The following is a 288,358-nucleotide window of genomic DNA, read 5'->3' as shown; positions in this document are numbered from 1 at the left end:
ATCCTAAAGGAGATCAGTCCTGGGTGTTCATCGGAAGGACTGATGCTGAAGCTGAAATTTCAATACTTTGGCCACCTCATGCGAAGAGTTGACTCATTGGAAAAGACTCTGATGCTGGGAGGGATTGGGGGCAGGAGGAGAAGGGGACGACAGAGGATGAGATGGCTGGATGGCATCATCGACTTGATGGACATGAGTTTGAGTGAACTCCGGGAGTTGGTGATGGACAGAGAGGCCTGGTGTGCTGCGATTCATGGGGTTGCAAAGAGTCAGACATGACAGAGCGACTGAACTGAACTGAACTGAACTGACTGAATATACATATTTCAATGCTATTCTCTCAAATCATCCCACTCTCGCATTTTCCCACAGAGTCCAAAGTCTGTTCTTTACAATCTGTGTCTTTTTTGCTGTCTTGCATATAGGGTCATCGTTACCATCTTTCTAAATTCCATATATATGCGTTAGTATACTGTATTGGTGTTTTTCTTTCTGACTTACTTCACTTTGTATAATAGGCTCCAGTTTCATCCACCTCATTAAAATTGATTCAAATGCATTCTTTTTAGCTGAGTAATATTCCATTGTGTATATGTACCACAGCTTTCTTATCCATTTGTCTGCCTATGGACATCTAGGTTGCTTCCATGTCCTAATTTCCACCCTGAACTCCTTTCAGGAGCTGTTGAAGGTCAGAAGTAGATGGCAGATCCCTTTCAGGGTCAGGAATCTGACCATGGTTTGGGGGCATTACATAACCATTTTGCCACACACTTGGTAATGTAAGGGACAACACTTTAAATTTTTTTAATTAATTAATTAATTTTAACTGGAGTATAATTACTTTACAATATTGTGGTTTTTGCCATACTCAACATAAATCAGCCACGGGTGCACATATGCCTCCCCCATCCTGAACCCCCCTCCCACCTCACTCCCCACCCCATCCCTCTGGGTTGTCCCAGAGCACCGGCTCTGAGTGCCCTGCCTCATGCATTGAACTTGCACTGGTCATCTGTTTCACATATGGTGATATACATGTTTCAGTGCTATTCTCTCAAATCATCCCACCCCTGCCTTACTCAGAGTCCAAAAGTTTGTTCTTTACATCTGTGTCTCTTTTGTTGCCTTGCATATAGGGTTGTTGTTACCATCTTTCTAAATTTCACGCTGCTGCTGCTAAGTCACTTCAGTCATGTCCGACTCTGTGTGACCCCATAGACAGCAGCCCACCAGGCTCCCCCGTCCCTGGGATTCTCCAGGCAAGAACACTGGAGTGGGTTGCCGTTTCCTTCTCCAATGCATGAAAGTGAAAAGTGAAAGTGAAGTCGCTCAGTCGTGCCCAACTCTTTGCGACCCCGTGAATCACAGCACGCCAGGCCTCCCTGTCCATCACCAACTCCCGGAGTTCACTCAAACCCATGTCCATCGAGTCAGTGTTGCCATCCAGCCATCTCATCCTCTGTCATCCCCTTCTCCTCCTGCCCCCAATCCCTCCCAGCATCAGGGTCTTTTCCAATGAGTCAATTCTTTGCTTTCTGACTTACTTCACTCTATATAATAAGCTCAGGACAACACTTTTCAACAGGCAATATAGAAAACGATATAGCTAGCACTAATAATAAGGTCATCAGTAAGAACTAAAGCCAAGAACTTCCATGCATAGTTCTTGTATGTGTAGCCCATATATATATGTGTGTAGCCCATATGCCTAAGTCATCTAACTCAGTTTGTTCCACACCAATCCTTGTTTTTTAGGGAAACTATATACTGGCATTGTCCATAAGGCGCCCAGCCTAGTTCTAGTGTTATTAGACTGATAATCCTTAGTATGATTTAATTGTTCCTAGTATAGAGGTGACTTTAAATAGTTGCAAAGTGTAGCTCCTGCAGATTTAGGGGGTAGGAAAGCAAACTTAGTTACAGACATGCAGAGCTAGGAATGGCTGAAATAAAAAAAAATAAAAAACTAGGAATATTCAGGTCTGCTCACTGTTCTCTATATCTTTTCTTCTCAGGAATGGGACAGAGAAAAGCTCATTTCTCTCTCTCTCTCTTTTTTTTCTTTTTACTGCAACCAATTCCTCTTTTTTCCCTTTTCACTGCAACACAAGTACCTTAGGACCCAGGAGTCCCACACCTGGGCATAAACCCAGAGAAAATAAAAAATTTAAAAGACATGGGAACCCCTGCAATCTCGGCCCAACAAGGTACAATAGTCAAGTCTGGGAAGCAAGCTAAATGTAGAAATTACAGATGAATGGAAACAGAGAATGGGGCACATATACACAATGCAGTATTTCTCAACGATAAAGTAGTAGGAAATAATGCCAAGTCCAGCCCCAGGAAATAAAGTAGAGATGATCATTCTGATTGAAGTAAGGGAGACAGAGAGGGACAAGTATCATGTGATATTACCTCTAGGTGTAATCTAAAAATGGATGCAAATGAAGTTCTTTCCCAAAGAGACACAGAATTAGAAAAGAAACTTCCAGTCACCAAGAAAATCAAGGTGCAGTACATTGAAAAGGAAAAAAAACCAAAAAACAAAAAATGCACAAGATTGTAATTCACTCCTGTTCAAATTATAGGGTAAAAACAGAAATATGTGGAAAAGGAAATGCTGATTCTATTCACCTCAGGCCATAGTGACCTGAGCTGGTGTCACATCCCTGGAGCCTGATTAGCTTGGGTCCCAAGGCTGGAGTGTGTGGGGCTGAGGGAGCTGGGAGCATGTGGCAGGCAGTGTGCCTCCACAGTGAACCTGGAGGGCCTGTTGCCCTCTGCAGAGCCCCCCACCTTCAGAAACAAGTGGGAGAAATTAAGAGTTTGGAATTAACGTATACACAGAAATGTTTATCAAATAGATGACCAAAGAGTAACTACTGAATAGCATAGGAAAGTTGATGAACACTCTATAATCACCTATACATGAAAATGAACCCAAATAGAATAAATAAACATCTATGCATAACTGAATCAGGTATCTGTACCACTGAAACAAACACATCAGAAATCAACAATATTCCAACATAAAACAACAAGAAAATTACAGGACCAAAAAAAGAAGAGTGGGACACGAAGAAGTGCTACTTCCTTCTGGACTTTCAATTTAACAACACCATGAAAAGCAGGGCTGCTGGGTACTTAATATGCACAAGGATCAAGGGGCTGTAAGTGAAATACCTGCCTTCAAGAAATGTCCTAGGTGTGACTGAAAAAAAATTCAGAACAAGGCAAGCGTTCAAGTGGCCAATTTCAAGAGGTACGTTCAACTCACACCCTTTAAAAGAATCACATGAAAAGATGTCAACATTACTAAATATTAGAGACATGCAAATCAAAACTACAATGAGGTATTTCCTCACATGGTTCACAAGGACCGTTGTCCAAAAGCTGACAAACAATAAATGCTGGAGAAAGTGTGGAAATTAGGGAACCTCCCACGCTGGGAGTGAAAAGGTGAATTAGTAGCAGCCACTAGGAAGAACAGTGCGCAGGTTTTTTAAGAAATGGTCATGAGAATGGAATTAGAATACTGCCTAACAGCATACACAAAACAAACTCTGAATAGATTGAAGACTTAAATAAAAGGACAGATAATATGAAACTCTTAAGGAAAAAAGCAGGACACACTTTGACATAAAATGTGGCAAGTATTTCTTGGACCTACCTCTTAGAATCATGAAAAATAAAACAAAAATAAATAAATGGGACCTGCTGCTGCGTCCCTTCAGTCGTGTCCGACTCTGTGTGACCCCATAGATGTCAGCCCACCAGGCTTCCTGACCCTGGGATTCTCCAGGCAAGAACACTGGAGTGGGTTGCCATTTCCTTCTCCAATGCATGAAAGTGAAAAGTGAAAGTGAAGTCGCTCAGTCGTGTCCGACTCTAGGGACCCCTTGGACTGCAGCCTACCAGGCTCCTCCGTCCATGGGATTTTCTAGGCAAAAGTACTGGAGTGGGGTACCATTGCCTAACTCCCCTTAAAAGTGCTGGCAGAGCAGAGGACACCATAAACACAACAAAAAGATAAACCTCATAATGGAACTAATATGTGCAAAGATACGCACAAGGAATTTCTCTCCAAAACATACAAACAGCTTATGCACTTCGATATCAAAGAAACAACCCAATCAAATAGGGGTACAAGATTTAAATGGACCTTTCTCCACAGAGGACATAGAGATAGCCAGGAAGCACATGAAAGATGCTCAGCATCTGGAAATACTAGAGAACTGCGAATCAGGAGTATAATGTGGCATCACCTCACCCACGTCATAATGGTCAGCATAGCAATTCTACAGCAATAAATGCTGAAGAGGGTATAGAGGAAAAAGGACCCTCCTCCCTGTTGGTGGGAATGAAAGTCATTAAATCCATGAAGGAGAACAGGACAAAGTTCATCAAAAACTAAACAGAGAAGTACCATCAGTTCAGTTCAGTTCAGTTGCTCAGTCATGTCTGACTCTTTGCGACCCCATGAACTGGAACACGCCAGGCCTCCCTGTCCATCACCAACTCCTGGAGTTCACTCAAACTCACGTCCATCAAGTTGGTGATGCCATCCAGCCATCTCATCCTCTGTCATCCCCTTCTCCTCCTACCCCCAATCCCTCCCAGCATTGGAAGAGTTGGTTCCAATGAATCAACTCTTCGCATGAGGTGGCCAAAGTATTGGAGTTTCAGCTTTAGGATCATTCCTTTCAAAGAACATCCAGGACTGATCTCCTTTAGAATGGACTGGTTGGATCTCCTTGCAGTCCAAGGGACTCTCAAGAGTCTTCTCCAACACCACAGTTCAAAAGCATCAATTCTTTGGTACGTGGCTTTCTTCACAGTCCAACTCTCACATCCATACATGACCACTGGAAAAACCATAGCCTTGACTAGACAGACCTTTGTTGGCAAAGTAATGTCTCTGTACCACGGGACTCAGCAATCCCATTCCTGGGCATGGATCCAGAGAAAACCATAATTTTTAAAGACGGGTGCACCCAGTGTTCATGCAGCACCATGCACAACAGCCAAGACATGGCTGAAGCCCAACTGGGTAAGGGCAGATGAATGGGTAAACAGGATGGGGCACACACACAGGGCACAATATTGTTCCGCCATAAAAAGGGTGACAGCACACTGTCCAGCAACAAGGAAGGAAGTAGAGACGATCACATTAAGTGAAGTAAGTAAGACAGAGGAAGACAAGTATCATATGATGTCTCTTACAGGTGGATTCTAAACATGGATACAAATGAAATTTACTAAACAGAAAAAGCCTCACAACATAGCAAAGCACCTTATGGTTACCAAAAAGGAAAGGCGATGGGCAAAGGAAACGAGAAGGTAGAAATGAACATACACACACGACTCTGTAAAATAATCACCAAGAACCTATTACAGGATGAGGACCCCTAATCAACACTGCATAATAAGCCATATGGGAAGAGAACCCAAAAAAGAACATGTACATGGTTATGCATGAGTGAATCATTTGCTGAACTCCTGAAACAAATAAACACACTCTACAACATTGTAAGTCACCTATACACCAATACAGAATACAAATTACAAAAAGAGACTGCTGACTCTGTGCCTTAGTGACCTGGACTGCTGCCACATCCCTAGAGCCTGGGCAGGCTTGGGTACCTTGGATGGACTGTCTTGGGGCTGAGGGAGTCGGGGAGGATGTGACAGCCAATGAGCCCTGCCCCATGGACCTGGTGAGCCCATTCCCCTCTGCACCGACCCACAACCTCCAGATCCTGGTGGGTCCTCCTGCAATGAAACTGTTGTAGAAACCAGTAATCGAGAAACCAAGTACCACACTGGGAGAGTTGGAGAATTCAGGTTTATTACCCTTGGCCGGCCCAGAGGAATTAACACTCTGAGCTCTGGGCCCCAAACAAAGGGGTTACAGAGTTTTTATAGAACTACTATAGTGGGCAACACCAGCTACTAATAGGCTGGTTTAAACTAAGAGGTTTCACGCGTGTGTGGGAACAGTGGTCAAGGTGGGGAGGGGGAGGCCTGACCTTTACAGGGACAGGCATGATTAAGCAGGTTAGCAGGGGCTGGGCGATTGCAAAGAACAGGACAAGAGTGAGTGAGCTAAGCTCCAGTTCCTAGTATTTTAAGTCCCCACTTTCTGAGACTACGTGACCTACGTGATCCGGACTTGCAAGCAGCAAGCTGAGTTACAGAGGCAGAAGGAGCAGTAGGTTATGTAAAATTTTAACTTTTCCTCTTCAAAACTATACCTACTGCACCCAAAGGATGTGGCACCTCTGGGCTGGAAGAGCTTTGGAAAGCCCCCTGGGCTCTATGTCTCCAGGTGATGGGGTTCCCTCCTCTAGCTTCCTTCCTTAGTGTCACCCCACCTATGATGAAAGCACCTTCCACAGAATGGTGTTGCAGGAATTGGGATGTGTCCAGGGGTAGGGGTAAGGAGGGAAGAAGGAAAGGGACGCAAGCCTTGGGTGTTTCTTCTAGCACATTCCACTCTCACTGACAATCCAGGAACAGGACTTTCCCTAAGGGTCCCCCAGTAACCAGGGTTGCTGCTGCTGCTGCTGCTGCTAAATCACTTCAGTCGTGTCTGACTCTGTGCGATCCCATAAGACGGCAGCCCACCAGGTTCCACCGTCCCTGGGATTCTCCAGGCAAGAACACTCGAGTGGGTTGCCATTGCCTTCTCTGAGTAACCAGGGTAGAGGCATTAAAACATGCTGCCGCCTTGTGGCCATTTCCCATAACAACAACTTCTGAAACCTTTGCTCTCAGGGACTTAATAGTCACAAGCCCTGGGGGCTGTAAATAAAAAACAACTGCCCTCAAGAAATGTCCCAGGGGAGGTCAACAGAAAAATATTAAAAACAGAGCAGGCATTCAAGAAGACAATTTGAATCAGAGTTTAACTCACACTGTTTAAAAAATGTAAAGATGTCAACATCACTAAATATGAGAGAAATGCAAAGCAAAACTTCAAGGAGGTATCACCTCACACCACTCAGAATGGCCATAGATGGAAACTCTACAAGCAATAAATGCTGGAGAGGGTGTAAAGGGAACCTTCCCACACCAATGCTGGGAATGGAAATTGGGAGCAGCCACTGTGGAGGACACCACGCAGGTTCCTTAGCAATAAAAATGAGAATGAAATTAGAATGCTCCATAACACCATACACAAAAATAAATTCCAAAGAGATTAAAGATCCAAATAAAAGGACAGATACTATGAAACTCTTCAGGAAAAGAGAACACACCTTAACATAAAATGCAGCAAGTTCTTTTTTGATCCATCTCATAGAATCATGAAAATAAAACAAAAATAAACAGTGGGACCTAATAAACATTAAAAGCATCTGCACAGCAAAGGAAACCATGAAAGAAAGAAAAAGACAATCCTCTGAATGGAAAAAAATTCTTGCAAACAAAGATACCTATAGGGAATTTCTCTTCAACACATACAATTGAGCTAGTACAACTCAATATCAAAAAAACAAACAACCCAATAAAAAATCAGCCAAAGATTAAATGCACATTTCTACAAAGAAGTCCTAGAGATGGCCATAAAGCAGATGAAATGATGCTCACTAGTTCTTAGAGAAAAGCAAATCAAATGTACAATGAGATATCACCTCACATTGATCAGAATGGTCACATTGAAAACCCTACAACAATAAAGTCTGCAGAGGGTGTGGAGAAAAGGGAACCCTCCTACACTGTTGGTGGGAAAGTCAGTCAGTACACCCACTAGGGAGAAGAATATGGAGGTTCTTAAAAAACTAAACATGGAAGTGTTAGGGGAAGCACACTGATTGAAACCAACCACCCTGGCCAGGCACCATAGTAATCATTTGCATGAGTTGTTTTATGACAGGAGATCCTGATAAGGAATACAGAACTAATAAGCCACCACCAACCGAAGAGTTCGGGAAAGGTCTAAAGGAGACACCGCTTGTCCGTCCACTTCCTAGAATCCCTCTCGCTAGCATCCATCTTGGCTGAGCAAGGCATACGCCACCAGGAAAGACTCTGAATTAGAATGATTGGCCAAAGACCACCCGGAAACTAATCCCATCACCATAAAACCAGACATTGTGAGCCACACGGCAGAGCAGTTCTCCTGGGTTCCCTTACCCTACTGGTCTCCACCCAGGTGCCCTTTTCCAATAAAATCTCTTGCTTTGTCAGCACATGTGTCTCCTCGGACAATTCATTTCCAAGTGTTAGACAAGAGCCCAGTTTCGGGCCCTGGAAGGGGTCCGCCTTCCTGCAACAGAAGTACCCAGTGAGCCAGCAATCCCATACCTAGGTGTAGATCCAGAGGAAACCAAAATTTAAAGAGACACCTGTACCCAACAATCATAGGTACAATAACCAAGACACAGAAGCAACTGAAGTGTACAAAGGCAGATGAATGAAGACAGAAAATGGGGTACATGTACACAATGCAATATTACTCAGACATAGAGAAGGATGAAATAATGCCACTTTTAGTTACTGGGGAGAAACTAGAGATAATCATACTAAGTGAAGTGAGTGAGACAGAGAATGACAAGTACAGGATATTACTTCCTGTGGAATCTAAACATGGATACAAATAAACTTCTTTACAAAACAGAAACATCCTCATAGACTTATAAAAGAAACTCAAGTTTACCAAAAAAGAAAGGTGGAGGTACAGGGAGTAATAAGCTGGTTCAGATCAATATATACACCTTAAAACAGATGCTAAAGGGCTCATTAGTCACAAGTCCAAGAGGACTGTAAATGACACCTGCCCTCGAGAAATATTCTAGGGTAAATCATCAGAAAAAATTCCAGACAGGACCAACTTTCAATAAGTCAGATTGAAGAGGTAAATTGTTCTCACAAGATGTAAAATAACAATAAAATTACATGAAAAGATAGTCCACATCAGTAATTATTAAATCAATGCAAAGCAAAACTACAAGGTATCACCTCAGACTGACCACAGTGGCCATCATGTGAAAGATCTACAGAGAATAATCAGTGTGGACTGTACAGAAAGTCAAATCCTCCCACAGTCTTGGTGGAAATGTAAATGGTGAAGCCACGAGGGAAATCAGCATGGAGGTTCCTTGAAACACTAGAGGTATCCTATGATCCTGCAGTCCCATTCCTCGGCTTAGGTCCAGAGAAAATCACCATTCAAAATGACACGTGCAACTAGATTTTCCGGGCAGCACTATTTACAATAGCCAAGACACAGAATCCACCAAAATGTCCATTGACAGAAAAAGAAGATTATGTGTTACATCTATACTGGAATGCTACTCAGCCATAAAACAAAACAAAATAATGATATTGGCAGCAGCTTGGATATACCAAGAAATTATCATATTATAAATACTTTTCAGAGAGAAAAGGACAAATATCCTAAGATGTCATGTACAGGTGGAATCTATAAGTTCATACCAATGAACTAATTTACAAAATAGACTCACAGACTAAGAAAATCAAATTATGATTATCAAAGGAATATTGGAAGGGACAGATAAATTAAGAGTTTGGGATGAAAATATACACACCAATATATATCTGATAGCTGATATATAAAAAAGGACGTACTGAATAGAACTGGGGGCTCTACTGAGGTAGGTAATAACCTATATGAGGAAAACAACAGAAAAAGAATATACATCTATGTATAACTGAATCAAGTTCTGCTGCTGCTGCTGGGCTAAGTCGCTTCAGTTGTGTCCAACTCTGTGCGACCCCATAGACGGCAGCCCACCAGGCTCCCCCATCCCTGGGATTCTCCAGGCAAGAACACTGGAGTGGGTTGCCATTGCCTTCTCCAATGCATGAAAGTGAAAAGTGAAAGTGAAGTCGCTCAGTCATGTCCGACTCTTCTCGACTCCATGGACTGCAGCCCACCAGGCCCCTCCATCCATGGGATTTTCCAGGCAAGAGTACTGGAGTGAGGTGCCATTGCCTTCTCCGTCAAAGGTGCCTAACCTCATGTGAATGTGACAATATGAAGAGAAGAAAAAGGACCACAGGTTAATCAGGGTGACACCCCCAATTCAGATGTTGGAAATCTCAGAGGGGACAAGACACACTGAGGTAAAGACCTCACACGGGGTCTCTGGGTACAGGATCCAGACCCATGTGGACAGGGTGCGATCCACACAATACCCAGACCCTAGACCTGGGGTCACATGTCCACAGTCTCCAGGGTGACCCCTGTCCCCAGACCCTGTACCTGTGGTCACACGTCCACAGTCTCCAGGGTGACCCCCCGTCCCCAGACCCTGTACCTGGGGTCACACGTCCACAGTCACCGGGGTGACCCCCGTTCCCAGACTCTGAACCTGGGGTCACACATCCAGTCTCCAGGGTGACCCCTGTCCCCAGACCCTGCACCTGAGGTCACATGTCCACAGTCTCCAGGGTGATCCTACCTTCCAGACCCTGCACCTGAGGTCACATGTCCACAGTCTCCAGGGTGATCCCCATCCCCAGACCCTGCACCTGAGGTCACATGTCCACAATCTCTAGGGTGACCCCTCTCCCAGACCCTGCACCTGGGGTGGGAAGACTCTTGGTTAGGACACCAGGTCTCTGCTGGTTGGGCCCCTATGGTGGAAACGAGTGAGTTCCTGTGACCTCCTGGCTTGGTAGATCAACATATCGGGTCCATCTCTTTTCCCCACACTTGTCCCAGAAAAATCCTCCTCTTTTCTCTTTGGTTCTATGTGATATTAACTGCTTTTACAGCTGTCATGATAATGTTGAACACACTACCTTGGTGTTTGCAGTTTCAGTCTTTTGTTGTCCCGCTGAGGTGCTGTGAAAACACACCAGACACTGGGCTGGAAGACGAGGGGCAGGTCTGGTCTCTGCTGAGTATGGACGGTCTACTGGAACGAGATCACAGCAGCAAACTGCTACCTTTTGGCTTTTTGCCTGATCCATGTGCCCCACAATCAATTGCCCAGGTAAACCTGCTCCCTTCTTGCCATTCTCGTGCTGGTGAATTGCAGTAATTACCAGGTAGCTCACCTGAGGAGTCTCCAGGAGCCCCAGGGATGGGGAACCTTGCAGGGGTAAAGAGGGAATAGGCACAGGCCTATATAAAATGATATTGTAAAGCATGAATTCCTAAACACAAGTCAAGTGAAGTTCACATGTATTCTTCCCTTTTTCTTAGCTTTGAGTATATGGTCTCCCTCTGCACATGATTCTGACCCACACAGACAGGGTGAGACTCACACAGTCCCCAGACTGCCCCCCGCCCCCCGCCCACCTGGGGTCACACATTCTCTTGGTCAGGACACCATGGCTGTGGTCGGCGGGCCCCCAGTGGGTAAACAAGCCAGGTCCATATAGTCAAAGCTATGATTTTTCCAGTAGTCATGTATGGATGTGAGAATTGGACCATAAAGAAGTCTGAGCACAGAAGAATTGATGCTTTCAAACTGTAGTGCTGGAGAAGACTCTTGAGAGACCTTGGACAGCAAGGAGATCAAACCAGTCAATCCTAAAGGTAATCAACTCTGAATATTCATTGGAAGGACTGATGCTGAAGCTGAAACTCCAATACTTTGGCCACCTTATGGGAAAAGCTGACTCATTGGAAAAGGCCCTGATGCTGGGAAAGATTGAAGGCAGGAGGAGAAGGGGACAAGAGAGGATGAGATGGCTGGATGGCATCACCGACTCAACAGACATGAGTTTGAGCAAACACCAGGAGATAGTGGAGGCCAGGGAAGCCTGACGTGCCACAGTCCATGGGGTCACAAAGAGTGGGACAGACTTAGAGACTGAACAACAACCAGGTAGCCTGCCTGAGATATCTTGATGAGCCCCAGTGAAGGTGAACGCATCAGAAGGAAAGACTAAGAGCCCCGCCTCAGAACTGACCCCTGGAAGGGCCATGGAACTCCACTCAGAGAAGAGCACAGTTACCCAGAGAAACCCACCTCAGCTCCAGACCCCAGACATCTGAGCACTGACATTCAGATGCAGGCACGGAGTTTTCCAGGGCAGAGGCCAGGCTGGGTCTCTACCCAGGTCTCCATGTGCTACTGCACAGAGGACCCAGTCAGATGTAAATGTTTTCATTGTAGAAACACATAATCATCTAAACATAATCAGTGTAGACAGGACTTGCAGGAGTCTGAATCTACCATGCAGACAGAACTTGGTCAGGTTCAAAGTAGCTTAGGGCCACATTCCCAGGAGGCACAGGTCTCACACCTGAGGTCTCATCGCTGGACAGGGGCGCACCTGCATGTGGGAACTGGGATGTACCTTTCTTGAAGAAGAAACCATCACTGGCTTCTACACTTCACCCACATCAGGAAACGGAACAAAAATAATGCCACTTGCAGGGGGAATCCAGAACAATCATAGGTTAATCTAGAACACTCATAGTAAGTGAATACTTCAGAAGGAGAAACTGATACCAGTGAGCTATTTTATAAAGTGAAATACACACACAGTCTTAGGAAACAAACATGGTTACTGAAGGGGAGTGGTGGGTGGAAAGAATAAATTAGGAGGCTGGGATTCATTTATACTCATAAATACAAACAGAATATAGACTCAACATGGACCTACTTTACAAAGGGTGGTGTACTACACATTCTATAATAATGTGTATATGAAAAAAGCAAAGATGAATCAATATGTGTATGGGGATAACTGATGAAGAATCTCTACACTGACAAACACAGCATTGTAAGTCAGCTATCCTCCAAAAGAAGTAAACATTAAGTTAAAAAAAAAAAAAAGGATTAATGAGACACAGGCTTCGGGCATGTCCCAGAAGAAACACCAACTAGGAGTAAGCCTAAGGCTCTGGTTACTGTAGTAACAGAAGTAGGCCATGAAGAAATCCTGTCTCCTTGTGGCCATTTCTCACAACAGAAACTTCAAAGCTATTGCTTATGCTGCACTGAAATAAGAAAAAGTTTTTTTTTCTCTTTGGCCTTTTGATTCCTTCTCTACTTTAGCTGTTCCTGGTCTACAGTCTGCATTGAGAACTAAGTTTCCTTCTTTTCAGAAGATTAACCTACTGACTGTTTTGAAACAACGCAAAAAGGAACAAGAATATAGGAACCTTATACATTTGTGGAAATAAATGTTTTTTTGAAGAAAATAGAAAGATGGCTTTAATCCCCAAGCGGGCAGAGGAGAGAACACAGTAGGCTTGTGCCTCAAGAACTGTGTCTCCCCCGCCCTCCATGGGGAATCAAGGGGATCACACAGTTGGGGCTCATAGTCCGAGGTTGGAGACAAAGAGCAAATACATAAGGATCCTGTATTCTTTCTTTCTGCATTGTTTCAAAACAGTCAATAAGCTGGCGTCAGAGAACCAAGTAACTTGGGTATGGCAGACAGTCCCAGGAGTTGGGTCCATTGTCTTTTGTGGATTGCACTGCAGCTTTCTTTCTGTAATGCAAAAGAGGGAAAAACAAATTATAAGGGGAGATTTTCAGAGAGAGTACCATAAAGTTAAGTATCAGGATGTGACTAGCATAAAATTAAAAGATAACAGATGCAAAGTATGGCTCATGCAGAGTTAGAGGGTGATAGGTGCAGGATATCCCTGGAGAAGGGAATGGCTACCCACTCCACTATTCTTGCCTGGAGAATTCCATGGACAGAGGAGCCTGGCAAGCTACTGTCCGTGGGATGGAAAAGAGTCAGACATGATTGAGCAAATAACACACACACACACACACACACACACAGGTGCAGGATACAGTTTACATAACAGGCTAGTCTTCTAAAAGAAGGAAACTTAGTTGTCAATGCAGAATGTAGATCAGGAACAGTTAAAGTAGAGAAGGACTCAAAAGGCAAAAGAAAAAAGAAAACTATTTCTTAATTCACTGCAACACTTAAGAACACTTCATATTCACAAGGACTGCTGGGCTCTAAATGATACTGGCACTTTAAAATTTTCCATGGGTAACTAATTGAAAAATAAAGAAAAACTGGGCAGACTGCAAAGAAGAAAACTTTCACAGTCAGTTCCACACACACTAGTTAAAATCAAAGCCCATGAAAATGCGCTGCACCTCAGGAATTGTTAGAGACGTGCAAATCAAAACCACAGCAAGGTAACCGTGCGCCTGTTTGAAAGGCCATCCTCAGTCTACAAAGGTAAATGGTGGAGAGACATGGAGGAAAGAGAACACTTTCGGTGCTTCTGATGGCATGTAAATGCTAAGAATCACTGTTGAGAGGAGTATGAAACTGTCTTTTTTAATTTTTAGTAAGACAAACATATTGATTCCAGCCCAGCTCACAGGAGGACTTAAAACATGTCCTGCTCAGCATTCCCTCATTGTCAGCACCAAGAAGGGAAGAAGCTGCCTGAACAGCAGCTCTGCCTGAAGCCGGCAGACAGCCTCTGTGAGGGACACATCAGTCATGTCTCTTCCTCATCAGATGGTTAACAAGGCTTCCTCCTCACAGCAAACGGCTCCTTAACTCCAAATTCAGTTTGCACAGAGAAGAGGAAAGAATCAGACATAAACTATAAATTGAATCAAGTATCTTTATTTTTTAATTTAAACATAAAAAGTGAAGGATAAAAGCAGTAAAAATTATACTCTAAGTGAATAAATTACAAACTAAGTCACTATATATTCTGACTTATAAAAGAGGAGGAGGCTGGAAGCAACACAAATTACTGTATGTGAGCAGCCCTTGACTCTGTGGGTACCACCCAAGGTCTCCAGTCAACCCCACCACTAGTCTTGGCTGCAGACACCATCCAGGAACCAGAGCTGCCCTTTCCATCACACCAGGAGGAGCCTTCTTTGTCACCGGGGCACGGAGAGAACCCAAGTCTGTGCCTTCAGGCACCTCTTCTGCCAGACTCCAAGAAGAAGGCTCAACCTGAGTTGTGTTCTTCATTTTCTTCTCTTGCAGGTTAATGGTGGTAAGAGGCAAAGGAATCGCCTAGAACTTGGGCACCTCCCCTTTCTGCACCTGTTTTATTTTCTTCTCTTTCTGTAAGTGACTTTTTGAATCAAAAGAGAAAGGGCATATTTCCACAGTTCTCCTCACAGGGATTTTGGGCTTAAAAGGTACTCCATAATGGGGCAATTGTTGAGCTCTGATCACCATTGGCTGCTCCTCATCCTCACCCTCTTGGGTGGGTTTTGGGGTTCTCTTCTTCTGAACAAAGGCAGGGGTCCTGGGGATGGTAAGTGGAATTTCTTTCTTATTGGGAACACCCACAACACCTAACAGGATAGGATAAGGGCAAGGCTTCGCATTAAAGTGTTTATCCTCCAATACCCTCTCTGCTTCTTCTCGCTGTTTGATTCTTTTCTCCATTTCAAAATCAAAGCCAATAGGCACAGTGGGTGGCTTCTCTGGCAGTTTCTTAGGGAAAATGCACCCACCATAAAGAATTCCAGAATCCAGTTTCTGTGCTTTAAATTTGCAGAGCCCTGCTTCTACAGGATTACATTTCTTGGATTTTGCATTTGTTTCCAACACTTCCACCACCTCTTGCCACATTTTTATTCTCTTCTCTGACTCTTGCTTCTCAGACTCTTGCTTCTCAGTACTTTTTAGGATCTTCTGTATATGGGAAGAAGAACCTGAAAAAGAAAAGATATGCATTTATGCATGGATTGAATTAAGTTCCTGTGAAGAGGAAAAGTTAAAATTTTACCTCCTCCTGCCTCTGTAACTCAGCTTGCCCCTTGCAAAGTCTAGATCATGTAGGTCTCAGAAAGTGGGGACTCACAATACTAGGAACTGGAGCTTATCTCACTCACCCTTGTCCTGCTCTTTGCAATCCTCCTAGCCCCTGCAAACCCACAAACCTGCTTAATCATGCCTGTCCTGTTGTGGTCCGGGCACAGATTGGAAAAAAATTTCCAGACATGAGACAGAATGAGAGGGAAATAAAGTTTATTAGAGTGGGAGACGTTGTTAGAACAGTGGGCCAGCTCAAGGGAGAATCGACATTGAATGGGGGTCCTTAGTCCACTCTTATACTCAGGGTACAAGGGGTGGGATAGGGGTCTTGCGGGTCATTTGCTGATTGGATGAGGCACGTATACTGGGTGGGGGGAAGAGTAAGGCAAACACTTCCTCCCAATGGGGTAGGAGGGGAGACAGGTTATACTGTTCCATTGATAGTTACAACATGGGGGAGGGAAGGACGATAAGGGTCTGGTTCTTCCATTCCCATATTCCAAGACTCTCCTTGGTTATCTGCTCTTTCATTCTTGGGTCATCACATTCTTCTCTCTTTTTATTTTTAGGGCCAATTCTTTGGCCCCTTTTGATACCCTGCTCATATCTAACTGTCTACCTATTTCCCTTCTCAGGCATTTGCGAACCCAGTCTCAGGGGAAAAGGGGCAATGACCACACAGCCTTCGTCAGGCTGTAGAGGAGCATCATGGGGCTCTGGGTTCCCTTTGCCTGCTCTCTGTCAGGGTGCATTTACAGAGGGAGATGAGTCCATGGAATGATAAGGTGACTTCTTTCAGCATCGTCTAGGTGTTTGTTGGTCAGGGAAAATTCTTGTCAAACTATCACTTGGAGATTTGTTGTATTCTAGAAGAAACAAACTTACCAAGAAAGTTAAAGGGACATGGCCCAAAGATTAATAGAAGTAGAAAAGCTGCTGAGGAGCTAGCCAGGAGAATCAGGACTAGACTTTGGTTTGTGACGTTAGTGTTTCTCTAGGTATGAGAAGATGCAAGAATTTGGGCTCATAAAATCTTTACCTGAAGACATCTGACTATCCAAAGGCTGGTTCTTCTGGGTTTTTCCCAGAGCACAGAGTGCCTTATTTCTGATCTCCACCCTGAATTCTTTTCAAGGGGGTGTTGAAGGTCAGCAGTTTGAAGCGGTCATGATGTAATTTTCGTAGAGGCAGCTGGCAAGTGTCAACTTCCAGTCAGCAGAGTCCCTTCATAGCCACATATTTGACCATGCTTTGGGGGCATTTCATGGCCATTTTCTCCTGTGGAGCTGGGAAGGTTCATTCCCAGGTCTAATGAAGATTCCATTGACAGGCCACTCAATGTGCTGTTACTAGACCTGGCCTTGCAAGTGGCAGAAGTTTCTGGACCATACTTGTCTTACTAGCCTCTTGGTCCAGGAAAATATCCTCTCTCGTTGGTTCTTCTCATATCTAGAGTTACATTATTGCAATCATTGATCTCATATGGAACTGCATATCAGCATTTTATCACAGGCTCAGTCACACATTTAGTAACATAAGAAACAATCTTCTGAAACAAGTTACACAGAAAATAATATAGCTAGCAGTTATTAGTAAGGTCATAAGTAAGAATTGTAAGTCAAGACCTTTCATTAGGTAGAGCCCAGTATACCCCGGAGAAGGCAATGGTACCCAACTCCAGTACTCTTGCCTGGAAAATCCCATGGAGGGAGGAGCCTGGTGGGCTGCAGTCCATGGGGTCGCTAAGAGTCAGACGTGACTGAGCAACTTCACTTTCACTTTTCACTTTCATGCATTGGAGAAGGAAATGGCAACCCACTCCAGTGCTCTTGCCTGGAGAATCCCAGGGATGGGGGAGCCTGGTGGGCTGCCGTCTATGGGGTCGCACAGAGTCGGACACCACTGAAGTGACTTAGCAGCAGCAGCAGCCCCAGTTTGTATTGGGACCAGGCCTTTCTCAGGGTCAAAATTTTCCAGTTTCTGAGAATGTAGCCAAGGGGTAAATCTAAGAGAGGCTCCCGGGACGTACCAGAACCCACTCAGCCTACCTGCCGTGGAATGGGGGTCCTGAGAGTCACCTGCTGACAGAGAGGCGTCCCTTTTGTCCCAGTGATCTCTCTGTGTGACTAATGGCACAAAAATGGTCCACTGTCCCAACAGTCACAGCTGACAGTGAGAGGTGACCGCTGAGAACCGTGGGGTCACATGACCCAGGCAGAGAAAGACAGAGCTAAGACACCACGTGACCTGGGCAGAGAAAGACAGATTCCTGGGAGCAACCGGGTGACTCATCGTTTGGCGATTCCCTGAAACGTGGAAGGCACTCTTGGGATAGCTCAGAGGCAATACCTAGGCTCTCATAAATCAATCCGAATAGAAAGGGAAAGAAGTGAAAATGACAGGGAAGAAGGCTGAGGAATCCGCCTTACTATCCTATCGGGGAGGCCACCGCCAGGGGACAATGGTCTCTGCTTTGCTTCAGCCACTATGTGCCTGACACGGTGCACGGCAGTTGTCTTGCTGGGGCGGATGCCCTTGTGGCCTGATCGGTTCCGTGTCCCCCTTATCCTCACATGGGAGTCTTCATGTGGCAGGCGCCCTAATGGCTTTTAAGTGCCTGACCTGTGCCCACACAATGTTGGTTGGCCTAGTGCTCAGTTGGAAAGAAGACAAAGGAGAGACCTTCACCCATTTGGGCGGCAGCTACAGGGGCACAGTGAGCAGTAGGGCCTTTGGGACACACCAGAGGGTAACCCTGGCCAGAGTTCCTCAGTTGCTTCCACAGCACTTGCCTGTTTGCAGAGGGTCGGTATGAAAAAGGAGAAGTGAGGAGGAGGGGGGAAGAGATCCCAAGGTCCCCATATGGGCCACCAAAAATGTCGTGGTCCAGGCTCAGGTTGGAAAAGAATTTCCAGACATGAGACAGAATGAGAGGGAAATAAAGTTTATTAGAGTGGGAGACGTTGTTAGAACAGTTGTTGTTAGAACAGGGAGAACCGACATTGAATGGGGGGTCCTTAGTCTACTTTTATACCCAGGGTACAAGGGGTGGGATAGGGGTCTTGCGGGTCATTTGCTGATTGGATGAGGCACGCATACTGGGTGGGGGGAAGAGTAAGGCAAATACCTCCTCCCTATGGGGTAGGAGGGGAGACAGGTTATACTGTTCCATTAATATAGTTACAACATGGGGGAGGGAAGAACGGTAAGCGTCTGGTTTTTCCATTGCAGCATTCCAAGACCCTCCTTGGTTATCTGCTCTTTCGTCCTTGGGTCACCACATGTTCGTGTATAAAAACTCTGTAACACCCTCCCCACCCCCGCCCCTGCTTTGTTCTGGGGCTCAGAGCTTGGAGTCTTAACTCCTCTGGGCCCGCCAGCGTAATAAACCTGAGTTCTCCAACCAGTGCGGTGCTTGGTTTCTCGAGTATGGTTTCTGCAACACCTGTACACCTTATACAAACACAACTTTGGAAATCAACTCTATTCCAATGTAAGATCAAAACGAAATTGCACAGAAAGAAAAAGAAAAAGAAAGGGACATGAAAAAATGCTGCCACCTTGTGGTCATTTTCAATAACAACAACCTCAAAATCTGCGGATCTGATTTTGATCTGAACTGCGCTTATGGGCACTTAATATTCAGAAGGTCCGTGGGGTTGTGAGTAAACAACACCTGCCTTCAAGGAATGTTCTAGGAGTGTTCGTCAAAACACAGGGTAGACGTTCAAGAGTCAATTGCAAGATGTTTCACTCATACTCTTTTAAAAAAAAATCACAGGAAATGTTGTCAACCTTGCTAAATACTGGAGAAATCCAAATCAAAATTACAATGAGGTATCACCTTACACCGGTCAGAATGGCAATTGTCAAACACTCTACAAAGAACCAGGGCTGAGAAGGTATGGAGAAATGAGAACCCTCCTCCATCGATGCTGGAAAGTCGATTGCGAACAGCCCGTACAGAGACAGTGTGTGTGCGTGCTGAGTCACTTCAGTCGTGTCCGACTTTTCTCGACCCTGTGGCTGTAGCCTGCCAGGCTCCTCTGTCCATGGGATTCTCCAGGCAAGAACACTGGAGTGGGTTGCCATGCCCTCCTCCAGGGGATCTTCCCCACCCAGGGACTGAACCCGAGTCTCTTATGTTTCCTGTGTTGGCAGGTGGATTCTTTACCACTAGTGCCACCTGGGAAGCCCATGGAGACGGTATGGAGGTTCCTTAAACAACGAAAATGGGAACAAAATTACAATATTCCTGTCGGCTTTAAAAAATACTCACAACCTAAAAGTTGAGAGCTATGTTTTATGTGGTGGGAATTTTTAGGACTTCAAGGCCAGGAGACACCATCTCAACTAACCCCGAGAGAACTGCTCCCAGGAGGTGAAGGGAGGAGCCAGGTTACATAGAACTTTGTAATAAAGGGTAGGTAGTCTGAATATCAAAAGGTTACTGTTAAAGAAAACCAGAAATCCTGAGTCAAGTAATTCAGTGCTTTTCTGTGTAAGGGAAGATGCTAGAGTCCTGGCTCACTGAAATCATTCCTTTCATATGCGCCTCACCTATCTGTGGCCAGCATTCTGTCTTCACATCTTGAACCTCCTTTCCTCAGGGCTTACTTTAGGGAGTGTCTGCAGTCTGATGGCTGCTCAGTTCAGTCACTTAGTCGTGTCTCTTTGTGACCCCATGGACTGCAGCAGGCCAGTCTTCCCTGTCCATCACCAACTCCCCGAGCTTACTCAAACTCCTGTCGGTCAAGTTGGTGATGCCTTCCAGCCATCTCATCCTGTCATCCCCTTCTCCTCCCACCTTCAACCTTTCCCAACATCAGGGTCTTTTCTAATGAGTCAGTTCTTTGTATCAGGTGGCCAAAGTATTGGAGCTTCAGCTTCAGCATCAGTCCTTCCAATGAATATTCAGGACTAATTTCCTTTAGAATGGACAGGTTTGATCTCCTTGCAGTCCAAGGAGATCTCAGAGTCTTCTCCAGTACCACAGTTCAAAAGCATCAATTCTTTGGCACTCAGCTTTCTTTATAGTCCAACTCTCACATCCATGCATGACCACTGGAAAAACCATAGCCTTGACTAGGTGGACCTTTGTTGGCAAAGTAATGTCTCTGCTTTTCAATATGCTGTCTGGGTTGGGCATAGCTTTTCTTCCAAGGAGCAAGCGTCTTTTAATTTCATGGCTGCAATCACCATCTGCAGTGATTCTGGAGCCCAAAAAAATAAAGTCTGTCACTATTTCTGTTGTTTCCCTATCTATTTGCGATGGAGTGATGGGACTGGAAACCATGATCTTAGTTTTCTGAATGTTGAGTTTTAAGCCAACTTTTTCACTCTCCTCTTTCACTTTCATCAAGAGGCTCTTTAGTGCTGCTCAGAGAGCAGATATTCTCCTTCTTGAGTTCCCTGAGGGCTCACCGGCTCACACTGGAGGTCAGCAATTGCTGATGACTATGACATCCTTTTTTACCTATACAGCAGGAAACAGTCCATTTCTCACCCCCTAACATCATACACAAATATAAACTCTGAATAATTTAAAGATCTCAATGTAAGGATGGACAGTTTAAAACCCTTAAGGAAAATATAGGCAGAAAATGCTTTGTTGTAAATCACAGCAAGTTCTTTTTGGATCCATATCTTGGAGTAACAAAAAATAAAATTAAAATAGGCCAAAGGGATGTAATTAACCTTAGCAGCATTTTCAAAACAAAGGAAACCCTAAATGAAAGAAAAAGACAACTTTAAGAATAGGAAAAAATATTTCAAAACAAAAATTCTCATAAAGAATTCATATCCAAAACACAGACAGTTCGAGCAGCTCAATAGCAAAAATAAAACAAAAATACCCAATAGGAAATGGGCCAAAGATCTCAATGGACAGTTCATGAAGAAGGCATACACATGGCCATTAAGTACTTGAAAAGATGCTCAGTATCACTAATGGTTATGTTGTGGCCACGTGTTCCAGGAAACAAACTCACTCGGAAGGACAATGCAGATGGTGGAGTGCAGTTTGTTACACTGGCTGGCCCAAGGCAGAGTCTCCTCTTAGCCAAGGACTCCAACCAGTTTTTGTGAAAACCTTTAAGTGTACATGCTCAAACCCACCTCCCCAAATTCTCTGAAACTAGTCTGAACAAAGGAAAAGAAAGATACAATCAAAGTAAACCCATGATTTGTATGCCTTAAGCCTAGGTAGTTAATAGTGGACAATTATCATTAGGCCTGTGGTCATACCCCAATAAGCATAATAGAATTTATGGTTCTATTCAGTTACACAGATAATTAGGGTATTCTTTTAGGCTATGGAGAGTCTAGGTACAAGCCCTGGGGCTCTACCATCCGGGGGCTCTGGTTTTCCAGTTGGTGTGTCTTTTCCATAGATACTGGGCATATAGCTCAAAGTCCACAGTCCGGCCCAAGATGGAGTCCTGCTTTCAAGATGGAGCCTGTTCTGTTTCCTCCTTCAGTTAGAGGAAGGCAAATCAAAAGTCCAATGAGCTATCACCTCACACCAGTCAGAATGGCTATCTCAGAGACTCTCCAACAATTCATGTTGCAGAGGATGCAGAGAAAAGGGAACTCCCCTGAACTCTTGGTGGGAATGTAAATCGGTACATCCATTAGGAGGCAAAGAGTATGAAGTTTCTTTTAAAAAACTAAACACAGACGTACCATATGATCCAGAAGTCCCACACCTGGCTGTAGATATGGAGAAAAGCAATATTTGAAAAGACGCCCACAGCCCTATGATCACAGCTGTACTAGGTACCATAAACAAGACAGGGCAGCAATCTAAGTGCAGAACACAGATGAACGGATAAAGAAGATGGGGAACCTAGACGTAATACAACATTGTTCAGCCATTAAAAAGGATCAGATAATGACATTTCCAGCCACGGGAAGGAAAGTAGAGGTGATCATTCTAAGTGAAGTAGGGGAGACAGGGCAAGACAAGAATTATATGGTATTATTTCTAGGTGGAATCTAAAAATGGAGACAGATGAACTTCTTTACCAAAGAGAAACAGCCTCATGGACTTATGGTTCCTAAGAAGAAATTTATGGTTCCCAAGGAGGAAAAGAGGAGGGCGGGGAGAAATGAGCTGGCTCAGACTAACAAACGCACTATTCTTTATAAAAATCATCCATAAGGACTCACTGCATAGCACAAGGAACCCTCTTCAATACTCTGTAATAACTTAAATGGGAAGAGAACCAGAAAAAGAACATATATATGTCTAGGTATACATGAATCAAGCACCTGGAAAGACATCCCCCCTCACTCATTACTGTGCTCAGTTGCTCAGTCATGTCCAACTCTTTGCAACCCCATGGACTATAGCCTGCTAGTCTCCTCTGTCCTTGGAATTTTCCAGGAAAGAATACTGGAGTGGGTTGCCATTTCCTTCTCCAGGGGATCTTCTCAACTCAGGGATCAAACCTGCATCACTCACATCTCCTGCACTGCAGGCAGATTCTTTACTGCTGAGCCACACCAGGGAAGACCTGCTCATTATTAAATCAATGCTAATCAAATCTACAGCGAGGAATCCCCTCCCACAGGTCAGAATGGCCATCATCAGAAAGATCTCCAAAGAATAAATGCTGCAGAGGACGTACGGAAAATGGGATGTTCCTACACTCTGAGTGAGGATGCACAAGGGTGCAGCCATGATGGAAAATGGCACGGAGGTTCCCAAAAAAAGTGAACAGAGGGGCCATGGGATCCAGCAACCCCACTTCTGGGCTCAGATCTGGAGAACATCACAATTTGAAATGATGTGTGCACCCCTGTTTTCAGGGAAGCACTATTAAAATAGTCAAGACATAGAGTCCACCAAAATGTCCAGCAACAGGAACATGAAGACTGAGTGATCCTTCTATACACTGGACTACTCCTCAGGCTTTGGGGGTGGAATAAGGACCAGCAGCTGGTTGGAAGAAGGGAGACCAGTCCTGAGGGCAGAGGGTTCCCCAAAGTCTGTGGACCCCAGTGCCCTGATGGGCTTCGTCCCCAGTGGGGACATGGGCAGGGCCTGAGCCCCTTTGATGAAGACATAGCAGCCCTGGGCTCAGAAGTCTCCAGATGGTGTCTCAAACTCTGACACTGTGTTTTACAAAGGAACAAGAGAATAAAGCTGAGTTCCTGAGGGCCAGTCCTTCTGGTTCTGAGTTGCTTCCAAAAGACCACCAACACCTGCATGGGGTCAACTGTGACCCACCTGACCCTTCCTGGCCTTTCCTCTTCCTCCCGGTGATGATTCCAGTGACATTTCCAGCCTGGACCCCTCTCCCAGGCCAGATACATATGTCTATCCACTGCCTCCCTATCTCACCCTGGGGGCTAGCAGGCCCCTTGGAAGACTGCAATCCTGCTGCTCCCCACGCCCAGAAGGCAACCCCACCTTCCCCGGCTGCTGAGCCCAGACACCTGGTGTAACTGAGCAGGAGCCAATGGGGTCTTCCCAGAACAGACCCCGTCCTGTATCCTCTGCTGTAGCTCCTCTCTGCAGTATGGAGATAACAGTATCTGATACATACTCCCTGAGTTGTTTTACACATGCTAAACCCCCCACCCATGGAAGAGGTGAACTTGATGAGCATGAACACATAACCCCCAGAGTTTTCCAGTGCCTGAGAATTTGTGAGGTTAGCCACCTGTTAACTCACCAACCAGAGAACAGTGCACCAGCAGATCACATGCTCTGTGACCCCCTCCCTCCTGTGGCCTGTACAATTGCTTTGGGAGTTCGGGGTATAGAGCACAAGCCACCCGTCCTCTTTGTATTGGTACTTTCATAACTATTGCTTCACTTTCCTTTCCACAACCTGGCGTCAGTAGACTGGCTTTATTGAGCTCAGGTGTGTGGACCCAAGTTTGGTTCAGTAACACTGAACTCCCAGGCTCCCACTTCCTGGTGCCCCAGTGACTGTCAGCACCTCCTCCAGAGCCCACGGCCAGTCCCCACACTACTTCTCCTCTACCCCTAGTCCAGTAGTTACTGGCTACATCATGGTATTGATCATGACATCCAGAAGAGCCAGCTTTGCAAGGTAGACATTTCCGGACTTGACACTGGGCCCCTTTCCATGGGTAAGATGGAGTGACTGTTCTCATGGGCCCCAAGGTGGAAGAGCTCACCTTCTGATGAAGCCAGGCCTTGATCCTTTCCAGGTGATTCCATGGTCTTCATTCTCCCCAGACCCCCACCCACATGGGTGCTGTCTGTGCCAGTCTGTATGGGACCTTGGTCATCTCCTAAAATGAACATGATTTTATACACGGATAATGGGCTTCCCTGGTGGCTCAGATGGTAAAGAATCTGCCTGCAATGCAGGAGACCTGGGTTTGATCCCTGGGTTGGTAAGATCCCCTGGAAAAGGAAAAGGTTACCCACTCTAGTATTCTGGCCTGGAGAATTCCATGGACAGAGGAATCTGGCAGGCTATAGCCCATGGGGTTGCAAAGTGTCAGGCACAACTGAGGGATTTTCACTTTCAGTGGGTTGAACGGTGGCCCCAAAAGATGTTTCCCCCCAGAACATGTGAACAAGACCGTATCTGGGAAAAGGGTCTTTAAAGATACATTGAAAGATGTTGAGGTGAGGTCATCTCGTTCCTAAAAGAAGGGAGACACAGATACAGAAGACAAGCTGCATGAAGATAAGGCTGAGATGGGAGGGAGGGGGCTGCAAGCCCTGGAGCCCCAGAAACTGGAAAAAGCAGGAAGGACCCCCTCCTGGAATCCCTGGAGGGCCACACCACCTTGATCTCAGACATCTGATCTGCAGGACTGGGGGAGGATGAACTCCTATTGTTTAAACCACCCAGCTTATGGTCATTTGTTAGAGAAGCCACAGAGCAGCCACACAGATCCTGCTCTGTAGGATCCTAGAAGTGTGGGTCTCACTAAAGGCAAATGGAAGCCAGATTATGGAACCCCTGGAGCCAGCACTGGGCCCTTAGAAACGCTAAAGCAGTGGCCGGATCCCAGAATGTTAAGGGGTCAAATCTGAAGCCCATCCCTAGGATACTGGCTGCACATGCCTCCTCAGGTTCTTACACCTGTACACGTGGTGTAGTATCTCAGTCCTGACTGAGAACATTTAACGTCACTGTTCATATTGCTAATTAAGAACCCACCAGATACACAGGTGAAAATCCAGTTAAAATACTTGCTACACTGATGATCAATTCTGAAGATGGTCAGGGGTGGGGGACTTACATGCTGCCAGCAGCCCTTCCACCCTCTCCACCCCCTTACCCCCGCTCCAGACCCTCCCCCTGCAAGGAGCATCTTCAATGGGAAGTTGGGGAACCACACAGAGGCATCCCTAAGTAAACCTTAGCTGAGCCCCAGGCTAGCTGCTCCTGAACCTCATCCACCCATCCCAGGGAAAATTCCTGAATACGCACAAAGACCTCACAGGCTGGAGGAAAGTGCTTGGAACCACCCCAGCGACAGCACACTTGCCATGTTGGCTCTTGCGGGCCAGGCGGCATGGTCCTGCCCCAGGGGGCTCTTCTAGAAGCTTTCTGTTTCCCTATGGGAGTTAGCCCTCCAGTCCTGGCTCCCACTGCCTTTTCTCTTGCTTACTCACCCCCGTCACCCACTTGGAGAGACGTCCAACAGCAGGTACAGGTGACACACCTCTTCCTTACCTGGTCTAGAAAAGACCTCATCACAAACAGCAACCCACAAGGCCCTCTCACCAGTCCAGATCCACACATCCAACAGAGTATGGCGCAGAGTACAGCTGCAGGCACTTTTACACCCACTTACAGAGACCTCAACCCAGGTACACCTGGGAAGGGCTGGCCAGCCGAGTCAGGTCAGCCAATCCTCCACCATCAGGGACTCACAGTTGCAGAAAATGGGCCTTGGTGCCCTCCAAGGGCAAGGAACAGATTGTGGGTCCTGAGGGCCAGGATGGACATGGGGCTGGAGCTCTGGCTTGTTTTCTAATCATTTCATCTGGCCCATGAGTGGGAGGTAATTTCAAGAAGACCTCCTAATGAGAGGATCTAGGAGTCGGGGAGAGGAGGGGTGGTGTGTGGAGACAACGCCCGAGTGCCTGGGTACAGTGGCAGTCTCTGGAAGACTCGGTGGAGGGAGGCTGCATAGTGAAGCCCAGGATCCCTGACCTGTCCAGGAGCAGCTGTTTGTTAGTTCAGGTCCTGCTCTGAGGGGGCTCAGGGTCAGACTTGACCAACAGGTGCACTGGGGGTTCTCTACAACTAGGCCTCTGTACACGGTTCCTGGGTGCTGAGCCCTGTGGGGTACCTGCCCAGGTGAGCCCCATATCCTTGGAGGAACATGCCCACCAGAACGCTGTGCTCCTGGGAGGGGTGTGTGAACGAGTACCCTCTCTGTGCAGCAGGCAGAGTAGCTTAGCGACTCGCCCGTGGGCAGCACTGGGATGAGATGAGAACCAGGACACACAGTGGGGTCCCTGAGCCCACCCTGGGCCCACCCAGAGTGAAGAGGTCAGGAGGCAGGCGCTGGCCGCTGTGCTGCGTGTGGGAGGCCCCACAGGCACCTGTTGGTTCTTGCACCTGACACCATGGAGGCCTCCCCAGGACAGAGCAGACAGCCTGCCCTGGTCAGGGGGAGCTCCTGGCGACCCTGCAGGGGATGTGAGAGGGAAGGACCAGGCCGTGGGGAGTGAGCGCCCAGGCAGAGCCATGGGGCTCGGAGCCTGAGGGGCCTTTCTGTTCTGAGCTGGGAGAGGACGAGCAGTGGCGAGTGTGATCCAGGAAAGAGGCCCTGGTGACGTGAGACTGAATCCTCCTCAGAGTGACAAGCCTTCCCGATGATCCCAGAAACAGGACTGTGAGATAAGAGTCCTGGTAAAAGAAGGTGAATGAGTCCCCCTAAGAGCAGGCTCTGTGAGCTGCTCCAGAGCGGGTGAAGCGGGCAAAAGCGAACATGCTGTGAATGGGCAGTCATCCTGGGTGGTGAGCGGGCACAGACCCCACTCCATGGCCACACATTTGTCCTTCTGGGTGGGTTACTTGGCTTCCCGGAGCCTCAGCCTCTCAGCCTGCTTGTGGGGTGATGATTGCACGGACTAGTCATTTGCTCAGAACAGGGCAGAAAGGGGTCTCATGGAAATTCCACAGAACACCATCAATGTGGGACTCATGGGCCCTGTTTCCTGCAGGTCTGTCTTCAGGATCTGGAGAACAAACACGAGCAGACTTGTAGCAGGGCCTGGGATGGGCTCGGTTCGGGTGGTTGGTGGAGTGACGGCTCTTGTCCCCAGGCCCTACCAGCATTAGCCCTTCAGGCTCTGGGTCGGGGAGCCCATGGGGTGCGGGTCCAGCCGTGCCCACGAGGGAGGCCTGGAGGACTTGGCAAGGAAGCACTACTGTGGCCACCCCTGTGCAGAAGCTTCCAACCCAGGGTCCAGTGGGAGCGCTCGCCCTGCACATAGGTTTCAAGTCCACAGCACGCATGAGCTGCTGGTGGCTTTGTTTTCGACATGCAAAGTCCTAATACCCAGGACATCCACAGCCCGTGGAAAGGCACGTCTGACCTGGCTCCAAGTGCTGCTTCTGGGTCCCTCCTGACTGGACGCCTGGCAGCCAGTGTCACCGAGTCAGACTGTCAGGTGGTGCCAGGAGTGTGGGGACGACAGCACACAGTCCAGGCCCAGGAGCCGGTGCTGAGGCTGCAGGTGCGCCCTCCACGCACCCCACAGGCAGAGACCACCATCCCCTTACAGCTTGTTACCAAGTTAGTCCTACGGACCCTGCTCAGGCCCTCACTTGGCTGAGATTCTGCCTCAACAAGGAAGGTTTCCTTTTTCCATTCGGGTTCAAGTAGGTAATTATGAAACCAAAGCTGAGACCAACACAGCACAGGCTTTATTCAGAGGTCAAAGAATGGAGAAGTTGACAGCTCAACTTCTTGACCACCTGGAGAGAATGGCTTGATTTTAAACAGTAAAGACAAGGGAGGAGGAGTGAGGCTAATCCTGGGGAGACGGGTACATTTAGGGGAAGGGCAGGGTTCTTCTGAGTTAGTGGGGTGCCATCTCCTTTTTACCTTTTGTTGGTTCTTCATGTTGGATCTAGGCCAACGGTGAGTGTGTCACTTAATATAATGATCGAGTTAGCAAAAAGTAGTGATGTGAAGAGATCTTAATTCCCTGCCCAGGAATTGAACCTGGGAAGCCTGGATGAGACCAGGGATCCTAGCCACCAGACCAGCAAGGGCTAGAGGCTAGAAGCTATTTTTCCCCGGATCTTTGCCTCCAGTGAACAATGTTTTTACCATGGAGGCAGAGACTGTAAATGCAGGTAAAAAATTTATAATTAGAGACATAGCATAACAGCAAGTGGGAGAGCATATAGAGAAATGGTTTGTTAAGATAGAAGCAAGGCAGAGAAAGGGTGTGGTTGTCCGCCGCTAGTGAGGGGGAACGCAGTAAAGAGGCGGTTAAGTCATTTATATAGGGCAGTTCTTCTGGGTCTTTGTCTTTCTTCAGCCCAATTATCTGGTTTCTTTTCCCACACCTGACCTACCCTGGGACCCTCCCCTGGGTGCACACTCACCCCTCAGCCAAGATGGATCTCAAAGTGAAGGTTTCTGGGAGGAGCAAGACTCATTATGGCCTGGCATTGTTTCTTGAGTTCTGACCCACAAGAAGCCTTTCTGTGAATGTGTAGTGTGTCTCCCTTGTCCCAAAAGAGTGAGGGGGCAGAGATCCTTTAATCCTTTACTCATACAGGCTTTTGCCCCCTCTTTGTCCTTGCCGTGATTATTACCTTAAGGTGTTTATAAGAGACAAACACTGGCTATTTACTCTCTGTTGTTACTTCCATTTCAGAGGGCAAACAGGAGGCTGATTGTAAATACCTAGACTGAAGCCCACCTATCTCTTCTCTCAGAAATGCTAACAGTTGTAAGCATCCAGCCTGAAGCCCTCTTCTTCGTGTCCCATGAAATGCAAACAGGAGGCCAGTTATAAATGTCTAATCTGGAGCCCATCTATCTCCTACATCAATAATACATTAAAATCAATATACAATGACACTTGGGGTCTGTTGGAAGTCAGATTCATTGCCACTGTGGACCCAGCTGGTTCCATCTGGTTGTTTGTAGCTTCCTCCCTTTTCTGTAGATCATTAACCTTAACAACTTTTGTTACATCCTTCTAAAGGTGTGAACAAGTTTAAAGGGCTATGAACAAGGACAGCCCTATTAAAGGAGCTTTCAGATGCTCCTCCAGCACCCCCTGATCCTTTCCTGAGAATGCTGAGTGGAGGGGGGCATTCAGGCAGCAGGGCAGACAGCTTGCTCTGGATGTTCGTGTTGGGAAGCGGGGCACAGCAATGGGCTCAGCCTGCAAACCCCAGAACCACTCACAGATCAGCTCCAGAACCGCTCCTGGAGTGGCAAGAAGGGGTGTCCCACCTACTAGTTGTGAAGGAAAGGGTGGGGTCTGCAGGGCCACCCTTGGGAACAGCTGGGAGGTTCCAGGGCTTAGCACAGGCTGGTGTGCTCATAGCTGAGACAGGCCCCAGGGCACAGTGGGGGTGCACTGGGAGGAGGGGCCCTGAGCCATCGTGCCTCTCCTCCCTCTCCTTCCTTGAGGATGTCTCTTCCCCCAGAGATGAAGGGCAGAACCCTGACAGTCACCCCGACCCTTGTCCCCTCAGGTAAGCTCACTAGAGACTTGGCACCTGGCTGGAGGCTGGCATGTGGTGGTGTCTGCCCTCACCCTCCAAAATGCCCATGCCTAGAAAGGGAGCCGGGCTCACCATGAACCTCATGGTTAGTGCAAACAGCATAGGCGCAGGGAGCTGCCCCTAATGGGAGGGCAACCCACTCCAGTATTCTTGCCTGGGAAACTCCATTGACAGAGCAGCTTTGAACTGTGGTGTTGGAGAAGACTCTTCAGAGTCCCTTGGACTGCAAGATTCAACCAGTCAATCCTAAAGGAAATCAGTCCTAAATGTTCATTGAAAGGACTGGTGGCTGAAGTTGAAACTCCAATACTTTGGCCACCTGATGCAAAGAACTGACTCATTTGAAAAGACCCTGATGCTGGGAAAGATTGAAGTCAGGAGGAGAAGGGAACGACAGAAAATGAGATGATTGGATGGCATCACTGACTCGATGGACGTGAGTTTGAGCAAGCTATGGGAGTTGATGATGGACAGGGAAGCTTGGTGTGCTGCAGTGCATGGGGTCACAAAGAGTCAGACATGACTGAGCAACTGAACAGAACTGAGCTTATCTGTGCTGCTGCAAGTCTTGCACTCACAGCAGGCAGTCAGGGCACACACACTCAGGGCAGTGTCCAGGCAGCTAGAAGCAAGGTCAGAGGCCTGCTCTGCTTTGTCTCTGAAGCTTAAACAGGACTATTTATTTAATTTCTCTAACAAGAACAGGGTGGAGCTTCCTTAAATAGTGAAAATGACAGTGAAATTAGAATAATCCCTAACACCATACACAAAAATAAACTCCAGTTTAAACTTGTGATTGAAAGGGCAGGTACTATAAAATTCCTGAGGCAGAACATGCTTTGACATAAATCGCAGCAAGTTGTTTTTCATCCACCATTTACAGTAATGAAAAAAAAAATAAAGAAATTAGGCCTCATTAACCTTAACAGCATTTGCACAGCAAAGGAAACCCTAAACAAAAGAAAAAGACAACCCCCAGAATGGGAACAATTATTTGCAAATGAAGATACTGTTCCAGAAGTCGGACCATCGAGAAACCAAGCAGCACACTCAGAGGATTGGAGAGCTCAGGTTTATTAGCCCGGTGGTCTCACATGAGTTAACACTCTGAAGTTCTGGGGCCCCGACCTCAGGGTGAGCTTCACTTTTATAGGGTCAGTACACACGATTACAGTCGACATGGTTTGATCAGTTACCTGGTTACTATGGGCAGTCACAGAGTGTGTGAGTTGTATGGGTTACGTGCAGGGAATTTCTAAACAGAAACAGAACATTCCATACTTATCAGAACAATTTATGGTTTTAATTGATTGCTATGTCAGCTTGTTCCTTTCTCAGCTCAGCAAGCCTATCTTACAGAAGCAGAATGAGCATGAAGTTATTCCTAGCTGTAAGTTTTAAATTTTCCTCAATACAAGGTCTTCATTTGGAGATCAAGATTTCACCTCCAAAACATACAAAGAGCTTGAACAACTCAATGTCAAAATCATAAAAACAACACAAACAACTCAATTAAAAAAATGAACCAAAGACCTCAATGGACATTTTTCTAAATAAGGCATCAGTTCAGTTCAGTTCAGTTCAGTTACTCAGTCGTGTCCGACTCTTTGCGACCCCATGGACCGCAGCACGCCAGGCCTCGCTGTCCATTACCAACTCCCGGAATTTACCCAAGCTCATGTTCATTGAGTCAGTGATGCCATCCAACCATCTCATCTTCTGTCATCCCCTTCTCCTCCTGTCCTCAATCTTTCCCAGCTTCAAGATCTTTTCCAATGAGTTAGTTCTTTGCATCAGGTGGCCAAAGAATTAGAGCTTCAGCTTCACCATTATCCTTCCAATGAACACTCAGGACTGATCTTTAGGATGGACTGGTTGGATCTTGCAGTCCAAGGGACTCTCAAGAGTCTTCTCCAACACCACAGTTCAAAAGCATCAATTCTTCAGCACTCTGCTTTCTTTATAGTCCAACTCTCACATCCATACATGACCACTGGAAAAACCATAGTCTTGACTAGATGGATCTTTGTTGGCAAAGTAATGTCTCTGCTTCTTAATATGCTGTCTGGGTTGGTCATAACTTTCCTTCCAAGGAGTAAGCATCTTTTAATTTCATGGCTGCAGTCACCATCTGCACTGATTTTGGAGCCCAAGAAAATAAAGTCAGTCACTGTTTCCACTGTTTCCCCATCTATTTGCCATGAAGTGATGGGACCAGATGCCATGATCTTTGTTTTCTGAATGTTGAGATTTAAGCCAACTTTTTCACTCTCCTCTTTTACTTTCATCAAGAGGCTCTTTAGTTCTTCTTCACTTTCTGCCATAGGGTGGTGTCATCTGCATATCTGAGGTTATTGATATTTCTTCCAGCAATCTTGATTCCAGCTTGCACTTCATCCAGCCCAGCATTTCTCATGATGTCCTCTGCATAGAAGTTAAATAAGCAGGGTGACAATATACAGCCTTGATGTACTCCCTTTCCTATTTGGAACAAGTCTGTTGTTCCATGTCCAGTTCTAACTGTTGCTTCTTGACCTGCATACAGGTTTCTCAAGAGGCAGGTCAGGTGGTCTGGTATTCCCATCTCTTTCAGAATTTTCCACAGTTTATTGTGATCCACACAGTCAAAGGCTTTGGCGTAGTCAATAAAGCAGAAATAGATGTTTTCTGGAACTCTCTTGCTTTTTCCGTGATCTAGCAGATGTTGGCAATTTGATCTTTGGTTCCTCTGCCTTTTCTAAAACCAGCTTGAACATCTGGAAGTTCACGGTTCACGTGTTGCTGAAGCCTGGCTTGGAGAATTTTGAGCATTACTTTACTAGCGTGTGAGATGAGTGCAATTGTGCGGTAGTTTGAGCATTCTTTGCCATTGCCTTTCTTTGGGATTGGAATGAAAACTGACCTTTTCCAGTCCTGTGGCCACTGCTGAGTTTTCCAAATTTGCTGGCATATTGAGGGCAACACTTTCACAGCATCATCTTTCAGGATTTGGAATAGCTCAACTGGAATTCCATCACCTCCACTAGCTTTGTTCATAGTGATGCTTCCCAAGGCCCACTTGACTTTGCATCCCAGGATGTCTGGCTCTAGGTGAGTGATCACACCATCATGATTATCTGGGTCATGAAGATCTTTTTTGTACAGTTCTTCTGTGTATTCTTGCCACCTCTTCTTAATATCTTCTGCTTCTGTCAGGTTCCTACCATTTCTGTCCTTCATTGAGCCCATCTTTGCATGAAACGTTCCTTTGATATCTCTTAATTTTCTTGAAGAGATCTCTAGTCTTTCCCATTCTATTGTTTTCCTCTTTTCTTTGCACTGATCATTGAGGAAGGCTTTCTTATCTCTCCTTGCTATTCTTTGGAACTCTGCATTCAGACAGGTATGTCCTTCCTTTTCTCCTTTGCCTTTAGCTTCTCTTCTTTTCTCAGCTATTTGTAAGGCCTCCTCAGACACCTGTTTTGCTTTTTTGAATTTCTTTTTCTTGGGGATAGTCTTGATCCCTGTCTCTTGTACAGTGTCATGAACCTCCATCCATAGTCCATCAGGCATTCTGTCTATCAAATCTAGTCCCTTAAATCTATTTGTCACTTTCACTGTATAATCATAAGGGATCTGATTTAGGTCCTACCTGAATGGTCTAGTGGTTTTCCCTACTCTCTTCAATTTAAGTCTGAATTTGGCAATAAGGAGTTCATGATCTGAGCCACAGTCAGCTCCCGGTCTTGTTTTTGCTAACGGTATAGAGCTTCTCCATCTTTGGCTACAAAGACTATAATCAATCTGATTTCGGTATTGACCATCTGGTGATGTCCATGTATAGAGTCTAGGTTGGTCATAGCTTTTCTTTCAAGGAGCAAGCATCTTTTAATTTCATGGCTGCAGCCACCATCTCATTATTAGAGAAATGTAAGTTAAAACTACAGTGAGATATCACCTCTTAACAGTCAGAACGGCCATCATCACAAAACCTACAAACAGTAAATGCTGGAGAGGGTATGGAGAAAAGGGAACCCTCTTGCACTACTGGTGGGAATGTAAATTGAGACTGCCACTACAGAAGACAACATAGCGATTCCTTAAAAAACTAGGAATAAAACTACCATATGACCCAACAATCCCACTACTGCGCATATACCCTGAGAAAACCAAAATTAAAAAATATACACGTATCACAATGTTCACCTAGTTATTTACAATAACTAGGACAAGGAAGCAACCTAGATGTCCACTGACAGATGAATGGATAAAGAAGCTGTGGTACATATATACAATGGAATTTTACTCAGCCACAAAAAAGGAACGCATTTAAGTCGGTGCTAATGATGTTGATGAAAATAGAGCCTATTATGCAGAGTGATGAAATTCAGAAACAGAAAAATAAATGTCTATATTAATGCATATATATGGAATCTAGAAAGAGGATACTGATGAATCTATTTGCTGGGCCGCAGTGGAGACACAGATATAGAGAACAGACGTATGCACACGGGGAATAGGAAGAAGAGGGCGGGGCTAGTGGAGGGAGTTGGAAACACATACACTAATATATGTAAAATGGATAGCCAGTGGGGATTTTGGAGAAGGCAATGGCACCCCACTCCAGTACTCTTGCCTGGAAAATCCCATGGACGGAGGAGCCTGGTAGGCTGCAGACCATGGGGTCGCTAAGAGTCGGACACGACTGAGCGACTTCACTTTCACTTTTCACTTTCATGCATTGGAGAAGGAAATGGCAACCCACTCCAGTGTTCTTGCCTGGAGAATCCCAGGGACGGGGCAGCCTGGTGGGCCGCCGTCTATGGGGTTGCACAGAGTCGGACACGACTGAAGCGACTTAGCAGGGGATTTACCGTATGGCTCAGGGAACTCAAACCAGGGCTCTGTGACACCCTAGAGGGGCGGGACCGGGTGGTAGGTGGGAGGGACGCTCAAGAGGGAGAGGACATATGTATACCTATGACTGATCCGTGTTGATGTATGGCCGAAACCAATACGATATTGTAATTATCCTTCAATTAAAAATAAATTAAGGAAAAATGGTATCTTAAAAAAGTGGAAAAGAAATGCTGACTCTATTCCTTCAGGTATGGTGACCAGGGCTGATGTGACATTCCTGGAGTCTGAGTAGGCTTGGGTCCCAAGGCTGCAATATCCTGGATCTGAGGGAGTCCCCTGGGTGCCAAGTCCCTGGTGGTGAAGTTCCCACCTCGAGCCTCCTTCCTTACCGGCCGCCCCACCTACAGATGACATCATCTTCCGCAGAGTGGTGTTACAGGAATTGGGATATGTCCAGGGGATAAAAAGTAAGGGGGAAGATGTCATGAAACACAAGAAGCCTTAGGTGTTTCTTCTGGTACCTTCTACTCTAAGTGACAATTCAGGAGAAGGGCTTTCTCACAAGCTCTGGTTGTCGAAGTAACCAGCATTGGGCAGGAAGAAATGCTGCCACCTTGTGGCCATTTCCCATAACAACAACTTTAAAACCCGTGCTGATGACTTCTGAATATTCACAAGGCCTGCCAACCATCAAAAATAGATTTCAAAACAGGGCCGATGTTCAAGAAGCCAGTTTCAACAGCTAAACTGTACTCACATTGTATAAGATCAAAAAGCACATGGAAACATACTCCAAATGACTAATTATCAAATCAACGCAAATCAAAACAACACTGAGGAATCACCTCACCGTGGTCAGAATGGCCATCATCAGAAAGATCCACAAAGAATAATTGCTGCAGAGGTCGGAAACAAAAGGGAATCTTCCTACAGTCTTGGTGGGGGTGTAAACGGGTGCAGCCACTATGGAAAACAGCATGGAGGTTCCTCTAAAAACTCAACACACAGGTACCATATGATCCCACAATCCCACTCCTGGGCTCAAAACCAAAGAAAATAAGGATGTGAAATGACTGTGCACCCCTATTTTCAGAGCAGCACTATTTACTAGAGCCAAGACAGACAATCAACCAGCATGTACAGAGACTGAAAAAGGAAAACTAAGTGGGATCCAAGACACTGGAATACTCCTCAGTCATAAACCAAAATGAAATAATGCCATTGGCAGAAGAATAGATGGACTAAGACATCATCACACACAATGAAGTTAAATCAGAGAGAGAGAGAGAAAAATATCATAAGGTATCACTCACAGGTGGAATTTATCAATCTATACAGATGAGCAAAACAGAAATAACCTCACAAACATCAAAAACCAACTTATGCTTATAAAAAAAAAGTTAGGAAGAGTGATAAATTAGGACTCTTGCATTAACACATACACTAACATATATCCAATAGATAATCAGAAAAGACATACTGAGTTGCACAGGGAATCCTACTCAACACACCGTAATAACCTATATGGGAAAAAGAACCCAGGGCAAGAATAGACACATGTCTATGTATATCTGAATCAAGTTCCTGGATACCTTAAACATAGGATACCTGGATGAAAAAGAATATCTGGATACCTAAGCAAAGACAACATTGTAAATCCACGCTGCCACAGTATATAATAAAAATGAAAAATACAACAACAAAACAAGCAGGGCATGAAGAAAGCTGTTGCCTTGTGGCCATTTTCTGTAAGAGAGCAACTTAAAAGCTGCGCTGATGGGCATTTAAAGTTCACAAGGCCTGTGGGGCTATCAGTAAAAAACACCTGCCTTCAAGAAATGTCCCAGGCATGGTCATGAAAAAAGGATTCAAAACATGGAGATGTTCAAGAGGCATGTTTCACTCACACCCATTCCAAAACATCACATGAAAAAAATCTCAGTATCAGTAAATATAGAGAATGGCAAATCTACCCTACACCAACGTATCACCACACACTGTTCAGAATGGCTGTTGGTCAAAACTCTAGAAAGGTAAGTGCTGGAAAGTGTGTGGAGAAAAGGGAACCCTCCTACACTGATGCTGGCAATTTAAGTTGAGAACAGCCAGTCTGGAGGACAGTGTGGAGCTTCCTCAAACAATGAAAAGGACAATGAAATTAGAATACTCCCTAACATCAAACACAAAAATAAACTCCAAACAGTTTAAAAATGTGAACGAAAGGACAGGTACACAACTCTTCAGGAAAATATATGCAGCAAACTCTTTGCATAAATCTCAGCAAGTTGTTTTTCATCTACCACTTAAAGTAATGAAAAATAAAAATAAACAAATGGAACCTAATTAACCTTAACGGCATTTGCACGGCAAAGGAAATCCTAATTGAAAGAAAAAGACAACCTAAAGAATAGGGAAAATTATCTGCAAATGAAACAGATTTCACTCCAAAATGTAGAAATAGCTCGTGCAGCTCAATACAAAAAAACACACACATACATAATTCAATTAAAAACACTGAACCAAAGATCTCAATGGACATTTCTCTGAATAAGGCAGACACAGGGCCATAAAACACATGAAAAGATGCTCAGCATCACTAATTATAAGAGAAAGGCAGATCAAGTCCAAAGTGATACCACCTCACATCAGTCAGAATGAATTAGGAGATAGATGGCCTCTGGGTTAGACATTTAGAACTGGCCTCTTGTTTATATTACATGGGCACGAAAAAGTGGGCTGCAGGCTGAACACTCACAACTGTTAACATTTCCTGAGACAAGAGACAGGTGGGCTCTAGTTAGGGCATTTAAAATCAGCCTCCTCTTTGCCCTCCAAAATGGAAATAAGAACAGAAACAGGGTAAATAGCCAGTGTTTGTCTTTTGTAAACACGTTAAGGTAATAGTTATGGCAGTAATCAAGGCAAGGACAAAGAGGGGACAAAGACCCTGTGTGAATAAAGGATTAAGGGCTCTCCCTACCCCCTCTTTTCAGACAAGGGAGACACTACACATGCGCAGAAAGGCTCCTTGTGGGTCAAAAGTTGAGGAACAATGCCAGGCCACAGTGAGTCTTGGCTCCTCCCAGAAGCCTTGGAGATCCATCTTGGCTGAGGGGTGCATGCACACCCAGGGGAAAGGTCCCAGGGTAGGTCAGCTGTGGCGAAAGAAATCAGATAATTGGCCTGAAGAAAGACAAGGACCTGGAAGAACTGCCGTATGTAAATGGCTTGACCGCCTCTTTCCTGCACTCCTCACTAGGGAGGACGCCCACTCCCTTTCTCTCTGGGTGTGCATCTTTGCCTTGCTTCTGTCTTAACAGTTTCTCTGTGCTCTCCCACTTGTTGTGCTATATCTCTAATGATAAACTTTATACCTGCATTTACAGTTTCTGCCTCTGTGACAAATGCATTTTTTCATTGAGGGCAAAGATCCAGGGAAAATTAGCTTCTAGCTCCTAGCCCTTGCTGGTCTAGTGGCTAGGATTCCTAGTTCTCATCCAGGCTTTCCAGGTTCAATTGCTGGGAAGGGAGTTAAGATCTCACTTCAGGTGATTTGCTCTCTGCTGCCTCCTTGAGATCAAGAACTGCCATCTCAAAAAAATCTCCAACAATAAATCCTATAGTGGGTGTGGAGAGAGGCAACTCCCCACACTGTTGCTGAAAATGTAAATCAGAACATCCACTAGGGAAAATAGTATAAAGGTTCTTTAAAGAACTAAACGTATAAGTTCACGGGACCTAGCAATACTGTGCCTGGTCCTGGATCCTGTGGACACCAAAGTCTTAAAGGACACCTGCACCCCTGCAGTCACGGCAGCATTGGGTACAGTAACCAAGGCACGGAAGCAACCCAAGTGTGAAAGGACAGACGAATGGATGAAGAAATGGGGTACATAGACACGATGCAATATTACTCAGCCATCAGGAGGGATGAAATAATGCCATTTGCAGTCACAAAGGAGAAAAGAAAGGTGATCAGGCTAAGTGAAGTAGAAAGACAGGAAAAGGCCAGGATTATGTGATATCACTTCTAGATGGACTACATGGATACAAATGGATACCTTTTCCAAAGAGAAACAGCCTCACAGACATAGAAAAGAAACTTATGGTTATCAAGAAGGAAAGGGGGTGGGGAGAAATTAGCTGGTTCATACACACACTCCTGATTATAAAATAATCCAGGAGGACCCACTGTATAGCATGCAGAACCCTATTCAGCACTCTGCAATAAGCTATATGGGAAAAGCACCCAAAAGAAACATATAGATGTCTATACATAAGTGAATAAGTGAAAGTCGTTCAGTCATGTTCCACTCTTTTCAACCCCACGGACTGCAGCCTGCCAGGCTCCTCTGTCCATGGAATTCTCCAGGTAAGAATACTGGAGTGGGTTGCCATTTCCTTCTCTAATAAGTGAATAAAGCTGCTGTATATTGGGGAAAAAATCCACAACATTGTAAATCACTTATACCCCCCAATTCAAATGATACAATAAAAAAAAAAAAAGAAAGAAAGAAAGAAAAAGAAATGGAAATGCTGACTCTAGGCCCCTCAGACATGGTGACCTAGGCTGGTGTCACATCCCTGGAACCTGAGCAGACTTGGGTCCCCAAGGTTGGAGTGTTGGATCTGAGGGGACTAGGAAGATGTGCCAGACGATGAGCCCTCTACTGAAGGACCTGGAGAATCTCCAGCTCCGGGAGTGGAGGGGGGTGTCCTCTTGCAGCCAAGTCAAGCCTACTTCCCCCAAAGGATGTTGGAACTTCTGGGATGGAAGAGATTTGAAAAGTCCCCTGGGCTCCAAGACTCCTGGTGGTGGGGATCCCAACACCAGCCTCCTTTGAAATCACCTCACCTATGGATGACATCATCCTCCGTAGAGTGGAGTTGCAGGAATTAGCATGTGTCCGGGAAATAAAGGTTAGGGGGGAAGAAATCAAGAGACACAATACTTCTTTCACCGTTCGCTAAAACTGACAATCTCAGAGCCAGGCTCTGGTTGCATAAGCAATCAGAGTTGGGCAGGAAGAAATGCTGCCGCCTTGTGGTCATTTCCGATAACAACAACTTGAAAACAATATTCTTTGGAAGAACTGATGCTGGAGCTGAAACTCCAATACTTTGGCCACCTGATGAGAAGAACTGACTCCTTAGAAAAGACCCTGATGCTGGGAAAGATTTAAGGCAGGAGGAGAAGGGGACGACAGAGGATGAGATATACTTGATGGACATGAATTTGAACAAGCTCCGGGAGTTGGTGATGGACAGGGAAGCCTGGCGTGCTACACAGTTCGTGGGGTCGCAATAAGTTGGACACGACTGAGCAACTGAACTGAACTGAACTGGACAGCAAAGAGATAAAACCAGTCAATCCTAAAGGAAATCAACCCTGAATATTCACTGGAAGGACTGATGCTGAAGCTCCAATATTTTGGCATCAGATGCAAAGAGCTGACTCATTGGAAAAGACCCTGATGCTGGGAAAGATTGAGGGCAGGAAGAGAAAGGGGCGAGATGGTTGGATAATATCACCAACTCAATGGACATGAGTTTGTGCAAACTCTGGGATTTAGTGAAGGACAGGGAAGCCTGGTATGCTGCAGTCCATGGGGTTGCAAAAGAGTTGGACACAACGGCTAAACAACAATAAAAATGAAATTACAAGGAAGTGGGGCATGAAGACGGAGAAGGCAATGGCACCCCACTCCAGTACTCTTGCCCGGAGAATCCCATGGACGGAGGAGCCGGTGGGCTGCAGTCCATGGGGTCGCGAAGAGTTGGACACAACTAAGTGACTTCACTTTCACTTTTCACTTTCATGCATGAAGACGGAGAAGGAAATGGCAACCCACTCCAGTATTCTTGCCTGGAGAATCCCAGGGACTGGGAAGCCTAGTGGGCTGCCGTCTATGGAGGTCGCACAGAGTCGGACACGACTGAAGCGACTTAGCAGCAACAGTAGCAGGTGCATGAAGAAATGCTGCCGCCTTGTGGCCATTTTCTGCAATAGCAACTTTTAAGGTGTGTTTGTGGCTCAGTCGTGTCTGATTCTTTGCGACGCTGTGGACTGTAGCCTGCCAGGCTCCTGTGTCCATGGAATTTCTCAGGCAAGAATACTGGAGTGGGTATCCATTCTATTCTCCAGGGGATCTTCCTGACCCGGGGATCAAACCCAGGTCTCTGACACTGCATTGTTTGCCATCCAACTACCAGGGAAGCCCTGAAAAAGTGTGCTGATGGACATTTAACATTCACAAGGCCTTCGGGAACGTAAGTAAAATTCACCTGCCCTCAAGGAATGTCCTAGGCATGGTCATCGCTAAAAAATCCAATACACTGAAGAAATTCAAGAAGCCAATTTCAAGAGACACATTTCACTCACACCCTTTTAGAAAATCACATGAAAAGATGTCAGCATCTCTAAATATTAGAGACATGCAAACCAAAACTACACCATGGTATCACGATACACTGGTCAAAATGGCCATTGGCAAAAACCCTACAAAGGATAAATGCTGGAGACGTGTGGAGAAAAAGGAGCCCTCCTACACTGATGCTGGTAGTGTAAATTGTGAACAGCTGCTCTGGAGGACAGAGTGGAGCTTTCTTAGACAATGAAATGGACAGTGAAATTAGAATACTCCATAATACCACACATGAAATTAAACTCCCAACAGTTTAAAGATCTAAACCTAAGAATGGGTACTGAAAACTCTTGAGGAAAATACAGGGAGAACACCCTTTGATGGAAATCACAGCAAGTTCTTTTTGGATCTACTTTTACAGTAACCAAAAATAAAACAAGAATAAACAAATTGTACATAATTAACTTTAACAGCATTTGCACAGCAAAGGAAATTCTAAAATAAATTCATTTCTTCTCTTCCAGAAAATAATTTAGGATGCATTGTAAATGCAACCACAAACTGATTCTAATGCTTTCCTTTTTTCCAGACAAAACATATCTTAGAGAATGTTTTCTTAGGATATATATATATATATATATATATATATATCTGTAACAGATATTCAATCATAGAAGAGCCCCCCACTTTATTTTTTTCCCTAATCCCCACCTTTACAGATTAAAGTCTTGGTGACCAGTGACTATTTAATAAATACATTTAAGAAGTTGTTGGCAGAGATGACTCTTTTAAACAATAACTTACAGTTATATCTCAGAATATAATATACCTACAAAAATCACTTTAAGTATCTTGGAAAAGATTGCTTCTGTTTCCCTCGGCTGCAGGGATGGCTTTCAGAGAGGGATGTAGTCACCCTTCACACATCACCCTGGCAGGCCTAACCCTTCGTTGCTCGCTGGAATTCAGCTGCAGGGGTGGCCCAAGGTGGCTCGAGCCTCTTCTGTCGAGGGGGATTCAGGCTCATGCTCCCCTAACAGCCCACAAAACATGTAGCCAGTAGAGCTCGCTGCAGACCCCAGGCATCGCATGGTCCTATGAGGCACTACCGTGGGAACACAGGCGCTTCAGACTTACACTCCACACCAGTTTGATTTACCTACTATGATTTGTGTCTTGAACTGCTTTTCTTTTCTTCTTCTTTTTTATAAAGCTATTTTTCTAGTTTTATTTATATTTACTTATTTATTGGTGTCGCCGTATGGATTGTGGGATCTTAGTTCCCTGACCAGGGATCATATGGTGCCCCCTGCAGTGGAAGCATGGGAAAAACCAGAAAGGAACTCCCTGGAACGGCTTTTCTTGGGGTGTCTGTCCTTAACCTTTAATTTTACATTATAACCATTAGAACCAGTTTGTAGTTAAAGACAAAAGGATGATTTTTCACTGGGAATGAGCTAGTTATTTTGAAAGTCCCTTGGGAATTTAAACACTGATGGGTATTTCTATTTGCAAGCAGTTACTATGCCAGACTAAATGACATGTTACATGCGTGGTTTGATGATGTTATCAGGCAGAATCCACTTGCATTCAACAACTTGCTCCTGGAAGGACCTGGAAATACCAGGCCCCCCTTGTCCCAAGCCCTGCACCCACTGAGGCTGGGGGCATGTGGAGAGAGAAAGGTTTATATACATAATTAATGCCATAACTGTTTGATACTATTACTTGAATGAATGCAACTTATGCAATTTCACAAACTACAAATATATTAACACAATGGGTATTAAAATACCTTGAGTGACATGACTGCTCAAGAATTAATAGAGTTGCTCTAATGAATAAGGGTATTATTATTCACTCTAGCCATAGTTCAGAGGATATTAACTGGAATCTACATTAACACCCCTACAAAGGAAGCTGAAATGATAGAATAGTACTTGTCTATACTAAAGGAACTTAACTATAAATTTAATCCCACTGTAATAATTCAACATTATATATTTTACTTTAAACTAATTTTCATATTTGATCCACTCTAACCTTTTCTGAGTTCACTTGTATGCTGTATTTCCTGCTAACAGTAAAATTACAATTGGAACTATGATTACTATTGTTATTTTTTTTTCCTTGGAATGCTAGCAGTAGAAGCAAAGGAAGGGCCATTTCTACATCAAACAGGAGAAATATAATGGACACTGTAAACAATTTTATGTAATAACATTGCCATGGTTAAAAATGGACATTCAAAAGGACCTGATTTTTCTGAATGCTTAATTCAGAAACTTATAATGTGATGAACACAAAAATAAAACTAATAATATAGTAATAAATAATGCTAATAATATAAAGTTGATCATTCTTTTTCTATTCTAACAAAACTGATCTAGAAGTCAATTTTAATAACTACTACTAAAATAAGACCCTCATCAATAAGTGGAGTTGTATAGGAAAACCCTACTTTCTTCAATTTCAGTCTGAATTTGGCAATAAGGAGTTCATGGTCTGAGCCACAGTCAGCTCCTGGTCTTATATAGAGCTTCTCCATCTTTGGCTGCAAAGAATATAATCAATCTGATTTCGGTGTTGACCATCTGGTGATGTCCATGTATGGAGTCTTCTCTTGTGTTGTTAGAAGAGGGTGTTTGTTATGACCGTGCATTTTCTTGGCAAAACTCTATTAGTCTTTGCCCTGCTTCATTCCGTCTTTCAAGGCCAAATTTGCCTGTTACTTCAGGTGTTTCTTGACTTCCTACTTTTGCATTCCAGTCCCCTATAATGAAAAGGACATCTTTTTGGGGTGTTAGTTCTAAAAGGTCTTGTAAGTCTTCATAGAACCGTTCAACTTCAGCTTCTTCAGTGTTACTGGTTGGGGCATAGACTTGCATTACTGTGATATTGAATGGTTTGCCTTGGAAACGAACAGAGATCATTCTGTCGTTTTTGAGATTGCATCCAAGTACTGCATTTCAGACTCTTTTGTTGACCATGATGGCTACTCCATTTCTTCTAAGGGATTCCTGCCCACGTAGTAGATATAATGGTCATTTGAGTTAAATTCACCCATTCCAGTCCATTTCAGTTCGCTGATTCCTAGAATGTCTCCTTATTGCCAAGTTCAGACTTAAATTGAAGAAAGTGGGGAAAACCACTACACCATTCAGGTATGACCTAAATCAAATCCCTTATGATTATACAGTGGAAGTGAGAAATAGATTTAAGGGCCTAGATCTGATAGACAGAGTGCCTGATGAACTATGGAATGAGGTTCGTGACATTGTACAGGAGACAGGGATCAAGACCATCCCCATGGAAAAGAAATGCAAAAAAGCAAAATGGCTCTCTGGTGAGGCCTTACAAATAGCTGTGAAGAGAAGTGAAAAGCAAAGGAGAAAAGGAAAGATATAAGCATCTGAATGCAGAGTTCCAAAGAATAACAAGAAGAGATAAGAAAGCCTTCTTCAGTGATCAATGAAAAGAAATAGAGGAAAACAACAGAATGGGAAAGACTAGAGATCTCGTCAAGAAAATCAGAGATACCAAAGGAACATTTCATGCAAAGATGCGCTTGATAAAGGACAGATATGGTATGGACCTAACAGAAGCAAAAGATATTAAGAAGAGGTAGCAAGAATACACAGAAGAACTGTACAAAAAAGATCTTCACGACCCAGATAATCACGATGGTGTGATCACTCACCTAGAGCCAGACATCCTGGAATGTGAAGTCAAGTGGGCCTTAGAAAGCATCACTACGAACAAAGCTAGTGGAGGTGATAGAATTCCAGTTGAAAAATGATGCTGTGAAAGTGCTGCCCTCAATATGCCAGCAAATTTGGAAAACTCAGCAGTGGCCACGGGACTGGAAAAGGTCAGTTTTCATTCCAATCCCAAAGAAAGGCAATGCCAAAGAATGCTCAAATTACCACACAATTGCACTCATCTCACACGCTAGTAAAGTAATGCTCAAAATTCTCCAAGCCAGGCTTCAGCAATATGTGAACCGTGAACTTCCTGATGTTCAAGCTGGTTTTAGAAAAGGCAGAGGAACCAGAGATCAAATTGCCAACATCCGCTGGATCATGGAAAAAGCAAGAGTTCCAGAAAAACATCTATTTCTGCTTTATTGACTACACCAAAGCCTTTGACTGTGTGGATCACAAGAAACTGTGGAAAATTCTGAAAGAGATGGGAATACCAGACCACCTGATCTGCCTCTTGAGAAATCTGTATGCAGGTCAGGAAGCAACAGTTAGAACTGGACATGGAACAACAGACTGGTTCCAAATAGGAAAAGGAGTACATCAAGGCTATATATTGTCATCCTGTTTATTTAACTTATATGCAGAGTACATCATGAGAAACACTGGACTGGAAGAAACACAAGCTGGAATCAAGATTGCCGGGAGAAATATCAATAACCTCAGATATGCAGATGACACCACCCTTATGGCAGAAAGTGAAGAGGAACTAAAAAGCCTCTTGATGAAAGTGAAAGTGGAGAATGAAAAAGTTGGCTTAAAGCTCAACATTCAGAAAACAAAGATCATGGCATCCGATCCCATCACTTCATGGGAAATAGATGGGGAAACAGTGGAAACAGTGTCAGACTTTATTGTTTTGGGTTCCAAAGTCACTACAGATGGTGACTGCAGCCATGAAATTAAAAGACGCTTACTCCTTGGAAGAAAAGTTATGACCAACCTAGATAGCATATTCAAAAGCAGAGACATTACTTTGCCAACAAAGGTTCGTCTAGTCAAGGCTATGGTTTTTCCAGTAGTCATGTATGGATGTGAGAGTTGGACTGTGAAGAAGGCAGAGTGCCGAAGAATTGATGCTTTTGAACTGTGGTGTTGGAGAAGACTCTTGAGAGTCCCTTGGACTGCAAGGAGATCCAACCAGTCCATTCTGAAGGAGATCAGCCCTGGGATTTCTTTGGAAGGAATGATGCTAAAGCTGAAACTCCAGTACTTTGGCCACCTCATGCAAAGAGTTGACTCATTGGAAAAGAGTCTGATGCTGGGAGGGATTGGGGGTAGGAGGAGAAAGGGACGACAGAGGATGAGATGGCTGGATGGCATCACTGACTCGATGGACGTGAGTCTGGGCGAACTCCAGAAGTTGGTGATGGACAGGGAGGCCTGGCATGCTGCAATTCATGGGTTCTCAAAGAGTCGGAGACGACTGAGCGACTGAACTGAACTGAATCCGTTTTTATAGCTGAGTAACACTCCGTTGTATATATACATATCATATCTTCTTTTCCATTCATCTGTTGATGGACACTTATGTTGCTTCATTGTCTTGGCAGTAGTAAATAGTACTGCAAAGAACACCAGGGTGCATGTATCTTTTTGAATTAAAGTTTTGTCTAGATATATGCCCAGAAGTGGGCTGACTGGATCATATAGTAACTACTTTTTTAAGGAAACTCTATATTCTTTTCCATAGTGGCTGCACCAGTTTTCATTCCCATGAACAGTGTAGAAGAATTCCTTTTTTCTACACGTACAGCATTTATTATTTGTAGACTTTTTGATGATGGCCATTCTGACCAGTGTGAGGTGATATCTCATTGTAGTTTTGATTTGCATTTCTCTGAATTAGCAAAGTTGAGCATTTTTTCATGTGCTTATTGATTCTCTATATGTCTTCTTTGGAGAAATGTCTATTTAGGTCTTCTGCCCATTTTTTGATTGGGTTGTTTGTTTTTTTGATATTGAGTTGTATGAGCTATTTGTATATTTTGGGGACTAATCCCTTGCCAGTTCCATTATTTGCAAATATTTTCTCCCATTCTATGGATTGTCTTTTCTTTTTCTTTATGGTTTCCTTTGCTGTGCAAAAGCTTAAAGCATTTTTTTCTTTACTGTAGGATCAAGTTATCATGACTCTCTAATCTGGAACATTTCCACAGCATTTCTTTGACATGTATGACATAGGAACCATCCATTTTAATGCAAAACTTCCATGGAAATTGATTGCTTAGCTAATGCTAGTTTTAGCAAAACTCAGGGTCAGAGATAAATAAATTTAAGATGCAGTTTTCCTCCTAGAACATCATTAGGATCACACAGAATTCTGAATATGAAACACACACCCTAGGGATGCCTGCTTGAATCACTTCATGTCCCATTGTTCTCCCTATTACACTTTTCTAATCAAGGTTTTCTCTGCCCTGGGCATAGTCAGTGGGTAAGACAGACTTTGTGTCTGAAGTCCTATGACTAAAGCTTATTCTCAATTAGAGCTGGGTTTGGGAATTAGAACCAGATCTGGTTTTCTGTTAATTAACTCATAAGAGAAAACTAAGGGCCTGAGTTTAAAAAAAAAAATTAATGAGAAGACATTGAAGTCACTGGGAATAGGCTTTTCCAAAATATGTTCTCTTCAGCTTTATTTAATATATTTTATTTAAAAAAAAAACTAATACAATTAAGCTAGATTTAGCCCATAACAAGCTCTGGCTTTTTTCTTTCTTTCTTTTTTTTTTTTAAACAGAGGGGAACATTTGATTAAATTACTATTCATCTGAAAATATTATTTAATGGGGAAAAACCCATTAGATATATAAAGACAGACAACATTAAACAGTAAATTGGGAACAAAGAATCACATGATGTAATGTAGATAACTGAGAAAGAGCTCTTGGCTTTGAAATACATTTTTATGCGATGTCATGTAGCTGAAATCGCTGTCATGGTACCTTCTTGCCCAAAAATGGAAGTCATGTAATTTCCTCACTTTGGCTGACTCGCTGTCTTGGCGTGATTTTTGCTGCAGATGAATATAGAGCTGGTTCTTGTCATACTTTAGAAAAACGTCATTGGCAAATCGAATGGAAGCACAAGTAAATTTCTGAATTTTTAGATTTTTTTTAAATAGAGAATTTATTTAAAAATATATTCTTGTGACCAGTGAAAGTAACTATTTTTTTTAAACAGGAAAAACATTAAAATTTGATGGGTGATGATGCAGACTGGGGAGGGTTGTACATGTTTAGGTGATTAACAGCTAATTATCAGCCAGAAATCCGCCCCCACCGTGCATATTAGTTTAGTGAAAAAGAAAACTTTTTGTTTGTTTATAAAACTTAATGAATAAAATGATGGCCATTTAAAAAAACTGAATACTATTCTCATTCAGAGACCAACTAATTTTGGGGCCTATAACCAAGGTCAGGAAGTTAGTAATCAAGTTCATTAAGACAAATGGCTCACTTATTGAATTTAGCCAACACCCCTTGCTCTGGAAACCAGAATGGCCTCGGGGCTAAGAAAGATCTGCCCATACTAAGGGTAAAGCATCTATGATGAATTAAAGGTGTCCAGACGCATCTCTAAGACATTTTGCCTTACGTACTACCCAGAAGGTTAGGCATGATGCAAGCAAAGGGTAGTTATTTTCTGTTTGTGAGAGCCACCCACATTTCCCTGGAACGCCTTTCTCATCATGTAAAGAGAATAAATTGTTTCCTTCTGAATGGGTCTGTACCCATTTGGCTCAGTGCACAAGCAGTCGTGTGCCCTGGGATAAGTTCTGGCCTCCAGCTTCTTTAAGTGGTATTCCACCCCTTAATGTACCTAAATGGAATTCTGAGAGGCGGCTCCCCACTTCCCCCCAGAGAGACAGCTTCTCCAATGAGTCACGCAGACAGACACACGCCAACGTCTTGGGCGTTTTCTCTACTGAGCAGCAGGCTTGTGTTGCACCAGCATCCCGCGCTGCCTCCAGCGTCAGCAGCCACCTCCTGTTTCCCAGACGAGGCTGCCAACTCTGCTTGGTGCCACAGCCCTGAGGAACCAAGGGCTGGGTCTGAGGATTCAACAGAGTGGGAGGGGAAGGGGGTAACTGATTTCCAGTTCACAACAGGAGCAGCAAGGGTAGGTGCTGGAGGTGGGTAGAGGTGGATTGGTGAACACAGTAAGTGAGTCTAGGGGATTCAAGTGCCTGCAACAGTATTTTAAGCCCCGGGCATTGCTTTTTAAATCACCATGAATAATTTCTTTTCCATTCTCTCGGGAGACCTCGGATATGAGCACTAAATTTTCTTGATTTTAGAAAATTATGAACCTACGGGCTCAGCCACTGTTGGGTTTTAATTACCAGAACACAGTTAGATGATTGGGTAAATTATTGGTTATTTTGCCAGTAGCTTTGAACTCTCCCCGCCTCCATGGGATTATTGCCTTTAAAATGCTAAAATATTTTTAAGTTCCAATTCCTGCTGTTGTGTTAAAGAAAGAATGACTCTAACACTTGTCTAAACAGTAAGGAAAGCTTTTCCAGGGCTGTTGTAAGTTGGAGCGTTGCAGTAGGGAAGAGAGCCGAAGTTCAACTCCAAATACAATAGACAACTGGGAATTACAGCCAAAGAGCAGAGGGAGCTAGATGGAAAATTACTGAGAGGAGAGAGACTTCAAAGGTGGGGAGACTTACTAAACCGACTTGAAAGGATTCTTGCTGAAGGCAGGTCAAGGACACAAATGTCAAAGTTGGGAAATGAAGAACTTGATTGCAGCAAGGATGAGGGTTGAGCTCGAGGCTGGTGGGGGCAGCTTTGTCTTGTGTGGTAAATTGTTCTTTCCACTGCAGTGAGGGGCATAGGGGCTCTGGTACCATTAATCTGAGAGGGAAAAGGCCCTTCTCAGACTTGTACTTGGCAGGTAATAGACACTGGATTGCTCTGCAAAGCCCAGGACTTCCCTTCTGGGCCAGCAGGATCAGAGAGTGGGCCGATGGTTTTCAGGGGCCTGACAGCTTCCAGGCCTCTGCCCACTATGCACCATCTTCACCCAGTCCAGCCAAGCAATTTGTTGTTAAACTGGATCCAGGGAGACTTAGGAGTTTTTAGTTTTATGTTCCAGAGTCAAAATGGAAGAATCAGATCAACTTAAAAATAAATGTTCTTTAGATTATTTCCTTATTACAAAAAATACACCCATTCATAGGAGAGAACAAAATTGATTTTAAAAATTAATTGAAAAATTAGAAAATACAAAAAAGATAAGAAAGACAATAAAGCAGCTATCATCCCGCTGCAAAAGACATCCTCTTTTTTTTCTGTCATTCAGGTCAGGCCATGTTGCGTTAGTCGCTCAGTCATGTCCAATTTTTTGTGATCCCATGGACTGCAGCCCCCCAGGTTCCTCTGTCCATGGAATGCCCCCGGCAAGAATACTGAAGTGGGTTGCTATTTCTTTCTCCAAGGGATTTTCAACACCCAGGGATGGAACCTGGGTCTCCTGCATTGCAGGCAGATTCTTTACCATCTGAGCCACTGGGGAAGCCCACAGGCTATGTTATGTTGTAGTAACACACAACCCCTGCTTTTTTTTTATCATTTAAAACTGTAAAGATTTATTTCTCACTCACACAAAATTCCTTGGTGGGTTGGCACGAGTTGGGTTTGATAAGCTCTCAGTCAGGGATGCACACTTGCCATCTGGAACAGAGCTGCCGGCCTCAGCTGAGGAACACCGCATGGGGAATCACACCTCAGCTCTTCAGGTTGGCCACCAGAAGGGATCATCTGTCACATCTTACAAGCCAGACACGTGCCTGACTTCTAGGGGATCAGGAAGTACGAAAAAGACTAGAGCGTTGGCGAACACTAAGGATTACCGAAGCTGTCCTTTCCTTCTTCCTCCCTTTGTTTCCTTCATTCCCTCCTTTTCTTCCTTCTTTCTTTCTAATTCAGGTCATGTATTTTACATTGGACATAATATTTTTACATTGAACTTAATTGATGGCCTGCTCGATCCTGGTGAAATAATATCAGATCAGTTTTATTAGTTTATATATTTAAAATATTGGAAACACAATTTTAGATTATAAACTTGAGCTTGTCAAGTAAAGCTTATTCCATTTTTTTTTTTAACTGAGGTAAAATATACATAGAATACACGGAATAAATTTATCATTTCAACCCTTTCTGAGTGTATAATTCAGTAGCATTAAAGTATATTCATATTCATTGCTATCCATTTCCCAGTTTTCCATTATCCCAAACTGAAACTCTGTATCCATTAAACACTAATCCCCCATCCTCTGCCGCCCCTTAGTCCTGGGCAAACATCATTCTACTTTCTGGGTCTGTGTGTTTCTGTCTCTGTGAGTCCTTCTATCTCAAGTGAGTGGAATCATGCAGTATTTGTCCTTTTGTGACTAACTTATTTCTTACTTCACTTAACATATTGTCTCTTTTCATCAAAGTTGTAGTATGTATCAGAATTGCCTTCCTTTTAAAGACTGAATAATATTCCAACGCATGTGTATATCATATTTTGTTTATTGATTTTTCTGTCAGCAGACGCTTGGGTTACTGCTACCTTTTGGCTATTGTGAGTGATACTGCTATGAACACGGGTGTGCCATTCTCTGTTTGTGTCCCTGCTTTCAAGTCTTGTGTATATATTAGATCATTTGGTAATTCTACTTTTTATTTTTTTTTTTACAGTTGAGAGTTATGTTTTATTTGATGATCAAAACTGAGGACTTAAGCCAGGGACACAGCCTCTCAGATAGCTCTGAGGGACTGCCCTGAAGAGGTAAGATATAGGATATAGATATCGAGGACATAGAGGAGTTTTTGCAACAAAGACCAGATAGTCCGACTTCAAAAGATTACTGTCAAATAAAAAGAACTGGTGCAGGGAGGAAGCCAGTTCTGACTCCGTGTTGGAAACAGTTTCTTTGACTTGCTTTTATTATTATAATCAGACTCAGTGGCTTGCCTGGAGGACCCTGCCCCTCTGCTTGACTGTAAAGGAAAGTGCCTTTGTTCAGCTCAGGGAGAGAGAGTTTGTCCCTGCCCACCTGTGAATAGAAGAGATTAATACACCCAGTCCATCCTAAAGGAGATCAGTCCTGGGTGTTCATTGGAAGGACTCCTCTTGAATCTGAAACTCCAATACTTTGTCCACCAGATGCGAAGAGCTGACTTATTTGACCCTGATGCTGGGAAAGATTAAGGGCAGGAGGAGGAGGGGACAACAGAGGATGAGATGGTTGGATGCCATCACTGACTCAATGGACATAGGTTTGGGTAAACTCCAGGAGTTGGTGATGGACAGGGAGGCCTGGCGTGCTGCGGTTCATGGGGTCGCAAAGAGTCGGACGTGACTGAGCGACTGAACTGAACTGAACTTTGAAGGCTGGACATTCCTTTGGAGATTTTTACAAGACTGAGGACCCTTTCACTTTACTTCCCCACTGCATCTCCCTCTCTATTCTGCCTTTTGACTTTAGTTTCTCATTGCTTCTTTCTCTCTGATCTGTAAAAGAACCTGGCATCCAGATCCCAATAAGATGGTTATTTTGAGGTGCTAGCCTGCCATCTTCTCAGTCTGCCTGCTCCCCGATTAAAGTTGCTTTCTTGCCTCAGGACCTTGTCTCTTGGATTCATTGGCCTATCGTGTGGTGAACAGTGAGCTTGGACTCCATAACAAAACCAAATATCTCAAGTTAATGAATTTAGCACTTGTCTATGTATGGGAAGATGCAAGAGCTTATTATGCTCACTAAGATCACTCCTTTGATGTGCACCTTGGCTGTCTGGGGCCAGTGTCCAGTGCTTTTACTTTTCACTTTTGAGAAACTGTCATACTGTTTTCCACAGTGGCTACGCCTTGTTTATATTCCCACCAGCAATACAAGAATCCCAAATTCTCCATATCCTCACCAACACTTGTCTTCTGTTTTCTTGTATATAGCATTCCTAATGGGTATGAAGTAGTATCTCATTGCGGTTTTGACTTGCATTTTGATTTCCCTTCTAATTAATGATGTTAAACACTTTTTCATGTGACAGTGGCCATTTGTGTATCTTCATTGGAGAAATGTCTATTCAGATCCTTTGCTCATTTTTAAATTGAGTCATTTGTCTTTTTGTTGTTGAGTTGTAGGATTTCTTTATATATATATATATATATATATTCTGGATACTAATTACTTATCAAATATGTGATTTGCAAATATTTTTCCCATTCTGTAGATTGGCTTTTCACTCTGTTAATTGTGTCCTATGATACAGAAAAGTCTTGGATTTTGACAAGATCCAATTTACTTTTCATTTTGTTAGGTGGTTAGAATAGGAAAAAGGAGTCCAAAATGGCAGTGGCTAAAAGACAAAGTAGGGAAAAGCCTGCAAAAATAGAACAAACGAAGGTCTGAGGACCAGAGTGAGGACCTCAGGGAAAACAAACAGCCCTCCTGGCTAGCCCAGTTTACACAGGGCAGGCCCAGCGGGGAGGAGACAAATGTATAAAAGGAGGAAGCCTAGAAGGATTGAGGCCTCTCTTCTCTTGTCTTTTGGGTTGGCCTGGCCTCACTCCTTGAGGGTGTACTGTCAAGGGTGTACTATCCTTTGCTTTTCCTAATAAAACTGAGCTATAACACCACTCTGTCTATTGCTTCAGATTTTCGCTGTGGCAAGACAGAACCAAGGAAATTACACACCCCCCTGACAATTTGTGGTCTGTGCTTTGATGTCATACCTAAGAATTCATTGCCAAAATCCAGTGTCATGAAGCATTTCTCCTATGCTCTCTTCCAAGAGCTTTATAGTGTTTAGCTCTCACATTTAGGACCTATCTTGAGTTAATTTTTATGTATAGTGTAAGGTAGGGGTCCAGTTTCATTCTGTTGCATGTGGTTATTTGTTTCCAAGCACCACTTGTTGAAAAGACTGCCCTTTTCCCATTGAATGGTCTTGGCACCCTTGTGGATTATTCAGTTTTATTTTACACTGAGAAGGGGAAACTGTTAGAATTACATCTCATCTTTTAGATTTCAGTCAGTTTAGTTCAGTCACTCAGTCGTGTCCAACTCTTTGCGACCCCATGAACTGCAGCACACCAGGCTTCCCTGTCCATCACCAGCTCCTGGAGCTTGCTCAAACTCATGTTTAAGTCAGTGAAAACATCCAGCCATCTCATCCTTTGTCATCCCCTTCTCCTGCCTTCAATCTTTCTCAGCATCAGGGTCTTTTCCAGTGAGTCAGTTCTTCCAGTTGTTGGGTGTTGTCATTATAGACATGCCTGAACCGGCTAAGTCTGCTCCTGCCCCTAAAAAGGGCTCTAAAAAAGCTGTGACCAAGGCCCAGAAGAAGGACAGCAAGAAGCGCAAGCGCAGCTGCAAGGAGGGCTACTCCATGTACGTGTACAAGGTGCTGAAGCAAGTCCATCCGGACACTGGCATCTCGTCCAAGGCCATGGAAGTCATGAACTCCTTCGTCAACATTTTCGAGGCCATCGCTGGTGAGGCATCGCGCCTGGCGCATTACAACAAGCGCTCGACTATCATATCCAGGGAGATCCAGACTGCCGTGCGCTTGCTGCTACCTGGGGAGCTGGCCAAGCACACCGTGTCCGAGGGCACTAAGGCTGTCACCAAGTATACCAGCTCCAAGTAAATCTAATATGCCTAGCCGCTGTTAACTGAGAAGGCAATGGCACCCCACTCTAGTACTCTTGCCTGGAAAATCCCATGGACGGAGGGCCTGGTGGGCTGTAGTCCATGGGGTCGCTAAGAGTCAGATACGACTGAGCAACTTCACTTTCATTTTCAGTTCTTTTAGATTTGCATTTCACTTTTTCATAGGTTTTCAATAATCTATCCATCTGCCAGTTTTTCACTAGCCCTTTGCTTGAGAGTCAATGGGGGTAGTAACTACCTCTATTAAGTCTGACAAAACTCTGCCAGTCTAATGGTACTTGGATGGCTTGGGGAAACCCAGATTGCTCCAAATTTTCTCTGTTGGATGTTCTACAGACTGAGCTTTCCTTCTAAGGAACACATTCCTTTAGCTTAACAAACTTTACAATGCCAGTGCACATGGGCGGTATATAAAATATTTGTTACTCACATGCCAGAGTGAATTCATTTACAACATTGCTTTCTTTCCAGTTGATACTGAGAAGATGAGAATTTTAACTTTAACTTGATTTGAGGGTTGGGGCAAAGTAGAAGGAGAGGGAGAAATACTATTTTAAGGACAAAGCTGCATTTCAAGGCGGGCAGGCCTGGGTATGGTGTCACCCTGGGCAACATGAAGTATCAAGCATCATGTACGGACCCAGAAAGAGTGCCGTGGCCCAGACGGGGAAGTAGGAGAATCTAAAGATAAACTTTGCCTACTCCACAGCTGTGCCAGGGAGGGGCTGTGGAAGTAAGCGTGAGTAACCCTGGGATGTGCAGAGCCAAGGCCCGGCCCATTTGTGGTTATTTTTAAGCAGTAGCACATTTTCCTGCAGGCCTGGAGACATTTCTTTTGGTGTTGTCTATCTAATCCTTCTTTTAAGGAACAAGTGAAAAGAGTGCAGTGTTGAAGAACATCTAATAGAGAAAAGGGGGCTCTGGGACAGTTAACGTTTCTGTGACCCTCACCTCCACCTCCCATTCATACACACAAGCACACAACTTTCTTGGCGATTTGTCCTGATTTTGTAATAATTGTAATGTGAAATGATTGCACATATTATATAATAGATATTTAAAATGTAGACTACATTGTTGATGCTGGTGTACCTCCGGTGAGGACTGGGTATTTTAATAGTTTCATTCATATGTTTTGAGAATTAGAATGATTTTTTAATTATTAAAGATTGACATTTTATTCTGCAAACTCCTGTTTCTAGCCAACATCATCCTTACTATACAGTAAAGTACTTTTACAGTTTGGTTTGGTTATCTTTAAAGCACTTTTTATTCACAAAGGGAAAGATGTATCTAGATCACATTCAAAATTGCATTAATGCTTTATTAGTCTAATTAATTTGGCCACATAAAACTTGACCTTTGCTGAGTCTTAGTCCCATAGAAACTGCTGCCGATGTTACACCCTTAGCAGGGAGTTAAGAACTGCTTAGAGAGTACCTTGAACTGCAAGGAGATCAAGTCAGTCAATCCTATAGGAAATCAGTCCTGAATATTCATTGGAAGGAACTGATGCTGAAGCTGAAACTCCAGTACTTTGGTCACATGATGTGAAGAACTGACTCATTGGAAAAAGACTCTGATGCTGGGAAACATTGAAGGCAGGAGGAGAAGGGGATGACAGAGAATGAGATGGTTGGATGGCATCACCGACTTGATGGGCATAAGTTTGAGCAAGCTCCGGGAGTTGGTGATGGACATGGAAGCCTGGCGTGCTGCAGTTCATGGAGTCACAAAGAGTTGGACATGACTGAGCAACTGAACTGAAGAACTACTTATCTCTCACTTCTCAGTCTTTGTACTGTTACAAGAGAGTTGACTTGTACCACTAGAGTGCAGGATATCACAAAGCACTCCAGCCCCATCCAGAATTTTTTTCTTTAACAAATCACACTTGACTGTTAACAAAAGAGGCTATCTTGTGCCATCAGCTAGGGCTTCCACTTTCCATTATCTTTTTGTCAGCATCTTTTTTTTCCGATTTATGTTGTCCAACATTTTGTGTGTGAGTGTTAATTGCTTAGTTGTGTCTGAATCTTTGTGACCCCAAAGACTGTAGCCCGTCAGACTCCTCTGTCTGTGAAATTCTCCAGGCAAGAATACTGGAGTGCACTGCCATCCCCTTCTCCAGGGGATCTTCCCGACCCAGGGATCAAACCCGGGTTTCCTGCACTGCAGGCAGATTCTTTACCAACTGAGCCACCAGAGAAACCTTGTCTAACACTTCAGGTCCTCAAATTGTGTGACTAATTTCCCCTACTTTCAGGTAGACTGTGTGACCATCCCCTTATCAACTGCAAACACACACATACACACACACAAACACACACACACACACAAAACACACACACATATACACACCGAACAAAGATATACTTGTTTCAGTAGTACACATTTTGTTTGATTAGCTCTTATATATTTCCTTTATTTACATTTTGAGGAACTCATTTTTTCCCTATTTGAAATTATTACTATTATTTGAGGTAATCTCTGACTAAAGTAATACAATAATCAGAAAGCTTTTGTGTAGGGTAGAATAGAATATAAAGCACTTTTAACCTTGGAATAAGATTTTTCTGATAACATTTTTTTTCCTTTTAAAGATTCCAGTGTGGTATCATGGGTGTACACATATGTCCAGACTCATCAGATTGCAACATTAAATATGTGCAGGGTTTTTAATGCATCAGTTATGCCTCAGTTGTTGTTCAGTCGCTAAGTATCCAACTCTTGGCAACCCCATGGACTGCAGCATGCCAGGCTTCCCAGTCCTTCACTATCTCCCAGAGTTTGCTCAAACTCATGTCCATTGAGCCAATGGTACCATCCAACCATCTCATCCTCTATCACCCCCTTCTCCTCTTCCTCTCAATTTTTCCCAGCATCAGGGTCTTTTCAAGTAAGACAGTTCTTCTCATCAGGTGGCCAAAGGATTGGAGATTCAAGCTGCTTTAAAGAAAATAGCTTTGTTTCTGTTAGATAAATAGCGACTCAGTCTTGCCCCCGCCCAAAAAAATTCCAATAAATGGTAAGAGATACCATATTATTGATTGGAAGGCTCAATATTGTTAAAATGTCAGTTCTCTCCAAAATAATTGTAGCAATTCAATATAATCTCAGCGGGCTTTTTAATGTCAAAATTGACAAGATAATTATAAAAGCTACACAGAAATGCAAAGGACCTAGGCTTGCCAGAATAATGTTTAAGAAGAATAAAGCCAGGAAATAAAAAGGAAAGTACAGATTAAGGACAGACAGAAAGTCCAGAAATAGATCCTCACTGATGTGGTCAGTTGACTTTTTTCAAAGAGTTAAGATAATTCAATGGGGGAACAATAGTGTTTTCAACCAAGGGTGCAGAATAACTGGGTATCCTCGTGTAAAGAAAAGTGAATCTCAACCAGTACCTCACAGCATTTACAGGCTTAATTTAAGATGGATCCTCGACATAAATATAAAAGCTAAAACTATAAAGCTTTAGAAAGAGAACAGTAAACATTCATGAGGTGGGGGGAGGCAACTATTCTGATAGGACTCAGAAAGCAATAACCATAAAAGAAAAAAATTATGAATTAGACTTCTTTAAAATGAAATATTTCTGTTTATTAGAAATACAGTAAAGAAAATAATTAAGCATCTATGGCCTGGAAGTAGGCAGTGGCAAATGTGTATCTAGTAAAGGATTTGTATCCCAAAGATGTAAAAAACTCCACAATTCAGTAATAAAGATGACCCAGTTTTTCTTTTAACCTCATCAGCATTTATTGAATTGTGAGTTATTGCAGACACTGCTAATATCTCAGACTCACTCATTCTGATCCTTCTCTCAGCTTCCCCTTGAAAAGGAAGCCTGGAGCGGGACCACCCAAACACCAAAGGGTAGAAGTGAGACACAGAGGAATGCGGGGAGTTGCAGGGAGGGGAGAGGCAGGAAGCAGCAGGACTGGTGCATGGTTAGCCTCCTAGGACACACACACACACACACACACACACACACACACACACACAGACAAAGAGCAGGGGTGTCCATTTCCGCCCTCCCCAGCAGCCATGTGCACATCAGGGTGGCATCTATGAGACGATTCAGTCCTTCCTATCATGAAGCAAAACACAACTCATTTTTTATTTATTTATTTATTCACTTATTTTTGGTTGTGCTGGGTCTTTGTTGCTGCATGGACGTTTTCTCTAGTTGCAGCGAGCGGGGCCTCCTGGGGCTTCTCACTGTGGTGACTTTTCTTGTTGCTGAGCACAGACTCTCGGGGACATGGGCTTCAGTAGTTGCAGCACATGGGCTCAGTAGTTGTGGCTCCCACTCTAGAGCACAGGCTCAATAGTTGCGGCACATGGGCTTAGTTGCTCTATGGCATGTGGGATTTTCCCAGACCAGGGATTGAACCTGTGTCTCCTGCATTGACAGGTGGGTTCTTTACCACTGAGCCACTTTTTGAAAGCCCCCAAGACAACCCAGTTTTAAAAAGATGGACAGAAATCGTAAACACACACTTTACAAAGGAAGATAGATGAATGGTCAGCAAACACATGGAAAGATGCTCAACATCATTAGTCATCAGAGAAATGCAAATTAGAACCACAATGAACTGAGACTATACACCCATTCAGTTCAGTTCAGTTCAGTTCAGTCACTCAGTCGTGTCTGACTCTTTGCAACCCCATGAACTGCAGCATGCCAGGCTTTCCTGTCCATCACCAACTCCTGGAATCCACCCAAACCCATGTCCATTGATTCGGTGATGCCATCCAACTATCTCATCCTCTGTTGTCCCCTTCTCCTCCTGCCCTCAATCTTTCCTAGCATCAAGGTCTTTTCAAATGAGTCAGCTCTTCACATCAGCTGGCCAAAGTATTGAAGTTTCAGCTTCAACATGAGTCCTTCCAATGAACACCCAGGACTGATCTCCTTTAGGATGGACTGGTTGGATCTCCTTGTAGTCCAAGGGACTCTCAAGAGTCTTCTCCAACACCACAGTTCAAAAGCATCAATTCTTTGGCGCTCAGCTTTCTTTATAGTCCAACTCTCATATCCATACATAACCACTGGAAAAACCATACCCTTGACTAGACGGACCTTTGTTGGCAAAGTAATGTCTCTGCTTTTGAATATGCTGTCTAGGTTGGTCATAACTTTCCTTCCAAGGAGTAAGCGTCTTTTAATTTCATGGCTGCAGTAACCATCTGCACTGATTTTGGAGCCCAGAAAATAAAGTCAGCCACTGTTTCCACTGTTTCCCCATCTATTTGCCATGAAGTAATGGGACCAGATGCCATAATCTTTGTTTTCTGAATGTTGAGCTTTAAGCCAACTTTTTCACTCTCCTCTTTTACTTTCATCAAGAGGCTCTTTAGTTCTTCTTCACTTTCTGCTATAAGGGTGGTGTCATCTGCATATCTGAGGTTATTGTTATTTCTCCCCGCAATCCTGATTCCAGCTTGTGCTTCTTCCAGCCCAGCGTTTCTCATGATGTACTCTGCATAGAAGTTAAATAAGCAGGGTGACAATATACAGCCTTGACGTACTCCTTTTCCTATTTGGAACCAGTCTGTTGTTCCATGTCCAGTTCTAACTGTTACTTCCTGACCTGCATACAGGTTTCTCAAGAGGCAGGTCAGGTGGTCTGGTATTCCCATCTCTTTCAGAATTTTCCACAGTTGATTGTGATCCACATAGTCAAAGGCTTTGGCATAGTCAATAAAGCAGAAATAGATGTTTTCCTGGAACTCTCTTGCTTTTTCGGTGATCCAGCAGATGTTGGCAATTTGATCTCTGGTTCCTCTGCCTTTTCTAAAACCAGCTGGAACATCTGGAAGTTCGCAGTTCATATATTGCTGAAGCCTGGCTTGAGAATTTTAAGCATCACTTCACTGTGAGTGCAATTGTGCAGTAGTTTGAGCATTCTTTGGCATTGCCTTTCTTTGGGATTGGAATGAAACAGACCTTTTCCAGTCCTGTGGCCATTGCTGAGTTTTTCAAATTTGCTGGCATATTGAGTGCAGCACTTTCACAGCATCATCTTTCAGGATTTGAAATAGCTCAACTGGAATTCCATCACCTCCACTAGCTTTGTTCGTAGTGATGCTTCCTAAGGCCCACTTGACTTCACATCCCAGGATGTCTGGCTTTAGGTGAGTGATCACACAATTGTGATTATCTGGGTTGTGAAGATCTCTTTTGTACAGTTCTTCTGTGTATTCTTGCTACCTCTTCTTAATATCTCCTGCTTCTGTTAGGTCCATATCATTTCTGTCCTTTATCGAGCCCATCTTTGCATGAAATGTTCCCTTGGTATCTCTATTTTTCTTGAAGAGATCTCTAGTCTTTCTCATTCTATTGTTTTCCTCTATTTCTTTGCATTGATCGCTGAAGAAGGCTTTCTTATCTCTCCTTGCTATTCTTTGGAACTCTGCATTCAAATGGGTATATCTTTCCTTTTCTCTTTTGCTTTTCACTTCTCTTCTTTTCACAGCTATTTGTAAGGCCTCCTCAGACAGTCATTTTGCTTTTTTGCATGTCTTTTTCTTGGGGATGGTCTTGATTCCTGTCTCCTGTACAATGTCATGAATCTCCATCCATAGTTCATCAGGCACTCTGTGTATCAGATCTAGTCCCTTAAATCTCTTTGTCACTTCCACTGTATAGTTATAAGGGGTTTGATTTAGGTCATACCTGAATGGTCTAGTGGTTTTCTCCGCTTTCTTCAATTTCAGTCTGAATTTGGCAATAAGGAGTTCATGATCTGAGCCACAGTCAGCTCCTGGTTTTGTTTTTGCTGTATAGAGCTTCTCCATCTTTGGCTGCAAAGAACATAATCAATCTGATTTCAGTGTTGACCATCTGGTGATGTCCATGTGTAGAGTCTTCTCTTGTGTTGTTGGAATAGGGTGTTTGCTATGACCAGTGCATTCTCTTGGCAGAACTCTATTAGCCTTTGCCCTGCTTCATTCTGTACTCCAAGGCCATATTTGCCGGTTACTCCAGGTGTTTCTTGACTTCCTACTTTTGCATTCCAGTCCCCTATAATGAAAAGAACATCTTTTTTGGGTATTAGTTCTAAAAGGTCTTGTAGGTCTTCATAGAACTGTTCAGCTTCTTCAGCATTACTGGTCGGGGCATAGACACACTCATTAGAATGGCTAAAATTTAAAAGACTGACAACATCTAATGTCAATGAGTCTATAACCAACACCCATCAATTGCTAGTGGAAATATAAAGAGAGTATGTCCACTTTGGAAAAAGGCCTAGTAGTTTCAGATAAAAACCAAACATACACCTACCCTTTGACTTGGAAATTCCACTCCCAGAGAGAAATGAAACACATGTTCACAAAAAGGCTTGTATAAGAATGTTCACAGTAGCTTTATTCATAATAGCTTGAGAATGGAAACATCCCACATGTGCCTCAGTAGGAGAATGGATAGACAAATTGTGGTGTGTTCATACAGACAATGAGCTTGTGATATATCCAACAACTTTGGATAAATCTCAAAAAGCCAGACAAGGACATGCTGTGTGATTCCTTTTATAGAAATTCTAGAAGAAGAAAACCTAAGTTTAGAAAAACAACAAAAAAGAATGGTTGCCTCTGAGGACTGGGAAGACATGGAGGTTCTTTCCAGGGAGACAAAAATGTTCTGAATTGTATGAGGAATGTGGATTACAGGTGTGCATCCATTTGTCAGGCTGTACAGCTGAGATTCATGCATGTCAGTGAACATAATAATTGAGTGAGGAATAGGAAGAGGTAAAGGAGATGCAAAAATGATAGGATATTGGTAATTGTTAAATTCATATGACGGATACATGGGAGTTCATTATACTGTTTTCTTTATATATGTTTGCATTTTTCCATAGTAAAAAGTTTTAAAAATGTGTATAAAACTTAAAGGGCTTCCCAGGTGTCTCAGTGGTAAAGAATCCACCTGCAAATGCAGGAGATGTACATTCGATCCCTGGGTCAGGAAGGTCCCCTGGAGAAGGAAATGGCAACCCACTCGAGTATTCTTGCTGGGATAATCCCATGGACAGAGGAGCCTGGTGGGCTGCAGTCCATAGGGTCACAAAGGGTCAGACAGGACTGAGCATAAAATTTAAAAAGTGAATTGATGGATGGATCATGGGCTGTTCTGGTTGTTGCACTTTTCTAGGCAACATCCAATTATCCATATTAATGGGGGAGAACAGTGGTTGAAGATTACAAGCTTTGGAACCATTTATTAGCTCTGTGGCTTTGAAAAAACTCCTTAATTTCCCCATAGTTCCGATCCATCATAGGGTTTTGTGAGGTTTAAATGAGATGAAGTATGTGTAAAGTGCTTGGCCAAGTTCTTGCTCAACAAATGTTAGTTATTATTAGTGGAGAAAAATGGGGCAGAGATCACATTTTAAAAATTTATTTGTATTTGTCTTTGAAAAAACTTTTCTGTTTAATTCCAGTGTGACTGTCTCTGATATTTGGGGAATTGACGTGATGAGATCCCACTGGGGAAGGTTTGGCTGAAAAGAAATTAGAAAAGGGCTCCTGCCCTTTCAGTGAACTTGGAAGTTAATACCTTAATTTTATCTCCATCAGATTGACTTCAAATTCCTAGCATGAAATGATAAACAACCCCCAAATCTTTTTTTCTTGTTCGCTTTTTTAATAATACTATTTATTTTTATTTCTTTTTTGTCTATCCTTATTTAGGCATAACTGACAGATAAAAATTGTGTATAATTTAAGCTTGATATTTTGATGTATCCATATAATGTGAAATGTTTGCTTTTTTAATTTTAATTTTTTTTGTTTTGAGGGCACCTGTCTCTGGGATATTTTGCTGGGGCCAGTATTCCAATTGGCTCTATTTTGTAACTTCAAAACAGCTAGTGGTAGGGAAGAGAAGGCTAAGATTTTTGGACCTAAAAATAGTAAAATAAATAATCCCCAGCTGGCTAATAAAAAAAAAACCAAGTATATAACCATATTCACCCTCAGGCCTGGAGTACACTTCCTTCTGAGTATCTTTCGTTAGCAACTGCCACCTCCCAGCCTTCACATTGTTAAAAGAAATCTTTCCCTTTTGTTTGGAATTCCTAACCTCATTCATTCAGGGAAAATGTTTCGAGCACCTTGTTTTTCCTAGTCCATCAGGCACTGGGGAGGCATAACCGGGCACCTCTCATTTCTAAGGCTGGCACTCACTTAATGAATAAGGAGGGTCTTGGGGGAACACAGAGGATTGTCAGGGCAAGTGCCTCTGAGACTCATGGTCGCCCACCCCGTGGGAAGAACAGGGCTCCATTGGTCTCTGTTTCTTGTTTTACATACTGTTGGGGTTTGGTGTCATATTTCTTTAAAGGACCTAGATGGAATTTGCCAGAAAGAACTCTCTTTGCAGATTTATTTGTGGTGACAGTCTTTTCAGATCCCTTCACAGAAGTTTCTCTTAGCACCACAACTTGTTGTAGAAAAACAGAACTCGGCCCATCTGCTCACGGTCAGAGTTCCCACACACTCACGTGAAGCAGGGAGCTTCCCACGCTCCACTCTGGGCGCCGGCCTGTGAGTCCCTCCTGCTCTGGATCCCTGAGGACACTCACACGCTCTGGTCTGTTTCCGGTGTCTCCCTTCTCAGCCTGAAATGCGAGGACCATCTTTTCAGATGGATGTTGGCCTTCCCAGGGGTCTTCTCCAGGACATCTTGTTTTGGAAGCTTCAGTGTGCTATCCTTCTTCATGTTGTGTTTTTATAAGACCTCTTTTCTTGCTCTTGTTGCCTTCTCATCTTCGTCCCTCCACTGCTTTTTGAAAATATGGATATTTACACTAAGGTTATAGTTGATGCTTTACATGTGTGTATTATTTCCCGTGTTTCTTCAGGATGATTTTGAAGGGCTTGTCTCCCTCACATTCTGGTTTCCCCGTCTGTACTTCTGAAACAGGTGGCTAAATTTAGCTTCATTTGAATAACTCAAACACCACATTATTCCACCGATGTCTCTGAGCATTTTAATCATTTTCTTTTTTTTTTAATCCCTCTTTTAGCGTTTCACATGTATTTATGAAGCACCTACCATTTCCTCATGTCAGGACTGGGATTTTTCTCAGTCACCTGGAACTTTGCTTCCAACCCTCTTGCTTCCAGGGCTGCCCCCCTTCCCCCACCCCTGCACCCCCTAGGCTGTCTCCATGTCCTTCAAGGCCCCACCAGTGTCCCTGTGGTCAGGCATTGCTACTGGGCTGCTCTGGCCCGTGGCCTCCTCTGCCTCATGAGCGCTTATCACCGCCATCGCTGGCTTGGCAGTTAGTCGTAAATAGTCATGTGACAGGTACCAAACCTCCTGTGCTGTCTTCCACGATTATTACAGTCTCTTCCTTTCTGGACCCTATGTCACAATATAGTACTTTCTTCTTGATTTTTTTTAAGTTAACAGCTCTTTGCCTTCTACTTCTCCAGCTTCAATTTTAGGAATCTACATTGATTTTCAAATTACCAGGAAAATTTCTCCCTTTTTCAAAACACTAGTGAACCATGCGGCTTTACCTGCTTCACTGAGGAACTCATCTGAATTTATAGATTCTTGGAACAAAATGAGCTGACTGGCCTCCAGTAATTTGTGACCTCTTACTTAGAGACAGAATTCAATTAATCATGTACCAATCAGTTATTACACACACATAATAGTGTGTGTAATAGTTTTTTAAATAGTTGCCTAACAGGTTGCAAAATACTGTGACCCAGGCTTTTATGGAATACAACTTCTTAGTGCAGTTTCTCGGAATATAAATCAAGGGCAAGGTTTATAATCACATCTCATAGGTTAGAAGTCATTTTTGCTTAAAAATCAACATAATTTGATCTCAGGCAGTTCTTGGGACTAGAAGAAACATTTAAAATTCATTTTGTTTGCCTGAAAATACAAACAAACAAACAAAGAACCCTATAAAATTTCTGCATTCCACAGATTTATCTTAACTAGTGAAGATGAAAGAAAACATCTGTCCAGTCCCCTCTTTAAAGATCTTCATAGGAGGAATTCTGGGCATGTGGAAGGAGTCAGGCTCACAGAGTAGGCCTCCATCTACACAGTACAACCAGGCCTGGGTAGGGCGTTGCAAGGAACTCAGTTCCGGCTTCCTGCTAAGGATAAGTAGACGGCATTTACTCTTCATTATGTGGTTGCTTTCAACAAAATTTATGAGAAAGCAAAAGGAAGTTTCTAAACTACTGCCAGATGGCAAGTACTTGGAGCACTGAAATGAGACTGAAACCCAATCAGAAAGAAGCATAACCTATTTAGGGCAAGACATTCAGGCCGCTTTTGAAACTGAGGCGTTTCCAAATCTTCTGTAAAGACATATAGGCTGATTATACAAACTTTGAATAATTTCTTGAGTATAACATTTAGAAATAAAAGTCGAACCTGAGTGACAAAGATGACCTCATAACAGTCTCCAGTATTTGCTGTCTGTTCTATGTTCTTGTTAAGTAAGTTTCTTCCCTGTTGAACCTACTTTTGAAGTTTCCTTTTCCCTGCCTTTGGTACAGATCAGCGGTATCATCACCCCCTGGTACAAATGATGGCTTTCCCAAATATACCCTTGAAAGAACACCTGATATGTATCTTGTTTAGTCCATGATTCTACGTGTCTTTTTCTATCCTCAATGAAGCAGCACTGAATTAGTCTTACTGAGCCATTATTTTTAAAAAGTCTTCTATCAGTTTTATTTACCTATCATCATTCCTTACTCTGGTACTTTCTGTATGAATAGGAACATTTTAAAAACAACAAATCAAAATAGATCCCAGGTATTTTCTGCCCTGCTTACGTAAGCAGTGGCTTTTATCTTCATTCCTATCTTGTTGTCTTCCTGATCAGATATTTATAAAGCACTTTCCAATCATAACAGCCTAATTTCTTGAGAATCAACATTTCGTTCAGAATCGCTGTCTTATAAAGTCAGCACCTGTAGAAAGCTGGATTTCAAGAACACAACTTAATACTAAAGTAGGCATCAAGGGAAAGTGTCAAGTAAGTTACCTGATTCCTCTCCTAGGACCTGGCTGGTTTAATAGGGTTTTGGGTTGACATCTTCACAAATGCTTAACAATGCTGGTATTTGTATATTGACCAGAGCCTTGAGCTAGCTTAATGTTGATTTTCTGCTTGAACTGATTGATCTGTTCTTGGTCTGTTCATTGGTCTCACTCATGTGACTCAGCCTGCATGTTTACAGAACAATGGTGCCTCCTGTGAGCATGAAACAGAGCAAAGCCAACTGGGCCACATGGGGACTGAACCCCTGACCTTGGGCTCGTTAACTCTATTCATAAACCAGGGCAGCACAACAGTCAACCAACTAGTGGTTCACTTGGCAGGAGGGGCCACCATGTGCTGATCTAGTTCAGACCCAGGAAAGTCTATCAGAAAGACAGAGTGTCAGCTGTCAAGAGCAAGACTCACTTGCTTCCATTTTTCATGTTAAAACATCTTGCACATTTTAAAACTAGAATCATATTATGTATTCTACAAACTAGATTTTTGATTCATTAGGTTGAGATTAATCTGTTCTTTTGTGTATTGGAATGTATTCACTATTTTGATTCCATTTTATGACTGTCTTATATTTTACCCACTCTACTGTGATGGACGTTTGATTTCTCCGGTTTTGCTTTATAAGTAGCTCTGCAATGTGTACTTGCATGTATGTCTCCTGGTTTGCACATGCGTTTCTCCAGGTTCTGCACATACTTAGGAGTAGGGTTGCTGGCTTTGAGGATACATCGTCCATTTTACCAGGTGATCTCAAAGTGTTTGTGCAGGGCTCTGTTCCAGTTTATACTCCACCAAGCATTCCGGTTATCTCACATCCTGGCCAATATTTGACATTGTCAGACTTTGAAAATTTTGCCAGTGTGGTACGTGTGAAGCTGTATTTTAATTGTATTTAAATACAACCAATTTAATTTTGCTTTTTCCTCCGTTTTCTAGAATACTAGTAGAGTTGAACAGATTTTTTTTTTTTTTGGTAGATTGGCCATTCAGCTTTCCTCTTTTGTCAAGTACCCATTCCAGTGTTCTGTCCAGTTTTTAAAAATACTTTTATTTATTTACTTTTGGCTACATTGGGTCTTTGTTGCTGCACGGGCTTTTCTCTAGTTGCAGTGAGCGGGGGCTACTCTAGCTGTGGAGCATGGGTTTCTCACTGCAATGGCTTCTCTTGTTGGGAAGCACGGGCTTTAGGGCTCATGAGCTTCAGCACTTGTGGCCCCCAGGCTCTAGAGCACAGGCTCAATAGTTGTGGTGCACAGGCTTAGTTGCTTCGTGGCATGTGGGATCTTCCTGGATCTGGGGTGGAATCCGTGTCTCTTGCACTGGCAGGTGGATTCTCTACCACTGAGCCACAAGATAATGGACAACCATCACCTGTCCATTTTTCTTTTGGCTTCATCAGCACGCATGTGTATTTATATTCCAGATGGTAATCCTCTGTCAACTATGTGTTGAAAATATCCGGTCCAGTGTGCCTTTTTACACTTCATAATATCTTAGTTTTCATCTTAATGTAACTGGTTTGTACTTTTTGTGTCTTAATACACAAATCTTTCCTCACTGAATGATCTCTTACGTTATCTTTTAACAGTTACATGCTTTCCCATTCTCTATTTAAATATTTAATCCATTTGGAATTCACCTGGACTACTGCATTCACAGATGAGGTCAGTGGTCCAAATTCCTTCCCTAAACACCAGCAAAGCTTGGTGGGAAGTCCTCCTGTTTCACACTGATCTGCAAGGCTGGCTCTTGGAAATTGTTTCCCTATGTGGGCATGTTTGCTTCTGGGGTCTATTTGGGATCTCTGTGCCAATGTGACACTTTCTGTCTAGTGTTAAGTATACTATAGTTATAGGACTTCTTGCTGTCTGAAAGGCCATACTTGTTGTTCTCTAGGAGTGTCTTGGCTATTCTTGGCCCTTTGTGCTCCTGGAATACAAAACATGCTGTTTTCTAAATATTCCTTCTAAGTGCTAACTGAATTTATAATTAGGCAAGGGTAGATGTTCCAATCAATAAACCTGATAGTTAATGTGTTTACTTCAATTTTACTTGGTCATAAAAATTAAGTTCATGAAATTTGGATTTGAGATGAGAATTTATGCTCAAAAAAGTGTTTTTTTTTTTTTTTAAATTGTCCAATATCTGCAAACCATACTAATACAGGTATGCTAAACCTGTCTGGTTGGTTGTGGTGTTTTTATCACAAATTTAATTAACACTGAACTTGGACCATTTCCCTGAGTAGTAAGAGATAATGCTTGGCCAGTGAAGCTGAGATTATAATTAGATCTCAAGAAATAATGGTCTCAGATTATTTTAAGTGCCTGTAATTTTTAGTAATATGCAGGCCCAGGCACAGACATCAAAAGAGAAACTCAACTAGGTGAGTGTGTGTGTGTGTGTGTGCGTGTGTGCTGATAACTGTTTATTACAAGAATAAATAGAGAATTTTAATGTACACACTCAGCCTGGGAAACTTAGTGTTGTTTATTAAATAAAGCAGAGAAAGCAAGAGAGGAATCAGCACAACGGGAAATCAGGTCACCAGATAAGGCTTTTTTGCTACCCTGTTTCCTGTGCTGGGTGGCTCTGCCATCCACTGGGAGAGATTCATTCCTCTTACCCAGATTGACAATTTCCCATTTCCTGTCACTCTCTCTGCCACCTCCCTCCCCCATTCTTGACCTGCCAGGCCAAAGCAGTTCAAACAGATAAAGTTAATTTGCTGAAGAGCACAGAGCTTTCAGTAAACAACTTTTTCCTAGGCAGTTCTGTGTGGAAATGACAGGAACTTTATCAGCAGAGTAAGAACTGAATCCACTTCTTATTGTACATGTTTATTAGGCCTACACCCCCCACACAGCAAGTCAGTTCATCCCTGCCTTTCCTTTGCAACTTTATAGCCACTAAAAGAGGGAACAGCTACAGGAGCCACAAAAACATTTTGGGAGAGGGGGTGGCGGGATTATTTGGAACCAGCATCTGCATTTTTAGAATAAAGCATAGATGATAGGCAGCAGCTGTGCAAGGTCATGGGTGGAGGAGAGGCATTCAAGAAGTATCAGTGATGATACTATGTCACAAAGGGATGGATCTCAGAAAGTCCTGTTCTTATTTTCTGAATTATCAGAGCAGTGAATGTTACCATGTTTCGATTGATGGTCAAACACAGCAGCAGCCCTTGTCAAACAATTATAGGGGGTAGAAACAAAAGTATAAGATAAGGATGCAATCCAGAGTATCAAAGAAGTTTTGAGTTAAAAAAAAAACCCTAATATTTTGCTGGGAAACTACTACATTTAATACAGGTAAATTGTTGTGTACTTGAAACATTTTCTTTAACTCTGTGCAGTTATCTCCCAGATAAATTAAAGGCCAGGAACCCAGATTGGTCTGATCCCACTACATCACTAACTGATAAATGATTAAAAGCACCTCAATAAGACTTTTAACATAAAAAAGAACAAAACTATGGAATACAAAATGAAATAAGCACTATTTCTACATTGGCCAAGAACTGCCAAGTGGCTTTCCTTCCACAAAGTTCATGTCTCTGAGGTGGTGATGTGGAGTGTATGATCTACATCCTTCTAGATGTAGATCAAATCACCACAGTGTACACTGTAAATCTTAGTTTTGCAAATTATCCCTCTGTAATACCCGGGGAAAAATAAGTTCATGTCTCTAAGTCCTTGACTTTCGAAGTTCGAGGCTGCGTAAAAAATAATTTGTACCAAGCGAAGATTAGTGACCAACTGCGTCAGGGGCTTCCAGCTGGTCTTTAAACTGCTGTTGTTAAGAGAACGAGTTGCAAGAGAGCTTAGTCTCTTGTCCCCTGTGCCTTCGTGTCTACCTGAAAATGAGTTACTGAGCAGAAACCAGAAGCCCTGCAGTGTTCTTTTCATTGACTGCTGTCATCTCTGTAGAGACCACCATCAATAGGGCTCCCCAGGATTCACTAAGTACCACTGGATAGGGGGATGGAAATCAGGGTTCCACTTCTAGCTCTGCCTTGGCATGTCAGTTATAGCCATGTGACTTCAAACAGGTTACTTGGCCTCACTGAGCTTCATCTATAAAATGAGGAGGTGGAGTTGCATGAATCTTTTAAAAAGGGCTTTCCTGGTGGCTCAGATGGTGAAGAATCTACTTGCAATCCATGAGACCTAGGTTCTATCCCTGGGTCAGGAAGATCCCCTGGTGGAGGTCATGGCAACCCACTCCAGTATTCTTGCCTGGAGAATTCCATGGACAGATGAGCCTGGAAGGCTACAGCCCATGGGGTTGCAAAGAGTCGGACACGACCAAGTGACTAACACTTTTAGAAGAGATAATGTATGTGAAAGCACTTAGCATGCCTCTTAGTGCAGACAGTATCCAAAAAGTGTTTTCTCCATATTAAACTGAGGCTGAAAAGTTCCAAGTTGTAACAACCATCACTATATTCAATAAACAAATATATGTTAATAGATCCTAGGTAGAAACCATGATGCTCAGATCCAGTTCTCAAAGAAGTAATAATTTAAGTAATAATTTATTAGGGGCAATAGGATATACTCAATTCTAATAAGGATGACTGCTCTTAAGTTCCAAAAAGGACCAAATTCAGTGGCAGTTCAGAGGAGTAAGAGAAAATGTTTGGCTACAAGGAAAGTTGGAAGTATTCATAGATGAAAGAACATTCGACCTCTAAAATTTCTAAAAATGCTAGAAAGCTCAGATGTGAACAGGTGGCGACTAGAAGGTTTGGGGAATGAATGGAGATTGGTGAGTGCAGTGTGTCTGCAGTTGCCCCGTTTGAGCTGGGGAACAGGCCACAGAAGACCTCTGAGCGTTTGACTGGGGACCATTAGCTTTTATGCTGTGAGCAACCCCAGGATTTACTAGAGCTGAAATACAGGCTGGTGCTGTGTTGGGGCTAAACTAATCTCAAAATCCCTGGGAGGGCAGAAGGGCCACCAGAGGCCAAACAATCAGCACAGAGGCTATTCTCCCTTGTGGGGAGGCCGTGGGACCAGCAAGGACGCAGGTATGTGCCATAGACTAAATACATTTGGGGCTTTTAGCAAGTGACTGTATAAACTGATGACCTGTACTTAAGATGAGGAACGGGAACATATTATTACATTTTTTTTTTTAATGGGAAGGAGCTCTTAAATTTCTGAGCAAGGCCTGTTATGACCTGGCCTTAGAGTACAAAGAAAAGCCATGGAGAATGTGACATAGGCCAAAGATCTGAATTCAGGGGACAGTGAGGGCAGTGATAGAAGAAAGACATTGGGCTGCATGAGCGAAATATCACCAGGGCTTGGCCTTATTAATTGCAAGGGGTAAAGGAGAAAGTCGAGAACTGAAGTTTTGAGTCTGAGTGATGATGTGATAGCAGTAACAATACAGAGTAAATTCATTTAAAAATGTGTTTTCTTAAACTGAGTCATTTTGCTGTTTAAAATCAGCTCTCCTCAAGCCAGCAGTGTCAATTCATCTGTTATATTTGTATTTATAGCTACATTTCTAACATAAATATTTTACAGTTCATCCTTAAGTAGTAGGAGAAATGAGGGGTTTCGACTGAAGTGGAAGACTCCATCTTCGAGATTAAGTACGCCTGTCTGGTGACACTGCAGAATACTAAGCACACTGTTCTCACAAGCTGCAGGTACAGCACTTACAAAAGTGCAAGTTCATGTCTACACAGTTAATGTCATGTGAACAGTAAAAACAAGAAGTACAAAAGAAACATTAAATAAAAGATTTTGCTTTTATTTAAAATAAAATGCATTTATACAGTCTTTAAACCATGGATTATTGAACAATACTGGTAATCTACCCCTCCCTGGCACCCTTTTGGGCTATGTGAGCTAGGAATTTTCTGACTAGCACCAATGCAGGTTGTAACAGCGCAACAGACTAGAACACGGCCAGTCCAGGCATTAGAGTTAAGGACATTGTGGCAAATCATGACTATAATGAAGTCATCCTTAATTTAGCAGATATTAAAACTGCACATTAATTATATTTTAAAGAGCATTTAATTAATGCAAAGATGCTACATCTAAGCCATTTGCTAGTTGTGAGTAGATTTTAAAAAAACTGTACAATTTTATAAAATTTGTGTTTGTACATTAGTTACACAAAATGCATACTTCATAGACCTTTACTTCATATTGTAATGCAAAAGTTGCATGTTTTAGGCAGACAGTGAATATGCTGGTGAATACTAAAAGTGTTGTAATACAATATGGTGTAAAAATAAAAACACAAGACAATATACATACATGCTTATTCAAGGACAAAAACAAACCAGGCATAACGACTAATAGCATTTTCCTTCAAGATCAAACAATGACATTATTAAATACCAGGCACCTTTTGTAGGCCTAATTTATTTTGGGGTTGGGGGGGGAACGCATGACAGATGGCTACCAAAAGTAGGATATTTGAAAAATTATGAGGTCAAATTAAACATACATTAAAACACATGCATTAAACATGATAAATAGACTTCATATAGCTTAAGCCCTGGATAGCTTTAAAGTAGATGGCTTGAGTTTCTTACAGTTCGGCTAGCTTGAATCAGTGATGTTTTGTTCCTAACTTACCCACTACTTCAGTTTCAATTCCTGGCTCTAAGGAACATGTGCCATATTCAAGTCCGTACATTGTATCATGATAGCAGATTAATAGTCGTGCTTGTTAGTGCACATATTAACTGGTCTGGTAAGGCAAAAAAGTTTTCATGATAAAATAATGAATTTCAAGCTTACTTTATTAAGCAGCATATAACAAACAACAGCTTTTAAAGTTAAACAACTGTTATGGCCACGGAGTTTCATTACACAGCATTTCTGTTCACACCCAACCACTGGTAAGTTTGTAGAACATCTCTTCATCTAAACTCTCATTTTGGTCTTTTGCACGTGTTGAGAGAAATATGTAGCCACCAATGAATTCATGAACCACTTTGCAATCTACTTCAGTGCAAATGAAGGACAACCGTACTTCATCTGCAAACTCTACAGTGACCTAGAACAAAGACAGAGAACCATCAGTCCCTGCAGAAGTCCAGACGGCTGGGTCCAAGTGAGGCCACTACACTTAAGGTCTGTCCTGATCACAAAATACTCGCTGGTCCTCAAAATTTTTTTTTTTAAATCCTAAACTAATAATGCCTTCAAGTCCAAAAGCATAAGTAGTTTACTAGCCCCTCCCCTCCTCCTTTTTAATTTTCTTTTTCTGAAAAGGAAGGCTGAATGCAAGGGGCTTAGGTCATTAAGTTCCCAAAAGGTCTCTGGTGATTCAATTAATGAGTGTCTCCCTTCAAGTCCTGGGAGAAAACCTATTTCCTGTGTTTAGCTATTTAACCTTTAGATTTCATGTTTGAATATTTCAGAAATACAAGATTCTATGAAGTAATTGAAATCAGTACAACAAATCCAATGACCCTAAAACAAAGGACTTATTAGGGAAATATTCTGTTTAAATGAGAGTCATGTACTCCAAGGCGAGGGGTAGCATGATGTGTCAGGCTTTAGAGCCCCAAGTATCCCAGTTTGAATCCTAATTCTCAGTGTGTGGTCATGGACAACGATGGCCTTCATTTGTACCATGGGGATAATCCATGTACCTTGCAGGGCTGGGGTAACGTTTAGAAATAGGGTACAGATGTAAAGCATCTAGTATCATGCTTGGCACAAAGTAGGCATTCACTAAAGAGTAGCTGCTATTTTTGAGTGGAAAGCGTTTATTCATTATAGAAAGACAACCTTAAAGATTAGCCAATATTGTAACATATTATGCTCTTATAAGTATCTGGGCTACTTATAAAATAGGCAAATAGGAAATGAACAACCAAGCATGTTTTATACTTTAAGAGGAAATGGCACAAAGAATCTTAAACATTTATAGGGCCTTTTCTTCTTAATTAATTCATTTTTAGCAGATCGATTATGTGCGTGTGTTAAAGAAGCATGGTTACAGCTTACCATTTTTATTTCCCAGTTTACATTCCACTGTTTCATATTACTGAAACGCCAGGTTTTAATTGCATCTCCCGTGCTGGCGTCCATCCTAATCAGTCTATTGTATGCAATTCCAATAAGTTCTTCTTTTTTGCCCCCTTGGAACCTATAGAATTAAAAACATAAATACATATTTTAAAACAGGGGTGGTAGGGGGACATGTTGGTCTGTTTTTCTTGAAGATATGTACTTTTTAACTCTTAAAGTGCTATTCTTGCCTGAGTAAAAAGAGAAATGAAATCACTTTAAATTTTTGATGAAAAAATGATAAGCATAGAAAATACATTCCAACATTCTTTAAATTTTACTGTGTAATAGGTTAATGGGTCTCAGTAGGTAGCTTTAAATGTTTAATTTCTAATTACACGAAGTCGATTAAGAAGGCACAGACTGAGGTTTACACACCAGTGCTTAGTAGAACCACTGACCTTGCAATAAAGTGTGTGATGCCGAATTCTGGTAATGATTGCCAAGCTTGAATAAATCTCATCTTGGCTTCAATTAAACTCATCTGAGCTACATTCTGATGGGCCTCCAAGATTCTTGCTGTTATCTAAACATGAGTAAACATCATATTTACTATCAGATATTATTCTTTCATGGTAGAATCAAGACAAAAAAAGATTAAAACATTGAATTATGTGCCCCATGCCCCAAAATTATGTATTGCGAGAGATGAAATTAGAAAATATCTGAAGCTACATTTGGGAATTTTAGTAAACTAATGACTTTCCAAACCAAACTTCAATACATAGTTTTTCTTAATTTTAGTTCCATATGTCAAGAAAGAATAAGTACTACTAGTAGGTATATATAATTGTTGAGACTTATTCAAGTACATACACATATGATAGCACAAGTTCTAATCCTCATATACATGATGGGTTTTAAGTTCAGTACCAAGATATCCGATCAGAATGAGTGCCTGCCATACAGGTTTCTAGCACTAGAAATCACTGCAATGATTTTAAAATTTTTCTAAAGGAGTAATTAGGTTAGTTTTTAAATTTACTCACTTTGGGGTGCCTATTTGCTCAAAGAGTAGAGGGAAATTAATTCATGAGGGGAGACTGTAGCTAGGGCTGTAAATATTTTTAATTCTTTCTTTTTTTTTTAAATATGGAGAACTTACCAAATCTCTTATATAGCCTGGCTGTAGATGGCAATGCGAGGAAAAGAAAAAGGAAGCAGAAAGAAAAAAAAGGCAATCAGAAAAAATGGCAATGAAGCAAAGAAAAAGTTGCGGTAACCTGTAAACCAAAATTCCAGCCAAAAACCATGCAAAAAAATGACTTTAGATGGAAACCAAGCAAAGTAAATGCAAGCATGAAAATGAAAATGAGAAAGCAGTGATTACTTTTCATTTAGAATACTGAGAAACACTCCACATTATTTTAGATTGTTAAGTGTTACTAAAATTAAGGGTAGAAATTTGCAGCGAGAAAATTTAAAACGCAAATAACCTTTTCCCCTTCATGTACCAGTTCTTACTGATTAGGGTAAAGCTAATTATTTTAGTAGCAAGATAAAAAAAATTAATATTCAAAAGCCTTTAATCTTGTCTTATATTGAGTCAAATAATATGATCCATGCACAGTTTTTCAGAAAATAGTTGAAGGCATTAAATAAGTGCAGTGACCATACTGTTTCTTTATTTACAGAAGAAAAGCAAACCCCTCAATTACCATCTTTTTTTTGCATCCTTTTTCCTGGAAGGGAAAATAAAAATATGCCATACACTACACTAGGAGTGGTGGCTACAAATATATCAGTTCATTTCAATTTGGATTAACATGAATAAAACAAAGAATAATTCTTTCCTCTAAAATGTAAAAATCCAGTTTGGGAGTCATAGTTATGTAAAAAATATCCATAGCAAGTTTAATAGATAGTCTTGGGGAATTAAAATAGATTGTAACAAAGGCTATATGTGCCTGAAGACTTTATGCCCTGGTAGGGCTGAATGACCCCATGGCCTGCACAGCTTAGACCTACCTGACTCCTAAGTGCCACTGCATTATATAGTTTAAAAAATCCAATTACTGAGCCACTAAGTCCAACAAACAGTACAGTACATGACACACAATAGCAACTAAACTCTGCTTATCAGCACTTACTAGGTGTCAGGGCAATACCTGACTCAACCTCCTGGTTAGGGAAAGGAGAATTCAAAATGAATGTGCATTTGATAAGATGACAATGTGGAAGACAAGGCTAGAAAGCTCCTTAACCTCAGACCACACACATACTACTATCCTGTCAGTTAAGGACAGCCACACATTCTTTGTCCTCAAGAGAATCTTCAGTTGACTTGTAGTCAAGAACTCACCAAAAGAAAATTTATCTTTTTACAGCTAAACCTATCATTTTAAAGGCTTCTGGGAAGACAATTCAGTACCTGTCTGACAGCTAAACTAACATTTGGCAATCTTCACAATTATAGTTTAAGATCTTTTATTCCTAATACCTGATGGTGAAATGGTAAAACTGCTAAGATTTGAAACTATTCATTGACTTTGAAGGCAAATGAATCCACTTTTACAAACAAGTCTCTTCATAAATAACTTTAAAATGAATTAACCTAAGAATTAAAAAATGAAATTAGTACTCAATTCACTTTCCCTTGTTAACTTACAATCTACATTCCACTCAGCTCCAAGGGCATTTCCTCCATTCCTCACTACTCCCACATCATATGACTATGGGATAAACAATTTCCATGTAGCTTACACAACTTCTGCAACTTAAAAGACAACTACTTGGTGATTAAAACTTTTGAACATTTCCAGCTAAGGGATTTCAGACCCATATGATATAAACACTGTATTTAAAGTTAAGAATTAACAAGTGTTCTGGGTATATCATTGGGCCTTTCCCATAACGTTTTAAAATTACTCCTTAACAAAGATAAAAATGAAACTAGATAAAAATGAAGTATTTATTTCAAAGTTCTTCTTCACCCCCTTCCTAAATTGGAGCCTCTTCCCTTTTAAGGCATGATGTTGGGTATCAAGTCAAGAATACTGGGGGCTATCCCAAGTGCAACTCCCCTGGCAAAGAACCTTTTGTGTTGGACCGAAGAACCATTTTCCGAAATAGCAATCCTTTTACGGTAGTCATTTCCAGAAAAGGAATTCTAAACAGAGGGAACAAAAGCAGTGAATTTCCATGAAAATTCACCAAATGTTGTCACATGCAAATCGGGCTTAGGTTTTCACTGTTAATGTTAAGAAGAGGCAACGTCAAACGTGGACTATAAACCACGTAAAGTTTATTTCCAAAGCTGGAAAGGTCCATTTCGACGGCAAGAAGAGTCATCAGAGATTTGGCTGGGAAATGCTGGCTGTGCTCTGTATCAGACTTACTTTATTTAAGGAATAAAATGGCATGGAACTGTGGAACACAAAGCAGTAAGACCATACTCAATTCCCTGAAAAGAATATCCTGTTAGCAGAGTGATTTCCTCAGGTGGCTTAGAATAAATATGCTCCCAACTACTCTACCTCATTATCCATCCTATTAAAATAATAAGACTTTTCTTAAAAGACCAATTTAAACTGACTGAAAGCTATTTTTTCCTTATATTTTAACCACCTGATACAAAATTAAGACTACCAATTAAGACTAAAAAGTTGTGTTTAAGAGGGGAAACTAAAGTATATGTAGAAAACCGTTTACCTGCTTGTTCTTGTACTTTTTTAGATAGCGAGGGGACACCAGACATTCAGGATTTATATCAGTTGTGATCTGCTCTGGTATTAACTGAGGATCTGGATTTAAATGCTGCATCTTCAGAAAGGAAAGAATATTCTGAACTTCTAAGTTGTAAGAACTGTCTGCCATGGTCTTGCCTTTGGAGGCCAATCTGCAGGCTGCCATCCAGTGTGCATACTGTTTTTCCTGGGAAAAGAAATACCGAGGTTTGGAATTTATCACATGATAAATCCTTTGAGTATAAAACATAAGAATGAATGATCAACTCACTAAGGAAGCAAAGAAAACCTAGGTTTACTTTTTTTTTTTTTGGCTGCACTGTGCATGTGGAATCTTAGTTCCCTGACCAGGGGATTGAACCCATGACCCGTGCATTGGGAGCGCAGAGTCTTAACCAATGGACCCACCAGGGACATCCCCCAAATTGAGGTTTATTTTTAATCAGAAAACTTACATTGTCACAACGAAGCCAGATTTCATTCATGCCCTCTGCAACCGGAATGAGGAGTTTAATGTTAAATTTTTGGCCTGAAATATTCACATCTGGGGTAACTTCACACCCTGTATTTAAAAAAAATATATATTAAAATGGTTACATTTAGACTTAAGAAATCCCAAGCCAATACAGGCAGTTCCCATTTTATGGCATCTTAACATGCTGATTTTGCTGTCATGGAATCTACAAATCAGGGAATTCTTTATGTTCAGTAATTTCGTTGAGGGTGGAGCGAAGACTCAACTCAGACCTAATATACAAGAGATGTAACTGCACAGTTTGTGGCCCTCACAATTCACAAAACTTGATTGAGAAGAGAAGGAAAGAGTTCTACCCCTGGGACGACCCAGAGGGATGGTATGGGGAGGGAGGAGGGAGGAGGGTTCAGGATGGGGAACACATGTATACCTGTGGCGGATTCATTTCGATATTTGGCAAAACCAATACAATACTGTAAAGTTTAAAAATTAAAAAAAAAAAAAAGGATATTATACAAAGAAAATTTGCAATCCGTTCCCACAAGTTTCACACATTATTATTTTAATATCATTCAGTTCTTTGAATCTTAAGTTATCAGGGTTTTTTTTTTTTTTTTCTAAGTTTCTAAATGTACAGGGATTTAAAAATATCTTTCCATAGTAAAATTCTAAAGTGTGTTCTGGTCAGAATAAATGACTTTATGATGCCTTTTAAGAAAGGCACATGTGTGGGGAACCAGCCAGTGTGAGCTAGAGTCCTCTATGAGGGCCCCCTCAGGGCCCCACTGCTCCCTCACTCAGCTGCTCTGGCCTCCTACTGCCGGTGCAAGGAAGACTAATGGCACAGATGCAGGGGGCAGGGAGCACAGGCTCTCCTGATTTGCACAAAATTTTAGGAGTCCATCTGACACAGAAGGTAATATAAACTTACATACATGGGAAGTCAGTATGAAAATAAAGGCATGCAGGATTTCACTTTACTGTCAAGTTTTCAGGAATATGTACATTTATGGACTGTACAAAATCCCCGTAATGAACTCTGTTAACCATTAGTTTATGGCTTTATAGGAGAGAAAACAGATTTACTGAATGTATACCCAGATAGATAATGGGGCAATGGTCAGCCTAAACTAGTAACCAGAATAAAATAGTGAAGAAGAGCTCTGTAAACAGACAGATTGGGGGTTCCAGACCTTTCTTGACCACTTAATAAGCATATCATATTTACTTATGCCCAAATTCCCTGACCTTAAGCTCTATCTCACAGCAATGCTGTAAGGATCAGTAAGATAACGATTACGCCAAAGCTTCCTAAACAGTATTCCAATTGTTAGTACTTAGTTCATGTCACCCTCAATGCGTGTTAAGACCATCATGCAGACTCTGGGGAAGAATGCAAACTTGTTAGCAGGGCCTGCTGTTGCCTTTGTCCCTGAACTGAAGCAACTTCTCCTGACAAAGAAAGTACAAGCAACAAGATAATAAGCTTCTATGTATCTGAAAAAATGTTTAAACTGTCATTTTTTCCCTCATCAAATGAATGTTTTAAATAGCAAATGAAAGAAACAAAACATTTTAGATAAAGGAGAGATCCTCTCCTCTCCAGAATTAACTTCAATCACAAATTTGATGAACTTTCCCTCCCTCTTTCTTTTTAGAATATTTACTTCACATTAATAGCTACCACATGTAACTCCTACACAATCATTACAAACACTCAGGAAGTTGTGTGGCAATGTGTTTAACCTGCAAAGTTAAAACAAAGAGATGTATCTTTCTTCATTCCTAAATCCCCTCAAAATCTTTGGGAGACCCAATCCTGTGACCCCACAACTCTCTCCCCATTGGCTCCATGTTTCCACCTTTTCTCTGCAGTCCAGCCCGGACCCTGCTTCACTAGCTGTCACCTCCAACTCTCCAGACTCACCGTCTTTCCATTACACACACTTTGCAAAACCTTAATCCTGGCTCAACCCAACCACCTACCTCTCATTTGCCTATGCTCTGGGTGCTGAGCACTCTAAGATGGGGGGGTGGGGGTGGGCGGGGAAAACATCACAAAACTGAGCAGGTAAATTTCACTAGAAACATGTAGATTCCCAACGTGAGTCTGCCCCTGAACATTTGCAACCCTTCTGTGTTGACATCCTCAACAATGTTTATTTCACATCTTCTCAGGCCTCCTATGCTACTCTTAGAGAACAACCTCACCTGTTATTTTTCCAAGAACATGAAAGCCATCAGAAATGAGGTCCCCCAACTTCCAGCCACCAAAGCAGATAAACCTGGCCACCCTCACTTCCACACAGAGGAAAAGGTATCTCTCCTATCCGAGCAGGCAGAGTTTCCTACCATCTGTCAGGTAGCTTGTTCCATCACAGAGATCCTGTCCCCCCACCTCCCTGCCTTTCTACATGACAGTTCCATCAGCATTTAACTTCCTTGAGTCTCCCATCTTAAACCATAAAATACCTCTCCATTTTAGGCCTCTCTCTTCTATTACTGCCCTCTTTCCTCCTTGCCTGTCACAGATGAGGTTCATCAAAAAGCTATCTTTGTTTCCCATCTCAGTGACTGTACTTTGGCTCCCATGCATAAAAGCCCACTGAAATCTGCTAAATCTGTTCTTAGTAGAGGCCACGAACCACCTCCATGTAACTAAATCTTATGGAAGCTTAATCTTACTTTTCTAAAGCATTTGATGCTATTGACTACTCTGTCCTTTAACTTCTATCACACCTCATTTCCATGGTCTTCCTAGATATTTGTTTGTTGTTGTTTATTTCCCTTGCAAGTTCCACCTCCTCTAATCTGCTCTGTCCCTTAAACATTGGTATCCTGCAGGGCTCTGCTCTCAGCCTTTTCATATTACAGACAACTACTACAAAGGTTGCATCTACTATGAATACTCACTGCTGCCACGTCAGTATCTGCAGCATGGATCCTACCCATGCTCCAAACAGATACACCACGGCACCTCAAATTTAAAATAACCCAATTAAATTTAGCTCATCTTCCTCCCCAAACTCTGCTCTTATATAGTCTCAATCTCAGTATTACCCTATCCACCCAACTGTACAAGCCCGGATCAAGTCACTTCCCCAGCCTCTCCCAGCTCAATCATCCAGTCTATTGACTGAACGTCCTGAGAATCTAACAAAGTTGCGCCCTTTTCCCACCCATGCTGATAAGCGTAACCTGGATCGGTAGCACTACTCCAAAATTACTCTTCTACATTGCAGCCAACGTAAGGATGATGAATCTTATCGTATTCACAATCCTTCAGTGTCACTTCATTGCTGCCAGTTTAGAAAACAATCTCCTTAGCAGCTTTATCCTCTAGCTCCTGCTGTCACCTTTCTTCTTAGAAGGAATGGATTCAGCAGCTATTAGGGAAGGATTCATCCTCTCTGCTTCAACTCCATACTCCAGAAGCATGCCCCCTCACCCACCCTCCGCGTGACTGCTGATGATTTTCCCCATGCAATTTTGCACATCAGTCTCTTTTATCAACTCTCCTCCTTCCTCTCATGGATTGTAATTTTCTTTTTGGGATCTTAACTCCAATGTTATTTCCCCTATTAAGCTTCCCCTAATTCTCTCCAAAATCACTGAAGATTGATACAGCATCCTTACCTCTTTGTTCCTTTGACCTACTGTTTACTTTTAAAAGTACTACTATTGCCCAAATTCTAGTAGTTTATTTCCTGACATTCTCTGACATCCTAGGGATGTGACTATAATCTGTTCTCGCTCATGACTCTAGTACCTGGCACAGTGGGTGGCGTGGGTGACCACTCAGCATCTGCTGACCTGCATTTTTTAGAACTGTGCACTTTAGATATCTTAGGGGCCTTAGAGAGTATCCAGTCCAACACTCTCATTACTCATAGGAAGATATTAAGGTCCTGACAGTTATTTTTCCAAAATCACAGGGCTTGTTTTGTGGCAGAGCAGAACCTAGGCCATTTGATTCTTAGGCTAGTGTTACCCTCACCAGTGTGATGTGCTAGAAAAGTACTCCTTTGGAAAGATGTTGGAGAAGTGGGATTAGGACACTCTATAAACTGTTTTCCATCCAGGACTTAACTTCTCAGTCATACAGAGAGAAGAATAAGGATGTAACAGGGACAGAGAAGATAGGGTCCAGAAGACAGATTAAGCCTCTAAATCGAGAGTGGATAATCGGAGTGGATCCTGGGCAGCTTGGAAGGGAAGCAAGAGGACAGCTGCAATGTATTCTCAGAGTAACAAATAACAGTAAAGATCCAAAAGTTAAAACTCCTGACCTAGAGAGAAAGGCAGTAAGTCTAACTAGAAGTTTTAGGAAAATTACAGAATTTCAACACATGGGCATAGCAATCTTCTACCCCAGAGCACAGGTTTTCCTATTTATTAAAATGTGGTGGTTGTGGTGGTGGTATAGTTGCTAAGTTGTGTCCGACTCTTGAGATCCTGTGAAGTGTAGACTGGCAGGCTCCTCTGTCCATGGGATTCCCCAGGCAAGAATACTGGAATGGGTTGCCATTTCCTTTTCCAGGGGATCTTCCCAACCCAGGAAATCAAACCCGGTCTCCTCACTGCAGGTAGATGATTTACCAACTGAGCTATGAGGGAAGCCCCTTATTAAAATGTATGTAACTATAAATGGGCTTTACAGGTGGCACTAGTGGTAAAGAACCCGCCTGCCAATATAGGAGATATAAGAGATGTGGGTTTAATCCCTGGGTAGGGAAGATCTCCTGGAGGAAGGCAGGGCAACCCACTCCAGCATTCGTGCCTGAAGAAGCCCATGGACAGAGGAGCCTGGCGGGCTACACTCCATAGGGTTGCAAAGAACTGGACACAACTTAGCACACACACATGTAACTATAAAGCAATAGTTCACAGATGACTACTAGGCAGAATAGAGATAGGGTAGAGATTTGGACATTTTGCTGAAATATACTAAAAATACTCTAATACACAATGTACTAAAAAAATAAAGAATACAGATCTACAGATGTAACTCCAGAGCCCGGAAACACTTAAATCCTTTTCTAATTGCCTTTCCAACCCCTTAACTCAGTTGGGAATTCATCTGACTAGAATGCAAGAATGCATCTGATTGGAATCTCAGTCTCACTGGAAATGAGTCTGGAAAATGTACTTCAGTCTTCCAGCCTCTGCTATGAGGGAAGGCCAGTAAAAAGAGTGTGAACAGTGAGAAGCCAATGTGTACTGCATCCTTCAGCACACATGCTGGGGACCAAGGGTGTGGTGAGTGCTGTGTGAACCTGTAGGAGAACAGTTCTCAGGGGTATGGGTTCCTAGAGGAAGTGGTGTCTAAACTAGAAGTGAGCTGGCAGCTTTAAGTAACATCACTGCAAGCGAGAGGCTCATGGGCAATCTGCAAGTACAGCTGAAGGCTGTGTAGAGAGAATCAGAGCAAGGGGCAGCAGGACATCCTCCAGCTGCAGAAGAACCATACCAGCCAGGAGAGGAAATGCTCCTCCCCCTGAACCAATGCATCCAACAGGTTTTTGAAAGAGATGAAGAAGCAGCGTGAAGAACAAACAGAAGTCACTAAAACTCAAATGAAGCTGTAACTCCACAGACCTGAATGGGGAAAAAAAGACTAAAACCAGCAGCTCTGAGCCCTCAGCCAGACTGAGTCCAGGCCACAGGACTGTGGGAACAGGTGCAGCAACGTGTGCTCAAATACTAGCCCCTGTTCTGAGACAGCTGCGGATCTATAGAGGCAAGAGGAAACCAACGAGATTTAGGCCGTCAGCTAGGAGGGAGCCTCAGAGGGCTCCTGGGGCTGCCCCGGGAGCTAGGATGAGAGCACTGTTGAAGACAACAAAATTGTGCAGGCGAGAGGTGTTGGGAAAGGGGAAGACCTCAGTTAAAACCCTGCGATGGCTAACCCACTGGTGAGTCAGAAAGCCAAGAGACTGGGGACTTGAGCTGAACCAGCTGGTTACCTGTTAAGGTGAGGAAGAGGAGCAGGATGCTGATGATGAAGGGAGACAGCAGCGAAAACTGGGAGAGGACTACAGTAGAGATGAGAATGAGGCAGAATCTGAAACAGATATGCGGGCGGCTCCCACAGAATGAGAAAACCTACATGTCCTCATGCTGAAGAACAGAAAAGGGACGCCACAGATTTACTTGGGATAAAAGTAGAAACACACCCTGCATGTGAGGCCTGCACAGAGATTAGAACAAAATATTCACGGGAAGCTTAATACTGAACTTAAAAAAAGTACCTAAAGGAGCAAAAGGAACTGCTAAAAGCTTTACCCCCCAGCAAAAAGAAGTTTAGTGAATATTAGCTAATAGATATTCTACAATCAATACAGTCATTCCAAGGCTTTCCTTACCTCTTAGGTTCATCTGATGAGCTGGTGTACCACTGGATTCTTCTTTGCTCTTGTAACAAGAAATAGATGTATCTTTAAAGGTACACCAATACTGCTTATAACCTTTTAGAGTCAGCTTTTTTGGCCTATGTGTCGAACAGAATTAGAAGGGGGAAAAAAAACCACTGTTGAAATAACTTTATCAATGCTATATTTTAGCAGCAAAATCTCACAATGTTAAAAGTCTGAGGCCAAGTTTTATATATGCTGAGTTCAGTTCCCTTTTCGTCTTGTGTGTGATATTCAGTTGTTGCTGTTATTGGATTTTCCTCTTCCACTCAATCTGCTCAGGAGATATTACAGTGAGTGGGCAGAGGAAGACCCTAAGGATAACATTCCCGTGTTTCTGTCAGTTGTAACTGTCCCGATCACTAGCAGGTCACATGGAAAGGACAGGAAAGTAAAAGTGAAGGAAATGTCAATAACTGGAAGGTTCCTGGGTTCTGCAGGTTCGTGGTGTCCGCAGGGCTGCCTCCAGAGCCTCTCTAAACAGGCAAGTTTGCCTGGCAAGTCTAAAGTGCGCGAAGTGCTTATCTCTAGGGATGTACTGCAGTGGTGACTTTCACTTCCCACTCCAAAGCCAAACATGAAGCATGGGGAAGAGGATTAGGAAAACTGTAGGTAGATGAAAAAGGTGGGTAAAAGGAAAACAAAGTGAGGTAGGGAGCAGCATCTGAAATCAGGTCAGTAGCTTAGAAATGTTACTATGTGGAGCTGTTTTATGTTCAGCTACAATAAATGGTTTATTCCAGAGCTTATATTCCATATCACCTCCTTTCCTCTTTCTGCTTTATCTTGATTCTGTGGAGTATGACTAGACCAACCATTTAAAAATCTAGATAAGATACTCTGGAATCTTGTTGTAAAATATCCCATGAACAAATGAATAGAATCCAATAAATTCTGGGGCTCTGAACAAGGAAATAACCACAGAAAATAGCAGTGCATTATGTACTGCTTTCACCCAGGCAGGATGATTTATATGAACCGTATGTTTCAGAATTTGCATGATGCAATCCACCTAAATTATACAATCTCCTCCCTGCCTTAAGTAAAATGTTTATCAGATAAAACAACTTAAGTTTTATAAGTACAGGAATTTTAATTTTGTAAAGGTAAAATTTTTATAAGTACAGTACTTATTTATAAGTTTTATAAGTATAGTACTTATAAGTACAGGAATTTTAATTTTCTAAAGGTAAAATTTTTCCGGGTTATAATTTAGTCTTCATAATAACTGGCAAATGCTTTTAGAGATGCATTTGCCAGTCATATAAATTTCAAGAATGTGAACATGACTATAAAACTGACATTTATTTATTAATGTTTGGAATTCCTTCTCTTTTGTACTTACTTGAAAACTTTAATATAGTCAGCAAGTTCAGGAATGGAAGTGATGTCACCCTAGGAAAAGAATGAAAACATTTTTTTCTCACTTTTAAAAAATCTGAAACTCTGTTTAGCATCTGATATTAAGAACCAGCTTGTTCAATCAACAAGGAAAATTACATAAATTACAGATTATAAAGATTTTAAAGGTATTATATACATGGTCATATAGTACAAAGGTATTTTCAAATGGCATAAAAAGCTATTAAAAGTTTGATCAATACAGCCATTTAGACAATCCATAAGAATGTAGTGTTGATTCTAATATGACTAAAACTGTTTATAGCTGCATACAGAAATTTTCTGACTCTTAACAGTCCTGAGAATAGTGTTTCTTCTGTAATAACTAATATCTAAGCATTTAAAAATTTTACTGAGATCTATTTATTCTTCTTTTCATAATATTTCAAATTTGGAGATCAATAAACGGATTTTACCATGGCTTGAAGTTAACTTTTCCTCTGCGGAAATGTTCTCCCACTACTTGTAAGAGAACATGCAGACTGTACTGGCAGAGGATCTCTCTCTACTGTGTTGGAAGCACTAGAGACTAAACAGTATTAATGTAAAAAACTTCCCTGAAAATTTCTGGAAAATCTATGTCTGTATTCTCTAAAGCATTAAATATTTCTCTATATGTCCCAAACATTTCATGAAAACCTAATTCCAAAAAAAGGTATAAGCATCAGAATAAATTAATAAGCAAAAGATTCACCCTACCAAAATTGTTGATGTTTTCCCCCCTTCCAAAGTAATCTCCAGGTCTGAAAGGGCAGCATCAACTTCATCAACTTCTTTGTCGCTGTTGTTCAGATGATTCTCTGACGTCATGATCGACAGCTTATTGATATGATACTAAAACCAAAGTGACATTTAAATGACTTTTTTGACTATGAATTTTTAAGTGAGATTATTATCTGTATCTATATTGAATGCCTTTTGTCACCTAATCTGAAAGGCTAAAAGTCTCCCAAGAATTAGAAGGATAGAAAAATGATGGGCATGGCACCTGAAATCAGTGTCCTAAACTTGCTAATAAATCTTTATTCAAAAAAGGATTTTTTTGACAAACACAAATGAATTCAGTTTAGGAATCCCTAGGATTTAGAGTTAACACCTCTTCCACTGAACTCTACACGAGCAGTGACTTTTAAGTGCTCCACCCCCCCTGCAGTATTCCATGTCTAGCACGCAAGCTAGAAGCAACAGGTACTGGATGAATTGAACAGACTATGCATAAGGTCTGAATAAATGCATTAACACTGATTATCTTATCTTACTTACTTATCTTACTACTATTACTACTTACTACTGCTAGGTACTATTACCCTGCAGCGGGAAGTTAGTTATCGCTATTATGTTGAAAACTAAAGTTCCACTGCCTCCCCCCCATCTTCAATTCAATGCTGAAAACCTAATTTTCATTGTCATTTATACATAAGAATAAACATGTTTATATGTGAATACATACACCACCCTGACACACATGAATACTCGCATATACATATATGTATATACATAATAAGTAGTGGTAAGTCCTCCTATATGTACATAAAAAAATCTTTGGGTGTAAAACTAGTCATGATTTTAAACACACTTAGATAAATGGTTTAAAACAAATATTAATGTTTAGATTCTGAGGCTAAACTTAGGAGGTTTTATACAAAGTTAAGCAGAACTTTTAAATCACTTAATCATTTATCTTTCAGACCACTAAATAAGTAGCAATCATTGTTTCTTAAGGATTCATTCACCAAATACAATCTGTTCATGGGAACAATTAGTAAACTAATGCTGAGGCCAATTATCTAATTAACTAATAGAGGCCAAGAGGTTCCTCCATTTTAAGATTTAGTGAATTAATAATGACTAGTCTCTAGCTATGGTCCCTCGTGGCTCGGTAGTAAAGAATCCGCCTGCCAATGCAGGAGACACAGGTTCGACCCCTGGGTCAGGAAGATCCCCTGGAGAAGCAAATGGCAACCCACTCCTGTATTCTTGCCTGAGAAATCCCATGGACAGAGGACTACAGCTGGGCTATATAGTCTATGGATTACAGTTGGGATACAGTCTATGGGGTCACAAACTTAGCAACTAACAACAACTACTCTCTGGCTGTATCTTCAGTTGTGCTGAAATGAGATCCTTATAATGGTAGAAACTTTCATATTCATAAACCATGAAGGAGGTAGGTTGAGGCTCTCAGACAGTGGTCTCAAATATCAGAGTATAATAAGAAGCATATGGAGATCTGATTAAACATAGAGATGCTTAGGTTCACCCTCAGAGATTTTGACTCAGCAAATCTGGAGTCCAGCCTGGGCCCCAGGCTGCTAAGTGCCTTAGATGAATCTGATGCAGAAGGTCCTTATGAGTTATACTGGAGAAATCCTGGCTGTGAATGGGACTGGTCATAAAATCCAGCTTTGCTTTCAAATGTTACATGATTGGATCTAAATGCTTAAAAAACAGTGTTACTAACTTTTCTAACTTTTCAAAATCCACAGCTTCTTACTTTGAAGTACTTTGTTTCTTTTTACTATTGTAGATTTATTTTACACAAGGAACCAGAAGCTCTAATAAGAGAATAATTCAGGGTGCAGCCTATGTTTAAAATAAAAAATACTAGGCATCTCCTTGCCATATTTTCCGAGTTTCCCTGTTCTTGTGCTGGATGGCTTCCAAGAGGCTTTGGTCAGTCTCTGGGAAGGCTTCTAACAACTCAGGGGATTTGTAGTCCAAATTTCTCTCACTGAATCTAGATTCTAAAATGGTCCAGGGAAAGCTATGCTTTGGGGCATTTAGTCTCCATGAATTAAAATCCAGCATTCTGAGGTGTTTTTCTACTGAATTGAAATGGAATATCTAATGTTTACTGGATGGGGTGGGAGCTGGGGAAAACCGCAGAATAGTCCCATTTCTGTGACAATTTGACTATGTGTATACTCATTCAATAACTACTTTTTGAACACCTACTATGTGCTGGGCACTGCATGTAACTATTGGCTTTTTTTTAAAAAAATGAAATAATATATAAGAAAAGCTGTGGTTTTCTCCATATACATTTTACAAGTTTTCTTATTACTTTGTCATCAGCAAAATTTTCACTAGACAATTAAAAGCCCTTACTCTAAGTGGGAAAAATGTAGAGACAATGCTGTAACCAAGTGAGATATCTTCCAAAAACTGTTCCAGAGTTTAATTCAAGAAATTCTTCAGGTAGCCTTAATGATCCAGAAACATAAAGAAGAGTCTTAACTGATTAAGCAAGTCTCTAGAAAATAAATAATTAAACTAATTCATCTGTCATTCATTTTCCATCTGGAGTTCATTTTGATTTCCCTCTTTTAGAATATAAACAGAGAAGAAATGAGCTGTTCTTCCTCTTGAAAAAACAATGTTGTGAGTCTTAACTGAGAAACTTCTGGGTACATAAAAGAATATGGAAGATGGAGAGCATTTTTATTTGTGTTCTAATGAAGAATTAAATCACTGTTAAAGTAAAAGACATTCAAAACTAAATGTTCTTTTTGCTTACAATACTCAAAGAACATCAACTTAATCAGAACTTTACACGAAAATGGAATTCCACCATAATCCGAGAACACTTAGATAGCTGAAATGATTCATCTAGAAAGGTTAATCTAGTGGTCAGACCTCAGTGTCTCTAAGAATGCGGAACTGTGGGTGCTGTCCTAATATTACTTTACCAGAGGGGAGATCAGTGGACATCAATTTCTTAGTAAGCCCTACTATAATTCTGAAATAGGTGGTATGCAAGATCCACATTTGTTAATGTTGGTTACTTGCTTCTTAAGGAATTATCATTCTAAAGACTTATTTATGTTTAGTTTCACTAGTCTAATAAAATTTTATCATCTTAAAAGGTATTAATTTCTGCCATAGCCCATTTTATAAATAGTACCATTCCCAGTTATTTATGAAGTTATGCAAGGCTTCATTGCAGAAATCTGAATTTTAATATGGATTTTATTTCCAGGGGAAAAATGGATAGCTTTAAGCTAATATAGATCTGGGGGTCGGAAGATATAGAAAAGTAATTAAATATTTAAGTATGCCACTAAACTCTTACATAAGACAAAAAAAATTAAATTCACATATTTTGCCTTCTAAGTGTCTATTCACTTTCTACATAGCAAAAAATAAAACATTATATCAAAATACTACTGGAATTACTATGCCACTTTACCATGTAAATAATCCCCTACCCATTCCCCTTTAAAGTCTAATTTACCAATACTCTTCACTACCTGCAAGGCTGCAAACATCATCATTTCTTCTTCGGTGCATTCAATTTCTTCCAAGAGAATAGCCCACTTGGCCTGCTCATAAAGCTGATTGATTCTGATTGCATCATACTGCAGCAAAAAGAGACACAATTCTTCTGTAATATGTTGCCTTTAATATTAGCAATAAGGAAAAAAGCTACTCTTAGGGTTATACATATCTATATACACCATCTCTATTTTTTCATTAAAAATGGCATTAAAATATGCCAAAAGATTTTTACATATTCAGTATTAGAAGTAGATTCTGTATGTTATTTTCCAGGATAATAACCATTAGGTATACTGGCCCTTAACAAAAGGAATTTAACTTGAAGACATTAAAGTAAGGCAGAACTGACTGCTTTTCAGTATTGTTTTGCAACTTACGCTAACATGTCATAATCACAGAGTAAATTAATTATTTCAGGGAATATCTTGCTTACTGTGGAAATGTATACCCAGACAAAGTAGCAGGTCCTTGGAAACAGGAATTATTTTAAAAATTCAAAATAAAGGGCACACACACATTTGTGGAAAAGACTTAAGTGTTACTGAATTATCCAGTTATATTAATAAAAACTAGTAGTAATATATCTTAGAATAGTAACAAAATGCATAGCCCCTTCCTACCCCATGCAAATGTAACTGTGTTCCCAGAAAACTTTGGGTTTACCAAAATTAGGTATGATATAGCCTAAAAAAGAATTAAAATGATTTTTTATAATTCTATATACATTTTAGTGTTGTACAAAGTATTATTTAAGCACATAATTTAAGATGATAAATATATACATTAAAATCTAGGCTATAATCTAGACATGAAAAGTATGACGGGCAGACAAGAGAAGTCCCCCCCACCCACAAGGATGATACGAAAGCAAAAGATCCCAATCTCTGTCATGTGTTTTCTGGGGGAAACACTCCAGATTTTATAGCAAATTTACATCTTATCAGAAAAGCACAGTATTTCAGTAGCAGAGATGATGACAACCACTTGACAGTAAAAACATATTACAATGTTTGGCTGTGAAACTAAGAGAAATGTAGACTTAAAAAGAATTAAAAAAAATTTTTTTTGAAGCAACATCTGGGATATGTAATTAGAAATTTGAAATTAACTGAACAGGTAATCTTTCAGAAAACTTTTCTTCTACCTAAAGTAGAGTTGAAGAGAGATGTTAAAAAACATAAACTAACTTTACCAACTCCGTAGTAAATACAAACCATGGAACACAGTATGGAGATTCCTTAAAAAACTAAAGATGGAGCTACCATATGATCCCGCAATCCCACTCCTGGGCATACATCCAAAGAAAAACATGGTCAAAAAGGATACACGCAAGCTTATATTCATTGCAGCACTGTTTACAATAGCCAAGACATGGAAGCAACCTAATATCCATCAACAGAAGAATGGATAAAGAGGATGTGGCACACATATATACAATGGAATATTATGAATATTAATATCGTAATATTAATTAATAATATTAATAATTAATATCATTAAAAAGAATAAAACAGGGTTTCCCTGGTGATCCAGTGGTTAAGAATATGCGTTGTAATGCTGGGGACACCAGTTCAATCCCTGGTCCAGAAGATCCCACATACTGCAGAGCAACTAAGCCTGAGCACCACAACTACTGAGTTCATGCGCTCTAGAGCCTGTGGTCTGCAACAAGAGAAGCCTGCGCGCCACAACTAGAGAAAGCCCAGCACGCACAGCAACAAAGACCCAGTGCAGCCAAAACTAAAATAAAATACAGAAATCTTTTTTAAAAAAAGAATGAAATAATGCTATCTGCAGCAACATGGAGGAAACAGATTGTCATACTGAGTGGTAAGTCAGACAGAGAAAGAAAAGTATGGTATGATATCACTTATAAGCAGATTCTAAAAAGAAGTGGTACAAAGAACTTATAAAACAGAAACAGACAGCCTTACAGAACAAACTTATGGTTACCAGTAGGGAAGAGTGGCAGAAAGAATAGTTAGGGACTGACATGTATACACTGCTGTGTTTAGAAGTTATAACCAAGAAGGACCTACTATACAGCGCAAATAACTCTGCTCAATATTACCTAACAACCTAAATGGGAAAAGAATTTGAAAAAGAACAGATACATGTATAACTGAATTACTTCGTTATACACCAGCAACTACCACAACATTGTTAACCAACTATATTTCAATATAAAAGAAAGTTAAAAATACAAATCAACCAACAATTCAATTATCTTAACAAATAGAAAACGGTTCAGTTATGCTTCCAACCTACTAAAACAATAGACTTCTTTAAAATACCGGCAATTGTGTCCAAAGTTTTGAGTTTCTAATATTATATTCAAGACTTGCTATCCATATCCAAGCAATTCCTTAACCCACCAACTTCCAAGAAACAAAGAGAAACAAAAAGAGACCCCTCTAAACCCTCGGTACCTTTGGATTCAAATCAAAAAAGCTGTAATACTTGAATCGGAGCAGCAAGGCCTCATTTTCCTTCACATCTTGTTCCATGAGGGATCTGGAGGAATCAAGCCACCTGGACAAAGCAACAAACACAGTGGGACAGAGCAAGACAGAGTTAATTTTCTACCTCTATGTAGATAAAGAAATTCTTAAATTGTATCTATATTTTGAAACTTACCCTGGTTGGGAGGGATAAATTAGGAGGCTAGGATTAACATATACACACTACTATTTATAAAATAAGACAATCAGCAAGGACCTATTGTATAACTGTGTTCAGTTGTACATACAGACAGACAGACACACATGCATATATATGAAAGTGAACTGCTGTGCTGCACAACTCAAACACTATATTGTAAATCAACTATGCTTCACTTAAAAAAACCTTGTAATTTATAATAGCAAAACAACAACAAATGAAACAAAAACTTACCCTTGGTTGATTTTTGCTTTGTCAAGAAGGGCTTGAGGTTTGAACATTTTCGCCAAGATTTCTGGTGATGTTATCGGCTGACTGACAGCAAGTATACCAGGGTTGCCTTCTGACAAAGCACTGTCACCAAACCAAGCAGAAGTTGGTGACAAGGGGCTTCCATCATGAGCATCGTAAGTAGGGGTCATTGTTTTACTATAAAGTCCTGGGCTTGAATATATACTTCCTAATAAATAATGTGAAAAATAGGTAGTAAGTATGAAGGATAGTTATCTTAGTTTCCAGTAATACATGCTATAATGATGTATAACACATTGTGAAACACAAACTTCGTTCTGGAAGGGAAAGCTTTAGTACATTATTTTACCTGTCTTAGAAACATGTGAAATTAACTTTACTTGAATAGCATTAAGAACATGTAACAATAAGGTCAAAAATATAATTAAGTTGGTAGAAATTCTAGGGAAAACAGTTCAAGAGAGTTAGAATACGTTAAGGATATTGCTGAAGCAGACAGACCAACACTTTTGTTTTTTAATTGTGCCAAGGCTCACCTTTCAGAGGGCCAATGTAAAGAACATCAGTGCCTATAGAAAAGGAAAGAAAGGAGTTCAGAAGGTAAAGGAAAGGCAACAATAGAAGACAGAAACAAAGAATGAAAATGAAAAGAAAATAGGAAAAGGAAAACAGATTTTCCTGTGAATCATAAACTGAAATAAATATTTTAAGTGAATTTAAGAGTAAAGAACCTTAGAAGCTATAACCTAAAATGAGCTTTTGTTCAACGCAAAAAAATGAGGTTGTGCTCTTGGCACGTGTTTAGTGACAAACATGTATATTTATCACCCTCTGAAATCACCATACCCTGTTTTAAGACAGCTCAATGTAACTGAATAAATTCACATAAATTAAGATAATAATTTTATGTTGTTGTTTTCTCAATGAATAGTTGAACTGGCTCCAACAGTTACAAATAAAATATTAAAGCAAAAGGATATATAAATTTTGCCCTAGAAAGAGGCTAACAAAAGTGCATTTTATATTTAATCCCCTGAAGTTACAGATGTTATCTTTTTAATCTTCAGCTTCCTTAGTGTTAAAGGGCTAGGCATACATTTTTTTTAAATACTTATTTTAAAAAAAGAGGCTACATTAAAAAAATTTTTTTAATTAGTCCAGTGATGATCTATTCTCTGTCATTTAAACCACAAAAATTGAGACTTGATAAAGACTTTAAAAAAAAATTCAGAATGACATTAAGCAAAAGCACATCCCCTTCAAAGTTTCAACTCTGTTAATATATTTTATCCTGTAGCAATAATTTTTAAAAAGAAAATGTATAAATGGGTGTCACATTGTTAATGGATGCTGTTAATGAAATAGCTGTTTTCCTTACCTAACTTAGGAATATGCTTAGGAATTTCTTTCCTGTCATCTCTAACTATACACCACCCATAAACACAGAATGATAGAAACAACTACCCATGAAAAAGTGATGGTAAGGCTAGAGATGTTTAAAGTTGTCAAGACAGAGTCTAGGAAGAGAACATAAAGTAAAAAAATAAAAAAACAAAACAAAACAAAAATTTTACTAACCACAGGGTTATCTGATTTGATACCTCTAAATGTGTTCTCCCAAAGAATACTAAAACAATTTGTAGAATGTGAACATGTAGAATGTGAAGAAACAAAGAAGGCTGTAATGTTGCCTTTTAGCCTTTGAGGAAGAAAACTGGAATATTTAGTTGTAAAGCAAAGAACCTTAAAATACAAGGGCATTTTGTGAAAGAATTACTTATAAAAGGGCTGAGAACAATACTCCAGCTCAAATGTGCAAAGGAAAATTCTGCTATAGACGATACATGTAAATAAGGTGTGGAAATGAAACTTCTTTATGAAGTTTCTAAAACAAAATCTATTTCCCTACGTTACGCAACACCTAATATCAGCCATTCAATCGATTCCCTTCCTTCTTATTTACCTATACTTTGTATAATTTACATTCCATACTTTCATTTCATTTTGCTATTTGTTGTTAGGCAGCCTACAGTAATAGCTCATATGTCGTCATTTGAGAGGAGCAAACTGAGGCACAGAGAAGTTCATATATTTGTCCAGTGTCAAGAACTATTAAGTTGCAGAGCCAAGCAATAAATCAGCAGTCCGACTCGACTGCAGCTAAACACACTGCCTCCCAGGTACCATAACTTATTTAAGCCATTTCCAATCGGTGTGCATTTATTCATTTTAGAGTTTTATTACTGATGTCACCACTGCTACTGCAGACAGTGCACTCCAATAACCATTTTTATACTTATTTCCCAATTCTAGCAGCACTAGGTCAGAGGGTATGTGCATTTTAAACTCCTTTTAAGTCCCAGTTCAGTGACAATCTCAACCAGACTGTACTCCTGATTGCCCAATTTAAACCTGATTGCCCAACTTAATTTTATTTCAAATTAAATATTTGAAGCAGAAAACTAATAAAGGGTACGATGAGGTAGCATATGTACTCAGCAACAAAATATGAGAGTTTGCTGGACACCACAGAATGATAACTTAAAAACTATAAGGGTGAGAAACAAAGACTTTATTTAACAAGCACTACAGTATGGACCACCTACTATAAATATTAAAGACTCATTACTTTTATAATTAAAGAATAGTTTTTAAAAAATGCTTTGATGTTTAAAATGGCAAATTCTAGTTAGGAACAATGGTATCCTGCATGGTGATTTTCCTGACTTTCTCGATTACCTTAGGACAGACTTTTCCTTTGTTGACCTGCCTTTAAGATTTCCTAGAAAAGTTCCTAATGAAATAATTTTCTACTTCCATAGTAAATCTTGATTTCAGTTCAGTTCAGTCACTCAGTCGTGTCCGACTCTTTGCGATCCCATGAATTGCAGCACACCAGGCCTCCCTGTCCATCACCAACTTCTGGAGTTCACCCAGACTCACGTCCATCGAGTCAGTGATGCCATCCAGCCATCTCATCCTCTGTCGTCCCCTTCTCCTCCTGCCCCCAATCCCTCCCAGCATCAGAGTCTTTTCCAATGAGTCAACTCTTCGCATGAGGTGGCCAAAGTACTGCAGTTTCAGCTTTAGCATTATTCCTTCCAAAGAAATCCCAGGGCTGATCTCCTTCAGAATGGACTGGTTGGATCTCCTTGCAGTCCAAGGGACTCTCAAGAGTCTTCTCCAACACCACAGTTCAAAAGCATCAATTCTTTGGCATTCAGCCTTCTTCACAGTCCAACTCTCACATCCATACGTGACCACAGGAAAAACCATAGCCCTGACTAGAAGAAACTTTGTGGGCAAAGTAACATCTCTGCTTTTGAATATGCTATCTAGGTTGGTCATAATTTTCCTTCCAAGGAGTAAGTGTCTTTTAATTTCATGGCTGCAGTCACCATCTGCAGTGATTTTGGAGCCCCCCAAAATAAAGTCTGACACTGTTTCCCCATCTATTTCCCATGAAGTGATGGGACCAGATGCCATGATCTTCGTTTTCTGAATGTTGAGCTTTAAGCCAACTTTTTCACTCTCCACTTTCACCTTCATCAAGAGGCTTTTTAGTTCCTCTTCACTTTCCGCCATAAGGGTGGTGTCATCTGCATATCTGAGGTTATTGATATTTCTCCCGGCAATCTTGATTCTAGCTTGTGTTTCTTCCAGTCCAGCGTTTCTCATGATGTACTCTGCATATCAGTTAAATAAACAGGGTGACAATATACAGCCTTGATGTACTCCTTTTCCTATTTGGAACCAGTCTGTTGTTCCATGTCCAGTTCTAACTGTTGCTTCCTGACCTGCATACAGATTTCTCAAGAGGCAGATCACGTGGTCTGCTATTCCCATCTCTTTCAGAATTTTCCACAGTTTGTTGTGATCCACACAGTCAAAGGCTTAGGCATAGGCAATAAAGCAGAAATAGATGTTTTTCTGGAACTCTCTCGCTTTTTCCATGATCCAGTGGATGTTGGCAATTTGATCCCTGGTTCCTCTGCCTTTTCTAAAACCAGCTTGAACATCAGGAAGTTCATGGTTCACATATTGCTGAAGCCTGGCTTGGAGAATTTTGAGCATTACTTTACTAGTGTGTGAGATGAGTGCAATCGTGCGGTAGTTTGAGCATTCTTTGGCATTGCCTTTCTTTGAGATTGGAATGAAAACTGACCTTTTCCAGTGCTGTGGCCCCTGCTGAGTTTTCCAAATTTGCTGGCATATTGAGTGCAGCACTTTCACAGCATCATCTTCCAGGATTTGAAATAGCTCAACTGGAATTCCATCACCTCCACTAGCTTTGTTCGTAGTGATGCTTTCTAAGGCCCACTTGACTTCACATTCCAGGATGTCTGGCTCTAGGTCAGTGATCACACCATCATGATTATCTGGGTCGTGAAGATCTTTTTTGTACAGTTCTTCTGTGTATTCTTGCCACCTCTTCTTAGTATCTTTTGCTTCTGTTAGGTCCATACCATTTCTGTCCTTTATCGAGCCCATCTTTGCATGAAATGTTCCCTTGGTATCTCTAATTTTCTTGAAGAGATCTCTAGTCTTTCCCATTCTGTTGTTTTCCTCTATTTCTTTGCACTGATTGCTGAGGAAGGCTTTCTTATCTCTTCTTGCTATTCTTTGGAACTCTGCATTCAGATGTTTATACCTTTCCTTTTCTCCTTTGCTTTTAAACCCGCTTCTTTTCACAGCTATTTGTAAGGCCTCCCCAGACAGCCATTTTGCTTTTTTGCATTTCTTTTCCATGGGGATGGTCTTGATCCCTGTCTCCTGTACAATGTCACGAACCTCAGTCCATAGTTCATCAGGCACTCTGTCTATCAGATCTAGGCCCTTAAATCTATTTCTCACTTCCACTGTATAATCATAAGGGATTTGATTTAGGTCAGACCTGAATGGTCTAGTGGTTTTCCCTAGTTTCTTCAATTTAAGTTTGAATTTGGCAATAAGGAGTTCATGGTCTGAGCCACAGTCAGCTTCTGGTCTTGTTTTTGCTGACTGTATAGAGCTTTTCCATCTTTGGCTGCAAAGAATATAATCAATCTGATTTCAGTGTTGACCATCTGGTGATGTCCATGTGTACAGTCTTCTCTTGTATTGTTGGAAGAGGGTGTTTGTTATGACCAGTGCATTTTCTTGGAAAAACTCTATTAGTCTTTGCCCTGCTTCATTCCGTATTCCAAGGCCAAATTTGCCTGTTACTCCAGGTGTTTCTTGACTTCCTACTTTTGCATTCCAGTCCCCTATAATGAAAAGGACATCTTTTTTGGGTGTTAGTTCTAAAAGGTCTTGTAGGTCTACACAGAACCATTCAACTTCAGCTTCTTCAGCGTTACTGGTTGGGGCATAGACTCGGATTACTGTGATACTGAATGGTTTGCCTTGGAAACGAACAGAGATCATTCTGTCATTTTTGAGATTGCATCCAAGTACTGCATTTCGGACTCTTTTGTTGACCATGATGGCTACTCCAAATCTTCTGAGAGATTCCTGCCCTCAGTAGTAGATATACTGGTCATCTGAGTTAAATTCACCCACTCAAGTCCATATGAGTTCGCTGATTCCTAGAATGTCAACATTCACTCTTGCCATCTCTTGTTTGATCACTTCCAATTTGCCTTGATTCATGGATCTGACATTCCAGGTTCCTATGCAATATTGCTCTTTACAGCATCGGACCTTGCTTCTATCACCAGTCACATCCACAGCTGGGTATTCTTTTTGCTTTGGCTCCATCTCTTCATTCTTTCTGGAGTTATTTCTCCACTGATCTCCAGTAGCATATTGGGCACCTACTGACCTGGGGAGTTCAGTATCCTATCATTTTGCCTTTTCATACTATTCATGGGGTTCTCAAGGCAAGAATACTGAAGTGGTTTGCCATTCCCTTCTACAGTGGACCACATTCTGTCAGATCTGTAAATCAGCACTAAACAGTAAAGTTAATTCTTACATGGAAAAATTGTTTTCCCCAGACATGGGATCATGCTACTTCAAATGGTTCCCTCCTCACAGGTACTTGGAGAATAGATATTTACCTAGTTACAGCCAGCAAGTGGCAAAGCACTAGAGAGTGTGTCACCTGACCACAGCCTGTAAACAAGGTATGTAAACACTCAGAATTTTATCATATTTCTGTGTAAGAATCTGACTAAAGCCTGAGAATCGCTAATTCACTCATGATCCTTTACCTTTTTAAACATTAAATAAAAAAAGCTTTGTTGAAGTACAATTTACACACCAATATTTCACAAAGTATTCACCTTTAAATATTAAATACTGGAGAAATGATGTTACATAATGGTTTGACATATGAGTGCTAGACCCAGACCAATCTGGATTTGAATCCTAGCTGTGTCCTGATTAGCTTTGTGACCTTGGGCCAATTACTTAACCCTTGTAATGTTCTTTCCTTGTAAGTAAAGTGGGGATAATGCCACCAAAATCACAGATATTCTGTAAGGATGAAATGAAAATACACAAACACATAAATACATAATTGCTAACCATGCTCACATAGATGCTCATAATTCAGGAAGCACATAGGCACTAAAGGAAACTGAGCCTGTTTCTGCCTCAGTAGAATAAAAATTACACCTATGCCTTACCAAGCCTGCAGTACAGGAACCTCTGTGTGGCACTGAGCACAGTGTCTGACCCCCAGAAGACGTCATAAGCTGAGATGTACAGACCTGTTGCTATTTATATGAACATAATATGCAACTGATCAAATCTGTCAGCATTTGGTCCAAACATTGACTAATATGACTGACAAATCATAAAAGCAGGCAAACTTGATATTTAGTATTTCTTTTAAAAATTAATCTCTTATTACTTTTCATGTGTGTATGGGACTTCTCTATAGATAATCAGTCCTCTACATATCACTATCTTTGTGTACTTTCTTAGCATTTCACATCAACTACTCAAATGTTTTTAAACTGTTTGGATGTAGACAACTAAACCTATTAAAAAAAAAACAAAAAAAAAAACTCCTTCAGCTGAAAACAGTCACTTCACAGACACAAGAGAGCACACCGGTATATGACTCCATTCACATGAGGTGCAAGAACCAGCCCAACACTATTCTGTGGTGAGAGAGGCACAGGAAAAGGCATGCAAAAGGCCTTCTGGGGTCTTGGTATCATGTTACATGCCATACCTAGTTCTGGGTGGTGACAAGTTGTATGCATTGGCAAATATTAATCTATAATTTAAAATCTGTTCATTTTACTATATGTAACACCTCAATTTAAAACAAGAAAGAAAAGAAACCCACAGTTACTTACTCTAAAATATTTGTAGCTTTCCCTTGTCTTAATTCATTATCTTTTGTCTCTAATTGTCTTTTCTTAAAGCACTATATAAAAGCTCTTCCTTGCAGTTCTAAGACCAACCCTGCCTGATTTCAACCACTCTAAAACCATCCCATAAATATACCTTTCTATGTAGTTCTTCATCTTAAGAACTGAGTGAGTTTTCATTTAAACAAACAAACAAACAAAAAACAACTGAAAGCAGAGAGTCTGTCTACTGTCACATGGCTTCATCTACATAAACCATCAAGTCTAAATCAGATTTCAATTGTATTCTAATGACAGATACATTCTTTTACTCTCTTTGCTTCCTTAGTCTGTAGGCTCTACCACTACTCTTTCCCCTCATTCCCTCCTCCACATTTTACTGGAATTAAATTTGATATTCTTTCTAAGTAATGATTTGCTCATTTTGTACCATATTCAGAAACCAGTGACTCTACAATGCACTAGCCTATATTCCTCAGCCTGACATTAAATACCCTCCAGTGTGATCCAAAAGTTCCTTGGAGGTCTCTCCCCATGAACTGGCTCAAATGGTTTATTTACACATCTTGTACTTTTCTTTTGCCAGGATGTTCTTTGTTAATATCATTCTTTCTACTTGGATCACCTATTCTTCTTATCAAAATCCTAGCCACTGGAATCCTAGCCAATTCACAAACTTACTTTCCCAACCTGAAAACTGAATACACCCTACTTGGAATTGTTTTGTCTTCTGAATTCTTACAACATTATTTCTATAATATTCATTTAACATTTACGTATTACCTCTTTAAATACAGTAACTATGGTTTCCCACTGCCTATAAATTACTTAAGAGTAAGGACTACCGTATTTCTTGGTAGCTCCCAGATATAATCAGTACATGAGCAGTGACATAAAGGTTACAAGGTATGTGACCTTAGATGTTCCTAATCTTTGCTGTTCAGTAGCTATGTCTGACTCTTTGTGACCCCATAGACTGTAGCATGCCAGATTTCCATGTCCTTCACTATCTCTCAGAGTTTGCTCAAATTCATGTCCACTTAGTTGATGATGCTATCTATCCATCTCATCCTTGGCTTCCCTCTTCTCCTGCCCTCAGTCTTTCCCAGTATCAGGGTCTTTTCCAGTGAGTCGGCTCTTCGCATCACATAGCCAGAGTATTGGAGATTTAGTATTAGTCCTTCTAATGAACATTCAGGATTGATTTCCTTTAGGATCGACTGGTTTGCTCTCCTTGTAGTCCAAGGGTCTCTCAAGAGTTTTCTCCAGCACCACAATTGGAAAGCATCAATTCTTTGGTGCTTGGCCTTTTTTATGGCTCCTAACCTTACTGTTAACAAAGAGCCAGACATGATTGAGCGAGTGAACTGAATCTTACTGTGCCATATTTTCATCCTTATATGTGAATAATAACAATCTACTTCGATGGGTTGTAGTGAGGATTAAATGAGTTTCCACGGGTAAAGTGCATGAAATAGTTCTGGGCATACATAAGTCTGTGTTCATTGTTTACTATCATTGCCATCATCATGACCCCAGAATTTTAAAAAATAGGAATGAACTGAATTAGTAAAATTAGTTTATTTATTTGCTTCTAAGATCTATCCTAAGAAACTGATTTATAAATGTGCAGCCAATGGAAACATGGAAAATAAATTTTCAGGAACCAAAGAATCATGTAATCTAATTGATTAGTCATCTAACTTCTCAACAGACACTGCCCATGTTCCTACTGTATGACATACGCTGTTAGTTCCTAGTAACAGAAAGGTAAGAAACAGTCTCTTCATGCAGGACCTCACAATTATTAGGGGAGAACACATGATATAATACCAAACACAGAGAAGTCTGGTGACTTATGACAGCAGGATACCTAATTCAGGTTGGGGAGGTAATGGAAGGAAATCTGAGAAAGCTTCTTCAAGAAACAAGAGAGGCACTAAGACACTAGCGTATGAAAAGCATAGAAGTTTTAAGTAACCTGATAAAAGTAATAATGTCTTAACTAAATTAGTGGTGGTTTCCACAAAATACACCCAAAATGGAACTAAATGCTAAAAAAACCCTCCAATTTCTGCAATGCCGAGAACTGAGGCAAGTTAAGGTACTGTCTCCTTTTGACTTTTCCTGAGCACAGAACCAGCTTTTCTTATTATTGATTCAACTACTAACACCTGACACGATGATCCGCACATGACAGACTCTAGTGATGATTTAAAGACTGAGGGAAAAGATGCAGAAGGAGAGCGTTCTTTAACCTGACCACTCTCCAGACTATTCAGTCCATTTATACAGATATCAAAAACACACAGGAAGACCCACTGTACAGCACAGGGAACTGTACTCAATATTTTTTAATAACCTATAAGGGAAAAGAACCTGAAAAAGAATATATCATAACAAACACCCTCTTCCAACAACAGAAGAGAAGACTCTACACATGGACATCACCAGATGGTCAACACCGAAATCAGATTGATTATATTCTTTGCAGCCAAAGATGGAGGAGCTCTATACAGTCAGCAAGAACAAGACCAGGAGCTGACTGTGGCTCAGACCATGAACTCCTTATTGCCAAATTCAGACTTAAATTGAAGAAACTAGGGAAAACCACTAGACCATTCAGGTCCGACCTAAATCAAATCCCTTATGATTATACAGTGGAAGTGAGAAATAGATTTAAGGGCCTAGATCTGATAGACAGAGTGCCTGATGAACTATGGACTGAGGTTCGTGACATTGTACAGGAGACAGGGATCAAGACCATCCCCATGGAAAAGAAATGCAAAAAAGCAAAATGGCTGTCTGGGGAGGCCTTACAAATAGCTGTGAAAAGAAGCGAAGCGAAAAGCAAAGGAGAAAAGGAAAGATATAAGCATCTGAATGCAGAGTTCCAAAGAATAGCAAGAAGAGATAAGAAAGCCTTCCTCAGCAATCAGTGCAAAGAAATAGAGGAAAACAACAGAATGGGAAAGACTAGAGATCTCTTCAAGAAAATTAGAGATACCAAGGGAACATTTCATGCAAAGATGGGCTCGATAAAGGACAGAAATGGTATGGACCTAACAGAAGCAAAAGATACTAAGAAGAGGTGGCAAGAATACACAGAAGAACTGTACAAAAAAGATCTTCACAACCCAGATAATCACGATGGTGTGATCACTGACCTAGAGCCAGACATCCTGGAATGTGAAGTCAAGTGGGCCTTAGAAAGCATCACTACGAACAAAGCTAGTGGAGGTGATGGAATTCCAGTTGAGCTATTTCAAATCCTGGAAGATGATGCTGTGAAAGTGCTGCACTCAATATGCCAGCAAATTTGGAAAACTCAGCAGGGGCCACAGCACTGGAAAAGGTCAGTTTTCATTCCAATCTCAAAGAAAGGCAATGCCAAAGAATGCTCAAACTACCGCACAATTGCACTCATCTCACACGCTAATAAAGTAATGCTCAAAATTCTCCAAGCCAGGCTTCAGCAATATGTGAACCATGAACTTCCTGATGTTCAAGCTGGTTTTAGAAAGGGCAGAGGAGTATACGGCCATACCACCCTGAATGCGCCCGACCTCGTTTGATCTCGGAAGCTAAGCAGGGTCCGGCCTGGTTAGTACTTGGAAGGGAGAAAGGGCAGAGGAACCAGAGATCAAATTGCCAACATCTGCTGGATCATGGAAAAAGCAAGAGAGTTCCAGAAAAACATCTATTTCTGCTTTATTGCCTATGCCAAAGTGTTTGTGTGTATCACAATAAAATATGGAAAATTCTGAAAGAGATGGGAATAGCAGACCACTTGATCTGCCTCTTGAGAAATCTGTATGCAGGTCAGGGAGCAACAGTTAGAACTGGACATGGAACAACAGAGTGGTTCCAAATAGGAAAAGGAGTACATCAAGGCTGTATATTATCACCCTGCTTATTTAACTTATATGCAGAGTCCATCACGAGAAACGCTGGGGTGGAAGAAGCACAAGCTGGAATCAAGATTGCCGGGAGAAATATCAATAACCTCAGATATGCAGATGACACCACCCTTATGGCAGAAAGTGAAGAGGAACTAAAAAGCCTCTTGATGAAAGTGAAAGTGGAGAGTGAAAAATTTGGCTTAAAGCTCAACATTTAGAAAACAAAGATCATGGCATCGGGTCCCATCACTTCATGGGAAATAGATGGGGAAACAGTGTCAGACTTTATTTTGGGGGCTCCAAAATCACTGCAGATGGTGATTGCAGCCATGAAATTAAAAGACGCTTACTCCTTGGAAGGAAAGTTATGACCAACCTAGATAGCATATTCAAAAGCAGAGACATTACTTTGCCAACAAAGGTTCGCCTAATCAAGGCTATGGTTTTTCCTGTGGTCATGTATGGATGTGAGAATTGGACTGTGAAGAAGGCTGAATGCCGAAGAATTGATGCTTCTGAACTGTGGTGTTGGAGAAGACTCTTGAGAGTCCCTTGGACTGCAAGGAGATCCAACCAGTCCATTCTGAAGGAGATCAGCCCTGGGATTTCTTTGGAAGGAATGATGCTAAAGCTGAAACTCCAGTACTTTGGCCACCTCATGCGAAGAGTTGACTCATTGGAAAAGACTCTGATGCTGGGAGGGATTGGGGGCAGGAGGAGAAGGGGACGACAGAGGATGAGATGGCTGGATGGCATCACTGACTCGATGGATGTGAGTCTCGTGAACTCCGGAGTTGGTGATGGACAGGGAGGCCTGGCGTGCTGTGATTCATGGGGTCGCAAAGAGTCGGACACGACTGAGCGACTGATCTGATCTGATCTATATATTCTACACATGTGTGTATAAATGAATCACTGTGCTGCAATACCTGAAGCTAACACAATATTGTAAATCAACTATATTTCAAATACACACACACTCACGGAGGCATACCCATACTTAGTCAAAGACTCACCTGATCCAGGAGTGATAAGAGGCCCCTCTAGTTCAAGTGCCTCATCTTCAGATTGGTCATCTAGCTTTTTCTTTTTTTTCTTTGTTGGATCTCTGGGTTTTTTCAATAGAGAAAGCTCTTCAGGGTGTCTGATGTCTGTTACAATTAAGAAAAAAAACATTATTTTACTGGGATAATGGAAAGTTTAAACACATTACACTTGGTAAATCTACGAATCCATTTCAAAACAAGATCTGTAATTTCCTCCTGAGCATGTTTGTATTTTGCCAGATACTAACGCCATGCAAAACACTAGAATATGACACTTTCAAAAACAATATACCAAAGCACACTTAATTTGTAACTATCCAATAAATGTAGTTACCTAGTAGAAAGATAATACTATGGTACAGAAAGAAAATAATAGAGCTCTTATTTATATATGTTTTAAACCAAAACTCTATGTAAATAGGGTTTATATTATATGGTTGGTTCATTCTGTATATAAGTTATACTGGATATATGAAGTAAATGTAAAGAAAATATTTTCACACCATTACCAAATCTCAAAATTTTAATCAACTCAAACTTTCCTACCTTGATACCAAATGTCTACAAGTTTCTGAATATTCTATTCATTTTCATGTGAAGAACCTGATGTGTACACATAATGAAAAATGGGCAAAATAACGAAGATTGATATTTTCCTGTGTCTGCTGTCTGGTCTTCTACAATTCCGTATCTCTAACAGTACAGTTAGTGATAGCTAGGAGTATAAAGTTGTCGCCCATCAAAAAAAAAAAAAAGAAAGAAAGAAAATCACCAAGTGGGTTTTAAAAAACCAAAAAATATATAAGAAGCAAAGTGGCTACACAAAAAGAATTAAAAATGACCCAAATAAGTTCATATATTACATTACATATTATATACCATGTCCATAAACAGCAGGAATGACTAAGAAGTCAGTGATGTTGTTTAGACACTAAGTCATGTCCAACTCTTTTTCCACCCCATGGACTGTAGTCTGCGAGGCTCCTCTGTCCATGGGATTTCCCAGGCAAGAATACTGGAGTAGGTTGCCATTTTCTTCCCCAAGGGATCTTCTAGACCCAGGGACCAAACCTGCCTCTCCTGCATTGGCAGGCAGATTCTTTACCACTGAGCCACCAGGGAAGCCCAAGTTAAGAAGTCAGTTCCTCCCAAATTGAGCGAAAGATTTGATGAAATTTTAATCCAAATTCCAGCTTACTCTTCTGACTGTAGAATTGTTCTCATTTCCTTATAAATTTTATAATAGTGAAAGCAATTTTGAAAACGAATAAAATTGGAAGACTTAAACTACCTGATTTTAAGACATCATAAATCCATAGCAATTAAAACTGTGCAATTACTGGCTAAATGATGAGACATATAAATGAATGGATCAGAAGAAAGGACCCAGAAACAAATCCAGACACAGCCAATTATTTTGGACAAAGGTGCTATGGCAATTCAAAGGAAAAGGGAAATCTCTTAATTCAGTTAAGTCGCTCAGTCGTGTCCAACTCTTTGCGACCCATGGACTGCAGCACGCCAGGCTTCTCTGTCCATCACCAACTCCCAGAGCTTGCTCAAACTCATGTCCACCAAGTCGGTAATGCCATCCAACCATCTCATCCTCTGTCATCCCCGTTCTCCTCCTACCTTCAATCTTTCCCAACATTTGGATCTTTTTCAATGAGTCAGTTCTTTGCATCAGGTGGCCACAGTAGAGCCTCGCAGACTAAAGTCCACGGGGTCGCAAAACAGTCGGACATGAGTTAGTGTCTTCAGCATCAGTCCTTCCAATGACTATTCAGCACTGATTTCCTTTAGGATGGACTGGTTGGATCTCCTTGCAGTCCAAGCGACTCTCAAAAAGACTCTTCTCCAACACCACAGTTCAAAAACATCAATTCTTTGGTGCTCAGCTTTCTTTATAGTCCAACTCTCACATCCATACAGGACTACTGGAAAAACCATAGCTTTGACTAGATGGACCTTTGTTGGCAAAGTAATGTCTCTGCTTTTTAATATGCTGTCTAGGTTGGTCACAGCTTTTCTTCCAAGGAACAAGCATCTTTTAATTTCATGGCTGCAGTCACCATCTGCAGTGATTTTGGAGCCCCCCAAAATAAAGTCTGTCACTGTTTCCCTGTCTATTTGCCATGAAGTGATGGGACCAGATGCCATGATCCTAGTTTTCTGAATGTTGAGTTTTAAGACAACTTTTTCACTCTTCTCTTTCATTTTCATCAGTTTCTTCAGTTCTTCGCTTTCTGCCATAAGGGTGGTGTCACCTGTGTATTTGAAGCTATTGATATTTCTCCTGGCAATCTTGATTCCAGCTTGTGCTTCATCCAGACTGGCATTTCTCATAATACACTCTGCATAGAAGTTAAATAAGCAGGGTGACAATATACAGCCTTGACGTACTCCTTTCCCGATTTGGAACCAGTCTGTTGTTACATGTCCAGTTCTAACTGCTGCTTCTTCACCTGCATACTGATTTCTCAGAAGGCAGGTAAGGTGGTCTGGCAATCCCATCACTTAAGAATTTTTCAGTTTGTTGTGATCCACAGTCAAAGGCTTTGGTGTAGTCAATAAAGCAGAAGTAGATTTTTTTCTGGAACTCTCTTGCTTTTTTTTAATCTCTTCAATAAACAGTGCTAAATGAGAGACTCATGTATTTTTCAAAAAGAACATTAGCTCTCATCTAATGCAATATGCAAAAATTAATTTTATGTATCATAGGCCTGGGCTTCCCAGGTGGCACAGTGGTAAAGAATCTGCCTGACAATGCAGAAGACAAGGGTCTGATTCCTGGATTTGGAAGATCCCCTGGAGGAGTAAATGGCAACCCACTCCAGCATTCTTGCCTAAAAAATCCCATGGACAGAGGAGCCTGGTGGGCTACGGTCCATGGGATTGCAGCGAATTGGACACGACTGAGCAACTGAGCACATCATAGACCTAAAGAAAATTTAAGTAGACAAATATTTCTTAGATAGGATACCCACACCCCTTATTAAAAAACAAAAAAAAAACCCCAACAACTGCCCTTTACTATAAGAAAAAAAAACTGTTGTGAAAACAAAAAGGCAAGCTGTATACTGGGACAAAATATTCACATAATATATTATATCTGACAAAAGAGTTGTATCCAAAATATATAAAGAACCCATTCAACTTAATAATAAGCAGACCAGTGGGCTGAAGATTTGGATAGGCATTTCACCACAGAATACATAAGAATAGCCAAGAAGCATATGCAAAGATGCTCAACATTAATGGTCACGAAATGCAAATTAAAACGACAAGACACAAATACACCCATCAGAGTGGCCAATATGAATAAGACTGATAATACCCAGTGTTGGTAAGGATGGAGAGTAAGTGGAACTCTTATACTCAGTTGCTGGGAACATGAAATGCAAAATTTTGAAAACACCTTGGCAGTTCTTTATAAAGTTAAACATGTTCTTTATAAAGTTAGACACTCCCCTCTTATTTAAGAAAATGAAAAGCATATTTATAATAGTTTTACTCACAAAACTCAATAGAAATAACACAGGTGGAAGAACATGTTATATTTTCGTATCAGTGAACACGACTCTTAGAATGTAATACAAGTCATCAGTAAAAAAACCCCACAATACTACTGATATATTCAATAACATGAATGCATCTCAAAATTATTATCTAAGTAGAAGAAGCCAATTAGAAAAGGGTACATATACTGCATGATTTCATTCACAACATTCCAGAAAATGACAGCAAATCTACAGTGACAGAGCAGATCAATGACTGTTAGGCTAGAGTTTGATAGTTACTGGAAATGTTCTATATCCTGATTGTAGTATTAATAGTTTCAGAGATGGAAACATTTGTCAAACTCATTCAACTGTACACTTTAAATGAGTAGAGTTTATTGTACATCAATTATACAAAAATAAAGTTAATTAAAAAATAAAATGTAAAGAGAGGGAAAGCCAAGGAAAAAAAGCAGCAGAAAGAAGTGCTAGTTGTGTTCTTGGAGTGTTTGGTGGCATCTACACCATCTGTCAGTATGAGGAGAACAGACAATGAAATCCAAGTCCTGGCCTAACTTGTAATGCTGCAGACTGCTAAGTCACTGGATCAGAGTTTGACAGCAGGTAATCTGTACTTTCAGAAACCCACAGTCTCCACTGTGTATTAGGAACTCCACCCAGTATTAGGAACTCAGGAAGCTTTTTATCTAGAGGAAAATTAGAACTAGGATCGGCCACACTGCTGCAGAGCTGATGATGCACAATTTGAGGCAGAAGCACACAGCCAAACTACCTGGATTCACATCTCAGCTACACTATTAGCTGCATGACTTGGGAAAGCTACTAATTAGCCTACTAGCATCCAAGTTTCCTCATATGTAAAATGAAACTACCACCACAGGAGGTGTTTATGAAAATTCAATGATTGCACAGGGCCTGACACACAATAACTACTTCGTAAGTATTAGGTATTAATGTTTTTTACTAATTTAAAAAAATATACAATCATGGTATACATTTGGAAATTACAAGAAAGTATTAAGACACTTAAACCCTGTTTGTGAAAAATGGAATATGACTATGTGATTCAGTGATTCTTAACAGATGTACAAAACTGTGCCCATTATAAATAATGGTTCTGCAAACATCTATATATATCTACTTTTCCACATTTTATCTCTTTAGAAATTCACTGGAATAGAATTACTGGATCAAAGGTTAAATGAATTTTAAGGCCAAAATGTAGCAACTTGGGCATGTGTATTATTTTTTTAAAGCTTTATTTTTAAAACAGTATGTTTATATCCTTGTTTTAATTTACATTTCTTTGATTATTAGTGATAATCTATACTTCCCCATGGGTTTTTAGCTATTTATATTATTCCTTCCTTTGCTCATTTTTCTACTGCTGCTGCTACTGCTAAGTCACTTCAGTCGTGTTGGACTCTATGAGACCCCACAGATGGCAGCCCACCAGGCTCCCCCGTCCCTGGGATTCTCCAGGCAAGAACACTGGAGTGGGTTGCCATTTCCTTCTCTAATGCATGAAAGTGAAAAGTGAAAGTGAAGTCGCTCAGTCGTGTCTGACTCGTAGCGACCCCATGGACTGCAGCCTACCAGGCTCCTCTGTCCATGGGATTTTCCAGGCAAGAGTACTGGAGTCGGGTGCCACTGCCTTCTCCTAAATTTTTTCAAATCAGGGCTTCCCTGGTAGCTCAGCTGGTACAAGAATCCACCTGCAATGACGTAGACCTGGGTTCTATCCCTGGGTTGGGAAGATCCCCTGGAGAAGGGAACAGCTACCCACTCCAGTGTTCTGGCCTGGAGAATTCCATGGACTGTAGAGTCCATGGGGTTGCAAAAAGTCGGACACAACTGAGTGACTTTCATTTTCTTCAGATCAAAGTTATTTTGCATATAAAAGTTAACATGGTAGATACCACTGCAAACCACACTGAACTTTTTTACTCATTTACACCTTGAACCATGTTTAAAAAAGAAATCCAAATCTTTCAATAACTAAATGGATTTTTTTTTGTTTCTCTGTTGGTTATTTGAAGTTTACTATTACGAACACTCTGGTATACATTAGGTTTTGTTTTGTACTTATTTGCTATTTCGGGGTGAATACTTTTCTGAAACATGAACATGGAATTAGTAGTAAAATTGTCCTGAACAAATACTTTACCAAAGAGCAGATGAACATCTTAGGTACTAAACAGCAGAGATGATATTAAAAATAAATGTTTGTTCCTTAAATTCTGTCACTTAAGCTTCCAGGCAGGTCTTTTTAAAGTTAAAAGTAGTACAGTGACTTCTTTAGCTAAAGTCATAAAATTAAAAATCAAAGATTTTCTTCATCTTGTATATTCAAGTTGAGATAGGGCTGGGACCTCGGACCCTTTACCGGAGTGCTTGCACCTGGACAAATGTCTCCTCAAGCAACAAAGAACTTATAAGGAATTAAAAACAACTGCATGCATGCGCAGTCAGGGCAATTATGAACAATAAGATACAAAAAGGCCTCAAACCAACTTTCATTTTGCAGGTGCTGGGAGCTGAAGGAGGGTTCCGAGCATGATCCCTGCACACAGCACCAAGGGGTGAGCAGATCACCTAACCAGCCCTCCAGCCCAACCCACAGATCTGCTCCCACCAGATCCCCACTTAAGGATCCCACCCTCCCTCAGAGAATGAGCAAGGGGACTTGTTACCTCTTTTTGCTCTGGAATAGCATGAGTCCCAATAAAGCCATGCCTGAATTCCTCTTTTCAATTTCTATTGATTAAAGAGCCCAAGGACACAATTCCATAACAAAGGTAACCTATTTATCCTTGAAAGTAATTTTGGGGATTTGAATCAGTAGTGTTAAGTTGTACTATGTAGATTCAGAAATTCAGAAGATATTTCAAGTATGTCTTTTGAGCCATATTTATTTAATTAACAGAACTGAATCATAATGGCCTAGAATACTTTTAAAAGAAACAAGATTTAGCATGCTAAGAGATCTAATGATTTATGGATTGTACTTTCAATTCTCAGTGTACCCTCAGCTCTAAATGCCACCACTGCCATGCTGGGAGTAAATAAAAACATTAGAAAATTCCAGGCTTCTGAATAATCACTTGTCTCCTCTACTTCAGTATTAAGTGGGGGCAGGGTGGTGGTGGTAATCTGTCTCTCCACCCATTCATTTCTCCAAAGCAAATCATAAACTGGTACAGGGTGGAAAATCTAAAAAGTACATAGGACATAAAGCTAATCACGCCTGAGATATGACCTGCTTCTACCACAGTTCACCATTACCAAGTTTGGTGGGAGAGAGGAAAGCAAGCAGCACGCCTCCTAAATCTCTAGTACGTCCTTTCTTCTTGAGAATCACTGCACTACATGATTCATCCTTTGAGATTTTTGTTCATGGGCCATTTCCTGTCAGCTCACAAACCAGCCATGAACATTTTTAGAAAAATGAGTACTGTTAACTGTTAACTAGCTTTTTGCTCATAGGCAGATGAAGCAGCTCCTAACTACATGTGCCCGTGAGAACTGCTTGTGATGTAAAAGTAATTATATTAAAAACATATGTTTAGGTCACACACCCAGATAATACTCTTAGTGACTCGGGGGCTCCAACAGCTTGTTTTATAAAAGTTCTAGTGATGGATGTTAACTAAACTTATTGTGGTGATCATGTCACAATACATATAAACACAGAATCATTATGTTGTACACCTGATGTTTACGTTTATGTGTCAATCGTATCTCAATTTTAAATCTCTACAGGTAATTTTGATTCCAACTTTTTCTTGAGAACTTGCAGCTAAGGGAAGGGGTAGGAAGAGGAGAACGACATCTTATTTCTCTAATGATAGGCGGTTCTATATGCAGCAAGGTAGCTGTTGGCTACACATGAAGTCTGTGAGTAAGTGATTTTCATTTCATTACAGCAATAACCAAAAAAGGTAAATCCATATGCGATACTGTTTTAATGCTACAGGAACTTAGGACTTATGTATTTACTCTGTGTCTTACATCAGGAAGAAATTAAACTAGTGAATTTAGGAATCTGAATCACATGTGTAAGAGTGGGCTTGGTGAAGAACACAAATAATTAAATAAGATTTAGATTAAGATAAAATACACTTACAGGACTATGAGATGTAAAATCTTTAAAATGGGCATACCAAAATACAATGCTGCCTTTCCTTTATGCTAAATTATAGTTCAATAATAAAGAGATAGCAGCATTTATGAGTCACTACAAAAAACAGTCAGAGAAGGCAATGGCACCCCACTCCAGTACTCCTGCCTGGAAAATCCCAAGGGCGGAGGAGCCTGGTAGGCTGCAGTCCATGGGGTCGCACAGAGTCAGACACGACTGATGCAACTTAGCAGCAGCAGCAGCAGCACACAAAACAGTGATCTAGGATCTATTTATAACAAAATGATAAACTATACAGCAATAAAATCCAAGGTTCAAAATCAATGTTATCAAGTAGAGTACAAGTCTAGTGGAAGACAGGTAACATAAATTACCTATATAATTATGTAATATACATAGTGCATATGTATCTCAAAAATTATGGGGCTGAGGAAATGGGAAATGAAGGAGGGGAGAAGGGTACTCAGGTAAAATAATAAAACAGATTTTGTTTAAAAGCAGAATTTTCTTAAGAGTTTCCAATTAAACATGTAGGTTTAGTTCTTGCATTTACTTTCACTCTTTTCCAAAAAATCATACCAAAATGTAAAGAAATAAAATATGAACCTAAAAGGACAAAACAGGAAAAAAACATCAGATCAGCAACATCAGAAAAATGTTGAGACAAAAGCCAGATGGGAGACAAGCAAATTCTTAGTAAACACAAAATCAAGGTGTCTGCAGGAAACACCAATGGGAAACACATGGACTCACTATGCTAAACATCAAGCATGATCATGTGCTCCAAAGAGAGACAAGAAAAATGAATCCTGTCCCATACTAAGTTACACCTACCCCTTAGATACAAGCCCTTTAGGATTCCTTAGAGGAAAACCTGAAAAGCCCCAGAGAAAAGATCCTTTAGATACTGACATTTGGAAAGGTTTGCTCAATGTCTAATACCCCTTAGAGGGACAAGCTAAACAAGCTAAACCCCATTCAACTAGAGCTTCCTATCAGGTATCTGTATGAATGGAAAATCAGTGACTGATAAGACATTATAGAAAGGAATCTGTGGCAGGCAGAATTCTAGAGACAGCCCCTTAAAATTTTTGCTCCTGGTTATACAATCATACACTAATCTAGCAACTGCTGTGAAGAGACTTTGCAAATGGAATTAAGGTTACTGATCAACTGACTTTAGGGAGATTAGCCTGAATTCTCTCAGTGGGTCCAAAGCAATTACAAGAAGCCTGCCTAACAGAAAAGAAAGGCAGAAGGAAGCAGAGGAGAGATAAGACAGGAGAGGTCATATAGACTTGAGAAGTAAGAAGAGCTGGACTTGCTATTGCTGACTTTGAAAAAGGAGGAGGGTCACAAGTCAAGGAATTTAGGAGGCCTCTAGAAGCTAACAAGGAGATCAAACCAGTCAATCCTAAAGAAATCAACCCTGAATATTCACTGGAAGGACTGATGCTGAAGCTGAAGCTCCAATACTTTGGCCACCTGATGCAAAGAGCTGACTCAATCATTAGAAAAGACCCTGATGCTGGGTAAGATTGAAGGCAGGAGGAGAAGGGGGCAACAGAGAGGATGAGATGGTTGGATGGCATCATCAACTCAATGGACATGAATGTGAGCAAACTCCAGGGGACAGTGGAGGACAGGAAGCCTGGTGTGCTTCAGTCCACGGGGTTGCAAAGAGTTGGACATGACTTAGCAACTAACAACAAGACAGAGTAACAAGAATGTGATTTAGCCTCCTGCTTTATTTAAACAATAAAGGAGTAAGAAAGAAAGTTTTTCAGATATTAGACAACAAGGAGCACAGGAGAGGAGAGAAAAAAAACAATGAGCTGTTTGAGTATACCAGTTTACTGTCTAGAAGTAGTTCAGAGTGGGGAGGGGCAAACAGAGTCAGGTCTTGCTGAGTTGAGACATCTGAGATGGAACCCAGGGAGGCCAAGATGACTAGAATTTGTGGGTCAGAGTACCAGAGAGAAGAGAGCTCTGGAGATCTGCAGGGATCCTCTGGGATCTGGGTGAATACAGATCTGTGTACCTGTGAGGTAAAGTTTTCCTAATACACTGGATATTGAGAAGAATCCCCAGAAGAAAATTAGCTCCAGACTAATGGACTTGCCCTTAATGCTTAAAAGCAAGTATCAAAAGGATTCAACTGATTCCAGGTAATCTGACTGAAAAATCTAGCAGAAAAAAAACAAAACCCCAACATTACTTAAAGGAATACACAAAGAAATCCAGCCAACAGTGTAAAATTAACAGACTCTAACATTCAAACAGAAATTACCAGACAAAAAAGAGGCAGGAGTAAAGTTGGAGGGGGTGGTATAACAGATTATATAATCAATTATAGAATTGATTATATAAACAATTATAGAATCAGTAATCAAAGATATGAAAATGGCTATTTTAAGTACACTCCACGTGTTTAAGAAAGGAAAGCCATACAAATAATGAAAACAAATTAAAACTACATCTGAAATGAATACTGGATGGGATTAACAGAACATCAATGAATTTGAAGATAGCAGTGAACACTATCCAAGATGAAACTGAGAATAAAGACCAAAAAAAGGAAAAGAACATCAGCAACTTACAGAAGAATAACAATTGCTCTAGCATATATGAAACAAGTCCAGCAAATGATAGCAAGTGTGGGAAGGGACACCAAAAATTATTTGAAGAACTAATGGTTGAAAATTACACAAATTTGATAACTGTAAATCCATAAATCTAAGAATTACAATAAAAACAGAATAAACTTAAAACTAGGCCAGGACACATCAGAATATGAAGTAAAGTCAGACAAGGAGAAATATTCATGTATCACTTACATGTGGGATCTAAAAAATGACACAAATGAACTCTCCGTTTACTCTTAATAAGGCTCTTCACTTGTAAAGCCTGCATGTCAGAACTCACCTTATATAAAAGCGCTTTTATGTAAGTTCTGGCATGCTTTTGCCAGAAGTGTTTCTTTAAAAAAGGAAAGTAAAATATAACAAAGAACCTCATTTAATCACGACACAGGAGCATTTTCTTATATAACCAAAAAAAACCAAGATAATTTTTACCAAATAAAAAACTAAGAAAGTAGTCGGCCAAAAGTCACACAAGAAAAGAAACAGACAATCTGAGTAAGCCTTTACCTATTAAAAAAATTGAATCAATAATAACCTTCCAAAACAGAAAGCACTAGGGCCAGACTGGTTCACTTAAATTCTACCAAACATTTTTTCTAGTTTTATTGAGGTATGCCTGACATACCTCAGGTATGTCATACAACACTGTGTAAGTTTAAGGTGTACAGCATAATGACTTGACGTACATATACTGTGAACTTACATATACTGATCACCACAGTATTTTCCTTGCGTTAAGAACTTATGACCTACTCTCTTAACAACTTCCAAATAAACCATACAGTAGCGTTAGCTCTCGTCAACATGCATATACCACCTTCCCAAGTACTTAACTTATCTTGCACCTTTTGACCTTGTTTACATGTCTTGGCTATTATAAATAATGCTGCTATGAACATGGGGGTGCAGTTACCTCTTTGACCCAATGTTTGAATTTCCTTTGGATATGTTCCCAGAAGTGGAAATGCTGGGTCATATGGTAGTCTACTTTTAGTTTTTTGAGGACCCTCCACAGTTTTCCATAGTGGCTACACCAATTTACAGTCCCACCAAGAGTGCACAAGGGTTCTCTTCTCTACATCCTTGCCAGCATTTTATCACTTGGCTTTGTGATGATACAGCCATTCTAACAAGACTAACATCGCTGACTCGATGGACATGAGTTTGAGCAAGCTCCAGGAGTTGGTGATGGACAGGGAAGCCCGGCGTGCTTGTAGTCCATGGGGTCGCAAAGAGTCAGACACGACTGAACGACTGAACTGAACTGAATTTTAACAAATGTAAGCTATATCTCCTGTGGTTTTAATTTGTATTTTCCTAATGATCAGTGGTGATGTGCACATTTTCACGTACCTCGTTGACCATTTGTAAAACTCCTTTGGAAAATGTCTATTCAGGTCTTTTGCCCATTTTTGGGGGATTTTGATATGGAGCTCTTTATATATTTTGGATATTAACTCCTTATAAAATATATGGATTGCAGATATTTTTTCCTATTCCATAGATTATATTTCATTTTGCTGATCATTTCTTTTGCTGCATACAAATTTTGTTGTTTGATGTAATCCCACCTGTTTATTTTTGCCTGTGCTTTAGATGCTATATCCAAAAAATCATTGCCAAAACCCATGTCAAGGAGCTTTCCTCCTTGACCTTTGAGGAAGAAATTATACTAATATTCTACAATCTCTTTCAGAAGACAGAAGCAGAAGAAATACTTCCTAATGCATTCTATGAGGCTAGCATTACTTTTAATGCTAAAATCAAACAGAGACACTGCAAGAAAACTATAGAACAATATCTCTAATGAACATAAATGCAAAAATATTTAATAAACTGCTAGAAAATCAAATTCAATAATGTATTTATAAAAAATAATTACACACCATACTATTAAAGAAATAACTGATATGCTAGACTTTATAAAAATTAAAAATTTCTGCTCTGTGAAAGAAACTGCCAAAGAAAAAGAAAAGCCACTGACCAGGATAAAATATTTGCAAGTCATATCTGACAAAGGATTGTTACCCAAAGTATACAAAGAACTATTAAAATATAACAGTAAAAAAAAAAAAAGCTTGACTAAAAAATAAGTCACAGACTTTTAAACAGACACCTCACCAAAGATGCATAGGTGGCAAATGAACATATAAAAATATGTCTGACATTTTATGTCATAATTAAAATGCAAAATTATAACAGTGCTAAGCCACTACACATCGATCAGAGTGTCCACAATCGAGAACACAGACACCACCAAATGCTGGTGAGGATTTAGAGCACTACTGAATGTGAACACAGCATGACATGGCTACTTTGGAAGACAGTTTAGCAGTTTCCCACAAAACTAAGCATTTTCCTACCATATGGTCCAACAACCATTCTCCTTAGAATCTACCCAAAGGAGTAAAAGCCACATGTTCACAAAAAAATCTGCACATAAATGTTTACGGCACCTTTATTATAGTTGCAAAACTTGGAAACAACTAAGATATCTGTGAGTAGGTGTGGAAAATAAACTGACACATCCAGACAATGGGATATTATTCAGCGCTTTAAAAAAAATGAGTTATCAAGCCATCAAAGGACATGAAGGAAATTTAAATCTGTATTACTAAGCAAAAGATAATCTGAAAAAGCTATATATTGTATGATTCCAATTGTACGACATTCTGTAAAAAGCAGAATTATGGAGACAGTAAAGAGATGAACTGTTGCCATGGGTTGGTAGTGGAGGGATGAAAAGGCAGAGCACTGATTTACAGAACAGTAAAACTATTCTGTATGGTATTATAATAATGGTTATACATTCATCCAAACTTGTGGACTATACAATATCAAGAGTAAACCCTAATGTAAACCATGCAGTCTGGGTCATAATGATGTGTTAATGAAGGTTTATCATTATAACAAATGTCCCATGCTGGTGTGGAGTGTTGACAGTGGGGAGGCTGTATGTGTGGGAATGAGAGTAAACAGGTACTTTCTGCTATGAGAGTAAATAGGTACATTTTTCTCAAAGTAAAAATGTACTTTCTGCTCCATCTTGCTGTGAACCTAAAACTACTCTAAAAAAAGTTTATTAATTAAAAAAAATTGATAAGTGATATAAACAAGCAATTCAAAAAAGAAACTGAAACGGCCAGTTAAGACATAAAAACATAGTTATCTTTATAAACTAAAATTTTTTTCACTCAGAGAAACAAACAATAAAAACTGACAACATTCATGTGTTAGTGATGGCTTCGGGCAATGGGTTTTCACACAGTGCGAGTTGGAATGTAAACTGGTATAACCACTTGGGAGTGCAATTTGGCAGTATCTGAAATGAATTATGTATACACTTAAAACAAAACAATTCTACCTTCTACTTCTACACCAACACAAAAGAGAAATTCCACCACACATGTACAAAATAATGTAAGATACTGTACAACAACTATAGTAACATATTTTTTGAGTATATACACTCACAGATATGAATATGTTTATGTGTATGTATGTGTCTTTATGTATTTTCAAAAGTACTGGAAAGATACACACTAACCTTATGACAGTAGCTGCTTTATAAAGGGAAATTAGACAAGAATACGAATCAAGAACTTTACCTATATTATTTGACTTTAAAAGTTTAGCAAATGACAAAATATCAACTATTAATTCTAGATGATATTTAGGTGAATGCTACATAGGTCTTAATATTTTTCTGTATTTTTATTTTTCTTCTTAGAAATTCCATTAAACATAAAAAACCTTGCAATTTGAGTTATTAGATCAAAACAGTAATGTCCTGTATTTTCCCCAAATCTATGGTATGACAGAATTATGTACTAATGATGACAGTGATTCAGATTTTCTCTGATGGTTAAATACTTCCTGTCATATGACAGAACTGGGTCAACCAAACGTAATCCACATCTCATTTCAGAAAACATAAACAGAACTGCTACAAGAGTGGTCAAACTGTAGACTGGTTAAGGAAGGATGCCAACACACGTGGTCATTTCCTTAGGAACTGTGTCAGCCCTTCAGTGAAGGAAGTGACACAATCTGCCTGAATCAATGCAAATACTGATTTGCACTGAAACACTACAAAAGCTACATTGCTCTGATTGCTCCCTTCTCCTTTCCATAAAAATAAAGTCATCAGAAGGAGGTATTCAATAATAATAAATATACAATATACTTCTAGAAAGCAAAGAGCTCTACCAGACTCCTGTTCTAGTTTAACTCAGTATTTCTTTATCTTAAATGTAAAAACGTTAAAGAATAAAGTAATAATTTCACATACACACAAGCACAGATTGCTCACCCCAATCCCTACTCCTCAATGTCAGCCATATACATATCATACAACCCATAATTTCATGAAGAACTGATATAGTACTTACTAAATGTCTTACAGATGTCAGAAACAGCTTTGAAGACTCTATCAGAGAAATTCACTTTCACCTTCACATACTTCATGTTGGGAAGTTGCAGGCGGAGCAGCTTGTGCTGGGGGGTGAACTGAAGCTTAGCATCTGCCTGAATGCCATACTTATCCAAGGTCCAATGCGTCTTGAGAAGCCAAGTTCTCTTCTTTTCCCACCACAGAGCATGGTCAGACCAATCTTTTTTTACATCTATTAAAAAAACAAACAAAACACTTAAAAATCTGCAGGACTGCCTTGAGAGAAATTACAAGCAGAAAACTAAGCAACTAGGTATTTAATATGAACAATTAGTTAAATACTACGTGCCTGTTATGTGATAAGTAATACTAAAGAAATCCTAAAAGAAATACCAAACAGCTGAGAAAACACTGCCCTTAAAAGCTAATATAGAAGGCAGCAGAGGCAGAATACACAGGGTAACTAATAATGCTTAAAGTAGACACACACATGACAAAGGAAGCATGACACACATATAACAGAGTATGTACTCTCTGTAAGCATTCAGAGAACATAGAGGACCCTGGGGACTGGAATCAAAAGGACGTATAAATAATGACATGGAGTTGGTGGATTCTTAGCCCAGCTTTGAGCAATGGACATTCTGATGATAAAGTTGGTGAGAAAGGTGAGGTATATGAGGCTGCAGAAGCATGTTGAGGCTAAGGGGTGGTGAGAAGTAAGATGGAACGAAAAAGAACAAAAACCACTATCCTAGGTAAAGAAGAGCCTGGAAAAGAAAATATCCATGAGTAACACTTAACTTGAGAGAAAACAAAAACAAAAAAACTACATCCCAACCACACACCCAAATATATTCCAAGAAAAGTAACTATTTCCCCCCAATATATTTTGGCACAAGAAAAAACGTTAATACCTGTTAAACTATTTAACACTCATATACAATTAAATTAAAAGAAACTAAATTAAGAAAGAGTTGGGACTATAAAGAAAGCTGAATGCTGAAGAACTGATGCTTTTGAACTGGGGCGTTGGAGAAGACCCTTGAGAGTCCCTTGGACTGCAAGGAGATCCAACAAGCACATCCTAAAGGAGATCAGTCCTGAATATTCATTGGAAGGACTGATGTTGAAGCTGAAACTCCAATACTTTGGCCACCTGAGGCGAAGAGCTGACTCATCTGAAAAGACTGATGCTGGGAAAGATTGAAGGCAGGAGGAGAAGGGGACAACAGAGGATGAGATGTTTGGATGGCGTCACTGACTCAATGGACATGAGTTTGAGCAAACTCCGGGAGTTGGTGATGGACAGGGAGGCCTGGCGTGCTGCAATCTATGGGGTCACAAAGAGTTGGACACGACTGAGCAACTGAACTGAACTGAAATACAGAAAAGTGTAATTTACAGAAGATTTGGCTCCCTCCAGATACAGATCATAGCAATAAATTTACAAATAAAATCCAATTTCAGCTGGTTATTAAAGTAGCAATAAAAGTGAAGAATGTGGGGATCAATTATATGATGAACTAAGAACCAAAAAGGGGGAACAGGATATTAAAACAACAACAACATAGCAAAACAAAGCTTTCCAGAGGGCGGGGGGCGGGGGGGGCAGGGGGAGAAAACTATCATCATGATTCTGATATAAAGCTCATTTGAATACAGTTTTAAAAAGAACTGGTCTATTTTAAGAAGATGAGTTTAAAAGTATATACTAAACCTGAAACTTTGTTTAGCACAACTTGTCTCCCTGAAAGCCTCAGATAGTAAAACATCAAATTACCACACTATAAGCCTAGAAACACGTTCTATAATGGTGAAAGGTAACTGATATAATTCTCCTCATTACTGAAGAAACAGATCACAAGAGGGAAAAAGACCTTCAATTCCCCCAGATAGTAAAAAAATATTTTAATGAGTAAGTACTTTAATGGGAAAACTGTTACTTGTGATTTTACTGCATTTTGAAATTTCAGTATTTGTTTTGGGAAAGCCCTGTCAATTATGTTATTTGAAGTTTGGCTGCAGAAATACATATTTTACAACTACTCACTTGTGACACAATGTATTCAATATATAGTACCTGGTCTCTTAAGTTACTTTCCAGCACAGAATTTATCAACTTTTAGAAACAGTAAATCCAATCTGGCTCACAAGCAGAAAACCAAGACTAGGACCTTTTTTGTATACTATGAAGTAAATGTCTCACATGTTACAGATGGTTTACTGTTTTCTTTAGGAACAAAGAGCTGAAGACAGAAAAAGATCATTTGTAAAGAATGACAGTAACCACTGACTTCCCTGGTGGCTCAGATGGTAAAGAGTCTGCCTACAATGTAGGAGACCCGGGTTCAATCCCTGGGTCGGGAAGATCTCCTGGAGAAGGAAATGGCAACCCACTCCAGTATTCTTGCCTGGAAAATCCCATGGACGGAGGAGCCTGTAGGCTATAGTCCATGGGGTCGCAAGGCTGAGCTGAACTGAAGAAATGGTAGATTAGTATCTAATACTTTCTTCTTCAGCCCATTTACTTCTGCTACCAATGTCAATCACTAAGGAAGCCACAACATATATTCCCAGTGCAGGGAGAAGAGAGGAAAAAGCTGTATGCTGCTAATAGTAATAGTTTTGTTAATACTGACTTAAGTCATTTGGATTTCCTTTGTCTTAAATCAAAAGACAACCCTGAAATAAGAACTCTGGTGCAAGTAGCTTATTGAGGTGGGATGGGGGAGGGGGAGATCCCAGGAAGCATACCTTAGGGGATTAGGAAAAGTGAGACACGGGAGAAAAGTCTATTAAGAACTCATTAACTTCTGTGGATAACTGGAGTTCAGTCCTGCAAGAGCCCCTCTGAGGAATCACATAAAACATGACTTAGAATTCTCCTCCTAAGGAAAGAGAAAGGTGGAGGATCTATCCAGTTGGTTGAGGGTTGCTCTTAGGGCCATTAAATTCCCAGCATTTCCCCAGCTGCCATGCATGGGGCTGACCACCCTGCACTCAAGGACTTAACTCACCAAACCCTAAATATTTACTACATGGATTTTTACAGAAAGATTTTACAGGCCCAGATTCAATAAAATCTCAACCTTGCATCAATTAGGCTTCAAACACTGACCTCAGAAACAAGTACTTCCTATGATCTTCCTCTTTAGAATCTAACCCTCCCCATCAATTCCACCTTGGTTTTTTACACCAAAGGAACAGCACCCCCCCACGGCATCTATTAAGAATAAACACAGGGGAGAAGGACATGTAATCTAAAGATTATGTACTAGAAACACTATGAACAGTTTGTTTACCCACAGAAAGAGAAAGACTCTCTTACCGACTGGAAACACTGGTAAGACCAGTCTTTTTTACCGACAGAAAACAGTGGGTAAGTATCAATATAGGAAAGAAAAATTACCCCAAATAAAAACAGAAGCAGGACACCAGGAAAGATCTGAAGTGTCAACACTGCACACACCAGCAAACAAAAACAGAAAAGCAGGCATTCTGACAGTAAAAAAAGCAATCAGTTTTAGAAGATAGAATAGTTGAAGGGACTATAGTCCAGTGGTTAGGAATCCGCTATCAGTGCAAGAGAGGAATCTGTGTGATGCAATGAAGACCTTGCATGCCGCAGCCAAGACCCAAAGCAGCCATAAATAAATAAGATGGAATGATGAGCCTGTGATGTTTGTTCCAACAGTATAATTTTGGTAGCATTCCTGAAGACTCAAAAATGCCAGCAACCTAATCAGCCCTAATCACAAGATAATCAAGAAACAAACAACATCTGTAAAATATTCATTAATTACACAAATATCTACTGAACATTTACCAGAAAGCACTATTCTAGTGCTAGAAATACAGTGATGAGAAGAACAAAGTTCCCACATATTTGAAGAAAGCCAGTATGACTCGAATTGAAGAGGTAAAACACCAGGGAGCTTGGCAGGAGCCCTGTATCCCATAAGGTTGTTCAGCTTTTACTCTTTCCGAGTGTGAGAGAGGCCACTAGAGCAGTGTTTTCCAGCCTGTTTGGCATTAGAATTATCCAAGCAACTTTTCAGAGTAATGCCTAGACTCAGCCCAGACCACTTTGCGTGTGGGTCTAAAACTTGATTTTAAGCAGGGGAGTGATTTTTTATTTCAAAGTCATCAAATAATTTTGAAGAATGCAGGGGTAGGGCTGAGCATGAGTGACACTCAGAGGCCATGCAAGAAGTTAGCAGGGGAGTGGACAGGATGAAAGTTTGAATTGCAATGGCTGGGCAATGAGGAAGTAGAAATAAGGAATACAGACAACTTTTCCTGATCATTTTGTTATACTGGGGAGTAGAATAATGGATGGTAGATGAACAGAAAGGGGATAACAAGTCCAAGAAGCACTTTCAGTCTTGTTTTTAAGAACAAAAGGTATTTCAACGTTACTTAAGTAGTGATAATCCGGTAAAACTTAAAACACATATCCAATTATTCTTTAACTTGACTGCCCCTCCAGAGAGTCATTGTGTCACAGTGTCACTTCAAAACTTGTTAGAGGCTTGACTGAGCTCTCTTAAATATGCAAGACAACATTTTCCTACTTACTAGAAAATCTTTCTTTAGTTTTGGCTCGGTATTACACTGTATATCTTATTTTGAAGCTAATACCTACACGTCATGTCCCACAGCTGGCTCCACTACAGATATCACAAGAATATATTTATTCTATTCAGAAGTAGCAAAAACAACTTTACACTCTGATGAGAATCCTGAGGAAGATGATGATAAACCAATTGAGACTCATTCACCAAGGCAAATGTAGAGCTAACAACACCTCAAAAATACTTAACTATACAAATTGTGTGTGTGTGTATGTAAAGCTGTGTATCTTAACATAATAGCTCCTTCATTTCAACCCAGGCAGATTGAAACATTATAAATATAAGGCCAACAGGATCAGAGCTAGTGCTGGGCAATCCTACCACGTTTCTTCTGTTCACCACTGCATCTCAAACTTGCCAACCCTCCTCAAATGCCTGTGTACCCTCCTTCTCCTCAGCAGACAACCATGGATTCTACTTCAGAAAATAGAGACGCCATCAGATTGAAACTATTTCACCTAAGGGCCAACCAAATGTACAAAGCTCCTTGCATCTGTGCCAGTATGGGTCTCCCGCCTTTGACTTATGATGAAAACATATCTCCTCCTAATTATCTGAAACCAACCCAGCTACATATGCTCTGTTGCCACTCCCACCTTCTAGAAACCATGCACTCCTCACTCTGGCTCCTAGGTATCTCATCCATTCTTGTGACTTTACATGGCCTCTATGCACTTACCTTCCTAGTTTTTATCTCCAGCCTACCCTTCTGCTTAGAGCACCAGTTTATACATCCTACTGACTACCCCACATCTCCACCAGGATGTCTCAGAAGAATGTCAAACTTAATATATACAAAGTGTGTTGGCCACTCAGTCATGTCCACCTCTTTGAGACTCCATGGACTGTAGCCCACCAGGCCTCTCTGTCCATGGAATTCTCCAGGCAAGAATACTGGAGTGGGCTGCCACATTCCAACCCAGGGATCAAACCCAGGTCTCCCTCATTGTAGGCAGATTCTTTACCACCTGAACTACTCAGGAAGGTCCAATATATGCAAAACTTAATCCAATTTTCTCCTAGTTCTACTGTCATTAAGTAGGCCTAAGAATCAACCCAAGCTGCTCATGCTAGAAAGCTAAAAGTAGTGAATTCTCTTTCCCTAGTCTGCACATTCATCAAGCCCCTCAGTTCCACTTCCCAAAATCTCCACTTCGGTCTCCACTGGCACCACCCTATTTCAGGTCATCATTATTATCTCTTACACCAACTACTGCCAACAGGCTCCTGTCTAGTCTCCTTGATTCCATCCAGTACTTTCTACGCGACAGCCAAAGTTATTTAACACTTTCATGTTAATCCCCCAGCTGAAAATCTTTAACAGCTTGCAACTGCACTGAGAATGAAATCCAAATGACTTCTAGTCTACAAACTTTCACCCAGTACAGCCCGTCTCCTCTTCCACACTTATCTTGCGCTACTCTTCCTCTGCCAAGGCCACACCTACCTTCCTTTTATCCCAAGAACTGTCTAGTAAGTAAGCTTTTTTGCCTCAGTGGCTTTGCAAGTGTCACTACACTCTCTGAATGTCTAGTTTTCTGTCTTCCAAATTTTAAGTTCCATAGTCTCAGAGTTTTTCTTAACCACTCTAAGACCTCCAGTGTCCTATGTCCCTCCTTTATTCTTTATTTCAGTACACTGTAGCATCACTTATCAAAATGTGCATTCATTTCGTTTGTTGTTCCTGGGATGGGGGCGAGGGGTTTCTTAATTTCCTACTAAACACTGAGAAGACAAGGACAATGCCTATTTTGATCACCATTATATTTCTAGCACATTGCACAGGTGACTGGCACACGTTTGATAAATGAATCCTTATATTGAAAAATTTAAAGATCCTTCATTACATCAAGAAAACATTAATCCCAGAATAAGCCGATGAGATGGCTGGATGGCATCACTGACTCGATGGACGTCAGTGTGAGTGAACTCCGGGAGTTGGTGATGGACAGGGAGGCCTGGCGTGCTGCGATTCATGGGGTCGCAAAGAGTCGGACACAACTGAGCGACTGAACTGACTGAACTGAAGAAGACACAAGACTTGTACTCTGAAAACTATAAGATGCCGATGAAAGAAACTGAAGAAGACGTAAACAGATGGAAAGATATGCCATGTTCATGGACTGGAAGAATCAACAGTCAAAATGACTATACTACCAAGGCAATCTACAGAGTCAATGCAATCCCTATCAAAGCACCAATGGCATTTTTCATAAAACTAGAAAAAAAAATCTCAAAATTTGTATGGAGACACAAAAGACCCCAAACAGCCAAAGCAATCTTGAAAAAGAAAAACAGAGCTGGAGGAATCTGGCTCCCTGACTTCAGACTATACCACAAAGCTACAGTATCAAAACAGTATGGTACTGGCCAACAACAGAAATATAGATCAATAGAACAGTATAGAGAACCCAGAAATAAGCCCATTCACCTATGGTCAATTAATCTATAACAAAGGCAAAACTACACAATGTTGGAAAGACAGGCTCTTCATCAAATGGTGCTGGGAAACTGGACAGCCACATGCAAAAAAAATGACATTAGATCATTCCTTAACTCCAGACACAAAAATAAGCTCAAAATGGATTAAAGACCTAAATGTGAGACTGGATATTATAAAACTCTCAGAGAAAAACACAGGCAGAACACTCTCTAACATAAATCACAGCAACATCTTTTTTGATTCATCTCCCAAAATAATGAAAATAAAAGCAAAAATAAACAAATGAGACCTAAACTTCAAAGCTTTTGTATAGCAAAGGAAACAATAAACAAAATGAAAAGACAACCTACAGATTGGAAGAAAATATTTACAAATGATGTGATCAATAAGGGATTAGTCTCCAAAATTGAGAAACAGCTCATGACACTTAATAACATCAAAACAAACAACCCACTCAAAAAAATGGGCATAAGAAAGACCTGAATAGACATTCCTCCAAAGAGGACACACAGATGGCCAACAAGCACATGAAAAGATGTTCAATATCACTCGTTATCAGAGAAATGCAAATCAAAACTACAGTGAGATATCATCTCACACCGGTCAGAATAGCTATCATCAAAAAACCCACAAACAACAAATGCTGAAGAGGTTCTGGAGAGAAGGGAAACCTTCTACACTGTTGGTGGGAATATAAATTGGCACAACCATTACGGAGAACAGTATGGAAGTTCCTTTAAAAAAAAAACAAAACTAAAAATAGAGCTACATATGACCCTGCAATCCCACTCCTGGGCATATATCCAGAGAAAAACCCCAATGTTCACTGCAGCACTATTTACAATAGCCAAGACATGGAAGCAACCTAAATGTCCATCGACAGAGGAATGGATTAAGAAGATGTGGGACATATATACAATGGAATATTACTCAGCCATTAAAAAGAATGAAATAATGCCATTTGCCACAACATGGAGAGACCTAGGAGTGCCATACTGAGTGAAGTCAGTCAGAAAGAGAAGGGGAAATATCATATGACATCCTTTACATGTGGAAACTAAAAGGAAATGATCACCTGAACTTACAAAACAGAAAGAGACTCACAGACTTAGACAATGAACTTACGGTTGCAGGGGGAAGGGATAATTAGGGACTTGTGGCATAGTAATGTACACATCGCTATATTTAAAAGGTATAACCAACAAGGACCTATTGAACAGCACATGCTCAATGGTATGTGCCAGGCTCGATGCGAGGCAGGTTTGGGAGAGAATGGATGCATGAGTCCCTTTCACTGAAACTACCACAACAATGCTCACTGACTATACCCTAACACAAAATAAAAAGTTTAAAGTTTGGGAAACAACAACAACAAAAAGAAAACAACAAGGAAGTTACTCTGAAACCAACATGAAAAATAATATGTAAGATTTATTTAGTTCTATGTTCAAAAATTCATTTTTTCTTCTTCAAATTCAGAATTAAAACATGTCTACACTAAGTATGGCACAGACTCTCCTAGACACGGGGCATCAAACCATATCAACCTCCTCTTCTTTCTCACATCATCTTTTGCTCAAGACAATCCTTATAGCATGAAATGATTATGTTCAAAAAATTCCTTTGAGTCTTAGAATTTAGATTTGCCACAAGGAAACATTATAAATAGATTCCAAATCAGACTATTACCCAAATCTAAAATAGTCCAAAGTATACTATAAGAAATATTCCACTAATCATAAGGCTTTTTGCAGAATATATGGTCAAAAAAAAAAAAAAAAAAGAATATATGGTCAATGTTCAACTAGAGATGTAAGGAAAACTGTTAAGTGGCACCTGCAGTGTGGGCTGGAGGGAAGAGACGCTTAAAAACAATGGAGGTGTTAAGTGGTGAGGGAGAGCTGTTCCTGCTAAAAGTAGCACACTTGGCTACTTCCCCCTCATCCTTCATTTACTGTAGGAATTGACTGGCCTCCTTCCTCAAAGTTTCTTTCCTCTGCTAAAAAAAAAAGTTCCTCACAATAGAAGAGCTTTACCATCTGCTTTCCTCACCAATTCCTGAAACATAGTACTCTGAAGTTCTTGTCTTTTTAATCACTCAGACTTCCAAAAAGCAAATAGGCAAACTGGACAAAGTGTTGCTCTTTGGATACACAACCAATACGCGAATCGATAAGCATTTTCCAAGGACCTACTATATGCCAGATTCTAAGCTAGGCCATGGGGATATATACTTAAGTTACACTTATCTCAGAATTCCCATCCTAGAGGTTCTTGCTGTTCAAGTGAGGGAAACATAAATTTAACGAGCTAAAAAGATAAAAGAGCAAAATGCAACAGGAGCAAACAACTTTAAACGTGGAAGACTGATAAGGCTCTGAAGAAAAGGGGACATTTTACCTGGGTCTTAGTGTGGGAGTTCTAACACGTAACTGTTCTATAGACAATGAAAGTGAAAGTGAAGTCGCTCAGTCATGTCCGACTCTGCGATCCCATGGGCTGTAGCCTACCAGGTTCCTCTGTCCGTGGGATTTTCCAGGCAATATTACTGGAGTGGATTGCCATTTCCTTTGCCAGGGGATCTTCCCAACCCAGGGATTGAACCTGGGTCTCCCGCATTGCGGGCAGACGCTTTACCGTCTGAGCCACCAGTGAAGAAAAGGGAGGTAAAGGGATTATTAAATGAAGTGGAAATACCCCAGGGCTTGCCAGAGGGACTGGAGAGTGCTGATAAGTGAAATATGGAGGCTGTATTTCATTCCCGCCCTTCCTTAACATGGTACCTGCCATTCCTAACTCAGAGCTAAGTGGCCTGCACTGGTAGCAGGACTATTGTGCAGTAGACTTCAAGTCATCTTGCAGGCAAAGAGCCGAGTAAAATTCTGGTGGGAGTTTCAACATACTTTCCATAAGTCTGACATCATGGATCTTTCTACAACTTGCTTATTAGTTTGTGCCTTTCCCTGCCAGTATCACAGGAAGGCTTACAAAGACCCAAATAAACTGGGAACTGAAAAGGTCCTTAGGAATCAACCCAATCTAAAATTCTTCATATAGATAAGTAAACCAGGTTCAGTGGGGTTAGGTTCTTGCTTGAGGCTCTACAGATCCTCAGGGGCAGAGAGATCAGATTTCATTTCTAATAGGCACCTAACTGAAATCTCAGCTAAGAAGTCGGCAAGATGAAATGGGTTCACAGTCTAAAATTATGTTCACTCAGATCTGCCCAAGGGAAACAAACTCCAGGCGGAGAAACCTTGTCATCAGAGACTGCTCTTTTATTAGGGTCTCAAAGAACTATGGGGAAATAGTCACTTAAACGACTCCATTTCTCTATTCCAATACTATCCATACACTGGAAATGTCAATTTGTATATAATGGACCCCAGTCCTCACAGGCACCAAGAAGCTAATCAATTCAAGATATATCCTAAGATACATATATATGTATGTGTGTATATATATATGTGTGTGTGTGTGTATGTATATATATATATGTATGTGTGTGTATATATATATATGGCATTTCACCAGATAATAAGAACTGGACCATGGAAATTGTGATTCAAGTAAGACTGGTTTCAGGAGGTCGTGCCTAGAACCAGCCAACACTGCAAAGTCACTCATCAGTTCACTCTCAAAACACCAAATGTGAAGGAATATTTATATTATACATATATTCAATTGATTTAATAATGACAGCTATAGACAATAAAATTCAAAAAGGTTATGGCTGGTAGCTATTTAATTATTTGAAGAATACATATACTACTAAACAAAATTAAACTGAGTTTAAAACAAGTGAAGAACAGAAACAGATTATCAACAGCAAAGAGGCAATTCAGAAAAATAATGTAACTAACCACTTATTTTATATTAGAGATTAAATAAAAGTATATTATAAACTGAATATTCTGTATCACATAAAAATAACTGAAACAACTTCTAAATCATTCTTCTCTTCCTTAAGACTGTTCTAGAGAGACCAGAAGTAAATTCCTCAGTTATTTTTAATCTTATTCTAGAAGAGCAACCCTCCTTCCAGAATCATCCTTTACTCTAGAAGAATAATCCAAGAGATTCTCAGCAGTGCATTCTATACTACATCACTACCACATGATCTATGACTTAATTCAAGTAACTATAATAGGATTACTAGTATACCAGAAATAAGTATATTCCTGATTTTCCACAGCTATGAAAAGCAGAAAGAAACTGCTTTTAACCAATCCCAGAGCTAACTCAGCTGACATACACTTTTAGTAATCAATAAAATGACAAGAGCAAACACTGGCAATGACGCATGTAAATATTCCAAAACTCAGTAACTGTTGCCCACTCGCCCCATCCATTCAACAAATTAAGCGAAGACTACCAAGATCATGGAGGAGGAAATGGCAACCCACTCCAGTGTTCTTACCTGGGTAATCCCACAGAGAGAGAAGCCTGGCTGGCTAGTCTATGGGTTCGCAAAGAGTTGGACACAACTAAGCGACTAACACTTTCCCTTCATACCAAGATCATGTGTGTTTGCTAAGCCACTCAATCATGTTGAACTCTTTGCAACCCCATGGACTGTAGCCCAACAGGCTCCTCTGTCCATGGGCTTCTCCAGACAAGAATACTGGAGTGGGTTGCCATTCCCTTCTCCAAGGGATCTTCCTGACCCAGGGATCAAATCCGTGTCTCTTATGTCTCCTGCACTGGCAAGTGAGTTCTTTACTACTAGTGCCACCAGGGAAGCCCCTCCAAGATGATACAAAGAGTAATTATATTAACCTAATATTTAAAATCTTTAAGTTCAGTTCAGTTCAGTTGCTTAGTCATATCTGACTCTGTGACCCCATGGACTGCAACACACCAGGCTTCCCTGTCCATCACCGACTCCTGGAGTTTACTCAAACTCATGTCCATTGAGTCGGTGATGCCATCCAACCATCTCATCCTCTGTCGTCCCCTTCTCCTCCCACCTTCAATCTTTCCCAGCATCAGGGTCTTTTCTAAGGAGTCAGTTCTTCGCATCAGGTGGCCAAAGTATTGGAGTTTCAGCTTCAGCATCAGTCCTTCCAATGAATATTCAGGACTGATTTCCTTTAGGATGGACTGGTTTGATTTCCTTGCAGTCCAAGGGACTCTCAAGAGTCTTCTCCAACACCACAGTTCAAAAGCATCAATTCTTCGGCGCTCAGCTTTCTTTATAATTCAACTGTCACATGACTACTGGAAAAATCACAGCTTTGACTATACAGACCTTTGTTGGCAAAGTAATCTCTGCTTTTCAATATGCTGTCTAGGTTGGTCATAACTTTTCTTTCAAGGAGCAAGCGTCTTTTAATTTCATGGCTGCAGTCACCATTTGCAGTGATTTTGGAGCCTCCCCTCAAAGAAAAATGTTGAATATATTTCTCTAAGGCTGAACTTACAACTTCTCCCTGTTTTTCTTTCTATGCAAATACTATGGAATTTACCTCTCAAATGGCTGTTAAATGTGTCCCTTTCTTTCCTTTTATTACATTGCTTTAGTTTAAGTCCTCAACATCTCTTGTCTGAACTATAATATCATTTTTTACAAAACTATCTGTTACTTTTTAAAATGCAAATTTGATCATTTTACTTCTCTACTTAACTTTCCAAGTCCCTCTGTTGCTGAAGTGTTTCATAACCTCTCAGTAGGTTACATAAATCCTAACCTTCTGTGCACCTCGATGCTTAGTTGTCCCCAGGTTCTATAACTCACTTTCTGGCCTAGTTGGTGAAACAACTTGATGTTTTCTGCCTCCTTGGTTGTATGCCTTTCTCTTTCCTTCTCATCAGGCTGACAAAATCCTACATAAAAACCAAATATTACCATCTCTATGTCTTCACTAACCCTCTTGCCAAAGCAGTTAGGTACATCTTAGCATTCTGAATAATGTATCCCAATCAATTATAATTGATTTTATGTAACTCCCTTCCTCCACTCAATTAAGGGTCTTTGGTCTTATTTATCTTGTACTTCAAAGGCAAAGCCCAGGGCCTTGTACATGGAATTAAACCAATAAATATCTGTAATATGCAAGTAACATGAAAACTCTTAAATGTACTCGTCTGTTACTGACACAGTGAATTGTAGACTGAAGAGTTAGAAGCAAAGTTGGTATTTTATGCAATTAAACAAAAGTATGGTGGTAACTAAAACATGAACCATGTTGTTAGATAACTGGTGTTAACTAAACCATGATAACGAAAACTTGTATGTTGAAACTGTGCAAAATATTGATGGTTTCCAAAATTCTGATATGTCCTATTCTTAATAAAATGTTTGTCATCTGTTAGTAGAAGCAGTAAACCATTTCAAAGTATACATATCATTCAAACTGCCAAAATATTTCAATTAAAGTACTCCATTCAATTTTAGCATAAGAAAATTATTGTTTTACATTAAGACTTCAATGAGTGACTAAAACAGATACATCAACCAGTGATTAAAAACATTTAGAAACTAAACTTCTGATACAAAGTGACTAATTGACATTTCTTTGACATAGCTAACTTGATTGAAAATTCAGGAATTCGCCCATCAAAGCAAAACACAATCAACTAAGTTTACAAATCGCCTTCTGAAGTTACTCACAAACACAAAATAATGTTTATCAATTTCAGTATCAATTGAATACTATTTCAAATAGCAATAGTATTTGCTATTACAAAATACACTAATTCAAGTAGTTAAGAAGTTTTACCAGATGACATAAATCATGCATGCAATTACAGAGTGCACACAAATAGAAAGCATGTCAATTATTCATTTCCAGAGGGTGGGTGACTTTCTATCCAATCCTAAAGGCTTACTACAAATTTGGTTCAGTTTGGCTTAGTTCCTAGAAGACTGGACTCAGAGTCCATGCAATGTCAACATCTGACAAATTCTAAGAGTAACATCAAGGCTGAATTTATCAGTTAGTGTTTGACTCATGGAGTATTAAAACTGGATTTGTTTTTTGAAGTTAGTCAAAGGCACTAGCTATTCTATACTTCAAAAAAGAAGTATGGAAACAAATTCTAATACGGGACTAGAGCACAAGCTATGGAAAAAAATATTTCTTGGAATCTAAGAGGCTTACTCAGAGAAGGCAATGGCATCCCACTCCAGTACTCTTGCCTGGAAAATCCCATGGCTGGAGGAGCCGGGAAGGCTGGAGTCCATGGGGTCGCTGAGGGTTGGACACGACTGAGCGAATTCCCTTTCACTTTTCACTCTCATGCATTGGAGAAGGAAATGGCAACCCACTCCAGTGTTCTTGCCTGGAGAATCCCAGGGACGGGGGAGCCTGGTGGGCTGCTGTCTATGGGGTCGCACAGAGTCGGACACAACTGAAGTGACTTAGCAGCAGCAGCAAGAGGCTTACTACTGCTTGTATCATATGTTACTGACATATATGAACATGATGTACTTCAAATTTGTAAAGATCTGATGTCTCTTTCCAGTTTAAAATCTGTTATTGGAATCTCACAGCTCTTACCACAATACTAAATCTTTTAAATTTGGTTTACAATGCACTTTAAGCATTTGCTTATTTCTTAAGCCTGTCAAGTCCCTGGTTCCCCAGGACCATTCCTCTATCAACACAGACTCAGTTCCTCAAATGGTGGCCCTCCCTCATCCCCATGCTTGCATGCTCGACTTCTCATGTTCTCCCACCTGCTGTTCTTTTATCCTACACCTCCTTCCTAAGATCTTCTGCCACTCACTCATCTGGCTCTTTCCTACTCCACCATCGGGCTTCCCTGGTGGCTCAGAGGTTAAAGCGTCTGCCTGCAATGTGGGAGACCTGGGTTCGATCCCTGGGTCAGGAAGATCCCCTGGAGAAGGAAATGGCAACCCACTCCAGTATTCCTGCCTGGAGAATCCCATGGACAGAGGAGCCTGGTGGGCTATAGTCCATGGGGTTGCAAAGAGTCAGACACCATCAGCCCTCGATTTAAATGTAATGTCCTCCAGAAACCCTTCCCCATATACTAGGTTGGGTTCCCCAGTATATATGCTCTCTGATAACTATTTTTATTATTATAACACTCACACATAACAGCAATTACTTATTTAAAGATTGTCTTACCCTTAAGACTGCAGGTCGAATGAGTCTAAGGATTAAGTTAATTTTGTACACTTGGTCTCTGCCATTCGCAGTATGGTATCTGGCACTCTAGTAGGTTCTCATTTAAAGCAAGTAGGTGAATGAAGGAATAACAGAAGAAAACAGAATATCATTTCCTCACTTAATGATATATTTCCTCTCTATAATCATATTTTCTGCTTCTCTTAGTCTCTAATACATCATAAACATCACAATTTTCAATCCAGAATACCTTTCTTCCAAACTTTTCACCCTGGCTCTCTTCAAATAAAGTCAGTCAGTCGAGGCTCATGCTTCTAAATCTCCACCATCTTTCTGAACCACGTATTTGGTGCTTCACATTGAGACTGTCAATTCAAAGCAATCTTCCGTTTTCACTGTTACTAGAAAGTCGTTCAGATTTTATGTGGGGACTACGTCCTATTACCTAATATAATGCTTCAGTTCAGTTCAGTCGCTCAGTCGTGTCCGACTCTTTGCGACCCTGTGAATCACAGCACGCCAGGCCTCCCTGTCCATCACCAACTCCCGGAGTTCACTCACACTCACGTCCATCGAGTCAGTGATGCCATCCAGCCATCTCATTCTCTGTCATTCCCTTCTCCTCCTGCCCCCAATCCCTCCCAGCATCAGAGTCTTTTCCAATGAGTCAACTCTTCGCATGAGGTGGCCGAAGTACTGGAGTTTCAGCTTTAGCATCATTCCTTCCAAAGAAATCCCAGGGCTGATCTCCTTCAGAATGGACTGGTTGGATCTCCTTGCAGTCCAAGGGACTCTCCAGTCTTCTCCAACACCACAGTTCAAAAGCATCAATTCTTTGGCGCTCAGCTTTCTTCATAGTCTAACTCTCACATCCATACACGATCACTGGAAAAACCATAGCCTTGACTAGACGGACCTTTGTTAGCAAAGTAATGTCTCTGCTTTTCAATATGCTATCTAGGTTGGTCATAACTTTTCTTCCAAGGAGTAAGCGTCTTTTAATTTCATGGCTTGGCCCTCCATAAATGCTTGCTTGCTGCTACTACTGATGGGTCAAGTTCACCATCTCTTTGATCCTCACAAATGCCACATGTTATAAGCCTCTCTAACCTACTGAAACAAAAAATGCATGTACTTATCTTTGGGTAGGAATATTTACACGTGAATGTCTCCTTTTGTTCTAAAGTCCCTCTTTCCTGGTCTAAGTTCTTTTAAGGCATTTATTCCCCAAATTCATCCGAGAAAATATTTAGTAGTGAGATATCCTAGCCATCCATTAGGATCCTCAATAAAATAACCACAGTCACTCTGAAGGACAGAGAAGCCTGACATGCTTCAGTCCATGGGGTCACAAAGAGCTAGACAAGACTGAGCAACTGACTGAACAACCACCACCCCCTAACAGTACTCACTATACACCACTGTGTACTTTACACATATGTATTCATTTAATCCTCACAACTTATATGAAGTAAATATACTATTACCCTCATTTTACTTATAGGAGACTAAGCCACCGCAAAGCTAAATAACTTGACCCAGGGTCACAAAGCTTATAGGGAGTAAAGCCAGTATTCCCACCCAAGCAGTTTAGCTCAGGGAACGTATTCCAGAGTTCAGAGCCATTAAACAAAACTTACAAAAGCAAGAAAATAAGAAGGGGTTTTGGTTAAGTACTACATAAATACAATGAAAATAAACCAGGCTACTTCAACCCACAATTCAAAACTAGGTTTACATAGTATTTGAAGGATAACTGAGGGTAACATTTTTTTTGAGTTCTTAATATAGGCATTCTACTTATTACCAGAGATTCTGTTAATATTGGGGTGGGTGGCCAATATTCATTCAGGTTTTTTCGTACCATCTCATGAAAAAGACCTGAACAAACTTTTTGGTCATCCCAATACTTTTTACATCATACTTAGTTCTTATATTAACTCTAAGAAGCAGGGAAGTAAACAAAGGTTAAGTGAGATTAATAATCAGGAGAGGTTAAAACAATATGCCAAGGTCATATATAACTCTAAGTGGCCACATCTTGGACTTAAGTCCTTAAACACTGACAAAGTTCACCTTTTAAAAAAGGCATTTGCTTAAACCAGAATACTAAATTGGAATAGCCTCCATTTAAGCATGGTTTATCTATAATTTTGTATATATTGGAATATAAAATCTACTGCTTCTAAACCATCTTTGTCATATCCAGGCAAGAATACTGAAGTGGGTAGTCAGTATACCCTTCTCCAAGGGATCCTCCTGACCCAGGGATGGAACACAGATCTCCTGCATTACAGGCAGATTCTTTAAAGTCTTAGCCACTAGGGAAACCCCATAGTGATAAAGGTAAGCACAATAATGTTAAAATATATTCCTAATATGGTAGAGAATGAATCAGTACTATTTGGCTCACCTTTATAAATGACACATTCCCAATCTTTTATATTATTTCTCTAGCTCAGTAAAAGGGAACATTTTACATAGCTACACTTCATCAACATAGCTCCATTTACAGAGGCTATTCTAAAATACTTCACATATATTAACTAACTGAGTCCTTCTAATAATCCTAGGATAAAGACATTGTTATTATTCCCATTTTCAAGATGAGCAACCACAGGCACAGACAGGTTAGGTCACACACCACAGGGCTGCAAAATCAGGATTGTGACACAGGAGGCCTTCCCACAGGCTATGCTCCACAACAAGGGCATTCTATCACAGCAACAGACTGCATCAACACCTTGCATAAAAGCTTAAACTGATACAGCAACTGTCCGCATTTTTCAAGTTATTTTTAACTTCAAAGGTTATGAAATTCAGGAACCTCATTAAGGAACAATAAACTGGGAGGCACTTATCCAACAGACATCTTCATCTGCAATCAATAATGCTAGCACGTCACTGCTGTTTTATTCATAACCTTGAATGCTCCATTAAGAAAAGATATCAAAACCATCATCACACTGATGCTTTAAAATTGATCTTTAAGATACCTCATGTAGCTTTTAGTTACAGCATAATATAAAAATAAGATAGGTAAATATCTGAGAAAAGATTCACTACAGATTCCAAAGCAAACGTCACCTCCTGTGGGCTGAAGTTTACCAGCTCTGTTACCTTCAACACTGTATAAGGGCTACCCACTGAAACTGGATGGTCTTTATAACTAAATAATAAATAATCGAGTCTGCAGACTGAATCATGAAAGGAAGGGAAATCTAAATGTAAACTTCCCATTTCAACCATTTATTGCTTATCATCTTCTCTTAAGAACACTAATTCACTGAGCAGAATTATTGAAACAGAAAAAGTATCAGAAAATAAAATTTTCAACATTTTACACATAACTCTGAGTCACTATGAATAAATAGTGTAATAGTCTCAATGAAGGAAGGCAGACAAAAAGCAAAGAATGAAGGATTCAAATAATGACCCTTTATACACAACGATACTGTTTAGAGGATATTATATTTGAAGAACAATTTTCAAAGACTTCCAATAACACTAAAAGACAAGGTAACAAACATAAACGAAGGCTTCTGTCTTTATCTGTATTGTACAGATAAGGAAACTGAGACCCTTAACATGAAAACTCTGACTTAAAAAATTTTTAAAAATCACAAAGCTATTAAGTAGCATGGTCAGGATTATAATCCAGACTTAATTCTTTTTATAACATTAAACCCTAAAATTTTAATTATTCAATGATGCTTTATTACAGATCTATTTTTATGACTAAAGTTCTAAAATATCTAGGTTTTCTAATGGATTGATGGTAAATTAGTTTTCACTGGCCTATTATTTTATAGCTCAGATTTTACCAAATAAAAGTTGTAATTACATTATTTCAAATTGATATGATGCAATTATTTCCTTTCTGATACATTATCACTACTATACTTCATATATTTCTCCTTTCAACATACAAAAATAAACAGAAGTTACACAACTTATAGGGCAAAAAGTTTCAAGCTTTGACTAAGCCAATTCCCTTGTGGAAGACAATTTTTTAAAAGTTCAATCCAGAAAAAACTTGATAAAATTGGACTTCCTCAAAATTTAAAAATTTTGCTCTTTGAAAGATACTGTTAAGAAAATAAAAAGACAAGCCACAGACTGGGAGAAAATACTTTAAAATACCTATCTGATAAAGTACTTGTATCTGGCATATATTAAGTAATCTTAAAACTCAACAAGAAAACAAATAAAACAATTAAAAAAATAAGCAAACGATATGAAGACAGTTTACTAAGATATACAGATGGCATATAAGCCTGTAAAAAGCTTCCCATCATAGCCATTAGGGAAGTGTGACTTACAATCATAGTAAGATATCATTACATACTTTATTAGACTGAATAAAATTAAACAAAAATAAAACCAAAACCCTGACAATACCAAATGCTACTGGAGGACTTGGAACAATTGTTAACTCTCATAAAATCTCTGCAAACGAGAAAAAACAGTGGTACTCTCAAAAGACTGCAAACAACTGGTAGATAGACAAACTGTGGTACATACTCATACAAAGAACTACAACTGGACAATAAAAACAACTACTCATATACAAGAATCTAAAATGTATTACGCTAACAATTATTTTTAAATAAAATGTACTACTAAAATGTAAAGAGCTTCCCTGGTGGCTCAGACAGTAAAGTGTCTGCCAGAATGCAGGAGACCCGGGTTTGATCCCTGGGTTGGGAAGATCCCGTGGAGAAGGAAATGGCAACCCACTCCAGTACTCTTGCCTGGAAAATTCCATGGACTGAGGAGCCTGATAGGCTACAGTCCATGGGGTCACAAAGAGTCGGACACGACTGAGCGACTTCACTTTTACTACTAAAATGTACTAGTTGCTAAACTGTGTCCAATTCTTTTGTGACCTCATGTTCTGTATGTAGCCCGCGCCAGGCTCCTCAATCCATGAATTTCCCAGGCAAGAACACTGGAGTGAGTTGCCATTTTCTTCTCCAAGAGATCTTCCCAACCCAGGGATCAAACCCATGTCTCCTGCATTGCAGGGGGATTCTTTACAGCTGAGCCACCAGAGTGAAAGAAACCACCCTTAAAGCTCCATTTATATGACATTCTGGAAAAGACATCCAGTGGTTTTTCAGGAGCTGGAGTTGAAGGGGTGGGCTCATTATAAAGAAACACAGAGACAAGTTTTTGGGGTGCTGGAAAAGTTCTGTGTCTTGACTGTGGTTGTTTTATGACTGCATGCATTTGCTAAAACTCAGCACAGTATACTAAAAAGTATGAATTTTATTGTATGTAAATTATACCTCAGTAAGCCTGATTTTAAGAAAAATTAACGAGCAAAAAATGCAGTAATCATGCAAAAATTTGTTACAAAAGAATTATGGTAGATATGACTTTGTAACCACAAACATGAGTGCAGAATATTATATCTCAAAAAGTTATCTTAAAATATTTTTTTAGAGTATCTGTTTACCTCACACTGGGCAAATATACCATTTTGTAATATATTATGGCATCAGCACAATTTTTAAATTATTTCAGTAAGATAATTATCTAAATAAAAATATTGCATATATTAGCTTTTTTCTTAAACCATTTCCATTAATTTCTAAATGGGCTCAATGTTTTCACATGCCAAGACACAATGGTATATCATTCCTTTGTTACAACTGAATAAAAAACACTACTGAAGCCTTCATGGTTATAAATTTTTCAAATCTCTGGAATACCATTGTCCACTTACTGGTCCACTCCATTTCAGAAATCTCATGAAAACAGTAGTTAAATAGCTCTTTGCTACATTACAGAGGCACGTATGCTTGGAAGTGAGCGAAAGGGTGGAATGATAGCTATTTTCCTTGCTGTTGGGAGTTGAGAGCACAAAGCAGTCCCAAACTAGGCTCCTTCTGAGTGGTGTAATTCTCCACGATTAAAGCTGGAACCTTTTAAACAGTCTAGATTACATCTGAACTCCTTTTAAAAGGAGTTCCTCCCTGACCCCTGCCTCCACTTCAGGATATTCAGGGACTCTCAATGCCACTGAGAAAATGGCCACTCTTATCTGTGTAGCACAAATAGTCCATATAATGCATTTTCACATGTATTATCTCTTTTCTCACCAAGACCTACGAGAAAGTTTTTTTAAATTGGAATTTTACAGATGTCAAAACTCACTCAGAAGATTAGATTAGTTGTCCAAGATCACACAAGCCAATACATGGCAGAGCCAGAATATTATTTATTATTCTGTGTATCTATTAGCGTCTACTAGCCTAAAGACAACTAACACGATGGAAACCTATACCCAATGATGTGTAAAAATATTGTATACCTTATCCAATAGTAAGCTAAGAAGAAAACTAAGCTTTACTGATAAAGGTGTATGAAGAAGAACCTACAATCATTCTGAAGTGAAATTCACACTGATAAACAATTTTATTGTTGAAAAAAAGGTAAAACAATGTCTTGAAAAGACAAATGCTAAGGAACTATGCCATAGGATGGCTGTGAAGTATCTGGAAACAGGTACTATTACTTTACATATATCTCAATGTAATATTAATAAGCCACATATTACATAATCTCTTATGGTTCTAAACTTGGTAGCCATTGTGTATATTAAAGGAGACTAAGTAAAGAAGGCAATTTACTGACAGCTAAATGTAGAATGAGATCTTGGATGGAAAAAACAAAGGCTAATACTGGAACAACTGCCAAATATGAATCTGGATGCATGTTAGACAACAGTATCAAATCAATGTTTAATTTCCTGAACTTGATAACTGTAATGTAATATGAAAGAGAAAGTCCTTGTTCTTAGGTGACACATATTTTAAGTACTTAGAGATGAAGGGTTATGATGTGTGTAACTCCCTCAAATGGTTCCCAAAAGTGTGTGTGTATGTGCACAGAGAAATCAAATGAAAAATGCTAACAGATGATCTAAATGAAGACTATAGTATTCAATTATCATTCTTGAACTTATAAGTTTGAAATTACAAAAAATAAAGAGTTGAAGATAAAAGACAAAACTTCAAATTTTCTGTTTTTAATAGCTAATAGGCATTTCCAACACTATCTTTTCTAACAAACGGAATAAAAAAGATACATTCTTTTTAGTGCCTCTATAAATATAAGTTAACTCTACTTGGAATCAAACAGTATTTGTTGACTTTTTAAAAACTGGGTATAAAACACAGCAGCAAACAACCCATAATGTATCCAAAGAATAGCTTGAACTTTATTACATGCTATGAGAATTTTAGTAAAATTCACATAGTGTCCTTTATTTTTAAAGAGCTTCAGATGTGCTGAGAAACAGATAAAATTCAATGTCCAGTTCCAATGGATCATTAAGAGTACTCTAATTACTGAGTAAACTTGCTCTAAGTACATATTTAACTAAAATTCAACTTATTCTAATATACATGATTTCACCATTAAGTGCTTCTCCCACCCCACTTCAAAAGATTTTCAGAAATTTTATCTTGATATAGTCCACTATGAATGCACTGACGCTGCATCATGCTGACATTTCACTTCCATGAATTCAATCCTAAGCCCTCAGAGGAAAAAAACTGAGGATTTCAACGACATAGACACCATTTCACTAAATAAGCACACCCTCCCCAAGGAGCCCTAAGCAGGAGTGTAAGGGAGCTGTCCAGTAACATAAGCGTTTCTCCCTATGTGTATCTTGCCAAGCTCTGATCCTAGTATTTAAAGTATTTTTGTGTAACAAAGCCCCGAATGCAAGCCAATTTCTTCATCTGTGGTCCAACTAAAGAAATTTATTTTTGGAATTTCTGAAGGAAAAAATAGCTATTTTATAATTCTATGAGATGGAATGAATGAATGGAAACCATACTTCATGATCACTTATCACTTTAAGGGATTTTTAAGGTAATCTGAACCAAAAGCTTTGGGGGGTGGGTCATCATGTGTGCTAAAATCACAGTTTAACTTAATCCTAACACACAACTCCAACATAAATGTATTCTATTATTATAGCAAGAACATGATACATGATAAAGTGAGGATGACTTCTTTCCAAAGGCTACATCCAGAAACAGTAGCCTTTTGCTATGCAGTGAAACAAAGCATCTTTTGGCATTTTGAATCCTCAATACTTACTAAGCTCTGAATTCTACAGAGTAGAACAGTTTTAATACTTCTTGGTGATCTCCAAAGGAACATCAGGGAATCCCATAAAACTGAGCCTCCTCCTTACCTGCAACATTTATTTTTAAACACAACTATTTTTATAATTTTATTCTCTGGTGTCTTATTTTTATAATCCTTAACCTTGATATTTTATATTTTAACTCTTTTCTTAAAAAAAAAAATCTATTAGCTTTGAAAATTGTTTTCAACAAAAAGTACAAAAAGTTTTAAAAATTTTTATTTAAAGCTTTCAATCTGGATTAAAAAAATCAAGTGTAATAACTTTTCATTTTCAGAATGGGGTATAAACATTGGGAAACTTGATATGGAGATTACTTGTCTAGTATCAACCTAAAGTCACAGATGGAAGAAGTTTCTGTGACATCAGGATTTAATTCCCGAAAGCCCACTTTTTCATGGTGTATACTCTATCTTCTTTTAAAAGATCTGCGCAGAATAACAAATGTCTTGTGTACTAAAATTTAAAAGGCATCAAGTAGATCTTTGAATTAAAGTCATAAATCTAAGAATCACGGTTGAATGATCTTACCTGAAGCACACAAGTTCTTTATAAAATTCTAAATATAAAGATGTTGCTGGAAGCATTATTTACTTTTTTAGCTTGCTTCATTAAACTGCCTGAGTCTGAGATGAACACTGTACCTTCAAAATAAGGCTGACTTTCAAGGGCCAAATCGTTGTTTGATCATAGACCTCTTCGAAAACCTAATGAAAGCTAAGACTCTTCGCAGAAAATTTCATGTGTGTACATACACACAAAATTTTAACACAATGTTGAAGGAAGGAGTCATCATAAAATCTACCAATCCCAGAGAAATAACTGTTATCACTGATTATATGCAAGACAGCCTTAAAACATAATGCTCTGGTATTCATTCATACACACAATGATGAAAATAAAAAGGGTATCAAACAGGCATGTGGAGTTTGAAAACAGGTCAAAGTTGCTCTTCGGTACCATAGCTGCTCTGAGTGCAGAGCAGCCTGGTTCTGCTAATTGTGCATCCCTGCTTTACAACCCCCTCAGACATGAGATCCTGTACCATCTGATCTGTGCCATGACCTCCACCTCTTTTCATCTAAACTCTGCAAGCTTCTTTGATCTACTTCGGCTGTTGACAAGTAACTAACCAGTCTGCCCAATACCTTCAGTAACACAACTTAGGGCTTCAGAAGGTAGGCCATTCCAGTTTTAGGCAACTCTGAAGAACTAAAAAGTTCTTTTCTAATTTGACGAGCCTGATTTCTAAGTCAAAATGCTGTCCAGAATTTCTCCTCTATTTACTTGCCAATAGGTAACAAAATAGCTTGCCATTCAAAATATCTAATCCTAAAACCAGGAGCAAAAATTCATTAAGCCCTACTTTTACCAAAGGGGAAAGTCAGAATTACGCTAAAGAACATTTTCTACTTGAAAATCAAAATCTAAGAGGATCAATATTGTTCAGTTCAAGAAAGATGTAAAGCTTTCATGTACACATTTCCTACCTTACTGGGTTTCTTGTCACTGCATAAAAAAATTTAAAATATATCAACATTAAAAGATTAACATTATAGTCACTGCAAATTAACATCAGTTCTGTCTGCAAATAGTTTATTCTCTGTATTTCTATTTATGCCTGTGATTCTACAATAAACAGCTCCAATCAATGCAACATAGTCATTATTTATTCATTAGATAAAGCCTGGCTTTCAAGAACTACAAGTTGTCTCAGTCACCTTCAACAGCTCCTTTTCACAATAATATCTCTTTTTGAAACCAGTGTATTAATGAGGCCCATTTGTCATATACAAAGCAATCTCTGAAGCAAATGCTTACTCCCTTTGAAAACAAAGGAAATACAAACAATTATATTTGATATTTTCTTCCTTAAACAATCCCTTACTAGTGCTGGACAAAAAAGACTCAAATATTTTGCACAGTGACTGACTTAGTCAAATCAGGTAAGAACAATGATAACTAACAGTTATGTAGGTAAACACAGCAGAATCTCCTTTTGAAAGGGCTACAAAGCAGGGGGGCTCCCTCCTGGACTATGTCTCAGAGAGCCAAACAACGCACATTCCTAAGGAGGCTACCCTCTAAGGAGCTTCTTTATGGTCCTTCAATAATTAAACTCCCTGCACTGATCCAAAAAAGTTCCACCTAAATGAATGCTGTCTTATACTGGGGGCACAATTTCGGTAAGTTTATATGGAAGGTATACACTAATCCTTGGCAAGAAATACATTTTCTGATAAATAACCATTTTTCTTTTTCCAGAGTGGCCTGAAGAAGGAATGCTATGTTTTAAAAAGACACACATACAAAGCCCAGAGAGATAATGCCACACACTTATCAGAACTTGTACTACAAACAAATGACACATTAAAACTCAGAACAGTCCTCCGAGCATTTCTCTTGTAATAAAAACATCTATTGAATAGTTTTAGTTGATTCTCCCAGCTGAAAATGGTTTCATCCATCACAAATGTGTACTGAAAATTTTCTTACACTTCACATTGTTGGATATGCTAGTATGACTGAGTCAGTGTTAAAATTAATCAACTTAACAGTATTAAATCAATATATTTGTACCCAATCAAGTATTGCCAATCTCCAGTCAATAATATCTGCTTTTTAAAACAAAATTCTTTCACTAGCTTGTTATTTACATAAATCCAACGCTCGAAATAACTTAAAAGCACGGACTATTACAGACAGTCAAATATTGCCCCACCCCTTCTAACCGTGGATGACTGGAACATTTAAATATACTCCATCACGTAGTAGCACAGCTACACAACTTTCATATTAACGCCAGAAGTTGAACATTTTTCAACAGAATTTAATTTTATATAGATTTTGCATCATCCTCAATGTCAAACGTCACCAACATTCAGGTACACTGAAGGTAAGGAACCGATAACCACAAACCCTGTAATATAACCCTCTCAACCTTCATTTGCGCACTCTTCTCACTTCCTTTAAGAATTAAGTTTTTTCTATTTCCTACGCAATTAAGAGTACTAGTTAGGAGACTGAAGTCACCAAATTATTAAAATTTCAAAGAGTAACAATACAAAAAAGAGGCAAAGGGGGAAAGCCTATTTGTTTAAATATTAACGGAATCTTACACTAGGAAAAACAAAAGCATTTGCGGGATGCCAAGCAAGACTTCCAAAACCCACCCCTCCTCCCGCCTTAAAGTTCCCCCCCTCCCCACCCGCGCGCCCAGCCTGAGAAGTCGTTACTTTGACGCGGCCGGGATGCTACTCACCGAGTTTTTCCACCAATTTGAGCATGACGCCTCCAATGTGCACCTCCCCAGTCACTCTCAGGGTGACATCGCGGTTCAGGTCCGTCACATGAACGCTCAGTTCCCACGTCCCATCCGCATAGCAGCCATCTGGCATCCTTATCCCGTCCAGAGCCATGGCTCCTTCCTGCGAGCACGGAGGAAATGGCTCTCGTCAGCGTCACTCTCCCAAAGGAAAGCAAATCCCACCGAACTCGCACAGTCAGCCGCGGGTGAGAGGACGCAAGGGTTTCCGCACGAATTCTGGAGAGCCGGCGGGGAGGCCAGCTGCCGGCAGGACTCTACGCCCCGCGCCCCTTCCCGCGGTCACCCCGGCTCCCGCCCCGCGGCGGTCCTCGGCGGACACGGCGCCGCCCCCCGCGCGGCCCCAGCCTAGCGGCCCTCGCCTAGCGGACCGCGGCGGGCTTCACCTGCCCGCCTGCCGGCCGCACCCAGGCCCGGGAGAGGCCGTCCGCGGGCTCCACGGTCCTCCTCCCCGCCCGCGCTTCCCCTCAGTCCCTGCCGGGCCCGGCCCCTCACCGAGCGCTTCTTGCGCTCCCGGCCCGGACTGGAGCAGCAACGGGCGCGGAGCGGGGGCTTGCCCGGCAGCGGCGGTGGTGTCGGGTCCCCTCCTCTGCCGGCGAAACGCGGCGTCCTGGCCCGAGCGACTAATGGAGTCCAGCCGTCGCTGCCCCTCGCCTCTCCCTCCGCGCTCCACCCCTCTCTCCCCGCCCCCTCAGTCCGAGACCAGCTCCCTCCTCCCCGCCCCGCCGAGCCGCCCTCCGCGGGTCCGGCCGCCTCGCCCCTCCCCCGCCGTCCCCCCGCCGCCGCTCTCGGGGCCGAGGCTGCGCGAACTCCCGGGTTGGGGAGGGGTGGCGCGCGGCGGGGAGGCGAGCCGTGCGGGGGAGGCGGGGGCGCCCGCGGCGGCAGCAATCTCGGCCCCGCCGAGTCGCTGCCCTTTTATGGAAATGAAGGACCCGGCGTAGGGATTGAATCCAACATCCGGGCTCTCGGCGGCGGGACCTGAGGAGGGGGAGCCCGGGGAGCGCGGCTGCCTCCCACCCGGGTGCGGGAGGGAGCCAGGCGTTCCCTTCCACGCTCGCGTCTCTGGCTCCGGGAGGGCATGCAGCGGTGGGTGTCGGTGCTTCCAGCCGGAGGAGGGGGCTGGTCCGTGAGAAATGGCCACAGGAAATTCCCAGGGCAAGGTCGTTTTCGGGGAACAAAGTCCCCCCGCCCCCTCCCCACGGCTGGAGCGAGCCCAAAAGTCTCGGGGCGGTGAGAAGTGCCGCACTCCGGGAGCTGGAGACAGGGGATTGGGGACGTAAAAACTTAAAAAAAAAGTAAATGCCCAAGCCAACTCCGCGAACCTCCAACAAAAGAATGAGAAAAAGCGGAGAGAGGTGAACCGCAAAATTGCTTTGCAAGCAATGTCCGGCACAATCAGCAACTCCTACCGGACTCCCAAGAGTTTACTTGCGCTCTTAACCCATTCGGAAGCTGCAACCAAAAGTGAGTCATTTAGGTCCACGATGCTGTAGTTGCGGGGCGCGGGGCGGGGGCGAGGATCAGGACAGTGAGATTTATTCGGAAACTCTTTTCTCCAGCCTTTTCGACTCTGTGTACGTATTTGTGTATTTTTATTTGCATTTTAGCAATCCCAGTCTACTAAGTTATTTAGATGGCTGGACATCACTCTACCCCACCCTCAGCCACACCTTGAAGGAATTTTAATAGCTCTGAACCGGTGCCAGCAGGTACGGGAGGAACTAAAGAATGTTACCTGTTGAGACTGACCAGTGATGGAGAACGGTCCTCCAGCTTCCCACTTCACTTCCACTTCCCCCTTTTACTATCGCACTCAATCCAGAGGGCTCCAGTCAAAAACGGCTACTGGAAAACTGCCTCGCTGGCAAATAGAGGGCTCGACGAATTTAGGTCAGGAAGACGCAGATAAGATATCCCAGATCCCATAAAAGACCCCCGGTTTTAAAAGCCTCCAAGTCTTCTTGAACTGTGTCAGACTCTTCAAAGAGGACACCCCCACCCCCACCCTAGGCAAATAATCCTGTGTTCAGCAACACTATTGGGAAACGAGGTTAGAGGCCTCAAGAAAGGGGTGGGACCCATAAAGGAGTAAAAGAAAAGCAGCGAAGTTTAGTCAGATCCCAGAGGTTTGGCACCAAAAATAGGGAAAACCACTACAGCATTTTCAGCTAGTCATCATGGAGAAATTGATGCCTCGGAGTCTGTAGGCTCTCCACTCTCCAATCATTTCTTCTCATGGAGGTTCTAAATAGTTCACTTACAAACAGTATGAACGTCCAGAGAGGAGGCGATGTTTATGTAAATTGTGGTGTTGCAAGTATAATAGGAAAATGTTTTTAATAAAATAGAGAGTAACTTGTTAGGGTAAAAAAAAAAACTGTACAGAACTGTACATGCAACTGTAAAAAATCACAAGCGTATCTAGTTCTAATTATTAAGAGAAAAAAGAGCGAAAGGAAATACACCAAAATGTTAACAAGCTCTCTGGGTGTTAAAATCAAGGGAGGTTTTTTTGCCTCTCTATTTTTGATTCTCTAAAAATTCCAGAGCTTTGCATTCAGGACTTGTCCGTCACCACCTTTAATTACATCCAGCATCTCAGTTTCTCTGGGCATGCCATTACCTTCACAGTGATAGACACAACTAATAGAGCAGCTGCTGGACACATGGACAGGACCTTCAGGGGTTTCCTGTTGTGTTTTGAAATACCCCCAAATAAGACATGAGTTCTTTGAGAGCAGGGACCTCAAGTTCTTTGTCTTGCCCACAAATTTACAAATACCTTGGCACAAAGAAAATGAAAGACATGCTAGGAGCAAATCGACTCAAAAGGCTAGGAAACACTATGTCTGCCCCATGGAGATATTTCATTCTGGGGGGAAATCCTGGCTTGGAAATGTATGTGCTTATTTCTACACCTTATCCTCCAAAGATTTATGGCAATATATAATGATGCACAAACTATGAGATAGCATACATTATAAAGGGCACAAAACAACAAGGAAAAAAGGTGGGAAGTGGAGAATTAGAGACTTAAAATGGAGCCAGGAATGAGGCTGAGAATTGTACCTCAACAAATTGTGCAAGTGCTCCAGCAAGCTCTGAATGACTATGACTTCTTAAACATGCCTTTGTAGAACCAAAAATATCCACGTCCTTTCTGAATATTCCCTTTCTTTCAGGCAAATTTGTCTAAGCCAACTGTTGTGTTTCAGAAACTCTTTGAATGCTCAGTTTCCACATTCTAGTTCTCTTTTTCGAACTCTCCAGTGAGTTACTTTCTGAACAGCCTCCCACCGCAATGCCTACTCCTATGACAGCTGCTGACTTAAGTGAATGTTTCCTGCATTAGGATGGGGAGCTGGGAGCCGGGTGTTAATATTGCAAATATCAGTCCCGTTTCTTAGCACTGAAACAGCTTAATTATAGCTTTACAAGCGACTTTACTAGCTTCAGATAATCAGCAGTTGGTGTTCGAGCCAACTGGAAGCACAGGGTAGGCAGTGACCCCCTAAAAGAACTATTAGAGGAATAGTTAGGCTGAGTTGGGTGCAGCTGGTCCCTGTAGGCCCTCTTTTTGAGTGTTTCAAGCTGTTGCTTGCTTTGAAGATTAAAGAGGAGTCAGACTTGAATCTCTGAAACTGGGGTTTTTTTTTTTCTCAATAATTGAGTGAGACCTTCAAATACATTTCTTAAATGTTTACTTCCACCTAACGTTTCCCAGTGTGTTCAGATGTGGAATCTCATCTGAAATGCCCCACTAGAACCTCTAAGACAATGCAATACTTGTGGTACTTACATCATACTGAAAAGTAGCCGAGAACTCCAGTGTTTGGAAGAACAGCTCAAGCATTGAAAGCAGCAATATCCAAATAAGGTACCAAGCACTGGGCTTAGGTTTAGACCAAATGATACCTCACAGATCTGCCGTCAAACGCAGCCCTCCGGCTTGGTAGTCCACAGGTTGACTTCAGCTTTTTCTCTGAGCCCACTTAAACTGTGCTTTACAGTCTTAAAAGGTTCGTAGCAAATATAACCACTGAGTTTGAACTATAGGGAGATTGGGGGATAGAAGAACATAAGGGAAGGTTTGTGTGAGCAGGAATGTGTAGAAGTATTTTAAAATGCACTTAAAAATACCATTTGAGGCCAGCAAGATGAAATGTAATGAATTATTCCTGTCAAATACCAGGTGAGCAGAATTCTCTGTTTGTCTCAGGGATTACCAAAAATGGAGCTCCCTGTGAAAGCTACTAAGGAGGTAGAAATCAAGGGGCATGGAGTGTGAACTACTAATGGGAAGGAAGGTTGAGGGGGCCACTTTTTTGATATAAGTGTTATTCAAGGTGGACAGCAAGGAAAAGTCTGGCAAAATGAGCAACAAGGAAGACTTGCTTCAGGGTGGGGCTGTTTTGACACAGACCTAAAGAAAGCCTCTGAGATAACATTGAAATCTCTACTTCAAGGGGAAAGAAATACACTCTTGTATTTACCGCTCTAGATTACAGAAAGCTGTTTGGTAGAAAATCATGCTGGTTGATCCTTAGGAAACAGTTTTTGAACATCACATCATCTTGTGAAGTGTTCTGCCTCTGACAGAAATATGAACTGTTCACACACACACACAAACACGGTGGCTAGCTGTGTGCTTAGCGCAGTGCAGGGCCCTGAGACATGTCTGTAGATGTATAACACATGTCACGAGCTCTTAAGGAACATTTTTCTAATAGTGGAATATTTAAAACACCAGAAAGGCTATCCATATGCATAAAGAGTTAAATTAGACCTTATACCATTTACAAAAATTAACTGAAAAAGGATCATAGACCTAAATATAATATTTAAACTGTAAAATTCTTAGAAGAAAACATAGGAGTAAACCTTTGTCACCATAGATTAAATAATGCCTTCTTAAACAGGACATCAAAGCAAAAACAATGAAAGGAAAACTAAGTTGGGTTTTATCAAAATCAAAAATGCCAGTATTTCAAAGGACAGTAACAAAAATGTGAAAAGAGGCAGGGAAGGGTTAGGTAGAGAGTTTGTCATCAATACACACACACTGCTTTATTTAAAATGGAAAACCAGTAAGGACCTACTGTATAACACAGGGAACTCTGCTCAATGTTTTGTGGCAGTCTAGATGGGAGGGGAATTTCAGGGAGAATGGATATACGTATATCTATGATTGGTCCCTTTTCTGCCCACCTGAAACTATCACAGCATTGTAAATCAGGTATACTCCAATATAAAAAAAAATTTTTTTTTAATCTCATTTTAAAAATGTGAAAAGAGGGAATTCTCTGATGGTTCAATGGTTAGGACTCTGTGCTTCCACTGGAGGGGGTGCCTGAGTTCATCCCTGGTCAGGAAACTAAGGTCTCATGTGCTGCGGAGCAACTTAGGCCATATGCTCCTACTACTGAGCCCACGAGCCACAGCTAGAGCCTGTGTGCCACAGCAAAAGATGCAACGAGAGATCCCATGTGACACCACAAAGATCCTAAGGGTGGTAACTAAGACCTGACACAGCCAAGTAATTAAGTTTAGAATGGGCAAATGATCTGAGTAGACAGTTCTTCAAAGAAGATTTACAAATAAGCGAAAAGCACCTAATAAGATGCTCAACATTATTAGGCATCAGGGAAATGCTAATCAAAACTGCAATGTGATAACACTTTCCATCCACTAAAATGATATAATAAAAAAGATGACAGTAACAAGTATTGGCTAAGATGTGGAGAAACTACAACCCTCACGCATTGCTGGTGGGAGTGCAAAATGGTCAGCTGTTTTGAAAAATGATCTGGTAGTTCCGTAGAAAGTTAAATATGGAATTCCCATATAACCTAGCAGTTCTGCTCCTAGATATATACCCAGGAGAATTGGAAACATATGTCCACACAAATACTTGTATACAAAGATTGTTGTTTTTGTTCAGTCGCCCAGTCCTGTCCGACTCTTTGCGACCCCATGGACTGTGCAGCACGCCAGTTCTCTCTGTTCACCACCATTTCCTGAAGTTTGCCCAAGCTTATGTCCATTGCATCAGTGATGCCATCCAGCCATCTCATCCTCTGATGACCTCTTCTCCTCAATCTTTCCCAGCATCAGGGACTTTTCCAATGAGTCAGCTGTTTGCATCAGATGAACATAATACTGGAGTTTCAGCTTCAGTGTCCGTCCTTTCAACGAGTATCCAGGGTTGATTTCCCTTAAGATTGGTTTGATCTCCTTGCTGTCCAAGGGACTCTCAGGTGTCTTCTCCAGCGCCATAGTTTGAAGGCATCAATTCTTTGGTGCTCTGCCTTCTTTACGATCCAGCTACATTAATAATAACCAAAAGATAGAAACAACCAAATGTCTTTCAAGTGATAAATGAAGGACATTTGGATTATTTCTACCTTTTGACTATTATTAATATTCATATAGAAGTATTTCGTAGTGATTCATTAAAAAATTAAAGGGGAGGGGCCTCTCTGGTGGCTCAGTGGTAAAGAATCCACCCACCAGTGCAGGAGACAGAGGTTCAATCCCTGATCAGGGAAGATCCCTCATGCCTTAGATCAACTAAGTAAGCTGCAACTTTTGAGCTTGTGCTCTAGAGCCCAGGAACTGCAACTACTGAGCCCATTCGCCACAACTACTGAAGCCTGCGTCCCTGAGAGCCACCGCAGTGAGCAGCCCCTGCACCACAGCTAGAGAGCAACCCGTGCTTGCCGTAACGAGAGAAAAGTGCGCAGCGACAAAGGCCCAGCACGACCAAAAAGAAAATAAATTATTTTAAAATGACATTAAAAAATCAGAAGCGATAACAATTCTATTACTGTAATGACTAAATTGTGAAGTACAGACCCACTTTGAAGATTTGTGATAACCTAGCCTCTGAAAAAAGTCATCAAGACAGTCATGGGAACGTGTTCTGAAGATAAACCTAAACAGATCTGAAATAGTAGATGGAGTTAGGTCTATCCAGAGGGGTGGTATGTGAAATCATGAGGCAGAAGAGAGCCTGGCATGATCACCAGCCAGAGAGAAGAAAGGAAGAAATGCCGCAGAGTTGCCCTGGGGAAGAGTGAGCATGCAGTGAGGCTGACTAGTGAGTCTGGAATCTGAGAAAGAGAATGGGGAGCCGTTAAAAAACTGGCTCACAATAGTAACATCATGAAAGCAATGTTCAAATGAGATTAATCCAAGAAAAATATGCATGATGGAAGAACAAGAGACTAAAGTCCAGAAGTTTGCTTGCTTATTACTTAGATGCAAGAGAAAGTCTTGGGCTGGTAAGGTAAGTAATAGGGGGTGAGAGATGGAGGGAATTCAGTATGTCAAAAGTTTTTGTGCATTTTTGATGTTCTAAGTGCTGCTGTGCAGGACACTTTACATGTACCTCACAATAACCTTGAGTTTTTATTATTATCCTTATTTAATGTGAGTTAACTGATAGCCAAACTGATTATCTGGTTGTCTAATTTGTTCTAAATGACATGGTTGGTACTTGGAAGAAGAGGATTTAAAACAGGTTTGAAAACAGAAGATCATAAATGCTTCAAAGTTTTTACCATTGGGTGACCAGAAAAAACAGTGGAGTTACTGAACTGGAAAAGAAAAATTGGGAGGAGCTGATTTCAGGGACCAAGGGAAATGTGAAGCTTTTTTTTTTTTTTTTAAGAAATATTGAACTTGAGGTGAGAACTGTACATCCCAGTGGAAACACTTGGAGGACAATTAGATAAACAAGCCTAGTAATCTTGTGAGGATCAGATCACACAGAGAAAAATCATTAACACTGAGGCAAGCCTTCATGGGTGTCTCAACTTCGCAAATGAAACTGACCCTTGGGGAACTGCTCTCCAAGGATGGAAGCAAGAAGAAGAGACGTCCAAGGCAACAGAGAAGAAAGGATCGGAGTAAGGAAAAGAATCGTTAGTCCAGTGTCATGCCAACCAAAACAAAGAAAGAAGCCATTCCAAGAAGGAAGGGTGGTCAGCAGTATCAAATGATGCCGAGAAGTCCAGGAGAATAGAGTGCCAAAAGAAGATGAGGCTGGTGAGAATCATTGCTCACCTTGGAGAGATCACTTTCCAGCTAACCCACTGAAGACAGGGTTCAGACAGCTAAAGAAAGGGAAGTTTATCAATAAAAGGAAAGCAAGAAATAGGATGGTAATTTGGGGGTGCCACAGGAGCAGAGATGCTTTTTCAAAACAAAGGGGGCCTGAGCATTCATAAAGACCTTGGAGGACATAAGAGGGAACTGGTTGCTTAATAACGAAACCAAATTACCTCTGGGATTATCTGGGATTGTACCAAAGCTTCAGGGGGAATAGGAGCAGCCCTTGCCAAGACAGAATACAGACTCACAAACTTGCAAGGATAAAACTGGTTTATTGGAAGGTTCTAACCACCTTGTAAGAGTGGAAGCGCATGGCAGGACACAGCAAATTGGTGCATAAACTTATTTAAATAAATAATGTCTATATTAGTCAAGAAGAGGGTGGGGCTGGCTGAGTTACTGTGCTATTCAGATGGACGCCCTCCCAGGAGGTCAGATTGGGGCCAGGATGTAAGAAAGGAAGGATGTGATTAAGAGATTATTTCAGTAGGACAAGGACAGAAATTCAGAGGCCTGTAAGGAAAACCAGTGGTGGCAGCACAGATGCCAACTTTCCTGCTCCAGAGATGCTGCAGGGGCTCAGCTGGCCTGGGGACAGTATAGCTGTCACGTGTAAGTCACTGGAAGTCTACAGGTCAAGAGGTCAACCCCCACAGCTGCCTTCTTCAGTCAATTCCTGCAACACAGCAAAAACTCCCACTTGTTAAGTGTTTCCCTGTTAATGAACACACTAGGCTCCTCCCTGATTTTCAGTGTTATTTACTCTAGCCAGTTCCTCCCTGTTTTTAGTGGCAGGTAAATTGCTGACTCCCAACCCCTATTCGGAGGAAGGATCCCTCCCTTTGTGCTTTGTATCACAATGCCCTCTTCAAATGCATAAACCCTCTATTCTTCCCAAACTAGGAGTTGCAATTCCACTAAAAGAGCCAAACCAGAAAGTCACCCACAATTCCTGTTGCCCTGAGGCCAACTCAGTTCAACTTGGAAGGACAAAAGTGTTTTCATCCACTTGCTCCTAAACAGGTACTCAGGTGACAAAGAATTGACCACAGCTGAACATCACCACCTGGTGCCTGGGAGGTGTCACTGCAAATCTTTTCTCCCCGTTGAATTAAATTCAACATAAATTTCATTATGAAATTAGTGAGCAAATGGAAAAAAAATGCATCTATGAAAATATAAACTCTTCATTTTGGGATCCCATTATTTTTTTAGGACTGTGCTCTTGGAGATATCCACACTATTCCTGCATCAGCAATTTTTCCTGCTTCATCTAATTCTCCGCTTGCTTCAAATCATTGCCATCACCATATAGACAGACTCTGTGCTGTGCTTTGTGCTTGGTTGCTCAGTCTTGTCGGACTCTTTTCAACCTTATGGACTGTAGCATGCCAGGCTCCTCTATCCATAGGATTCTCCAGGCAAGAATACTGGAGTGGGCTGCCATTTCCTACTCCAGGGGATCTTCCCAACCCAGGGATTGAACCCCTGTCTCTTGTGTCTCCTGCACTGGTAGGTGGGTTCTTTACCACTTGTGCCGCCTGGGATGCCTCTACCATTTTGCACTTAAAGAAAGAAGAAGGTCATTCTTGATGACGTATATCCCTCCACTACCCATCCTGCTATGGTCTCCTTGAACACAAAACCACTTATATGAGATACTTATGTGCAACATATCTATTTCCTCGAGTCTAAATTACTTTTTAATTCACCCTCAAATTAGTCTCTGTGATCACCTCTCCACTGACACTCATGACTTCTCTGTTGCAAAACATGCAGTGCCTTTTCCATCTTCTCAAACTTTCAGCAACATTAGATGCTGTCTGCTCTCTTTCTAATTTCTTGCTCCTCTTGGACTCTGGAAATCACCATCTCCTTATTTTTGTTCTACCTTTCTGTCTTCTTTTTTCAGTCTCCCTTGCTGGCTCCTTAGCCTCTAGCCAAGCCCTAAATTCAACCTGGGACCTCTTTTCTTTTCTATATGCATTCTCTCTCTAGCCTACTTTCTTCTACTTTGAGACTTAAAATGTTGTCTCTATGCTGATGATTCCATGTCTCTAGCCCAGATCTGTCCTTGGAGCTCCAGACTTAGAGATTCATGCATAAAAAATATTTCACACTAATGTGTGCAATTGACACTGACTTTCCTTCAATATCTGTTCCCGCTCCAGTGTTTCCCATCTCAGTAAATGACACCATCATTCATCCATTTGCTGAGCCTAAAAGCTGGGTTTCCCACATTCCTTCACCACCACTCCACTAAGTACATGCTAAGTCCGTCTGTAAAATAGATCCTGAATTCATTCACTTCTCTACAACTTCACCATCACCATCCCGGGGCTGGCCACAGGTTGGGTTATTTATTCTGAGTTGGGTTATTTATTCAAGAGCCTCCTGAGTGGTCTCTCCACTCTTCCCCTCTCCAGTCCATTTCCTACAGAGTACCTAGAGTGATCCTCTAAATATGTAAATCACAAGATTTACCCTTAGAAATATCAACAACTTTCCATTGTGCTCAGAATAAAATTGAACTCCTTACAACGATGGCTTAAATGGCTGTCCTCTGCTCACTGTCTCCAGTCAGAACATTTTGTCTTCCTTTCCTTATTACTCTCTTACTACTGAACCCATCTCATTCTTGTGCCTGCCTCCTTACTTCACTGAAGTGGCTCATGTTAGAATTACCTCCATGTCACTAAACACAAAAGGCATTTTTAACCCTCATCTTGATTTATTGGCAGTTCTTAACATTGGCGATCACTTTCTCCTTGCAACATTTCCCTTGCCTCCTGTCACACCATATTTTCCTGGCCCTTCCTTCCTTTTTTAATGGAAAAGTTGTCCTTCCTTAACCTACTCGTTCACTCTTAAGTTGTGCGTGCGTGCTCAGTCGCTAAGTCATGTCCGACTCTTTGTGACCCCCGAGACTGTAGCCTGCCAGGCTCCGGTCCATGAAATTTTCATTCATTCTTAAATAAGTCACTTGTGCCCAAACCCTTGTCTTAGGGTCTGCGTTTGGGAAAATGCAGATTAAGATACACAGTGCAAATACTCCATGTAAGGGAAGCTTTCCTCCACTCCCAGACTAAACTGGTTTACTCTGCTACAGGCTGTTTTTAAGCCCTCTTCTTTCATATCACAGCACTGCTCACAGTTTACAATTAGATATTTGCATGATTTTTTGGTTAATGTATGCCATCCCTATCTTGAAGGAACAGTGTCTATCCCACCCTGTTTTGTCCTCAACACCTGCCAGTACCTGGCACAAAAATAGATACCCAATAAATATTGTTGAATGAATGACAGCCAATGGATAGTATGTTTTCACCCATAACTTTCTGAAGGTCTAGCTGAGAAATTCTCAGGTTATCTGTCATTACATTTCAACATATTTTTCTTTTACATTCCTTCTAGTCTCTTTCTCTTTCCTTTAATAAATTTCAATGTTTTCATCTTATATTTAGGACAATAACATTCTCCGCATAATACTAGGACTCTCCCTTAATTTGATCCAAGTTTATCTCCTTTCCAACCAAAATATTTGTCCTCCTAACTATAGAAACAACTCCTTCTGTGATAGGACCTTAAATTTCAAGTCACAATATTTCTGGACATCCATCCTCAAAGCCTATAAAAGCTTTTTTTTTTTAAGTTTTTTACTGAAGAATAATTTCTTTACAGAATTTTGTTGTTTTCTGTCAAACCTCAACATGAATCAAGAGTATAAAGGCTTTTAATTGCAGGCTTCTATTGGCATTCCAGTACTCTTGCCTGGAAAATCCCATGGACAGAGGAGCCTGGTAGACTGTAGTCCATGGGGTCACAAAGAGTCAGATGCGACTGAGTGACTTTACTTTCAGTTTTCACTTTCATGCATTGGAGAAGGAAATGGCAACCCACTCCAGTGTTCTTGCCTGGAGAATCCCAGGGATGGCGGAGCTTCGTAGGCTGCCATCTATGGGGTCGCACAGAGTCGGACACGAATGAAGTGACTTAGCAGTATTGGCATTCCACTCTAGTATACTTGCCTAGAGCATCCCATGGACAGAGGAGCCTGGCAGACTACAGTCCATGGGATTGCAAAGAGTCAGACACAATTGAGCAACTAACTAACACACTATTGGCATTCACAATTCTACAGGATGTGGACATGTGAATTTGTTGTTGTTCAGGTACTAAATCCTGTCCAACTCTTTGCAACCCCATGGACTACCACATGCCGGGCTTGCCTGTCCTTCACTATCTCTTGGAGTTTGCTCAAACTCATGTCCATTGAGTCAGTGATGCCATCCAATCGTCTAGTCCTCTGTCATCCCCTTCTCCTTTTGCCTTCAATCTTTCCCAGCATCAGGGTCTTTTCTAATGAGTTGGCTCTTTGCATCAGATGGCCAAAGTATTGGAGCCTCAGCTTCAGCATCAGTCTTTCCAATATTAAATAATTTTGCATTCCTGAGAATTGGCCCTTATACATAATTTATTTTTGAGTGTGAGAAAATGGGGAAAGGACATATCTCCCTTCTCCCCACAACTCCTAGGTCTTTGCCCACAAGGGAAGAGTTGTTAATATGTAGATTAGAGCCCACATTATTAGCTGGGGAGGTTTGTTAACAGGCAAGTTTAGTGTTTGTCCAAGTTGGAACCTATCTCCAGCATCTTTTGTGTGGTAGCCTTTCTCCACTTGGGGCAGACTCTGTGCCTCCTCTCTTCCATTCTATACGCCCTCCAGAGGTGCAGGCTCCTCCTATTTGGAACAAAGAAATGAAACCTTACGCAGAAGCCACATTCTCCAATCCAGCCAGAGACTCCCTCCCTCTCTGTGGGAGTATGAAGTGCTGGCTCAGATGTTAATGAAAGGGAACTTCGCTGTGAATTTGGATCTTTCTTTTCGTGTGGTTGAACCAACTGAGCATGAAGGATGCTTGGCAGTGCAGGATCTGAGCGTGCCCAAGTCTCTAGTTTAATACATTCAAAATAGGGCTCCAACTGATGCTGAAGCTGAAGCTCAATATTTTGGCCATCTGATGCAAAAAGCCAACCCATTGGAAAAGACCTGATGCTGGGAAAGATTGAAGGGCAAAAGGAGAAGTGGGCAGCAGAAGATGAGATGGTTAGATAGCATCACCGACTCAATGGACGTGAATCTGAGCAAACTCCAGAAAATAGTGGAGGACAAGGGGGTCTGGTGTGCTGTAGTCCATGGGATTGCAGAGTTGGACATGACTTTGCCAATGAACATTTGTCTCCAGTCTCTATTAACCTATTGTTTTTTTTTTCAGGAACTCTGAATAGCAGTTTCAGAGTTTAGGCCTAAGTTGAACGTATGGATTTTGCTGCTTGGCAGAATCTTTCAGATAAATAATAGAAAAGCCCCAACAAGTCTTCCAGTCTGTCTCCCCAAAACCAGGACAGGATCATTTCCTACATTAGGCCTGTCTGATGTTTTATCCGATTTAATTTTTAATATTTTGGATGATGACTTTCACAATTTCCCTGAAGAGACCATTTCATAATTCAATATTTATCTCCTAGACAGGGAGTGTTTCCAGTAATCAACCCAAATTTCTAACTTTCATCTTGTTCTCTTGGAGGTTATTTCCTCTCTGGGAGAAGATACAATTTTTATATATGGTATAAATGTACCAACGATGTTTCAGTAGGCAATATATTTCTTTAGTCTCTTCAGTGAAATTAATACCCTTAACCATTTGTTTTTATTGTTTTTTCTGAACACCTATCTTTTTTTAATTCTTTTCACATCTATATGAACTTATTTTCTACTTGTAGGCTCATTATTTTATTTAAATTTTTAAAAAATGATACAGATAATCAGAAGACTTTCTTGTTTGTTTTTAAAATATTTATTTATTTAGCTGCACTGGGTCTTAGCTGCAACCCATGGGATCTAGTTCCCTGACCTGGGATCAAACCTGGGCCCCCTGCATTGGGAATGTGGAGTCTTAGTCACTGAACCACCAAGGAAGTCCCTGATAATTTTTTTTAAATTAACTATTTTTAGTAGTGACTTTTTGGTAGTAAAATAGCATAAGATAAAATTTACCATTTTAGCCATTTTTCAGTGTACAATTTAGTGGCAATAACTACATACACATTGTCCTGCAACCAGCACTACCATCTGTCTCCAGAGCTTTTTCATCTTCCTAAACTGAAACTCTGTACCTATATAGAAGCACTAACTTTCCATCCCCTCAACATCCCCTAGCTGTTTTACTTTCTGCCTCTATGAATTTCACTATTATAGTCACTTCACGTAAGTTCATTTTTATTTCTTTAAGGGACTAACACCTCTAAACTCTAACATACCATGATTTTAAATGATGGCACAACTAAAAATAACCTTATTACAGTTGTATTAATTCAAGAGTGATAGTCAAAATAGTTAACAACTGGCATTCTAGGGATCCTGGATCCTGGTGGGATCCAGGAACAGAGGATCCATGGAGTTTCAGAGAGTTGGACACAATTGAGTGACTAACACTAACAACTGGCACGGCAGTGACACTGGGCAATGAGAACAAAGCTCAGCCCAGGCAGAGTGGATGATGGATGTAAAGAACAGCACAGTCTAACCTGTTCCTACAGCTCCACGGCAACTCTTTGTTGCTCATATAATTCACTCTTCTAATGTTGCTGTTTGTTTTATATTTTTAGGTATTTTATTTTCATGTAATATAATTGTGCAGTTGATTTTATTGGCTTTGTAGATTTTTTTTTTTTTTTTTTTTTTGCAGGACAAATGGAATTTTAATCCTTTAAAATACTCTAGGGAGAGAAATAAGTTACATGTCTCAAGGAGAATGATGGGTAAGAAAACTCCATTGGAGTCATCCCATGCAGGACAGAGTTGAAGGCTTGGTGTAAAAGAGCATTAAGAGAATTTATGGTGATAAAAGAAATACATTTTTTTTTTTCAAAGGAAACTAGGAGATAGCAGTCTGGAGGAGGTCACAATATAATTTTCAAAAACATGACTTATACAGAAATACACAATATGTCAAAGATTTATTTAATTATTAATGAAGAAACAGGAGGATGGTGAAATTTATCCAAAGAGGATCTAGGAAGCTGATATATAGGATCGGTGAAAAAAAGAATGCTGGAATAAGATGGCAAAATTAGATACAAAACTGGTAGATGTCCTAAGAGTAAAACCATAATCTTTGAGATTATTATATTGACTGGGCAAAAATCATTATCAATTTTCTATGGTAATATTTAACTTCACAGAGTCTAGGCTCGAATCAACAGTAAATGGCCAACCAAACAAAATTACATTTCCTAGACCATCAGGCTTGTTAGGCAGTCTTGTTAGAGATAATGCTCTAGGAGAATATTGAAAGGGCACACAGTACTTTCTGTTTTATTTGTTAAGTTTGGGGTACTTTTCTTTACAGTGATGTGCAGAGAGTGTGTGTTCTCAAATCTCCCCACTGTCTTTACTAAAGTCACGTTTATGTTGGTGGAAAATCCTTCCTGTCCAAAATGAGGCCTGAAGGTTGGGAGAAGACCTGAGAGGGTCACCATGAGACTCTAGCAACCTTAGATAGTTATCCACCTTTAATAAGTTATGTCACCTGGTTCTAGCATTTGGGTTCCAGGTGCAGCCTCTTATACTGTGTCACCAATGCCATAGGAAAATTGCAAGAATTAATACTATGAATACCCACATATCTTCTGCTTAGATTCACTAACTGTTAGCATTTTGTAAATTTGCTTTATCTCTTTCTCCAATTCCCACAAGTATATTTTCTGGAGCCATTTGAAAGCTAATTATATTTATTATGAAATTTCACTCCTAAATACTGTGACATGTAGTCTTAAAAATAGGAAGGTTTGGACTTCCTTGGTGGTCCAGTGGTTAAGAATACACCTGCCAGTGCAAGGGACACAGGTTCAATCCCTAGTCTGGGAAGATCCCACAGCAGGCTGTGCACAACCTACTGAGCACATGTGCCCTAGAGCGCGTGGTCTTCACAAGAAAAGCCACAGTAATGAGAAGCCGGCACACCACAACTAGAATACTCCCTGTTTACCACAACTAGAGAAAGCCTGTGTGCTGCAATGAAGACCCAGCACAGCCGAAAATAAATAAATGAATATTTAAAAAGAGAACTTTTAAAAAGCAGAGTAGATACTATGATGCTTTCCCTGGATTCCCCTTCAGGGATGAAGAACTTATTCCCCCCTATTTTGGGAGTGCCTCTGGCAGGTAACCCTTAGCTGTTGGCCTTCTCTGGAAGTTGTCTTGGCTGGGAAGACCATGTAGCCCAAGGTCACAACCTTTCAGAGGCCATCTGCATCCCATGACTAATTGATGTAGAAGTTTAAAGGCCTGGACTCCTTCCTGACTGAGGACAACTCGGAAGGATCATTCCAGCTTTAGCTCCCCAAGCAGTCATGAGGCCGTAGCTGAAACATTGAATTGCAACCCAAACTTCCTCTCTGCTCATTTCTGCTTTGTTCCCTCTTCTGTTCTCTTCCATAGGTATTAATTCCAAGAGCACTTCCCAATGAAATTCCTGCACATTAATCTGTTTCAGAGTTGGCTTCTCAGGATCCTCAACCAGAGAGGTGCCAGAAATGGTTTGAGAGAGCTGAAACTAATATTATTAATTTTAGTGACTTATTTCAAAATTTTTATCATCATGGAAGTTAAAAAGTACTTTCTCATGTTAGATTTACAACTCTCTTGTTTCAAAGGTCTCCAAGATGTATTGCTTGAAAAAATTAAAATGCGGAATATTGTATATCATGAGCTTCCATTTGTGAAAAAAAAAAGAAAAATGGAGAATACAATTACATATAAGCTTCTATGTGCATGAGCTTCCCTTGTGGCTCAGCTGGTAAAGAATCTACCTGCAGTGCAGGAGACCTGGGTTCGATCCCTGGGTTGGGAAGATCCCCTGGAGAAGGGAAAGGCTACCCACTCCAGTATTCTGGCCTGGAGAATTCCATGGACTATACAGTCCATGGGGTCGCAAAGAGTTGGACACGACTGAGTGACTTTCACTTCACTTCACTTCTATGTGCATAGAATATCTCTGTAAGGAAATACAAAAAATTTGCAGTAGAGGTTGCCTTGAAATAGAAGATTAGGGGTCTAGGGGTAGGAAACTGACTTTTAAGCCCTGTCATGTTATTCTAACTATCATGTACTGCATGACCTTTTATTAAAGGCTGGAAACAAAAAAAAGACAAAATGATAATGGTCACTAATTCTGGCTGATAGGAATGAATATGGGTTTCGTTGTAAAGGTTGTCATTTTCTGTAGTTTTAAAAATTAACATTTCTAACACCCAACACTCATCTGTTTAAATTGATTTCTCCTTGTGGATATAGAGACCATTCTACTTACTGAAACATTTCATTTATTTGAACATGTTCTGTGAATGAATGAATGAATGAGAGTTCATCTTCATCAATTATTATTCAAAGAGGGAAATATGCTATCATCTGATAGAGGGCTACTGAAATTGGGCCCTGTGCCAGGGACACAAATGTGCGATGTCACAAAGCGTTTGTTAAAGCCAGCTGAATCCTCTCCCTCCTGCTTCCAGTTTGAACAAGTGTGCACGAGGCAGAGCTTGACGAACTTCTCCGCTGATGAGAAGGCTGGACGTTAAACCACAGAAAAGGGAAGAGCTAGCACTGCTTTGCAATCAGTACGTGTTTTTTGACTCACTGATGACTACTTGGACGCTATCAATGGATTCTAGTCTCTGGGTGGGTCTTTTGTCTCTTGGGACGCATCATGAATTAGTTAAGGTCACAGTGGTGTTGCTTTGCTTGCGGCAGCTCCTGAGGACTAATACATTTATGAAAATGGGAAAAAGGCCAACTTCATGTCTTTCTGAATGAGGGATGAAGGAGATGACTATGAAAAGTATTAAGCCTGAGGCAATATCCTGAAAAGTAGTGCAATAAATCGGCCAAATATCACTTTGGAAGCGCTGAGAAGTGAACAAAGCATAAGGTATGGTTTTATAATAAATGATCCTTGTCCAACTCATCTAATTTCCTTTTAGGCAGAGGGATAAGCCTGGCTGAAGGAAAAGAAACAATAAATTAAACAATTTTTTAACCTAAGAAAAATTTTCATTTTAACAAATTAAAATGAGAAAAACATATTCTAGGCAGATATACTGGTAGAAGGATTAAACTCTAAGAAGAATCATTGTCAACCTTACAATAAATGTGTTTTAAAGGAATTTCAAAGGGATTATGTAGATACTGGCTCTACATTCATTTTAAGCAAGACATGTTTATTGAACACTTAATGTTTTCCAGGCTCTATTCTAGATGCTGAGGACATAATATTGAGTAAAACAGACTAAAATTCTTGCCTCCGTGGAGCTTACATCCTAGGGGGAAGAGAATATATACATATGCTTTGTTAGATAATGTTAAGAGGTAAAAAAAAAAAAAGTAGTGATAGAGGATAGGAAGTATGGGGAAAAGCCTTACAATTTTAGATAGAATGGCTGTTGGAAGGCCTTATGAAAAGGTGATGTTTGTGTAAAGATTTGAATAAGGTGAGAGAGAGTCATGCAGATACTTAGGTAAGAGCACTTTAGATGTGAAAACGGCATGTACAAAGGTCCTGAGGCAGGAGCATACTTGGTGTTCTGCATTGAGGCGGCAGCAGAGTGAATAGGAATTGAGATCAGAGAAGTAGCAGAGGCCAGATCAGGACGCTTTATTGACTTTAAACCCCAACCTTTGAAGGGGGAAAGGACCCTCTCCTCACCTCCTGGTCAATGAGGGAGCAGGTAGACTGGACAATTGATTGTTCTTACTCAGGACTCGGAGCCATGAGAAAGCCTTTGTCACAGGTGTGGTTGCAGTGAGACTCCATGGCAGCAGTGTCCACTGGGTCGGGAAGATCCCCTGAGAAGTAAATGGCAACCCACTCCAATATTGTTGGCTGGAGAATTCCATGGACAGAGGAGCCTTGTGGGCCATAGTCCATGGGGTTGCAAAAGAGCTGGACATGACTTAGTGACTAAAAACCTAGCCAGAATTGCTTCCTTGGAACTAAAGGAGCTATTAATAAAAATACTGATGGATACTCGTGAAACTCAGGATTATTGTTCAAGTCATTCTTTATAGCTCAGATACTATTAGTAAAAAGCAGACAGACACACAGAGAGAAAACAAACTAATACTAGATTCATTACTACTGACTATAACTGTTGTTTCTGGTGGATTACCAGCTAACATAAAATAGGTCTGTATAGTAGTTCATGTTCCAAAGATGGCTGTAATGACATCTTCCCTCCCACATGCTCTTTTGCATCTTGAATTTTGCATTTTGAATTTGCTATTCCCCCAACAATAAGTGAGTGGCTTATGTTTCCTCTCTCTTTGAATCTGTGCTGGCTCTGAGATGTATTTTGACCAATAAAATGTGACAGAAGTGATATGCAATTTTCAAGGCTGGTCTTCCATCTTGGAAGCCAGCTGCCATGTAAGAAACCCTCTGCTCTGCTGGAGAGAGACCAGAGGAGAGAAGCCTGAAGACACCTTGACCACTCCAGCCCTGACCAAACTGCCAGCTGAATATTGTAACCTCATGAGAGAGCCAGACAATGTTATATGAAGCAGGACCACCAGCTGAGCCCAGCCCAAATTCCTGATCCAGAGAATCTTGAGCAAATAAAATGGCTGTTATTTTAAGCCAGTATATCATGGGGCTGTTTATTACACAGCAATAGATAACTGACATGTGTAAATATTGTCACAATACAAAACCTTAATCACTTAATTGCATGAGTTTTCAGGCAGGAGATTTTAAAAATAGGGGTGTGTGTGTGTGTATTGGGGGAAAGTCAAAGAGATGTCTTGGAAAATTGAAGGAGGAGAAAGAAAAAAAGGAAAATAGTTAACAGAAGGGCTCACTTTTTTCTCAGGATCATATTTGAACTTGAGAATTGGAAATCAGTTTACTAAACTGACCTGTGTTCAACTATTGGTCATAAAAAAAGCATTTATCTACCACCCCACCCTTCAGTGGAGAAATTGGTACAGCATGATTTCACTGGTTTTGCTCGCTGATGCATCCCCAGATGACTGGAACAGGAACTCATAAGTGCTCACTGAAGACTTGTGGCAGGAAATAAACACACGAAACCATACTATAATTAAAAATTTTTACCTACTAAATATCAGAAGTGAAATAGAGTAGTTCATCCAGTTTAGGGTTTCCAACCTGATAAGATGGGAAGAGGTGGAATGGGTTAATTGGAGAGAGTTCCAGAAACCTATAAAAGAGATAAAATACCATTACCAGAGACTTCAAAGGGTCAGGAAGGCTAATGGTCAGAATAAAAGCAAGGTTTATGAAAACTATTCATAAAAAGGCTTTGAGCCTGTGTTTTTTAGCAACAGTTCTCTCTGATTTAGACCTCTAATTTTATCTTCACCTTTCTCTTTTGTCAGAAAGAAAAAGATGAAGGTAAATTTTTCTTTTGTCTTATTTTCTCAGAAAAAAAAGGCTTTCACTTTGGAAAGTATAAAATATACATGTAAAGAGATACAGGAAGAGACTTCCCTGGTGGCCCAGTGGTTGAGAATCTGTCTTCCAGTGCAGGGGATGCAGGTTCAATATTTGGTCGGGGAACTACGATCACATGTGCTATGGGGCAACTAAGCCTGTGTGCTGCAACTGCTGAGCCTGTTTGCCTCAGAACCCAAACCATGCAATGAAGACTCACGGCAGCCAAAAATAAACAAATTAATAAAAGAGATACAGGAGATGGAGCATCTCACTGTTTTAGAGTTTAGGTTTCTCAGCCCCAAAGCAAGGTTTAGCAGAGGGTGGCATGGCCCCACTGAGTGTTCTCAGTTGGTTCTAGTCAGAGGGCCTAGAGGCCCAGCCTTCCTGAAGAGAAATGTGTCTCATCTTGAGGTTAGGTCTAAGGCCAGACACTGTTTAGACTGAACAGCTTCATAAGATCCACAGTCCTCCTCTTTGAGGAAAGGAGCTCCTACAAGCCGTTAGTAAGTTCTAGTAATAGTCTATTGGCCCCTTCCACCCATCACTGCCCTCTAGCAGATGTAGCATGTACCATGCCCAAAGGCTTGCCTCACTTATCAACCCTGCCAGGGGGCAGCTGGACAGAATTCCTTGTGGCCAAGTGGGACATCAGTCTGTACAGCAGCAGGATAAACATACAGAATCCCACACACATCTATCTTGTCCTGGGGAGCAGATGAGGAACCCACAACTGACCTCTCAGCCTCTGGAATGAGCATGGTCTTGAAGCAGAGGGCAGAGTGCTCTCTTGAAGCAGTGTGCCTTCCTTCAAGGGCTTATGGTGCCCTGGATGTGGATGGACAAGCTCAGTCCTTCCCTTTCTTCTAACTTCTGAATACACCACATTAATATTCCAAGTCCCATCACTTCATGGCAAAGAGATGGGGAAACAATGGAAAGAGTGACAGACTTTATTTTCTTAGGCTCCAAAGTCACTACAGATGGTGACTGCAGCCATGAAATTAAAAGACGCTTGCATCTTGAAAGAAAAGCTATGACAAAACTGGGCAGTGTATCAAAAAGCAGAGACAATACTTTGCCGACAAAAGTCCATATAGTCAAAGCTATGGTTTTTCCAGTAGTCATGTATAGTTGTGAGAGTTGGACCATAAAGAAGGCTGAACACCAAAGAATTGATGCTTTTGAACTGTGGTGCTGGAGAAGACTCTTGAGAGTCCCTTGGACTGCAAGGAGATCGAACCAGTCCATGCTAAAAGAAATCAGCCCTGAATATTCATTGGAAGGACTGATGCTGAAGCTCTAACACTTTGGCCACCTGATGTGAGGAGCTGACTTATTAGAAAAGACCCTGATGCTGGGAAAGACTGAAGGCAGGAGGAGAAAGGGAAGAGAGAGGACAAGATGATTAGATGGCTTCACCAACTCAAAGGACATGAGTTTGAGCAAGCTCCAGGAGATGGTGAAGGACAGGGAAGCCTGGCTGCTGCATGCATCGGTTCTCAAAGAGTCGGACATGACTGAGTGACTGAACAACAAATATTAAAATGTTACTCATTATCAAAAGTACTAAAACAATTGAGGTTTTTTCCCAAGGGGAATCCAGAATGCTTCTTTTTCCAAATGACCTTGGCAGAAATTGCAAAGTTTACACATCCATCCGCCTGCTCCATTGAAATGAACTCATACTCTGCTATATCGTCCAACATTCTATGGATAAATGCCCAGAAATGAACTCATAAAGTTAAATAACTTTCTCAGGTCATTGATTTGTGGTCTAGCCTTAATTTATCCTTTAGCAAATGTCACGTATTGATTGGTCAACAGATGAAAAGTTTCTGAAATAAAGAATAAAGTCAAAATGTTAAAAAGAATTATACATCGAATCATATAGCATCATATCAAGATTGGATATGCATCATTATCATAGAAAACAAACTTATGGCTACCAAAGGGGAAGTGGGGGGGGATAAATTGGGAGTATGGGATTAACAGATGCACACTACTATATATAAAATGCATAAACAAAGATTTACTATATAGCACAGGGAACTATAGTCAATATATTGGAATAAACTATAATGGAAAAAAATTTAAAAGGATGTGAATATACACATAGATATAAATGAATCCCTTTGCTGTATACCTGAAACTAATACAATATTGTAAATCAACTCTATTTCAATTAAAAAATAAAAATTTAAAATGTGCATCACTACAGGCATTACTTACAAAGAGAGATTAGAAACAATTCAAATGTTTATAAATAAAGGTTTAGTTAAGTAAATTCACACATTGGAATACTGTGCAGCTGTACAAAAGAACAAGGAAACTAGTTATGAACAGGTAAGGAAAGTTTTCTAAAACATACTAAGTTTAAAAAAAACCCACAGTTCAAAAAAGTATGTCATGCTTTGGTAAAGAAGAGAGAAATATAAGAATGGATATTTGAAATTTGTTTGTATGTGCACTAAACAACTCTGGAACTAAGTACATGTAAGAAATTAAGAAGAGTGGTTACATATGGAGGGTATGAACTGGGTTCATGGAAACATGGGGTGGGTGAGGGGAGAACTTTCACTGTATATATAACTTTGTATATGTTTTGGTTTTGACCAGTAAGAATGCATTACCTATTCAGAAATCTAAATAAAAAAAAAATACCTAGAAGTGTGTAAGAGCAAAACCTTGAGTAATTCAGGTCCTATTCATTGGGAATTTGCAGTGAGTTGAACAAGTTCAAGGGCTTCTCAGATGGTGCGGTGGTAAAGAATATGCCTGCCAATGCAGGAGACGCAGGGGAGGTGGGTTGAGCCCCGGGTTGGGAAGATCCTCTAGGGGAGGAAACGGCAACCTGCTCTAGCATTCTTGCCTGGAAAATTCCATGGACAGAGAAGCCTGGTGGGCTACAGTCCATGGGGTTGCAAAGGGTCAGACACGTTAAAGACAAGGATGGTGAGCTATGTCTTCATTCCACGAGGAGGAGGGAAGTGATGAAATGCTGTAAGAGAAATAGACTCTTCTCCCAAGTCTCCAGCTCTTGCAGAAGGTGAGTGGGGAGAGAAGAGGAACATGTAACTATCTTGGTCCCAGCTTTATCTAGGTCTCCTATGGTAAGTCCAGTTCACATGCAGGCTTTTAATAAAAGTGTAAAGCCACTGGAGACATGCTTTCAACAAACTTTTAAAGTACCTACTATGAGCTTACAGACATTAATAACAGTCAACTCCAGTCCTTAAAAGAATCATGATCCAGGAGTCAGGGGACAGGAAAATAAAGTGGTGTAGGGTAGAGGGACATGAGTGTCTTCCAGCCTAGGAAGGGATGTGTGTGAAGATGGGGAGGGGTGGGGGTTTAGGTGTCAGGATTCCCTCAGCAGGAGAGAGGTGAGCTGAGTTTTAAAGACCTACTTGGCACAAAGTGAAGAGGAAGACAGGAGGGGATTCAGAGACAGGGCTCGGGGCATGAGGCAGTAGGGGGAAAGGGGCAGGAAATGGCATCGATAACACTGGAGAGAAGAGATCAGATAATGAAGGGCCTTGAAGGCTGGGCTAAGGGTTTCAATTCTGGCAGAAAGGCTAAGGGAACTGACATACTAGGTTTGGGTTGGGTTGGGTTGTGGAGAGAGTTCTGCTATACTGAAGAGGGAGATGGAATACTTTGCCTGTGAATTACTGCTTGTGATTGTTATTGTCCTAAAACATACCATAGCCTTACTAGGTTCTGGTGATATGTACAGTATTTGTTCCTGTCATCTTTGAGAGTTAAAACAAAACAATATTGTTTCAGTTGGAAAGCTAACAGGAAACAGATGGCACGATCAAAGGAGGATGATTCCAGGAGGGTTTGTTTAAAGATGGGCAACATGCAGGTGTGGGCACAGGGTAGGTGTGTGCGAGGGATGCTACAGTGATCTGGGTCTCATAGCATCCTGGCCGACAACACATGCTTAGGCCTGTTATGAACTAAACGCTGTGACCCCCCCACCCCCCACTCCCCAGGCAGCCCCTAACCCCCAATGTGATGGCATCAAGAGGTGGGGCCTTTGGGAGGTAATTAGGTTTAGGTGAGGTTATGCATGTAGGGTCCTCATGGTGGGATTACTACCCTTATGAGAAGGGACCAGAGCTCACTCTCTCCCTCTCCCTCTCCCTCTCTCTCCCCCACTGCCATGTGAGAACAGGGCAAGAAGGCAGCTGTCTGCAAGCCAGGAAGTGGGCTTCCACCAGAAGTTGACCATGCTGGCACCCTGATCTCAGACTTCCCAATTTCCAGACTGTGAGAAACAAATGTCTGTTTTTGAAGCCACCCAGTCCATGGTATTTCCTTATGGCAGCCGGAGCTGACTAAGCTGAGCTGACTAACGCAAAGCCCACGTGGACAAGGGCAGGGAGCCGCTGCTTGAATCTGAAAGTGTGAGATAGTCATGGGAAACAGTCAGATTGGGAGCAGCAGAGAACTTCGGTCAGGACCTCACAGGGAGCAAACCAGGGCAAGACCTCCCTTCCCTCCCTCCCACTCATCTCCCAGGCTCTCAGAGGCCCGGTGATGTGGGTCAGTCTTCAGGGACTGAAAGCAGGGTATGGAAAGATGGAGCATGGGTTTAAAGGGGCAAATGACAGAGGCTCAGCACAAGCAGTATAATTAAATTTCCCTGTTTGTCCTTTCTTGTGCGTCTCCTCCCTCCCCCAAAAAAGTGAAAGGGAAGAATTTTGCTGGGCAAGTATATGACTTAGAAAACGCTACCTATTGCAACAAACTGACCCTAAAATATATTATGACTGAAATACCACAGAGTGATTTCTTGTTCTCAGAATAGGACTGGGTAAACGGCCTGAGTCAGTAGGGCTCCTCCTTGTGTATCATTTGGGCAGCCAGGCTTTAACTGGTGGCTTCCACGATGTTGCTGGGGGGTCATCTGCATTCCAGCCAGCTGCAAGGGGCAAAGAGCATGGTGTTTCATGGACCAGGGCTGATCGTGGCACACACCCCTCTAGCCCCTCCCACTAGCTGGGGCACAGTCACAGGGCTCCTCCTGTTTGTAAGTGGGGAGCTGGGCCATGGGGTACAACCATATGGCCAAGAAGAAAAGTGGCTAGCTTCTCAGCCATGAAATGGAAATGATGTCCTTTTGCAACGACAGAGGATGAGATGGCTGGATGGCATCACCAACTCGATGGACATGAGTTTGAGTGAACTCCAGGAGATGGTGATGGACAGGGAGGCCCGGCGTGCTGCGATTCATGGGGTCGCAAAGAGTCGGACACGACTGAGCGACTGAACTGAATTGAACTGAAGTTTGTACTACAATATACTAATTTTAAAAAATCTTTTGGCTGTGCTGCATGGCCTGTGGGATCTTAGGTCCTCAACCAGGGATAGAACCTGTGCCCCTGCATTGGCAGCTTGGAGTCTTAACCCCTGGACCACCAGGGAAGTCCCTGGACTACAGTATTTTTAATTTAAGAAATTCTTTAAAATTTTTCAATTCTAAAACCAAGACTAAACTCTTGCTAGAATGACACTATTCAAAATGGTTCTATAACGTTTCTGTGTAGCTCTTAATAGTGAGAACTGTAATGTGTCGTGCAGTACATTTCTCAATTAGCCAACTGTCAGATTTTAATGGCAAAATGTGAAGCTCCTAAGTTTTACTTCCTTACAGAGGAATCTCTCTCTGCTTCCAATTTATATCTCTTGTTGGATGGTCATCATTCTCCCACAGACGTATGTGATTGAGCCCAGTGAAGTCTTTGATATTTGCCAAGAGTGCATCAGGAATATACACTGCCAAGAATCACAGACGTTCCTAAAGAGGAAAAAACAATTCTGTTTAGATGGCCTGGAATTATAGTTATTGTACAGAAATATCGCCCATCACGGAGCCATTAACAAAATCAATCATCTCTGTGAGGCAATGGCACCCCACTCCAGTACTCTTGCCTGGAAAATCCCATGGACGGAGGAGCCTGGTAGGATGCAGTCCATGGGGTCACTAAGAGTCGGACACAACGGACGACTTCACTTACACTTTTCACTCTCATGCATTGGAGAAGGAAATGGCAACCCACTCCAGTGTTCTTGCCTGGAGAATCCCAGGGACGGGGGAGCCTGGTGGGCTGCCGTCTAAGTGGTCGCACAGAGTCAGACATGACTGACACGACTTAGCAGCAGTAGCAGCAGCAGTGACTTTTACTCTCAAGTCTCCCCTTGAAGCTCCACAAAGGTCCCTGGGATGGCAGTTCACCCCTTCCTTGTGGGCTCACTAAGCCCATCATTGTGAGTCATGCACACTCAGTTAGAAGTCTGTCCCCATCTTGAGAGAAGATTCCCTGCCTTATTGCTTTTATCCTTAGCCTCTGACACATTCCAAGGCACATACAGGCACTACACTTGAATTAAAGAAAGAAGAAGTGAGTATCAGTGAGTGCATTTTTGTCTTGGATCTCCCAAAACACTGACTTATTGACAGATACAAAAATCATTATCTTTACGTTAACATTCACACATAAGCCTATCTCACCTTTCTATTTGGAAAACAAACAAACACCAAAAAATGGCCTGTGTTCTGTGGTCATCATCTTTTTGGGGTGCTGTGCCTGTGATGGAAGTGCAGAGTCTTAACTGCTGGACTGCCAGCAAGTCCCTGTCTTTTCTTTATTTAAAGAGAATCTAGTGGTAACCATCATTCAGCGTGCCCTCACTTTCATCTATCCACATTGTAGAAGGTGCAAGCATACCCTGACAATCCTGAGCTATGACAAAGAAGTTAAGTAAGTGGAGGGAGACAAATTTGATGTGTAAACAGATTTCAGGCAGTAGCAATGTAACAAAGCAACGCCTTTGCTACATTCTCACTACTGTGTGCCAAACTGTTATTAGTAATATCACAGTCCTTTAAAATTTTTAAAAAAATAATTTATCTGCCTGCATTGCTGCAGGTGGGATCTAGTTCCCTGATCAGGGAATTGAACTTGGGCCCCCTGCATTGAGAGAACAGGGTCTTAGCCACTGGACCACCAGGGAAGTCCCTTTTAAAAATATTTTTAAATTGAAGAATGCTTGACATACAAAAGAAAGCTGTACATATTTGCTGTGTACTCCTTGATGAGTTTGAAAGTAAGGATACAGCTGTGAAACCATTACCACAATCAACACTGCTGGAAACATGATCATCAACTCTAAACACTTCCTCCTTGCCTCTGTTTTTGTGATAAGAACATTTGATACAAGATCTACCTTCTTAACAAGTTCTGGAATATGCAGAACAGTATTATTAACTATATGCACTATACTATAGAGTGGATTCTCTAGAAATGACTCTTCTTGCATAACTGAAACTATGTACCCTTCAACCAGCATCTCCCAATTTCCCCTCCTCCCTGTCCCTAGGAACCACCATTCTATTCTCTGCTTCTATTGCAGTTCTTTTTTAAAAATAAACAAGTGAACAGATTGATGTTTGCTTTTGATTAAGCAATTGTTGGCTAAAAGGTACTCTTACATAACTCTGTGAAAACTATATCCCAGTTTATGGAAGCAATAGGAATGCTTTGTTGTTTTTTTCCTAATGGTGCGTTTGCAGGTTAAGAAAAGGAAGGTGCAAGATAAAACCTCAAGCAGCACAAAAGGTACTTAATTCAGAATGTCTGCCTCCTGAATTTGCTCCTCCATCCTTGTCCCCTTCAGCAGAGACATCAAATGATACCATTTCTTGTATATCCTGAATTTAGAATTCTGAGCATGCTTCCCTGATAGCTCAGTTGTTAAAGAATCTGCCTGCAATGCAGCAGACCCCAGTTGAATCCCTGGGTCCAGAAGATCCGCTGAAGAAGGGATAAGCTACCCATTCTAGTATTCTTGGGCTTCCCTGGTGGTTCAGCTGGTAAAGAATCTGCCTGCAATGCAGGAGACCTAGGTTCGATCACTGGGTTGGAGAAGGTAAAGGCTACCCACTCCAGTATTCTGGCCTGGACAATTCCATGGACTGTATAGTCCATGGGTTGCAGAGTCGAACACGAAGGAGCAACTTTCACTTTGACTTTCTTTCTGAGCATGTATAAGCAAGGTGGGGCTTCCCAGATGGCGATAGTTGTAAAGAATCTGTCTGCCAATGCAGGAGACACAGGAGACACGGGTTCAGTCCCTGGGTTGGGAATATGCCCTGGAGTAGGACACAGCAACCCACTTCAGTATTCTTGCCTGGAGAATCCCATGGACAGAGGAGCCTTGCAGGCTACAGTCCTTAGGTTTGCAGAGTCGGACATGACTGAAGCAACTTAACAGGTAAGCAAGTTGTGTTCAAAAAGTTATATGTGTAGTTAGCAATATGATTTTGCTCAGTCGCTAAGTCCTGTCTGACTCTTTGTGGCCCCATGGACTCTAGCCCATCAGGCTCCTCTGTCCATGGGATTTTCCAGGCAAGAATACTGAAGTTGGTTGCCATTTCCTTCTCCAATATGATTCTAAAGGGTTTTTATCTGGCATGTAAGTTATGAAAACTGATCTGAGTCATTAATTTTTATCTGAGTCTTGGAGATGATTCTTTTAATCACTTATAATCAGAGGCCCAAGGAAAGGGTCTCAGAGAAGTGCTTAAATCCTGTATTAGCTTCCTAGAGCTGCCTTAACAAATTACCACACACTGGGTAGCTTTAAACAATAGAAATGCATTCTTCCTTGGTTCTGGAAGCTTGATGTCTGCAATTAAGATGTTGGCAGGGCTGCACTCCCTTGGAAGGCTCAGGGGAAAATCCTGCCTTATTCCTTCTGGCTTCTGGTGGCTTCAGGCATTCCTTGGTTTAACCACAGCAAAAATACAATCTCTGCCTCCATCTTCACTTGGCCTTCTTCTCTATGTGTCTTTGTATTACAGATCTCCCTTTCCCTCTTATAAGGACACCAGCTGTTGAATTTAGGGCCCACCCTAACTCCACAATGATCTCATCTTGAGATCTTTAACTTAATTGCATCTGTAGAGACTTTATTTTCAAATAAGGTCACACTCATAGGTACTATGGGGTCGCACAGAGTCGGACACAACTGAAGTGACTTAGCAGCAGCAGCAGAGGTTAGGACTTGGACATGTCTTTTTCTTATTTTGTTAAAACTCACCCCAGAAGATATTTTTTTAAGTTAATTGATTAAATAATTTGGCTGTGTCGGGTCCTAGTTGTGGCGCGAATCCTGAGCGATCTTTTGTTGTGTCCCACGGACTCTCCAGTTGTGGCGCACGGGCTTAGTTGCTAATCAGCAGGTGGAGTCTTAGTTCCCCAACAAGGGATTGAATCCACATCCCCTGCATTGCAAGGACCACCAGGACCACTGGACCACCAGGGAAGTCCCATGGATTTGGACATTTCTGACCTTTCATCCGACACCTGGGATTCCTCCAGACCCAAGGGGTTGGATAGATAGTTGGCTCCAGACTTGAACAAGGTCTCCAACAGGAAGACACTAAAGACAGGGGCCCCCTTTCTGGGATTTCCTTCTCCCTTCTCGCCCTACAAGTATTTATTGAGTCAGTGGGTCAGTTATATGCCAGTCAAAGTTCTAGGGTACTGGGATTCAACAGCAAGCCAAGCAAAGTTCCTACCTTTCTCAAGCTAATAGTCTAGTGGGAAGACAAATTATAAACAAATAAAATGTAATATGTCAGATGATAAAGGCTATGAAAAAAACAGAGGAAGGGAACAGAGAATAATGCTGTATTAGACAGGAAGGTAATGAGAAGTCTCTCTGATAAGCAGAGACCTGAACGAGAGGAGTCAGCCTTGCAGGGAGACCCCAGAGCAGATGGAATGGGTGCAAAGTTCATGATGGTTATAAAAACTATTTCATCAACACTTGGCACTCTTTAAGAAGTGGAGCTCGACTCCCCTATCCTGGAGTGTGTGCTGCATTTGAAATAAATAGAATATGGCAGAACTGATGGTGTGTTACTTCTGAGATTAGCTTTTAAAAAGATTACAGCTTCCACTCTGGGTGCTCATTTCTCTCAGATCACTCTCCCTGGGGAGCTGCCAGGAGAGTTGCTCTCTGCTCTACAGAGAGGCTCACGTGGCAAGACACTGAGTGCTGTGTCTGGCTAGCCGTCAAGGAGGAAAGGAAGTCCTTAGTCCCCAAATCCACGAGGACCTGAGGCTTGCCAACAGCCTCATGAGTGAGCTTTGAAGTACTGATATATCCTTCCCCAGGTGAACCTTCAGTTGACACTGTACCCACAGACGAAAGCTTGACAGCAATCTGATCGGAGATCTTGAGTCAGAACCCCATAGCTCAGCCACTCTGGGCTGAGCTGACCCTCAAGAACTGAGAAATAATACAGCTTTGTTATTTCAAGATGCTAAGTGTTGGGGTAATTTGTTATGCAGCAAAGTATAATTCATTAAGGCCCCAAGGCTGCAGCTTGCTTGCCAAGTTGGAACATGGCTGGAACAAAGTGAGCAGGAGGGAGCATGATAGGTGATGATGTCAGAGAGTGGACGGGGAGGCCAGCTCAATGGAGTCTCATGAGCAACGGTAACACTCAGGCTTCTAATTGGGCACCTAATGAGGTGAGAATGCACAGTGCAGAGTTGTGAGCAGGTGGGTGACATGATGAAAGGACAGGCTTGATGGCAGAGACTGTACAGGGAACGTGTCAAATGTGGGAGACCCATTGGAAGGTTAGTGTCATAGGTGACTGCTTGGATTAGAGGAGAGGACTTGGGTTACAGAGGTGGTGGTGACGGTGCTGAGAGGGAACTGGACTCCAGATAGATTCTGATGGAGGAACTAGTCTCTGAGGAAAGAGTGGCACATTTGTGAAGAGGCTGGTCTGTTTTCGAGAATTAGGATAATTCTATGAAAATTCAAGGAAAAAGACAAAGCAATAAAATTGCTTTCCAAAGCACCTGGCAGCCTCTTCCCTGTCCTTTGGGCTTCTTGCAGAGCCTTTTGTCCTCACATGTATCTTCATGCTCTTTTTCCTCCCCACTTTTACCGACTAAAATCTCTCCCAGGGAAAAAATCTATGGAACTTGTTTCCAGTAAGGTATAAATAATTGATGAGATAAAAGTCAATAGCATTTCTTTATACTAACAATAAGCAACTATAAAATGTATAATAGAAAAAATAACATATTTCATAGTAGCAACTGAGACTATCAGAATATCTAGGAATTAACAAAGAATATACTAGAGCTCTATAAGAAAAAATTTTAAACTCTATTAGAGTACATAAAAGATCTGAATAGATGAAAAGGTATTGCATACTCATGAGTAGAATGGCATAATAAGAAAATGCAGATTTTCTCCAAATTAATCCATAAATTTAATCTCTTTCAAAATGTAGTTTGTTTTCTGAGAAACACTGAAAATTTATCCTAAAATGAATTTGGAGATACATGTCCATGATTCAGTGAAGTCCACTTTGAGAAAGAAAGACAAAGAGGGAATATTTAGGAATACTAATACTAAGCCATGATGATTCAAACATTATGGTACTGGTACAAGAACAGACAAAATGAATAACTGGAACAGAATGATAGAACACAGAGGTACAACTGTGTTTAGATTGGAACATATGTGTGGGAAAGGATGGACTGTTTATCAGACGGGAAAACTTGCTCACTGTTTTGAGAAAAACTAAACCGAATCCCTGTCTATTACATAAATGAACGTTGGCTCCCAATGGGCTAAAGACTTATTTTCAAAGCTATCATAAAGCTAATAGAAAAAATATATATATATGGATCCTTGCGACCTATGTGTGGAAAAGGATTTCTTAAAATGCAAAATGCACAAACCATGAGAGGAAACAAAATTTACTTGACGTTATTGAGGTTGTCCTTTCTGCTCCCTGCTCCAGCTGTCAAGGGCTGGGCCTCCAGGGTCATCCACTCAGATAATTTTATCTGCACCAACCTGGTAGCTCTTCAGAGTGGTCCACTCTGCTGATGGGTAAACTTATTGCAGAGACGCAGGCATCCCCTCAATTCCTTATTTGAGACATTGTGTAAATGGAGTCCTACCCTTGTCACTTCCTGGAAGACTGTGAAAGCTGCCCGTTCCCAGCCACTCATGTTTGGGGAAATGCCCAGTTCCAAGCCCAGCCTTATCCCATCCTCCTCTGGACTCACTTAAATCAATCCTCCATGCTGGCCTTGAAGTACAAAAGCTCTTTACTTTTCTTTAGGAAAAAAAGAGTAGAAAGGACCACTCAGAAACAATATACAACAAATTTAGCACACACAACACAACAAATAATTGAGGAAGAAAAACGCAGATTTAACATTTCTTCCTGCACTCCACCATGGCTATGGGTTTTGAAAATTCAAAGAAGTTTTTACTCAGCACCTCTTCTTTACTATTCTGATTTCAGTTTTTATACCTGGGGTATCTTAAGGGCCTTCAGAATTACTCTGACATGTGGAGTGCTTCATGCTTGGCACTCATTCCCAAGCTGAAGGTACTATACTAAGACACTGGACAAGGAGAACCCAGTTCCTGCCTCTAGCACCCCACATCCCCTGGTGGTGGGTGACTGACACTGCAGCGAGAAAGTCCAAGGTGGCCTGTCCACATGTAATGCTGTAGGATGCCCCTGCTTCCTTGAGTATGACAACTACTGCAAGGCTGAGTTTTCCCTGGCCAATGCTTCTGCTCTGTGTTTGAAGCTAATCATATTTTTTGATGGTTTACAATTCTGATTGAACTAGTCGAGTTCATGGAGGTAATTTGAACTGCTCTGCTCTGCTGCTCAGTCACTCAGTTGTGTCCCACCAGGCTCCTCTGTCCATGGGATTCTCCAGGCAAGAATACTGGAGTGGGTTGCCATGCCCTCCTCCAGGGGATCTTCCTGACCCAGGGATTGGACCTGCATCTCTTGTATCACCTGCATTGGCAGGCGGATTCTTTAGTTTTTTGAACACCTTCAAAAATAAGTGGAAAAGCTAAAACAATAAAAAACACAAGGTACACCTTTGACCAACCTAGGCAACTTCTTTAATTCTGTACTGATTAGGAAGCTTTTGACTACAAGTAATAGAAAGTCTGACTCAGACTGGCTTAAAAAATAAGGAAATGCATTAAGTCATATAATAGGAACTCCAAAGATATGTCAGGCTGGACAGTATCATCAGTGTTATTTTTTCTGCCTCTCTTTGCTGTTGTCCTAAGGATTCGTCTAAAGGCTGCTCCCTGTTATGTTCCCTCTGTGGCTGCCCAGCAGTTTTGGCTACCTGATTCCCTGTTCACATCCGCTAGCTGAGAGAGCCATGAAAATCCTGATGCCAAATTAGTTCACATGCCTTCCTGTGGATCAGTAAGCATCACCAAAGAGATTGCCACATGCTGTTTGGCTCAAACTTTGGTTACTTAACTAAATACAGGTGAAGGAAGGAGTTTAAGCCACTCCTATTGAAATAGGTTTAGGCCAACCATAGCCTGTTCCTTGACTGAGAATAGAGGGGATGGAGCCATCTTCCCTGGAAACTCCTGGGCTGTGGGTGTTTGGGACGCCTGAAAAAAATTGATGTTCTATTAGAAGGAGGGCAGTGGGGAACGATACTGAGTGGGCAATCAAAAGTGAGAACCACAAACCCTGATCTACAACAATGGAAATGGAGGCCCAGTGCAGTGAGGATCAGCGAGGGGTGGTGAAGGTAGGAGGAGGAGGCCTGCAATGCGGCTCCCAGATTCCCACATGTGGCATGCCTTCACGTGATGGAGAATTCCACACTCCCCGGTCAGAAAGGGATGTGAACAGGCTGGTTTAGGGGGGCTGCAGGAGTTCCCAGGTGGCCCTGAGGAGCGGCAGGGGAGGGATAGGTAAAGAAAAAAGACACGCCCTTGCTGTACTTGCTGAAGCAGCCTGTTGGTGAAATAGGGTTGGAAAAAAATACCTGTGAATTGTGAACAGCCCCACAGTTGTTGATTGCTGCTGACTGGGGAGCAGAAAGGGTTAAACCGTCACAAACACACACACACACACACACACACACACACACACACACAACTTTGTGTTATAAGGAACGGAGAAGAAGCTTTGCCAGCTGACAGCACCTGTTTAGTCCCTCCTTCCCTCAAACCTCCTACAAATTGTTCTTCCATGAACACCCATCTTATGTCTGACTCTGCCACTTATTACCTGTACCTTCTTGGAAAGTTGTTTTTTAGATTTCTTTATCAAAAAAATTTTATTTTTAAATTTTTATTTGGAGGATAATTGCTTAGCAGTGTTGTTTTTGTTTCTGCCATACAATGATGTGAATCAGCCACAAGTACACATATATCCTCCCTCTTGAGCCTCCCTCCCATGTCCTCCCCGCCCCTCTGCCCCCAATCTCACCACTCTAGGTCATTGGAAGTTGTTTAACGTCTCTGCACTTCATTTTGCTCTCAAGTAAAATAAGGAGAACGAGAGTATCTACCCTCATTAGATTGCTCTGAGGGTTAAATAAGTTAGTATGTGTAAGGTACTTAGAAAAGTACTCGGAATTAGTAAGCACAGTGTAAGTGATGATGATGGTGTGCTGCATGTTCAGTCATTCAGTCGTGTCTGGCTCTGTAACCGCATGGACTGTAGCCTGCCAGGCTTCTCTGTCCATGGGATTCTCCAGTCAAGAATACTGGAGTGGGTTGCTATTTCCTTCTCCAGGGGATCTTCCTGACTCAGGGATTGAACCCCTGTCTCTTGTGTCTTCTGCATTGGCAGGCAGATTCTTTACCACTGAGCTACTTGGGAAGCCTGATGATGTTGAGGGTGGTGATTAAAAAAGGAGTAATAAAAAGGAAACTACGTATTTATAAAGAAAAGACCAGGAAAGAGCAAATGCACAAAATAGAATAACATTGCTGTTGAGCTCTGGACATTTTGAACAAACCCAAACGTGTGCATTGCTACTTGGACAGTGACTCCATTGCACACCTTTCCCCCCACATTTTCTCCTGTTTTGACTGGGAGTGGCTCTAGTTGCCATGCTTTGCAGTCCCACCTTTTTATGTTGGGTGTGTGGGCTGATGACTTGTGTCATTAGTCTCGCAAGTTCACAGACAGAGAAGAATTGTGTTCCAGGGGCTGGACTTCATGAACTACATCCCAGGCACCTCAGTCACACCTGGGACTGATGTAGATGTTGAGATTCTGGAGCTCAAATTGATGCTATAATGGGATGAGACCCCTGGAGAACTTGAGAGGCGGGTGCGTTTTGCATGTGGGAGGAACAGCAATCACTGAAGCCCCGGAGGTAGAGTCTAGGATGGCACCCAATCAATGCCTCGTGTAGTCCTCTCCCCTTGCATGTGGGTAGTGCCTGTGAGTTGCTTCTAACCGATAGGTTACGCTGTGGGTGACAGAAGCTGAGGCCTCCATCTGACATCCCCTGGAGGAACTGAATCCTGCCAACAGCCACCTGAGCTTGGAAGCAAACCCTTCCTCAGGTCAGCCCCAGCTGAGACCCCACGCTTTGTAGCCTAGTGAGAGACCCTGAAGCACAGGACACAACCAAGCTGTGCCTGGATTCCTGACCCACAGAAACTGAGAGGGAATAAATAAATGTGTGTTACTTTGTTCCGAAATCTCAGGTGATTTTTTTTTATGTAGCAATAAAAATATTACTATACACATTTTTATGAAAACTTACTTTCTAATAGAGGGAGGATTCCAGCATAATGGGTGAGGACTTGGTTGTTCAATAAACGGTGTTAGAACAACTGGCCAACTTACCCTGCCACTGCAATAAATCCTGGCTGGATCAGATTAAAACACTCAACACAAAATAACAAATCTTCAAGGAAAACACATGGGGGGAAGTTTTGCCATTTTAGGGGAAATACAATCTAAATGCTAAATTTCTGGATGACAAGAATGAAAAGGTAACTTCAACAACATAAAACTAAAGAGAGCTCAGTATGAAATAAGCAATGTAAGTACAAACAAGATAGAAAACAAGTGGGAAAAAAGCGTCCTGTATGTTTATTGACAAAGAGCTATTTTCCTTAATATATCGAGCTCAATGAATCAGAACAAACAATGCCATAGAGAATGGGCAGAGAACATAGTTCACAGAACAGAAAATGCCAGCAGCTCTCAGCCTCATTTGCAATAAGAAGAAACTGAATTAAAATTATGAGATGCTGTTTTTTAACCTATCAATTGGCAAAGGCAAAAAGAGTTGGCCAATCGTGCTGAGGAATAGGGGATGTGAGTATATATTTGAATAATCTCTGTGGAGGGGAATTAGACAAAATATCTATGAAAATGTTAAAATATGACATAGCAATCCCACTGCAAGAAATCCCACCACTAGAAATCCAACCTATGTATATACCTATACATGATACATATTCAAAGATATTCAATGAAGCAGAGTTTGAAATACAGAAAGATTGAAAATAACCAATATGTGTATTAACAGGCTACTGTTTAAATATCTAGTTAAATCAACAATAAACAAGAGAGTTCTATCTGAACTGATATGAAACAGTTTTCTAACGTTATTAAAAACAAAGAACGGGGGAGGGAGGTGGGAGAGGTGTTCAGGATGGGGAACACATGTACACCCACGGCTGATTCATGTCAATGTATGGCAAAAACCACTACAATATTGTAAAGTAATTAGCCTCCAGTTAAAATAAATAAGTTAAAAAAAAAACAAAGAACGGAACATTGTGTGATGTATGCTATTTGTGCAAAAATTTACATATACCAGACATGCGTGTACATGCAAAAAACACTTCAATAAAAATACCCAAGGAACAAATAACAATACTAACTTCCAGGGTATGGAACTAGGAGGCTGGGGTGGATAGAAGTGAGAGGTGCTCTTACTTCTTATTTTATAGTTTTTCAAATATTTTGGATGAATATTATGAACACTTTCTCTATTCATAGTGACGAATAAAAACATTGAAAAGAGGGTAATGTTTTGACACCAAATACTCTTTCCAGGACTTAAAAGGGAGGAGTGTCTTCAGGCAGGAAGAGCCAGTGAATGCCCCCTCTGTTGGTGTAAAAGGAAAGAACGCCCACTGCATTTTTAAAGAGTGTCTTAAAATAGTGTACTGACTGCAAAGCTCAGTGGGCTCAGCTCCTTCTGGTTGTTGGTTACAGGACTGTCAGGATCATTTCCTCCAGCTAACTTGCAGCCTTCTACAGTCCACGTTGTTTTTTCCTGGGAAAATGTATGGGGCTTAGAGGATGAGGCTAGAAGAGCCGGCAGCTCCATCCATGCGGAGCAGGTGGAGATGTTTCAGAGGAGTGGTCCCTGTACAGATTTTTCCTGGTGGTTTTCTTTCCTCCTTTTAGCCAGTGTTGCCGCGCCTCTTTCCTGGTCCAGCCTTTGACACAAGCTCTGCAGCTGCCCCTGACCCCTCCTCCCTCATTCCCTCTCTCAGTCTGGAACAGCCCTCGCTGGCACCTCTGCAGCTGTGACTCATTGCAAATGCTTTGCATTCCGGGATGTTCTGCAGGGTTTTGGGTCTCCCCTGTGGCTCGAAGCACAAGGCAAGTTGAAAGAGAGGAGAAAAAGAGGCTCTGCAGCTGCCAAAACATTGCAAGGATGAGGGAAAAAATTGTTAGGGAAACTGAAAACATTTTGTGCGGGCAGGACCCCAGCCAGCCGCTCCCTGGCGTAGGCCTGCTGGTAATTTGAGCAAGGCCGGGGGATGCGGTGGAGCCTGAGTGGGGGGAGTGGGATGTGGAGGGGGTTGTCCAAGCCCCAGTGAGGCCCAGTCATGTATCCAGAAGCCCCACAGGCCATCTGGAGACCATCTCCATCTGTCCAGGAAGGACCTGGGCTGAAGCCACGCTGGAAAGCAGGAATGTGTGTCTCATCCAGAAATGTTTGCTTCAAATATATTTACCTTTAATTCACTAGAATTACTTTGTTAGCTCATTTCTCTTACCCACCACGTACAGTCATACACAATTTTTTTATATTCGGGTCAACTGATATCTATTAGTACTTTTAAAACAGTAGTGTCTCTTTTTTTTCCCCTTCCTTAAAGCTATGGAATCCTGTGTTGAAGTATGTGTAAAAGAAATAAATGCCAAACCGCCCAGGTTAATTAAACAGATATGGGTGGGAATTGGAGGAGAAGAAAGCCCTGTCCACTGACATTTCACCCCTGATGCTCTAGATAGGCTCCAATGGGACATAATCTAAACAAATCACTTAAATACACCTTCTTAACTAAATTTATACACAATAAAATATACCCATTTTAAGTGTACAATTTAATTTAGAGTTTTGGCAAATTGTATATACCCATGAAAGGTATAATTTGAAATCATTAACTAGTTGATATGAACACAATGAAATAAATGTACATTTTTATGAGTAATCTTTAAAATTTTTTTAATTTTATTTTTTATTTATGGTTGTGCTGGGTCTTCATTGCTATGTGAGGGCTGTTTCTAGTTGCAGTGAGTGGGGGGCTAATCTTTGTTGCAGTGCACAGGCTTCTCATTTCTAGGGCTTCTCTTGTGGAGCACAGGCTCCAGGTGAACAGGCTTTAGTGGTTGTGGCTCGCTGGCTCAGTGGTTGTGAAGCATGGGCTTAATTGTCCCTCTGCATGTGATATCCTTCTGGATCAGGGGTCAAACCCATGTTTCCTGAACTGGCAGGTGGACTCTTAACCACTGAACCATCAGGGAAGCCCAAAATGTACATTTTTTAAAGGCAGGACTCAAGAGTATTTAATATTCTCCTGTATTGCCCTAATCCCATGGATGTAACATCATATTAAGGCTCATTTACTATCAACAAAAACAACAGCATTTGATTTAATTTCACTTGAATTTCATAGAAGAAAATAACTTGGATTTCATAGAAAACAAAATTGAACTGGAAAGAATTGCTAAAACTCCAATAACTTTTTCTTCTTTCAAGAAATATTAGTCCCTAAACAATCTCTTTAAGATTGAGAAGAAAGGGTGGGATGAATTGGGACTGACATATGTTCACTACTATGTATAAACTAGGTAACTAATGAGAACCTACTGTGTAGCACAAGGAACTCTGCTCAGTGCTCTGTGGTGACCTAAATGGGGAGGAAATCTAAGAAAGAGGGGATATATGTACATATATGACTGACTCACTTTGCTGGACAGCAAGAAACTAACATAACATTGTAAAGCCACTATACTCCAATAAAAGTTAAAGACAAAAAAACGATCGAGAAGAGATTTTGGAAGTCACTAAGCGTGTTTAGTCGTTTCAATTTCATACATGGATTGACCCCTTCTGTGAAAGATGGGGATAAACTGCATACATGGTCTCCCACCTCACATCCTCTCTCCCTGACTTTTATAGTACTCTATATTTGTTAACAGTCTCTTCAGGATCATTAACATTCTCTTCAGTGACAGTCCAGCAGTTTTTACTGGTCTGCATTTATATGGATTTGGGGTTCACTAAAAGTCCTCTATATGCTTCTTTGTTTCTTTTTCCCCCTTAAATTTGTCCTTAAATGCCAAGATATCACCAAGTAGTTTTTTTGAGAGACGCTCATGGGCATTATGTTTCCTGGGTTTTTTTGTATGTTTAGATAAGTCCATTTTGCCTATGTACAGGAATGATAACTTATTTGGATAAACCACTCTTTGGTTGCATTATTTTAGTCATTGTTCCTATTTTCTGTCATTGAATTCTGAGTCAGTTCATCTCCTGCAGATAATTTGATATTGTTTGCCTGAATCCTTGAAGAAGTCTTACTTTTGAATTTCAATAGGTTAAGTTTAAGTCATGATATATCTCAGTACTAAATGTTACATGGTGAGGTTTTCTGAAACAGTGTGTTTTTTAATTCTGCAAATTCACTTTCCTTTGTTTCAGGGGTATTCTCTTGAATATTTTTTATTTAATTTGATGGGTTTACTATTTCTGGGACATCATTTATGATTATATTATGCTTCAAACCTTTGTCTGTTAGTAATTCAGATTTTTTAGCTATCTCTACTCTGTTCCTTGCTGCTTTTACTTTTATTAATTTTGTAATTATATTGTTTGGTCCTCCTTTCAGCTCATTATGCCTTTTTTCTTTTATCACAGTGTATTTGAGCTCTTGTTTTATTTAATTCATGTTCTTAAAATGACTTGAGATCAAAAGCATCTGTAGTCAATTCCCTTGTTCCTAGGGTTCTTCTAAATTAGGCCCTTTATCATGTTTATGCTATTTTCCTTTCTTTGAATGTTGGAAAAGCAAGTGTTTGTTAAATCACTTTACAATTTTTTTCATCCTGCTCACATTTTATCTAGATTGTCTACATTCTGTTTGCTTTGAATCAAGATTCTTTTTCCTCTATAAATTTCAGAACCCAGTTAGTTCTATTTGGTTTTCCTCTCCATATCATGGTTTGAGGGCTGGAAATTTTGTGTCTTCATACTTTTGTGTCTGCGACTTGAAGTTGATGGTAGTGGGTAGAGAGGATAGACGTCAACTGAAGCAATTCTCAGCCTTAGAATACTTGAGTTCTGCTTTTCCGAAATGTTGTTAGATATCCTATACCAGCTTTCTTTCATCCAGCTAGAGGTTGTGTTCTCTTCTTGGGGGTGGCAGGAGGAATACATTTCCTGAAGATTAATATGTGGTCTTCAAGTCAAAGGGAAGCCTGATTGCAATGCTTACTTTTGAGGCTTTTCTGTGCAATCCTTTGACTGAGTCTGGAGAAACACAAAGAAAGTATGTAGAAAGTGTGTAGTAGCATATACCTGAGAATGAAAGCTAACTGAATGACAGCATCATTACTTGAAAGATACTAGTCCCAAGTTTGGAACCCAAATTCACAAAATGAAAATTTACAGATAGTATTTATAATCTGGGTTGCCCAGTATTGAAAAGCTTTTCCTATTTGGGAGGAGCCCTAAGATCAATTCCTATGGTGCAGTGGTAAAGAATTTGCCTGCAGTGCAGGAGACATGGTTCAGCCTCTGGGTCAGCAAGATCCCTTGGAGAAGGAAATGGCAACCCAGTCCAGTGTTCTTGCCTGGAGAGTCCCATGGAGAGAGGAGCCTGGAGGGCTACAGTCCATGGGGTTTCAGAGCCAGACACAACGGAGTACATACACACATATACACACTAAGATCATAATAGGGAAAACGCCCCCTCTACTCTGGAGGCCCAAAAGCCAATTAACCCCTCCACGAACAAGGACAAGATCAAGCACAGCCAATCAAATGCTGCCACCTGGACTGTATATCTTGAGGGGGTGACAACACAGCTCCGGTTAGTGAGGAATGCCTCCTGGTGTGCAGGGAGGAGCGTCTGGAAGGGCAAAGTGCATGTCCAGTGACAATGGAACCCAGCACAGGGACGGTAGGTATCCAGTGGTGCAGGTGCCAGTCTTGGGGCGCCAAATTCCCTGTCGGTAAGTGGCATGTCCTGAGCAGCCTGGTGCTATGGCGAGTATCTGGTCCATTTCTGCTTTGTTTGTTTGTTTCTACGAGTCACCAGATACCCAGTCAATTCCATTTCCACTTAAGGAACTGTAGGTGGTTTTTGTTATTTATAATCAGAACCTTGACAAGTATAAAATATTTTGGGTTCAGGATTCAAAAATCAAGTGAGAAAAACTGGGCACTTGGCAATCCATGTGAAAAAGACCTAGGGATTTTTTTTAAAAGACTTAAAAAATATTTAATTTTATGTTTTTTGGCTGAGCTGGGTCTTCATTGCTGCACACCGGCTTTCTATAGTGAGCGAGGTCTACTCTTTGTTGCAATTTGCAGGTTTCTCATTGAGGTGGCTCCTCCCGTTGCAGAGCACAGGCTCTAGGCAAACAGGCTTCAGTCTTTGCGGCTCTTGGGCTCTAGGGGCGGGCTCAGTAGTTGTGGCACACGGGATTAGTTGCTCTGCGGCATGTGGAATCTTCCTGACCATGCATTGAACCTGCGTCCTCTGCATTGGCAGGTGGATTCTTAACAACTGAAACACCAGGGATGTCCAAAACTTAGGAATTATCAGGCACCATGATATAACGAGTTTTAATAATAGAGTGGTGTGCCTGCCAGAGGCTACAGTGGGCAGGACAAGGACAAAGAAGGTCAGAGGCCTGCTTCCTTATCCTTCTGCTCTTGTTAGCTACAACTAGAGTGTATTTTCCTGTTTTAAGCATTTTATTTTAATGCAGATAGGGACAAATTAAAATATGTCCAGTAGGAGAGTGATTATGAAGGTGATAAGTCTTTATACGAAGAAATGGAGAAATTAAGCTTAGAAAAACCACAAGGAAGACAGTCTATGATTCTGTTGAATTATGTTACCACTGAGATAACTGTATAAAAATGTAATGGTACAAAGACAGATGAAATATGTCTTTAAAAATAAAACAACATTCCCTCCATACAGATATTGATCTGTGGAGATATTACAAAATGTGAGAGAAAATGGGAGATGAAACTTTTCAGATGAGGCTATGAGATGAGACAACATGAGAAATGTGTGTTGTTTGAACAACTAACTTCTATCACCAGTAGAGCAAGCCTGGAGGAATCATTTCCTGAGTTCCAAACACTTTTCTTTTGGGGCCCTTGTTCATGGGATGCAAATATCTTCCTCCCAGGAAATGTTCCTACATAACTAAAATAGCTGGAGTCCAGAGGCTCCAGATAATTCACCTTTACCATCATAAAAGAAATACAAGATCTAAATTTACTGAAATATTCCTGAAATTATCCTGAAAAAGGTATACAACTATATACTATCATATTCTCATGTTGCCTTCTGGTTTCTAGCATGTTCAAGTGAGTAATAAGCCCCAAATCTTCTTCTTTCCTTGTAACTTCATAATAAATCTGAGGCCACGTCCATCATCAGAGTGTCCCTGAGGATAATGTTGATTATTGTTCTTATTTTTAAACTTGTGTTGCTCTAAGCCACTAGATTTGTTTTAATTTTTTTTCCCCACTGTGAGGCATGTGGGATCTTAGTTCCCTGATCAGAAATTGAACCATACCCCCTGCAATGGAAGCACAGAGTCTTAAAGACTGGACTGCCAGAGAAGACCTAATGTTGATTATTTTGAATTAACTATTTTAAATACGAAATGATAAATGTACCTTAGATATACATATATTACTTGCATATTTCTTCTTTTATGTGAAATGTAAGAATTGAGTTAATTGAAGTTATTTTGCATTTGCAAGAAATAAAAATCTCTGAAGGTAATTAAACTCTTTAGCTAGCTTGTATATGAACTGGTTCTACCACTCTCAGGATCCTGAGGAGATCAAGAATGGAGAAAAGCTGTGGGGAAACGAAGGCCTCCTCACCTTCACTCTCCTTGGCAGAGCATAGAGGACCAAGGCTTTTCCAGGGAAAATACAGTCTAGGGATTCAATACCCTCAGAATTTAGAGAGTCAAACAAGAGCTTCATTCAGGCTTGTGAGGGCTGCTACAAGCAATTTGCTGTGAGGATCCTTCTGACTACTGAGCATGCATATTAACCAGCTTAACTTTTGTTGTTTTTTACAGTTAGGGAAACCATCTGGGTTAAGCGATCTCCTCTTCTCCTTACCCTGTCTTGTGACGGGTATTTTGGCAAAGTCTGATTGAGGCTTAAAGAACAATCTGTACCAACAGAACAGACTGTGAGTTCCTTGGGGTGGGGACGGGGAAGCGTGGAGAGATGGCGGCTTGGCTTAGTTTTCTCTCTCTTGCACCTGAGGACAGTGGCGAGCAGGTGGTAAAGGACGATTAGACTGAATCAAACTACAAGAAGGGAAACTAACTGACCCATAACATCAAAACCATACACAAACAAGGGATACTTGGGAGGTAGTCAAACAATTAAATTAATAGATAAAGCAATGTTTTGGCAGGGAGAGAAGCTGGGAATATACTTTTTCTTGATATTCATATTATAGTTTGACCCATTGTATAATAATTTATTAAGACACAAGGGAACAGAGGAAGGCCATTTTACTTTATTTTATTTTATTTTTTAGGAAGGCCATTTTAAAGAAAGCCAACAAGAACAGCATATTTTTTACTCCTATTGTCATATTAGGTTTGTTGCTTAGGAGAAATTGTCAACAATTCCAAAATAAAAAAAATCACAGGACAGTTAAATTTATATTTACCTGAAACAAAGGAAAAAATTAAGGACTTTATTCCATTTCTCCTCACTAAAATTTAATTTTCTCTCTTTAAAAAAATTACCATATGGAGGGCAATAGAAATGACATACTATTTTTATTTGTTTAAACAATTTCCAAAATGCTGTTAGACATGAACTGGTGTTATTACATCTAGTATAGCAAAAGGAAGGAATGCATAAAGATAAAAGTAGATATTAAAGAATTAGAAAATGGAAAAATGCAGTACTAATAAATAAATCCAAACCCCCCCAAATGATAATTAATTACTTACATTAATTAATTATCAATTAATTAATGTAAGTAATTAATTACTAAGTAGTTAAAATTATTTATTTATTTGGCCGTGCTGGGTTGCTGGGTCTTAGTTGTGGCATGAGGGGTCTAATTCCCTGACCAGGGATCAAACCCTGGCCTGAGTCTTAGTCACTGGGCCACTAGGGAAGTCGCTTTTAACTATATATATATTTTTTTTAATTTTATTTTCTTTTAAACTTTACAATATTGTATTAGTTTTGCCAAATATAGAAATGAATCCGCCACAGGTATACATGTGTTCCCCATCCTGAACCCTCCTGCCTCCTCCCTCCCCATTCCATCCCTCTGGGTTGTCCCAGTGCACCAGCCCCAAGCATCCAGCATCATGCATCGAACCTGGACTGGCAACTTGTTTCATATATGATATTATACATGTTTCAATGCCATTCTCCCAAATCTTCCCACCCTCTCCCTTTCCAACAGAGTCCATAAGACTGTTCTATACATCAGTGTCTCTTTTGCTGTCTCGTACACAGGGTTATTGTTACCATCTTTCTAAATTCCATATATATGTGTTAGTATACTGTATTGGTGTTTTTCTTTCTGGCTTACTTCACTCTGTATAATAGGCTCCAGTTTCAGAGAATTAACTATATTTTTTAAATGGAGAAAATACACATACTAAAAATAGAAATTGGAAGTTAATTAAAACCCACAGACATAAGGGATGAAAAGCCTTCTAAAAGCTGATTTTGTTCAGCTGTATGAAAATACATTTTTTAAATGAAGAAAATAGATTATTTCCTAGTGAAATATTAATTGCCAAGTTGTCCTCAGAAGAGATAACAATAAAAACATAGCAATTACTATGAGAGAAATGTGAAAAGTTGTCAAATTTCCTACTCAAAATAAACTAATAAATAATACCCTACTCACAAGTGATTTTACTAGTAAATTCTACCAACTTTTAAATAACAGATGACATCGAATGTTCTAGAGTATGTAGAAAAGACAAAAGTCTTCCAGATTCTCATGATGAAGCCAAACTAAAACTGATACCAAAACCTGACAAAGGTAACATAAAATAAAAATCACAAACTAAAAGCACTCATGAGTATCAATTCTAAGACTCCAAAGAGTGTATTAGCAAATGGATTCAACAACACATAAAAAGACTAGCATACCTTAGTAAAGCATGATTCATATAAGACATGCAAAGATGGTTCCATCTGAAAAAATATGTATCTACATAATTCACCCTATTAGTGTAAAAAAGAGAAAAATCATATGACCATCTTCATAAATTATTTTAGAAAGCATTTTTAAAATTTCAACAACTCTTGATTAAAATACTTAGTAAAATAGGAATAATCATGTTATATCATTCATATATATATCCCAACCAGAAAGACTATGCTCTATAGGGAAAATACTAGAATGTCTACCCTCACCATTATAACTATCATCAATCTGGAGGTAATAGCCTGCATAATTAGACAACAGAAATAAATAAGAGGAGCAAAAATTGAATCACAAAGATAGAATTAAGATTAATCCTTATTAATAGACAATATGATTACACGTCTGAAAAACTCAAGAAAGAAAATCACCTGAAATTAGGAACAAAGTAACAGATGTGAATTTGAGCAATCTCCAGGAGATAGTGATAGACAGGGATGCTGAAGTCCATGGGGTTGCAAAATCAGATGTGACTTAGCGAATGAACACAATATCATTAGCCTTCCTATTAGGAAAGCTATATGAAAGAAGACCAGCCTAACAAGATAGTATAACATTATAAAACTGCAGTAATTTAAACAGTGTGTGCTTTGTGAATGAAGTCAATGGAATAGATTCCAGAATACAGAAGTAGACTTATATGTGAAGACTTTTGGGATGACAAGAGTAATATCTTAATTAAATAGGGAAAGGATTGATTACGCAATTAAAAACTCTTAGACTCTTTTGCAGAGGAAACCAGTAGAACTACTTTCTTATCTTTCTGAGTATTTCATACTCCCAAACCCCCTTCACAATAGACTACGTTCTATATACACAGTTCTGCATTTTGGTTTTCACTTAACCATGTAGGTTGAGGATTGTTTTATACCTGTACATCCAGGACTGCCTTATCTTATCATTTTTTAAATCTTTAAGCTACACACCATTCCAATTTATGGAGGTACCATCATTTATTTAACTAATCCCAATCAATGAACATTTACACTGATGCTAATCTTTTGCTGTCACTAGCATTTCTGCAGTGAATTACTTCATATGTAGCTCATTTTGCACATATGAGGACATTTGAAGGATGCATTTGTAGAAGCCGAATTGCTGAGTAAAAGCAGATGGGCATTTTAATTTTGATATGTGTGAGTGCTCAGTCATGTATAACTCTTTGCGACCCCATGATCTGCAGGCTGTCAGGTTCCTCTATCCATGGAATGTTCCAGTTAAGGATATTGGAGTGGGTTGCCATTTCCTACTCCAGGGGATCTTCCCAATGCAGGGATTAAACCCACATCTCTTGCTTGGCAGATGGATTCTTTACCACTGCGCCACCCGGGAAGCAGTTATCACCAAATTGCCCACCAAAGAGGTTGTCCTTATTCATGTTAATATTGGCAAACATTTGAGAATATCTGTTTCCTAGGACAGAGGAGCCTGGTAGGCTGCAGTCCATGGGGTCGCTAGGAGTTGGACACGACTGAGCGACTTCACTTTCACTTTTCACTTTTATGCACTGGAGAAGGAAATGGCAACCCACTCCAGTGTTCTTGCCTGGAGAATCCCAGGGATGGGGGAGCCTGGTGGGCTGCTGTCTATGGGGTCGCACAGAGTCGGACACGACTGAAGCGACGCAACAGCAGCAGCAGCAGCAGACCTAAGCAAGAGAGCACTCTATCAAGCTTTTTGAACTTTGTCAACCTTACAGGCAAAGAGTAGGATCTCATACTTTTAATTTAGATTCTTCTCACTGGGTGATTTAAAATGTCAACTTTATCACAGACTAAATTTATCTATTTTATGCCTTTCTGGGCTTTTTAGTTTATTCTGTTGGTCTCCCTTGTCTTTTCATACACTATAGAGTTCTCATCATAGTAGTTTTATACTATGTTTTACTCTACAGTAGGTCTAATTATTCTTCTTTCCTCTAAGAAATTACTGGCTATTCTTGTTTATATTTCCAATATAAGTTTGAAAAATAGTTTGTCACATAAAATCCTGCTGCATTTTTACTGAGGTTGCAATCAAATCAATAGATTACTTAGGATATCACTGCTCACTTGTTAAAGCTTACATTGAAGGCTTACTATTTCTTGTCCATATCTTTTGACTAACATCTTCCTTGTGCTCATAACAATGTTTTAAATAAAATATTTTCTTGTTCATTCTTCACAGCATCTTTGGAAACAGGCCAGGAAGATAGAAGATATGGGATTAGTCTAAGATATTTGATAGAAAATCTTACCCCAGTTTTATATCTACTCTTTGGTAATGCCTCCCAGTAGATTTTAAGAAAATTCAAAAACCAAACAAACTTTTGTACCCACAATTAAATGTTCCTACTGCAAAAACTGAACATCATGAAAGCACAGTTCTGCAGGGTGTCTCTTGTGTGGTGATCTGTGGCCAAGCACTGTGGAATGCATTCCCATCATGGAGTAACAATCTCAAAAGAATTTTGAAACCAGAGTTGGCTTGAATGCTATACAAATGACACCCAGGGTCTTGGCTTACTTCCCAGATTTTCCCTTTTTGGTTTTCTAGCAAGTTTGGTCATGCCTGGGAATTTGCTGAATCTGGTGCTTGGATCAGGGACTTCCTGAATGCTACCTTGGGATCAGTGACATGTGTTTGCCCAAGGGGGTTTGGAGTAAAATTTTTAGATAAACCGCTGGTGTTAAGTAAGTTCTCTACTGAACTTGTTCTCAGAAAACCCTGGCACGAGGGTGTGAACAGAAGGGCAGCTTGTGAATTGTTAATGGAAGGCAAAGATCTTGTGAGAGAGTATTGTACTGTGAAGAGTATTAAGTTGCATACTGAGCACACTGGTGTTCCAGCTGGAGGGTCGTCAAGTTTTTAAATAAATATCTAATGTATTTCAAAGCTCTCTTTAATGCTATCCTTGACAAATGCCACTCGCTAAAGGTCAGCCAAGACTTGATAAACAGGTGCTTATCTGTGGTAACCTGGGCACTGCCTACCATCACCGTAGTTCAGGTAACATGGAAAGAGCTGAGAAAGCACCTACATTAGTTACTGAATTACTTAGGACACAAATATGTGTTGACATATAGCTGAGTATATTTCTGGATCACATTTTCAAAATAAGTATGGTTTTCATAATTTTGTTTTAGTCAACACATTTCTCCTCAATGTTAGGTATAATTAAGAGCTGACTCAGGTAAAATATTTTTTAAAAGTACAGCAGTGTAATACACATACCTAGGTAACCTCTGAGGCTTTTTACCACCACCCGCATAAATAAGAACATTCTTTAGCTGGTCCCTCTGCAACAAAAAGCTACTGTGTTCTAAACTAGAATGTTAGGCAAGAATCTGAATAGTGTACAGTTTACTGAATGCTCAGCCTGTTTAGTGACATACCAAAAAGTAGGACAAAGGCTTAAAGCAAAAATGTGGGGCAAGTTTTCAGCAATGACGTTAAAGGCGTATGGATGGTGAAATGTTTAATTATCACGCAGAGACCAGGTTGTAAAATCTAGCTAAAATAAAAGTATAAAGATGGGCTGTGAATGGGATAGCTGCTTGATTCAGTGATCTCATGGTTTGCTGAGCATTAAGAGTGTTGCCAGAATTATGAAATTAGACCACTCTGAACAGAGAATGGTGATGGTGAGATGGTGGCTTATATCACTTGTCTTTTATTCTCACTGTAATGGTAACTCCTTAGGTTATAAATATTAACTATTTATACATGAGAAATTAATGAAAGGTGAGGCAAAATGGGCTTCAAAAGTAAATTATTACAGTAAATTAGGTAAAGACCATATAAAGTTAGGAGAGCATTTTCAAATCTAAGAAAACAGCATAACACAAATTTCATGACTCTCCTGATACTAATAGAGCTTGTGTCAAACAAGCCATACGAGGAAAACATTTTACAAACGTGACTGTGCTCCCAAGTCTTGAAATTGGCCTTAAGTATTCCTAAATTCTGTGGTTATAGGACTAAAGAAATCTCATATAAGTGGAAATCTGGATCTGACAAACCTTTTAGAGAAATGTAAAATGTGATTTAAACTAAAGGGAATTCTAATTTCTTTTGATGAGATTTTTTTCATTTAGGATTTATGGACTCCTGAGGGACCTCTGTACAGCTGAGAACCTGATTGCCTTTATATAGATGTGTCATGCTAGAGAACTGTCTGAAAGATTTCAGAGTGTGAATTCTGCAATAGACTTCACACCATTAAAAATGTGATTCCAAGATAATCATGACAGATGACAAAATGGAATATTTTTCAGCCTTTCAAAACCTAGGGGAATGTGAATTAAAACATTCTCGAGACTATTTTATTCCTGGCTGACTGAACGACTGATCTGATCTGATCTGATAATTAGGTGCTTTATGTACTCAGATGAGTATCAGTTCAGTTCAGTTCAGTTCAGTCGCTTAGTCGTGTCCGACTCTTCACGACCCCATGAATTGCAGCACGCCAGGCCTCCCTGTCCATCACCAACTCCCGGAGTTCACTCAGACTCACGTCCATCGCGAGTCAGTGATGCCATCCAGCCATCTCATCCTCTGTCGTCCCCTTCTCCTCCTGCCCCCAATCCCTCCCAGCATCAGAGTCTTTTCCAATGAGTCAACTCTTCGCATGAGGTGGCCAAAGTACTGGAGTTTCAGCTTTAGCATCATTCCCTCCAAAGAAATGCCAGGGCTGACCTCCTTCAGAATGGATTGGTTGGATCTCTTTGCAGCCCAAGGGACTCTCAAGAGTCTTCTCCAACACCACAGTTCAAAAGCATCAATTCTTCGGCGTTCAGCCTTCTTCACAGTCCAACTCTCATATCCATACATGACAACAGGAAAAACCATAGCCTTGACTAGACGGACCTTTGTTGGCAAAGTAATGTCTCTGCTTTTCAATATGCTATCTAGGTTGGTCATAACTTTCCTTCCAAGGAGTAAGTGTCTTTTAATTTCATGGCTGCAGTCACTATCTGCAGTGATTTTGGAGCCCCCCAAAATAAAGCCTGCCACTGTTTCCACTGTTTCCCCGTCTATTTCCCATGAAGTGATGGGACTGGATGCCATGATCTTCGTTTTCTGAATGTTGAGCTTTAAGCCAACTTTTTCACTCTCCACTTTCACTTTCATCAAGAGGCTTTTTAGTTCCTCTTCACTTTCTGCCATAAGGGTGGTGTCATCTGCATATCTGAGGTTATTGATATTTCTCCCATAATCTTGATTCCAGCTTGTGTTTCTTCTAGTCCAGCGTTTCTCATGATGTACTCTGCATATTAGTTAAATAAGCAGGGTGACAATATACAGCCTCGATGTACTCCTTTTCCTATTTGGAACCAGTCTGTTGTTCCATGTCCAGTTCTAACTGTTGCTTCCTGACCTGCATACAGATTTCTCAAGAGGCAGATCACGTGGTCTGGTATTCCCATCTCTTTCAGAATTTTCCACAGTTTATTGTGATCCACACAGTCAAAGGCTTTGGCATAGTCAATAAAGCAGAAATAGATGTTTTTCTGGAACTCTCTTGCTTTTTCGATGACCCAGCGGATGTTGGCAATTTGATCTCTGGTTCCTCTACCTTTTCTAAAACCAGCTTGAACATCAGGAAGTTCACGGTTCACGTATTGCTGAAGCCTGGCTTGGAGAATTTTGAGCATTACTTTACTAGCGTGTGAGATGAGTGCAATTGTGCGGTAGTTTGAGCATTCTTTGGCATTGCCTTTCTTTGGGATTGGAATGAAAACTGACCTTTTCCAGTCCTGTGGCCACTGCTGAGTTTTCCAAATTTGCTGGCATATTGAATGCAGCACTTTCACAGCATCATCTTTCAGGATTTGAAATAGCTCAACTGGAATTCCATCACCTCCACTAGCTTTGTTCGTAGTGATGCTTTCTAAGGCCCACTTGACTTCACATTCCAGGATGTCTGGCTCTAGGTCAGTGATCACACCATCGTGATTATCTGGGTTGTGAAGATCTTTTTTGTACAGTTCTGCTGTGTATTCTTGCCACCTCTTAATATCTTTTGCTTCTGTTAGGTCCATACCATTTCTGTCCTTTATTGAGCCCATCTTTGCATGAAATGTCCCCTTGGTATCTCTAATTTTCTTGAAGAGATCTCTAGTCTTTCCCATTCTGTTGTTTTCCTCTATTTCTTTGCACTGATCGCTGAGGAAGGCTTTCTTATCTCTTCTTGCTGTTCTTTGGAACTCTGCATTCACATGCTTATATCTTTCCTTTTCTCCTTTGCTTTTCACTTCTCTTCTTTTCACAGCTATTTGTAAGGCCTCACCAGAGAGCCATTTTGCTTTTTTGCATTTCTTTTCCATGGGGATGGTCTTGATCCCTGTCTCCTGTACAATGTCACGAACCTCAGTCCATAGTTCATCAGGCACTCTGTCTATCAGATCTAGGTCCTTAAATCTATTTCTCACTTCCACTGTATAATCATAAGGGATTTGATTTAGGTCAGACCTGAATGGTCTAGTGGTTTTCCCTAGTTTCTTCAATTTAAGTCTGAATTTGGCAATAAGGAGTTCATGGTCTGAGCCACAGTCAGCTCCTGGTCTTGTTTTTGCTGACTGTATAGAGCTTCTCCATCTTTGGCTGCAAAGAATAGAATCAATCTGATTTGGTGTTGACCATCTGGTGATGTCCCTGTGTAGAGTCTTCTCTTGTGTTGTTGGAAGAGGGTGTTTGTTACGACCAGTGCATTTTCTTGGCAAAACTCTATCAGTCTTTGCCCTGCTTCATTCCGTATTCCAAGGCCAAATTTGCCTGTTACTCCAGGTGTTTCTTGACTTCCTACTTTTGCATTCCAGTCCCCTATAATGAAAAGGACATCTTTTTTGGGTGTTAGTTCTAAAAGGTCTTGAGGTCTTCACAGAACCGTTCAACTTCAGCTTCTTCAGCATTACTGGTTGGGGCATAGACTTGTATTACTGTGATATTGAATGGTTTGCCTTGGAAACGAACAGAGATCATTCTGTCGTTTTTGAGATTGCATCCAAGTACTGCATTTCGGACTCTTTTGTTGACCATGATGGCTACTCCATTTCTTCTGAGGGATTCCTGCCCACAGTAGAGATATAATGGTCATCTGAGTTAAATTCATTCATTCCAGTCCATTTTAGTTCACTGATTCCTAGAATGTCTACATTCACTCTTGCCATCTCTTGTTTGACCACTTCCAATTTGCCTTGATTCATGGACCTGACATTCCAGGTTCCTATGCAATATTGCTCTTTTAGCATCGGACCTTGCTTCTATCACCAGTCACATCCAGAGGATTACAGGTAAGATTATATCCATTGGTCAAGACATCAGCCATTATGCTCCTAACTCTGAAGGAGACAAGGCGGGATGTGATCACCTTGTTTTGTGCTTTTCATGAAATAGCCTTATTTCTATCCTGCTTGCGAGCACCGTGGTTACTTTTACCAGCAATTGAGAACGCAAGCAGGGGTGTAAGCTAAGAGTCTTGAGTGAGTTACCATCCTCAGACTTTTGCCTACAGTTAGTGAGGTGGAGTCTGGTCTGAAGCTCCACGTGGACTGTTTCCCTCACTTGCACTGGGAGAGGCAGCACGGCACAGGCTTGAGCATCACATGCCGCAGCTCGACCGTCATGCTGTAGCCATGCGGCCATGGTCTGGTTACCTCAACCTTTCTATGTCCTGGTTTCCTGGTAGAAAAATAAGGCCTGACAACAGTGTTCACCTCAGGAGGGCATTGCGAACATGACACGAGGGAATTCATCTAAAACATCTGGAACAGTGCCAGTAAATGTTAACAGTGATTTTTATAAAAGTCACATGATTGAGGATTTAATATATCTGGCAAGCTAGGAAGCTCCCCCTCCCCATCCATGCATAGAGACATATCCTTGAATGTGAAAAATGAGGAGAGAATCTTTCAGACAGGTAGTGGCAGGAAATCTTCACAACCACAGATCTAGTTGAGAAAAATTTCCAGGCTTTGATGAGTCAAAGTGGAGAGTCCTTCAACTTGGGGTTATGACAAGGAGCCAGTCAGACAGCCTCAAACAAGATGCCCCAGCTATTCCCACTGGCTGGGCCACTTTCCACTGTCACTGTCTGTGGGAGCAGTCCTTCCTCTGCGTCATGCTGTGGCATCCTTTCCCCACGCAGGTCATCTTTAGTACAGCACATGGTCAGTCAACCAGCAGAGGCAAAAGTTTTGTGTAAGAACTGACACAAAACTTTGTGCATTTATTATGTCCATGTACAAACCGGGGTCCTTACCCTCCAAAAATATCATGATCCTAAAGCTGACAGCTGTTCACATGAAACTTGGAATACATTCCCTTGTTTATAAACAAATCACAACAGAACATTATAATGTCTTCCACAAATGCAAATTAATTGACTAACTACCATTTCCCACAAACCCCACCTTTTCCTCCTTTGCTTGTTTTCTCTTTATGTTTCAGTTGCAGAGAGGGTTAATCATAAATTACTGTCAGGAGCCCACTCCAGTGTTCTTGCCTGGAGAATCCCAGGGACGGGGGAGCCTGGTGGGCTGCCATCTATGGGGTCACACAGAGTTGGACACGACTGAAGCGACTTAGCAGCAGCAGCAGCAGTAGCATAGAGAGAAACTAGTCTGCATCTGGAAGGAATTGGGAAAGCACTGGGAATTTTTTTTTTCTAATCATGAATGCAGTGATTACCAACTTCAAAATAAGTAAAGGTTTCCAGTACATGGGAAAGAAGCAGAACACACTCTAGGGTGAGGGGACAGTGAGTGCAAAGGTAGAGAGACGTGAACAGGCACTGTTGCATTTAGGGAACAGCATACAGCAAGAAAGAAATCTCTTTGGTCCCTGTAGGAAACACCACTGAGTTACTATGGAGCACAAGTTGGGGAGTAACTGTGAACACCTAGACATTTTTGTTCTGCACAGGTAAGTACAACGGTCAGTTTTTTAATAGAATAGAAAATAGAATCCAAGTTCTATTTTCAAGTTCACCCTGACATGTACTTCCTACCCCTTTTTTGCTACATCCCAGAAGCTACTAATTTTGCTTTCTTTGGTTGTGGAAAAAGCAAGATCCCTTCTTCCCGAGCCTCTTATTCCCAGGTAGGGTTTGCCTCTCCTCAACGCTTCTTCCAGTTTAGCAATTCCCATGAATTTTGGTCAAATAATTTTCCTACTAGACAATATACTCCATGAAAGCATGGATTTTCATATTTTTAAATTCATGGTTATTCCTAGTACCTACACACTACCAGTCTAGATATAATTCAATAAATTTAAGACCCTACAATGTAGTGCCCTATGGAGAGTCCACTGATGCTCCCTAAAATGTGGACCATTTTAAAAGTCTGTATTGAATTTGTTACAATAATGCTTCTGCTTTATATCCTGGTTTTTATATCTGTGAGGTTTGTGGGGTCTTAGCTCCCTGATCAAGGATCATATCTACACCCACGGCATTGGAAGGCGAAGTCAGCTCCCTGATCAAGGATCATAGCTACACCCATGGCATTGGAAGGCGAAGTCTTAACAACTGGACACCAGGGAAGTCCCTCCCTACCTTTAAAAAGCCTGTCAACAAGTGAAAAAGAGACAGGTGATCAAACCCCAAATCAAGGCAAAATGAAACCAGTGCAACAAACACATTGTTAATAGGGGATGCTAAGGACTGAATGTCTCCCCTAGAGTCATGTGTTGAGACCTAATCCCCAGTGTGGTAGTGTTTAGAGGTGGGTCTTTGAGAGGTGATTAGGCCATGTGGGTAGAGACTTTATGAATGGGATTAGTGAGCCCAGAGAGATCCCTTGTCCCTCTGTCATACAAGATTGCAGTAAGATGGCAGTCAATAAGGAAGTGGTCTCTCACCAGACACTGAGTCTGTGGTGCCATGGTCTTGGATTGCCCAGTCTCTAAAGCGGAGAGGAGTGTTTATTGTTTACAAGCCACCCACTTTATGGTATTTTTTGCTATGTAGCCCAAATGGGCTATGACAGGGACTCACAAGTAGTTATTAATTTCGGAGGATTGAGGGAGGTCTTCAAAAGACAGAATTTCTATTAGGGAGGTGGAGCTTATTTTTGGTTTAATTATTATTAATTTGAACTCTTCTGAACCCAAGAAAAATAGCTTAAGTAAATTCAAATGGAATCAGGAAAGCTAGGGGTAGCATTTGCCTCAGTTCTCCACTTGCTTCTCTCCCATAGCAGATGGACATAACCCATGTTGTAGGAGGAAGATGTGAAGTCTGACTACAGGTGGCTACATGTTCACATCATGCCATGCCCACCAGACTACTGAATTGCCACAGAAGGCCTGCACATACAGGCCAGCAATTCAATATGATAGAAAGCCTCTTCTCAGTCTCATTTAGGGTATGTGCCTAACTCTGGGATAATCAGCGTGGCTTATGAGATGGAAAGTACGGTCTTACCTGAGACATACACCCATCACCTGGCATGGTTACAGTGAGTGCTTTGATCTAGCTGTTTTAATAATAGGGATTCAGGCGAAACAGAAAATAATTTTAACCAAGGGTGGGAAAGGTTGCAACACTTCACTAGGATTAGCCACTTAGAACCACACAGAGTGGGCTGGCCTAGGGCAGTAATTCATAGAGAGATGGGGAAGAGAGGACCATGTCGACTTAAAAAAATGTATAAAGTGAGAGTTGCAAGTCGTTTTATTTGGAGTAAAATGAGGACTGCAGCCCAGGAGATAGCTCTAAGAAACTGCTTCAAAGAGGGAGGGGAGAAGGCCAGTATATATGTGATTTTGGTGAAGGGAGAATACATACACTCAAACACGTATTTTTCCAGAAGGTTTCTGCTAGTTTTGTGAAGCGTTTGCTAGTCACGAGGAATAGGTATCACCATGAAGGATTTTAGTGCTTTTCTAGATCTAAGAAGATACGAGAATTGGGCTCATAAAATCAGCTCCTGAAAATATATTTTCTAAAGATCTGTCCTGCCAGTTTTTCCTGGAGCACAGAATGCTTCGTTTCTGTTCTCCACCCTGAACTCTTTCAGGGGGTGCTGAAAACCAGCAGCTGTAGCAGCATGTGATTTAATCCTTGTAGAGGTAGATAGCAAGTGCCCACCCCAAAGGAGGAGAATTAGGATGTTGGGCAGATCAAAACAGCAAGTCACCACTACAGTAACTAAAACACATGCATTCTTAGGTGAATGCTGCATAGTCTGCTGTGACAGAAATGCTGCTAAGGATAGAACTCAGGAAGGAGATCCAGCTTGGGCTAGGTCACAGGGAGCCTCCAAAGATAAATGGAGACAGCACAGGTCTTCAGTTCAAGAAATGTTGTGATCAGATCCATGCCACAGTATCATCCACCTTTCTCAGAAAATGAACTAAGCTGTCAAGACTATTTTGACCAGGCATCAAGTAGCTTTCTTTCCCCACACTTGCTTTTTCTTCAGTTCGAACACTGTCCCATTTCAATTCAATTAATGTATGTAGTCCATTCATCTTGGCCCTTTTATTTCCCAATCTAAAGTTAATACCACTCGAGGGAATTACTTTTGTCTAGCACGAAAATTCCTGGATTCTTATACCTCAAACCCTATTTTTCAATCGGTCTGGTATGAACTAAAGTGTGAGGAAATGGGAAGTTAACTGGAAATGTTGTAGTGGTTGATCCCAATCTGCATGGCTTCTTGGCATTAATCTTCTATCAGTTATCACATATTCAGGTTAGCCCAAAAGCTTGAGAACTATGGTCATCTTGACCCTGGATTGAGAAGCTGTGAACAGATTTTACAGGATCAAAACAAACCAACTTTTCCCTCTCATGTTTGAGGGAGCCAGTGTGCCACAGTGGCTATTAATCCTCCTAGTAAGAGGTAGGGTGGTGGCCATTGTTCACCAGCAGATTTTTTTTTTTTACTATATATTCCCTGACATTGTTTGTCATAATTCATTTCATGACTAGGTAGATTTTAATATCTGCACTCTTCATGAACTTTCTGGATTACCATAAACAAAGATGAGGAGGACCATGTTCCCAAGAATGCTTAGAAGAGCCTACTCTTTGAGGTTGTCTAATAGAGGGCACAATGACTTGTGCTTGGTGAATGAGATAATGAATGCATCAATTCATCTAGGGAAAAAGTGTAACCCGGGAGAGAGTTCTACTACTTACCTCTCACTTCCTTGAAATTATCAAAGGTGAATGAATGCACAAGTTCCAAATGAGAAAAATCAAGACTGGAAAAATTCTAAAATGAAAGTTATGTACTTTTTGCCATCCGAACTGGCCACTGCTCAGATCAAACAAGAAAAATGCTTCAGTAAAACTGAACACTGAGAAAACCAACCTGCCTTTACTACTGAAAATGAGAGGCAATGAAGAAAAGAAAATGAAAAAGCCCACCTTCTGTGTTACTGCAGTCACTGACAGCACTTAGGGAGCGTGAACACAAGAGTCACAGAAGCTGAAAGGCAACAACCTAAGAGTCCAAGAGTCATAGTGTTACCTCCCGCTGAGAAATGTGAAAGCCGCTCAGTCACGTGTGACTCTTTGTAACCCCATGGACCATACACTCCATTGAATTTTCCAGGTACTGGAGTGGGTAGCCATTCCCTTCTCTAGGAGATCTTCCCAAGGTCTCCCACACTCAGGCAGATTCTTTACCAGCTGAGCCACCAGGGAATGCCTAGTGGCAAAAGTAAAACAAAACAAAACAAAAAACCCAGATTCTTGTTGGCAGAGTTTGGATTTATTATGACAGCCTTAGACCCTCAAAATGGTTATATTTTTGTTTATCACAAAGCTCACAAGGAATCAAATATTTTTGGAGATCAAGCAGAGACAGTAGTGAGTGTGGGTGTTGTCAAGGGAAGATATGAGTGATGCACAGATATTTGATGTCTTCTAGGAGAAAGGATTAAAGGTCATGTATTAACATACTTGTTTTTTATCTTACTCCAGCAGAAGACCAGATGTAACCTCCCTAAAGAATAGCTTCCCAACATAGCCTGACAGTGTTAGGATGGGAAGGAAGTTGCCCGTGACACATAAATGAAAAACCATAAGGCGATGGACAATGCTAAGTGCACTTCCACTTGTAATCCAACACAAAGGCCAAGGAACAGTACATGCTAACTACCTGCCAAGAAGACTGTTTTGGGGGAAAAGACACACATACCAGAAACTCATCTCCTAGTCTCTCCAAAATATAATACTTGAATTTTAAAATTTCTATTAGTTAACCTATGATGGGACAGTTTTAGAAGGGCTCTACTTGATATGACTTGATAAAAGGTCAATATATGCACAGTTTGAAAGACATAAAAGCAATATTAAATATTATTTAACAGTGTGCAACTTGTTTCCCTACCAAGTTTGCATTTATCACCACAATGAAAAACTATGTTTCCTGGGCATTTTGTTTTTTTTCCTTAATTTTTTCATTCTTTTGCTTTTTTTTTCCTGGGTATTTTGAATCTGACACATGAAAGGAAGTATATCCAGCCCAGGTAAGGCACTCTTTCACAAGAGCCTGGGAACAAAGGCGACCAACTGGGGAACTCAAGCCTATAGTCCTCCATGGAGATCTTGCAGCTCCTAAAGCATCAGCATCAGATTACAGCTGGAGCTAGGGGAGGGGATGAGAAAGAGGCATCCCCCCCACACCCCACCCCCCCATCCCCCGGCCCAGGGAGGTGGGTGGGTGTGAGGATTCTGCCCTTTAGGGGCTCCTGATGTATTATGGGAAGGAAATAGGCACTGACTCCTATCACTGGCTGGCCATCTGATCTTAGAGTGTCACTTGTCAAACAAAAGGATACATCGCTGTAAGAATTAAGTGTGACAGCATTTTCCTAAGTATATTCATATAAATGCTGTGCTGAATATTAAGTGGCTTCAGTCATGTCTGACTCTGTGTGACCCTATGGACTGTAGCCCGCCAGGCTCCTCGGTCCATGGAATTCTCCAGGCAAGAATACTGGAATGGGTTGCCATTAACTATGGTTAAGTTAAGTTTGGAAAAACTTCCCTTCTCCACCCCTGAGCACCAGATTCACATTGCATTTAATACACTGAAGGCTTCTGAAGTCCTGCTGTAAAAGTTTTCTAAATCTGGCATTTCCCAAACTTATTTTCTGAACCAACATCTATTAAAGTCTGCATAACATATTTTGGAAAATGATGGTCTCTACACCCCTTCTGGCTTCAGAATTCCACTATGGTCAATGACATTTTTCTGTAGAGAGACCATAACCTCCCTCCTCTACTGCCAAGTATTTAGTCTTTCAAGGTCTTTGGGGTGAACCTAACATGCTGTCCCTCACCTTTATTTTTCAAGACCTTTATGCTATTTAAATGCTCACATCAAACTAAAACATGGTTGGATGAGATGACCTCTAAAATCTGTATAAACACTGAAATTTTAAGATCCTCTGAAAATTATTGCAAATATCCAATGAGGACTGAAACAGGATGCATATAATCCAGGCTGTTATCACGCCAGTACTAACATTTACTAAACGAGCTTCGATATGAAATTTTATATCCTGCCATTCTGTACACTGTTCCAAGCTCAATACTACAAGTATTTCCTTGGCAACTTCCTTTCCCCTTGACTAATGCAAATGGAGACAGCGTGGGTTGCAAGGTTCTTAGACCCATCCTAGAACTAACAGAGTTAAGAGTTCAGTGGGGATGCTTCCTGCCAAATCTGCTGTATATACAACAAAAGTTTTTCTAGGAAGGTAAGTTATTATAAAACGCCAGGAAACAGTATGTATTGCCCATACCTAGCCATAAAAATACTTAATGCATTTTTTGGTGGCAATCTTAATCAAACCCACACCCCTGCATTGGAAGCATGGAGCCTTAACCACTGGACCGCCAGGGAAGTCCCTGCATGTGTTTCAAATTCAGTCAGAGGACCAGCAGATTACTGGCAGAGGCCTGAGGCAGAAGTATTCAAGCAGGATGACAAGCAGAATCCGGATAAAATACCTGAGAATAACCACAGAAGTCAACTATCCAACACTCAGACTTGTCTGGTCAAGTTCTAGTTCTTTCTCCAGTGAAGGACTGCTACATCCTCTTTTTAGCTCTGCCTTGATTCTTCTTTAGTATCACATATCTTCCTTAGCCTCATTTCCAAGCTAACAAAAGATTATACAAACAGTTCTAAGACATGCACTCAAATTAGTTTTCTCAATTGTCCGAATGCCCTACTCATTGTGGCTGAGAAGACAGAAATATTAACCACCTTATTAATTAGAAAGGAACTCAATTATTTTTCCTCTACTGTAGGCCTTACAGCGAACTCTCTAGGTTTGGTCTAGTTCTACCTTAAGGGGCTCAAAGTGTCATCACTGGAAGGAGTCATGGAATTGGCTGTGACACTCCACTGATGGTTTCTTTTCCTGTTTACTCTTTAGGGGAAGACAATGCCAGAATAAGATCAGAATACTTCAGCCCCAATGAGGAAACAAAGAAAATGAGATGAATGTTTACATGTCACCATCTGAGACCTTCTAAACAACATGTTCAGTGTGAGAATTCCCAAAGGCTGACAGATGCTACCTATCAGAAGTAAAATAAAAGATTCCTAAGGCTTACTTCTGAAGTATAAATTAGTTACCAGGAAACCGAGAATATTTTGTAATAAGTGCTAATATCTGTAACACTGGATTATAACACAAGTATAATTACTGTCAAAAATAAAGTTATGAACTAACAAAACATCCTCCTTATTCTAAGTATAAATAATTCTTAGGGGCTGAACTGGATTAAAATTGTTTGAATGGTCTGACCAGTACTCAGAAGAATCATCAGAGCAGGTACACAAAGTAGAGAATAAAATTTTAATGTATCAAAAACAGAACTTTTTGGCCAATTTAGTACTTGCAGGAATAAAGTTGCAAAATGTTACTCAGTAACTGACTTAGCTTCTAAATCAAGCTAGAATTACACATACTCTGTATATTACTTGAGTATATACAAGTACATTCCATGATAACATGCAGAGACATGGAAACAAGAAGAGTACTGTGAAATAAAAAACACCATGTTTATGAAATAATGAATTGAAAACAAAACACCTGTCCAATAATCCAGAATATCTCATTTCGAAAAGGTGGTTTTGAATATTGCTCTTTTCAAGAATTCAAATAACTTCCATGTGGCTAAATTGGATTTTTTCCCTAACATGAAAAAATGGAAGCTGATATCTTCCTATAGCTATGGGAGTATACTTTTCCTTTTACTGAATATCAAATTAAAAGGTTTGATAGGTTTTCACTCCCCTCAGGTGAAAGGGGCTCTTAACATTCTAGTGGTTAAGAATGAATCCCTTAAAGCTCTGAGGCATTTGAATGTCTTAAGACCCAAAGGCTCATGTACCTTTAATGAAACAGTATATGAGATGGAAGTTTAATTCTCCTGAAAACTAAATAGAACTATGAAATAAACAGGGTATGAGAATGACCTGAGTTCACAGGAATCTCTAGATTTGAAAGACATTGCTTCAGCTTTGCTAAGATAGCATCAAAAGCCTTTTATAGCAAGAGTTTTTTAGTGAGTCACATATTTGGCCATGAAGCCTTAGGATCTTTTTAAACACTAAGAAGTGCTTTATGTTGTGCAAATTCAATGAAAGGCCAACTAAGTAAAGCCTACAAGTAAGCCAAAGATTCTATATCTTCTAAAGAAGGAAGGTGAGATGTATAACTGACCAACTTTGCTCCTAGTTTGACAATGATTTCTGTGAAGCTAAGATAAGCAAATACAGCACCTTAAGGACAACCCAGTAGAAGCCTCTCAGAAGTGAGGGTTGGCTGTGGCAGAAATGGCTACTGATTCCTTCTAAGTAACTCCTCCTTTGTGCGTGAGAACCCAAGAATGTATATGACCAGTAGGGTGAAGGACTGGTTTCAGTCATTTCTCCAAATTATGAATGGCAACTTGTTATTATTTGCAAAATAAAAGGTCACGTGTGAATTATAAGTCAATGAACAGCACATAAAAGAATATGGCCTGTCTTCAATCTGAGCTCTCCTGGTTTGCTATGTCATCTAACTCAAGGCACTTTATATATTTTGGTGCCTTAGTGTGTTAACATGTAACATGAGAATAACACTCATTCACTTACCTCAAGGAACTTCTACATAGATTATTTAATCACACAGCACTTTGAGCTCCTCAGATGAAAAGCACTGTGGAAAAAATGACAGCCAAGGAAACTCTTTCGATGCCTCAAAATCCTGAACATTGTGTCTATGTTGCAACTACAATTCCTCAAAACACTTAAAAAATTTGTTAGGGCACTCTATCCCCTTTTTATATGTTAATTGTTTGGCACACAGATGCTTATATACTTAATTAAAATAGTTATACTCCCTACTCCAGAGAAGTTGACTAATTTTCCAATAAAGTTTACTAAATGTACCTATTCTGGAGTATTCTGTGTCAAGTAGAAAACTTCAGTTTTCTTTGAGGTGCATGTGACATCATAAAAAGTTCACTTTCTTTTTCAAAATAATTGAACTAGTGTTATTTGTGTGAAACTACAAGTTTTTAATGGAAAAAATACTGAAATTATGCCACAGTGTCTATATATTCATCTGAAGAGTACAAAGATGGAGTTCTGAGAAAAAAGGGTCTTAACATTATAGAAAATAAATGTGGTTCTTAAATTGTTCAAAGAAATTTTAAAAAAATGTAATGTTTCATACATTGACACAAAGCAATTAGTCAGAGGTAATAAACTATAAATACAGTAGTTCAAATGTTTCTCTCGGCATTAGAGAGTTAAACAAGTTAAATTTAAAACATTTTAAACTTGTTATACTCATGTTTCAAAGAAATTGTGGAAATATAAGTTTTCATACAAATCTAAAACAATGATACCACCTTGTGATCTTTACATAGAATATCCTGGACCTTGATCATTTTAGATTTATAACATACTTTGGTTAATACATTAGGTTCAACCCATTAATATGCCTTTATATTTGGGAGAAATTAGATTGTGATTTATAAACTTGCAGGTTCCCAAATCTTCCTCAATTCCAGGTCCTCCTTGATTCTCTGCAGGGGGTTCTGTCAGACTCATAATTAAAATGATGAAAATTATAAATAACTTCTTTTGAACTGAACATTTGTTTTGCTTTTTTAAATAAAATAAAGTGCTTTCAAATTCAAATATTTCTTGCCCTAAACAAAACTGAAACATACTTAAACCTGAAACTTTCATATCTTGACACACATATTTAACAAGAAAAAATCAGTTTTGGGCCATTAATGTCCTTCAAGGGTTCAGACTGGATCTAAACTGGGTTTCACATTATTATCGTGCTCGTGTTTGTACATGAAGGTTAACAGGAAGAGGGCAACATCCAAGGATGACCAATAGGCAGTATGCGACGTGACAGCTGACCAATAGCGGCTCTCCACAAGGCCTTCTCTGAGTTCAAAGTCAATTCTGTGATCCAGTTCCACTAAAAAGAAGTCAAACAAATGAGTAAGTATCACAGTAAGATTGTTTCTACACAGACTTACTAGATTTGGAGAATAAAAATTTACCAAACAGAAGTGACTCTCCTAATTATTGTTACTATTTTTTAAAAAGTGACTTTCCACTCTCATCTTATGGGAAGAAAACACTCAAGAGCCTCAGTAGCTCAGGATTCTGTCTGGTGAATCCTCTCCTTTGTATGCTCAGGTCAGTATGGAATAATAAAGTAAGAAAACAAAAATCTCACCTGGTACCATACAGTATATTTGGAATAAAGAAACTGGCCTCAAATCCTGGCTTTCCTATTTAAAATTTGTGCCTAACCTGAAAGATACAGCAAATAGTCTTCTTGCAGAATGACGGGTCAGCCTTAGATGCAATAATGTCAGCAGGAGTGCAACAGTGCACACAAAGGCTCCTTCACAGGTGAGGCTCTTTACGTTAGCTGGCTCAGGGGAACACGTTGGAATAACATCTACTACAGTCCTACGATGCTTTTCTCCCCACTATGCTGAATTCCTCAAAGGGCCACAACATACTCCTCTCCATGCTGTCAGCTGGGCCAAACAGGCACCTGGGACCGCCCGTGCTCAAGAATCCACTGGCGGGGAAGTGAGAGTGGGAGGAGCAGTGGTAGCCCTTGAGAGGAAGGACTTCATTTACAACCGTGCTGTCCTCAAATAGCTCAGTAAGTTCAATTAAGTTTTTTCTAAAACACACAGAAAATCCTTGTAACACGTGAGAAAAATCACCTTACCAAATCCAAGGCTATACCACTGCAATTGGTTAATCTAACAAATCCTTAAGAGATAAAACACTTAGACAAATGATAATTTCATCTTCAGGAATCCCTCAAAAGCTGTCAATAAGCCATACAGTATTTTGAAGGGTCTGTCTTAAAAATAAAAATCACTACCGTTCAGACTCAAAATCTGCTCTTTTGTTCAGCGTGCTAGCAGGTATAAAAAGTAAAAATTGGCAAAAATTAAGGAGGTTGGAGAAAAAGTTGGGTTTTGCTTTGGAAATCGCATAAAGGAAATCATATCATTTTAGAGCATGATTTCATATAAATGTTTAGCTACTGTTTAAACAATACCATTTGGTGATTTAAAAATGCCTTTATAGTTATTTTTCTATTCAATCGTGCTTTTCTGATAAAGAATGTCCATGGATCTTGTCTAAAAATTTTTAGATAAGGTTTATTTACACTCAAATAGTATAAATACCCAGTCAGGTTATAAAGCACTATGAAATATATTGACATAGACCTTTTACAAAACTGCTATTTTTCTCATTTAAATTATAAGCTAGTCCATAAGAAGTCAGAGATAGTTGAAATCCACATGATGAACTGTGGGACAGGAATGTCAATCTTTTATCTTTCGTATTCCATGGGACATTTGTGTTAAAATTTGTAGGTACATTCTGGCACAAGAGACAAGAAGATGAAAAGAAGAAATGAATTCTTAAACACAACTTGACTCCTTGAAGAGGAGTCAAGGTGAAGTCACTTATGAAGAAAAAAAGGAGAAATAAGAGGAAAAACGAAGAGATGGGAAACACACATTAAAATTGGTGAAGCCCATACCATGTTATTTCTAAGAATTCCTTTTAAAGGCCACTGTAGAATGCCTTCCTAGGCCAACAGTCTTAAACAACTGTTATTCTAAAGTTAAAGGGAGATTTTTCCTGTTACAACCAGTGTTACTTGGCTCCACTTTGATTTTATGTCCCTGAAATGTATTCTTATTGTGCTATCACTGTGCAACACTGCCTTTCGTATACTACAAACTCAAATGATGAACTTATTGCCTCATTATGTGTCCCTGTCCTTATCACCTACAGGATTTTTAATAAGTGTCATTAACTAGATTGGCTTACCCCATCCCCTCCCTATTTATCTGTAGGTTGTCCCCATCAAAATGGAAATTTAGGTAACCAGCTTGTACTCGATGAACCTATTTTACAGTCTCTCATCTTCCTTAAAAGGTTTACCCCAGGCAGTCTGGTTTGCAGCTGACACCATATTCGTGTTGGTTTTACAGGTGGGTGGATGGATGGATGTAGGTGGGCCAATGTCTCATCTTTTTCTTTAAGTAGATCACAGAATTCCCAACGGTGTGAGGTCACTACATGGTAGTACTATGCTACATGTGCTGTGAGATGTGCTCTTGGCCAAAGACGGCCCAAATCTACACGGAGTTGCCTTGGACCAGCCTTCTCATTATTATTGTATCAAGAAGGGGTGGCACTAGACAGGTTAGTATGTTCCTAGTTTCTTTCACTGAATTAGGTCAAGAAAAAGGAGAACATAAAATCACTCAATCCTTTTCTCTGGAGTGCCTACGAGTTAATATTCCTATATCTACAAAAAGAGAATTTAAGATTCCTCAAAGTTGAGGAGAGGTAAAAATGAAAAAAAAAAATTTGCTGGCTTTTAACAATCATCAATAATTTGCTTTCACTGTTTTAAAACATGGGTTGAAGGAAATGGCAACCCACTCCAGTATTCTTGCCTGGAAAATCCCATGGACAGAGGAACCCGGTAGGCTACAGTCCATGGGAGTCACAAAGAGTCGGACACGACTGAGCAACTTCACTTTCACCTTTTATTTTCTTTTTGGGGGAGTCATGCATATGGGCACATTTCCTTCCTTATTCTCCAAGCAAATGTCTGCCATCTACCCAGGCTGAAGGCAGAGTTTCCTCAGCACTCTGCCTTCAGTAGAGTGTTCTTTTGTGCACAGGGCTTGTCAAACCTGGAATATGGTGTTAAAAAGTAAAATACATGAATAGAAAGTAACCATTTTACCAACTGGACAAGTTTCTTCTATTTAAAGCGAGTGTCTTAACTAAGAAAACCTTAGTATCTAGTACTAAGTAGAAAGTACTAGTAAAGGAAACTGGGTTTCCAAATGACTGACAAAAGAATCATTTGCAATATATGCTCAGAGTTCTTGATAAATTATATCTTATTTTTCCTCTGCCTGAGAGCAACCATATATTTTATGTAGTTAGATGTTTGATAGTCAAGGAATATTTACATTTTGTGACTTATCATAGCTCCAAATATATTTAAAAACATTCTCTAAAAATCCTTTATTTTAAAAAAAATAGCAAAAACTCCATAATGAGCTTTATAATTAGTTGCCATTTTCTGATCTCCAAATTTCCCAACACTAATCTACTCTGAAAGACATTCAGACACCTAACATTTGACAACAGATGGGCTATTTGGGGAAACACAGGCTCATAAGAATACAAAGGAACTTCTGGGGATGGCCAGATCTGCTGGATCCTCTACCATCTGGTTGGAGAAATGTTCCTCAGCATATTCAAAACTACTCCCTTCTACTCATCCTTGGTTCTTCTCAGAACTAACTTCTAGATCTCTGCATAACCTGTGCTTCCCATCTCTGTGTTTTCGCTTGTGCTGTGCTGTTTCTTTTCTCTGCAATGTCTCTTCATCTCTGCTTATTTAAGTCCTACTTCCACAAAACCTTTTTTTTTCATTTCTCCAGGTGAAAACATTTTCTCTCCTTAGAATCTCTGTCATGAGGTTCATCACATTCTACCATATATTATATTATTTCTGTAGTTATCCATCTTCCCTACAAGAATATACTCCCTCTAAAATATACTTAAGTTTCCACATAAGCATTTAACACCTTTATGGGCAGCACTGAAATTGGTTCATCCTGGTGCCTCTTCTAGTGACTATCTACTTGCCTCATGGTAAAACTGTTGAATGAATAAAAACAGGAGAAGAGAAAATAGAAGCCATATACATATTACCATCTGAATCAATGTGGTGTAGTTATGACAAGTGGTCTAACTGCTTAGGTAGCTGGGATGGCTTTAAGGGAGTGGATAAAAGGACTACTTGAATGTAGGACAAATAGATTAACGGATTAATTTTCCTTTCTCTAATATTCAAAAAGCACAAGTCAGTTATTTCTTTACAGAAGTGACTATTACATGAGCAGGGACTAGAGACAGCACTTATAAAAATCATTTCTTGAGAGGAGTTCACTGAATTAGATCATCACAAACTGCTGTCACGGGGCTAAAAACCCAAATCAGCTTGTTATGCTGACACCCTGTTTTGGGAGCTATATCTAGTTATGAATTTTTTTTTTGAAAGAAGAAAAAATGCATGAAAATTAGCAATTATAAACATGGAAATTGCAAAATCAGATACGGTTTGAAAACACAAGGAGAAACTTGTAACTTACTTTTTTGGTTAAAGACAAAATCCATTATTTTTAAAAAAGGAAAGAGAAAGGAGATATAGAAAAAAAGGAATGAGAAGTTAAGATAAAAATAATTTTAAACTGCTAAGATTAATTTTTACTAATACATTTTGAATCTGCTGAAAATCAGGAGATTGAAAATATCTCTTGTAGCCAATAATTTTTTTCAAAGCAAGCCTATACCTCTAAAGACCATTAAATATTTGTGTTGAAACCAGGTATCATCTGTGGCATACTAACAGCCCTAGGGATAGTGTTATTAATATCTGAAATAACTAGGAATGATTAAACTCTTTATACTATGAAATCCTTTTATATTTAAATATATTACATGAAAAGAACAGTGAAGCTCTCTGAAGGCTGGAGGGCAACAGAGAAGAAAGAAAATGGCCTAATGCTTTTCTTCTCTCTAAAGAGTTCCTTCTTTGGAGAAGCACATAGGAGTATGATATACTTTAGCACACTAAGTAACTAATGAATACTCCGGTTTCAGGACCACTACCATTTAAGATTAGGAAATACAGGAAGAGAATACATTTGAAATAGTCTGTTAATGGTAACATTCAAGCTGCTCTCATAGAAAAACTGAACAAGTTTTCAGTGAGCAGAAGAAATCTAAGTAGACCGTTTTCACAGCGTTCTGAATGCTATTCCTGACATATACCATACCGAGGGTATTATCTTTATTCTGTATTACATTTTCCGGAAAAAGAAGTTGTGGGAGATTAAAGAACGATTCTTGAAGTCTGAAATCTGTGGAAAAAAAAAAAACAAAACACAAGATGCTTTAAAGTGTTGGCTGATGGTTACAAATGGCCTTCAGTGATGCAGTGGCCAAAAGCTAGAACAGTACTCCCAAATAAGCTGATTAAACCTAGCAAACAAAAAGAAGTACACAATTAGGTTTCTGTAAAGAGCTCTGTCATGGAAAATGTAAGCATAATTAATTTTGAAATACAATGTCATAATCTGTTAACGCTCAAACATCCCCCAAATTTATAGTTCATTTAAGTTCTAACCTAGAGGCAAAACAGTGCTAAAAGAAACAAATTCTTTTCATGATATGTTACAAACACAAGGGGGTACAAGAAAAGAAACAGTAAAACCACCAGAAATAAGCCTATACTTTTCAAAAGAAATGAAAAGCAGCTATATAAGATGCTTCAAATTGATGTCAATGAAGTAGTTTCAATTGACAACACTAACTCTTCAAAGAGAGAAGCCCTGATTGATCACGAATTCAGTCTGTGTTCATCTTACCCTCAAAAAGCAGGAGAATTAAAGTCGGTAGCCTTAGAATGAAGGTTATCGAGAAGAACTGAGGCAATTAATGTGAGCAAGAAGGAAGCCAGAATCACCTAATCACAGTGATCAAATTCCAGAAAGAAGATTTAAGGAAGAACAGTTTTATGATTTGCAAGATACAGCCAAAATAGCAATTATGATTTAAGAAATTTATCTAAATCAGGATTACAGAGAAGAGTATATTACTGAAGCAAGTCAAAGGTAAATCTAGAGGATTTGATTTAAAAGGCTTAATTCTTCTACAGCAGTTGTCCAATGTCAAAAGTTGGACTTTTAAAATCTATATCTAAAGATGAAAACACGAAACTAAGAAATCATGTTAGCTCAGTTAGCTGAGTCTATAGTTGGTAGGGAATTTACCATTAGAACCAACAAAGAATTTATATGCAAGAATGACAGAAAACGTATTTTGTTCAAATATTATAATGCAATAAAACTAAGCATTTCTACCTTCACATGTCCTGGAAGAAGAAATAAGTTTCTTCTTTATTATCATTATCACTTTCAAATTTCTATGTTAAATAGCAAAAACACTAAAAGACAGTTTTTTCCCTCAGATCCTATAGAATTCTGGTATCTTCCTTACCCCTTCTCTGGGGCTCAAATTTGACCCTGCTTTTCTTGTTCCCTTATTCACCCTCATGTTTACTAGCATCATTGCTGTGCATTAACATTACAAGTAATTGTGGCTTTTTACCCACCATCTTACAAAATTATTTAAAGTTATTTTTCTTCAGAAGTTTATAGTTTTCTTTTGACATCTGTATGTTACAACAAAATTTTATATTTTCACAATCTCATTTCTGTTATTAAGCAATAAATCATAGAGTAACTCATAAAAATATGAATTTTGTACAAATATCAAAACCTAAAATGAATTTTTTAGGCAGTGTTCAAAGGCTTGAAATTATAAAATTTCTAGTATTCAGAGTCAGGCATAGGATTAAGTTTAAAAAATGGAATTGGCCCAAATAGGAATGTCCAACTCAGCAATGGCTAGGATAATTCATCGTGGATTGGGGCTGACTATGGAGAAACAGCCAGCCTCTAGGACTGTCACATCTCAACTTCCTTTTTAATTTTTTATGAACGGCAATGAATGCTGTTCATTTTAAAATTCAGAGCAGCAGACACGGTAAGAAAACAAAGCTAAGCATCTGAAATGAACTGTTTAAACATTTTTAGAGAATGAAAATAAAATTTTCTTCTTGCTATAGTTATGGAAAGGAAGTAACTAGTTTTAGAATCTACATTTCCTTATATAAGTCAATGGAAACTAGGACTCACTAGTTTTACTTTACTGGACATTTATAAATAAGCTTTAAGTTTAGACCCTCAGAAGTAAATATACACTAAGTGTTTTAGTGTTTCACAACTATTTAAGATTTTAGACCTTATAAATCCACTGGAAAAAATTAAATAAAGCATCATTCTATTGCTAAGTCCAGTATAATTACCCATTCTTTCATTCATTTCTTGAGTATCTACTTTACACAAGGTAGTAGGGACAGGATGGGAACCACAGAGTGGATCTAATACAATTAAAGTTTTGAAGGCTTTATAATTAGGTTGATAAAGGGAGCTATGGGATTAGTACCAGGATGGTTTTGGCAGAGCATTTTAAAAACGGTATCAAGAGTAGATACAGCATAGATCTGCAGCAACTAAATGAATTTTTAAAGCTGAGAAGACCATGTTTAAAAATAAAAACAAAAAAACTACTTTTATGGGACTGCTTACCACAAAGAGATTTGTTTTATCCTTGATGTGTAAGATCTCTGTGCGACAAGGCACTTACTAATGTTCTTAACTTAATTCACCCATGCAGAGAGTAAAACTGCATTTACCTGTGAATTATTCCTGAAAATGTAAGTAGAGAAAAGCACTTTTTTCTTTAAAAGCTAGGGCGTACTTTAGATTACAGAGTGGACTGCTAGTATTAATATCTTAATGCTCTTTGTCTTCCTCCAGTTTAAAAAGGACACAGTATAAACCTGGAAAGAAGAGTATGAACTAACATGCAGAGTCAAGAAAGCCAGAACTGCTGTGTGGAAGGGTCTGCGTTGCCACGGTGGTCATGGGCGGGGAGGCAACTGGCTTCTTCTCGTCTTCTATGGAGTCCCTTGATGTCTCAGATGGCTGTGATGCAGATGAACGTCCAAATCTTGAGAACAACATTCCTCCAAGTCCCTTTCCAATGCTTGCAGCCCCTGCATTTCACAAAACAGGCCAGTCATTCTGCTGAATTACACCAGGTACCAGGCTAAAGAGCACCACCCATAATTACAGTCAGTTGGCAGAGAGACTAAGCCCTAGTCATGTTTTTCCAGGGTGGGAACACAAAAAATTTGCAATTTATATTGTAGGTTTCTAAATAAAAATAGTGTTGAACAGAATGAGAGTTGTACAAACTGCAGGAATATAGCTTACAAAGAAAAAAAGATTCTATTTTATTCAAGTGATCTTTGTTTTTTAAAGTATTTTATAAGATTAAAAATATTAATAAAAAGAACCATGCCATTCATATGGGCATATATTTACTATTGGTATGCCTACTCCGGAAGTGAAGTGGATCTGTTATAAAAAGCTGTGAATAAACAATCTCTATGATGAATATCAATGAATCCAGCAGATAGAGCCTGCTTACAGTGCCATCTTGTGGCATTTTATATTAAGGCAACTTGTAACCAAAAGCAAAGGACAAATTAAGTGGCACACAACTGAGCTCCAGCGCCACACCAAACACTGTGGGTGGAACTGGAGACCACGCAAAGAGAAATTCAATATCCTTGTTGCTCTCAAGGAGGACACGATTTGAGAGACTTTTAGGACACAGATCAGAGAATGGGTTGGCAAGGGCACCCTTAGTACTCAAGCACACCCTCATTTCACAGATGAGGGAGACGAGCATTAAAAACTACGTGACTTCTCCAGATTTCACAGCAAGTGATGGAGCCAAGGTTAAAATGAGGAACTTGATGCCTCCACCTTTTGGGGTGTGTGTGCATCAAGGTTTCTTATATTCTCTAACTACAGGATCTGATCTAACTAGAGAATTTAGGGCTTTTGCCTTCAAATATAAGGAGAGTAGTTAACTCTATACATTAACTCTCAGATGTTTTGTAATATATAGAGTATTTCCAGGTACCTAAAATTTAATGACTATATAAAATTTCTTAAGTTCATTGATGAGGAATACCGAAGAGAAATTACCTAATATGCTTGCTTTGCCTATATTTGTTATAGATTCCCCATAGTGTCGGCGAGACAAGACTGGCGAAGTCACAGGGCTTGGTATTGTTGAGATGCCTTCATTCTCTGAAATTGAGGTAGGATCTTTCGCTGGGTGAAGAAAGCTTGGCTTCATATACTCATAAGGTAGAGGATTGGATGTATTATACCAGTGGATCTGCACAGGTGAAATGTTGCTGTAGTGTTTCAGTATTAATGGTTCTAATCTATAAGCCTTGATGTAAAAAAATTCAAAGAAACAAAACATTAAGGCACAATGCTTAGGTTTTAGTAAACTGTTCATTCTGATTCTACTGTGTGCTCAGAGGACCTTAGGAAATGATTAAAAACCTGACATTCCTAACATGTATTCCTATTTCTTCACTGTTAGTAATATATCCTTAATGATGAGACTACAAAAAAATTAGAGTTAGTCTAGGCTAACAGTGCCCTTTAAATTAGTTTTTCAGTAATATTAGTTGCTCAGTCATGTCTGACTCTTTGCGACCCCACGGGCTGTAGCCTGCAAGTCTCCTCTGTCCGTGGGATTCTCCAAGCAAGAATATTGGGAGAGGGTTGCCACTCCCTTCTCCAGAGGATCTTCCCAGGGATTGAACCCCGGTCTCCTGCCTGTGGGCATGAGCTACAAGGGAAGACCTTGTAGCTACAGGGAAGTTTGAACTACAGGGAAGACCTTGTTTTTCAGAGGAATATTCATTTTTATTATGTTCTGATAACATCTAGCAATTAGATTATATTAAGTCTCATGAACAAAACTGAAGCAGTAAACAGTAACTTGGAACACAGTAAATAAGCTCAATTTTTAACATCTAAGCTCTCAGTTGACCCTATTTTCAAGCAGATTAATGTAGTACATGAGATGATGATATAAGACCATTTGTCTAAGGTGAAATAGGGACGATATAGCAGAAAAGGCAATGGACTTGGCATATAATTCCCTGCATTCATATTCTGGCCTCCGTCACTTATTAACTATATGACACTCACCAAGTCACAAAGTCTCAGAGCCTCAGTTTCTTAAGCTGTAGAAAAGAAATAATACTTTCTAATTTCTACTACCTCAGAAGGATGTTGGGAAGAATAGATAAGTTTAGAAAAACTGCCTAGCACAGTTCTGACATAACTATTAAAAAAAAAAAAAGCACAGAAAAATTGTAAAATGAATAACAAATAATTTGTAATAATGAGTTTGTAATCCTCCATAATACAGCTGACCCTTAAACAACACAGGAGTGAACTGCATGGGTCCACTTATACGTGTGTGTTTTTTTTTTTCCATAAATAGATATTAAAGCACTACATGGTCTGCAATTGGTTGAATCTGTGGATACGAAACTGTAGATATGGAGAGCTGACTATCAGATTACACACCAATTCTTGACTGAGCACAAGGTTGGTACCCCAACCCCAGAGCTGTTCAAGGGTCAACTGTATAATAAAGTTTAAGATTATACAAAATATAGCTCACAGTTCACCTACAATCTTAAGTTCACTTTCAAGTTATAGGAAAATCAGTAAAATGAATGGATATAACAATACACTTAAGGTCTAATTAAGTGTTTTGCATATGTTTTACTTAATCCTAACAACCTTGAGGTAAATATTATCATCTGCATCATATAGATAAAAAATAGATAGTCTCAGAAGTGACCTGGCCAAGATTGTACAGTCAGTATTTGAATTTAACACTAGATTCCATTTCAGTGAAATTTATTTCTTAAATATAGTAGTTTTGATTTTTTTAACATATGGAAAATTTTCTAAAATTCTAGAGTTTAGTCAATGTTATATTTATTTGGTACTAGCCAAAGATCTTTTGAAAGACTTTAGAGTCATATAAAGCTGTTTTTCAGAAAATAAATGCTATTTAAAATAGTTTGTCTTAAATTTAGTTATATTTAATACTTGTCCCCAATATGATTTAATGAAGAATTTTTCTCATCCAAAAATCTTACTTCACATTAAACTGTTCACCTGGATGCAAGATCCTTATTTACATTAGAAAAATTTATTTTTATTTACAAAAATTTAAATTTATTTACATTAGAAAAATTTACAAACATAACAGAGAATGCAAAAATCCAAAATGTTGTAATTCTACCAGACTAAAATAAATTCTTCCACTTTTCCATGTTTAATACACAGTATTTAAATATTCTCAATTTTAAGACGATCTACTACACACATTTCAATGTTGCAACATGCTTTAGAGAACAAAGTATTTAAAGTGGATTTTTAAATTTTATGGCTACTACATTATTGGAATTACAACTGGTTAAGGTTTGAAAGTTCAGAAGACTCCTGTCCTTTGGATTAACTGGATCCATTAACTGGATAGTACTTTTACATTATGCTTTCATTCTACAAATACAACATAAACAGAACATCTTTAAGGTATTTTACTTCCTAATCCCTAAACCAAAGAAAAATATTTTAAAAATATGAACTTATCAAGCGTAATAGATAAAGCATACCTCAGAGGTACTGCATGTTTGCTTCCAGATCACCGCAATAAAGTGAATCACACAATTTTTTTGGTTTCCCAATGCATATAAAAGTTAAGTTTCCACTATACTTAAAAGTCTGTTAAATATGCCACAACATTATGTCTAAATAGCAAAATATATACCTTAATTAAAAAATAATGCTGTTGGAAAAATGGCATCAATAGACTTACTCAATGCAGGGTTGCCACAAAACTTCTTTGTAAAAAATAAAAAACAAAACTGCATTATCTGTGAAGTGCAATAAAATAAGAGATGTCTGTAAATGAATACTTTCTCATCAATTCAGCAGTACCTTGCAAGATTTCTTACAGATTCTCTTAGGAAAAATTTAATATTGAGACACAGATATCCATATTTACAACTCACCACTGGATCTGTTGGATGGAAAATGTTTAGTAATCGGTTACAAATCTCTCTGGGCAAAATATGGTCTTGACTTCCAGTGTTTCCCGGGCGGATGCCACGCAGTGCCAAAAAAACTGCTAGTGGGGATCCCATACAGAAGAAATTTTCAACCTACAATGATAAAGTCACCCTAAATTTAAAAAATGGTGAACTGTTTTTCAAAGAATTTGGACATAATGTAATATATGGTAAAATACAAATAATAAAATTATTTCCAAAATATATAATTTTAAATGAGTTGTGTCTAGATTGTATTTGCATTACTTGTTAAATATATAACCACCATTAATTATTTTAAACTATCCAGGAGCAGCTTTAGTACCTTTAAATGTAACAGAAAATGAAGAATGAGAATAAGGAGAAGGAAGACTTATTAAGCTACTATTTTGTGTAAAGTAATATTAGGTATTCTGAAACATATATAGACCAATAAGGCTGAGCTTCTACACCCAAGAGTTTATAATCCTGCAGAGGAGACAGAGTAAAATAGTGCATAAGAGAGGGAAAGTGTGCTACAGGTGAGTAGATAAAGGATGTGCACTGGCCATAAGAGATGAAGAGGATTTCCAAAGTTGGGGTTGGGATACACTGGGGCTGGAAAGATATTCCATACTGATAGAACCACATGACCTAAAGCAGAGGCGGAAAAGAACTTGGCTTAATTTAGAGGAGAGAAACAATCTGATAAGGTTGAAGACTGGCTATGGGGAAAATGTAACTGGAATGAGAAATGTACAGAACCTTGACTATTTGACTAAGAAAACAGGGCATAATTTATTTTACAGGTAGTGAAAGACAACAGGATTTGACCCACATTTTAGGAGGTGAGTAAATCTGGTAGTAGCTTGTGAATGAACTGGAAAATTAAGTAAACCACGTTTTTGTTCATAATTAGTTTGAGGTATCTGTAACATACCTAACAGGTAACTGAGAATTTAGGACAGGAGATATAGAATTGAATATGTCATCATCTAAGTCTATGTGTCACCATTATAGAAGTGATATATAACATTGAGAGAATGGATAAAACTGCTTAGGAATCACATAGAATAAAGTGGCTTTAGATAGAACTACAAGGAACGTCTGCATCTGATGAGTAGGTAAAACTACAGAAGAGAGGGTTAAAGAAGAAAGAGAACCAGGATAATGCAGCAGCATGGAAGTCAAGGGAGGAGAGGGCTTCAAGAAAAACAGGGTAGTCATGAGTACTGGATTACATACAGAACATGATAGCTTTCCCTCCTAAACCCACTTTACCTCTCTATGTTCCATATCTTGATTCAAGATATCACAAATTCATTCCTCCCTCTTATCTCCAACATCTAAGAAGTCATTCCAACAGATTCTAACATTTCACTTCATCACTTCTCCTCTGGACTATACTGTAACAGTGTCCCTGCCCCCAATCTTACATATCTTTAATCTCTTCCCATGCCCTTGGAGACTTTTTTTTTTCCAAGTGAAAAAGTATATATGAATGAATATATATTTTGAAATGGTAGCTTAAAGCTAAATAAAGTTTAATAAATTTTTGTTTTTAAAGAATGGAGTAACTTAAAGATGTTTGAAGGCTGAAGAACTGTATTAAGAAAAATAAAAAATATAAGAAAAAGCATCTGGAATAACAGTGACAGGGATGAAAGCATCAATTCTGAAAGGATTACTCTCATTACTTCTTCTATAAAGTGAGAAAAGAATAAAAGATAAATATACAAAAATAGTTAAGATAGAAGAGAAAGCTCTGTAAATCCTTTCTGCTTGATATACACATGCATGTGTGCATGCACACGTACACCCCGGCAAAATGGTTTCTACACTGGTCAGGCACTTCATAAATGTTTGTTAACTTGCTAAACCCATGGATTAAACAACTTTTCTTCGTTTATGATTGATTTGCAGTTTGGTTGACAAACACAAAGGAATTCCTTATCTCTCCAGTAAGAGTAATGACTGCTTTAGTGTTATCTACAGCTGTCAAAAGAATTTTGTGGGTGAAGAAAAAATACTTTAGACATTTAGTCTAAGTACTCTGTATAGAGATCAATGAACAGAGGAATTCAGAGATATTAAGTAATCTGGCTAATATTACATAACCAGTTAGTGGCAAAGCCTCATGATCACAATCGAAGTCTTTTACTCTCCAGATCAATGTTTGTTGATACTTTTTTTACTCTTTTTAAAGTTCAGTGGTCACATGTGACAAATCTAATATTTTATTCTGAAAGTAAAGCCATCTGCCAGTCAACAGGCATATAAGACTTCTGTTTCTTTTAGAACTCTGAAGTTCTAAATAAATTTGCCAATGTATTACATATTCCTTTTTGAGCATGCATGCTAAGTCATTTGTGTCTGACTCTTTGCAACCCCATGGACTGTAGCCTGCCAGGCTCTCCTGTCCATGGGATTCTCCAGGCATGAATACTGGAGTGGGTGACCATTTCGTTCTCCAGGGGATTTTCCCGACCCAGAGATCAAACCAGCATCTCTTGCGTCTCCTGCATTGGCAGATGGGTTCTTTACCGCTAGTGCCACCTGGGAATTTTAAATTTCAGTTATCTATATATTTTTCTCTATAAGTAATTACATAAGTAAAAATTCATATTATTAGACTACATGACCATGTATTAGAAAGATATACCAACTATAGGGTGTCGACTTAAAAAAACACGCAACAGGAAAGTTGTGAGTTAAGTTTTATTTGGGGCAATATGAGGACCGCATCCTGGGAGACAGCACCTGAGGCAGCTCTGAGAAACTGTTCCAAAGGTGCAGGGGGGAAGGTCAGTATATATGTGATTTTGGTGAAGGAGGAATACATGCAATCAAGCACATATTTTTCCAGAAGGTTTCTGCTAGTCACGAGCAACAGTCATCACTATGAATGATTTTAGTGCTTTTAAAGACATGAGGAGATACAAGAATTGTGCTCATAAAATTGGCTCTGGAAAATACCTAGCTATTTGAAGACCTATCCTGCCAGTCTTCCCAACCACCCCCCAAAGCCCTCCCGCCCCCCGCCCTGAGTACAGAATGCCTCATTTCTGCTCTTCACCCTGAACTCCTTTCAGGGGGCTGCTGAAGGTTAGCAGCTGCAGCAGCACATGATTTAATCCTTATGGAGGTAGATGGCAAGTCCAATTTGTGGTTGACAAGGGCATAAATTCTAGTAAGGTGATAATTGAATTTTGAGATTCTAATATACTTAGTGGATAATACTCAACAAAACCCAGGACATGAAATAGAAGAGTTTATTTTTCCTATCAGAGCAATTCTACATATTTAACATTGATCATATATAATAATGGTGGTAGATATGGAACTCAAATTCCAGGTGGGGGTGACTCCAAAGACCATGCTCTTATGGGTTTTGAATGTATCTTATAACTTTTTTATATGGCTTATAAATGTTTAAGTTAAAAAAAAAACTTTATAAGTCAGAGAAATAGATTGAATAAGTATGTCTGCATCATTCTAGCATGTAACACGTATGTTAAGTTCCTATGATAAAACAAACAGGTATCAAGAAGAGATAACACAGTACACTAGACATGGGCATATATTCAACTGGAAATGAGTATTAGGAGACTTATGTCATGCTCCATTTAACACTGCAAATAAGCTGTTATTCAGCTATAAGCTGTGTCCTTTCCAATAGGCCAATGTCAATGTCTCTCTGCTACTTTTTATTCTTTAAACCACTGCTAAGACAGATCTATTCTGATGCTCAAAAACCCTGAAAAGCTTTCCACTATCCCATCAAATCTAGGTTCTCTTCCTACTTTCCCACAGCCCCCATGCCCTGCATCTTGTATCTTCTAGCTGAACTGGCTTGCTCACCTTGCTCCAAACTAACTGCATTACATGCACATCTTGTGCTTCTGTCACACACTTCAGCTGACACGCCAGCTTTCCATCTGTGGAATCATCACTGATACACTTCCAGCTATTTTCCTTACCATATACAACTAGTTGGTCACAAACGTTTAATTTTAAATACTAGATATTTCCCAGATCTGTCTCTATTTTTGGACATACTATGGGTTATATCCCTCCACACCTTGGTTTATGCTGTTTCTTTTAAGAACAGAGCATTTCTTCTTTCCTCTACTTGGCAATATCCAATTTACAGAGATTAAGTACAAATGTCATTCATTTATAAACCTTTATAGGCAAAATTAAACCTCCTTCTTGTGCCTATATATTATTCTATATAATAACCCCAGTAATGCTGTGTTATGTATTTTGAGCCTTGTCCATTCTTTTCTTAGTAGAATCTAGAAACCAGCAGGGTCCAACACACTGTAAGGGTTCAAAAAAAGACTCATTTCAAAGAATAATTAGGATTTCATTTGATCCCTAATGTCATGCTTCAAATGATGCTTGACAAAAAATTGAGATGAACAATGAAAATCTGATCTGTCTTTCCTTACCTTAAATTTTAAGGCAGGTGTTTGTGTCATAGATGATGCTTTCAATCCATGTAGCCGTTCTTCAATTTCTCGTAGCCTAGGGAGGAGTATGAGATTACGTACACATTCATATTCATGATTTCGTTAAGTATTAGATGCTCACTAGTCTACTAAACATAAAGAAATCATCCAATTCCTCAAATTAATCCTTGACAGTATTTAATAAATGAACTTGCTGTAGTACAGAAAGTCTATAAAAGTTTACAAAATAATTAGTAAAAGTACCCCATTCTTCCAATACATGCTGTTAATAGGTTTTGGAGGGGGGAATCTTTAGTAAAATGTGAGGCACATACAAGCATATACACACTTTAAAAAAACCACACCAAATGTTCATACCACACCCTTTTCTATGGCTTTCCTTTTTCTACAGTTAACAATGAATCTTAGCAATCTTTTCACTTCATTGCCTCCTAACCTACTTCAGTCTTTATAACAACTTTAATTGCCCATATCATATAGATAAACCCAGTTTAGCCTTTCTCTGTTGATGAACACAGGTTATTTCAACTTTTTCCTAATACAATGCTCTGTGTACTTACATTTAATAAACAGTGGAACAAATTTAAGAAGGTTCAGTTCATTTTCTAAACCTTTTAAAAACATTTTACTTGAATTTGTCTAAAATACAGCATTACAAAAACAAAAAACAAACAAAAAATACAGTGCTAAAGTTTGCAACATGACATTTTCTTTCACAACTATTAGCTACTTTGATACTATAAAAGTTATGTGTTTTCCCTATGGTACTTATTAATAAAATTCTAATGAAATCCTTAGACAATTTCTATATGACGAAAATCAATTCTTCCTGAGTAAAAGTTTAACTTAACTAAATTGGCTGTTTTATATAATGCTATCAAAATGAGTGATGTTTCACAGATCTCTTAGAGTCAGTTGAATGACCATCAAAAGAACAAGAGCATGTAATTAGAGATGTAGATAGGAATGTAGCAAAGAATTAAAAGACAGTATCACGCATATTCTAGGATTAACAGAATCAGGGGCTTATTAACTTAATGGATACTTATAATCTCGAGTGCATCTGATACAATAGTATATATATTTACTATTTTTTAAAGAAAATATTCTAACACATTAACAGTTCTCACATGAGATTATGCATGATTTTTATACTCTTCTTTCTACCTGATTTATGTTTTATATTTTGTTCAATTAACCTATCTACCAGTTGTATCAGAAGAAAAAAATAGATAATGCATCCAACTAAAAAAGATAGTATCAGAAAGGATGTAAATGATTAAATAATTATAAAATCTGTCTAAAATATATTTGCCAAGAAAAAAGGGCTTTAAAATTATTTTCAGAATACTAATAAGGTGGAGGCCCATCAGATTCTACACAGTGACTCAGCATGGAATAAGTTTTAGATTTCATTTCTAATTAACTGTGAAGAAAAAAAGAGAAGCAAAAAGAGGAAGATGGTAATTTTATGCTACAGAAAACACATGTAATTAGTATCAAAATTAATAGTCTCTTGCTTGATTAGGCATATTATTCAACAATCTTTGAATATTCTATTCTGTACCCTAAACAATGTATTTTTTCTTTATTATGAAAAATCTGAAGTTTTCTACTAAGAAGTCCAGTGATTCCATGAAGACATTTTAATTTCTTTTAAGAGATTTTTTACCGTCGTTTTGTTATATAGAGTTCATCAAGAAGATGACGTTCTTCGTAGCTCATCCATCGTTCATCAGGCAACTCTTCTTCCTTCTGCAGCAACTGTTCATAGAGTCGAACTGGATTCCAGCCAGTCATTATGTCATAAGTGATCACACATCCCAAGGAATGTGACACTATTGAGACTTTACCCCCTTTTTCCTCAAAGTTTGGATTCCGGGAACAGAAAAGGGAATATAATCGATTGAGCTCTTGCTGAAGGCCTTTAACTAGCTGTTTGAAATCAGAAAATATCAAATTAGAATAATCACTTCTATAAAGGTTACTTCTAAACTCAAATACGCTAAGAAAGAAAAATCTATTACTAGCCAGATATATCTAGGTTATTAAAATTACCTCAGCTGCTTCAGAACCCTACAGGAAATGATGTAAGGTAAAAGTGAGTCACTCAGTCATGTCCGACTCTTTGCAACCCCATGGACTATACAGTCCATGGAATTCTCCAGGCCAGAATACTGGAGTGGGTAGCCTTTCCCTTCTCCAGAGGATCTTCCCAATGTAAAGATGTACATAATATTATAATCCATAGCAACACTAAAGAACAAAGACAGATGTTACCCACAAAGATTCTTTCAGTCCTTAAACCAACTACTTAAGCCAACAGTTTCATGCATTAAAAAAATAAGTTCCATGTAGATTCTAGTAAGATTTCCAAAAAGCCTCTGGATATTTTTTCTTCATTGTAATGGAGTTATATGTTATTCTAAAGTCTTGTACCTTGTACTTTTTAAGCCGCAGTAAATTTAGGAAAAGAATATCTGAGTTTATGATAACAGGGTTACTAACATATTATATATGCAACATATTATATACATTATTACTTTCTGCATTTAGATAAGAGTAACGTAATGAAAAGTCACTGTATGACTAAGGAAAATGGTTATGTTGATGTACTTGATATCCCAAAACTCCCATCACATTGGTAATATAAAGTATTTTAAAATACTTTAAAAAAGTTCTATTTTAAGCAAGTAGGAATTTTTTAAGGTTTAGAAGTTAATAATGTGGGAAGTATCTTAGCCATTTTTATTTATAAAACTGCTTTCTTTGGAAATTTAGCTTTAATAAATATTACTGAAGTATTCTATGAAGTGAGAAGAACAAGGTTCTTTTGTTACTCAAATTCATTCATACAGGGAGGGCCCTGACCTGATTTTTAAGGTAGTCCTCTCCTCTTCCTATCACTGCTTACTACTATTTGGTTATAAACTTCCTGATACTCAACTTCTCATTTCAGTTCTTTTTAATATGTCAGCTGTTATTCAGACATACAAACGGTAATTACTAATTGCTTCCATATCTTGTTATTTTGTTTCAAGAGACAAGTTGCCTCCATTTGGTTCATTGAACGTTCTTTAGCAGAATCAAACTGGAAATTATTTGCGCATTCATGCTTGGCTGGGTTGGCAGTGACATGAATGAAGGTGCAATGTTCTGGTTGCTAACCTCACAGACCTCTACTGTACAATACTGAGGTCCTTGTTAAAGCTACTGAAACCATGTACATGGTCTGGAGGGCTTGTTAAATATAGATTGCTAGGTTCCATCCTAGAGTTTCAGATTCAGCAGTTCTGGGGATCACACATTAGTGGTAAATGCCTATAAAAATATCCCAAGACATGGGCTGTAGGTAATTCTAGTCAACAGAATTTAAAAAGTAGGCAGTATGATGTGAAATTACATGCTTTGTTCAAAGGGAGCTATAATGTAATGCTTTGGACTTGGCTTTGATAAGAATATGAACCAACCCTTAAAACTTTGTAATTTTCTTAATTGATAATCTACATGAAGGGAGGTACTGAAAAAGCTAATTTTTTAATAAAATACATTTCTTTAAAAGCAACATTTGTTGATAGTGTTTACTTTTGAAGGGCTCGATTTTAAAACTCCTACCATGAAGTCTGCTGCTGCTGCTGCTAAGTCGCTTCAGTTGTGTCTGACTCTGTGCGACCCCATAGACTGCAGCCCACCAGGCTCCCCCATCCCTGGGATTCTCCAGGCGAGAACACTGGAGTGGGTTGCCACTTCCTTCTCCAATGCATGAAAGTGAAGTCGCTCAGTCATGTCTGACTCCTAGCGACCCCATGGACTGCAGCCCACCAGGCCCCTCCGTCCATGGGATTTTCCAGGCATGAGAACTAGAAACACTAAAAGATAAATACCTAGGTACTTTGGCAAAAGATAACCCAATCTTTTTGTTTTTTTAAAATACCACCCCCATTAAAATTAAATAGTAAAAAATGGAAAAGATCTACCAGTTCCTCTACCAGTGATTAAGCTATTTCATATTTTAAAAATTTAAAGCATCACTCATTATATCAATAACTTCCTTAATCTAGCAGTCATAAAAAGTAAATATCCAACAAAGAGAAAGTCTTATTCAACACTAAAGTATTTCACCATGGACTGAAACAGAGAATGTATAGTTTCTGAAGAGCTGATGTTTTCATCTGTTTTAATAATCTTCGATGTGACTAGAAAAAATCTTTGTGTTTTCTTATTAGAACATATCCAGATATAGTAGAACTTAAAATCTCTGTCTGCAGCTTACACATTTAGGAACGTGTGTGGTCAATATATTACAATTTTGAAAGACAACTTTTTGTGCAAAACAGCCTTGCACTACCTTTAAATGTCTTTATAAATCATCCACTCAGCAGCAAAAGAAGAAATTCACCTTGATGTTATGTCCAAAAAGTCTACTCTAATTAGGGTTTGTTTTTCCCCTTCTCCTTTCTGATCCATTTATATTTCTCCAGCTAGCATCCCTTTGTGACCAACTATATTCATTTGGGATATCTGAACCAAGATTAATGATATACCCTGTTATCTTAATTTTATTAACTCTATAATATTATCTAATCAATTTAGCTAAACTCTCACACAGAGAAAGCATTAGATGGCTCTTCAAAAGTTTAAGTTTCTAATTTTCATAACCATTGCTCAAAAATTAAAATTTATCAAGAAAGTCAACCAAAAAGGAAAAAAAATCCAGCAGTTTCAAGAGAGATTCTAAACACCTAAAATATGGCTGAAGAACATAATTAGTCATTTGTCTTTCTCTCTCCTTCAGGAAATTTTAATGAGAATAAGTAATTTAGAGTTGTAGTCATATATAGCAATTAAACAATTTTCAAATAGCAATGGCAAGATAGGACCATGACAATTCTCTTTTTTAGCTCTTCATTTTTAAAAATCTGTTGAAAAGAGAGTTCTGTTGCACCAAAGAGGTAACAGTTCTCTCTGGAGTTTCCATGTTACTTTATTTAGGGTTGAACAAAAGAGCCAAAGGCTCTCTAATGATGTCTTGATAGATTGGAGTTAGTTCCTTTAAAAAAACAAAAACAAAAATTGGTCCTCAGAAAGTGTGACCTTAGAAGTACTGTTCAGTATATACAAATTTTCCCCAAAGCACAACTTTTTAGTGCACAGTCACTAATTAGGGTCCTCCCATGAGCACTGAAGAAATCTGAGTGAAAAGTGGCCTCAGAGATGATTTAATTCAAACTCCTGTGAAGATAAAAGTCCCTTCAGTAACACCCATGTAAAGGGATAAAGAGCTCAACATCTACCTCAGTGAGTACCTTTATCCAGAAGTGGTCACTTCTATTTAAAAAAAATTTTTTTCCCTCAGTTTTACCAAGATATAGTTGAGATATACACTGTGTAAGTTTCAGGTGTACAATGTAATGATTTGATACAGATATATACTGTGAAATGATTAACACAGTAAGTTTAGTTAAAATCCATCAGCTTACATTATCTACAAGTTTTTTCCTTTTAACACTTCTGTATTTTTAAGGCAACTACAGTTATTTCACAGTTCTTCATTGAGTAATCAAACATGTTCCTTTCCATATTTTCCTTATTTTACTTTCTAGAATTAACAGAGTAAATCTATTCCTTTTTTTAAATGGTAGCCCTTGAAATACATAAAGACATATATACTTAATTACAACTTGAAAATCTAAGCTCAAAGAACTGTACTGGAAACTATATCATAATATCTTTGATCCTCATGACAATCTTTATGTACTAAGTCGCTTCATTGTGTCCGACTCTTTGTGACCCTATGGACCCTGTAGCCCACCAGGCTCCTCTGTCCATGGGATGCTCCAGGCAAGAATACTGGAGTGGGTTGCCATGCCCTCCTCCAGCGGAGCTTCCTGACCCAGGGATCTAACCCGTGTCTCCTGCATTGCAGGCGAATTCTTTACTGCTGAGCCATGGGGGAAGCCCCATGACAATCTTTATCAATTGTGTAGTGTATGTCCATTTTAAGTGAGGAAGCTGAGAAATTGAGAAATTTTATGTAAGCTAGTTAAGTGGCAGATTTTAAAACTGCATCTATTTGACTACAAAGGCTGAGGAAGAGGAAAAAGGCTCTTGTGCCTATCAAATAAACCTAACAAGGTTAATTCACCAGACAGGCCTTAATCCTACAGAATCTTTGCTGGCTGTTATTTGTCATTACTTCCCTCAGGAAACATACACTATTGAAAAATAATTCAGTCTAGATATTGCCTAACACCAAGGAGTAAAAGTCGCTTAGTCATGTCTGACTCTTTGCGACCCCATGGACCAAACAGTTCATGGAATTCTCCAGGCCAGAATACTGGACTGGTTAGCCTTTCCCTTCTCCAGGGGATCTTCCCAAACCAGGGATTGAACCCAGGTCTCCCGCATTGCAGGCAGATTCTTTACCAACTGAGCTATCAGGGAAGCCCTGCCTAACACCAACCTTGTGCTAAATGAACTTTGATTTGCAGAGTCAGCTTTCCTTTTTAAAGAATAAGAACAATTTTTGCCCACTTCTCACTAAGTCTTTTTTATTTTCTTTCATTCTTCACAACGACTTAAGAAATGTTTGTCAAACTTTTCTGATGGTACCACCTGCGGAACTGTCAACAACACAAATTCCCAGGCTCTATCTCAGACCCACTGAGTCAGGATCTCCAGAGAAGAAAACTGCAAAAGTATTTTTTTTAGTTTCTTTTTCGTAACTTTTCATTTGGGAGTAATTTCAAATTTATAAAGCATTGCAAAATAAAAAACTATACAAAGATCTTACACAGGCTTTATCCAAGATTCACCTAATGTGAACATTTTTCTATTTGCCTTATCATTTGTTCTGTTTCTATTAACACACACAACTTTTCATTTGGGAGTAATTTCAAATTTATAAAGCGTTGCAAAATAAAAAACTATACAAAGATCTTTCACAGGCTTTATCCAAGATTCACCTAATGTGAACATTTTTCCATTTGCCTTATCATTTGTTCTGTTTCTATTAACACACAGAACTTTTTTGTGACCCATTAAGTACATGTTATGTATTTCATGGTCTTTTACCCCTAAATACTCCAGTGTATATTTCATAACAAGCACAGTGCTGTTATCAAGTTCATAATTCACAGTCACATATTTCATCTAATCTAGTCCCATTCAGATTTTGTCAGTTGATCTTATAATATCCTTTGTAGTGTTTCCTCTGATCCAGTAAAGTATATAGTTTAGTATGAGAAGTTAAAATTAACTATCATGTCTCTCTAATCTTCTCTATCTGAAACATTTTCCACAGCCATTCTTTTCCTTATTATATTAACATTTTAAAATAATACAGTCTCAATTCCTACTTTTAAATTACAACTTCCTCATTTTACATTCGTCTGACGTTCCCTTCTAATTGGAATGCTGCATAAATTATGCTCTGTCCTCCTCTGGATGTCCCTTAGAAACAACCCATAAAGGTGTTGCTGGATTTTTCCACTGTATACCTTTCTTTCTTTCTTTCTTTTTTTTTTTTATTCTTCCAATTTTATTTTATTTTTAAACTTTACATAATTGTATTAGTTTTGCCAAATATCAAAATGAATCCATACAGGTATACATGTGTTCCCCATCCCGAACCCTCCTCCTCCTCCCTCCCCATACCATCCCTCTGGGCCGTCCCAGTGCACCAGCCCCAAGCATCCAGCATCATGCATCGAACCTGGACTGGCAACTCGTTTCCTACATGATATTTTACATGTTTCATTGCCATTCTCCCAAATCTTCCCACCCTCTCCCTCTCCCACAGAGTCCACAAGACTGTTCTATACATCAGTGTCTCTTTTGCTGTCTCGTACACAATCGGGTTATTGTTACCATCTTTCTAAATTCCATATATGTGCGTTAGTATACTGTATTTATGTTTTTCCTTCTGGCTTACTTCACTCTGTATAATAGGCTCCAGTTTCATCCACCTCATTAGAACTGATTCAAATGTATTCTTTTTAATGGCTGAGTAATACTCCATTGTGTATATGTACCACAGCTTTCTTATCCATTCACCTGCTGATGGACATCTAGGTTGCTTCCATGTCTTGGCTATTATAAACAGTGCTGCGATGAACATTGGGGTACACGTGTCTCTTTCCCTTCTGGTTTCCTCAGTGTGTATGCCCAGCAGTGGGGTTGCTGGATCATAAGGCAGTTCTATTTCCAGTTTTTTAAGGAATCTCCACACTGTTCTCCAAGGTGGCTGTACTAGTTTACATTCCCACCAACAGTGTAAGAGAGTTCCCTTTTCTCCACACCCTCTCCAGCATTTATTATTTGTAGACTTTTGGATCGCAGCAGCCATTCTGTTTTTTTCTTTAATTACGGTTTTATTCTAATGAGAGTCAACCAAGAGTTTAACCCAGGGAGTGACATGATTTAGTTAGTGTTGTTTAAAGGTGTTTTTTTCCCTTGGTTGTGCAGCATGTGAGATCTTAAGTTCCCCAACCAGGGATTAAACCCACGTCCCTTGCAGTGAAAACATGGAGTCTTAACCACAAAACTGCCAGGCAAATCCTTCATTATTTTTAAACTAAAAGCAGTCAAGAGGATACACTTTATGCAAAAACTCTGTTCTGCATCAAACAACTACCCTCATTTTATTTTTTTTAACATAAATTTATTTATTTTAAATTGGAGGCTAATTACTTTACAATATTGTATTGGTTTTGCCATACATCAACATGAATCTGCCACGAGTGCACGCATGTTCCCCATCCTGAACCCATACCATCCCTCTCTCCCCATACCATCCCTCTGGGTTATCCCAATGCACCAGTCCTGAGCATCCTGTATCATGCATTGAACCTGGGCTGGCGATTTGTTTCACATATGATATTATACATGTTTCAACGTCATTCTCCCAAATCATCCCACCCTCGCCCTCTCCCACAGAGTCCAAAAGACTGTTCTAGACGTCTGTGTCTCCTTTGCTGTCTCGCACACAGGGTTATTGTTACCATCTTTTTAAATTCCATATATATGCGTTAGTATACTGTATTGCGGAGAAGGCAATGGCTCCCCACTCCAGTACTCTTGCCTGGAAAATCCCATGGATGGAGGAGCCTGGTAGGCTGCAGTCCATGGGGTTGCTAAGAGTCGGACACGACTGACGACTTCACTTTCACTTTTCACTCTCATGCATTGGAGAAGGAAATGGCAACCCACTCCAGTGTTCTTGCCTGGAGAATCCCAGGGACAGGGGAGCCTGGTGGGCTGCCATCTGTGGGGTCGCACAGAGTCAGACACGACTGAAGTGACTTAGCAGCATACTGTATTGGTGTTTTTCTTTCTGGCTTACTTCACTCTGTATAATAGGCTCCAGTTTAATACACCTCATTAGAACTGATTCAAATGTCAACCATCCTCATTTTAGCATTCACTGATGACTTTTGCCCAGTTCTCTCCTGCTTGATCCTATCATGATGGCTGCAAAATGAGACCTTTCCAACTCCAGCTTTCCTTCCATACTTACTAGTAAGCTCTGGGCATTCTACTCTAAGCAAAGGACCTCTCTTCTTCCCAATTTGTTTATCTATTTATAAGCGATAAGGACTTACAAACTTTTCAGTGATTTAAAATTCTTAAGTACATTAACCTTATTATAATTCTATAAAATATACTAATAATTCCTTACAATAAGTAATAGCTGTTTAGTTGCTAAGTCATGTCTGACTCTTTGTGACCCCATGGACTGTATAGCCCACCAGGCTCCTCTGTCCATGGGGTTCTCCAGGCAAGAAGACTGGAGGGGTTGCCATTTCCTTCTCCAGGGAATCTTCCCAATCCAGGGATTGAACCCAAGTCTCCTGCATTGCAGGTGGATTCTTTACCACTGAACCACCTGAGAAGCCTACAATAAGTAATAATACTAAATTATTTTGGTGTTCAAATTCTTCCAGATTTGGTCAGTGGGATCTGCTTCTTTAAGTCATTCTATGTCCATGCGTCTTGCCTCATTGTTCTTTTGAGCAGTTTTCCACCTTCTGTCAAAACAAGTTCTTTCGGCTTTGACTTGAACCTATACTGCCCTAGTCCTGGAAGCCATTTTCCCAAGAAACTCTACTTTTTCTTAGTGGGGAGTAACAGTACTAGGCAAAGATCTGGGTGCTAGGTGTGTTCATTAAGTTGGGGTGTCTGCTTCTTAGTCCTTTCAGTGGACAGAGATAGGAAATACATGCATATATTATGCATAACATAACATGCATAATACATGCCTAAACATATATATATGTTTAAACATGTATGCTTAAATATATAGATGTTATCCACATACACCCACTTCTTTTCAAAGTCATATATTCACATTAATATCCTCAACTCCAATGCCTCCCATGGGGGTATTTTTAACGGGCACCATAACTGATTGTTCTAAAAAGGTATGTTTCAGAAACACTGCTGAAGATTGCTGATGAATCTCAGACACAAGTTCTCAGTGCTTTTCCATTAAATTCAACTGGATCAAAAAACCAACTAATTTAAAGCCCTGGGTGTTCTCCTTCCATTTCACTTACATTAGCTATCAGTTCCCTTCTCCTACTGAATAACTGTTTTACTCAATTCCATTCTGAGGAGAATACCTTTGAAGATACAAGAGCAAAATAAAAGGTGATCACTTTCTCAGTCATCATTCGCCAATGGCCAGAGGTTTGAATGTGACAGTTTTCCCTTTTTAGTTTTTCTGGATGTTAATGCCAACTTTTAAAAAAGCACGTGCTACTTTTAGAGGACATGACTCAGAGCATGTTAATCTTGAAGACTCAGGATACCTTCTTAGGGATACTACCAACTGTGTGTGTGTGTGTGTGTGTGTGTGTGTGTGTGTGTGTACAGTAATATGCTTTCAGCCCTTTTCTTTCCCTTTTCCTTCTCTCACTGGTTTACTTGCAATACTATAGTTCAATACCCACTGTACACTATAAAGGCCTATAAACATGGAAATTATTAGAATTCTACTTTACCAACTAGGCCTTCCTTTTTGATCAGAATTAAGTCCAGAGGATGAGATGGTTGGATGGCATCATCGACTCAAAGGACTTGAGTTTGAGCAAGCTCAGGGAGACAGTGAAGGACAGAGAAACCTGGAGTGTTGCAGTCCGTGAGGTTGCAAAGAGTCAGCCATGACTGAGTGACTGAACAACAAAGTCCAGAAGAGCAGTTCTGCTTACAGCTCTTGTGTTATGTGCTCAGTTGCTCAGTAATGTCCAATTCTTTGCAATCCCATGGATGGTAGCCTGCCAGGCTCCTCTGACCATGGAATTTTCCAGGAAAGAATACTGGAGCTGGTTGCCATTTCCTATTCCAGGGGATTTTCCTGATCCAGGGATCAAAACTCCATCTCCTGCATTGACAGACGGATTCTTTATCACTGCACCATTTGAGAAGCCCGAAGCTGCTTTTACTGTTTTCAAATACATCAAGGCAAACCTTGCCCAATACTGGCATATGGCAATGGGGGGATACAGAAAGAGAAATAAAGAAAAATCCTAAGGGAATGGTAGTTGGAAGAGAAGGAAGCTCCTATGGCAACTAAGCAAACATGCTTCTATAGATATACAAAAGATACCATGGATAAAGTTAGCGAATGAATGTGAATGAACAAAATTCGCAATGGATTGGCTTGGAGCAGCACAGCTGCTCTACTGGTAATTACTCCTTGTACTAGTTTTTCATCCTTCAGATGAAGATACTAATCACACTGACTTCACAGGTAAGAATTAAACAAGTTAATGCATGTTAGGTACTTAATACTGCTATTTCCATGAAACCGAATTCTTTTTCTCTTACCAATGAAGTGACGAATTGCATTCATAGAAATTCTCTCATCCCTCTGATTAAACTTTCACTCCCTCACCTCCTTTAGGGTTACTTTTATGATGGATGAGCACCATTACCATTTGAGATCTATACAAATCCACTATAGAAATGATACAATAAAAGTAGGCCTATTATATACAAAACTCTAAGTGTCTAAAACTTTTGTGAGGACAATCCTCAAAGATATTAATCAGATTTATGAAAACTGACATATTTTCACAGAGCTATTTTCTAACCAAACTCTCACTTCCAAGATTATCATGTTACAATATTATTATCATGTTACAATATTGTTATCATGTTACAACATTAAGGGTCCCAATGGGCAGCTTAAGACTATCAAATGCACTATGAAACAGAGGCTATAATTTCTTATTTGCTTGTAAAACAAAAGAGAACATAAAATGTTAAAATTCAGGACACACATGCTATCACTCTAAAAAATAACCAATAAGCAACAAGATAATCATGATACTTACTTCATCTCTATACAGTGGGCTAGTATAATACATTATGTCCATTGCACTGCTGTTTAACATATCCCTTAAACCTCGCACTTTGTCTGGAGTAATGGAATCAACAGTGTCTACAAGTTAAAAAAAAAATGAACTGAGAAGATAATTTTAGGGAAAAAAACAGTGAAAAAAATACATTCCCTCAGTGTTTCATATTAAAGTTTAAATATTCAAGACTACCTTTGAATCTGATGAAACTTACCTTCTTGAAATTTTACTATTTGTTAACTGAAAAATGATGAAGGGTATTTAACTACCACAAACATCAATGTACTTATTGGTGCTGAAAGACTGAAAACATTTCCTTTAAATCAGGAACAAGCTATTTAATAAAATTAGAAAAATTTTATTGATGTTCAGCTGATGTACAATCAGCTTTAGATGAACATAGTAATTCAAAAATTTTAAATGGTTATACTCCATTTAGAGTTATTGTAAAATATTATCTATTGTCCTTGTTTTATACAATGTACCCTTGCAGCTTATTTATTTTATATGCAGTAGTTTGTACTTCTCAATCCCCTTTCTTGTCCCTGTCTTCCTGGTAACCACCTGTTTGTTCTGTTTCTTTTTGTTATATTCACAAGTTTGCTTTTTTTAAAGATTCCATATATAAGTGATATTATATAGTATTTGTCTTTGTCTTATTTCATTTAGCATAATATTCTGAAAGTGCATTCATGTCAGTGCAAATGGCAAAATTTCATTGTTTTTTATGATGTATTGGAGCTTCAGCTTCAGCATCAGTCCTTTCAATGAATATTCAGGACTGATTTCCTTTAGGATGGACTGGTTTGATCTCCTTGCTGTCCAAGAGATTCTCAAGAATCTTCTCCAGTACCACAGTTCAAAAGCATCAACCTAAACATTCTATTTTAATGGTTTTAATATTCAAAGGGCAAAACTTATTGTAAAGATGCATATTTTATGTAATTTCTCTGTGTTAGAGTAAAATTCATCAGCCCAAGGAATGCAGGAATGACAATAAAACAAAAAACCTAAGATTTTATCTTCCAAATACAAGGGAGGAAAATTATCAGGAAGAAACTGTAAGCTCATATGAAATTGTACAACAAATGCTTTAAAAGTATTGACAAGTCATTTTTCTGTCAAAAACTTTAGGGCATTCATGAAAACTGTACTATCAGAGAAATCTATATGGTGGTCCAAAATGATGTTAAGTCAATATAATTATTTTTTTAAAAAATGGATTTTATTTTCCTAAATAATCTAGAACAAAGAGTGAGTATACATCAAGACAAATAGATTAAAAACACTTCATTTCCATTGACTAAATCATTTAATTTTTAAACAAAATGTACCTCCATCAAGAGTAAGTTTTGACCGCCACTCAACAGGCAGAAATTCAACATGTGTTGCATGGTTGGAAAAATGCCTTTCTTCTATTTTTCTTGCAGCCTCTCTCATCCTTAAAAAAACCAAACCAAAACAAAACTCTATCAGAGCAACTTCACATACGCATTTACATGGTATAAAATGCCTTCAATCATAACACTTCCAAATTGCTTATAACTCTGTCCAATTACGTTTAAATTACTGCTACATTATACAATAGTCTGTAATACTAAGACACCTTCATTTCAAAACTGTTTTCTTAAATTTGTCATCTCTGATTGCAAATATTTCAAGATTTGATACTATATTCTAAATAATTATAAGTCTTTAGTGGAGAGAATAATATATAATAAAATACCCTGTGTGTGTGTGTTAAGTCGCTTCAGTCATGTCCGATTCTGTGACCCTATGGACTGTAGCCGGCCAGGCTCCTCTGTCCATGGTATTCTCCTGGCAAGAATACTGGAGTGGACTGCTATGCCCTCCTAATAAAATACCCTACCTCCAAATAATTAGCACATTGTGGCCTGTCTTATTTCATCTATTTCTCCACACAATATAGGTTTTTAAATTCTACTTTGAAAATTAAGGTACAGCAAAATATTTTTTTAAACTTTTGAACTGAGCTCCAAATACAGCTCATGCATTGCAAATGTTAGATGTCTCTTAAGTGTCTTTTAATCTATAGATCCTTCTCTTTCTTTTTTTGGCTTTGTAATTATTTTTATGTCCTGCAGAGTGTCTCAGTCTAATTTTTAATGACTGCATCCCCATAGAGTTCCTTAATTAGTGCTTCTTGTTGCCTATTTGGTGGTGAGATACAGGGGTCTTATCAGATTCAAGTTCTACTGTCTTGGCTAGACTACTACTCCATATATATATACATACACACACACATATCTGGTTTTCTCTTTTTCTGGTGATACTAGCAAATGCTGTGATCACTGCTTAGCTCCACTAATTTACTATGGTTGCAAAAAAGTGCTTTTTAAATCTCACTACTCCTTACACTTCAGGAAAGAGAAATTCTCCCACATCAAATACTTGCTTGCTGCTTTGTGATACAATCAAATAATTTCTGTATGAACTGAGAAAAAGCAGGATAAATGGTTAAGTCTTCTCTTTTATTAACAATTAAATACTGAGTTGTTAAGAGGTCTTATATTTTTTGACATTATTACTAACTCATAGATTTAAAACATATTTGAACTGTTCTAAACCATTGTAGTTATTATCTTTACTGATGCTTAAATCGTTTCCTTTCTGGTCAGTGAGTCTCTTCAAATTTACTTCTGTATTCTTTTAGATATGACCTCGGTAGCTTTTACTTATTTATTTATTTTTAAACAATTCAGTTGCTTTTAGTATCATTAAGTTGTATAACCAACACCACTGTCTAAGTTCAGAACACTTTCATTATTCCCATAAGAAACACTCTACCCAGAGTAGTCAAATCCCGTAATTCTTCCCTCTAGGCCCTGACACCATAAATCAACTTTGTCTCCATGAACTTGCCTATTTTGGATTTTTCAGATAAATAACATCTATAATATACGGTCTTTTGTGTCTGGCTTCTTTCACTTAGCATAATGTTTCAAGGTTCATCCATGTTGTATCATGAATCAGTTTTTCTTTGCTTTTTAAGGCTGAATGATTCTATTGTATAAATATATCATTTCTGTTTATTCATTCACCAGTAGATGGACATTTAGTTTTTTGGGGGGGGCTATTATAAATAATTCTGCAGTGAATATTAAGAAGTTTTTCTGCAGATACATGCTTTCAATTCTCTTGGGTATACACCTAGAAGTAGAATTGCTGGCTCACATGTTAACTCCACATTTAACTTTTCTGAGGAAAGTGCCAAACTGTTTTCTAAAGCAGCTGTACTATTTTACAATCCCATCAACAACATATGAGGGTTCTTATTTTTTTTTACATCCTTGCTAATATTTGCTATTTTCTATCTTTTTGATAAGAGTCATTGTAGTCAATAGGAAGTGGTATCTCCCTGTGGTTTTGAATTGCAATTTCTTAATGACTGATCTCCTTTAGAATGGACTGGTTGGATCTCCTTGCAGTCCAAGGGACTTTCAAGATTCTTCACCACCACCACAGTTTAAAAGCATCAATTCTTTGGCGCTCAGCTTTCTTCACAGTCCAACTCTTACATCCATACACGACCACTGGAAAAACCATAGCCTTGACTAGACGGACCTTTGTTGGCAAAGTAATGTCTCTGCTTTTTAATATGCTGTCTAGGTTGGTCATAACTTTTCCTTCCAAGGAGTAAGCGTCTTTTAATTTCATGGCTGCAATCACCATCTGCAGTGATTTTGGAGCCCAGAAAAATAAAGTCTGACACTGTTTCCCCATTTATTTGCCATGAAGTGATGGCACCGGATGCCATGATCTTAGTTTTCTGAATGTTGAACTTTAAGCCAACTTTTTCACTCTCCTCTTTCACCTTCATCAAGAGGCTCTTTAGTTCCTCTTCACTTTCTGCCATAAGGGTGGTGTCATGGAAAGACGGTGAGTCCAGCAGATCAGATCATGGTCGTGTACAGATTCAGGCAGTTGCAGGTGATACTACCAGTCATTAAAATGCATAGACTAGCAGGGACTTCTGGAAAAAAAGACTAATTGTCTTCTTCCTGAACTCAAATACAAGATGATATAAACCACATCTAGAACCACAGGAGATGTCTGAAAATAGCTAAAAAATGAAGGCGTGTAGAACAGATAGAAACTGGATTCTGATAACTTGTTTGGCAAATCTTAGACTTCTCAGTTTTATGGACTACTAAATCCTCCTTCTGAGTTAAGTTTTCCCTCACTTGTACCCAAAGAAATCAAGTTGGTACCTTTCCAAATATGAACAGCTCCAGAGAGAACATGTTACTAAACCTACTTCTCAGATTCCTTAGGTAACCAAGGAGAAGATTAGCATCTTGCCCCAAGAATGTAAATATTGTGGGAAGTACAAATCATCAGAAAAGAAAATCAGAATCAGAGGGAAGAGATCTCTGTAATACAAGCTACAGAGAATGACAAGGATCAGAATGACCTGGCAGTGTCTGACAAAGATTTTTTGTTTTTTTCAAATTGAACTGTACTTTTAATTTAACCCATAAGCTGGCATTAAAAGGTGTTACAATAAAAAGTAAAATAGAACTCAACATTGTATTATTATAGAGATATTGCTGAGGACATAGTTCCTGGTATCATACAGGATTTGCTTTATTAGGACTCAAGAAACACATTTACTTGAAATTTCAGAACCTGATAAATTGTGTTCTCAACACTTGATTTTTTCTCACCACATTATAAATCTGATCAGATTTTTCTTTATACTGGCTGCAAGTTGAGAGCCAAGTTTGTGGCAGAACCCATAACTCTAAAATTTCCTTTTCACACTGTCCTAAATATTTTTGAAACTCATACATGAACATTCCTTCTCCCAACAACATCTTAACAAGCTTTTAGAATAAAGCTGAATACAAATAACTGAGGTAAATAACCTGCCTAGCATGTTGGCAAAACACCCACTGTTTGTTCTCTATAAAATTTAGGGTTCAGTTTCCTCTGGTTATAATTAATTGGACAAGTTAAGCTGCTAACTGGCAACTTACACAATTCTTAGCTTTTTCAGAATTATACAGTATTCTCAGTTTCTGCAATGCAGAGATTAACACAGAAACTTAAAACTAGACTTTTTTCTTGCTTTCAACTTTAATGTAAACTAATAATACATTAAGTAAAAAGGCTTTCTTATCCCTTCACTTCTCCATGTTAAGAGGGAAAAAAAATCAAATAAATATTATATCATCACCTAGATATGATTATTCTCAAAATTTGGTCCAAAAGCTTCATCTACAACTGAAACAGAATAGCTGGCACCGGAGAAACATGTGGACTAATGATTAAACTATATTATACCCTGGACAAAAGTTTGGACTCTGACTAGATGGAGAATGTAGTCATCAAAACACTCACATGGCAGTATTTTTGATAATTCTTCCTTGGTCCATTTTCTGTCCAATGCCATGCACAACAAATACGATATGGGTAGTCTGAGATGGCTTGTCTTCTAATGTCGCTTCTTCTACATAACCTCTATGAAGTCTGGTCCCACTACTTGATGCTGTGGGAAAATCATGGTTCTAAGCTTATTACTTATTACAGAGATAGCATTTTCACTATATTGAAAAAAATAGGGGGGATAAAATTTGTAAGATATAGAATGATTAGCTCTAATAAAAAGGACTGAACTAGACATGACAGTGAAGCCAGAAACAAGGCAAAAAGAAAAAAAGATGAACTGAATACATAAAAATTAAAAACATCTCTGTAAGAAAATATTATGAAGCAAAGATAAAAGAAGAATGACAAATGGGAAAACATCTTGCAAAACATGACACACAGTAAGTTAATTAAAGAACTTATTAATCAAAAAGTGAAATGAATCATCCAAATAGCAAAATGGGCTAAAGGTGTGATAATCCACAAAACAAATACAACTAATGAACAAATAAATGTGTAAGCACATCTATTATCAAAGAATTTAAAAAGATAGTAAAAAATTATCAGACAGAAAAAATTTTTGAAAAAATATTTTTTGACATGCACTCACATCTTTTCCAGGTATCAGTCCCTCTTTTCTTCCTTTTAGTCAATTTTGTTTTGTTTAAAGATTTGTCTATTCTCAATGCCTCCATTTCTTCAGGTTCTACTTAAACTTCAACTCATGCCCATCTGTCTCTGTCCCAGAAATTCATCTAAGTCACCAATGATCTACATTTCACTAAATCCAAAGAAAAATTTCCAGTCTTCACTTTTCCTGACACTGTTTCAATTGCTTGTCAATTGTCGTTTCAACTGACACAATTTCAACCGCTATGTTTTATTTCACATCACTGTCTCAGGTCTGACTGCTTTTGTGCTTTGAGAAGTAAAAAAACATATTTAATAATCTTGCCAGATCATTCCTAATATATAATTATTTATTAATGAATACACGTCAACTCAGTCACTTTAATTAAAGTTAGTTTAACATGGTAGAAACTGTATTAAACTTAATACATACTTAAAATATACTGAAAATAAAATCTGAATTGTCTATTTTAAATATAAGAGAAAAAGTCAGAGTCCCAACATTTTGACAAACTCTAATAATATTTAACAAATACCTTTAGAAAATCCCAGTTTTTGAGTAACTGTTCTTGCAATTTTGGATGTTGTTGCATCACTATAAAGATATACTTCATCCACACTGTGCCAGTCCACGTGGTTTCGACTCAATTTGAAACTATGAATAGCTGTTGCAAAAAGGAAAAATCTGAAGTTCTCCAAGACAAACTTCATTTAAGTGAAAATACACAGATTTTTTGGAATGAATATTTTAACTCAGTTCAACAAAAAACTTTTATTGAAACATATATCAATGTGAAACAAGTCACGGACAGGGACTTTATTTTATAAATTATTAAACATGCTATAGGAAAAGGGAACTTGTTAGAACAACATGGAATAAAACTGGCTTAACTACCATAATTTTAACCTCTTTAGGAAATATGCTTTGATTATTAAAGAACTGCTTTCCCAGGTTATCTGATCATTCCTTAGGTCTAAGGGATATACACCTTCATGAAAGTCCTCAGTACCTTTGATATAGAAACTTAAGTTCCATTTCTTCTGTTGACTTTACTTTTTGTTCTGTGGAAACTACTCAGCATAAGATAAAACAAGACTCAGGTGAAAAAAAAATTATCTTTAAACTGGGAAGAGAATAACCTAATTTATTAGAATATAAGGTATTTTGGGAATGGGTATTAAAGCCAATTATCACTGGATACTGCTCACCCTAACAGAACCCCAAAGTTGAAAGAGCTTTTAAAAAGAAATCAGTTTTTTCCTACTATTATGTTCAAATTAGTATGGTTATTTCATTTCTGTAATGAGGTATGCTTGGTGAAATGAGCTCTAAAGAAAAAAAAAAAAAAGCCAAACCTATATTCTCTGGGAATAAAACTCTGTGAGGCAGGGACTATACCTTAATCACTTTGTATCACTACCACCAAACACAGTCCTAGCATACTGTTTGACATGTATCACAAATTTAGTAATGTTTGTGGAAGCAACAGGTTAAGGTAATTCTCAAAACATGTCCACCAATTCATCTTTTGATAATTCTTACAGTCTGAAGGACTTAAACTTTTCTCTTTATCTCTTATATAGAGGTAAGAAAAATTCACATACCTTTATAAAACCAGTCACCTTCAAATCATTGTGCCTAATTTATGTCTTTAAAATACTCTTAAAGCAAAATATTATGTCCCATTATATATAAACACATAGAGGTATAAAGAAAGGGATTAAGTGACTTGCCACAAAACTAGCTAGTGACAGAGTCTGACTCTTCTGTTGAGGATAGAGTCCTGGTGAAGATCTAAGACCATAAGACACTTTTTGTGAAAAGGTATTTCTTACTAGAATACAAAGAAAAGCAAATCCTTGCCAAGAAAATGTACTTCGGAGTTATGGTTAAAAATGCCATTTCAAAAATTTATGAAAAACCAATTTATACCTTCCTGACCTACCAGGACACATTACTACTAACAGTGAACACAAGACCAAGATGCAATTAACATAACAAACCTGAATAATACCTTCTCTTGCAAACAAAACAAAACAAAACACAAACCCAGTGTAAAAACTCAGTCTTTTAACTAAAAGAACTTTCCATAATTAAAAAATCTTTTGCAAGAGTTTAAGTTATTTACTTTCCTAAATCTATGTCTGATTCTTAAGTCAGTACTTTAAGCCTTTTAATCCAATGTTTCAAAACTGCATTTTTGTTAAAACAGTTCTGAGCAACATATTCTTAAAACATTAAAACTATAAGACCAAGATATTAACAGTGTTAAGTCAACAAAATTTTGTTTCTCTCTAAACCATTCACATTGTCTTAAAGCATGTTAATATTGGCAAATATCCTATTGCTGAACTATATACATGGTTTGCAAATGTTTATACCACTTATAATTAATACTAACCAAAATAACACACTGGATACATTTCTATAAAACTAATAATTTCTATGCTCTAAGTACAACTGAATGCTATAGATGCAACTGAAAGCTACAAGCCAGGAATATATCTACAAGGAGAAATAAAACTACAATTACTGTACCTTGGGAACGCTTTCGTTTAAGACCTGCTGCATCTGTACTCTCCTTATATCCTCTCCATTTGAACAGAGAAGGGAGGGAGAAGGGAGGGAGGTGGTAGACAACTAAGAAAGCAAAAACACTGAGCTTCAAAGTAAATTTTAAATGAGGTTTACCATTTTGCCTTTTTGTTGTATTAACTTTAAAAAATTAGTTGTATTTGACAAACATTATTCTAAATGCTTTATATAAATTCCAATTAAAAATCAGTGAAGCAAAATATTAGTTTAATAATGTTTATCAAATATATGCTTCTACTTTTACTCAAAGTAAAAAGGCAAATGATATCTAAATATATCAAAGACACCTACATGATCACCATTTTTAACATCTTTGTATAGATAGAATAAAAAACAAAACACGGCATTTTTGTATGCATAAGAGAATAATAAATCCCCATCTTTACAATACTAAGGTTATTTACTCTCAACAAATTTGTGATTATGACACAGCCAACATCTGATATGCAAATTGAAAATTCAATAAACAATATTAAACATCTAATGCAGCTTTCCTGAGAAGGTACCATAGTACACATTCTACTAGATGCTTTCCCTCCCTGAAGCGTAATAGAGCCTTCCTGTAGAAATATTCTTTTCACAATTCTATTCAACAAAGTTGTTAAAATATTTTCAAAAATGAAAACATGAAACTTTTCAAAAAAATTAAACTGAAAGCTCTACTTTGAACTGATTTTTAGTGATAAAATAATGAAAGATTTATTAGTGACAGAATTACAAGAAAAAGTTATTAAAAATGTATGCTGTGACATCTTGTAAGTATAAAACAGACAACCGAGTAAAGCCAGACAGACTTGATATTTTGCAAATCAGTAAATAACCTTAAAATCAACACTTTCCCTGTCAAATATTGCTAGTTATATATCAACAAATTTCTTCACATTTTAAAATAAGCAATTATTAAAAAAAATCCACTAAGAATTAAATCTTACAATCAGTTTCTCTACAGTCCAGTTAATGAATCACAGAATCTTTATGATTTAGTTCAAATTTGATTCCCTGGTAGCTCAGCTGGTAAAGAATCCACCTGCAATGCAGGCGACTCTGGTTCGATTCCTGGGTTGGGAAGATCTGCTGGAGAAGGGATAGGCTACCACTCCAGTATTCTTGGGTTTCCCTGGTGGTTCAGCTGGTTAAGAATCCGCCTGCAATGTGGGAGACCTGGGTTCGATCCTGGGTTGGGAAGATCCCCTGGAGAAGGGAACGGCTACTCACTCCAATATTCTGGCCTGGAGAATTCCATGAACTGTGTATAGTCCATGGGGTCACAAAGAGTCAGGCACAACTGAGCAATGTATATACTTCACATGTTTGATTTTCATCCTCACTCTCTTCTACATTAATGTGACATTCAAAGATTAAATACTGCTCAAATACAAAAATACTTAATTCCAACTGTATAGTACTAGAAATTAAAAAAAAAATCTTACATATAAAGTAAATTTAAAGACACAAGTGATAAAGGTAATTGAGAAATGCTTACAAGGCATTTCATAACTTTATATGTAATTAGGTGATTATAAAAAAAGTACAGACAATAATTACAAGCTGAGTTGTAACATCAGGATTATAAAAATCTTTCGCTGTCACAGAAGGGTGGAAAATGACAACCAAAACAATTTTCTGCACTGAACATATTTCTTCTTTCATGTGCTTTCTGGTCACTTACTAAGGGGTAGATATACCACTTGCAGGAAAAAAAATCATTAGGAAAAAGCTAACATATCCAAGTAGATCAAATCTGAAATATACTTGAGACTGCCCTCACTAAGAAATAACTAGAGGGAAACATACGGACCACCCGATCACACTTTAAAATTATGTAAACACTTTCTAAAAGCTAGTCAATATATAAAAATGAAAGCTTTTACCTAAAGGAATACTAATGTAAGGATTAACAACAAGACAAATATCCCAATATACTAAAATCAGAGAAACATATTCAAAACATTTTCACAAAATTAAAAACATGCTTATTAACCTTCTTCTCATATTTAATTCTTATTTTCACTTGAAAAGCATTTGCTTTGTTACAACATCCTGTAGCATGGAGAGTTTAATTTTTTTCAACCCAAAGCAAAGAATTAAGTACCACCACAAGTAGACACAAAAAGGTGATCCTTTTTGTCCTTTGATCCTTCCAACAAGGATCACTAAAATAAAGTTTTAGTTAAGAATTCTTACATTGTGTTTGTTAGCAAAAGTATGCACAAACTCAAAATACAACTGAAAATTCTAATTAAACGCTAACATTTAATAAAACTTTTCATTTATGTAGTAAAGTCTTACACAGCAAGGAAAAAGATTTTAAGTACTAAGACAGTGTTTTCAATAAATTTCCTTACTATAATTCATGTCTTACAGAAATGGCCTTCATTATATAATTCTGAAAGCAGAGTATCAAAAAGGAGGTTGCTGAAGTATACTACTCCCTAAAATAGAATAACTTTATAACTTTTCCCTTTGCAAAAGCTGGCAACCTGGATAATCTCAACTTCAGGGAAAGGAGATTTGCACGTCTCATATCTGCCAACTAGAATGAGAAAACTCCTGTTAATCTTCTTGGATCTCACAGAACTAAATACATACATTTGTAAAAATTGATTAATAATTAAAAGCTAGAAGATGGGAATCCTGTTAGCCACCAAACAGGAAAAGAAAAGCTGGTGAGAAAGGGTTATTACTCCTTCCTTCCTTTTCCGCATTCCCCCTTCCTCTCTCCCCTTCCTGGCCTTAGACTTTGGAAATGATATATTCAGTTTGGGATATCCTTATCCCGCAATAGGATAGGTATATAGACTACATGCCGAATTGTTAAATGCTATAAATCCCTGGGGATCCACCAACACTTGTGCTGTCATAGCATCTCAACTTAGCTTGAACAGTAAAAAGTCCTTTTTTTTTTTTTTTTTAACTTTTAGCCTATGTGTGATTTTATATTGAGTCCCTGATAGCTCAGTTGGTAAAGAATCTGCCTGCAATGCAGAAGACCCCGGTTCCATTTCACATTCCTGGGTTGGGAAGATCTGCTGGAAAAAGAATAGGCTACCCACTCCAGTATTCGTGGGTTTCCCTTGTGGCTCAGCTGGTAAAGAATCTGCCTGCAAAGAGGACCCCTGGGTTCAATCCCTGGGTTAGGAAGATTCCCTGGAGGAGGGAATGGCTACCCACTCCAGTATTCTGGCTTGGAGAAGTCCATGGACTCTATAGTTCATGGGGTCCCAAAGAGTAGGACACAACTGAGCAACTTTCACTTTCACTTTCTTTCACTTCATGACTCTTGTAGACACATATAGTTGGATTGTGCATTCCAAACAAATCTGTCAATCTCTGCCTTTCAATTGGAGTGTTACTTCACTTACATTTACTATAGTTTTTGATACGGGTGAATTGAGGTCTATCATTTCCCATTCATTTTCTTTGTTTTATCTGTATTTATTTCTCCTTCTGTTGTTTCTTTTGTTTTATATATATATATATATATATATATATTTACTATTTTAATTTCTCTACTGGCCTTAAGAAAAAAAAAAAAATAACATCTTTTTATTGTGGAATAATTTTCAACCTACAGAAAAGCTGCAAAAATAGTACAGAGAGTTATCACTATCATATATATCCTTCATCCAGCTTCTCCTAATGTTAGCATAACTATACAGTACAATGATCAAAACTAAGAAATTAAGGTTGATATAATACTATCAGCTAAAATACTGACTTTATTCAGAATTTTCCAGCTTTTCTACTAAAGTCCTTTTCTGTCTTTGGATCCAATCCAAGATACCATGTTGCATTTTGATGCTATGTTTCCTTAGTTTCCTCTAAATTGTGATGAATTCTTTAATCCTTCCTTGTCTTCCATGGCTTTGACACTTAAAAAAAATTTTTTTTCAGCTTTACTGAGGTACAATTGACAAAATTATAAGAAATTTAAAGTTTACATTATGGTGATTTGATAAACACTATTAAAAGGATCCTGACTCCATCTGGTTAATTATGACGTTGACATTTCCAAAGAATACTAGTGAGTTATTTTGTAAAATGTCCCTCAATTTGAATTTGTCTGATGTTTTCTTGTAATTGGATTGAGGTTATACAGTTTTTGACCAGAGCAGTTGTAGGACTAATTCATTTAGTTCAACCATTTTTTACTGATTACTGCTTGGATAGATAAATTATAAAATGAGGGAGATACTACTCTAGGACTTTTAAATATTTACAAAGTAACTTATTTGAAGCCCTGCCTTTATTTTATGACTCAAGCACTTCCCTGGTGGCTCAGATGGTAAAGAACCTGCCTGTAAGGCAGGAGACCAGGGTTCAATCCCTGGGTTGGGAAGATCCCCAGAAGGAAATGGTAACCCATTCCAGTATTCTTGCCTGGCAATTCCACAGACAGAGGAGCCTGGTGGGCTACAGTCCATGGGGTTGCAAAGAGTTGGACGTAACTGAGCAACTAACACTAACTCTACAATAACTTTAATCCCCAGTGAACTTCTAGCTTTCATTTGTTAGGCTGCCAGACAAATGTATCCTAGCCTCGGAGGTGGGGTTGGAAGAGAATCATTTTTTAACTCAGAGAAAATGAAATTTAAATCACAAAATACGATTATACTTTGGGGGGTTTATCTTTCTTTGAAAGATAAATAAGTTATGCTAAACTTCAATTTAATTCAGTGTTTAAGATTAGTAGGATAATTAATAAGAAGATAATAAATATATTCAGTGTATTTGTGTCAATAACTACACTAACCAAGATACAGATAAGGTCAGAAGGAAAAGGAATTAGGATTTTATTTGAATGTCCTTCAAGGAAAGAGGGACTTTCCTTGTGGCTCAGCTGGTGAAGAATCTGCTTTATGCAGAGAGACCTGGGTTTGATCCCTGGGTTGGAAAGGTCCCCTGGAGAAGGGAAAGGCTACCTACTCCAGTATTCTGGCCTGGAGAATTCCATCGACTGTATAGTCCATGGGGTCAAAAAGAGCTGGACACGACTGAGGGACTTTCACTTTCACTTCAAGGCAAGAACTCTGTTAAGCTTCTTAGGAATTCCCCAGAGAACTTAAAAAGAGTTCCTGAATAGGTTTTTTTTTTTTAATTTTAAATTATTAAATATGATACTTTCTCAGAAAGTCTCATTTGAGTAACTCCACTGCACTGTGATTGCCAATTCTATATCTCTTTTTCAAGAATGTATAATATGCACTGTCTACTTTGTTATCTTGTATTTATTCTCTGTAACTTCTCATCTGCAGGCTTTGTCATCCCCAGTGGTTTAAAACTCCTTGAAGGACAAAACCCTGTGTTTTTTTTTTACAAAAGTAATGAGCATAGTACTATTTGCACGAAGAATATTCAAAATCTTCTAGCAATATGAAGAGTCAAGGCTTTACTTAGGTACAATAAGAAAATTTAAGTGGAAAAACTATTTCCCCCCTAAAATTAATAAAATAGGAAATTTCAGAAACTTAAAGGTAAGAAGCAAAATAATCAAAAGATAATACTTTTTTATTTTTGTATTGCAAATTTGAGTTATTTTTCCAACAACCTAGCTTTTTGGACAGCAAATGTTCTTTCCTCAAGACCAGTGATAATTTTCAAATGTACTACAGAATTTCCCATAATCTTCAAAGTCAAAAGTCACATTTTAATACATAAATGTATGTTCTGCGTAATACTGAATAACAAAATGGCTGGAAATTCATGACAACAGTACATACAATGAATTGAACTTTGTTGATAATAAAACATCCTGATGTTTTATGTCACAATATATTAAAAAAATCAATTTTTCTTCTAATGAACCTCAAAAGATCATCAATTTGAAAGATTACAATACCAAAGTGTTCTATACTTTAACAATTTTCTATTATTACTAATTAGAATTTTACCACCCAATCTGTATCTTTAAAGCTATCAAAAAATACAGTAATATCCTAGATTGACAAGCCCAAAGACATGCTGAAAAATTTTTTCATACAAATAAACCATGTTCTTTATCAGACTTAAATGACTGGCTCATAAAATTAGAGAACTTTGAAGAAAATTTGAGTATGCTGCTCCATTTAACATTTCAGATTCCAAGTAGACGGGATCTAGAGATGAAACAGAGCTAATGACTAACTTCCACAGGGCGAATTAGCAAGTGGAAAAGAAATGCTTTGAACGTAGTATGAGAAAGGGGGACAATATACTCATTTTTATTTTTCATACTCATCCTTTTCTCCCTTGAAGCTCTTGGGTTTTTCCCATGCATTAATAGTAAAGAATCTGGGAGTATAAACTGGGTTGTTAAGGTGAATTGCCATTTTTGAGAGAAGACTTAAGGAGAATTAATAGAAAGGAAAAAATCTAGAATTCAGTCTTTTCCAATAGATATGAAATTATGAAAAAAGTTCAGCCTTTCAAATACTATGAAGTAGGTTTTTGTGATTATTTAGAATGGTGATGAGAAGTTCTAAAACATGTCAGTCACCAATAAAAGATCAGACATATACAAAATTTGATATTTGTGCTTTAATCAAAGTATTGTCTTTATGGCAGTCTTCAGGAATGTAGACACAGCTCTGCCTTATAGACACTGAGCTGTTCTTATATACTGATATTTAAGAACCTTGAGCTTGAATTTTACAGTGAAATAAGAACATATTTGACTCTAGGGATTAGGAAAATGAAATATTTAAAATTCCTAGAGTATGGTATCTGGCATATAATAAACATTTCTTAGATTTAATCACCGATTTACTTAGAAGCCAGCATTTTCCTCAGTTATGTAGAGTTTTAAAGATATAAAAAACACCCAATTTTAAGCTTATTGTTAATGGACATGAGTTTGAGCAAGCTCTGGGAGATGGTGAAAGACAGGGAAGCCTGGCGTGCTGCAGTCCACGGGGTTGCAAAGAATTGGACATGACTGAGTGACTGAACTGAACTGATGTTATATAAACAATTACTTCCAACTACATAATTCATTTCTTCCAAGCTGGATCCTGTGAATTACTTGATCAATAATTGAATTTTTCTGCTTTATAGATGTTTTACAAGGGGAGGGAGAAAAATCACTAATTCATAGTCTAATTTACTCGCTTAAGTAGGGCTTGCCAAGAAACTTCCCAAACAAAGGCAAACATGGATGAAGAAACACTTTTAGGAAAACAAAGAGAAATCTAAAAATTCTAATCTACCTATACTGTTATACTCACCAGAATAGTTGATCCCACTGCCTGCAGTAAATGAACAATAGAAGTATTTTTAACTTGACCACACATTTTGAATTTTACTCAAGATCAGACACATAATGAAACATGATCATCTTGGCTAGTATATAAGTATTTTAAACTATTGTCAAAAAAAAGAAAATCCAAATGCTGAATAAGGAAATATAAGGAGTAGATTGTTTCAAATTAAAAATTGATATGGTTATCAATATCAAGACAGCTAGACAGGACTTACACAAAGGAAATTAAAGCTTTTTTAAACTTCAGGAGAACCAACATTAAAATATTAGCAAAAGTACTCTTTCAGTAGAATAACAAGGGATTTTTTTATAAGTTCAATTTTCTTTCGTAACTAAAAAGCTACTCAAAAGGACTAATTCATAAAGTATATTACAACCATTTGTACATTTACGGTAAATCATGTTAGTGTCATATCAGTGAAAGTACATGTTAAGTAAAATGGAAATAGTTGAGAAATTTATAGCAATTTTTGTTCTAAAATAACAATCAAATGTTTGAAATAACCAGAAATCATATACATTTTAACACTTCTGAATTACTATTTCAAACTTAGGAGCCACTCTAAGTTTTGTCAATAACTTACTTGTTTATAAAACATATTAAATGTATTAATTGGTCTTACCATCTTTTCCATCTATGGGTTTCGACACTTCAATATCAAAACTTTCCTGCATCTGCTGACCTCTAAAACGGCTAAGATGTTCTTGCTCAATTAAATTACTTTCTTCTTCTTCTAGTGGCTGCCAGGTACCATCAATAAACCACTGTCCACGCATTACTGGTATTTTATCAGACTCTGAAAACAGAAACCACAGAATTATGCTTTATGATCCAACCTCCCAAGAAGTGACATAATAACTACAAGTTTATATTTTGCTACTGCTATGGCAAAAACAGACTTTTGTGACCCAATAGAATCATTTAAAGTTTTAAATTTCAGATTTCAAGCCATAGTATATAATTTTTTACAACATATAATTTTACTTGTATTAAATATTAAACATAAAAGTTACCTGATGTTAGAAAGGGAGAGGAGCAGTTATCTATATAACTGAGGCCCCAAGTAACCAAATCAGTAGGCCAAGTGGTTGACAAACTTCATGCAAGACTCTATTGATAATTCGAATGTCTTAGAAAATACTGAGATAAATACCCACAAATAGTTTAGAAATAGTATATTGTAGTAGTGTGGTACATTCTTTAGGGCTGCTTTAGAGATCAAGGGCTCCCAGTGAGCATACAGAAACAAATGAAACTGTTAATTACAGTAAGTTCCTCACCCATTTCAGGAAAAAATTGAGAAAATTTTTTTTGAAAAACTGAACGCTTTTTTGATTAAACACTATCTCCAAAACTTAATACTTTTAGTTGTTATTTATAAACCATGACTGTCATCTAAGTTATCCTGAATTCCTTAATAAAAAAAACCCAAAAGCAAAGCAAAACAACAAAAGCCTAAAAATAAAGAGAGTTGGTGGTTTAACTACACATAGAAAAATTACTTCAAGTGGATTCAAAAGACAGTAATTTGTATATATATATTAGGATATAACCCTATGGACAGAAGGAACTCCAAATACATCTTAAACCTTTTGCAGTAGCTATACTAATTGCTAATGATTGTAGTAATATTGGTATTGTTAATTTCAAAGTGCAGGTATTAAGATGAATAATTAATCTTGTTAATATCATTAGAAACTAAGATTTTCTAGCAAAAGTAAAAAGAGATACAAATATAAAAGTGAAAGAAATAAACCTGTATTTTAAATTTCAACTAAAAATGTCAGCATGAAACAATGTATATTTTCTCTTAAAAAAAAATACATGTATATCCTAAGCTTTGTGTACTGAAAAGACTTAGAAAAGAAAGACCAACCCTGTTTAAGTGAGCAATTCTGATATAAAGATTGTGATCTCTAAATATCATTTCCCATTCCCGTTAAAAGAAACCAATGGCCAATTTCTACTTTGAAACAGAAAATTTATTAGATGATCATGAATCCCTTATACCAGACTGATGTACTGGTATAAAAGTACATCAGTACATTAGTACATGTACTAAATATTATGTGTTTCTATTTTTTCTTGCATTATCCTTTATTCTCCTGTAGCAATTCTGCAATAGTCAGGTGTTTGCTGTATTTGGTGGATATTCAAAAATATAAATTCATTGAGAATTATGGGGTTTTAACATAAAGCACACTGCTGTGTTTGATGATTTTTTTTTTAACTAGATTCTACTTTGTCTATCAAGATTACAACTGCTTTCTTATTGTTTCCATATTCCTGTGATGTTTTTGCACATCTCTTTATTTTTAACCTTTTTCACTATTTTAGACGTGTTTTTCTTTTGACACGTGAGTTAAACCCACTTATGCTTATTGATATAACTGGTATGTTTGAAATATTTGTCTATAATCACCATTTTTATTATTTCAACTCTTTCTCCAGTTGATGATTTTGCTTTTCAAAAAAGTCTTCTTTTGGTATTTAGGAATATTTGCATTTTTGGTTCTAGTGGTGACTTTTACACATTCATGTGTTTATTTATGCATTTTTGAGCGTCCTAAACCCCTTTTTTGTTTACTCAAACCTTTACTATGCGGTGTGTCCATTTTAAATGGTATCCAAAATTCCCACTTACTATTTACAATAGGGAATGATCTTATTCTATTTTTCCTTTGTCTCCTGACTCACTTACATATAACAATTGTACCCATATCCCCACCACTGTTTTAGTCTTGGATCTATAATCTATTAGATTCTCATTGTTTTTCTATAGCCTCGATACTTGAAGGACAGGTTGGCAAGCTTGAACTGTGCTTCCTTGAGTTTTAAAAAATGCTGTTTCACTGCAGCCTTCCTTTGTATATCATTTCTAGAGAAGTCAGATGCAAATCTAATTTTTAAATTAGTAATATGAGTTTTTTTCCCCCACCTAGGGTCCAGAAAAACATTTACCTTCAAAATCTAAAACAGTTTTTCTAGTCTCTAAAGTCTAACAGTCTATGTCTCAAAGTTCATTGTTTTGGATCTATCTGCCAAGGTGGGTCCTTTTAATTTGTAGATTTCAGTTTTCCTCTTATTTCTTAAAAGTTTCCTTGGACTATAGTTTAATATTTAGTTCTGTTCCACTGATTTCTTCTGCAGTCAATCTAGTTATAAATACACTGGGGCTTCCTTTGCCTATATTGTATTTTAAGGACTTTCTCTCTGAAGCTTTTCACTTCTTTCATCTCATTTTCATTCTTTTGGTTGTTTTCCTTTCTTTTATCAGTGCCCCTTACATCAACATAACTTTCATTAATGTCCCTATTAGTATGCCCATAAATTTCAGAACATTTGGTTGGAGTGTTACATGTACGGTCTCTCTTGTTTTGTGTTTGCTTTTTGGGGAAGAACTATAATCAGTGGAAATGTACTGATACACACTTCCTGCATTCCTCTTGCAGTAGCTTTGTATGGCATTTATTTCTGTTTGTGAGTATTTTAGGGACAGACTTCTTAGTTTCACAGTGTCTGCTGCTGCACATTATTAAGAGCAGCTCCTATAGTGGTGGCAGGGGTGGCAGTGGTTAAGTGAAGACTGGACTGGTGTTTCTTGTTTTTCTTTCATTTCTCCAGGACCCTTCATTTTCTCCTTACTTCTTTCCTCTTATTGTCACAGCTCCAAAGCGCAGTATCCTTTTCTCCTCTCCCACCTGCAATGTTTCTCTGATGCTGCTATTTCTGTCCCTCTCGCTTTCACACACCCTCCCTACAGTTCAGTTCACAGTTCAGTTGAGTTCAGTTGCTCAGTCGTGTCCGACTCTTTGCGACCCCATGAATTGCAGCACACCAGGCCTCCCTGTCCATCACCAACTCCCGGAGTTCACTCAGACTCACTTCCATCAAGTCGGTGATGCCATTCAGCCATTTCATCCTCTGTCGTCCCCTTCTCCTCCTGCCCCCAATCCCTCCCAGCATCAGAGTCTTTTCCCATGAATAAACTCTTTGTATGAGATGGCCAAAGTATTGGAGTTTCAGCTTCAGCATCATTCCTTCCAAAGAACACCCAGGACTGACCTCCTTTAGAATGGACTGGTTGGATATCCTTGCAGTCCAAGGGACTCTCAAGAGTCTTCTCCAACACCACAGTTCAAAAGCATCAATTCTGCGGTGCTCAGCTTTCTTCACAGTTAAGTGTTATTAATTACCAAGCTTCAAGTCTATGGCCATATTTTGCTTGATGTGTGGGGGACATTTTCTTTCTGTGAGTGGTTTTCTGCTTCATTTTAACCTCTGATCTCTCTTCTTTCACTGTCTCTTAAAAAGCAGAGACTTTTCCAACAAAGGTCTGTATAGTCAAAGCTATGGTTTTTCCAGTAGTCATGTATGGAAATGAGAGTTGAACTATAAAGAAAGCTGAATGCAGAAGAATTGATGCTTTTGAACTGTGGTGTTGGAGAAGACTCTTGAGAGTCCCTTGGACTGCAAGGAAATCCAACCAGTCTATCCTAAAGGCGATCAGTCCTGGGTGTTCATTGGAAGGACTGATGTTGAAGCTGAAACTCCAATACTATGGCCACCTCATGTGAAGAGCTGACTCATTTGAGAAGACCCTGATGCTGGGAGGGATTGGGGGCAGGAGGAGAAGGGGATGACAGAGGATGAGATGGCTGGATGGCATCACTGACTCGATGGACCTGAGTTTGAGCAAGCTCTGGGAGCTGGTGATGGACAGGGAAGCCTGGCGTGTTGCAGTCCATGGGGCCAGAAAGAGTCAGACACGACTGAGCGACTGAACTGAACTGATAATGTTTGGCATGTCTATATATATACATGGTTTTAATTTTATATTGGGGCTTCCCAGATGGCGCTAGTGGTAAAGAATACACTTGCCAATGCAGCAAACGCAAAAGATGGGCATGACAGAGAGACTGAACTGAACTAAGCCTCTCCTTGCTGCACTCTCCAGATTCAGAGGTTTATAGCAGTAACAAGAGCTGTTGTAACTTGCTGTTTCTTTAATTACAGCTAACTTAAAATTTATGGTATCGTCCATCCTGTAGTAATGTTGGATGTGTCACCTATGTATGGTTTAAATGTATGTGGCTTTTGGGGAAAATGTGTGGAGATTAATATTTGGATAGCTTCCATTATCCTCCAGATCCATAAGCTCATCTCACTTAATCTTAAAGATAGCAATGATGTCCCCAGTTTTACAAATGCGTAAAATGAGTCTCAGTGAACCTAAATAATTTGCTTAGAGGCACACTGTTAAGTATTATGAGAACCAAGATTCCAACCAAAGTTTGACTCCAAAGTTCATTCAAACTCTCTACCATACAATGCAACCTATATTCTTAAACAGGAGAAGTCCCTTTTTAGCTCTCTCCCTAAATAAGAAATACAGTGTATTCAGCTGTAATTTTAAAAGAAATAATTTGGGAAATTTTACACTGCTAGGCTATAATAAGACTTACAAACCAGAGCCAAACATGCTTCTCCATAAAAAACATGGAAGTTAAAAAGCAGAGTCAAAAAGAGTAAAACAAATTTTAGCACACATCTACATCCCCAAACTTTTCTCCTCTTAAGCCTAATAAATCTAAGCATTTATTCTTCTGGATGGATATTTTAGGAGCTTTACACCTAAGCTTTAAATTCCACCAATATGTGGTCAAGTACTACATCTTTTTGGTTCAGGCCTCTGTCTCAAACTCTAAACCCAAACATTCAACTGCCAATTAGACGACTCCTGCTGCTGCTAAGTCGCTTCAGTCGTGTCCGACTCTGTGCGACCCCAGAGACGGTAGCCCACCAGGCTGCCCTGTCCCTGGGATTCTCCAGGCAAGAACACTGCAGTGGGTTGCCATTGCCTTCTCCAATGCATGAAAGTGAAAAGTGAAAGTGAAGTCGCTCAGTCGTATCCGACCCTCGGCGACCCCATGGACTGCAGCCTTCCAGGCTCCTCTGTCCATGGGATTTTCCAGGCAAGAGTACTGGAGTGGGGTGCCATTGCCTTCTCCAAATGACTCCTAGTAGAACAATTAATAGCTACCAGAATCACAAAAAGCCATGGGACACAGGAAGTTCCTGGAAGAAACAAAACAGAATACAAATCTGTTATTCCATCTCTATTCCGTATCATGACAAGTGGTGTACTGACAGTATTTAGCAGGTCACCTGGTGAGCTGCTGTCTCTGGGGTCGCACAGAGTCGGACATGACTGAAGTGACTTAGCAGCAGCAGCAGCAGCAAGACAGAAATCTGGGATCATCCAGGATGTCTCCTCTTTATATGTGCCTTACAACTATGATTGGACACACAATGAGTACTATTTATCTTCTAAGTCACCCTCAAATTCACCCCTTACTCATCAGGTTTTGGGGTGTGGTACTACTGGTATCTAGGCCAGGGGATGTTGGTAAAGAGAACAGCTACCCCCAACCTAAGGTGCAACAATGAGTTATCTGGCCCAAAATGTCAATAATGCTGAGACTGAAAAACTCTGGCCTAGCAGTACTTTTTAAAACCTAAAAACACATGTATCTTTTATAGACCAATTCTAGAAATACACTTTATAGAAACTCTTACAAAAATGCCTAATATATACTACAAAGGCATTTATCTCATTTTATAATAGAAAACAAATAAAATCAAACAAAATGAGCTATAATTTCTACCAACAGATGATTGAATATATAAATGATGCTTGGCTCAGTAGGTATTAAAAATATTCATTAAATACATCAAAATATGAATGGATAATAGTCCAAAGTGAAATAATATTCAGAAGACATGGAATAACATCTAAAATTTAAGTGAAAAATTAAATCATAATACTACATGCATATATATTTGTGCATGTGCATATACAGTTATAAATAGTATAATCCTGTTTTATAAAAGTATACATTGGTAAATGTACTGAAAATAAGTGGAGAAAAATACCCTAAGCTATTATTAACAGGTATCTTGGGGAAGTGGGACTATAAGGAACTTTCTCCTTCTACATTATAAATGTCTATAATGTTTGGCGTCAGATACGCAGATGACACCACCCTTATGGCAGAACACGAAGAAGAACTAAAGAGCCTCTTGATGAAAGTGAAAGAGGAGAGTGAAAAAGCTGGCTTAGAACTCAACATTCAAAAAATAAAGATCATGGCATCCGGTCCCATCACTTCATGGCAAACAAATGAAGAAACAATGGAAACAATGACAGACTTTATTTTTTTGGGCTCCAAAATCACTGCAGATGTTGACTGCAGCCATGAAATTAAAAGATGTTTGCTCCTTGGAAGAAAAGCTATGACCAATCTAGACAGCATTTATAAAGCAGAGGCAATACTTTGCCAACAAAGGTCTGTATAGTCAAAGCTATGGTTTTTCCAGTAGTCATGTATGGGTGTGAGAGTTGGTCTATAAGAGAGCTGAACACCGAAGAATTGATGCTTTTGAACTGTGGTGTTGGAGAAGACTCTTGAGAGCCCCTTGGACTGCAAGGAGATCAAATCAGTCAATCTTGAAGGAAATCAGTCTTGAATATTCATTGGAAGGACTGATGCTTAAGCTGAAACTCCAACACTTCGGCTACCTGATACAAAGAACTGACTCACTGGAAAAGACCCTGATGCTGGGAAAGATTGAAGATAGGAGGAGAAGGGGATGACAGAGGATGAGATGGTTGGATGGCATCATTGACTCAATAGATATGAGTGTGAGGAAGCTCCGGGAGTTGGTGATGGACAGGGAAGCCTGGTGTGCTGCAGTCCATGGGGTCGCAAAGAGTTGGACACAACTGAGTGACTGAAATGAACTGATAATGTTTGGCATGTCTATATATACATGGTTTTAGTTTTATATTGGGGGTTCCCAGATGGTGCTAGTGGTAAAGAATACACTTGCCAATGCAGCAGATGCAAAGATGTGGGTTCGATCCCTGGGTTGGGAAGATCCCCTGGAGTAGGAATCCCACTTCAGTATTCTTGCCTGGGAATTCCATGGACAGAGGAGCCTGGCGGGCTACAGTCTGTGGGGCTGCAGAGTTGGACACGATTGAGCATGTACAGTTTTATATTCAGTGTGATTAATCTTTTTAAATTTTTTAAAAAATTTACTTATTTATATTTATTTTTGGCTGTGCTGGGTCTTTGTTGCTGTGTATGGGCTTTCTCTAGTCGCAGCAAGCAGGGGCTAGCTCCCCTAGTTGTGGTGTTCAGGCTTCTCATTGCAGTGGCTTTTCTTATTGCAGAGCATGGGCTCTAGGGCACTTAGGCTCAGTAGTTGCAAACACGCAAGCTCTACAGTTTGAGTTCAGTAGTTGTGGCATATGGGCATAGTCGCCCCATATCATGTGGAATCTCCCCGGACCAGGGATTGAACCTGTCCCCCATATTGACAGGAGGATTCTTAACCACTGGACCACTAGGAAAGTCCTGGGGTGGTTAATCTTAGGCATCAACGTGACTGGGCCAAAAGGTACCCAGATATTTGGTCAAACGTTCTGGGTGTTTCTGTGAAGGTGTTTTAGTTTTTATTTATTTATATTTCATATTTGAGTACAGTTTGTTAGCAATGTTGTGATAGTTTCAGGTGTACAACAAAGTGAATCAGTTATCGTACACATCTATCTATTATTTTATAAACTCCTTTCCCATTTAGGTTATTACAGAATATTGAGATTTCCCTGTGCTATTCAGTAGGTCCTTGCTGGTTATCTATCTTAAATACAGCAGTGTGTACATGTCAACATGAGGATGTTTTTGGGTGAGATTAACATTTAAATCCATAGACTTGAGGAAAGGAGACTGACCTTCATAATGCGGGTAGGCAGCCTCATCCAGTCAGTTGAAGGCCTGACTAGAACAAAAGGCTCACCCTCCCTCAAATAAGAAGGAATTCTATCTGACAGCCACCAAGCTGGAATATTAAGTTCTTCTTTTTGGTGATCTTTGAACAGGGATACTGGCTCTTCCTGGTTTTAACAGTGGCCAGTTGGCCTATGGATTTGAATTGGGACATCTCTGCAGATTCTAGACTTGCCAACTTCCCTAATTACATGAACTGATTCCTTATAATCTCTTTTATTCTCAGGAGAATCTTTATATATTCAGCAAAAAAAAAAAAAAAAAAAAAAAGATCACATATTTTGGAAGAAACTGCTAGATGCCTATCCTATATCTATTCTCTCTCTCTTTCTTGTAGCAGAACACCAATTTATCCAGGGCAGTAGTATGCTCAATAAAAAGACTATTTCTAGTTTTCTTGGGCAACTGGGTTTGGTCATGTGATTGAATCTGGGTGATAGGATACAGCAGAGTTTACTGGTGGTATAGCTCTTTGACCTTCCCCTCTTATCTTTTCTGCTTCCTATGTCTTGAGCTTCTGAAGCTCTCTTAGATCAAGTCACAAATGAAAAGCTGAATAGCAGAAGGGACCTCCATTCCCAATTACAGTGGAGCTGCCACATAGCTCTGAACTCTAGGTATCTATACTTCTTTTAGGTATAGCCTCTGTTTTAGAGAAACGGACCCTTTTGTGTTTAAAGCCACTGTTATTCTGGCTTTTAAAAATCGTAAGCAGTAGAACCTCATGCTGATAGGGACTTGCATAGATATATACTTAAAATGTCACTTCACTTAGTAGTTAATGGAATAGAAAGACCTAGATACATAGCCAGGGACCAGAGACAAATTTTTCAAAGGGCTAATGGATTAATAGGCTATAACTAGATTAACAAAGGTATTATGTTTCATTTATAACAACACTTATCAAGAGTCAATTTAAACTTAATATAAAGATTAGTACTTATCATGACCACTTGCCTGGAAGAAAACAACCAGGTAATTATAACTCTTAGGTAATCATGATAAAAGGCAGGTCTTTACTGGACCCAAAAGAAAAAATGTGGGTCTTCCTTGACAAGAAAACAATTGCAAGGCACATTTTCCACTATGAACACTTCATTAAGCAAGCCTGAGTGACTCTCTTATGTGTGGGTAGAGGAATTCTGGCAATAAACATTTTATGTATTAAAAAGCTACACTTATACCAGAAGGCAGACGGAACAATTATAAGATTCCTAAAGGACTATTTTCAAGAACTATTTCAACCCGTATTGTACTCCTCAATGTATGATATGCACAGACAGAAAGTCTTGGCACTTTTCCTCCAGCTTAGCTATGTCCTTACAGCTTTACCCACTTAGGGTCCAAAGCATGCCTATAATTCATGACTCTAGAAACTTCCAGGGAAAATTTGACCACACAGAACTTAAAGAGGAAGGAGGTCACAGAGTAAGGGAAAATAGGAATGGCAGAGTGCTATTCAGTGGAAAAAAAGATAAGCAAGGACAAGAGATATAAGAAAAGTAGAAGACACAAGGAAAAGTGAAGGAGATATGAGAGACGAGGCTAGAAAACGAAGAGGTGGAAGATTAAGAAAAATATGTTGTCATTTAGTACGGCTTGTTGTAAACCTACTATCCAGTACTATACACTCTGAATATACTTTTCATAGAATTAATGCTGTAAATGATGGCTAGGGTCTCAGATCAACCCCACAGAGGCCCACTTAAACCATTATGTGGCTAACATATTGATGAACTACTTCTACCAAACTGTCCTTTGTAAAAGAAGAGGAAGGGGTTTCTCTCTGGTTTCAGTGTGCTCACCTTCTGAATTCTTACAGTGTGTGGACTGTATTTTTTAGCAGCGCCCAGGTGCTAACAGCAGTGGCACCTTCCCACGGTCAGCTTCAGCCAGGACCACAACTCTCCAGGTAGTTTCACGGCGGAATATCACCTGCCAGGCACCTCCCTTGAACTACTTCTCCTACACCCCTGCAGGCAGCCTGTGGCGAGTTCCAAAGGAAGCCTTCCCCCAGCACTGGTGATCTCCAGCAGTCCCAGAGGGGCAGCACATGAGACCGCTGCCACACTCTCTGGGTCAGAATCTCAGCACTGAACGGTAACGGCCTTTTCCTTGGGTGCTCTATCTCAGTCCTAGGGACGGTGGCTGCTACCTGCACCTGCTATTTCTGATGTTTCATAGAGAATAAACCACAAATTTGGGAGAGGGATTATTTTTGGACTGAAGAAAAGGGAATGGGAGATGTCACAGACGAGATTTTGATTATACCTGTAATGTTTAATAAGCTAAGCAAGGGAGAATACTAATTGTTGGTTATGTAATCTAGACTTTTGTACATATATGAGATAATTCACATTAAAATCAATATTAAAGTTAACAAACTTTCTCAAAACATGGGTGACAGAGTAAAAACATTATGTATGAAACTAATTATGTTTAATTGGTAAATAGAATGAAAAGTAGTAAATTAAGAACTAAATAACAAGACGCTGCCTTCCATTCTAATAGTTGAACACTTGCTCATTCACTAGACAGGAACTATGTTCTAGAGGAATACTGTAGGACAAAGGTGACTAAACAGTCACTGTCCTAATCATCATTTAGCTTGGCTACAAATGTTGCAACTCCAAAATTTCATTAGTTGCGAGCAATCATAAAAAATTCTACCTTATGAAAGAAATACCTAAAACCTCAAAACACATTGGGGATCCCACCTGAAAGTAACAATTACATTAAGAATACTAATTTAATTTAGGCAAAAGCTACTGTTGATATTTATGACTCACTGAGTTTAAATCCATTTCACAGGGGTAAGAAACTCTGGACAATATAATTATACCTTAAATACTATTTGCTTCTTTTAAGAAACAAGGCCATAGGGGTTTTAAAGAATATATTTCTTATGTCTTAATTAGTATAACAGTAAAGTTTAATAGTTCAGTTGCTCTGTCGTGTCTGACTCTTTGCAACCCCATGGACTGCAGCACGCCAGGCCTCCTGGTCCATCACCAACTCCCAGAGTTCAGTGGAATAAATGGTTTGTGTGTGTTAGTTGCTCAGTCGTGTCCAACTCTTTTTGACCCTATGGACTGTAGCCCACCAGGCTCCTCTGTCCATGGGATTCTCCAGGCAAGAATATTGGAGTGGGTTGCCATTCTCTTCTCCAGGGGATCTTCCCAGCATAGGGATCGAACCAGGGATCTCCTGAACCAGGGATCTCCCGCACTGTAGGCAGATTCTTTACCATCTGAGCCACCAGGGGGTACTTAACATTAAAATGTGTTGGTTGTTAAAATGCAAACTTTCCTCATGATCTATCCTAGGTGAATCAGGTAGAAATGAGATACACCTGAGGGGCCTGCCTATTAGCAATTCTATAGAAAAAGAAGAAAATAATGCACTCGTGTCTAAAATATTAACTGAAAGTTGATCATCTGTAGTAAGTAGTAAAATACAATGCGAGATTGCATTTATCTATGTATATCAAGGCTCAGAAGTAATTTCAACTCTGTTCCTTGTACTTCACCTAAAGTTATTTTTGCAGCTCCTTCTATGACATGTGATTTAGAATCTTATGTTTTAGCACAGTTCATCCAGTTCTTTGTTCTGTATCATGTTTCCCAAGGACTATCTGCATCAATGTTCAGAATGATGGTTCTCTAAGAAGCAGCCAAAGAGGGAAGAGTAATATTAGAGTTTTCCATTCACACAGTTAAAATTATACTTTTGCAAATAAAAGCTTAACTCTCAATAGATGGCTATTTGGAAAAGCCATCTATTCAGATGGAATTTATATTTCTTAGAGTCCAGATATCTGAGGTCCTGGGGTACAGAAATACTACTAACATTATAATTTCCAAAGGCCAGCCTTGCCTCCAATAGTCAGTCAAGAGAGTTTATTTGACTATACAAGTGTAATAAATATAAAGATTACCTATATAGCTAAATGTAACAAGTGTTTAGAACAAATATTAATGATTGTATAGTTTATTCTTATGTATGGTAATCTGGCAAAATTAGAAAGCAATACAGAATATAGAATACAACAATATAGAATTTTATATGCCTGTATCAATATTTCTACCAACTTCCCTTAGTTCTCTGGCACAAGCAATTTCTACTTTTCACCACTTTGAATTTCACCTGTCCCCTAAATCAGGGATATAAAAAAGTATCTGCATTATGCTTTTCATCCCATTAATCCACTCTTCTGTCAGTGATTCAACATCTTTTTTTAAGCACAATCTCCCTTTACCAAGGCAAACTCAAAAAGTAGAATTGTAGGTTATATACAGTGGCTATAAAAATGTTTTTCTCTGTTTTACTTTTTAACTGAGCTTTTAGGAATATATTGTGGCAAAAAAAGAAGAGACTGTATCTATACCTTTCGTCAGTGTTGAAGTTCTTCTTGATAAAGGGCACAGTTTAAATTTCATCAGACTCATGAAAAGATAAAGGTCTTGGATCAGATTCCCCAACAATCAGGGGTTCTGGAACTGCCTGCCCTCCGCATCTCTTCTGCCAGTAATCTTCATCTTAGGCTTCCTGTGAACACAGGCTGCATTTCCCTCTCTCCTTTTAATGCCCCTGCTCTTCTCACCCAGTGACCGTAATTCTCAGAGGATTTCACGATCACCACAGCATATCCAGCTTTTCCTTGTTCTCTACAGAAAAGAATCAGCCCTAGGGTTTCAGACATCAAAGATCTTAGCAAAACAGAAATTAGAGGGTGTGATGTGAGGATAAAAGACCCAGGAAATACAATTTGGAAGAGATTTGGGACCCCACGGATTGTAGCCCACCAGGCTCTTCTGTCCATGGGATTCTCCAGGCAAGAATACTGGAGAGGGCTGCCATGTCCTTCTCCAGGGGATCTTCCTACCCCAGGGATTGAACCTGCATCTCCTGAATCACAGGCAGAGTCTTTACTGTTTGAGCCACTAGGGAAGATATAATTTGGGAGAACAAAGAGTACAAAAAGTCTTTTCAAGGGCAAAATAGTAAAGGAAGAAAGAAGAGAAGACGGTGATGACAGATGGAAGAAAGAAAAACATACTAATCACTCTGAACATTTATATAAAGTAACTTGCAGAACATGCAATATCACATTTGAGCTGTACACAAACAAGGTGGATCAATAGCTGATATCAGTTTTTAAACTAATGGCATAGTGCAAAGGCAAAGAAAAGTCCTGAATGCCTCCATCGGGTAGTGCCAAGTCCTGCCCTCCGTACAAGTCACCCACTATTCATTCATTATCTTTGTGCTGTTTCAGTAGGTCATTGAAAAATGGTCTAAAGCAGGCTTAATCTGGAATGGAGCTCTCAGAAGACTTTTGCCAGGGTTCTAAAAACCTGAACAAATAGAATTCCAATGATACCCAAGGCTGCTTTCCAGGCTGAACGAGTGGGAGATAATGCAATTCTCTGATAGTTTTTCAGAGTCAGGCGTGTCTAGTCCCTATAGTTCTGCTTTACTGGAGGCAGAAACTGATCAAGAAAGATTACCTTCTAACAGCTTGGACTCTTTTTACTTTCTCATGATGCCGTGTGCTTCATAAAGGATTATTACTTATCAAGGTTATTAACCCTTAAATAAAAAAGACCTAAAAGACGGTTACAGCTGTGCCAAATTAATAAACACCATATAATTTGGGTACTTGCAGAAAAAGCCCTAGTTTTTCTACCTTTTTATTGGGATAATAATATTTTCTCTTCAATGTATCATAAAGACCGATTAATTTCTGAAGTATCTGAAACTACAAATGGTTTAGGATAATAATGCATGTAGGTCTTATAAGTACAGAAAAAGAGGGGAGGGTGGGGTAAGGGAAGCTGTGGCTTATAATTAATAACTGTTTCTGGAAACTACACATTCATAAAAACATTTGGTCAATTAAAATAACTTTAGTTAGTGAATGGAAATTAGTAATATATATTCCCTAGTGCATGCTGCACACATCACTGCTACCAGAATTGCTTTAAAACTATTCTTAACTCATCAAAAATCTCTATGATGTTCTAAATGCCTTCCCATAACTACTACTAAATGCTTTGGCCACTTTCCTGCTATTATTCCTGACACACATTTATAGGATATACATATATGTACAGCTGACTCACTTTGCTGTGCAGTAGAAACTAACATAACACGCTAAAGCAATTATACTCCAATAAAAATTAAAAAATAATCAGAATTTAATTGAGATGCCAGGTTCATAGCAACTTACATCTTTCTTTTTCCAGATAATCTGAAGATCAGAATTCAAAAGATTTTTTTCCTTTTTTTTCTTTAAACTTTTTATTTTGTATTGCGGTAGCTGATTAACAATAAATGATTTTTAAATTAAAAAAATTTTTCACCTGTGATGAGGTAAAGACCAGTGAAAACAAACTTAACAATTTGAATACCCAGTCTTACTAACCAAAAGTTTCTACAAGTAAGGTATATTGCTTTCTTGCTAAGTCACTTCAGTCGTGTCCGACTCTGTGCGACCCCATAGACGGCAGCCCACCAGGCTCCCCCATCCCTGGGATTCTCCAGGCAAGAACACTGGAGTGGGTTGCCATTTCCTTCTCCAATGCATGAAAGTGAAAAGTGAAAGTGAAGTCGCTCAGTCGTGTCTTGACTCTTAGCGACCCCATGGACTGCAGCGTACTAGGCTCCTCCATCCATGGGATTTTCCAGGCAAGAGTACTGGAGTGGGGTGCCACTGCCTTCTCCAATATTGCTTTCTTAGATCCACACAGATACAGTTAACACCTAGTGCTTGCGCCACCATTGTTCTAAGCATGTTATAATAATTCTCAAAACAAGCCTATAAAGAGGCTACAAAGAGCTCAGTTAAAACATGGGGAGTGAGGGAGTTTACTCAGCCATTACTCAGCAATGATCAATTTTTATCTAAAAGGTCCACATGCAGTCAGAAAAACATCTAAACAGTCAATAAAACAAAAATAAGCTTCCTATAAGTAATACTTCTTTTCACATGTAATAATATGGGCTTCTAAGCTATGGTAGACAAAACTTCTATTCCCCTTCCAATTCATGTACTCCAAATTGGTTCAAATTTTATCTATCAGAAAGGAAGAGTGAAAATAAATTAACAGCTTTCTTTATAGCTAACTTATTGGCTTCAATACCCAGATAAAGTGACTCAATTAGGTCACAAAAGTCACTGGAATCCTATCACCATGGTATGTAGGAACTTACTGGACTTTTTAAAACTTTTTATCAGTAGTCAGAAAATTTCCAGAAAGGTTTAAAAAGTAAAATAAGAGAAAGGTCAAAAGCTGCAAAATTTATAAATTTTTCCATTTGAAAAGGCTGAAGAAATCATACTGGGATTGAACTCTCAGTGTGAAAACTTATATAATAATACACCGAGACCTGAAAAACCAATTAGAAGGAAGTTACATGGGATTTTGTGAGAAGTAGTAAATCATGGACAAAAAGCACTATTGCATTTTCGTCGTAAATAATATTAAGCCTTGGGACACATACTGGATTGTATCTTGCAGAAAGCTATCTAGAAAATGCAAAAATTGAGTCAAAATAAGTGTTGCTGTTATGCCAAACAAAAATTAATTTATAAGCTATAACTAGTCTACTGGTGATCTGATCTAGGAAAGATGATTTGAGAGGACTAAGACCACTTTTCCTTTCAGGTTAATTTTTGTAGGCCCTTACTGTTGCTCGATTTATGACACTAGCATTCTAATGATCTTCTCTACCTGTCCAATTCAGCCTTTATGTGGTCCCTAGTCACTTAAGAAATAGACAGCCTTCAAGGGTTTGGTTCCCTGACGCTCAACAGGGTAAAGTCCAAATTCCTGAGCACTGCAAATCCGCCCTCCTCCTTTTCTAGCTACTCTCCTAAACGTAGCACTCACAAGGCAGGGGCTTCCTTCACAAACTCTCGTCTCTGATCAAACACCTTTATCTCTGTGGTGGTCAAATTCCAAAGCTAGGCTCTGTGTTTTGACCCCTGCAGGTACAGGCCTAGTTTCTTCAAAATGCCATGCAGTTTCATGCTTCTGTATCACTGCACATGTTATCCCATCTAGCTGGAATGCCTTTCTGTTTTACCACGTTCCAGCTGGGTGACCTTGGACAAGTTCATTAACTTCGCTGAACTCTGCTTCTTCATATAAAGAACATTAGCACTCATTTGCTATCACTATGAAATAATGAATGCGAAAAGTCGCTTTGTAGACAGTTAAGCACTATGCAAGCATTAACAATCTTATCATAAATCAAAAGAGCACACAGTATTCTTGGTAACTATACTTTAGTTGACCTAAAAGGGTAAGATTCATCTCTTGGTTTCCAGCCCCCTCTCCAAGAATGCCCTGCATTTATCCCACTTTCTGACTCCAATAAGTCCTTGTCCTTCTGTCTTCAAAAGATAAAAATCTATCATGATGTCTAGGTCATTTGAAGAAAAAGACTTAGTGGGAAGCTCCTCAAAGGTAAGGACTGTCCTTTCTTCCACCTTTCCTATTGCCTTCACAAGAGTACTGTGTGGTGCACAAATACTGGTAAAAAGGAAAAAGATGAACGAATGAGTGAATGCAAGCATATCTTGTCCTCTGTGAGCTTATAATCAAAAGGAGTGAGTGAGTGACATGGTGGGTCCTAGATGAATCTGGCTTTATGAAAGTGGTAACAAATGCCTTCAATGTCATCAAAGGGAAGTAAGAAACTGAATTTCCTGCTATGCTTGTTTTATTTGGTGATTTGATACGTGTTGTAATTGCTGTCTTAGTGACTCATGCTTAACATGTGAATATTTTAACATTAGAATCACAATATACAATTCAATATCTGTTTTTAAAAAATTTTCTGCACTAGGCTCAATGAGAACATGAAGATAAAGATGATGGATTTTCCCCATTAGATGCTAAACATACAGAAAAGAAGCTAAGTCATCAATACATGTAATTAATACAAGGCAGAATGTTATAAGGTGTATGGAAGACCTAAGGCTAGTGACAGTGAAGGAAGACATCTGACCTAGGGCACTGGGCCCATAAAAATTACAGCTATATATTACAAATTACTGGGCGCCAATAGCTTATGTACCATCGAATATTTATTTTACATATAAAACATGTTACATGCAATGGCGGATATTTCTGACGGTCTTCCTCCTTAATCTAATTGCAAACCTAACTGCATTGTTATCTAAGGAATAAGGACTTACTAGTCACATGTGTGCCAAACACAGTTCCCAGGCCCTTAAGCATATTACCTCATTTAATTTCCGTAACAACCCTACGACACAGATACAATTATCCCTATTTTACAGATGAGAAAAACCAAGGCCCAAGCCTTGTAACTTTTCAAGGTTAAGAGGCAAAAATGAAAATACGTAAGCAAGGACCTGGGAGAGAAATATGAGTATTCCACATAGAGTGTGAGCGGACCCACTTGTCACAACTGCTTCGAGCAGTGCTTTCCCACCTCTCCTGAACGTACCGGTGAGAACAACCTCTATCCCTTCCCTTCCGGCCAGGGATTGATTTTCTTTCCCAAATCCATAACGGAACCGTTATTCAGATTCTCTCAAACATTTCCAGTCCAGAAGCCAAACCGGTATTTAAATCATAAGCAGTGCAGGGTAAACGAGACCGAATCAGATCCCTGGATGGACAAAGCTCAGGTAGGAATCACGAAATTAAACCTTTCGGGTTGGCCATCCATTCCTGGATCACCTCCAGGGGATGGCTGCAGCACCCGGCTTACCCAGGAGGCGCTACCTCGGCAGTATCCTCTCCTCCTGACCCCAGGCGACTGGGCTTTTGCCATCTGCTCGCTTTACCCTTCACCTGCCGGCGCTTGCCTGCACGGTCTCCATCCTGTTCGGACCAATCGCCAGGCCTCACGCGCCTCGCTCTCCCCGCAGTTAAGTTCCAAACCCACCCGGGTGCGTGTCGGCCCCTGCAGAGGCAGCCCGTCCCGCTCCCTCCCCCGGCCGGCTACTCACGGTTCCAGTACACCGGGTAGCATTCTCCTTGGGTCACATCCACCTCGTAGAGGCCGCCCCGCACACACACCCGCTCGATGTTCACCAGCTCCTCCATCTCGCGCCCGTGCCCCGCAATGCGCGGGCAGAAGCCGCAGACGCGGTCCTCGTCTTCGTCCTCCACGGAGCTGGAGGCCGGACCCGCGGGTGAGGCCGGGCCGCACACATGGTCGCCGTCCGGGTCTTGGGCCCGGGCTCGGGCCCCCGTGGCCTGCAGCAGCGTTCGGAAGGCAAGCTCGATGCGGAGCGAGTCGTAGCCGATGAAGGGCTTCCAGGTCTTCTTGTCCTCCTTGTAGAACCAGCGCACCTCCTCCGGGCCCAGCTCCGTCACCACCTCGTATCTGTGCCGGGCGGCCGCGCCGCCGGGCCGGGTGCGCTTCCTCTCCCCGGGGCCTCCTCCAGCCGCCCCGCCGCCCCCCGAGTTCGACGGTACCAGCGGCGGCTGCTGAGGCGGGTGCAGCGACGAGGAGCTGCCGCCGCCTCCACTCTCGCCCTCGCTGTAGTAGCGCAGCGAGGAGCCCGACTCGGCCGAGCTGAAGTCATAGTTATCGTCACTGAGGCAGGGGTCCAGCGCCAGGTGATGGTTGTGGTCCTCCGCGCCCGGCGCCAAGTGCAGCCCGGGCTCCCCGCGCAGCAGGGCCAGGGGCACCCCGTCATCGCCAGGGTCCCCGACTGGCAGGTGGTCGAAGCGGCAGACGCTGCCCCCGAACGCGGGTTCCGTGTCCGAGCCCAGCTCCCAGGCGGCGCCGTCGCCGCCCCGGCCGCCGTTACGCTCGGAGCTCCGCGGAGACCCATGGCCCGGGTAATTCATGCTGAGGAGACGCCGCCGGCCGCCCGGCTCGGCGCCGAGCCGTGGTCCCCAACGCTTCCGCCACACATTCAACGTCGCGGCCCTCTCCACCCGGAGTTTTTAATCTTTCAAATCCCGAAGGGGGCTGCGGCGGTAGAGGCAGCGGCGGCTCCACCCACCCTGAGTCCCCCAACCTCCGCAGCCGCGTGCCGCCGCCCGCCCCATTGTCACGCAGCCCGACGTAGGCGGTGCTTGCCCCTGGGCCCCGCCCCGCCGGCCGCGCGCGCCGTCCCGGAAACCCCTTCTCAACCCGCACAGGGCAAGCGCGGCGCCCGCTGCTTCTCCCGCCGTGGGATCCCGGTCAGCTCAGGATTCTTCAGTTCTCCTCCCCTCCGCTCCCATTTCCCTGCGGTGCTGCTGCCTCGGCCCCCGCCCTTCTGCGGGTCAGAGCCCAGGTGTGGAGAAGCTTTACCGGATTCATCCTTGCAATCTGGGTCATGAGCCAAGGCTTAAGCTACCCTTTGAGAGGGCCCCGGGAAATTGGATTCTCCTGACACTGCTTCTGTGACCTTAGGCCTGCCTGCAGCCCTGGGTGGACCCTATCAGCCACCTGGCTCTGGTCCCTTCAGAATTGGCCCACGCGAGGACACTCCATTCCTTGCCCACTGATTCCTCATGTGGCGTCTCCACTCCCACTCAAACCCAGGTCTAGATCTGCTTTCATATGCCGTCTGGTATTATTGTCTTTCAGTACTTATTTCCTGTTTTCTCAACCTCGTGAGGCCCCTGTTGGAGACCAAGTCTGTATGTCTCAATCTCTCCCACAGTGGATGCACAATGTTGATTATAATAACGTCAAGTCCAGCCAGTTACGATAGATTACTAAACCGAAAACCAGAAAGTCAGGTTCTAGAATTAGTTTTGATAACTAGCTAAGGCTAGTTACTTAACCTCCATTTTTCTGGTTTCCTCATCTGTAAGATTAAGTAATTATTGGACTAAGTGATCTCTTGAAAAAAGTCTCATAGCAATGTGATTCTGTAACCTTCAAGTTTTCTTCCTGTTATCTATGCATCTCTGATTCTGTGGCTCATTTTCTGGAACAGGCTGAATGCTGAAGCTCCCCTACGTGATTCTTTGACACTACAAAAAAAAAAAAAAAATGATTATAAAGCCAATCACCCTGTGTTGAGAATCCAGAGAAAAACAATCTCCAACATCAGTATTCTCAAGATCAGACAATATTCAACTTTTTGTTTTAAGATTTTTTGGTGTGCACCATTTATGGAATTTGTTACTCATTGCTCCTATTTTATGTTTTGGTTTTTTTGGCCTTGAGGCATGTTGGATCTTAGTTCCCTGACCAGGAATTGAACCTGCAACCCCTGCATTGGAAGGTGAAGTCCTAACCACTGGATTGCCAGGGAAGTCCCAATATTCAGTTTCTTCCCCCTACCCCCACCTCCATCTGTGGTGGAATCAGACTGATAGAGAATTTTTTCTTGCTCTTGAGATCTAACCTGTCATTATTTAAAGGACATTTTAATTATTTAAAAGATAATTTAAATTCTCTTTAAAAATGGCATTGTTTCCCATGGGCAGATACAAAGTACTGTTGGGGTTCATGGCTTGGTAAATAGAACATATGAAAGGTATCTGCTCCAATTTGTGCCCTTGGCTGGATAATCTTGCACAATGAAAAACCAGCTGGACATTGCAGCCCTGACTCAGAGCATGTAAGATCAGAGCACTTGTTTCTGTTTATGTTGCTTTCTGAGTACCCCTGTGTGTCAATTTCTTCCCCAGTCTCTTCTATGGACAGTTTTCAGAATCTGAAATAAGGTCTGAGCTTTGATCTATTTGTTATCCATTATAGCATTAATTCTACAGTATTTTGATGTCACCTATGCACCAGAATCTAGATGTGCTAGATTCTAATTCAAAGATAATGGGAGAGACTCAGTTCCTTCAAGGATCTTACTGCCTAGTGGGGGATACATACAAGGAAACATACATGGTATAGTACAGGGTGCAAAGTACTATGTGTGTGTGTGCTAAGTCGCTTCAGTTGTGTCTGACTTTTTGCCACCCAATGGACTGCAGCCTGCCAAGCTCCTCTGTCCAAGGGATTCTCCAGGCAAGAATACTGGAGTGGGTTGCCATGCCCTCCTCCAGGGGATCTTCATGATCTAGGGATTGAATCCAAGTCTGTTACATCTCCTGCACTGGCAGGTGGGCTCTTTACTGCTAGTGCCACCTGGGAAGCCTGAGCAAAGTGCTGTAAGTTCAATTCAGTCACTCAGTTGTGTCCAACTCTTTGTGACCCATTGGACTGAAGCACACCAGGCCTCCCTGTCCATCACCAACTTCCACAGCTTACTCAAACTCATGTCGATTGAGTCAGTGATGCCATCCAACCATCTCATCCTCTGTTGTCCCATTCTCCTCCCACCTTCAGTCTTTCCCAGCATTAGGATCTTTTCTAGTGAGTCACTTCTTCGTATCGGGTGGCCAAAGTATTGGAGTTTCAGCTTCAACATCAGTCCTTCCAATGAATATTCAGGACTGATTTTCTTCAGGATGGACTGGTTTGATCTCCTTGTAATCCAAGGGACTCTCAAGAGTCTTTTCCAACACCACAGTTCAAAAGTATCAATTCTTCTGTGCTCAGCTTTCTTTACAGTCCAACTCTCACATCCACACAGGACTACTGGAAAAACCATAGTTTTGACTAGATGAACCTTTGTTGGCAAAGTAATGTCTCTGCTTTTTAATATGCTGTCTAGGTTGGTCATAACTTTTCTTTCAAGGAGTAAGTGTCTTTTAATTTCATGGCTGCAGTCACCATCTACAGTGATTTCGGAGCCCCCCAAAATAAAGTCTCTCACTGTTTCCATTGTTTTCCCATCTATTTGCTATGAAGTGATGGGACCAGATGCTTTGATCTTAGTTTTCTAGATGTTGAGTTTTAAGCCAACTTTTTCACTCTCCTCTTTCACTTTCATCAAGAGGCTCTTTAGTTCTTCCTCACTTTCTACCATAAGAGTGGTGTCATCTGCATATCTGAGGTTATTGATATTTCTCCCAGCAATCTTGATTCCAGCTTGTGCTTCATCCAGTCCAGCATTTCTCATGATGTACTCTGCATATAAGTTAAATAAGCAGGGTGACAATATACACTCGTTTTCCTATTTGGAACCAGTCTGTTGTTCCATGTCCAGTTCTAACTGTTGCTTCCTGACCTGCATACAGATTTCTCAGGAGGCAGGTCAGGTGGTCTGGTATTTCCATCTCTTTAAGAATTTTCCACAGTTTATTGTGATCTACACAGTCAAAGGCTTTGTCATAGTCAATAAAGCACTAGTAGATGTTTTTCTGGAACTCTCTTGCTTTTTCGATGATCCAGTGATGTTTGCAATTTGATCTCTGGTTCCTCTGCCTTTTCTAAATCCAGCTTGAACATCTGGATGTTCATGGTTCACTTACTGTTGAAGGCTGGCTTGGAGAATTTTGAGCATTACTTTGCTAGCGTGTGAGATGAGTGCAATTGTGCAGTAGTTTGAGCATTCTTTGGCATTGCTTTTCTTAGGGATTGGAATGAAAACTGACCTTTTCCAGTACTGTGGTCACTGCTGAGTTTTCCAAAGTTTCTGGCATATTGAGTGCAGCACTTTCACAATGTCATCTTTTAGGATTTGAAATAGCTCAGGTGGAATTCCATTACCTCCATTAGCTTTGTTCATAGTGATGCTTCCTAAGGCCCACTTGACTTTGATTTCCAGGAGGTCTGGCTCTAGGTGAGTGATCACATCATTGTGGTTTATCTGGGTCATGAAGATCTTTTTTGCATAATTCTTCTGTGTATTCTTGCCACCTCTTCTTAATATCTTCTGCTTCTGTTAGGTCCATACCATTTCTGTCCTTTATTGAGCCCATCTTTGCATGAAATATTCCTTTGATATCTCTAATTTTCTTGAAGAGATCTCTAGTCTTTCCCATTCTATTGCTTTTCTCTATTTCTTTGCATTGATCGCTGAGGAAGGCTTTCTTATCTCTCCTTGCTATTCTTTGGAACTCTGCATTCAAATGGGTATATCTTTCCTTTTCTCCTTTGCCTTTCACTTCTCTTCGTTTCTCAGCTATTTGTAAGGCCTCCTCAGACAACCATTTTGCCTTTTTGCATTTCTTTTTCTTGGGGTCGTCTTGATCCCTGTCTTCTGTACAATGTTATGAACCTCTGTCCATAGTTCTTCAGGCACTCTATTAGATCTAATTCCTTGAATCTATTTGTCACTTCTACTAATTGTATAATTGTAAGGGATTTGATTTAGGTCATACCTGAATGGTCTAATGGTTTTCCCTACTTTCTTCAAGTCTGAATTTGGCAATAAGGAGTTCATGATCTGAGCCACAGTCAGCTCCCGGTCTTGTTTTTCCTGACTGTATAGAGCTTCTCCATCTTTGGCTGCAAAGAATATAATCAATCTGATTTCGGTATTGACCATCTGGTGATGTCCATGTGTAGAGTCTTCTCTTGTGTTGTTGGAAGAGGGTGTTTGCTATGACCAGTGCCTTCTCTTGGCAAAACTCTTATTAGCCTTTGCCCTACTTCATTCTGTACTCCAAAGCCAAATTTGTTACTCCAGGTATTTCTTGACTTCCTACTTTTGCATTCCAGTCCCCTATAACGAAAAGGACATCTTTTTTGGGTGTTCTAGAAGGTCTTGGAGGTCTTCATAGAACCATTCAACTTCAGCTTCTTCAGCATTATTGGTTGGTGCATAGACTTGCATTACTGTGATATTGAATGGTTTGCTTTGGAAATGAACAGAGATCATTCTATGGTTTTTGAGATTGCATCCAAGTACTGCATTTTTGACTCTTGTTGACTATGATGGGCACTCCATTTCTTCAAAGGGATTCTTGCCCACAGTAGTAGCTATAGTTGTCATCTGAGTTAAATTCACCCATTCCAGTCCATTTTAGTTCCCTGATTCCTAAAATGTTGATGTTCACTCTTGCCATCTCCTGTTTGACCACTTCTAATTTGCCTTGATTCATGGACCTAACATTCCAGGTTCCGATGCAATATTGTTCTTTACAGCATTGGACTTTGCTTCCATCACCAGTCATGTCCACACCTGGGTATTGCTTTGGCTCTGTCTCTTCATTCTTTCTGGAGTTATTTCTCCACTGATCTCCAATAGCATATTGGGCACCTATCGACCTGAGGAGTTCATCTTTCAGTGTCATATCTTTTTGCCTTTCATACTGTTATGGGGTTCTCAAGGCAAGGATACTGAAGTGGTTTGCCATTCCCTTCTCCAGTGGACCACGTTTTGTTAGAACTTTCCACCATGACCTGTCCATCTTAGATGGCCTTACATGGCATGGCTTCATGGCTTTAATGGTTTTATTGAGTTAGACAAGGCTGTGGTCCATGTGAGATTGGTTAGTTTAATGTGATTGTGGTTTTCATTCTGTCTGCCCTCTGATGGAGAAGGATAAGAGGCTTATGGAAGCTTCCTGATTGGAGAGACTGAGGGGGAAACTGGGTCTTATTCTGATGGGGGGGGGGGCATGCTCAGTAAATCTTTAGTCCAGCTTTCTGTTCTGGGGCAGGGCTGTGTTCTCAGTGGCCCCAACCCTGCAGCAGGCCACCGCCAACCCATGCCTCTGCTGGAGACTCCTGTACACTCACAAGCAAGTCTGGATTAGTCTCTTGTGGGGTCACTGCTCCTTTCTGGGTCCTGGTGCACACAAGATTTTGTTTGTGCCCTCCCAGAGTCTGTTTCCGCAGTCCTGTGCAAATTCTGGTGGTTCTTTGGTGGGGTTAATGGCAAGCTCCTCCATGAGGGCTTATGCCATACCCAGGTCTACTGCACCCAGAGCCCCTGCCCCTGCAGCAGTCCACTGCTGACCTGCACCTCCGCAGGAGACATTCAAACATAGTTCTGTCTCAGTCTCTGTGGGGTCTCTGAGTCCTGATGTGGACAGGTTTGTTTGAGCAAAGTACTATAAAGCTCGTTTAATATAAGGCATATCACAACATTTAAAATATCCCTATCCCCTTAGGTTTCTTTTCTTTTTTAAAAAAGGACTTATTTATGCTTTATTTATTTAATGTTGGTTGCTCTGGTTCTTTGTTGCTGTGCATGGGCTTTCTCTAGTTGCAGTGAGTGAGAGCTACTGTGCACAGGTTTCTCTTGGATTCTTTTATGGAGCATGGACTCTAGGCATTTGGGGTTCAGTAGCTGTGGCACACAGGCTTAGTTGACATGCAGCATTGGGGTCTTCCCAGAGCAGGGATCAAACCTATGTTCCCTGCATTGGCAGGTGGATTCTTAACCAATGGACCACCAGAAGCCCACCCCATCTTCAGATTTCTTGATGGACTACCTGTACAGCACTCTGATCAGAGTATCAAAGTCTAACTCTTGAGGACAGCGCAGTTCCCACTAGTGAGTATTATCCTCTGGGAGAAAAAAGAAAGAAAATTGTTCCCTCCTCTGTATTGAATGAATGTTTCTATTGTTTCAGTGTTATGCTTTTTAGGTTATATTGAGAAGATTATCTTGTTGGGGATCATTGCATAAGGCCACAGTCTTTTAGGTTGCATGATATTTCTTAAAGATGTTGATCCTCAGAGATGATGAAAAAAATCACAATCCAGTTGGCAGGAGGAACAGGGAACCTCAGGTTATTTCCTGACCTTTCTATTTTGATTTAGACTTTGGTGAAGGCACATGCCAACCAGTATTTGTGGGAGTTGAGATTGCCTCTGCCCTTTGGAAATGAGCTGGTTCTAGGAAAGAACATGTAGTCAACTTCAGGCTGACAGTGAGTAAAAGATATTTGAAAGTGTAATATCTAATTTCACATAACTGTATGTGTTTATTTCATTGTTATTCCTTAGCCATATTGAGGCCAAAGCCACAAAGCTGCTCTATTCAGCATTTTCTGCTTTAAGAAGTCATCTTTTATCTGATTCTACCTGCTACCACTATCCTACCTTTGCTTTCTAGACCATCTTTTCAGATCATATAATCTTGAGGGGGAAGTGTTCCTCTGTTCCAGTCCCCACCTGTTGAAACAGGTGTCAGGTGACTCCTTACCATTCTACCTTATTAGTGTATGTGATTCGCACAGCAGTATCTGAACTTCCATGGTTCTATGTAAAGCATTCTATTTTATTTTAATAATTACCCAAGACCAAAGCTTCTTCACATAAGCCAGATAAGTATGATCGATTCAGACTTTTGGTATTTGTGGACCCATGGTGCCACAGTAACCGGGCAGATGTGGAGCCAAGTCTGGAAAGTTCTTGTTGGTAGGGGAAAGGAAAAGAGGAAGAGCCAGCTGGTTTGTAGTATAAGAGACTGAAGCGTCTCCTCTGCACATCCTGCCGTCCTCCCTTCACTGTGGGGCACAGGGCAGGGGCTATCTTGCAGTAACAGGCATCTGCCCCTCTCCACCTCTCAGAAGTTACATGGTGCAATTTCGTGGCCATGTTCCCTTTTCTTCTCTCTTAAAGGTTGTCCCTACTGTCCATTTTAATTCATTTTCATCTGTGTAAAATTATTAGAGTTAGACTTATGCCATATAATTTATTGAGTCAACAACCCACACTTCCACTTGAAATAACTTTGTCCAAAGTATATGACAGAATATTTAGAGTGAAGAAAGTGATATAACCGTACCCTTCAACCTCTGCATTTCCTATTTGATAAGACATCCGGTGCATTAAAATTTATATTTTATTTTTTATTTTTAGGATTAGAATTTATTTCATTTCTTAAAATGTGCATGTCTTGGTCCAGTCAGGGTGCTATGACAAAATATAATAAACTATTTCTTATAGATCAGGAGGCTGGTAAGTTCAAGATCATGATGCTGACAGATTCTGTGTCTGGTGAGAGTTTCCTGCTTCATAGATGGTTATCTTTTCACCGGGTCTTCACTTTTGGAAGAGGCTGAGGAGCTCTGTGAGCCTTCTTTATAAGGGTTTTCATGACCTAGTCATCTTTCAAAGATCCCACATCCTAACATCATCACCTTGGGGATTAGGATTTCAACACATGAATTTTGGAGAGACACAAACATTCAGACCATAGCAGAGAGTGTCTTTGGTTACAGACTAAATGCAACGATAACTAGCCTGAAGCAGGAAATATTCATTTGAACATGTATAAGATGTCTATAGAGTTTCAGGCACTATGCTAGACCCTACAGTGAAGAAGTCAACATCTAGAAAGCGTTAGTCGCTCAGTCGTGTCCGACTCTACGACCCCATGGACTTCAGCCCACCAGGTTTCTCTGTCCATGGGATTCTTCAGGCAAGGATACTGGAGTGGGTTGCTATTCCCTTCTCCAGGGGATCTTCCCAACCCAGGGACTGAACCTGGGTCTCCCACATTGCAGGCAGATTCAGACTGCAGCCACATTGCAACATCTAGAGGTATCTTTAGATAAACCCAGAATGCCAACTCTTTAGTTCCTGTGAGGAAAATAACTGTAATTCCAGAATGACCACAAGAGTCACTATTTCCTTAAAGGCAAATCAATACAGGAAGCTGAGTTACAATCAAAAGGCAGCTAGGCAAGCAGAAATAACAAAAATACATAATGAATAAAGTCATTCATCCTTTTGTTTATTCATTCAACAAATATTTATTATCTAGAGCTATTTTACTGATGGTTGTTTTTATGTTTAATTGAAGTCACACTTAAGATGTAGAATTACTAAATCCATTTACTTAACGATTTGTAAGAGGTCTACCCACAAAACTATACTTATCAAAACCTCATAAATTTTAAAAATATTTCTTCTGGACATAAAGGTCAACAGTATTGAAGGTATATGTTAAAATGAAAAAGTTTATATTGAAGGTATGTATCCAAATGAAAGAAAAGGTAGATCAATACAGTATTGCATACTTAATGGTGGCAGCCACAAAATCATCATCAACTTATTTATATCAGAAAGAGGAGATTGGCTGTCTCCCTGATCTTTCATTATATAAAAGTGAGTTGGGCTATAACCATAGGCTGCTGTGAGGTCCACATTATGTATCCATTAGAGATGCATTTGATGACTTTGGTGCTTTAGGATTCTTTCCTAGCTCACCCTGAGGATAAAGTGAAAGTACTTATTTATTCACAAAGTATATAATATATAACTCATATGGGTCTTCAATGCAAAATAATTAATAGGCATAATATTAGGCTGAGAAAGAATCAGCCTAATCTTAAAGCAGAATCTTGTATGTGTGTAGTTTATTCTGGTTTTCATAGGACAAGAGAAAAAGCAGAGAAGAAAGAAGCTATGTTTCAGTAGAGATTTCCATTAGAGTAACTCTGGGTGATTTGCTGAGTTTTTAAAGGACTGAATGGCAGAATCAATTCACTGTTTTTGCAACTGCTGCTTAAGAAAGTATATTTATCTTTATATCACAAATCAGCATTTAACATATAAGGTTTCAGTTTGAATAATATGTAATTCTAGATTCACTAGCTCTTTCACAGCTTTCCTATTGGCTTTTTGAAACATGCTAAACAGTTGCTAGTGTGAGGTCATTAATAAATTAAAATAGGATGGTAGGAAAGCAAATTTCTTCAGAAATATAAACTTCAAGATTAACAACCTCTATTTTAAATACGAGAAATGAGTATGGAACTTCTCTCACGGTGCAGTGGATAAGAATCTGTCTGCCAATGCAGGGAACACAGATTCAATCCCTGGTCCAGGAAGATCCCATATGCTGTGGAGCAACTAAGCTCCTGTGCCATAGCGTCTGAGCCCTGTGCTGTAGAGCCTGCAAGCCACAACTACAGAGCCTGTCTGCTGCAGTTACTGAAGCCTGTGGGTTCTAGAGCCCAGGAACTTCAACTACCGAGCCTGTGTGCTGCAGCTACAGAAGCCTGCACCCTAGAGCCTGTGCTCTGCAGCAAGAGAAGCCCACATGCCACAAGAAGAGGAGCCCCGGCTTGAGGCAGCTAGAGAAAGCCCATGCACAGCAACAAAGACCTAGTGCAAAGAGAAAAAAAAAAAAAATGCGTGACAGTGGCCTTGTCATTATATTCTTTCTTTCTTCGCTTCTTATGTTTGGCAGTTCGGATTCAACCTAATACTTAATTAGCAGTGATGGTGAACAAAGAGTTCTTCATCAGGTTATTCGTATCACCACACTTCTCAAATTGGAAATTGTAAACCTTGGCACTCATATTACTGTATTTCCAGGTTAGAAACTATAATCCACAGGTGCTCTTGAGATAATTTTAATGAAGGTATAGAAGGATTGTGTGTTCATTTCCTAAAGTGTTGTGTTAGTTGCTCCTCTGTCCATGGAATTCTCCAGGCAAGAATGCTGGAGTGGGTTGCCATTCCCTTCTCCAATTCATTTCCTAGGGCTGCTGTAATTGATTTCACAAACTGTGTGGCTTAAAACAGTAGAAACTTATTCTCTCCTAATTTTGAATGCTAGAAGTTCAAAGTCAGGGTCTCGTCAGGGCAGCTTCCTTCTGGAAGCTCTAAGGGAGAAACTGTTCCATGCTTCTCCTAGCTCCCACCGGTTGCTGGCAGTCTTTGGGTTTATAGCTGCATCAGTCCAATCACTCCATCTTCATGTGGGCTTCTCCCTTGTGTGTGTCTGTTGCTGTGTGTCCTCTCCTCTTTTTATAAGACACTAGTCTTTGGATTTAGGTCCCACTCGAATCCAGTATGACCTCATCTTAAATCATTGTATCTGCAAAGACTCTATTTCCAAAAAAGGTCACATTCTAATGTTCCAGGTGGACAAGAATTTTAGAGGAGACACTATTCAACCCACTACAGACAGTGAGTATGCAATCAAGTGTTTAAACAACTTTGTTGAACATATATATATATATATATATAAAAACAATGTCTAGATTAATTTTTACTTGGACAACTCTTGTATATGTAAGTGAAAATGGTAAATGTAAAATCATAAATACAGATTCAGGAGTTCAACATTCCAAATACTGAAAAGCATATGGTACAAAGGAGGCTTTGCAAAAATGTTTACTACAGTAAGGGCAGTTATTTGTTAGAAAACAAAAATGATATCTGCAGAGGCAGCTCAAAAAAGTGAGCTCATTCAACTGTTTCCATTCTCCACCCTTCCAATTATCTGTTCACCCTCTCACCTATTCAAAAAGAATTTAAAATGATTTCTAAAAGTGCATTCAAAACAACGAGTATAAGTGAAAAAATTGGATAAAGGGTAAAAGTGAGTTTAGAAAAATAAGAAGTCAGGAACTAAAACTAGATTAAGTCTGATATATTTGTGAAACAGAGATGGACCACAATTTGGTTCTGAACTTTCCAGTAGATTAGTTACATGGTCCATGGTCTTGGTAAAATGAAACAGTTATTGATAAGTTTCTTTATATATAAACAAGGAAATAGAACATTATTTAGCAAATGGAATTACTTATTTTCATCTTTAGAATTTTAGATGATAAATATATTTTTGTAATACTTTACTTGGATAGTCTTTTCCTAAATTTCTCAGAAAAGTCACAGGTTTTCTACAGAACTTTTTTTGCGGGGGTGGGAGAGATGGGAGAGAGATTATCTTTTCTAAATGCTTACAAACAGAGACATAGTATATTATCTCTGTTTTGAAAACAACACAGTAAGAGCAAACAAAAC

General features: G+C 39.9%; 4 protein-coding genes across 13 annotated transcripts; 2 read left to right on the top strand and 2 right to left on the bottom strand.

Moving 5' to 3' along the window:
• Positions 1-54,650: 54,650 nt before the first annotated feature.
• LOC102270696 (histone H2B type 2-E) lies at positions 54,651-55,028 on the top strand. Its single transcript, XM_005899311.3, has one exon. It carries the CDS (start codon positions 54,651-54,653, stop codon positions 55,026-55,028), a length of 378 nt encoding a protein of 125 aa, XP_005899373.3.
• Positions 55,029-72,854: 17,826 nt separating this feature from the next.
• On the bottom strand, positions 72,855-148,598 carry FERMT2 (FERM domain containing kindlin 2). Of its 6 annotated transcripts, XM_070377835.1 has the most exons (18): positions 148,443-148,598; positions 147,885-148,050; positions 121,275-121,508; positions 106,547-106,681; positions 94,858-94,890; positions 94,304-94,529; positions 93,838-93,940; positions 91,381-91,488; positions 87,830-87,964; positions 87,075-87,124; positions 85,682-85,806; positions 79,297-79,403; positions 78,807-79,028; positions 76,814-76,837; positions 76,261-76,281; positions 75,557-75,681; positions 75,093-75,234; positions 72,855-74,133 (listed from the first exon to the last, which is right to left on the bottom strand). In XM_070377835.1, exons 2-18 carry the CDS (start codon positions 148,039-148,041, stop codon positions 73,960-73,962), a joined length of 2,121 nt encoding a protein of 706 aa, XP_070233936.1. In that variant the 5' UTR covers positions 148,042-148,050; positions 148,443-148,598; the 3' UTR covers positions 72,855-73,959. The 6 variants fall into 6 exon arrangements, with proteins under 6 accessions (XP_070233936.1, XP_070233938.1, XP_070233939.1 ...); XM_070377837.1 differs by lacking the exon at positions 76,814-76,837; XM_070377838.1 differs by lacking the exon at positions 94,858-94,890 and having other exon boundaries at positions 148,443-148,597.
• Positions 148,040-209,821, top strand: LOC138989569 (uncharacterized). Its single transcript, XM_070378557.1, has 2 exons — positions 148,040-149,411; positions 209,540-209,821. Exon 1 carries the CDS (start codon positions 148,040-148,042, stop codon positions 148,886-148,888), a length of 849 nt encoding a protein of 282 aa, XP_070234658.1. The 3' UTR covers positions 148,889-149,411; positions 209,540-209,821.
• A 121-nt stretch (positions 209,822-209,942) lies between these two features.
• DDHD1 (DDHD domain containing 1) lies at positions 209,943-276,839 on the bottom strand. 5 transcript variants are annotated; one of them, XM_070377830.1, is made up of 14 exons: positions 275,853-276,839; positions 257,629-257,802; positions 249,712-249,813; positions 247,709-247,837; positions 246,516-246,663; positions 242,486-242,592; positions 241,128-241,234; positions 230,462-230,724; positions 228,769-228,844; positions 224,300-224,449; positions 221,388-221,640; positions 220,193-220,384; positions 217,539-217,622; positions 209,943-212,599 (listed from the first exon to the last, which is right to left on the bottom strand). In XM_070377830.1, the coding sequence occupies exons 1-14, from the start codon at positions 276,700-276,702 to the stop codon at positions 212,418-212,420; spliced, it is 2,817 nt and encodes a 938-aa protein (XP_070233931.1). In that variant the 5' UTR covers positions 276,703-276,839; the 3' UTR covers positions 209,943-212,417. The 5 variants fall into 5 exon arrangements, with proteins under 5 accessions (XP_070233931.1, XP_070233932.1, XP_070233933.1 ...); XM_070377831.1 differs by lacking the exon at positions 217,539-217,622; XM_070377832.1 differs by lacking the exon at positions 249,712-249,813.
• Positions 276,840-288,358: the final 11,519 nt, after the last annotated feature.

Source organism: Bos mutus, chromosome 10, assembly GCF_027580195.1.
Source record: "Bos mutus isolate GX-2022 chromosome 10, NWIPB_WYAK_1.1, whole genome shotgun sequence".
NCBI classification, from domain to species: domain Eukaryota; kingdom Metazoa; phylum Chordata; class Mammalia; order Artiodactyla; family Bovidae; genus Bos; species Bos mutus.
Note: the sequence above shows the minus strand (reverse complement) of the source record. Positions and strands in the feature narration are given on the sequence as shown.

Bases quoted from the DNA above. Each gene is read 5' to 3' on its own strand.
- LOC138989569 (XM_070378557.1), top strand. From the start codon at position 148,040: ATGGCTCCTTCCTGCGAGCACGGAGGAAATGGCTCTCGTCAGCGTCAC.
- DDHD1 (XM_070377830.1), bottom strand. From the start codon at position 276,702: ATGAATTACCCGGGCCATGGGTCTCCGCGGAGCTCCGAGCGTAACGGC. The intron at 241,235-242,485 runs GTACATTTTGTT...TTTAACTTGTAG, and splicing joins AAAACTTACTCTTGATGGAG to ACACTGTTGATTCCATTACT. The intron at 228,845-230,461 runs GTAAAAAATCTC...ACTCCTCCCTAG, and splicing joins CTCTATATAACAAAACGACG to GCTACGAGAAATTGAAGAAC.
- LOC102270696 (XM_005899311.3), top strand. From the start codon at position 54,651: ATGCCTGAACCGGCTAAGTCTGCTCCTGCCCCTAAAAAGGGCTCTAAA.
- FERMT2 (XM_070377835.1), bottom strand. From the start codon at position 148,041: ATGGCTCTGGACGGGATAAGGATGCCAGATGGCTGCTATGCGGATGGG. The intron at 94,530-94,857 runs GTGAGCCTTGGC...ATTATTTATTAG, and splicing joins TTACATTGGCCCTCTGAAAG to GAAGTATATATTCAAGCCCA. The intron at 79,029-79,296 runs GTAAGTTTTCTG...TTCTTTTCCCAG, and splicing joins TCTGGCTTCGTTGTGACAAT to GAAAAACAGTATGCACACTG.